This window comes from Lynx canadensis, chromosome D2 (assembly GCF_007474595.2).
Source record: "Lynx canadensis isolate LIC74 chromosome D2, mLynCan4.pri.v2, whole genome shotgun sequence".
Classification (NCBI taxonomy): Eukaryota; Metazoa; Chordata; class Mammalia; order Carnivora; family Felidae; genus Lynx; species Lynx canadensis.
The window spans coordinates 19,816,212-20,060,004 of record NC_044313.2 but is presented as its reverse complement, the minus strand read 5'-3'; the positions used below and the strand labels follow the sequence as shown (position 1 = coordinate 20,060,004).

The 243,793-nt window shown below is 44.1% G+C and overlaps 3 protein-coding genes across 6 annotated transcripts; 2 read left to right on the top strand and 1 right to left on the bottom strand.

Annotated features, from left to right (window-relative positions):
• The first annotated feature begins 20,945 nt into the window (after positions 1 to 20,945).
• Positions 20,946 to 103,631, top strand: MXI1 (MAX interactor 1, dimerization protein). Of its 3 annotated transcripts, none has more exons than XM_030335345.1 (6): positions 20,946 to 21,396; positions 39,495 to 39,627; positions 65,572 to 65,601; positions 94,547 to 94,661; positions 95,274 to 95,445; positions 99,873 to 103,631. In XM_030335345.1, exons 1-6 carry the CDS (start codon positions 21,135 to 21,137, stop codon positions 100,034 to 100,036), a joined length of 876 nt encoding a protein of 291 aa, XP_030191205.1. In that variant the 5' UTR covers positions 20,946 to 21,134; the 3' UTR covers positions 100,037 to 103,631. The 3 variants fall into 3 exon arrangements, with proteins under 3 accessions (XP_030191205.1, XP_030191206.1, XP_030191207.1); XM_030335346.1 differs by lacking the exon at positions 20,946 to 21,396 and adding an exon at positions 28,234 to 28,351; XM_030335347.1 differs by lacking the exon at positions 20,946 to 21,396 and adding an exon at positions 37,912 to 38,079.
• A 3,222-nt stretch (positions 103,632 to 106,853) lies between these two features.
• On the bottom strand, positions 106,854 to 119,630 carry SMNDC1 (survival motor neuron domain containing 1). 2 transcript variants are annotated; one of them, XM_030335348.2, is made up of 6 exons: positions 119,383 to 119,630; positions 117,983 to 118,102; positions 113,122 to 113,264; positions 112,341 to 112,502; positions 109,994 to 110,147; positions 106,854 to 109,293 (listed from the first exon to the last, which is right to left on the bottom strand). In XM_030335348.2, exons 2-6 carry the CDS (start codon positions 118,100 to 118,102, stop codon positions 109,156 to 109,158), a joined length of 717 nt encoding a protein of 238 aa, XP_030191208.1. In that variant the 5' UTR covers positions 119,383 to 119,630; the 3' UTR covers positions 106,854 to 109,155. The 2 variants fall into 2 exon arrangements, with proteins under 2 accessions (XP_030191208.1, XP_030191209.1); XM_030335349.1 differs by lacking the exon at positions 119,383 to 119,630 and adding an exon at positions 115,201 to 115,388 and having other exon boundaries at positions 117,983 to 118,071.
• A 9,177-nt stretch (positions 119,631 to 128,807) lies between these two features.
• Positions 128,808 to 129,296, top strand: LOC115527603 (protein FAM136A-like). Its single transcript, XM_032595144.1, has one exon. It carries the CDS (start codon positions 128,832 to 128,834, stop codon positions 129,225 to 129,227), a length of 396 nt encoding a protein of 131 aa, XP_032451035.1. The 5' UTR covers positions 128,808 to 128,831; the 3' UTR covers positions 129,228 to 129,296.
• Positions 129,297 to 243,793: the final 114,497 nt, after the last annotated feature.

Genomic DNA, 243,793 nt, shown 5'->3' with positions numbered 1-243,793 from the left:
CCAACCCTCCCCAACCCACCCTATGGCTGAAAACCTCTGCACCATTGCACCTGCTGTTTCTTCCACGTGAAGTGCCCTTTCCCCTTTGCCTACCCGCTTGTTTGTTTGAATTCAGTGTATGGTCACGTCCCTAAAAAGCCAGCCCCGACCACCAGTCCTCAGCGTCAGATTCTTGTTCTGGAGGGATCTGCTCTCCCTCTCCCAGATTCAGACATCTGCAACACTTGCCCAATCTCTGCAATTGTCACTTCTCTTTCCCCCCTGTCCGCCTGGACTGTAAGCCCCTGGAGGGCAGAGAGCCCCGGGGAGGGGTGGGGGTTGAAGCAGGAGTTGCAGGGCCCTTCTGAGAAAGGAGTTGGGGAGCAATTGCCACAACTTTCTTTCTCCGCCTTCCCTGATGGCCAGGTGAAACTTACCTGGCTTTGCCCCAAACTCATTTCCTCACTTAGGGATGGGATAGAGTGTGATATTCAGGAAAAATAACAGAATAAGTGTCTGGGCATGAAAAAATTAATAGTGCCCATAATTGTATGGTGCTTTCCCAATTATAGAGCTCTTTGTGGACGATTTCAACTGATTCTCTCGTAACAACACTGTGAGGTAAGCAGGCATGTATTATAATTATTCTTGTTTCACAGAGAGGAAGCCAAGGCTACAAGAATAAGTGATCTATCCAAGGTCACAAAGGTGTGTGTGTGGAGCTAAGTCCTGAGCCTGGGTCTTCAATTCCAATTCCAGAGCTCTTCCCACCAATATGAAATGTGTCTGAGGTGGTTTCATAAAGTAAACTGGTCATCCAGCTCTGATGTTATCATAGCATTGGAACCAGAGGGCTCCCGTTACCGTTAGCTCATATTTTTTTGAAGAAACCAATACAAAAAGATTTGAAATAATATCTATAAGAAGAACTTGCTTTTTCTCAACTCGATATTGGGTGAATGCTCTTTAGAAATACCCTCTCCTGAATTTGTTATCTTAGAGCCAGAAGTTTTGGCCAGAATAAAAGAAAACAAAGGAGGTTCTCTAGCTGAGAGTCTCCTCAAACACGGTTGAGCGTCCGACTTTGGCTCAGGTCATGATCTCGGGGCCCGTGAGTTCGCTTTTTAAGTGAAAGAATTACATAATCTTCGTTCAGTCTTTAATCCCTCAAGATCTCCCTTTTCATCCATTGTCTTGTCCCCTCCAAGCAAAATCACACCGAAGCCCTTGATTTTATTAGAAAAGATAAAGCAAAATCAACCAATAAGCAAATAAGAAACATGTCCCTTCCACTCCATTTTCCTTTTCTGTTCTGCCCTAGACTTCTAGAAAGGTCTTTCTCCAGGTCTCCACAGCTTTCTCAAGTCCACTTGTCTGCTCCATCTGCAAAACCACCTGCTTCATTTGAACCTCTTCTTCTCCATCCTGGACTATCAGCCTCTGGAGGGGTTTCCCATCTTTAGGCTCTCTCTGATGCTCACAAGATAAGACACCCCCAGCCCCCGTGTTACAAACAGTCCCTACCCATGACTCAGCCAGGTCAAGTTTCTAACATGGTTTAATTAACAGGCCTGCAGTGGGCAGAAAAAGGGCTACATCCTAAAATGTCTGTCCCCTAATCCTTGGGACCTGAGAATAAGTTACCTCTACATCTACTTTGCAGATGTGATTAAGCTAGGGATCTTGAGCTAGGGGGATTACCCTGGATTATCTAAGTGGGCCCAATATAACCTCAAGGGTCCTTATAAGTGAAAAGGGGAGGCAAGAGAGAGAAAGATAGGTTTGAAGACAGTACATTGCTGGCTTTGGAGATGGAGAAAAGGGACTACAGATAGACCAAGAAATGCAGGCAGCCTCTAGAAGCTGGAAGAGGCAAGAAAAAGGATTTTTCCCTAAAGTCTCTAGAAGGAACATAGCCCTTTGGGTACCTTGGTTTTAGCCTGGTAAGGTCATTTCTGACCTCCATAAATAGAAGATGACAATTTTCATTGTTTTAAGCACTAAGTTTGTAGTAATTTGTTACAACTGCAATAGGAAACTAATACAAGGCCTTTCATCATTTTTCCCTGACTTACCCTTGCCAACCTCGTCTCCTGCCAACCTCGTCAGCCTCTCAGCCCTTCAGTCACTCAGACTGCCCTTAAGTACACCATTCTCTTTCACACCTTTGTGCCTTTGCAAAGGCTGTTCCCTCTGACCCAATGCTCTTCCCCTTTTGGCTGCCTCTGAATTCCTCTTGGTTCTTCAAGACTGATCTCAAGGGTCATTTCTATGGGAAGCTGTTTCTGTCCCTTTAGCTGATCTAGCTGTCTCAGCCACTATGTGTCTCTCTTTATTTGAGCCCCTGAGATAGACTCTATGCATTTTTTTGTCCATTTTTTTTATTGATGAATCCTTTATGCCTATTGTAGACACTCAACAAATATCTGTTGAATGGCTGTGTCTTTCTTTCCTAATCGAATAGAGGATCCTGGCACCTAAACTTTTCCTACTTTGTGTATTAAGCATCTAGCCCAATGCCTGGCCCCTGGTAACTCCTCAAATATATTCTTGATTGATTGATAGCAGTAAACCATGGCTTGAAAATAGATTGCTCTGAAGTCTCATCGGGCTTCAGAAAAGTAAAACTTAGATTTCTGCCCTACTTCCTGGGAAAACTGGCATCCCCCAGGCCGGGGCAGTACTCAGAGCAGCTTGCTCAACACCCCATCACCTGTTCCAACTGGTGGTGCACTTACACGTGTCTGTTGCTTCCACACACGTTGCCCCATAGTTTCTGCAGAATGACCTTGAGTGGTGCACGTGATTACCACCACCCACCTGCCCTTTGCCTATAAGGCAACTAGGAAGTCAGCTTTAGAGGCGAGAATCCAATCCACGTATCCTTATGCCAAAGCCAGGATTCTTTCCACCCAGTCTTACTGCTTTGGGGCTGATCGGCACTCGCGGGGACAGTTATCTCTCTCCCTCAAAGCTTTGCCCCCTGACAATTTACATGGGTATAGGAGAGGGAGGGAAGAAGATGTTGAGGGGCTGTATTTAAGTCACAGACCGTATTGAAAGATATGCTTGCTTGTGCCCAGAATATATCCAGAAGGATACACAGGAAACCAGGGTGGTGGTTGTCCAGAGTGGGAAAGAGATACCCTTTGTTTATTGGGTCGCTATGTGTCAGGCACTGTTTAAGGCACTGGGGATACACCAGTGGATGAAACAGGCACAATATATACCCCTTTGTACTGTTTGGCACTTTCAGTGTATATATTCTCCTTAAAAAAAAAAAAAAAAAAAAATTCTAAGGGGGCGCCTGGGTGGCTCAGTCGGTTGAGCGTCCAACTTTGGCTCAGGTCATGATCTCGGGGCCCGTGAGTTCGAGCCCTGCGTCGGGCTCTGTGCATACTGCTCGGAACCTGGAGCCTGTTTCGGATTCTATGTCTCCCTCTCTCTCTGACCCTCCCCCGTTCATGCTCTGTCTCTCCCTGTCTCAAAAATGAATAAAACGTTAAACAAAAAAAATTTTTTTAAATTAAAAAAAAAATTCTAATAAATAGACAGGGGGAAAATCACATTCATACTATGAATACTATTTCCTTATTCAAAAGAATACCCCGGTATATTGCTGCGTGGGAAAGAGTCACAATTTATACCATATTATTTTTTGTGCATAAACAGGTATACATCTACAAAATTCCATATGTTTATGTTTGCAAAGACGAATGCAAATATATGAGGAAAAACCTGGTAGGATTGTGGTGAGTGATCTGAGGAGGTGTGGTAAGATGAACGGGAACTGTACTTTTTACACCACTTATTTCTGTATCGTTTCAAATGTGTCTGTGTGTAAACACATATAACTTTCAGGTTAAAAAAAAAGACTCCGAGACCCTGAGGCCATAGCTGGTCTAGAACACGAATCCTGGTGAAAGAGCTCCATCCACCCTTGAAGGCTGCTTCACCTCCAGGTTTGGACTGGCCATCGCAAATCGAGTCAGGGCTGAAAAGCTCTCCCCCCTCCCTTCTGGAAATAAAGAAAGCCGGCTGGCTTTGAAAACTGATAATGCTGTACCTGAAGATAAGGCCAGAGCCCTCAGGAAGCCTGGAGGGGGTGGGAGGGCCCTGGGCGCTGCAAGAACCACATTGTTGATGGTGTCACCCAGACCCCTGCTCCAGGAAACAACAATGAAAAGATATTGGCAACTTTGACATAGAGGAAATTGCTTTCTTCGGTAGAAAAGAAGAGTTCTGTTTTGAGGACAAAAAGCCACTTGCCCTGACAAAATGCTTAATTAGGAGATAAGCCAGGGAGCAGTGGGAGGGGTGTTGTTTGCCAGGGGTCCTGGGGAGTGAGAACACAGATGCTGTCCTGGCGCCCCACTGTCACCGCTGATCAGGGCTTTGCTGGCCGCTGGAGAAGCGGTGTGTGAGCAATTATGGTCAAGGTTCTCCTGGCCCTGGGACAAGCCATCAAATCTGTTTCAGGACCTCAGTTTACTCATCTGTAAACTAGTGACTGTGATCAGCGAGACTGCCTTCCAGTGAAGACACCGAGTTTATCTGCTCAGTGGCTTGTGGCTCAGGCCACTGGGATTATTGCACAGGCAGTTCCACTCAGTGCCTAGAGCTTGGGCTCTGGAGCCCTGAGGCTCTGGGGGCAGACCACCTACGTCAGACTCCTGTGTCTTACCAGCTGTTCCCACACTTACCAGCTGTGGGCACTTGGGTGATCTCTCGACCTCTACGTGCCTCAGTTTACTTACCAGTAAGTTGAGGGTAAGGCTGGGACTTAAACCTCATAGAATTGTTGCTAAGACTCAATGAGCTAATACCTGTTCAACAATCTGTGCCTGGCCCGTGGTGGGCAGCGTGTGGTGCATATTAGGGGCCATTAACGGTGCAACGGTAATAAACACAAGGTAAGTGTATCCTGAGGGCTCAAAGTCCCTTTCTCACCATTCTCTGGTTGTCCAATCCTGTGAGCTTGGAAGACATATGGAACAGGACACCTCTTCTTCCTGCCACCCAGTGAGATGAAACAGAGCGGGGGCGGGGGGGGTGGGGCTTGGCCTCCACATCCCCGGCTACCCTGCTGGAGAGGGAGACCCAAGACCTCTGTTTCCCTGGTTTCAGGATCAACGTTTTCTCTAGATGTGGCTCTAAGGCGGCCCAGCCAAGGAAGCAGTGATGTGGAATGTGTGCCCACTTGCTGTGCTGCCTTGAAAAGTCCTCAAGAGAGTGAAGATGGCAAGTGTGGGGCCTCCTGCATGGGACTGAAAACCGGAGATGACCTAGAATCGGGTGCTATGGCCGACTGAAGTTGGCGAAACTGGACGTCTGAGAAGGGATATGTGTCCGTCCTGGTGGGTGGGTGCCTTGAGGGACTTGGGCTTGGCTGTTTTTCATGGAATCACTCCTTCCCAAAAGGGGTAGGGAGAGGGGTGTTCCTGGCAAGCCACCCTCCAGTGTGGTGAGCAGTAGTTGGGGACACCCCAAAATACCTCCTCTGATCTCTGATTGCCAGCTGCAGATGTTACAAAGGTGTGGCCCATTATAGAGGGCACACTACCCACACCACCCTCCTCAGACACCAGGTTTAGAGTATAAATTGCCACAGGACGGGTCCAAACATGTGTCATCAGCCTAAACTCCTTTTGCATCACTTAAGAGCTAATGACGAATTAGGTGGCAGCTTCTTGAAAATTAGAATGGCACCCAAGTGATGGGGACACTGCGTGTGTTGGAGAGAGGGGGCAGGATGTCTTTAGACACAGCTAGCTAGTGGGAGCAAACTAAGTGCAGGACAATTTGACAAAACCTTTTTATAACCTTAAAAATGTGCAAACGTATACCCAGCTATTCCCTTCCAGGAATGTATCCTAAGGAAATAATTAAGGACTTGGAGCATAGATTTTGCCACCGGATGTTTATTGTAACATTGTTTACAGCAGCAAAAAATATTTGGAAACAATTTAAATGTCTACCATTGGGAGGCTGGTTAAATAAATGATGGTACAGTCATACAATAGAATACTGTGCAGTCATTAAAATATTGTAAGAGCATATTTATTGACCTGGAAAGATGTTCATGATTCATTATTGAGTGAAAAAAAAAAAAAAAGAGGTTACAAAACAGCCTGTACAGAATGACCTCATTTTTTGGTTAAAAAATACATATAAATATAAATATATAAAAATATATTCATATATATAATATAGCTAGGGAGAACGTTTTTTTTCTTTCTTTTTTTTAGGGAAGACTGCTAAAGGCACATGTAATACAGGACCTTATACAGAATGTTTCTGGATTATGGTAATAAAGCTCTTCACTTAACATTTTTGACTTTACCCTGGAGGGGAAGGTGGTACAAATTAGGGGCCTGAAGTGGGAAAAGTAGGTATGTTTGTGTGTATATATCCACCAAAATGTTATCAGTAGCAGCTGGGACTTGGGTAAATTTTTATTATCCTATTTTTTCTTCTCTGTATTTCTGTGATGATTATTTACTTAGTTTTTTAAAAAATTAAGCTGTTAAAAAAAAAGACTAAAGGAAATCCAAGCTAGATGGCTGGAGGACCAGGAGAGCTGGGGGTGGAGGGGAGGGGGCTGAGAGAACAAAAAGGCAATCTCCATTTGCTTCAGCCTCTCATCCAGTCTTTCAGGGACAACGTCCATGACCTTACCTGGGACACGTGTCACCACACCAGGCCCTGTTTTCTGCAGCCATGTCTCCTCAGACACAATCCTGCGGACTCATGCTAGATTACACATCCGGGCAGACTCTGGGTCTCCTTGGCCTGACTCTGCCATGTGGCTACCTCAGGCTTGGAAAGGAGAAAAAATGAAACCAAAACTGCTGGGTGCAGGCGAGCTCTCCCAGGACACATGAAACAGAGAATTCCAGCCCAAGGACCAGGATAACATTCAGAAAAGGGAGCTTCCTGCCTGGTAATATCTTGCAAGCACACATGTGTTTATATATGCATACAGTGAGTCTTTTGTCCCAGCTTTTCTGAGATATAATTGATCTGTAACATTGTACAGATTTAAGGTATACAGTGTGATGATTGGATACACATATATATTGTGAAGTCGTCATCAGAAGAAAGTTAACACACCATCACGTCACAGTTGCCTTTGCGTGTGTGTTGTGAGTACTTCTAAGATCTAGTCTTTTGACAACTTTCAAGTACACGACACAGTATTGTTAACTGTAGTCACCCTCCTCTACGTGAGATCCCCAGAACTTCGTACCTGGAGATTTGTACTCTTTGACCACCTTCACCCATCTCTCCCACCACCCAACCCCCACCCCGGCAACCACCCATCTACTCTTTGTTTCTATGGGTTCACTTTTCATTGTTGTTGTTGTTGTTTTTGTCTGGATCCCCCATATAAGTGAGATAATAGAATATTTGTCTTTCTCTGTCTCACTGATTTCACTTAACATAATACCCTCGAGTTAAGTTTCATCCATGTTGGTAGTTTCAGCCACAGATGGCAGGATTTCTTTCCTTTTAACGGCTAAATACTATTCTGTTATCTACATGGATATATACCATGCTTTCTTGATCCACTCATCTGTGGATGGACACTTAGGCTGTTTCCGTGTTTTGGCTATTGTAAATAATGCTGCAGCGAGCATGGAGGTGCAGGTATCCTTGAGCTAGTGCTGTCATTTCCTTCTGACATGTACCCAGAAGTGAGACTGCTGGATCATGTGTATGATAGTTCAAATTTTAATTTCTTGGGGAAACTTCATACTATTATTTTATAGTGGCTGCATCCATTTCCTGTCTCACCAACTGTGCACAAAGCTTCCCTTTTCTGCATGTCCTCACTGGCACTTGTCATCTTTCTGATCAACCATATTAACAGGTGTGATGTGATATCTCATCATGGTTTTTGACTTGCATTTCTCCTATGATTGGTGATGTTGAGCATCTTTACGTGTACCTGTTGGCCGTCTGCATATCTTCTTTGGAAAAATGTCTATTTACGTTCTTTCTCCATTTTTAATTGGATTATTTGAGGGAGGTTGCTATTAATTTGTCTGAGTTCCTCATATTTAAAAAAAATTTTTAATGTTTTTATTTATTTTTGAGAGAGAGAGAGAGAGAGAGAGAGAGAAACAAAGCATGAGTGGGGAAGGAGCAGAGAGAGAGGGAGACACAGAATCCTAAGCAGGCTCCAGGCTCTGAGCTGTCAGCACAGAGCCTGACACAGGGCTTGAACTCATGAACCGTGAGATCATGACCTGAGCCAAAGTCAGACGCTCAACTGACTGAGCCACCCAGGTGCCCCCTCATATATTTTAGATATTAGCCCCTTATCATACATATGACCTGCAAATATCTTCTCCCATTCCATGGATTGCTTTCTCATTTTGTTGATTTTTTTTCCTTTGCTGAGTAGAAGCTTTTTAATTTGACAAGTTCTACTTGTTTATTGTTGCTTTTGTTGCCTGTGCTATCAGCGTCATGTGCAAAAGACCATTGCCAAGACAAGAGTCAATGAGCTTTCTCCTTACGTTTTTTCTAGGAGTTTTACAGTTTCAGCTCTTACACTTAAGTCTTTAATCTATTTCAAGTTAATTTTTGTGAGTGGTGTGAGATTGGGTTTATACAAAGTCTTGAAATCAAGCAGATTGAGTCCTTTCACTTTATTCTTCTTTTCCAAAATTGTTTTAGCTATTTTAATTCATTTTCTTTTCCACATAAACTTTAGAACAATCTTGTTTATATCTGCCTTTTCCCCTGCTTTCAAGATTTCTTTGTCTTTAATTTCTAGACATTGTATTACAATGTGTCTTGTCATAGATTTGTTTGGATTTATCTTGTCTGGTATTCCCTCGCCTTCTTAAAACTATAGTTTACAGGTGCCCAGGTGGCTCAGTCAGTTGAGCATCTGGCTCTTGATTTTGGCTCAGGTCATGATCCCAGGGTCATGGGATCAAGCTCCGTGTCGGGCTTTGCACTGACTGCACAGAGCCTGCTTGGGATCCCTGCACTCATTCTCTCTCTCTCTTTCTCCCTCTCTCTCTGTCAAAAACAAAAACAAAAACAAAAACAAAAACAAAACAGGGTTTTTTTGTAGTTATGTCTCAGCAAATTTCAGAAGTTCTCCATCATTATTTTTTCAAGTATTTTTTTAGTCTTTTTTCCCTCTCCTTCTGGGACTCCGGTGAGATGAACATTAGATTTATTGCTATAGTCCTATGTGTTCTTGAGGAGCTGTTTTTGGTTTTTCAGTCTTTTTTCTCTCAATTGTTCAGACTGGGTAATTTCTATTGTTCTGCCTTCAGTCCATGTATTATTTCTTCTGTCCCCTCCATTCTGCTGTAAAGCCCATCCACTAAGTTTTTTATTTTGATTATTGTATTTTTCAGTTCTAAATCTCCCATTTGGTTTTTCTTTAGATCTTTCATTTCTTTGCTGAGACTTTCTGTTTTTTCATTCGTTTCAGACATGTTTGTAATTGTTGACGGAATCATATTTCCATCATATCTAGGTGTTGGCATTCATTGCCTTTCTTCATTTGATTTGAGATCTTCCTGTTTCTCGAAATGATTTTCTACTGAAACCCGGACACTTTCATATTACATTATAAGACTCTGCACCTTATTTAAACCATCTGCTTCATGTGGCTTCCAGTGACTATGGCAGGAGAAGAGAGGTGCTGCCTTGTTACTGGTAGGTAGAGATAGAGTCCAGGTAACCCTTTTAGCCTCCACTGGTGCCTGAGGAGAAGGGCACATTGTCAAGCTGTGCAAGGGTGAGAGTTCCCTATGTGGTCTGCACTAAGACTGCAGGGCCTTCATTAACGCCCGTAGGGATGACGTCCCTAGCTCCATACTCCGTCTTCTCTGACATCACTCTGGAAGTGGGTATCGGGGAGCCTTGTTACAACATGGCTGGAGTAAAAGTTTATTCTCCCCATTTGGCCTTTACTTGTGTGGGTGTGGGTGGGTTACAGTTTTACTGTGGTATTTGGCTGAAGCAGAGTGGTTATTACCTAAAAGTTTTTTTGTCTTGCCAGGATGCCCTTTTCCTGGTCCTTTGGTTCCAGAGAACAGACTTTTGTTTGGCCTTTTTCTGTGTGCACCTGGTGTTCCAGGTTGCTGCCTTCTTTAGCTCCAAGACTAAGGTAAATAAAGTAAAACTAAAGCCCAGAGAGCTCACCATGGTGTTGTTCCTTGAATCCTGAGATGCCTAGCCATTGTGCCTTCCTCTCTCCTCCTCTAAGAGTTGTCTTATGTTTGTTTTATATATAATGTTCAAGGTTCTTTGTTGTGCTTAGTAGAAAGAATAAAGTATGTCTACCCCATCTTCCTAGAAGTGGAAGTTCTTTCCCCCACCCCAAGTTTTTACTTGTACCTCCTAACCAAAGCAAAAACCCATTGAAATTTCAGTATCATGCTAACTTTTGGCTTAACTCACCAGCATTTTTAGGTGATCAGAGTCCTTTGCTAATGGAATACCTCCATGACATATTTTGGGCCCATCTTTCCAGGGAGATAATTGTGCCTAAACCATGTAAGGATCCTCTCTAGGTAAATCTGTCATCACAGTAATATTAACCCCATCAAAGGGTGTTAAGTCTTGATAGTTCAAAGAGGGGGGAAGTGGAGATAGTTTTACATCCAAGATGGATGTCCTAAAACCCCCAACATGACTAGCTGTTGGGTCTTGCTTTACCATGCAAAAACTCTGGTGGCTGACAATGTGCCCCCCTCCAAATTAATTACCTGCAACCTCCTTCCCCCAACATTTTGGGTTTGATTTCTGAGAGATATTGACCAAATTTCCATTTTCTTTCTTTCTGCACAGCAAGTTACCAAAACCAAATTAGGAACAAATCTCTGAATATTATTAATAAAGGAGGAGTTTCCTTTGAACTAGCACGTGTTTTTTTTTTAACTGTGTTTTTTTTAACTGTGTTTCCCAGAGATTTCCTGTGCAGCTTCAAAAGGAGTTCATGACCACTTTGATTAGGACTTTATTTCAAGCCCTAATGGAAAGGGGCACATTCTCAGAATATCCATCAGTATGAGTGTTACCCAGTTATGTCCCCTTGTAAAAAAACAGCACAGCCCCTTCTTGGGATCCACACTAATAAAATGATTTTCTTCATTGGAGGTGACAGCTCTTTCTCCAGCTCTGAGCCCTAAGTGTGGCGGGAAAACTTCTGAAAACCAAAGAAGATTTTTCTACTGCTACTTGGTTTGCTCTTAGGTCCACCCTCATATTGAACACACATGGATAAAATGCTGTCTGTTGCAACTAGACTCTTTTATTGCACTGTTATTTCAGTCATTTAGGGGTTTGGAGGAAGATGGGGGGCACAATATGGCTAATGGAGACAGATGGTCAATGCAATTATTACTTGAAAAACAGGTTTGTCCTTCAAAAATGGCAACAGCGGTGGACTCTCAATGGCAGGTGAAATTTGGAAAAGGATTAAGAAAGGATTACCTTAGAGAAAAAGAACAGGTGTATCCAGGGTGTTCCAGTTTGGGGGTGGGAACCTTCAGCTTTTGAATGACACCCTCAAAATGGCCCCTTCACATTTCAATTGCATTTGCACCCAGGGATTATGGCAATGGTCAGTGTTGGTTACCTTAAGTAAGGAAAAAAGATAAGGTGAAAGCAAAAATTTCCTTCCATTCTTTGAAGGGAAAACATAACTTAAAGGGGAGGGTATGTTGCACTTTTTAGCAAAACAGAAGAGTATACTTACCTGAAGGGAAGATAGGAAACCCAAAAGTCTCAAAGCTCTCCACCCTGCATGAACACTGATGTTCCACTTTATAGCCCTGGGAATAGGTGGAAAAAGAATCAGTTCTCTGGGGAGAGCGTCTGTGGCGTCAAGGCCAGAATTTCTACAAGTGAGCTGATCACAGAGTATTATGAATAGAAGTGACCGTCTGCCCTATATCCATTTTATAGGTAAAGAAATTTAGCCCAGAGAAGTGCAATGACCTGCCTAAGATCATGACCGGTTAGTGACAGAGTCACAACTGGAATTTAGTCCATTTCCTTTGTACTATGAGTCATCTTACTTTACAAGACTTGGTCAAGGGCTCAAAGACAGAAAGGTGAGAACAAGGAGGTCTGAGCCCACGTTCTGTCCAACGGAGGGACTCTTCGGGGGGGGGGGGCTCCAGGTTGTACTGCTGCCCCACCCATGTTGTCTATTTTACTGCCAAGCCTTGGGAGAGGAAGATCTGCAGGGGAGATCTGGGAGAGGTAGCAGCGATGAAATAATAATAACAGCTACTTATTGAATGTGTCGTCCATGCTAGGCACCGTGCTAAGCTCTTTACAGGCATTAATCCATTGGATCCTCGTAATAACCTTATGAAGTGAGTATTCCAGAGATTCTAATTTATAATTTTATTTTTTTTTAATTTTTTTTTTCAATGTTTATTTATTTTTGGGACAGAGAGAGACAGAGCACGAGCAGGGGAGGGGCAGAGAGAGAAGGAGACACAGAATCGGAAACAGGCTCCAGGCTCGGAGCCATCAGCCCATAGCCTGACGCGGGGCTCGAACTCACGGACCGCGAGATCGTGACCTGGCTGAAGTCGGACGCTTAACCGACTACGCCACCCAGGCGCCCCCAGAGATTCTAATTTAATCGCACTTCATCTCCCAAACTAAAGTTGCCAGATAAATACAGGATGATCATTTAAATTTGAATATCAGATGGACAACAAAAAATTTTTAGCCTAAGTACGTCCCAAATATTACAAGGGTCATACTTATACTAAAACATTATTCCTTGTTTACCTGAAATTCAAATTTAACTGGGCGTCTTGCATTTGCATTTGATAAATCTGGCGATCCCATCCCTACGGGCACAGGCTGAGACCCTCCGTCGTATGTGACCAACAGTCTTTCCAAATGCACTACATGTTGTTCCCAGCTTCACAACCTTTGGCCAAGGCAGCAGATACATGTGGTTTCTCAGCACCTTCTGTGTGTCCTCTACCTCAGCCGTGGAGTTAATTGTGTAAAAGGAAGGACAGACCATGAGAGGCACTTGGTGTCACGGTAGATTGGTGATGTCTGATAAATGACACGGAAGGTACTTTTCTATTTTCTGAGTTGGTCCCGCGTGCTGAGCTCCAGTTTTCAAACAATGTCTACTGAACAGGTTTTCTGGGCATGGCATTTGTTAGGCCCTGCTGGAGACACCACAGAGGCTCTGGAAGAACTCATAGCCTGGGAAGGGAGGACCCAAGTTTCCTCTATTGGAGAAATTTTCAGTCTATAATCGAATAAGGAATTGGAACAAGCACCCTTGCAATGCACGTAAACCCAATTAGCAAGACCGCATAAACTCATACCCGCCAAACGTGCGGCTGGACCGAACTGAATGAAGGTAAGCGGGTTATGAACAGGAGGAAGGGATGTTCCGCTGTGCCAGGCTGGAGGCCTTGGAGTGCCCAGCTCTGCCACTTGCTAGCTGCGCCATCTGGGGCAAGGCACTTATTTTTCCCCAGTCTCCATGTCTTCACCTGTCACATGGGGGTGAGAATAATAGCTCATGGAATGACTGCGAAGCTGAAATAAAATTGTGGTTGGAGAATGGGGCCTGGAATGTTACAAGCATTCTATGAATACTAGCTCTTGTGCCTACCGTGTCTCTAAGATACTCTGGGACTACATCACATGTTTTATAATAAACTCAAAAGCCCTCATGCCCAAAGGATGTAAAATTAAAACTAATGGGATGAGAAAACATTTCCCTTAACATCAATTCAGCCTAAGAATTGATAGAGCCCAGTTCTTCCAAGGCTTTAAAAAGTACACAGGAAATGCCTGGGTGGCTCGGTCAGTGAAACGTCCGACTTCACCTCAGGTCATGATCTCCCGTGTCGTGGGTTTGAGCCCCGCGTCAGGCTCTGTGCTGACGGCTGGAAGCCCTTCTTCAGATTTTGTGTCTCCCTCTCTCTCTGCCCCTCCCCCACTCACGTTCTGTCTCTCTCTCCCTCTCTCAAAAATAAAATAAATATTAAAAAAAAATTTTAAGGACACAGGAAATGCAGACCAATTTCCCAATTCCAGTGTTTCTGCTGGGGATATTCTACTCAATTCGACTTTAACAATGATGCAATTAAGTATCAAAAGTCTAAGACAGATTCTGGCAACTGTATACCAACATGTCATTCTCCTGTGCTAGCCTGTCTAGGATGGGTGTTTTTAGGGTGTAGTTATATGGAAATAGCCTCTGATTACATTTCTGACTTTTCCAGGTAGGTTATAATTTTAGACAGCTGTTTTGACGTGACTCTTTGGCAGGCCACACATATCTGCGAGAGCTTCAGAACTCTGAAATAGGATGACATAAAATTTAAAAAAAAAATTAACTTTTCTGAGACATAATGCAGTATTCTTACTATGTGGAAACATGCAAAGGTTCATTTGTACGCAAACAAAAATGAATGTCCAACGTAAGCAAGAAGCTAGAGAAAGGGAGATATGAAGGTAAACCCGTCCTCACTCTCGTTTACGACTGTTTCTTTGATGTGTAAGAGGATGTAATAGTCTCTCGGTATGAATCCCATATTCTGGCTCCACCTTAAGGTTTACATTTCATTTTCTGAAAGACACAGGAGTAAAGAGGCCTGTCTCTGCGTGCATGTATGTGACTATATGTATATCTGTATATGTACGACTGGTCCTATGTCTTCTATATTTATACCTGGGGTAAGAGATGAGTCCCGTGTGGGTAGAGGTTTTGGCCCTTTCCTCACTGCTGAGTCCCTATAACCAGAACAAGCCTGACATATGGAAGACTATGTCTTCTGATGGAATGAATTAATCTGCATGTTAAGTATGTGCTCATATATTCATTATCCCTGATAAATGTACCCACTCCTTTGCTCATCAACCTTTTCACCCATGAGAACTGAGTTCTGGAGCAGGAAAGAGAGAGGGCAACTTGCAAGCCTCAGATAGGAGAGATGGAAAAGGGAGAAAGAGAAAATAGGCTTCAGAAGGAAAGAAGGGGTGAGTAGTGGGCAGGTATCCGGGCAGAAGTTCAGAAACTAAAAGCAGCACCATTCTGGGCTGCTTCCTTCTGTAGATCTTGTATCTTCTTCAGTGTGGGGGTGGGGGGGGGGCTGCCTCCCTGATTACTGAGTCCAGTGTTTCACAGACCGGGGTCCTGGGCCTTCAGACCTCATTGAAGACAGAAAGGGGCTCCTCTGACTTTTTGTTGATTTGTTTTCAAAACAAAAAAACAAAGCAAACAAAAAACCAAGAAACAAAAAACAGTGGGAAGCAGGCTTTTCTCAGAGATAAGGCAGATTGGGATATCCAAGATTCCAGTTTCTTTGCTTTGGGCTAGAATTTTACTAGCTTAGTGTGGTCATACTTGTTCTCCCCTGCTGACCCAAACAGGCAGTAGCATCCCAGTAGATCCCAGTAGGATCCCAGTAGCATCCCAGCATTAATGAACCTGGAGGAGATGAATTAATGATGCTTCTTGGAATGGGGAAGAGCGGAAGACGGTGCCACAGAACTCACCCTTCAGAGGAGAGGACACAGATGCAGCAAATGATGGGATTTTTACCCAAAATTACCTGGTCATGCAGCGGAAGAGCTGGCCCAAAACCCTGGGCTTGTATCTCTTTCTCCCATCTTTTGGTCACTGGTTTTGTTTTCCCTGAAAATCTTCCAGGACTCTTGAGACTAATACTATGCTGACATGTGCACAGCACCTAACAGTTTCCAAAGTCCCTTTATATATATCCCATCAGCAAGGTAAACATTGTTCTTCCCATTGAGCACGTGAAAATACTGAGGTTCTAAAAGGTTAAACAAATTACACAAGTTCAACCAGCTAATAATCAGAAGGAAGATCCTTTTTGGTACCTTAATGTACGTGAATTTCGAATCTTTGCTGAATGCATTTTTTATTTTTTATTTTTTAATTTTTTTTAATGTTTATTTATTTTTGGGACAGAGAGAGACAGAGCATGAACGGGGGAGGGGCAGAGAGAGAGGGAGACACAGAATGGGAAGCAGGCTCCAGGCTCTGAGCCATCAGCCCAGAGCCCGACGTGGGGCTCGAACTCACGGACCGCGAGATCGTGACCTGAGCTGAAGTCGGACGCTTAACCGACTGAGCCACCCAGGTGCCCCTGAATGCATTTTTTAAAATATGGGGATGTTAAAGAAAATAGGGGCCGGAAGGACTGCTCTCAGCTAGTAGAAACCCTACAATGAGAATACAATGAAAAAAAAAAAAAAGCTCCATATGACTCCCACTTTGGTCTCAGGCCATTGCTTTCATCATCTGGTAATGCTTCCATCAGAAGCATCTTATTACAGAGGAGACCCATCTTGTCACAAGAGATATAGAGCAGTAAGGACAGGGGAAAGGGTGATTGAACCTCTGCACTTTTGGGGAAGGGAACCTCAACCATCTGGCTCAGTGGGTTTCTGGCTTCTTGACAGACAGTATTTTGATATTTAAACTTTAATACGAGTGACTCAGGAATAGTTTTGCAGACAGTGTCAAATGCCTCTTCTTGCCATGCTGGAGCAAGGAAGCCATGAAGGGCCAGCACCAAGGTTCCAGCCGGGCAGGAAGGAGCATTCATGACTTTGACCCTCATGCCTTAAGTCCCTGTCATGTGCCGTGTATGTGCTGTGCTAGGTGCCACGGGCTGGGGATGCCAGGGGGAGCAAGGCATGCTCCGTGCCCTTAATGAGCTCATAATCTAATGAACTCTGTAAGTACTGGGCGTTGCATTGGAGAAGCCCAGGAGTTGGTTGAGACAGGAAGAGCCTGGCAGCTTGGAGGTCCAGGAGAAGGGAGGGCAGAGTCCAGAAGAGCAGAGATAATGCCCCAGGAGCAGGTGACACCCGGGTGAGCTCCAATGTAGGGTGGAGGCTATTTATCCTCTGTCCTTGTCTACACCCACTGGTGAATGTGTGGGTGGGGGTGGGGGTATGGGGAGGGGTTGATGGAGGCCTGGTCAGCACTTTTAAGGCTGTTCCAGGAGCCAGTGGGAGAGGTAGTCACACAGTTCTCCTTGTTCCTGTCATTCTGCTTGCGTCTAACCAGTCCGTAAACCTCTACTCCTGGGCTTTCCTTGAAGCCAGTTCTCCCTCCTAGTAGATGAAGGCTCCTCCCTTCATCTCCCTTCATCACCTCCTAGTAGGTGAGGGCTCCCAAGGAAAGAAGAAGTCAACTCCTCAGGTCTTTGCTGGACAATCCCTTTCCAAAGGGAAAGGTGCTCAGGAAAACTTGGCTAGGAAAGCTCTGGGGAATTAGGACCCGAGTGACAATATTGGGGACAGGAGATCTCTTGATGGTGTTTATCAAGCCTAAGTACAAAGACCACAGGTCAAAGAACAGGGAAGAACCTGATCTGGCCATGCTGGCAAGGTCCAAGGAAAAGCTAGATGGTGGAGTAGTGGACTTAGGCAGAAAGGTCTAGGGAGGGAAGGATGGATAAAGAGGAAGAGTAGGGCTAAGGAACCTAGGAGAACCAAAATGGCCCAGGACAGGAAAGGGCATCCCATCCACATGTAGAATGGGGAGCTGGGGGGGGGGGCACTCTCCTTGGGTCTTAGTAATTAACCGGCCTCTGTGTACCTGAAGACATAATCAACAAGCAAAACAAACTCCTTTGATGTGAGAATGTAGAATGTCTGGGGGGGGGGGGGAAAGGGGGCAAATACATGAGAGAGTGATCGGGCTTTAAAATGCAAACAAGGTTGACAGAAAAATATTACCAACAGGCAAATAGGCCAAACAAAGAAACAGAAATTTGGGGAAACAAGACCCTGACTGAATAGGCATCCAAGGTATCTTGGGCCTTTGGGCACATCTTGGCTGGCCTCACTGGGCACTGCAAAAAGTCACTACTTTTCTTTCAAAGGGTTCACATGTTTTTGTCAGGCCAGCTGCCTTCTCATCCACTACCTGTTCTCTGCAAAAATTGCCAGCAAGTTTCCAAAGAAGCCGTTTATTTATGGAGTCAAAGCCCCGGAGAAAGTGAGGTGCAAAGGGCTTGAATAGCTCCTCCTGGGAAGCAAAGCTAATCGGGAATGGAGCTGAGCTTGTAACCCAGCATCCTGGATGCCTGTCCTGTGATATAACCCCTGAAACACCACTCTTTCTGTGGGGGCCAATGTTATTAGAGGAGTCTGTGAATTGGGGGATAGTGTGGGAGGAGGGAGAGAGGAGTATGATGCTCTCAATTTAACACTTGATGGGCTCAGGGGGAAAAAATAAGGAAGGGGCTTGGAGCTTTAGGTTGGCACATTCATCATTCCACACACATGTTACCAAAATGCATACATGCAACTGTACTATATGTGGGCTAGAGTCTGGGGCACAATAGCACAGACTTTGTGAAACAAAAAGGCATTTCTCCTGCCTCCACTGTGTCTCTTGTGGTGCCATTGTCTGATGCTAAGAACTCACATAATAACAAAAAACAATGCCCCTATGAAGGGGGGGAAACTTGATTTGGCACCAGCAGTGGTGTTTTCCATGGGAATGATGGTGGGGGCTGTGGCGGACTGTGGGAATAGTGCAAATCAGCACTTTTTTGTAGATTTTCTTCAAGCCATTGTTTATTTTGGCTTTGGTCAGATCCGTGGCCCAGCTTGAAGATTCCCACTGGGCTTTCTGAAGCTCGCAGACCTATGAGAGATGAAACAGGGATAAATAAATAATTACAAAACACCCTACCCCCGCCCAGGCACTCATGTGTGGGGTGTGCCTACCTCGGTGGGTGTGGGTAGACAGACATGTAGGTCACAGCACTGCATATGTACGCATTTGGCACCCACTGGGGAATTAGAGACTAAGGTTTTCTTGGGGCTTAGCTGGTTCATTGTCTCACTATCATCTTTCAACTGGGGCAAGGGAGATCGGGGCTGTCTTACACACGTGCCAAGTTTTGCAAAATGGCATTAGATAAAAGCTGTTTGAAAATATACCTTCCTAAAGTCCTCAGACACTTAGGGACTTTTAAACATGAGCGACTCAGGTTGTGGTCCCAGCAGGAACAAAAAGTCAGTAGTCAGTCTGATCATGGAAGGTGAACTTTTATTTCACAGCTCCTAGGAGCTTCTACTCTCCCCTAGCTAAAGGATGCAAAGACCAATCATGCAAAATTTGTCACAGGATGAAAAATGAACGGACAGTATGTGTAGTATGATTGTATCCAAATGTGAATTGGAAATGTGAATACATTTGCTTTAAAATGCCAATTACCGGGGCGCCTGGGTGGCTCGGTCAGTTAAACGTCCCACTTCAGCTCAAGTCATAATCTGTGGTTTGTGGGTTCGAGCGCCCGTCAGGGTCTGTGCTGACAGCTCAGAGCCTGGAGCCTGCTTCAGATCCTGTGTCTCCCTCTCTCTCCATGCCCCTCCCCCGCTCACGCTCTGTCTCTCTCAAAAATGAATCAACGTTAGAAAAAATTAAAATGCCACTGATTGGTGCCGTCATCTCAGCAACAGGTTATTATATTCTAAAAGTACACAAGACTTTAGCGAATGTTTTACAAAGAAATGTACTTTCTCTCTTTTTTTAAAAAAAGTTTCCATTTCCAGTAAGAGTCTTCTGGACAAATGTGTGTGAGGCCACTCTGAGTTTTAGGGTGGCTGGGTGGCTCAACTGCAGGGGGCAGTATTCCATGTGTCTTCTGCCTAAGTGGTTCCCTGGCAGCGGGTGGGGGGGCTGGAGGGGGGGGGGATTTCCAGTTGGCTTTGCAAGGTGACAATATTTGGATGGGTTTGTTGCAGAGATGTTTTCCAACAAAGTGCACAACAGTCTTGTTTCCTGTAGCTTGTTCCCTCCACCTCTTAGATACAAGTAGGGGACCCAGGTTCTCATCTGGGTCTGGATTGAAAGAAAAAGATCTTACTAGGGGCCAGGTAGTGTGCTAAGTGCAGATATGATTTAATCAGCACAAGAATCTTATTGGAGTTTCATGGATGGGGAACAGGCCAAGAGAGGTTGGGGGACTTGCCCAAACTCACACAGTCTATGTGCTTCAGAGCTGGACTTGAACTCTTCTCTGTGACACTCCCCAATGGCCTTCAACTATCCCTCTGACTCCCACTGTACCTCCCAGGCCTGGAAAGCATCCATGGTTCCGGCAGACCCTGAGTGGGTGGGTGACAGCAGCAGCAGCAGCAGCAGCAGCAGCAGCAAAGACAACATCTTCGACTTCGACTTCAGTCTTCAGAGCCAAAAGGTGGAGTTCAGCTGGGGTGGGGTGGGGGTCGGTCCTGGGCTGCCATTTTTCTGCGGCTCTGTCAAATAAAAGGGTGCCAGGTGTGGAGGCACCCTAGTGTGAGCTTTGCACAGCTGGACCAAGGCCGGGAAGAGGAGTGTGGAGAGAGATGCTTACATCTCCTCCCCTTCCTGGAAAATAGCTTTGCATTTGAAGGGAGAAAGAACGAGTTGAGTAAATTTGTAACTGGGATTTGGTGGCTTGGGGATTTCATTTGACCCGGTGAAGGCACATGCCTATGCCTGTCTGTGTGTAGGGGTGTGTGAACCGGGGGGGAGGAAACTCCAGGCTACATATGATGGGTTTTTTGGATTGGGCTTTTATTTTTTAAAAAAGTCATACCAGCTGCCATTTATTGGGGATCCACTCACTATGTGCGAGGCATTGTCCTGGACCCTTTACCAGGTATTATTTTTATGTGAAGAAAAAAAATAGCTCACTAGTTTGTTTTCCTGCAGGTGCACTCGGAGGCATCGAGTATTTTTTCCATTTGTGTTAAAATACAGTGCTCTGCTCTGAGGTAAGATTTGGGGAGAGGCGGGGAAGGGTGCAGGGACGGGCAGAGGGCGTCCCTGTCTCGCTTTTCTCCACCTTTTATTTTGACCGGTCCGATGGTGACAGGCTCGCACTAGGACCCAGGCGCCAGAGCGCCTCCGTCTGTCCTGTAGGTTCATTCAATCTCCCATACACACAGACCCACTGCGAGACAGACACACACTCACACACACTCACACACACAACTGCACGCAGCGAGGCTCGGGAAGTCAGGTCGCCTCCTCGCCTCGGCGCCTCCTCCGCTCCGGCCAGCCGGGTCTTCTCCAGGGACCGGAGCTCGGCGGGGCCGCGCAGCCCCAAAAGAGGACGAGCTCGGCGGACCCCGGTTCCTCCATGGGCAAACGCGGGCGGCCGCGCAAGGAAGCGCGCTGTGAGGGCGCGGGGCTGGCCCCCGCCGCGCCCCCGGCGGTGGCCGCGCCCCAGACCCCGGCCCAGCCCGAGGAGCCCGCGGGGGCCAAGCTCAGGTGCCCCTTCTCGGACATTTTCAACACCAGCGAGAACTCGATGGAGAAGCACATCAACACTTTTCTGCAGAACGTGCAGATTCTGCTCGAGGCCGCCAGCTACCTGGAGCAGATCGAGAAAGAAAACAAAAGTAAGTTTAGGGGCCCCTGCTCCTCCTCGGCGCCCGGCTCTTTCTTCCTCAACCACTTGGGCGACCCCTGTCGCCTGCTCGGCCCGCGCCCCCCTTCCCCCAACACACATCCAGCCCTCGGCAGTAAAGCCGATGACACCGGAGAAAGGACACGCACGCACAAAGCTGCTAAAGATGTAACAAAGACGAACGGGGGCGGGGGGTGGATGGCGAGGGGGGACTGTCGGTGCGTCCGTCTGTCCGTCTCCGGGAGGCTGGGAGGACCGCCGGATGGACAAGCGGGGGAGTGTTGTTTGCTGACAACTGAGCCGAGAGCTCATCTCTTCGAGGTCGCCTTTCTTCCTTTTTCTCCCCCCCCCCCCCAACCCCGGAGCCTTCTCGGGCAGACAAGTGTTGTTTTTCTGTCGCTCGTTCCTGGGTGGGGTGGGGATTAGAAGCCGAAAGTTGGAAATCGTAGGCAGAGCTCAGCGGCTGGAGAAAAAAACACACGCAGACACACACGACAACAATAACAACAACAACCAAACAGCCCTCCACGGCATGGGCTTGGTCTGGCTGGCTCGGCTCTGCTTCTCCCTTCTGTCTACTGTGCTTCTTCCTCCCCTCTCGTAGCAGGGCTCAGGCCATCGCGTCCACGGATACAGTCCCCCAGCACCTCTGTTGCCCTGGGGTGCCACCCCCCCCCCACCTCCCTCCACCAAACAGGCCGGCTGGGCCGGGCAGCGCCAGCAGCTTGCCCCGGACCCGCCGTCCTGCGCCCGGGAAACTTGGCGAGGGGGACACAGCTAAAAGGAAACTTTGGGATCTCGCAGGAAACAATAGTTGGGGAAGAAGGTGTGGGCTGTTGTGTGAGGTTTCTTTATTTTCCGGGAGACGACTTACGAGTGAGCGCGCCTGTCTGGGAAGGCGAACGCCTGCCTTGTCGATTTCTACTGTCGTCCTCCTCTCCCCCCCCCCCCCCCCCCGGCCGATTCAGGTGGAGAGCAGTGCTGGGGAGAGGGGTGCTGGGAGCCCCACCCCGGCCTGGCCTCCTTTTTGTATTTGTTTGTTTCATTTTTGCCTCTGCCTGCTGGGTCCCCCAGTCCTCCCAGGCAGTCGACTCAGCGTCCTAACGGGGGCACGCGTGTGCGGTGTCTCCAGCACAGTCCTCACAAATAATAGCTGCGAGAAGGGGGAAAGGGCCAAGGCAGAAAAACCGATAGACTAGGGAAAACCAGGCTGTTTAATCTGTCCGAACAAGTAGGAAGATCAATGAGACGAGAGAGCGAGGGGAAAAAAAAAAAATGGTCCGATTGCAACGTGTCAGATCTTGCAACCTCCTCCCCCCAAAACACAACAACAACAGTCCTCAAACACAAAAACACCTTAGCTGACCAACACCCCAGGCCTCCGTGGTGAAAGTAACCGTGTGTTGCCAGCGCAATTGTGCAGTGGCTGGAGGCAAAAACAAGGATTTGTGTTGGGAGGACGGTTGTGTGCGTTCTTTTCTTTCTCTTCTCTCCTGTTTTCTCGGAGTGCCTGGGTTGCGAGAAAGGCGCATCGCTGGCTGTGTAGCCGAAGCAGTTTGCGATTATTCATCCGGGCGGGAGGGGGGGGGCGAGGTGCATTTGTCAGGAGGGTAGTTTCTGAAAAGCTAGAGCTGGTAGGGAGCTGGGTGAAGACGTGGTTTTGTTTGGTGTGTTTGCTTTTGTTGGAGGGGGGAGGGGCGCGATTTCTTTAGCTACCCCCCACCCCTGTCCGGGGTTCTCTGGAGTCTGTCCCGTGGTACCGACTCTGGTGGGGGTGCACTAAAAGAGGGCACCTTGGCAGTGTGTGGCAAACCTGGGACCCCCACCCCCAGCACGGTGTACGAAGAAGGCGTTTGGAGCTTCCCCCGCGTCCCGCCCCCCCCCCCTCACCCGCAGACAATCGGAGACCTCCGCCCCCCCTTGCCGCCTCCCCCACCCTCCCCCGCCGCCCTGGCCGCCGCCACCTCCTAGTTTACCCCGTGCCGGGGCTCCGGCGTGGCCACCAGTCACGTAAGCAGAGGGCCGGGCGCGCCGGGCCGGGCTACCCCTCACGGGGCGGGCCAGCGGCAGCCGACTGGGGCTCCTGTGGCGGAGGAAGCCAGGGGGCTTCCTCCTGGTCCCTCTCCCGAGCGTCCGCGCTGCAAGCCCAGCAGCCCCCGAAGAGGGGTTCAGGAACCTCAGCGCCCCAGTCAAAGTCAACTTCGTGTGCGTAATCAGCCCCTCGGCCCCACTGCCCCCCCTCCGGCCGGCTCCCCGCGGGAGTATTTTTAGCTCTGTTGCCTCTATTTGCTGCCGCTGTTTGGCTCTGCATGACGTGATGCCAACGGCCCCCAGATTTCCCCGAGAGCGTGGGGGCGCTGCGCCTTGCCCAGCTTGGATGCGGGGACCCTGCTCCAGGCCCTCGTCCCCTCCCCAGCAGCTCACGCAGGCGAGGGTGACCTCCAGCAAACTAAGGGCTACCATCGCCAGGCCCTTTATTATGCCCCCTGCAAACAGGAGCGGCCCACGGGGGTTGCTTTATCCTCCCCACTTTCGACTCCCCCTCCAACCTCCCACCGGGGCTGGGTTTCCCGGTACGGAAAACGGCGGGCCCTACATCTGCCTCAATTTATTGGGGGCGCTTCTTCGCGCTGGCGGCGCTCGCCGTTGTTTTCTGTTCGCTGCACACAATGCCCGCGCGTCACGGCGGTCCGCGTGTGCACAGCAATAACGCGAGTTGGGGGGCGGGTCGTGCGTGCGCCGGGCTCGGGCACTGCGGGTCGCTCCGCGCGCGCGGGGCTTGTTTTGCTTCAGAGCCCCGCTTTCCGAAACGCTTACATCATTCAGTCGTTGGGGGAGGGAGGAGGATCTGGGCGTTCCGATAGGACTCCAGCATTTCTCAGGTCCCTGGTTTTTGGAAGGAAGCAGGGATCCTAGCTGTTTATGATGTTCATTATGATAGGAGGGGGCTCAAGTTTTGTTTGTTGGGCAAGTTTTGTTTTTTTTTCTCTCTCTTTTTAGGTCACTACTGCAAAGGGCACTGCTGGCCGGCTCAGGTGCACAACCTCCCCGCCTTCATTTCAGCCAGTTCCCCTGTAATCACTTGATCTCAGTTTCTCCGCCTCCTCCTCCTCCCCCTCCCAGCTAGAGACACATGGTTTCCACATGGAGACAAACTTCTTTCCTCTGACTGGACTTGACCTAGCTGCGTTGTTCAGCCTATCGGCAGCTTCAGCTTTCTCTGACATCACGCGTTGCTGAGGCCTGAAACTGGTGGGTGGAGCCAGGAGGCAAGCCAGGAAATCTCTGGGAGCTGTAGTGTGGCCAGCTGCTACAATCCCTTCTTAAAGGGACGCTCTTCTCCCCTGAGACGGGTGTCAGCTTTGATTCTTCATTTCGGGTTCGGTGAGACCTTCCCGAAATGCTCCAGTAGACCCTGGTCACGAGTTCACACGTTTCGTTTTTACTGTTGTTTGCAAAGTACTTACTTGGCAGCCGCTTGCCTTATTTTCCATTGTTGCCAGAACTGCTTTTCATTGCCTCTTTGAGGTTTCCGTAGTAGGAGGAGTGCTCACCAAGTTGTGGCCACAATGTTGAATTATTCCCAGTAGGTATGGTGAGCCTCCTCAGGAGGAAGGGGTTCAAATTAAGTCACCCAGTATTGACTGTTCTGTGCAAGGCAAGGATTCCCAAGGATATGTGGGTACATTCTCCTGACGTTACAACTGATGCGAATCCTTAAGGATCTCAAATTAAAGGTCTCCAGAAATATTAATCATGGAGACTGTGACCCGTTATCACAAAATCAGAAGTTATATATAAATCATCTCTGGCATCACCTCTATCCATTTGGGGTACAGTGAAGGGGTGGCAATTTAGGACCGACTGATAATTAGAAAAATATTTACTTCCTGTTTTGGAAAAGGTTAAACTGAAAGGGAGGAAGAATGAGATTCACAAAGCAGTGTTATGTGCAGAAAAGCTGTTCCGTGGTCAAGTAAAAGCTACTGTAGTGTAACGTCTAGAGGGTTAGAAATGGGCTTCCCAGTGTCTGGGGAGGGTCACTTGGGGGGCAGTGCTTAAGATACAGAAGAATGATTACATGGGAGTAGAAGCCATAGATCGCCCTCTGGAGTGGATTATCTGGGTTTAGAGTGAGGTGCTTTCCTGGACCAGGCATGGACAGGCCAAGGGGCAGCCTCTTCTTCCTGATGGAGAAAAGCTGCTGCTGTGTGCTTTCATGGGCCCCACCCTGCCTTCCCCATGTAATCGCCTCTGCTCCCGTCCAGCAGGTCCACCAGCAAGCAGGCTTCGCAGTCATGCCTCTGTGCTTGACTCAGACTCTTCCTTCTGTCTAGAATGGCCTCATTCTCTTACTCCACTGGGGTTATCTGTTTCTTACTCACCCTTCAAGACCTAGGTAAGTTCCTACCTCCTCTAGGAAGCCTCCTCTGGCTATTTCTTAATTCAGGGTAGTTGAGAGAATGAAAACCTTACAGTTACCCAGAGTAGGGCCCAAATTCCTCCGTCACTGCTTACTGGCTTTGTGACTGTATGTGCAAGTTACCTAACCTCTGAGGTTCCATTTCTTTTTTGTAAAATGAGGATAACAATAACACCAGCCTCACATCATTGCTGAACTAAATGAGGTACTCTATTTAAACATTTAAAGTACCTAGAATATAGTAGGTGCTCAATAAATAGTCTCTGAGCGTTGATAATCAGTACTATGCAATTTTCCACTTGCTTCCTATGTATTAGCTTTATCCTCACAGGGAGATGATTAGCATCCTAAGGGAAAAGATCACCAATAATATTTCAGTATATGTCACCATTGCATATAGCATACCACTGGGCATATAGAAGACATTTAATGTCCATTCTTTGATTGGTTGGATTTGTCATTTACTGGCTATGGCACAGTGATCAGGTTTGAAGGCCAGGGGACACAGAATAGACTTTCTGGAGACTTGGAGAAGAATTGGAAATACTGATCTCTTCCAAGGAGAGGGGAAGTTTCATGTAATCAACATAGAGTGCCCTTGGGCTACAAAGACCAGGGGCTGCAAAGAAATGGTATTTCAGGCCTGGAGAGCTGAAAGTGCCCACTGTCATCAACTGTGACCCTGAAAATGAATGTTACTAGCTTAGAGAGCAGGAGACTAGGGCAAGTTATGCTAAAATTAAGGGGTTTGATGGCAACTAATGTTCAAGCAGGTCACATTTCTGCATAGCGGGCATCTTACAATTCATTCATTCATTCTGCAAATATGTATTGAACATGTACTATGTGCACTTGCTTCTTTCCTGAAAATTCTGTGGGTTCATTTATGGTGGGAGTGGAATGGGACATTTGGTTTTTGGGGAGTTGTGTAAAGAACACTTTTTTAATGTTTATTTATTTATTGTTGGGGGGGCAGAGAGAGAGAGAGAGAGAGAGGGAGAGAGAGAGAATCCTGAGCAGGCTTCGTGCTGTCAGCGCAGAGCCCAACATGGGCTCTCGAACTCACAAACTGTGAGATCCTGACCTGAGCTGAAATGAAGAGTCGGACACTTAACCAACTGAGCCACCAGGCGCCCTGTGTAAAGAACATTCGTAAATCGAGTTTTTGTTTTTGCTGTATCCTAAATTATGTTTCTCAGATTCAGCTTTTTTCTTCCAGTTTTAAATATGATCTCTGCCCACTGGTAAATGCCAGAAGTCGACTTTGAGGATAGTTGTGGCTTTCAGAGTCCCAGAGCTCCCAGGGACTAGGCACCCTACAGAGGATGCCCAGGGAAAGGGAACAGAGCCTTCGAAATTCGGAGAAGTTGAATTGAACCATTCCTGGTTTGTGGGGGGAAAGAAAGTTCCTTCCGTCAGCTCCAAGGCAAGACAGCATGTTCACTGACCTTCCCTTGCTGATGAAAATGCTGTACCATTGACATACCCAGAAATGGGAATTTTCATCTGAGGATGGCTGGGCAAAAGTTTGGAGGCAAAACTGAGGGAAATGAAGAAGATTCTAGCATGTTGCAGCAGCAACTAATTGCATTACATACTGTGAATACTGGTTACCATTTTTTGAGCACTGACTGTATACCAAGTATGGGGCTAAACATGCATTATCTCCTCCAGTATTCACAACAACGCCATGATGTGTGCAATTTTATTGCCCCATTTTATAGAGGGGGTAACCAAGGTGCAGGGATGTTGAGTAACTTGCCCAAAGGTCATATGGTTTAGTAAGTGGCAAAGCTAATTTTTGGAACCTAGGCCTCTGATTCCCGAATGAGCCTGCAGTCTTAACCATATATGCATGTACACGTTTTCCAGTCAAGGAATGAAGTCCAGAGAGGTAAAATGACTTGCCCAAGGTCACCCAGCAACCTAAAGCAGAGCGGGTATTTGAAACACTCTGTTGATTGTTCAAGGTCTTCCTGTACACACCCTGCTTAGAAAAGGCTTAGAAGTAAGGCCGAGGACAGAATAGCCAACCAGAGAGGGTTTTTTGTTTTGTTTTGTTTTTGTTTTTCAGACTTGTTCAACTCTCCTGGCCCTAACTCAAGTTTAGGCTCCTAGGAAACACCACCCCCTCCTGCTGCCTTTCCCAAGTCCGTCCTCTGGGCATATCAGAGGACTTGGGCTGTTGCTATGGTACTGGGGCCAACAGCAGGTTCATCAAAAGCCGGTCTTTTGCCTTTAAAAAAAGCCTGGCCCTGCAGAAACGAATTGGCCACAAAGATTTGCATCAGTCATTGTGGCTTGTTCTGTTTTAGATCCCCCCTGCCTCCCTACCCCACCCCCTCCTCCCTACCACCACCACTTTCTATAAATACAGTTGGATAAATATTGATTTAAACCGGGTTTCTGGAGGAGAAGCACATGGCTGCCCTGGCCTGGTCTTCACTTAGATACCACCAGCATGCCAGGCCTGACACACCTAACCCCCGACAGCTCTGGCTTCCAAATGACCCGTTTGGGGGAGGTAAGTTGTGGTTTTGTGGCTTTGATTAAAAGAGAGAGAGAGAGAGAGAGAGAGAGAGAGAGAGAGAGAGAGAGAAAGAGAGAAAGACAGGAGAGAGAGAGAAGGAGTGAAAAGGCAACAACCCAGCAAGAAATGGGAATCTTCTTGCAGAATGAAGAAAGCAGTTCTCGGCAGGCAGAAATGGGGAGCGGGAGGCCGTATTGCAGACTGGCCTTCTGAACCATTCTCTTGCCTTTCCCATTCTTCCTTCCACTCCATTTTGGGTTTTGTTTTTAAAGGAGGCAGGTGGTAAGACAGAGTGTCAGGGCCAGAAGGAGCCCCAGAGGTCACAGAGCATCCATCATCCTATTACAGATGGGGAAGCTGAAGCCCAGAGAGGGACAGTGGCTTGCCCAACATGACACAGCAGAAGCAGAACCAGATTCTTCTGGGCCTCTTGCCTGGTGTGAGAATGGGTTACAAGCAGAGCCCCAAACTGGGCTTTTGTTTTACAGGTCAGGTGCTTATAAAGTCAGCAATTCTCAAACCTGGTTTACTGATCCTAGGGTGTGGCCGGTTGGTTATTGCAAAGGCCATTGCAACATTCACAATAGTCTTTCAAAATGAAGCTAATTTGAATTTGCCATTTAGAAAAAAAAAAATTTTCTTTTACACTGGGGCTGGGGGAAGTAGGAGGAGTCCAAAGGCAGTGACAGTGACAGGATGGCTACCCAAGCCTTATCTGAGGAGGAGAAATACAAGTCTTCCCAGAGGGGCCTCCTCTGGGGGCGGTGGGTGGAGCTCTGGGCTCACACTGAAGAGTGGCTTCAATTCCACAGGGACAGACACCTGCTCTCTGGCTCTTCTGCTACTAAAGGGAAGTAATTGTCTCTGATATCATTGTCCCTGAGTGGCCTGGCTGGAGGTGTTAAAGCTGTCAACAGCTGACTTGATCTCTCTGGCCAAAAATAATGGGAATTTGCCACCATCCCCTCCAGAACTTGAGCCTCCTTCTCTGCTTCCTCATCTTTGCAGAGTTGCGCTAGGCCCCTTGCTTGTGAAACATTTTGAAAGTTCAGGTGACCCTTGTTTTGAGCAATAAATCTCCAGGAAATATATGTTAATAAGATCTCTTTTTTTTTTAAACAAATTTAAATTAGAGAAACTCTCTTTAAAAGGCCCTTGTGGCAAATACTTTTATTTGGAATTATGTTTCTTGCCAGGGGTTCTCCCTAAATTTGTTCCCTGAATGTCTTCCTTCCTTCCTTCCTTCCTTCCCTCAGACTGATGTTTAAGGAGCACATACTGTTTTATGTCAGGCACTGTGCTAGGTCCTGGAGATAACAGTCCCTGCCCTCATGGAGTGTATACTCTATTCCAGTGCCAGTTTTTAGAAATTCGTTTGTCTTAAACCCCAACAATGTAGAATTACACCTGACTTGGATTTTGTGTCTTCAGTTCTAGACATCATTACAGACAGAACAAAATTTATCCTCCTCTCCCTGCACCCCCTACCCCCACCTCCATGTTTAAAGTCTTTTGTGTTTATCCTTGTAATTTTTCCAGATCTGACTTGTTGTTGTTGTTGTTGTTGTTGTTGTTGTTGTTGTTTTACTACCTGAGCTTAGGAACTAAGTACCCCGTGAGCAGCCTTGTAAATAAACACATTCCACTCTCAGTTCTTTCCAGAACGGGGCATTCTGTACTTAGAGGACTGTCCATACCAGTGTTCCTACCAAGTGCACCCTCCTATATAACATGCCCTTGGCCACATATCTCTAGTACCCAACTCCAGCATCTGCTAAGGAAATTTAAACACAGCAAAATTAGAAAGATAAACATAGTGTCCTGAGGGAGATTAGGAAATTCAAACTAAAGCCAATAAAAAGGGATTTGGATTACCTCCTATTTGAGATATTTTACTCTTGTGTGTTTAGGGCCATTAGCAAGAATACTTGAATAAAGATGATTTGGGACAGTTTTAATACTGTTGTATTAAAATGGAGGGCATGCCCAGGGCTGCTTTGTTCGTGGCCATGGGTGGCGAAGTGTGAGCTGGGATGGCCTTTGTTTTTCTTTCTACGGTGGCCCAGACTGCCTTATGGCATCCCTGTGTTATCTCCCTCTTACCTCCACCACACCTGACCTCCCATACCATATTTCTTGACTCTTTTAAGGCCCTGAGTGCCTTGCATATGACCCTCTTTCATTCTTTTCACCAGCTGTAAAATGTAGCTCAGTTCAACAGATAATTTCTAAGACCTGCCAGGAGCCAAGCACTGTGCTTGGTCCTTTCAAAGTGCAGGAGGTGTGGAACTGGAGAGTTCCAGCTCAGATTCCAGTGCAAATGATAGACAAATAAAGACCAATAAAGAATTCTTGTCTGTCTCCTAGGAGTCTGATAACCTGTCCCCAAGGGGACTGCTGACAGGTGCAATGTTTTCTCTGTTTTCCAGAGGAATAGTGATCATGACTCCCTTTACTGAGCAGTTACTATGTACGAGCACAATGCAAGGGGCTTTGTATTAAATCCTCACAACCATTGAATAGGAGGGTGCTAGGATTATCCTCATTATAAGTGAGGAAAGCCTTAGCCTTAGCAGGGCTAGCTAACTTTCCTAAAGTCATATGTTAACATAGAGCGGAGCTGAGACTCAAACCTAGGTTTTTCTTTCTTCCTAGGAGAACTTAGGCCTCAGGGGGCAAGAGGCAAGAGATGGAATCTGGACTGTTTGAATTACGAGCTGAGGGTCCCCTTGGGGATGCCTCCCTGGAGTGACTTCCTTTACTTCCCACTCATCCTGGGACAGAGAGAGGGCAGCCAAAACCTTCCAGGGCTCTCTGGGTATTGACAGTAAAGTCTGACTAGGGCCCTTTTCCTGAAGGGCAATGGTCTAGGGTGTTGCTACTTGCATGTGCAGCACCACCTTGCCCAGCACCCCCTGGGGAACTCACCCAACCAGTAGAGCTCCTGTGGTTCTGCACACTAGGGTGGCAAGGGTGTGAATCCATACACTATGAGGCTATGCTAGGTTTCCTGAAGGCGTTCGAGCTCGTAGGGGAACTGGTCTGGCCATGCTTGGAGCCAAGGGCTTCTGCCACAGAAGCCAGAGGGGCGAGAGGCACGTGTGAGCTGTGGAGATGAGCTATAGACCCTGACTGCCACCGTGACAGTGTGGGCAGGCTGGTTCTGGTCAGTCGGCATAGGTCCAACCTCTTCTCCTCAGTGAAGATTGAGGAAGCAAGAGTGATCTTAAATATAACTGGGTTCATGTCACTTGTTTAAGCCTTTCAATAGTTTATCTCACCCTGACTATGTAGAGTGAGTGTGGTCCAAGGATGCACAGCCTTGGCATCTGTTGCCACTTTGTCAGAAATGGGACTCCCAGGCTCCACCCCAGACCTGCTGGATCTGAATCTGTATTTTGCCACAATTTCCAGGTGATTTTTTTGCTCATTTAAGTTTGAGAAGCCAGCCTAGACAGCCCTTGTGATTGCCCTGATGCTTCTACCCACCTAAAGCAACCCCCCATTTATCATTTATCCTTTATCCTATTTATCACAATTTGCAATGATTTTACTTGTTTATCATCAGTCTCTCCAGCTAGAATACAAGCACCTGGAGCACAGGGACCATTAAGTAGTTTCGTTAATTATTCTATCTTCAGCATCTAGCTTAGTGCCCAACACATAATAGATGCTTAAGGAATATCTGTTGAATGAATGATGAGTTCTCTGTTCTCTATTCTGACCTAGTGCTTCTCAACAAGGGAGCTACTGGTGAGGCAGTTCTTCTTGTGAAGATTAGTGTAGAATAATGCAGGTTGTAACATCCGTGGTTCCCACTCAGTAAATGCCAACAGGACCCTCTAGTCATTGTGACACTCAAGAAAGCCACTCCTACTTATTTCCAAAGCCTCCTGGGGGTTGGTATTACCCCTGGCTGAGACCATTGCCCTAACCAATTTTGTCTGTTTTGTCTGATTGAACATACCTTGATGAATGCTGTGGGGTCCCAGAATTAGAAAATCTAAGTTTGAATCCAGTCACTACCTAGGTGACATTGAGCAAATCCCTTAAGCTTTCTGGGCCTCATCTGTGAAACAGGGAATCTCAGAGGTGTGCTGAGAATTACATGAACTGACTGTATGAGCAGCACAGTCATGTACACAGTTGGTTCTCATTTCATGCAAGCTGGTATGCAAATGGAGGCATAGTGTTCTAGGGTCTCTGGGGAATCCCAGAATCCCAGAATCAGAATGCTGGGGCTGGGAGAGATGGCGAGATCACTGATGTCCTTGGGCAAGCAAGGGCCTGGTGTTTTTATTCTAAATGGTGCACCCGAGGCTGAGAACTCAGCCCCAAAGCAGCAGGCTAGGTGTGTGATTTAATTAATAGTGTCCAGGGCCTAGCTGAGCCTAAGAGTGACCTCTACAAGTTTCTGCTGCCTGGAAGGGAGTGGTGATGCCAATGGGTGGGGGCAGGGCAGCTCTAGCCAGACTCCTGGCAGAGGAGGGAGGGTTACCCAGGACTGTGGCAAGAATGTGGGGCATCCTCTTAGCAGCAAGGAAGGCCTCTGGCGATCTTTTTTTTTTAAGGCTTTAAAATCAAGTTGCATCTATGTTTGAAAGAACTGCTGATTGCATCCAAGACCTGATACATGCAACAAAAAAATAGTATATTCTTGCTTTTGAATACAGATACAAACATTCTAAAGAAAATATTAACTCATGGAATGGGTGCTGTTTCAAAAGAATAACGTACTGTGGCTGACCAGGCTATATGCCAGGGATGGCTGAAACTCACAACATCTACCAGTATAGATGATTACAACCACAAACTAAAGGAGAATAATAGGTGACTGAAACAACAAATGATGAAATGTCATTTGAAAAAAGTATTTGGGAGGCATTCCTGATGAAGAAAACTACTTCCATACAATAAAGATTATTTACCTGTGGTGGTCTTTTAATTATAGCAGTGTAATGAGGTTAGGCCCACGGCTCTGTGGTCATCACCAGCAAAGGAGTTGATTCTGAGGCCACCGCTTTCCTTAGAGAACAATGAACCTTAAACAGAAAACAAAAGCAGGCTGTGGATCCCTTTGGAATGTAACTTGATATTTAAAGGTTTGGGGCTCCACAAATTTAAAAGATCACAATACTTATATATTTATTTATTGTTAAGAACACGAATCAACCAAAAAAAAAAAAAAAAACAACCAAAAAAGAATATAAAGATGAGTTGAGAGCACAGGATGAGAGCCTGTAGGTCTGAATCCTAATCCTTGCTCCATCGGATTTGATAGACAGCTCTGTGGCCTTGGGTAAGTTACCCTACCTCTCTGACCCCTCAGTTTTTTCATCTGAAAAATGGAAAATGGAGACTGGATTGAGGAATAAGCTTACTGATATAAACTTCTATGAAATAAACCATGAAATGATATTTGGGGGGGACATTAATGTGGCATGTCCCTGGCAAGATCCTGTTCCAAAATCCAGAATACTTGATCAGTTACACCCCAAGTGGGATGCTCCAGGGTCAGCAAGTGGCTTAGATGTGCATATTAACTGAGTCCTGCAATGCAGATTTCTTCTTGGATCCAAGTTAATGCAAAAAGGAAGAAAAAGCACATTCAAGAAATTAACGCATCCATTATAATCACCGAAATGGGCTGCTGTAATAAGGGCCATTTAATAAAATTGTAAAAAGCCCTTTTCTAAGGGGGAAGAGATAGGCCAGGATGGAAGTCAAGTGCAGCTGTTTGAGCCTCTGCCAGTGGCCTGATCTCACCAGAAAACTGAAGTTAAAAAACAACAAACTTCCAGATTCAGCGATCTCAGATGAGCACTGCCTCCCCCTACCGTTTCCTCCCACCCCCATGTCCTTTCTTTCCCTGTCTCCCCAGTTCAGGCACCTGGGTGGCTTGGTGCTTTTCCGTGTGGTTGGGATGTCAGCCGGCAGCCCTGGCGACTGGAGCCCTGGGAGGCGGCAGCTACCTCTCGGGTTTAGCATTACGTCATCCCTTCTAGACCCAAATTTATCTCGGCTGCACACAGACCCGCAGTTCTGAGCTGCCGCTGACTTGAGGAGAGCTTACGCATGAAGTTAGGCAAGGCTGACTCACTGGGCAGAAGGAAAGGTTTTCTACTGCTCTTCACGTTTTTGGGCCCTGAGGGGAGAGGTAGGAAGGAGGCTGCGGTTGCCATTTCGGGGTGGAGGATGGAAAGATGTATAGCTATTACGGTTTTCATTTAAGAGCTCAGGACTCACCCTTCCTCCATCTTCAACCTTCATTATTTGAAAACCCCCCCATCCTTAAAGATAATTGCAGAAAACAGTGCCCTTCACAGTAAGCATGTTGCACTTTCAGGGAAGTACTCTCATTAAGTGCCAGGCGTCACCAACACAGTGACTTTGGACTTGTAGCTTAACCTCATGGTCCCTTCCCTTCTTTCTATCTCTCCTGTCTGCAGAAAAGATATAATACAGACCAGCCCCCTCCATTGTTCATGAATCTGCAATAAGTCATTTGGAAATTTGCATTGAGTAAACTGTGATGGAAAGGACCCCAAAGAATGGAGAGCTTTGCCTGTTTACTCTGAAGGGCAGATTTTCCCCATCTGGGCTGTGTTTGTTACAGGTCTGGGGGATTCAGGGGGACTTTTTCCATCTTCAAATGAGGCTTCCCTTAGAGAGATATTTTAGGGACAGGACAGAACCAGAGACTGTGGGTAAGATTCCAGGTTCTTTTGTCAGAAGGCAAAAGCCTTCTGGAAGCCTTGCTTTTCCTCAGTTTCCACATTTGCATTTGTAGTGCAAACTGGATTCATCTGAGCAAAAGAAAGGCCATGGCTGCCTTTGGGTTCCTCCAGGCTGGGACTGGTGCTGAGGGATGGTTTGTGGGGAGCATTACTCTCCTGAGGCTAGAGCCCCAAGCTTTGTGCTGTGGGAGGCCCTTGTGGCCAATGTCAAAGCAAGACCTCAGGGAGCCCGAGCAGGGAGAAGGAAATGGCACCTTCAATTGCTATTAGAAAAGACTGAATATTCCTGCACATCAATCCATCCTTAACACTGCCCCACTGCTCACCATCACCATCACCTCTACTTTTCTTTAACATATGCAGGTGGCCTTTTTGGTGACTCTTGCCCTACTTTCCATTTCCTCATCTCCCTCTTGGCCATGGCTCTAAAAGAAGGGCTGGTTAGTTCATCTGGAGGTCAACTGTGAAAGGTCAGGCACGTGCACCAAGTATCTTGCTTTCCCTTAATAACCTGCTAGGGCTTATGATCTATGGATTTAATCCCAAGTGCATTTTCAGTTGGTACTTTTTTTTCTTGACTGCATGTCACATGGTTTACCTCCCATTGGGGAGACTTTTATTGGTCATAAATTTACCTCTTTTAAATCCTGGAGTAGCCCTTAGCAATTTGGGATCTAAAGATTAAGAGTCTACAAGTGGTAGAAACTAACTTTCAACCAATAATTTTTGCCCTCAACCAACAGGTCTTCTTGTTGAATAGCTATTTTCTTTTAAATTATTCCATTCTTCCCCTTACCCAATGTATCCCTTGTTGAGAGTTATTGATATCCGGTGGGAAAGCCCGTATCTGAAGTGACCTAACCAACAGCAGAAGAAGCAAAGTCCCTGTTTCAAAGTCTTTGCAAAATTAACTCTCCTGTGGCTTGTGAACACCTTCACTTTTGGGTCTCCCTGCATTTGATGGAACACCTATTTGGTTCTTAAATGTGGTGCCAAATGTAATATTTAAAAGGGCCGACATAATTTTGCAGCTTTTGACCTCATTGGGAATCTTGTTCACTTTGAAAAAAAAAGAGTGGAGGAGAGAGGGCATTAAAATGCAGCATGAATCTCATAACATTTTTGAGAGTAAGATTTTCATTCTGAGATGATATTTTCTGCAGTAGCCACTGGAATGACCACAGGGAAGGGGAAATTCTCCCCTCACCAAGAGCTTCCTGTTATTTTGGATGTCCACAAGCAGGTTAAAATAATCAGGGTGGGAAAAAGTTATGGATGTTTACACAATTCCCAGCTTGCTCCTAGAGCATTCAACAGTTTTGACCCTCTTGCCCTTCCTCTCCCTAGACCAATGGTTCTCAACTGGAAGTGATTTTGGGCCCCGGCAGACATTTGGCAGTGTCTGGAGACCTTTTTGGTTGGTAGTGTGCTACTGGCATCTAGTGGGTAGAGGCCAGGAATGCTGCTGAACATCCTACAAAGCACAAGTCCACCCCCGCCCCAACCCTCCTGAATTATTTGTCCAAAATGTGAATAATGCAGAGGTTGAGAAACTCTGGTCTAGACTTCGAGGGCTTGTTAGACTGAGGACTTGGAAAGAGAATGACAGTGAGGGTAGCCATTGGCAGTCCTTTATTATGGTACCTGCTCTCCTTAGCCACTGCTTTCAGTTCCCTCTCTATGGAGGAGAACAAGAGTGGAAACAGTCATCACAGCTTCCATTAATTGAGTATTATGTACTAAGTGCTGTAATTTTTTCATTGAATCTTCACAATAAGCCCTACTGGTTATAGACTCCTTGAGAGTAGGATCCATGTCTGTTTCTCTCCTTACACATTATGTCTAGTACAGTGCCTGGCACATGACAGGCCCTCAATGTTTGGATAAATGGAGTGACCGTATCCATTTTATACATGAGTAAATGAGGCTTTAAGGGTCCAGGCAGCTAGTGTAAGTAGCAGAGTCAGGATCTGAACTGAGCCCTGTGTAACTTCAGCACCAAATCACTTACCCACTGAATTATATCCTTCACTTGCAGCACCAGAGAGGCTTTCGAGCCTCTAAAGTCACTAGTGAGGGGCTTGAGGAGAAAGAAGTTTTTAAAAATAAGATTTAAAAAACCCATGAAAAACAAAACTACTGTGTGGAAACTAAGGGGGGAAGAAGGGCCTTATGGAAGCCCTCTCTGGCTCTGACGGGATCAGATCCCTTGTTTCTGAACAGTGATCTTGGTTTTTCAAATGCTTCTGTATGTGCTGGCCGAACAGCACATTTTGCGATGGGTAAACTGAGGCATGGAAGTTACTGGAAAAAGTAGTACTAGACAGAGGGCTGGAACATGGCACTTCAGATAAAGAATGCTTTAGCTTCTGGGCACCCGCTGGGAGTCGCTAAGAAAGAAGCTTCCTGGGACCTCGCTCAAATTCTTACTTCCCAGAAGTAAAGCCCCGATAACTTCTTAGTCCTTACACCCTGAAGACAGAGGCTAAGCGGGACTACATCTCCCAGCGGCCATTGCGGAATTCGGCAGGGCGCAGGCGCACTGAAGTGGTCGGCGTACTACCACTCCCGGCGTGCAGTAAGAGGGGCGGGACTACATTTCCCAGGAGGCAGAGGAAGGGGCGGGACGGGGCGGGCCTCGATGCTGCGCCCGCCCCTCCCCCGTGCTCGCGCGGAGAGGTAAACAAACCGCGCGCGGGCTGCCGGCGGCGGCGGGCGAGGCGGGCGAGGCGGGCGAGGCGGGCGCGGCGGGGGCGGCAAGGGCGGCGGAGAGCGCGCCGAGCCGCGGCCGGGCTGGCCCGCCCGCCCGCCGCACATGTCCCGGGGCGGCACCGGCCTGTAGCCGCCCGCGGCGCCTCCTGTCGGCCGGGGAAGGGAACGCGGAGAGGCCCCGGTCGCCACCAGCGGTGCCCATGGAGCGGGTGCGGATGATCAACGTGCAGCGCCTGCTTGAGGCGGCCGAGTTTTTGGAGCGCCGGGACCGAGGTAACGGCTGGACGCCGCCGCCGCCGCCGCCTCCGCTACCACCTGAGCCCGCGCTCTCCTCCGAGTGCGGTGCGGCGTGTGAGGGGAGGGAGGGTGCATGTGTGAGGACCGGAGTCCGTGCGTGAGGAGTGGAGTGAGTGTGAGGGGAGAGGTGCGTGTGTGAGCAGGGATGTGTGAGGGGAGGAAGGGGTGCGTGTGTAAGGACGGGTGTGTGAGGAGGGGTGCGCGTGTGAGGGGAGGCGGGGGTGGGTGCGTGAGGGGTGCGTGTGAGGGGAGGCAGGGATGCGTGCGTGAGGGGAGACGGGTTAGAGTGAGGAGGGGTGCGTGCGTGAGGGGTGCGTGCGAGGGGAGGCAGGGGTGTGTGTGAGGAGGGGAGGGCGCGTGAGGGGAGGGAGAGGTGCGTGTGAGGGGAAGCAGGGGTGCGCGTGAGGAGGGGAGTGCCTGTGAGAGGAGGCAGGAGTGCATGTGAGGGGAGACGGGGTTGCGTGTGAGGGGAGGCGAGGCAGGGGTGCAATGTGAGCAGGGGTGCGAGGGGAGGGTGCGGTGATGGTAGGCACCTGGAGCCCGTGAGGGGGCGGTGCGGGAGCGGCCGCGCGTGCGTGTGTGTGAGGGTGGCACGTGTGCGCGGGGAGGGTGAGGCGAGGCGGGTGTGGGGGATCTGGGGGCGGGGGGGGGCGGGAGCAGCGGGAGGGTGTGTGCTGAGAGTGGGCGCGAACCCGAGGACTTGGGGAGGAGAGAGGGCAGGACGCACCGCAGGGAGGGGGCGGCAGCAGCGCGGTCAGGGGTAGGGGAGACTCGGCCCGGGGCGTCGCAAGGGAGGCCAACTGGAGAGCTAGTGGGGAGGAGGCTGGCCACCCGTGGGGGAGGGGCCCCTGAGAAGCTGAGGTTTGAGGAGATGGGACCCCATCAGGGACAGGTGTCAGGACGCGGGGGAGCGAAGAGCAGGACCTCTGAAACTGGTGGCAGGAGAGAAAATGTCCTCTGAGACAAGGCGATCTAATTGTTTGAAGTACGTGAAAATGTGGCGCTTGGGGAGGAGACACCTAGAATGGGGAGAGTTAAAGGGGGTTTTGAGGCCAGCGAGATAACTGAAGTGAATGGTAACTAGTCTCCCAAAGCAGCGTGTTTGAGTCAAGAATTCTTGGCGAAGAGGATTTTGGAGAGGATGGAGAATTTACTTGGTTGAGGAGGTGGTATCTGTACACCTTTCAGGTGACGGGCTGGGTCTGTAGATAATGCCACAGGTTTGGTGTCCTGGCAAAGACTGAGAATTTTATCTTCCAAAAAGTGGAAAAATTTTTACCTCTTTTCCTGCAGCTGCTTTTAGCAGTGTGTGACTGCAGGGACTTCCGATCTGTGGGTCCATGGATTTGGGTATGTTCCTGTTACATCTTTTTTTCTTGCTGTCTCTTTAGAGTGTGAACATGGCTATGCCTCAACGTTCCCCTCCATGCCGAGCCCGCGGCTGCAGCATTCAAAGCCCCCAAGAAGATTGACCCGGGCACAGAAACACAGCAACGGGAGCAGCAACACCAGCACTGCCAACAGGTAGCAAGCTGTGGGAGGAGGTTTAGAAAGGGCTGCTGGTGGGAGGGAGCACACGCTCGGGCAAAAATGCAGGCCCTGGTGACCTCAGTTCTCTAATACCAAGTCTAGAGCAGCACTGAATAATAGCCAAATGAGTTCCTTTGCGACCGTCCTTGGAGATTTGGCCCTTTTAAAATAATAAACTCTGGATATCCTAACCTGACTTTGTGTGGAAGGGAAGAAGTGGAATCCGAAAGACCACTAAAGAGTTCTTGCTGGGATTAAGCCAGGAGGTCTGTGACGGATGGAGAGGGACAGTAAGTTGAGGGACTTCACAGCATGTGTCCATGCATGCAACCGAGTGCTAAAAGTAATGTTGGGCCAGCCTTAAACTTGGATGATCCAAGAATTTCTAAAACCCAGAAATAGCTCAGGCAGGATATAAAGCAGAATCAAGGGTTTTGTTAAAGGAATAAAAATATTTAGAGTAGGAAGTTAGTGGGCATGGTCTATTTGTTGTTTATGGATGAAAGGGAAGACCATGCTATGAAAGTGTTGTCTCTTATTGGGTAAGATTGAATTGGTAAGGGAGATTTTAAATTAAAAACAACAGGGGCGCCTGGGTGGCGCAGTCGGTTAAGCGTCCGACTTCAGCCAGGTCACGATCTCGCGGTCCGTGAGTTCGAGCCCCGCGTCAGGCTCTGGGCTGATGGCTCAGAGCCTGGAGCCTGTTTCCGATTCTGTGTCTCCTTCTCTCTCTGCCCCTCCCCCGTTCATGCTCTGTCTCTCTCTGTCCCAAAAATAAATAAACGTTGAAAAAAAAAATTTTTAAATTAAAAACAACAAATGACACAAAGAATATGCTTATTTTTCAGTCCAAAGAGGTCCCTAGAAAATGCTTGTCTGGGTGTAGTCAGACACAGTTGACTTCCATTTTTTGAAAATTTTTGGTAGTGTCTGGCTGTCTCTTCAGTGTTTTGTCCCAGAGGGCCAGCAAATTCTAAGGATTCATCTCATAGGAAGTTTTCAAAAGGCCATCTTCAAATCAACAGATGTTGTCTTTTCCATCAGTAAGAGGAATTAAATGAGACCTTTTTTCCTGATTCCCAAAGAGAATACAAGCATTTTTTTTTGGAGAGGTACAGAGCAATCTCTCAGTAACTAAGTTTGGTTGAAGAGTTTGGAGAACTCCGGACAAGTAGTTGAGTAGTCACTTGAAGAAGCAGGTTGGGAAGAGAGCAGGAGTAGGGGCTCTTACTAATTGATGCAGGAAACCTGAGGCTCCTATAGATAATAATTAAGCTTAAAAGGTTGGATCTTCCCACTCTATTTTTGACACTGCTGAGGCAAAACTAGGATTCACTCTTCTCCCTTTGACTAATCGTTAAAGCTGTGTTTTCTTTTTTGGCTTCATCATTAAGACTATTTTGTATCTTTTAAACTTAATTTTCAAAATTGTAAAACTAATTACCCATGAACTTGATATGTTATATTTTTATGTGTGGGCCTAGAGGGTTTGCTATAATATGATGGGTTTGGGATGAAAATATGTAACATGATATAGAGTATTAAAACAATAAATACAAATTTTCTTGTTCACAGTTTCTCTGGTTAATGTCTCAGCAATTAGGATCTATATTCAAGAATTCATGGGTTTTTCAACCCACGTGTAGGTTAAAAAAATTTTTTTTTTTTTAATTTAGAGATGTGCAGAGAGTACCAGATAGGAAACCAGGCCTGGGTTTTGTTATGCTACAAGTATTTATTGAGTTTTTCCTATTTTATAGAAATCAGGTAAATGATATCGTTACATTTTCTCTTCATCTCTGTTCTCATCTGTAAAATGAAGGGATGGTCTACATACTCACCAAGGTCCCTACCTCCCCTGAAGTTCTATGACACTGATTTATTGATACTTTTAGAGATCAGTTACTATATTAGTTATTCAATATACCACTTCCATCATTGCAGATGTGACATTTTTACTAACAATTCAAGGATTATAGAGGCATTAATTAGACATTCATTTCTAGATTTTACCAGTTATGTTGCAGGTCATGAATAAGTCTTTGTCATCTGTTGACTTACACTTTGCTCAGCTTGGAGTTTTGACTCAGTGCTATTTCTCTTTTGTGGTAGTGTTCCTTTTAGGATTCTGTGATTGTGTGTAGGACCACAGTGCTAATTACCATATGTTTTAACATAGCATATCAGAAAAGTTTTAAAACTACAGGCATGCCATGTTGTTCTTTTTTTTTTTTTTTTTTTTAATTTTTTTTTTTCAACGTTTATTTATTTTTGGGACAGAGAGAGACAGAGCATGAACGGGGGAGGGGCAGAGAGAGAGGGAGACACAGAATCGGAAACAGGCTCCAGGCTCCGAGCCATCAGCCCAGAGCCTGACGCGGGGCTCGAACTCACAGACCGCGAGATCGTGACCTGGCTGAAGTCGGACGCTTAACCGACTGCGCCACCCAGGCGCCCCCATGCCATGTTGTTCTTACAGTACCCATGGGAAAATGATTGTGTATATACTGGACCACCCAAGGTTAAGGAAGATAATTTTTCATGGAAATGTAAGTAATAAGAAGGAAAGAGAAAGAAATAGAGTTCAGAATGTATTAAGGTCCACCCATGGGTAGGGTTTAGGCCGGGGCCTATAGATGAGAACTAGTATGTTAAGTGGAACATTAGAAGTGATTTTTCCTTACATTCGTTTAAAATTTCTGCTTCATGGACTAGAGGAGCCAAGGATCAATTTCCAGTGCCAGGGTATGTGGAAATGGGGTTGTTAGTCCATTTGAAGGAGACCTTATAGACTTCTGTTAACCTTAAGCCTATTACTGGACTTAAAAGAAATTTCATTATATTGGTTACATAGAGCATATATAGATATATGTATATATACATATATATACATATATACATAGAGAAAGAATACTTGTAAGAATTTCCACTTGTAGTCATCTTAAACAAGGAAAGGAATAGAGTTATGAGTATATTTGTTTTATTTTGGGGAACAAAAAGCACTTGTGTCGAGGTTGTTACTGTTATGCATCTTGGATGTTGGGTATGTTGTATGTCATACAATGACATTCATTTCTCTGACATTGTAGGATCTTTTAGATATAATGTTGGCTGATTTTTCCCCCCTAATATTGTCAGGTATAATATGGTCTTCCTGATATAAAATGTTATTTTATAAATTTATGGGTGAATGTTAACTCCTAATATTATAAGTCTTGAAATCTTATTTTCACACAAGTACAAAGGAGAGAAAATAAGTGATGTAATGTGATATTACAAGCATGTACCTTGAAAATCTCAGTAATTTCATCTTTTGGTATCCTTCTAACTGACAATTCAGAAGTGGGATCTATAATATGTAATTATTTTTTAAATACCTGGTTGACTTTACTGTAGTCTTGGTCATGGCCTTCTGGCACATTTCCTGAAATTACCCTTCCTGAGATGTTACTGGTATTAGAAAACCTGGCTGCAATTGCTATCTGGCTCATTGAGGAGCATCAGATAAGCTTAAATTCCCAGCGTTTTAACTCTTTGGTCTCACAACTGAAAAATTTCAATATCTGTCAGCTTTAGAACTCTACTACCACTAGTCTGCCTGGCTTCACTGTAATGCTGATTTTCTCCTAAATACTTCATGAATTTACCTTCTTTTCTCTTATCTTCATTACGACCCTCCTCATGAGATGCCATCCATCTCTCAACCTGGAGAACCATCATAACCTCCTAACTTGTATCTGTGCAACCACTCCTGCCCCATATACAATTCTGATTAATTATATTGGCTAGCTGCCGTTCAGTTCCTTCAGTACACCATGTTTCCTCCTGCTTCACCGTCTTTGCACATATTCTGTTCTTTCCCCTTTTGCCAAATTGTGTCTGTCTAATAACACTCATTTCCACTCAGTCATAACTTCTGGGAAGCTTTTCTTCATCTGCCAAAGTAGATAAGGTAGTCACGTACCTGATGGCACGTTTGTGAATATACAGTTTGTAGATACATACAGTTCTCTGACTGAAGAATTCATGTCTCATTCATTGGACTAGAAGCTATATGAAAGCAGAAATTGAATCTCTACTGCTTAAGGATTTATCCCCAGTAACTATTACAGTGCTTTGTACATCGTAGGTGTTTCTTAAAGAATGGAAGGTTTTCAAACTCCAGGTAGCCTGCCTTCTTTAGGAATTGAGTTTCTCTTTTGTGCTGAGTATCATATTCAACTCTGGAAGGAAAAATTATGCAATTCCTGCTTTGGCAAACTCTGAATACTTTTTTTTTTTTAAGTTATTTATTTATTTATTTTGAGAGAGATAGAGACAGCACAAGTAGGGGAGGGGGGAGAAAGAGAGAGGGAGGGAGGGAGGGAGGGAGAGAGGGAGGGAGGGAGAAACCGAATCCCAAGCAGGCTCCATGCTGCCAGCACAGAGCCCAATGCAGGGCTTGAACTCCCAAAACCACAAAATCATGACCTGTTCTGAAACCAAGAGTCAGATGCTTAACTGACTGAGCCACCCAGGCACCCCTGATTACTTTGTATCCTAAAGGACGTTAACAATAATACATCTGGAAGGGAAAATAATATGTAGTATTTGAAGAGTAAAAAACTAGGGGCGCCTGGGTGGCGCAGTCGGTTAAGCGTCCGACTTCAGCCAGGTCACGATCTCGCGGTCCGTGAGTTCGAGCCCCGCGTCAGGCTCTGGGCTGATGGCTCGGAGCCTGGAGCCTGTTTCCGATTCTGTGTCTCCCTCTCTCTCTGCCCCTCCCCTGTTCATGCTCTGTCTCTCTCTGTCCCAAAAATAAATAAACGTTGAAAAAAAAAAAAAAAACTCAAACTACTATGATATACTAAGTGTATATTATAGTATACTATGATATAGTCTGTAAGTATATTATAGTAGACTGTAGAATGTTGCACTTAATTTTAAAGAACATTCATTGTCATCTTGTCACGAAAAATATTAAAACTTGTATATGTAAGAACCATAAGTCTATCAAATATTGGCAGTAAATGTTGGTATGAGCTTATGACACATAGCAATTGCATTGTTTTAAGATGATGTAGGAAGTGGTAGTAAGTACCAATTTATGCTTGAATTTTAAGTTGAGAAAAATTTATTCTATTTGGTATTTTTTGGATATTAAGGAATCTCACAATAACAGCTATATTTCAGTTCCACCTGCTTAGGATTGAGGACATCGAAAAACAAAACAACTTTCCTTTTGCTTGTAAGGCTTTAGTTTAACTTTTCTTAAAACTACAGAATAATTAAATATGTTAGTCTTAGAGGGAATGATTGTAGTGTTATGTTTTCAAGTTTGTAGCCTTTTGAGCTGCCTTTGTGCATTATTAGTTTTTGGGGGGAATAGTGGTGAATTCTTTTTTTAGGATAGTTGTAGAGGATTTTTTCCAGTAGAAGTAATTTGAAACTTGTTATATCTTCTGTTTTTATGTTTAAACATGTACCTATTTGTTCACTAAATAGTTGAATGAAACCATATAGTTATTGTGAAATTCCTTTTTACTATTCTGTGCTTTTCAAGTTTTCTGTATCAAGAAATAGTTTCTGAGTCTCTGTCGAGTAGAAAATTCCCAAAGTTTCAGGACAAAAGTAGAGATTAGTAGCAGTTAAATTCTTTGTGATATTAGTATTGTTCTTCAGTATTTTCCAAACGTTGAGTGATTAACACAGCCTATGTAATGTTTTCTGTGATATTCTGTCTTTGACTAAAACCAAGTTTAAATGAAAAATTCTCAAGAATTATTTATATGCCTCACTCTAAACAAACTCAGACTTTCCATTAAATGCTTCATTGAAACAGAAGTTTACTGTTGCAGAGTTTCTAAAGGACATACTCCCTGTGGAAGTATTGTTTCAAGGAGACATGATGATCATGACTTATAAGTCAGTAGGACAGCTGCTTATGTTCCTATTTGATGAGCAGCCTTTTGCCAGAATATTGAATACATGATGTAGAAGATCACAAATTTTAGAAAGGGAATTTAGGATTTCATTTGGTATAGTTCTCTGCTTTATGAAGGTAAGATATTAACACTCATTTTGTGATTAAAACTCATGTGGCCTAGAGATGGTAAGAGATACCTATTTAACTATAAGTGGTGGTTGGTTTAAGATCAGTCTGGATTTTAAGCAGAATATGCATCATTCTAACCAGATGAGACTGTTGGCCTGAAGAAAGCTTTTTCCTTCTAGATTTCTCCTTACAAATGAAACAGCGTTACCTCCTTTTGGGTATAGTATGATATCTTAAGTGAAGCTGTTTTCCAAACAGAAATCTAATCAAAGAGGTTTGATGATATGGTTTGACCAAGTATATTTCTGGGTCCCAATTTTGATCAGTAATGCCAATGTAATTTAAGTGTGCATATTTTTTGTTAGATTATTTTTATTTTTCATTTTGGCTTCCTACATTTTAAAGTACTGGCAGCCTTCCCCCATCCCCGTGCTCCACCCCCCCCCCCCGCCCCCGGCTGTGTATGTGTGTGTACACACCATCTTCGTTGCCATTTAATGAAGGAAACACATGTTGTCAAGTAAATATATAAATATATTATTTCAAACTGTGATGAGTTTAATATGAGGGAAATATAGGATTCCATGGGGGGCATAACAGAGGACCTGATTAAATTTGATAGATGAAGGCAGGCATATCAAGAATTGAACCTTTTGCAGTCTTGCTTTCTCTTATCTTGAATGTTTTTTCATGTTCATACACATCTGTTAAATCATTTTTAATTATAGTATGATACTCTGATTCATGTGTATACCATAATTCGTTAACCCAGTCATCCATTGATGACATTTAAGTTATTTTTAGATTATTTTTTTCATTTGAAACAGGGCACTATGAACAGACAACTTTGTGCAGATACCTCTGTGCATTTGTCCACCTAGATCCTTCGGATAAACATGAAGAATTAGAATTGTTGGCTCAAAGAGTAGAATCCATCTTCAATAATAATGAATAGTAACCCCTTACATTTAATATACTACTTATGCATAAATACCTGTAATGTACATTATTACCTCATTTGAATTTCATAACAGTTCTGTGAGGTAAAATGAAAATATTTTCCCTGTTTTTTTGATGAGGAAACTGGACTGGCATGCAATGCAAGGTAACTTGCACAGGTAGAACTAGGAGATGAGACAGATCCCTGGATTTGTTTCTCTAGGATCAGCAAATAATCCTCAGTAATAATTTACTTACAGGGGTGCCTGAGTGGCTCAGTCTGTTAAGTGTCCGACTTCAGCTCAGGTCATGATCTCACAGTTTGTGAGTTCAAGCCCCGCGTCGGTCTCTGTGCTGACAGCTGACAGCCTGGAGCCTGCTTCAGATTCTGTGTCTCCCTCTCTCTCTGCCCCTCACCTGCTTGCTCGCTCGCTCTTTCTCTGTCTCTCTCAAAAATAAATAAAACATTAAAAAAAAAAACAAAACTAAGAGTCAGTGACTGTACCCTGAAATTTTTGTGTTAGTGCTCTCCTCTTCCGCTCTGCCAAATGCTTGAAACATGTGGTCAGCATCTGCTACTTTAATGCCTTCCCACCAATATTTTTCAACTTTTGTAATTTGCTTCCTTTTTCACTATAGCTACTGAGACTGCTTTCTTAAAGGTAATTAGTAACCAAATGTATTGAACTGACAGTATATATATATATAACTGTTGCTATACATGCTTCCCTACAATAGAGTTTATGGTATGTTTGGAAATATATGTATATAATAAAATGGTAAATAATACAAGTCAGTAAGATGTCATAAACATGGCTGTTTTTATTTATCAGATGACAGTATACAGATTAAATTATTTAGATTTAAAAATTTTTTTTTTTTTCAACGTTTATTTATTTTTGGGACAGAGAGAGACAGAGCATGAACGGGGGAGGGGCAGAGAGAGAGGGAGACACAGAATCGGAAACAGGCTCCAGGCTCCGGGCCATCAGCCCGGAGCCTGACGCGGGGCTCGAACTCACGGACTGTGAGATCGTGACCTGGCTGAAGTCGGACGCTTAACCGACTGCGCCACCCAGGCGCCCCTAAATTATTTAGATTTATAGAAAAGATTACAATAGGTTCTTGCAGAAATGCTGTAGACTCCTAGTATATACTTATTCATTGATTAACTTTAACATACATTCAGGGAGATATAGGGATTCCATAACTTAATGTAAGTGAAATTCCTTGCATTTTATCTAAGTAACTAATTTCTTAGAAAATATTTGGTTTGATAGATAATTTTGTTATTAACGTTGCTTCATACATTTCAGGGAAAAGTATTGTGGATTTTCTTTTTATTTAGTTTTATGACATTGGATAAAAGGGTTTCTGTGCGGTATTTATTTCCTTATGTTTGTTTATCATGGGAAATATTTTTGATAGTCTTTTGAGAACACTATGTAAACACTATTTGTGGAGGCCACATGATGAGAGCTTTGAAGCCATTTGAAATGGGCATTTTTAAATTATAGAAGAATATAATTTTAAATACAGAAGAACATAATTTTTAATATAGAACATAATTTTAATTATAGAAGAATATAATTTTAAATATAGAAGAACATAAATTTGTCACATATTTTGACAAAACAACTGATTTTCCTTTATTCTTATTTTGATTAATTAGACATGGACAATTTAGGATTCTCTTTGAGGAACTGTAAAGAACCTTTCTTTTTATGTAATGAGAGACTAGCGGGTAAAAGGTAAGTTTGTTTTGGTACTAGAGGAAATGTAAATTTTGAGGTTTTTAGTTTTGATTACCATAGACTTGTGTGATAGTATATGTCTTCTATATGAATACCAGGAAAAAAGTGACTTTCAGACTCCACAAAACTCTGGGCGATATATTGTTTTTAATACGGAACGTGTTAGGATTGGTTTCTGTAGTCTTTGTTGGTAACAGTCCACAGAAGTTACAATTTAAAATTTAAAACTAGTCTGGTTCTAAAACCATTTGATGTTCTTAACATTATCATTTTAACATGTTATCCAGTCCATTGTCCTTTGGAAGACAGGTTACATTCCTGGAAATAGTACAGTATGCCAAAAAGAAGTATTTAAATCTCATTTTTCTATAGAATCATGGTTTTTTAGGGAGGTTACCAAAAACCCAGAGTCTAATATTTTTATGGAATTTATCACAAACACCACATTTCATCCATTTAAAGAAACAAAACAATTTATCTACATAAAAGTTAAACATCTTTAAGTATATATAAATTAATTAAATAGAATTACATGGTGGTTACTTAACTATTGTAAGGATATAATGCCAAAGTCATAGTGTATGTTATATAGTTGTAATTTTTTTAATGAGTTATGCCTTATTTATTTGCAAAAAGTGGATGATAGAACGTGAGTTATACAAGGGCAGAGACTTTGTAATTTTACAGTATTTATATTCCTAGTGTAGGTGCTATTCATTAAATACTAAATGAATAGCTGAATACTTTGAGCATGATCATGTAGATCTGAAGGTATTTTTGAATGAAATGTTCACATATTTTTGACAAGACTTTTAGAGAGACTTAGGCACAATTGATTGCTTTGTATGAAATATAGGGGTGTTTAATGTCATTATTCTCATTGTAATTTTGTGACAGGTATCCTTATTGCAGACAAAGTTATGTTTGTGTTTTTAACATTGAAGTTGAAGCCCATATTATCAGAATTGCTGAGTAACGTTTCTTTTATTCTTTAAACAAACATTTAAGTATTAGTAGGAATTTAATATTAACTTACTAAGTACCAGTAAGTGTTTCATACTGTTGGCCTTTTTCATAGATGTGGTAAATAACTTGGATGTTAATGATAGAGTGTAACAAGTGTGAAACACTGTCCTATGAGATGAAGGTCTCCTATTCTACATGTCCACAGGAATACTTGAGTGTGAATGGTCATAGCATTATTCATAATCACCAAAAACTGGAAACAAAATATCCATAAGCTGGTGAATGAATGGACAAACAAAATGCAGTATATTCATACAATGGAAATACTTTGAGCAATAAAAATAAACTACTCATATGTATAACAAAGTGGATGAACCTCAAAAACATTAAATGAAGTCAGATACTTAATAGTACATATTTCACATGATTCCATCATGTGAAATTTATAAAAAAGGGAAAACTATAGAAATTAGAAAGCAGATCAGTGGTGGTCTAGGAAATGGGAGTGGAAATTGGCTGCGAATGGGCATGAGGAAACTTTTGGGGGAGACAGAAGTGTCCTAAAACTAGGTTGTGATAAAGGTTATGCAACTGTATAAATTTACTGAATCTCACTAAACTGTATACTTAAAATGGGTGAATTTTATAGTATGCATATTATACCTCAGTTGAAGTGTAAAAGAAAAAGAAAATTGCCCATTCCTGTTTATTGCACTAAGATGAGTCTTGAACATGTGACAGATGCTAAAAGAACTAAAGGTGTAGTGAATGAATGAATGAATGAATGAATAAATAAATATTAAGCAATGAAGCCTTCAAAACTTGAAATAAACCAATAAGAGGTTAGAAGTAGGGAGTGTAGCCAGTTGGAAAAAGGTACCTCCATTCTCCTACAGCTACCAAAGCAAGGAGATTCAGCTGTCCTGCCAGCCTCTCTTCTACTACTCTCTTTGAGAATCACTTTTCTGTGTGGTGTACTTCTCTTAGTAAGATTCTTTGAAATAGATGCATAACATCTAGTACTATAGAGAAGAATGTAATATATTAACAATAAAACTTAGGATCAATTTCAAAAAAAATGGGCTTTATATTATAAGTAATGCTGTTAATTATGGTTCCATTCATTTCTTTTCCCACCAAAGTAACTACTGAATGTCTATTTCATGCCCAACTCTATCCTAAAATATCAAATTACAATTTTGAAGTCAAGGGATTTAGGAAATCACCTATATTTTCTCCATTTTTTTTTAATTTTTTTTTTTTTTTACATTTATTTTTGAGAAACAAGAGTGAGACAAAGCGTGAACGGGGGAGGGGCAGAGAGAGTAGGAGACACAGAATCTGAAGCAGGCTTCAGGCTCCGAGCAAGCGGTTAGCACAGAGCCTGATGCGGGGCTCGAACCCACAAACTGTGAGATCATGACCTGAGCCGAAGTCAGACGCTCAACCGACTGAGCCACCCAGGTGCCCCTATTTTCTCCGTTTTTTAATTTTTTTTTTTTCAACGTTTATTTATTTTTGGGACAGAGAGAGACAGAGCATGAACGGGGGAGGGGCAGAGAGAGAAGGAGACACAGCATCGGAAACAGGCTCCAGTCTCTGAGCCATCAGCCCAGAGCCCGACGTGGGGCTCGAACTCACAGACCGCGAGATCGTGACCTGGCTGAAGTCGGACGCTTAACCGACTGCGCCACCCAGGCGCCCTTTTCTCCGTTTTTTAAATGTTTGTTTATTTTTGAGAAAGACAGAGCACAAGCAGGGGAGGGGCAGAGAGAGAGGGAAACACAGAATCCGAAGCAGACTCCAGGCTCTGAGCTGTCAGCACAGAGCCTGATGTGGGGCTTGAACTCCAGGACCATGAGATCATGACACAAACCAAAGTCAGATGCTTAACCGACAGAGCTACCCAAGCCCCCTGATATTTTCTCCATTTTTAAACATTTTTAGAATGTTGCTCTGTAATAGAATGTGTTATCACACATTAAATATCCTGTTTTAACTTTTGTAAGTATGCTTAAGAGCAATAATTTTAATTTCAAAATTCCCTGTGTTTCTTTTAAAAATTAAAAAAAATTTATTTTATTTTATTTTTGAGAGAAACAGATAAGAGTGTGAGCGGAGGAGGGGCAGAGAGAGAGAGACACACACAGAATCTGAAGCAGGATCCAGGCTCTGAGCATCAGCACGGAGCCTGAAGCAGGGTTTGAAACCATGAACTGTGAGATCATGATCTGAGCCCAAGTTGGATGCTTAGCCGACTAAGCCATCCAGGTGCTTCTATCTGTAGTTTTTAATATTGCTCTCTCACCTAAGAAGTGATTATTTCATAAATAATGTGTAACTTTAGTATGTATTAGATACTTCTTAATTTCGGGCACTGCTAAGAATAGAAAGTGAGGTAGTTATCTTTTATTTTAAATTCATAACATGTTTAAAAAGTAATAGTTGTATATAGTAGCAAGAGTCCATTAATACCAAGTGGCTTATAAAGAAGAATAACATTTCCCTGCCTTATCTTTCCCCTTCCATTTTCTACTTCCTAGACGCTACCACTTCCAACGATATAACAATTTCTTCGGCTGTTTGCTTTCTTATTTATTTATTTTTTTTAAGCTTTCATTTATTAAGTAATCTCTACTCCCAGTGTGGGGCTTGAACTAATAATCCCACGATCAAGAGTTGCATGCTCTTCCAACCAAGCCAGCCAGGTCCCCCTGCTTTTTTATTTCTAAATAAGAAGCAGGGAGCCTAGGTGGCTTAGTCAATTAAGTATCTGACTCTTGACTTCGGGCTTAGGTCATGATCTCAGGGTTCATGAGATCAAACCCCCTTTTGGTTTCTGGGCTCTATGCTGACAGGGGCAGAGCTGGCTTGGGATTCTCTCTCTCCCTCTGTCTGCCACTCCCCTGTGCTATCTCTCAAAAATAAATAAATATTTAAATAAATAAACGAGAAGCTTGTCCTGCTTATTATCTATTGATTTCCTGTTACAGAAGATGAAGACTTGACTGTCTATACTCTTAACTAACAGCAGATTAATTGTATGCCAGAAATGAAAATTTTTTTAAGTGGACATAAATATAGATATTTCCCAAAGGAATGATGTTTTTAAATTATGTACTTTCTAGTAATTTATATTATTAGTCTCCCACAATAAGGAATTAATATTTTACTCTCATTTTTTAGTACTTTGTGGTACATTAGATTATTGCCTCAATTTCTGGATGAGGCTTACTACTTTTTTAAAAAATAAGTTTTGTTTGGATATAATTTCTATACAATAAAAACCCCCAGTTTTTAGTATATAATTCAGTGGCTTGACATATGTATACAATCATACAATCTCCAGCAAAATTATGATATAGAACATTTTCATCACCTCAAAATATTACCTCATGTTTCTTGACAGTTTCCTATCTGTACCTCTTGTTCCTGGCAACTTCTGAACTGTTCTGTCACTGCAGTTTTGCCATTTTTACAGTTTTATATAAATAAAATCATATACATACTCTTTTGTGTCAGATTTCTTTCACTTAGCATAGGGTTTTGGGTGTTTTTTTTTAATGTTTATTTTTGAGAGAGAGGAAGAGCACAAGAAGGGAAGAGGCAGAGAGAGAGAGAGGGAGACACAGAATTCAAAGCAGGCTCCAGGCTCTGAGTTGTCAGCGCAGAGTTCAAAGTGGGGCTCGAATCCATGAACCATGAGGTCATGACCTGAGCTGAAGTCGGACACTTAACTGACTGAGCCACTCAGGCGCGCTTAGCATAGTGTTCTTTGAGATTCATTCATGGTGTTCTGTATTTCAGCAGTTCAGTTCTCTATATTGCTGAGTAATAGTCCATTGTATGAATCTACCACAATTTGTTTATCCATTCACCGGTTGATAGACATTTAGGTTGCATATAGTTTTTAGCTATTATACGTAAAGATGCCATGTACTTTCACGAACAGCTCTTTGTGTATATATGTACCTAGGAGTGACATTACTGAGTCATGGAGTAAGTGTATATTTAACTTTATAAAGAAATTGCCAAATCATTCTCCAAAGTGTCTGTACCCATTTTACATTCTGACTAGCAGCGTAAGAGACTTTCAGTAGCTCCACAACCTGGATGGCCCTTGGTACTGTCAGTCTTTGTAAATTTTAGCCATTCTAGTGGGTGGGTCATGATAGCTTCTGGTTTACTTTGCATTTTCCTTATAACTGATAATCATGGGCATCTTTATATATGCTTGTTTGGTATTGATATATCTTCTTTGGTGAAGTGTCTGATTATATTTTCTGCATTTCTTCTCTTGAGTTGTTTGTTTTCTTGTTGAGCTGTAAAGTATTCTTTGCAAATTCTGGATATAAGTTCTTTACTGTTTGCAAATGTTTTCTCCTACTCAGTGGTTTACCTTTATCATTTTTTTTAAATGCTTATTTATTTTTGAGAGAGATACAGGGTGCCAGCAGGGAAGGGGCAGAGAGATGGAGACACAGAATCTGAAGCAGGTTCCAGGCTCTGAGCTGTCAGCACAGAACCCAGTTCAGGGCACGAACTCATAGTGAGATCATGACCTGAGTCAAAGTTGGACACTTAACCGACTAAGCCACCCAGGCCCCCCAGCCTTTATCATTTTCTTAACAGTGTCTTTTGAAGAACCAAAGTTGCATATTTTGATGAAGTCCAGTTGATATTTGTCATTTATTGTTCATGCTCCTTATGTCCTAAGAAATCTTTTCATAATCCAAGATCATGAGTATTTTCTCTTGTTTTCTTCTAGCAGTCTTACAGTTTTAGGTTTTACATTTAGATCTAAGCTTTATTTAGAGTTAATTTTTGTAGAAGGTGTGAGGCAAGGGCTAAATACCATTTTTTGGCAAATAGACATCTGGTTGTTCTAGTACTATTTTTTGAAAAGACTATATTTTCTACATTGAATTACCTTAGCATCTTTGTAAAAAATCATTTGACCATATATGTGCAAATCTATGATTGGTCCATTGATCAAAATATTTATTTTATTTCAAAACCATAGTGTCTTCATTACTATAGTTTTTTTTTTTTTTTTTTAATAAGTCATGGAATCAGGTAGTGTAAGTCTTCCAATGTGCTCCTTTTTTCAAAAGTTCCTTTGACTATTTTAGGTCTTTTGCAATTTAAGATACATTATAAAATCTGCTTGTCAGTTTCTATAATAAAGCCTACTAGAATTTTGATGGGGATTGCATTGACTCTATAGATTAATTTGGGGAGACCTGACACATGTGAACGATATTGTATCTTTCTATTAATGAATATGGTATGTCTCTTCATTTTGTCAATTATTTAGATGTTTTTTATGTTTTATTTTTTAAATGTTTATTTATTTTTGAGAGAGAGAGCACAAGTGAGAGAGGGGCAGAGAGACGGGGGAGACACAGAATCCAAAGCAGGCTCCAAGCTCTGAGCTGTCGGCACAGAGCCTGATGCAAGGCTCAAACTCACGAACCATAGATCGTGACCTGAGCCGAAGTCAGGTGCCCCTAGATGTTTTTAAAGTTCAGCGATATTTTGTAGTTTTTCAGAATGTGAGTAATGTATGTATTTGTTAAATTTATCCTTAAGTATTTATTATTCTTTGATGCTATTATTGTAAATGGCAATTGAATTTGGTATATTTTAATAATTTGTATATTCCTTAGGGTTTTCTAAATAGATGATAAATGATGTTGTTTACAGTAAAGATATTTTTACTTCTTCCTTTCCATTCTATATATTTCTTTTTCCTGCCTTATTTTACTGGTGAGGACCTCTAATACAGTGCTATATAGAAGTAGTGAGAGTGAACGTCCTTACCTTGTTCCTCATCTTGAGAAAACATGCATCCTTTCACCATGGAGTATGATAATTTTTTGTAGATGCCTTTTCACAGGTTCAGGAAATTCTTAATTTATGAGGTGTTTGTGTGTGTGTTTTAAATCTTTAATAGATGCTGAATTTTGTCAAATGCTTTTTCTTCACTTATTGAGATTATACTATACTGTATTTTTTTATTCTGTTAATGTGGTCAGTTACAGTGATTGATATTTTTGTTGAATATTAAATCAGTCTTGCATTCCTGGAGTAAACTCTACTTGGTCATGGTGTAGTTTGCAATACTGATGCCAACACCCTGCAGTTAACACAGCGTCCACAAGTCTAAGGTGCAGTCCTCAACATGACTGCCCTCACTACAGATGCCAGCTGTAAATTCAGGAGTCTCTAGGCCACCTACCCTTCTGACTATCTGGCTACCAATTTGGGGGTTCTCACAATCCCCTCAAGTTTGTTAATTCACTAGAACTACTCACAGAACTCAGGAGAGCACTATACTTATTACAGATTTTATTATAAATGATACAAATCAAGACTAGCCAAATGAAGAGATATATAGGGCAAAGTTTGGGAGAGTTGGGAACATGGAGCTTTTGTGTTTTTTCTCTGTAGAATCAAGATGCATTGCCTTCCTGGCACATGGATGTATTTACCAACCAAGAAGCTCACCTGAGCCTCAGATTTCAGAGTTTTTATTTCATTATGTAGTCATAATTGATTGAATCATTGGCCACATGATTGAACTCAATGTCTAGTGACCATTCTCTCCCTGGAGGTTAGGAGGTCAGGTGATATCAGTGTCTTACAGCCTCAACCCTCTAATCACACAGTTCATCTTTCTGGCAAGACCAGCCCCCGATTTGAGTCATCTCTTCAGCATAAATTCAAGCGTGGTCCAAGGCTCCACCATGAATAATGTAGACACTCCTATAACTTGAAAATTCCAAGGTTTCAGGAAGTCAGAACAAAGGCCAGACAAATTTTTTTTTATTGTAAAACTCATACTTTCTATTTGCTGTTGGATTCAGTTCGCTAAGAATTTTTGTGTCTGTGTTCATAAAGGATAGTAATCTGGTTTTTAGGTTTTTTCCCCCCAGTGTAATTTCTTTGTCAGAGTTTGCTATCAGGATAATACTGGCCTCAAAATGAGTTGGGAAGTGTTTCTTCTTCCTTTATTTTTTGAAAGATTTTATGCTTAGTAACATTTGCCAATGAAAACTTCTGGGCCTAGACTTTTCTTTGTGGGAAGGTTTTTGATTATGGATTCAGTTTCTTTAATAGATGCAAGAATATTCAGGGTTTCTAATTATTCTTGAGTCAGTTTTGATAATTTTTATCTTTCAAGAAATTTATCCATTTTATCTAAGTTGTTTGAATATATTGGCATAAAGTTGTTCATCATATTCTCTTACCATTCTTGTAATGTGTGTCATCCATAGTGATGTGTGCTCTTTCATCCTGGTGGCTTTTTTTTTTTTTTTTTTATTGGTAGTTTCTGTCTCTTTCATCAGTCTTAGAAGTTTATCAGTTTTGCTGACCTTTTTAAAGTCAGCTTTTAGTTTTGTTTTGTTTTTTTTCCCCCCTAAGTTTATTTATGTTGAGAGAGAGAGCAAGAATCCCAAGCAGGCTCTGCACTGTCAGTGCAGAGTCTAATGTGAGATTTGAACTCACCAGTCGTGAGATAATGAAATCAAGAGTTTGGGCCACCCAGGTGCCCCAGTCAGCTTTTGGTTTTATGGCTATTCTCCGTTGTTTCCTGTTTCTTATTTTGGTCATTCTTGTTCTTGTCTTTATTTTTCTCCTGTACTTCATAGTTTATCAGCCTCAGCACTTGACAATTTGGGCCAGATAATTCTGTTTTGAGCATCATAAGATGTTTAGCAGCATCCCTGACCTCTCCTTACAAAATGCCAGTGGATCTCCCTAGTTGTAATAACAGAATGTCTCCAGACATTGCCAAATATCTTCTGGTGAGCAAAATAGCCCACACTTGACAACCATTGCCCAACTTCTTTCAGTTTAGTGTGCTTCTTTTTCTAGCTTCTAAATGTGGAATCTCAGATCATTGATTTTGGACTCCACCCCCAACAAAAATATTTAAAGCTAAACATTTGTCTCAAAGCACTGCTTTAGCTGTATTGAGCAAATTTTGATTATGTTGCATTTTCTTTATTATCCAGTTGAAGGTGTGTGTGTGTGTGTGTGTGTGTGTGTGTGTGTATGTATATACACACACATATATATACACACACACACACCTTCAAGTGGATACACACACACACACACACACACACACACACACACACACATATATATTTTTTAAAGGTTTTATTTTTTTAAGTAATGTGGGACTCAAACTTACAACCCTGAGATCAAGTGTTGCATGCTCTACCAACTGAGCCAGCTGGGCACCCTTGTTTTCTAATTTCTTTGTGATTTGTTCTTTAACCTGTAACTTCTTATTTCTTTCCTCTATTTCTTTGAGTTTAATTTGCTCTTCTTTTCATAGCTTCTTAAGGTAAAAGAATTTACTCTGTATAATTTTAGTAGTGAAAATTATACTTTACAAAGTGTATAACTTAGGGATATTTATGTAGTGAGCCAGAAGATTTATCGGAGGCTTAAATTAGGGTGTTTGCTATATTTGAAATAAGAATTGCTTTTTACTGAATTCATTTCATATGTAATTAAAATTTTTCCCTGTTTATTGAAAGTGAACATGCAGAAAAACAAATCCTAAGTGTACAGTTTGATGAATTTTCGCAAAGGTAAAGAAATAAAATATTACAGACTCTCTTCGAAGCCCTTCCCTTTGACTCTTTCCAGTGAGTGTCACCCTCTCCCTGAGGCAACCACTATTCTAACTTTTGATACTTTAAATTAATTTGGCCAGGTTTGAGCTTGTATGGGTGGAGTTATACAGTATATGTTTTTGTGTCTGCCTTTTTTCATTCAACATTATGTTGAAATTAGAAGATTCATCCATGTTATTGAATAAAAGGTGTTCATTTTCAATGCTCTGTAGTATTACATTGTATGAGTATTTCACAATTTGTTTATTCTACTATTGATGGACATTTGTTTCTAATTTTTGGCTAGTATGAAAAGAATAAGCATTGCTTTGTATGTTCTTTGATGAACATATATATTATTTTGGTATATGCCTATGTGTGGAGATGCTGAGTCCATGTAAGGATTGCATATATTCAGCTTTCATATGTAAGTTTTAAGGGAAATTTAATTGATTGTAGTTATTGTTACACATCCTTTTTAGACACTTGCTTTTTTTGTGACCTTAGTTATTACGGTAGTTATGCTTTTGTCATTGTTAAGGAAAAAGCAATATGATTCTTACATATTTTTCCTAAAAGCCTGCAATATTCAAGTTTTAGTGTTTTTATGGTTTTTAAAATGTAACTTTGATAGGAACAAATATACAAAATTACCTTCTTGAAAGAATTACTTTAATAAATAAGTCCTGGAGGTAAAAAGTATGACATAGGGAATATAGTCCATAAAATTGTAATAACATTGTTTGGTGACAGATGGTGACTACACTTACTGAGCACTGAGTAATGTATGGAATTGTTGAATCATTATGTTGTGTACCTGAAACTAGTTTAATACTGTATGTTAATTATACTTCAATAAAATTTAATTTAAAAAAGGAATAATTACTTTATTGCCAGTTAGCATGGTTTTCTTCTTTTACAGTGTTTTTCAAACTATCTCAGCACTAATGTGGCTGAAGTTTTCTGTTTTTCTTCTCCTTTAAATATATGTATATGAAATTACAAACTTTAAGATACAATTAGTAGATATTTGTTTAGCTTCAGAGAATGTGTTCTTTTCATTGTGTGGAGGGAAACATCCATAAGACATTTTAGGATTACAAAGCAAATAAAACAAAAATGTTAGCAAATTTGGGGTTGGCTCATCAGTTCAACAAAGGTGGCGAGATCTTTCCTTTTGCTAAAAGAGAATATTAATTCTGGGAATGGCTGCTTTTATTTTTTTCCACGGTGGCACTACTCGAGCCAAACTGTTTTGTTCAGTTTCAGTCCTGTGCTTCACTTCATTGACTGCCACCAAACTACAATCTAAAGAATTAAAAGTTTATGTATTAGGGGCACCTGGGTGGCGCAGTCGGTTGGGCGTCCGACTTCAGCCAGGTCACGATCTCGCGGTCTGTGAGTTCGAGCCCCGCGTCGGGCTCTGGGCTGATGGCTCAGAGCCTGGAGCCTGTTTCCGATTCTGTGTCTCCCTCTCTCTCTGCCCCTCCCCCGTTCATGCTCTGTCTCTCTCTGTCCCAAAAATAAATAAACGTTGAAAAAAAAAAAAATTAAAAAAAAAAAAAGTTTATGTATTAGAGCTCTGTTGTAGTCAATGAAAAGTCACAGATCTGGTTGAGATAATGATTCCCATTCAGACGGAATTCATTAGCATGTCTCTCTTAAAGGGATATTATTTGTGAAAAAGATTACCTGTGATTCAATGATAGAATGATAGAAATGTCTTTTCTCTGTCCTTGAAAGTTAAGCATTCAGAGTAAGGGTATCCTAAAGGCATACAATTCATTAGTGTTTGCTTTCAGAGGTGCATTTTATTTGGAGAAGAGAAGTGGGCTAACCCGATGGATTATTAGAACATCTCAGTTTTATAGAGAATTTATCATAATTGAGTATCTCAGTGGCACATTATTGGTAGGGTTTGTTTGGACACATAGGCTCAGAGAAGCAAAAAGAGGTTGTTCCTAGTATGTGATACTCATTTCTTGCCAACAGTATTTAGATCATTATTTTTTCTGTGTACACATAATTAGTCATCTTTCTCTCTGTCATAACCTAAACCTTGTACTATCTTCACAGCTGACTAAATGACCAAAATACTTATATTTTCTTTCAGTTTCTTTTTTCATCATTATGGTTGTTTATTTCCAGGCTCATTCTGAGTATATTGAGAACTTATTGATTTATTGCCCCATGTAGTATACTCAGTTGTTTTAGGTAGTATATTCTTAGTTTTGTTAAAAATAATAAGAGTAGTTGCAATGGCTGACATTTACTGAATATTTATTATGGTTACATGCTTTTACATATTTTTCTCTAATTCTCACAGTAACCCAGCCAAGCCACGTGTTATTATTCCAGTTTTACAAATGAGGAAACTTAATCAGAGAGGTTAAATAATTTGTTTAAAGTTACACAGCTAGTGTGAGTGATCGAGTTAATAGACTCAGGACTTTTGTCCTGTAACACCACAGGTCTTTATGACCTATTAGTTGCTGTTCTCTGGTTTTGCTTTGGACATTACAGCTCTGCTTATTTTATTATTTTATTTTTATTTTTATTTTTGTTTTTATTTTTATTTTTCTTCCAAGTTCTTATTTAAATTCCAGTTAACATACAGTGTAATACTAGTTTCTGGTGTAGGATTTAGTGATTTATCACTTACATACAACACCCAGTGCTCATCACAAGTGCCCTCTTTAATGCCCATCACCCATTTAACCCTCCCCCTGCCATCTTCCCTCCAGCAACCCTCAGTTCTCTATGGTTACGAATCTGTTTTATGGTTTGTGTGTCTGTCTTCACACCGCCCCATACTCATTGTTTTGTTTTTTCCAATTCCACATATGAGTGAAATCATACAGTATTTGTCTTTCTCTGGCTTATTTCACTTAGCGTAATACTCTCTAGCTCCATCCATGTCACTGCAAATGGCAAGATTTCATTCTTTTTTATTGCTGAGTAATGGTCCATTATATTATATACGACAACTTCTTTATCCATTCATCAGTGGATGGACATTTGGACTCTTTCCATACTTTGGCTATTGTTGGTGAGGCTGCTATAAACATCGGGGTGCATGTATCTCTTCAAATTAGTATTTTTGTATCCTTTGGGTAAGTACCTAGTAGTATAAATTGCTGGATCATAGAATAGTTCTATTTTTAACTTTTTGAGAAACCTCCATACTGTTTTCCAGAGTGGCTGCACCAGTTTGCATTCCTATCAGCAGTATAAGAGGGTTCCTCTTTCTTTCTCCACATCCTTGCCAACATCTGTTGTTTCCTGTGTTGTTAATTTTAGCCATTCTGACAGGTGTGAGGTGATACCTCATTGTAGTTTTGATTTGTATTTCCCTGATGATGAGTGATGTTGAGCATCTTTTCATGTATGTGTTAGCCATCTGTATGTCTTTTTTGGAAAAAATGTTTATTCATTGCTTCTTGGCCTTTTGGCTAAGATCAAGTGTGGAAAAATGTTTATTTATGTCTTCTGCCCATTTTTAACTGGATTATTTGGGGTTTTTTTGGGTGTTGAGTTTTAGAAGTTCCTTATATATTTTAAGTTACTAACGCTTTATCAGATATGTCATTTACAAATATCTTCTCCCATTCTGAAGGTTGCCTTTTAGTTTTATTGATTGTTGCCTTGCTCTGCAGAAGCTTTTTATCTTGATGAAGTCCCAATAGTTTATTTTTGCTTTTGTTTCCCTTGCCTCAGGAGACGTAAGAAGTTGCTACGGCCAATGCCGGAGAGGTTTTCCTCTAGGATTATGATGGTTTCCTATCTCACATTTATTTTGAATTTTGAATCCATTTTGAATTTACTTTTGTGTGTGGTATAAAACAGTGGTCTAGTTTCATTCTTTTGCATGTTGCTGTCCAGTTTTCCCAACACCATTTCTTGAAGAAACTCTTTCCTTGGATATTCTTTCCTGCTTTGTTGAAGATTAGTTGGCCATATAGTTGTGGGACAGCTCTGCTTGTTTACTTATGCTCCTTTCCACTTGGTATGTCCTCTCCCTATCAGGTCCAGCCTCTACTAGTAGCAAATAGTCCATCATTTAAGATCCATACCAAATGCTACCTTTTTCTGACGTTTACCCTGATAGCCATATTTGGGAAGTAAATTCTGCCTTGTTTGTTTGTGTTTGTTTATTTTGGTGGGGGAGGGTCAGAAGGAGAGGGAGAATCTCAAGCAGACTCCATGCCCAGCACAACCTGACACAGGACTCCATCTCACAATCATGAGATCATAACCTGAGCCAAAATCAAGAATCAGATGTTTAACCGACAGAGCCACCCAGGCGCCTCAAATCTGCCTACTTTAAACTCCCATAACACTTTGTACCTTTCTTTATGTATTTATTTCGCCTTGAGTTATAATTATTAGTATACATGTCTTAAATTTACCAGAGACGGTCTTTGATTCCCTGTAGTCTAAGACAGTCTTAAAGGTACACATTATTTGTTTACTTGATATTACAGGCAAAAAAGCCGTGAAAACAGAAGTACTACTGATAGATTTTTTTAAAAAGTGTAAGAACATGACAATATGGTAAAGATTAGTACACACACAATCATTTTTGTTTCTTGATATTTGGAAATATTGTTAAATGCTACTAGGGGTATAACTAGTATGATGTGCATTTCTTGGTTTGATGAAAAAGTTCATATTCTTAGCTGTCATTTTATATTTTTTTAGAAACAAGACAAATAAAAGTCTGAGAGAGGTGGGAAGAACCTGCTGTTTTAATTTTGTTCACAGCAGTGGGTCAGATTATGTTCTTTTGGTGCTAGCTTTGATAATAGGTTCAATACAATATTGGAATTCAACAATTGGTTATCTTTGGGTATATATTATTTTGCATTTATGGCCATATGTGGGATCTCTAGACTGTTTAGATTAAGTTTATGGTAAGTAATCTACTTCTGTCTAAATAGGTTGTTTCCATTTATTATTTACTTTACTATTTCATTGTTTTTATTTTACTTGTTCTAGGTTTTCTTCTCAGATAAAGGCAGTTAAACCAAAACTTACTACAAGGGGGTGGGGAATTTCATTATTGATTACCCATTCAAATTTTGAACAAATTTTTTGTTTTAAATCTCTCTAAAATATGTCTTATTCCTCTTTTGACTTACTGATTCACTTTGACAAAAAAGAACTTAAAACTTTTTGTAAATACTTATTATAGTGATAGAGATTTGGCTGTAATTTACTTGTTGGGTTTTGAACTCTTAAGTCTGTTAAACGAAAGGTTCTATGTTTTTATAATTTCTTCCATCTGAATTGTACGTATCCTTGCTGTTAATTTGACTGAACTCTTGAAGCATCTTAAGATTTTTTTTTTAACCTCTTTTGAAGGAGAAGTCCTTTTATTAAGATAATCTTTTGAAAATGAACATTAGTCTTTTTTATCCTGTGTCACTTGGACCTTGTGATACTGCTAAGAAAGCAGAGGGTGGACAGGAGACAGTAACTCAAAAAAGCCTTTGGCTCTTGAACTAAGACAGTGGGTAAAATTTCTACAAATTGAGATTGACGACAACACTCCTGTTGTTTATTTGTTTTATTATTTAGTTAAAAAATTTTTTAACATTTATTCATTTTTGAGAGACAGCATGAGCAGGGGAGGAACAGAGGGAGAGGAAGACAGAGAATCCCAAGCAGGCTCCGTGCTATCCTGTCAGTGCAGAGCCTGATGTGGAGCTTGAACCCATGAACCATGAGATCACGACCCAAGCTGAAATCAAGAGTTGGATGCTTAACCGACTGAGCTAGCCAGATGCCCCTAAAGTTTAGAAATGTAATTGTCAAATATCCATTGGAATGACAAATCAGATTAAGGTAATCGTAATATTCTGAAAACAGTTGACATTAACCAGAATATATTAAATGATTAAAGTATTAGTTTCTGTGACAGGAACTTGAACTCTACTTTATAAAATTCTTGTTATTGCTAATGTTAAATTATTGTAAAAGTAATACATATTCATTCAAGAGAACTAGTATAACATAATTCTAATAATAGCTAACTTTAGAGTTTGTTATATTTTGCTATTCAGTGTAAACTATTTATTCCTCCTAACAATCACATGAGGCAAGTACTGTTACTTTTCCTATTTCATAGATGAGGAAACTGAGCACAGAGAAATGAAGACTTTAACTAGACCAAACAGTACTTGAACCCAGGAGATCTGGCCTAGAGTCTGGCCCTTAACCTCTCTTTCCAGGTAGTTAAGAACTTGAGTTTTGGGATAAGAAAGACCTGGGCTTAAATCCTGGTTACTACTTACACTCTTGGGACAAGAGTGTGTCTCTTGACCTGAGGTTCAGTATTCTTGTTTATAAAACAAGGGTATTTGGGGGAGAAAATGAAATAATATATGGACTGCTTAGCACACTGTTTAGCAGACACTGTACTTGTTCAGTAGATGGTAAGTATTATAACAAATATTGGTAAGCAAAATGAAAAAAAGGCCCAAAAAGAAAACAACCATTGTTAGCATTTTGGGGTATATCCTCCCAGTCTTTTAAAAGTGTGTTTCTTGGGGCACCTAGTGGCTCAGCTGGTTAAGCATCTTTGGCTCAGGTCATGATCTCAGGGTTTGTGAGTTCAAGCCCCTCATCATACTCACTGCTGTCTGCCCAGAGCCTGCTTCACATCCTCTGTCCCCCTCTCTCTGCCCCTCCCCACTCCCTCAAAAATGAATAAACTCTTGAAAAAATAAAATTACTTAGCAGTAAGGCAAACCTTATTCAGCTTCTGTGCTAGCCAAAACATTTTTTTCTCTCTGTGTTTAGGAGGTGACTAAGTGGAGATGGAAGAGGACATAGAAATACATTTTTAAACAAAAATGGATTATATGTGAATTAAAAATCTACAGATCAGGGCTCCTGGGTGGCTTAGTTAAGTGTCTGTCTCTTGATTTTGGCTCAGGTCATCATCTCAGGGTTCGAGGACCCTGTGTCAGCTGTGCTGTCAGCCTTGAGTCTGCTTGGGATTCTCTCTTTACCCCCCTCTTTCTGCCCCTCCCCCTGACTCATGCACATGCACATTCTCTCTGTCTCAAATAAATAAACTTAAAAAAAAAATTTTTTTAATCTACAAATCAACAAAATGTAGGATAGGGGTAGGCAAGAAAACGTGCTAGCATTAATTTTATTAAGATAACAGTGAGGGGTGCCTGGGTAGCTCAGTCAGTTAAGCATTTGATTTAGGCTGAGGTCATAATCTCACGTTCTAGAATTTGAGCCCCACATGGGGCTCACTGCTGTCAGTGCATAGCCCACTTTGGAGTCTCTGTATCCCTCTCTCTCTGCTCCTTCCCTGCTCACACTCTCTCTCCTCTCTCAAAAATAAATGAACATTAAAAAAAAGTAACAGTGAAACACCAGTTTCAGAATATTTAGTTGTTAACTGAAGACACTATATCTGAATGAATAATTCTAACGAACGTAGGCTATTTCTTCTTGATGAGTGTGATTGTAGAAGTCTGACTATATATTGCATTGTTAAAGAAATTCTCTGGGTGTGGTACAGCAGTAACTAATCCCCCTTTCCATAACCTTAGCAACAAATGGCTAATGGTCTTTTTTGTTTTCCTTTTAGGTCTACACACAATGAGCTGGAAAAGAACCGGTGAGTCAGTGATGAGCACAGCTTTCATTTTTATTAAAAAGCAAACTCAGTGTTTTATCTGTGAAGATAATGTAATAGTACATATGTAGTTATAATTTTAAAATGTATAGCATATCATGAATCTGATATGTATGTATTCTTTCCAAAAAAAATGACCTTAAGTAGTAAATTTATACCATCTAAACTGGAGGACCTCAGTAAATTTTTAAGCTCATTTGAATTTTGAGTTTATGATGTAGCCTTCTTTCTTTCTGTTTCTAAAAACAGGTTAATTGTAATAGGCTATGGCTTAAATATGGTCATGCTATAGGATTAGGTTTCTGTAGTGTAGCTAACAAATATTATGACAAATTGTAGGCCATTGAATTTCTCTTTTTTTGCAGTTTGTTTATTTGTTCATTTATTCATGCATTCAGCAATCTTTATCAAGCATGAACTATATGTCAGTGCCAGGCAGGCATAATGCTTTAGATAGAAAATATAAGAATGTGTGAGATAGTTTTTGTCTTTAAAGAACTTACAGCTTTCTGAGGGAAACAGGTAATTAAAATACTGTATAGTGTGGTAAGTATAGTAATGGAGTAGAGTATACTGAAAAATCACTTTGGAAAGTCATCTGATTTTCTTTTGAGGGAGTCTTAGAAGGCTCTAGAGACGATGGTGAGTGAGTACTTTGTGTTGAAGAAACTATAAGAGGTTCAGTATGAGTACTGTATAAAAGATTATAGCAAGAGGCAAGCCAGGCTAGTTATTGACACCTATGCTAAAGAGTTTGGGTGTCTTCTGAGAGCAGTAGGGAGCAGTTGGATGATTTTAAGGTGAGCTGTCATGTGATCAGATTTGTGTTTTGGAAAATCACTTTGGCCATAGTGTGAAGAACTGGTTGATTGGAAGAAGGGATCTCAGACAAGAAAACTCTTTTGGAAGCTGTTGGAAGCTTCCAGTGTAGGAGATAGAAGTAGCCAGAGTAAAGAGACTATATGGAGTAGAATCAGTAGAAATTGGTGGTTTGTTGACTATGGAAGTATTACTATTTACCAAGAAAAAGAAAGCAGGACGAGGAATTGTTTGGGAGAGAAGATGAGATTGTATGAGCAAAATATTGTTTTTGATACAGAGACTAGATTAATAACAACAAACTGGAATAATCTGCATCAGCCATTTCTGACAAATAAGATTTCCATGACCTTCAACTTTTTGTCCTTTTTTTTTGTAAATTTTTAAAAATGTTTTTATTTATATTTGACAGAGAGAGAGAGAGAGAGAGACAGAGCATGAGTGGGGGTGGGGAGCAGAGAGAGGGAGACAGAATCTGAAGCAGGCTCCAGGCTCTGAGCTGTCAGCACAGAGCTCGATGCAGGACTAGAACTCATGAACCATGAGATCATGACCGGAGCTGAAGTCTGATGCTTTACCAACTGAGCCACCCAGGCACCCCTTGGTCCTTTTTTTTAAATAGAAGGGGCTTTATAGATTGACTAACCTAACTGCCTCATTGTAGATGAATTTAAATGTCAAATCCTCTTGAACAGGCTTAGCATAGTCCTCCAGGCTGACTTAGTGGCTTTTACCACTTTGCACAATGCTCTGTTCGTATCTCCTATTGTAAAACTTAATCAGGTAGTATTGTAATTACCTGTTCATGTCTCTTTCTGCCAAATGACTACAACTGCCTCAAAGGCAGGGATTCTGTTTTGTTCAATTTTGTAACCTCAGTACTTAGTATTTGATGCATTTATAGTAAGTGATGGCTTTAATATTGATGGATAAAACTGGAGCAAAGTTCGGTGGTCTAGTCCAAAACTGCTTTGTGGGAAAGATTTATGGCTAGATTAAACATGACAAAAAACACCAAGAAATGACAGCTCTGAGGATTCTAAAATTAAAAACTTACATTGTACTTTAAATTAGAGCATCAAGACTGTATTTTGGATCACATTTTAAAATACTGGTAAACACCTAGGGACATCTTGGTGGCTCAGTCGGTTAAGTGTCCAACTCTTGATCTCGGCTCAGGTCATGATCTCAGGGTTTGTGAGTTCGAGCCCCGCATTGGGCTCTGCACTGCTCAGAGCCTGCTTGGGATTCTCTTTCTTTCTCTCTCTCTCTCTTTTTCCCCCACTTGTACTCTCTCTCAAAATAAATAAACTTAACAAAATTAAAAAATAGAATAGTGGTAAGCATCCAAATGTAGTCCTTGGGAGACCTTCATTGGAAACCTGGTAAAAGCCTTTAACACTGAAGTGAAGAGACTCTTTAGTAAACTATTTGAAATGGAGTTTTTTAAACCTTTGAGTAAATTTTGTTTAATGCATTTCATGTACCAATTCTGACTTATTGATAACTTCATCACCCATATTATTACTTTGATTTGTCCTAAAGTTGTTTAATCTAGTATCTGTCTGTGGCACTGGTGTAACATGTGTAGCTTTTGATTACCTGGTCCTTATGTGATCTCCAGTATCTCCAGTGAAGGTTTTTGTTTTCATTTTATTTACTTAGGCCTAAGACTCTCTAGCTGATTTCCTACCCTACCTCACTTAAGACATGATTCCCTCATCCTCTATTGTCTTCTTCTTTCTCCCTTCTCTCCTTCTTTTCTTTCTCCTTTCCTCTCTTCCCTGAGGCTTAATTGAAAGGTAATATAAACTTAACCTTTCCAAGATGTATTTGTTCTTTTTTTTAATTTTTTAAATTTTATTTATTTTTGAGAGAGAGACGAGCATGAGCAGGGGAGGGGCAGAGAGAGAGAGAGAGAGAGAGAGAGACAGAATCTGAAGCAGGCTCCAGGCTCTGAGCTGTCAGCACAGAGCCTGATGCGGGGCTCGAACCCACAAACCGTGAGATCATGACCTGAGCCAAAGTCAGACGCTTAACTGACTGAGCCACCCAGGCGCCCCTGTATTTGGTTTTTTAAAAAATATTTATTTTTGAGAGAGAAAGATTGCTGGCAAGCAAAGGAGGGGCAGAGAGAGAGGGAGACAGAGGATCTGAAACAGGCTCCGTGCTGTCAGTGCAGAGCCCAACACAGGGCTTGAACCCATGAAGCATGAGATCATGACCTGAGCTGAAGTTAGGTGCCCAACTGACTGAGCAACCCAGGCACCCCAAGATGTATTTGTTTTTAAAAGGGGTAGTTATCAATATAAATAAATCTCAAATTTAATGGAATGTGTCAGAGGGTGAGTAACAAAGAAGAATCCGTTTTAATAATCAATCCATTTTAATAATCTATACTCCATTTACGAAAAGTTAGAGGCTTGTGATCTAGTGAAAACCAAAAATATTGGTAAGCACAGGATAATTTAAAGGGAGAGAGGTATTTTAGCCAAATAGCAACAAGGCAACACAAGAATATTTTTAAAATCTAAGCCTGTTTTGTTACTAAGTTTTTAAGCCCTTGCTCATTTTATTTAACAGGTCTTTCTTTTCCCCAAGGCACCATTTTTATTTGATACATTAAAGAAAAAAAGTTAACCTAGCTTTGGCTTCCTTTAAAATAAATAGAATTTTGACTTTGCCTTTCATTTGCTTTTGAGTGTGATTTTACATGAGGAAAGTAATTCACTATCAAAAGGGTAATTTGATTTTGTCTTCATTCTGAGAAGATGTTCCTAAAGTAATTCATATTCTTGAAATTTTTCCGCTTTACATGTGATATATTTATGTCTTTATTTATACTTTACATGTGATATATTTATGTCAGGAATGGTTTTTTTTTTTTTTTTTAACGTGGTTTAAAATCTTGCATATAAAGCTGCTCTGAGTTAGTCTTTTTTTTTTTTTTTTTTTTTTTAAACTGGGGCAAAGCAGTGAGAATTAATGTAGATGATTTTGAAGTGTTGGCGAATAACAGAGGAATTCCAGATGGCTATCTTGAAGCCCTAAGATTGTTGAAGCTCTGGGTCTGGCCTTGAGGAGACAGTAGCCAGCAAATGTTGAGTTTCATACTCCCATATCTCAGAGGAAAGCCTAATGGTTGACATTTGGAGTCTGGCAGGCCTTGTGTAGTTTGCTCTGACCTGCAGTTACCCCAATATACGGAGCTTGAAGTAGTTTCAAGACTGATAAAGGGATTCAGGTTTTCGGATAGGTCCTGGGGGCTTATTTCTGCCTAAAACCTGATGGTTACACTGAGCCTACTCTAGACGGTTCAGAGCATTTATTACTTGTATCCTTACCTTGTCCCCCTAGATCTATACATTTATTATTTGTATCCTTACCTTATCCCCCTAGACCTATAATAACTTGTAACTGGCTCCAGAGGTGGAAGTAAAAGGGAAGCAAAGTACCTTTAGATGTAGATGTTCTACATTCTTCAGGAATCTATGTGAATCCTCTCGTGGTAAAATTAATGAATCTTTGAGATTTAAGAATTAAGAAGTTCACGTCGTCCATTGGCTTATCTTTATGAGTTGTAGCCTTAGCAGAGAAAAAAACCCCATCCCGTGCAGATGTTAGATCACTTCATTGCTTTTTCATTTTCTTAATTCAGATTATTGATGATGTTTTTGAAAGCATCATGGGGCGCTTGGGTGGCTCAGTCAATTGAGCATCTGGCTTTGGCTCAGGTCATGATCTTGCAGTTTGTAGGTTCAAGCCCTGCATCGGGCTCTGTGCTGACAGCTCAGAGCCTGGAGCCTGTTTCTGATTCCATGTCTCCTCCTCTCTCTACCCGCCACCCGCCCCTCTCCCCTCCCCCCCCCCCCATGCTCATGCTCATGCTCTGTCTCTCAATAATAAATAAATGTTAAAAAAAAAATTTTAAAAAAAGTGTCAACAACTTTAAGAGGACTTTAATGGTCAAGAACCGTAGAAGAGGCCATTCAACCCTGATAGCTGTTATTCCTTTGAAACAAAAGGCTTATCTTTATTGCAATTTTGGCAAAGCCTAGTAGGGCCAAATGAGGATACTGCAGAGCAGAAGTGCCTGAGTATTTGGGATAAAAGAGAAGCAGGTCCAATGAATGGTAATAGGTGTCTTCCATATAGAGACTTCCTCATATTTCTGAGGGAAAGATAAAAATGACATTTATGGAGTACTTACTGTATTCCCCCACTATGCAAGACTGTTATGTAATCTTGTATGGTAGGAAGGCAGAAAGTGTAGGTCAAATTGTTATTGAAAACTAGCCATTTTGACCATCATAACTACAATTTGAAACAAGATGATGGAAACACAAAAGCAGTCCTAACCATGATTCTATCTGATCATAAATATGTTAGCTGTATTTAATATCAATCTTCAGTAATGATTAATAAATATTCTTTGTGGCATTGTGGTGGATAAAATGAAGTATAAGATCGTGACTCTATCCTATCTTTAAGATTTAGGTCATTATAGTTTGGTAATTATGGGTTTCATCTTTCAGTACCAGGATCTAGTTTAGTTATCAGTGAATGTCTAGAAAGGTGCATTAAAGGTGTTTTTGAAGTTGAAGGTTGAAACCCCCTAGTAGTCTTATGCAATCATTTAGTGAGTCATTTTGAAAAAGAAATAGAAAAGACTAGAAAATACCAAAGTGCGTTGCTTGAAGTAAAGTTAAATGTAGAATTATGGGACTTGTGTATACTGGGTTATGATATAAAATATTGTGGTCATAGTCAAAAAGCCACTGCTCTGGATAGTGAAGGAGAATGTATGCTGAGACATGAAGAAAGACATAGAATTTGAATCTATGGAAAAAAATAGGGAAAGAGGTCAGTGTAAGTAGAGCCATGGAAGCCATGGAAGGTGACATCATAAAGGAAAGACTGAGTAGACCATATTGAATGGAAGAGCAGAGTCTATCGAAATGGGAAATGAAGCTAGAAAGGTGTTTTAGTATTCAATTGTGGAATGTTATTGAATGTTACGGAATTTGGATTTTATTTTGTTGGTAGTAGTGAGTTTTTGAGGCTTTTGAAACAAAATGATAGGTATGATCAAAGTGTTTATAAAAAAAAAAAAAGTACAGACTAGTTTGGATGCTTTTGAAGGACCTCATCTAGTAGTAGGATATAGGAACCAGCACTCAGGTAATGGAATTGGGAACAGAAAGGAAGACAGAGGACTAAGCAACACCATAAAGAAAGAATATTATTTTCTGTTAACTGCTACCATTCATTTTTCCTTATATTTCATTATTTGCATAGCAACAGTGATGTTCCTAAAGGGCATATCAAATCATGTCATTTCTGCTTGAGTCCTCCACAGCTTCCTTTTGCAATTAGGTAAAATCTATGACCTACAAAGTCCTACTACCCTATCTCTTGTCTCCTATGGTCCAGCTGACACTGCTTTCTTTCTTTTCCACATGATAATTTTCATCTTACGGCTTTTGCACTTCTTTCCTCTGCTTGGAAAACCCTTGCTCTACTAGCTCTTGTTATTATTTAGTTGTCAGGTCATCTCCTTAGAGAACAGTAATTGTTCCCCAGTCACTCTCTATCCTATTGCCTTTTCTGTCATCTTAACATTCAATCTGTCTGAATTATTTATGTTTGAGTTATGGGACTTCTTTTGTAGAATGTAAGTTTCAGAAAGGCAGGGACTTTGCTGTATTTACCCTTAGCACATAGCAGTCATTCAGTAAATATTCATTGAATGAAAAAATGATTATATGTGTTATTGAGTATACCCATCACAAACAATATATGCACTTGAATTATAATGGCTTCAGTGAAAAATGACAATTACAAAATACTCGAGTTCAACAGACATATTATCATAATAAAATAATTTTATAGGATATATATGGAAAACTTAATGAATTCTTAAAACATAAATAAATTATATGAAAAAGCTTCATAATTGGGAACATCTTAAAAGGTTTTTACCATTAAGGACATTATCTTGCTTATAAGAAGAGAATCAGTAACTAATTGATTCTTTCAGTTCATTAGGATATCATATAGTGCACTAAGACAAAGGTAATTTTGTAGAGAAATAGTTTATCTGATGGAATCATGTTCCACTTGTGAGATCTTCATTTCTTTTTCATTCTATGAGTTGAAAATGGCAAGCATTTTTACAAGGTAAAGATTTATATATACTTGGAGACTAGAATATCAAATAGTTTCAACTTTTTTGTGTTAGAATTTTTGATGTATTAGTTATCTTTATCCCAATGATTTTTACATGATAAAGAATACAATATTTTTTTCTAGACTATCAACATAGCCAGTCTCCATTTGACATGGACATTTTGACAGAGTGATTATTTTGGTCTACTTTATCTTAGAACAAAACAGAAGACTAAATCTTTGTGACCATGGGTTAAGGCAGTGGTATCTTAGTATATTACCTGATTATTTAGGATTCCTTGGAAGGAGGAGCATATCTTGACTGGTTTTAGCTGCCTGTTTTGGGTGCTTGTATAACATTTGTTTAAAAAGAATATGCACTTTTTAAAAAATATTTTATTTTTTAAGTAATATGTACACCCAAAATGGGGCTTGAACTCACAACTCTGAGATCAAGGGTTGCATGCTCCACTGACTGAGCCAGCCAGGCTCCCAAGAACATGCATTTTTTTTTTTAATGTTTCAGGTTTATTTATTTACTTTGAGAGAGACAGAGACAGCACAAGTGGGGAAGGAGCAGAGAGAGAAGGAGAGAGAGAATCCCAAGCAGGCTCCCTGCTGCCAGCACAGAGCCCGATGTGCGGCTCAAACTCACAAAACCATGAGATCATGACCTGAGCTGAACCAAGAGTCGGAGGCTTAACAAACTGAGCCACCCAGGCACCCCAAGAATGTACATTTTTATATATAGTGTGCACATTTTAGAAAAAATGTGTATTTGTTAGGAGGAAAAAATAAATTACAAGATTGGTTTGGCAGAACTTTCACTGAAACTTTTACCTCAACTAATAGCACTCAAAAGATACTTGCTTGCATTAAAGACAAGTTATGGGATTAGTGAAACTAAACTTTTATTGTAGGTTTGAAATATATGACTGTAGCTGGATCAGAAGTCCACAGTTTGGGATTGGTTCAATAATTTTGGGAAGTTTAATCAAAAGCTCTTCCTAGCCTTGGTTCATTACTAAGATGTAAATCTCAGTATGAAAATACCTTATAGTAACTTCCTTAGCCTGGTAAAGGGCATTTCTGAAAAATCCACAATTAACATCATACTTAATGGTGAAAGACTAAATGCTTTCCCCTAAAATCAAGAATAAGACAAGGATGTCTGTTCTTATGGCTTCTATTCAACATTGTTCTAGAGGCTCTAGCCAGGGAAATTAGGTGAGAGAAAAATAAAAGGCATCAAGATTGGAAGGCAAGAGGAACCATTTTTACTTGCAGATATTATAGTCTTATGTATAGAAAATCCTTACGAATCCACATATACAAAAAAAAACCTATTAGAGCTTGTGAACAAATTTAGCAACGTTGCAGAGTTCAAGATTGACACACAAAAACTAGTTGTATTTCTGTACACTAGTCTGAAAATGAATTTATGACAATAATTCCACTTCTATTGGCATCCAAAAGAATAAAATACCAGGAATAAATTTAACCAAGGAGGCAAAATATTTGAATACTGGAAAGTACTACTTAACATTGTTCAAGTGATAGTACTCTCTATATTGATGTACAGATTCAATGCAAGGCCTGTTAAAATCCCAGCTTCTTTTTTAACAGGAATTGACAACTGATTTTAAAGTTCGTATGGAAATGCAAGGTACCCAGATAAGCAAAACAATCTTGAAAAAAAAAATTGAAAGACTCTTACTTCCTAATTTCAAAACTTACTACCAAGCTACATAATCAAGGTAATGTGGTATTGGCCAAAGAATAGACTTACAGATTAATAGAATGAAGTCCAGAGATAATCACTCACATTTGTGTTGTGCCAAAGACATTTTTTCAACAAAGATATCAAGACAGTTCAGTGTCTTTTCAACAAGTGGTAGCTGATACAACTGGGTATCTACAATGAAAAATAATGAAGTTAGATTGTTACCTCACACCACATATAATAATTATCTTAAATGGATCATAGACCTGAATTTAAAAGGAAAACTATAAAATTCTTAGAACATTAGAGTAAATCTTTATGAATTTGTGCTAGGCAATCGTTTCTTACCATATGACACCAAAAGTACAAGCAACAAAATAAAAAATTAGATACATTGAACTTTATCAAAATTAAAAACATTTGTGCTTCACAGGATACCATTAAGAAAATGAAGACAAATTACAGAATGGGAGAAAAATACTTGTAACATGTATCCACTAATAGCCCTGTATTCAGAATATAGAAAGAACTCTTAGAACTAAACAATAAAAAGACAACCCAATATAAAAACAGGCAAAAGATTTGAATATCTATTTCTCCAAAGAAAATATACAAATAGCACATGAAAAGATGTTCAACATCTGTGGTCATTAGGGAAATGCAAATCAAAACTATGTGATACTACTTCACACTCACTAATGGCTAACTTAAAAAAACTCACCAACTTTTGTGGTCATCCATTCATTGTATCAGTCACTATTGATTGGTAGAAAGGTCCTAAAAAGTTGACTGACTCATAGTTTGGCACTTAAAAAGTAGTGATGTCATCATCATCTGATGGCACTACTCAAATGACTCAACACTTTATAGTTACTTAAGACCTGTAATTAAACACAGATAAGTTTCCAATATAATATATAGTGCTACTACCTAATATGGCTTGAGTACTTGATAATGAGTAAAGTTTGAGCTCCGTCGCATATAAGAAGGGTATATTTAAGGGTCTTTAATAACCTCTAATTAACAGTGAAATCTAACAGAATTAAGACCATAATGCATAATACATTGAAAGGTTGTACTAATTGTGCAAGTTTCTCTTAAGGTGTAATAAAATACAGCCTGATTGTATTTGTTAGGCCTTGAACAACAAAGTTTAAAAGTGTAGTTGTGGAGGGAAGGAGAAATATCATTGTCCAGAGACCAGGAAAGAACCACCAATCTAATTTTCTGGTTCAGCAAATAAAATGAAGCTACTTCCCTTTTTTAGTCTGAAGATGGAGAACTGACACCTTTATTTTTAATTCATGTAAAAGTCCTGAATAAGATAATTTTATTCTTTGTACTTCTTTAGATAATAGGAGTCCAGTTACAGTACTGAGTTACTGAGAGTAACTATAGACAACAAAAAAGTATTTATGCATTGGAAAGTAGAGGATACTTATTTAACAGAGTTTTTCTATTTATAAAGCTATAGAACCAGATAAATGTAGATGCTAACATTATCAAACAGTATGTAGAGTACCATGTTGTTTGTCATGGAGACATATATCTGATATATTTATTCTTGTATGCAAGAAAATGAATATTTTAACTGTATTTTTATAAAGGGATAGGAATGCTGAAAACTGCAGACAAACCAAAAATAACTGTCAGAGTGCAGAGATGGGCACCTGTTAGAATTAAATGTTATATGAGATAGAGATGAAGTAATTGGTGGGTTTTGAAGATAAAATTTATGGTTAATAAAGGAAGCATAGCCAAGATAAAATTACACATCTAAAATGCAGTCTATGCAGTGAAGTCATTGCATTGCTATTTAGATAGATTCACAGTTTCTGAATTGACCTTTGTCAGAAATAGCTCATTAAGGTTAAGCTTTCTACTCCCAGACCCAGGCTGCAAGGTGACAGAGGCAGACTTAGACAAGAATTACATGCTAGAAATCAAGTGTTCTCAGAACTATAGCTGTACAGTTCCTAAAGTTGAAATCACTTCTACAACCAATAAGATGGGAGGAGAGGAGATCAGTAGGTCTTAAAAATAGCCCAGAAATGTTAAAACTTGAAACTCTAAAATTTTGTCTAGAAAAAAATAATTGTTAGACTTTAAATAATTGACATGGTGAATATCTTAACATGGTGAAGGTGTAGTATCTTTTTATCCAAGTGATTGCAGAGTGTGTATCTCTGTGCAGCTATAACTTGGTTAAGAAAACACTTCCTCTCAAACTGTGAATTTGTAATTTTAAAAAGGGAATAATTACTAGACTTTTCTGATACATTTTAGATGATACAGATGATACTGTATCACTTTTTACTTTATATGCATCTTTGAGGAATATGTTTGATCCATAAAACTAGCCATACTTTCTATACTGATGCTCATAGTAATTATATAGCAGCAGGATTCTACTAGACTTTTTTTAAAATGTTTATTTATTTTGAGAGAGAGAGAGCACATGCAGAGGCAGGGCAGAGAGAGAGAGAGAGAGAGAATCCCAAGCAGGATCCATGCTCCTAGCACAGAATCTGAGGCAGGGCTCGAACTCATGAACCACACTGTGAGATCAAGACCTAAGCATAAATCAAGAGCCAGACACTGAACCAACTGAGCCAAGCTGGCACCCAGAATTCTAGACTTTAAGGGCAATATGCTATTTTGCTAAATTCCTTTGCCACATATAGTACTTAGTATAGTGTAAATGCTCTGATAAATATTGGTTTAATAATAATAACTGCAATTCAAGTACTTTTTCTTAAGCACCTTCTTCATTTAAAGAAATTTCTATTTTGGTAGAAATTTTGGCAATTAAAGCATGCATGCCAAGAGGTACATCAGTAAGAAATCTTTTTATTACATGAAGAGATTTCTTTGGTATCTTGCATTTTTTAACCTTTAAAAATGAAGAAATTCAGATATGTTTGATATATTTTAGCTTTTGCAGAGAAGAGAAGTTCTTTTGTACTTCTATTTTTCTATGTATTCTAGTGAATAATGCCAATTGAAAGTCCCGTGGGTGTTACTAGTGGAAAAACCACAGATCTAAAGGAGAACTCAGTAATGAGAATAGAATTTTCTAATATAGTTACTTGCTAACCAGTTCTTGAAGACAAATTTTCTTAGAAAATAATTAACAGCCCTGGGATAAACACATGACATGTTGCTTATACTCATATTTTCGAACTCAAGAAAAGTTGAAACTTAATAAGCTCATAAGTATAGGATTTCCTTGTTTTGTTACTTTGGGGAAAGCTAATGGAGAAAGGTAGACTTTAATACTAAACATGGCTTGAGGGCTAAGTTGTTGAAAAGGATACCTGGAATCCAACACAGCTTCTTTGTGGATTCGTAATCTGTTAATGTGAGAATTGTACCAGAAGTCAGAAGATATTTTCTTTTCATCTCTACTACTGGTAGGCTGTGGATGTTATATAAATTATCTGGTTTCTTTGAGTCTTGCTTTTCCTTGGCAGTAAAAGGAAGAGACCTAGATGATTTCTGAATTCCCTTCCTACATGAAGTTTTAGAGTTCTGTGAATTTTAAGTTCAGTAATCATAGGCATATTAGAAACTTTATTCTTTTTAGAAACTTTATTATTCTGTTGTCTGCAAAGCATTTTCCTAATATAAATACATGTGCAACATATGTATTTACAAATACATACATAAATGCAAATGCATGCAACCCCTCCTCCCAACATACACACAAAATGAAAAAAACAGCTGGAAAAATGAGTTTAGAATCTCTCATCCTTTAAACTTTGGGACTTTGTAAAATATCTAAAGATTATTGTAATACATGGTGCCATAGTTACAATAATAAAAGCCTATTTTGTAAGTAGTTATTTTATAATGATAAAAAAGTACTTATTTTAAAATGATAATATTTTATAATTCTATAAAACTAGAATTTACCTTGGGAAGAATATGTGTCTGTGTGTATATAAATAATATAAACACATTCCTCAAAGCTGTATACACGCGCGCGCACACACACACACACACAGGTAGATATGAATTCTGAAATTTAAATACTACTGAGTATTTAGGACCTTGTACCTTTTGGAAAAATACTTACCACTGACTTCTAAGGAAATGTAACAAGTTAATCTGTAAACATTACTGTGCTAAATCCTAGTCACTTTTTTTTTTTTTTAATTCTCTAACTAGTTTATATTTTCTCAGGCTCCAGAAATTCTGTTTTGTGATTGTAACTGTATTGCTGTATCAAATCAGTCATTTTAATAGGCCCCTGTGATCACTAGATGAGGTATGTCATACCAGGAGGGAAAAGCATGTTGCTGTTACACAGAACTTTAAGGAAGGATGGTTTAGCTTGCTTAAAACATTTTATCTATAAACAATCTGAAGAGAAAGTAGCTGTAGGTCAATGTATTAGAATCTTTCTTCCTTACCATTTGAAGAATCAAAGTAGCTTTTTAATAATGTCCTCATTACTTTGATAGTCTGCCAAGCCCTAATTTTGGGACATCTCCACTGTCCCTTACCCCCACCCCATTTAGAGTTCTTAAGGGTTCTTGGAAACCAGAGTTGTGCTAAGTCCACTAGAATTTATACTGTCTTTAACTGAAACCTCCTTAGGAGTCAGTCATTCCCACTTATTGTCTCCCTATAGCATTTAGCATTCAGCACAGTGACTGTTCAACTTTTTTTTTAATCCCCCCAGAGAGTGTGAGGCAAAATCACATTCTAGTTTACGGATTAAATTTCTAAATTTAAGTATAGAATTGAATGATCCTCAAGATCTCTTCTAGTCCAGAAAATTCTGAGATTTCAAGTACCCAATCCCACTTTTTACTCTCAGATGCAGTTTTTGGACCAAGGGCTAGGACCCATTATCTCCTAACTCTTAAAGGCATTTCTAGTATATTATTATGACTTCCACTTCCTCATTTGCTGAAACTGTGGACACCAGGTTCAAACTTCATCTTATTTTCTGCTTTTATACTTTTGGCTCAAATTCTTTGACTCTCCCCACCCCAGCTTCTCTTTTGAACATCTAATGCACAGGATGGCATGAACAAGAATAACAAAAGTTTTTACAATAACCAAAATGAAGAAGTAACCTGAATTTCCACTGATAGGGGAATGGTGTAATATAGTCATAACTTGCAGCAGGTAAAAAGAATGATACAGACTTCTATGTGTGTTTATGGAGAGATTTCCAGGCACATAAAGTAGAAAAGAAAATAGAAAAAATAGTATTTTCAATATGACCTCATTATGTTAAAAAGTACCACAGTCATCTGTGTAAATACATTAGAAAATTTCTGGAAAGATAAATGTCAGATTGATACACTTGTTACCTCCAGGAAAGGGAGTGGGAGTCAAATAGAAACTATTATGTTGATTTTATTGTTAGAGTTTTTGTAATAAAAGTGTATATTGTGAATATTATATATATTGTGTATATTAAAAAGGTAATACACATCCTATTAATACATTTCCATAGATAATAAAGCTGGAAGGGGCCTTAGAAAATCATCTAGTCTGGTATCCTTATTTTATGGATAAGGAAACCTAAGCCCATCTAAGTTATATTCTCCACCAAGTTGATTAATGACAAAGTCAAGATAAGAATCTAGATTTTCTGATACCCAAAACCAGAACTTTTTCCACACTGCCTTCTAGGTACAGCTAAAATAAATGTTTTTCATGAAGTGTTTCCTGATTGTACAAAGGAATATCTTCTCTAAATTCCTATCTGTACATTGCCTGTATCACTTACATGAATTTCACCTACACTACCTTATAATACAACGTCCTTCCCTTCTGGATCGTATATATCACGTGAGGGAAAAAACTTTAACTTGCTCGTTTTTATATCTGACACACATTTTTTGGATAACAGGTGCTCGGTGAATTAATAATTAATATTTTTGTTTGATTTTTGTGGCAAGCTGTGCACCTCATGTTAGATTAAGAGGGGAAAGTTAAATGCCAAACCAAATAAACAGCTGTGGGGATTTTTTTGTTTTTGTTTTTTGCTATTTTGTGAAGCCAGCAACTTCAAGATAGAAAGTATTTTAGGAAGGCACATAGTGAGATATTTACTACCCTGCAAATATCTTCCCTTTCCAAGGAAAATACTTTGTTCTCCACTCGTGCTTCAGAGAGAACAGTTTGTCCCCATAGGATATTCTAGGTAATATGACCCACTTAGGAAATATGTGGTGATTGTGCTTCATAATGGGACCTCTGCTAAAGTTGTTGTACCATGGGAAAATGCCTCTTGAGCGTGATGGTTTTACAGATGAAAGTACATTTTTCTCTGTATTTGAATTGGTACAGCAGACCAAGAAACTCAATTATGACTTAAAGTTTTACTATAAATAGCATAGAAGATGTGATAGATCTTTTTGTTGTTGTGAAAACATTTCCTCAAAATGTTTTGGAGTTTATATAAGCATATTGCCCTTGATGTATTGTCACCCTGTTCTGTCTAAATAGCTCTATAACTTGATATTAGCATCTTACTAAATTTCAGCTTGCTTTTTGAGATATAGTCTTCTTCTATGATTTTTATCTGCAGTTGTTTTGTTTTTGATTTTTTGGTAACTTGGTTTATTCTGTTAGCTGTTTAATTTGACATCATTAAAAGCCTGCAGAATTTTTTAAACAGATTCTTTCATTAAAGTTCCCATTATCAGCTAGAACATTGTGCTTGGGAAGATTCTTAGGAAGACTTTTTTTTTTTTTTTTTTTGAAAGGCTAATGTTTCTCTTAGTTTAGAATTAATAACCTTAGGACAAAATCACAGAATGCTGAGTATTTCCATAAATGCTTCTAGCCAAAGAGATTGTTATTGAAAGGGCCAATTGGTGCTCATAGGTTTTCATCTAGTCATACTTGCTATACCAGAATTCAAAAGTGTATGTGTGTGTGTGCACATGTGTGCCTGTAGTTTTATTTTAAAGTGCAGTTATGAGTTTGGCTCATTTGAAAACTATGAAGTAATTAAAATAGAGATAAGACTTTACTAAATAGTTACTAAATCTGTAACTAGTGAATTTCAAATATGGTATATTGAAACTTGTTCTTGCTTTGTTGAGCATTTTATTAGAAATTTTAAAAATTATGTTTAGCACATTTTGATCTGCTATGCTTGGAAGAAAAGATTTTAGAGGTTAGTTTTTCACTGTTCTTGTTCATAGATTTTTTTTAACTTTCATAGAAATAAAGATTGTAGATTAATTTACTCATAAAATTAATAGGCCTTTGTCATTTTCTAAATTTTTAATTGGCTGTAGAATTTGCTATAAGAAAATTCCTTTTATTTTAAAATTATAGTCAACAGTGCTTAGTTTAGTAATATTTGAATGGAATGGAAAAAATGATTTTTGTTTTTTAATTCAAGTATAATATATAGTGTTATATTAGTTTCAGGTGTACAATATAATGATTTAGCAATTATATATATTAGTGTTTACCATGACATATATACTCTTAACCCTTCATCTGTCTTGCCCATTCTCTCCCCACCCCCCTCTAGCAGCCACTAGTTTGTTCTCTATATTTAAACATCTGTTTTGAAAAAACAGATTTTTAAACATTAGCTTGAGGGCATTTTCTGGTTAGTGCTTTAATTTAAAAACAGGTTTTTTTCAAATGGTAGTTCTTTATGGAGAAACATTTTTAGAAATGATATAAAGAACTGTATTCTATCTGTGATTTCGTAGTTTAGGCATAGCAAAGCTGGAGCTCAAACAGGTGTTTGAACTTGGCAGCTTTAATTTGCAAAGTGGCTCTACCTCTCTTGGTAAATGAAGGTTAATTAGAGGTTTCTCAACCTATTTGATCGAGCTTTGAGTACTGTAGTACAGAGGGGTTGTATGCTAGTACAGGTCCAACAGACAGAGGTTAGAAATAAACAATTGTTAAGAATCATTCATCTTTTAGCTTTAGTTTTACTTTTTCCACCAAAGTACAATTTGACCTCTTTCTCTCTACCCCCTTCCCACCCTTTGTACTTTTACGTGAGATAACTAGGAAATATGTTGGAAGTTTTGTTTTAGGAATTGTTTCAAATTTCCTTGATCCTTAAAATTTAGCATTTGTTTTGAACACCAATCTAAGATGACTTGAGTATCAGTCTAAGATGACTTCCGCCTGATGGTTAGATGTCTATGCTAATGTCTCTTTAAGAGTCTTATACACCATTAACCCCAACATCATGTTTTCTAATTTAAAATCTTTGGTGGAAATGAGAGTTCATTTGAAGTGGCTTCATTTCTGGCACTGACAAAGGACCCCTAAAGAGAATTACAAACAACTGATAAGCACTTACTTACTAGGTATTGACTGTGTGCTAGGTACTGGGGATAGGATAAAAGGAGAAGTCCTGGATTCTGCTTTTGAGGATTTATAGTCTAACTAGTTAGAAGACAAAATATATATTATAAAGCCCCCATAAGCAATATAATAATTAAGTGCTGACTTGTGTGTATCCCAGATGGGAGTTGAGTTAACCTCATAGCAGCAGGTTATCATAGGCTAAAACTAGCATAAACAACTTAGTTACAAGTGCTTATTCTTGTGACTTGTGTACTTCTGTCTAGGCATTTGCCAAAATTGGTTTTATCATATTTTCAATATGTTTGGAAGGGCTTTCAGGAAAAATGCTGCATCTGAAGCTTTTTTGCTCTTTTAATCATTAAAATATAGTTTGTCACTTATTCTGGAGTGAAAGTGAACTTTCAGCTATTCAGCATGTATAAGATTCATATAGACCTGGGACTACATTTAAAGACTGTGATAAAAAGTCTTCTTAATCTATAGTTGCTTTCCTGATATGCTGTGACATATCATGTCACAGCTAAAATACAGAAGTCATTTTTAGTGGCTGTTTTTCTTACCGAGGGGTGTCTACTATGGTTTTCTCTCTTTTGTAGTTGCAGTGTTGGTGAATACCCAAGTGTCTTGTGGAAAAAGCTTTAACTGGGACATGGGACAGTTAAATCTGCTATAGCTCTGGGTAAATAAGGAAAACTGAAAGCCCATTTCCTTAGCTCTCCAGAATCTCTTCTATGTCATTTTGGTTTGGAGTACTATTGAAGATGTTCCTTTTATTTTAGTAAGCCCTATATGATGAAGTCTTAGAAACTTCTGTGATTATGTTTTTCCCTTTGTGACTTACATTTCTTCTGAGTGCTTCACAATTTATCCTTTAATAGATAACCCCAAACAAGATGTTTCTGTGGGAAATACTGTGCTTCTGTAAACTTTTTTCTAGTACATCAACTTTAGATTACTGATTTCTAAAAATTTCAACATACAGCCTCTTAAGTTTGCATAAAAACTGATACTGGAGGTTTATATGGCATTTTATGCCATTACAAAAAAATCTATTTTTCATAATATGCTTTATTTTCTAATATTTTTACCCAAAAGTAATTAGAACAATATTAACGCTTTAAACTACTGTAAAATTAAACGAGAAAATTTGTGTTTTCTAATTTGGAAAGAAGGGAGAAATCTGGAAATGAAGAAAGGATACACCAAGATTTTTTTCACCAAAATCATAATGACTAGAATTAGGAAGTATAGTCCCTTGAAGCTTAAAAGAGGGATTTTTGAATTTAAAAAAGAAAATGGATAGTCCTGCTTTACACAGTGAAATTCTTACAGGGATTTATTACACTAATAAAAAATGGAAATAAAATCAAACCACTTTAGATCAGTTCTTTAATAAAACATTGCTACTGTTTATATATATATATATATATATATATATATATATATATATATATATATATATAAAACATATATATATATATATATGGTCATGGAAGACAACCATCATAGTTTTCCTGAGCCATCTGTTGGTGTCACTGACAAATATGTACTCTTTGGTATTTGGATCATTGGTGTGACCAATTACGGCATTTTTCTCTAGGGTTGTAATGTCTGTATGGTTTTTCTATCTTGATTCACTTTATTCCAGTCTGATTCACAATTATTCCTTTACAGAACAGCTTGTATTTGGCATAGCTGTAAAAAAAAAAAAAAAAAAATCCAGTCTTTTCTAAATAAGGTTCTTTTTCAATCGGAAATTCCGTCTTTGTAGTTAAAACATTTGTAAACATAACACAATTTAGATAGAGCTGAATGACTTTGCAAGACTGCTATTTTTGTAATGCAGGAGGCTTTTCCTAAAGAGCAATTTGGTGATACTGGGCTCCTAGAACTCCCTTGAAAGCGGTTGGAATTTACTGCTGTATGTATTGGGTCAGATGAAGGAGGAAACATGCATTTTCTGGCTTGCAATGTTCAGGAAATATTGGTATGTTTAGAAGAAATTACTGAATACATTTTGGGTGTTATTTTTCATCATTTCAGAGGATCCTTCACATATCTTTTGTCCCCTGAGATTAGAGATGTTGGTGATCCCAAAGATATTTCAGGACTTTCATCCTGTTGTATCTCTAGTATCTGAAAGGAAATACAGCCAAGTTGGGCAAACTTATTCTCCAAATTCTGTCACCTTCTTTGGTTGGAGCAACAATTTTTATATTCTCATTGGAATATACTTAGGCAAGCCATACAAACTGCCCTGCAGAACAGCCAGGATTTTGATTGGCAGTGGTAACAAAATGGAACATGTTCCCTCAGACCGGCTTCTTCTATAATCAAAGTGTAATGGCACTTGTGCAGCATTCTTGGACAGAAGGTTATGTTGGTATTGAGTTAAGGCTGGAATCATACAAAATAAGTATTAGATTTCTGATTTTTCTCTCATTGAATTTTTTTCCTGGGCTTATCCAGAGGAGAGTCAAACTAAGATTTAGACAGATACAAATAGAAACAAGTCATAAATTTGAGCACAGTTTTTTACTGATAAAATTTGTCTTTTAGGAGACATTGTAATTGTTTTTACTCTGCTGAATACTTTTTCCTTTTCAGAAGGGTTTTAAGAAGTAAAGTAGTTCTTATGACATGTTCATATTTTACCTGCTAAAAATGCTCAGTGCCCTAATATAACACTGAAAATATTTCTGTTTATCAGAAGAGAGCATGCCCAGGATTGCAGCCAGGTGTTTTGTGAAGCTGCCTCCAAAAGAAACTTTCAAAAACTACACTTCAGTTGGGCCCTTTGTGATCAGAAAAAAATATGATACAGTATAATAAAAGAGAAAGATGGGAAGGGTTATGTAACTTTGAAATAAAGATAAACCAAAACATTAATTCTCTGTCATTGTCAGGACTGTGGCATATTTAACATTCTGTGTATCTTATTTTTTTAGGGATTTTCAATGCCCAATAAATACCTCAGGATTATTATTATTTTTTTAATCATACATTAGTCAACAGTTGCTCTTTGTTATTACCCTTTTCCTTCCCTAAATTTCACTCTCCCAAACAAAACAAAACAAAAAGCAGCCCCACATTTCAATTTCAGGGAAATTTTTCTAAAATGGGACTTTAAAAATAATCCCTGGCTAACTTGACTGAATTGGCAGATATTCCGCAATGCCAGACCCATTTGCCCTCTGCCAGTAGTAAGCATGGTCGCTATTTTTAATCATTTAGCTTCGTATTTCAGGTTACTTATATTCAGTACAAATTATGGATATTCATCTTCCAGGGATGTGTTCCTTCTTAGGCCAGAGTATTTCTTTTCCATTTAAATAAAATGTGTCTTTCTTCTAAGTGAGTACACTTCCTTAAAATGAACTATTATACTAATCACATCTTGTTATAAAAGCATTGTGCTATTTTCATTTTATAATTCTAAATGAACATTTGTATTCCAAAGCATTCTTCAAGCATGTTGTTTGTGCTGTGTAGAATCATCATTTTATTAAAGATAAGTAACAGTATTTCTTCATTTCCCTCTACAACCCTGGACTATAATTTGGTATAATAAAATAGTTGCACTGGGCTTGTGGGTAGGAGTGGGGCTGTGAGTGTTAGAATTACACTCTTATAGAAGAGTAGACTAATGCTTGCTGTGTGCATTTTGTGTGTAAAACTAGGGCAGTATCTTACAGAACGTTATCACCGTGTCTCAAATCTGACTTGCCAGCACGTAGGAAGTTTGTTTTGGTTTCAAAATGTACTTTACCCCATGGTGGCTGGCAGGGTACAATACTATTGACATCACTGTGTTTCAAATAGAAAATTAACAAGTAGCTACTGTTGTGATTGCAGATTGCCTTCCCAGTCCCTGTGAGAGAATGCTTTTTCTTTGGACAGCAACACTTCTCAGCCCCTTGGTACCATTAAATCAGCCAATGGGGGCTGCCAGAATAGGGATGAACACCAACAAAAAGCTGAAGAATAGAAAAACTGTTAATAATGCAAAAATCTTTCATCAGTTTCCAAATTGATGTGAAAGATAAATAATTGTTAAAAATTTCTCTCCCACCCACAGCTAAGTTTTGACAGTAGGCCAGGTTCAGAGCCTGATCTCTCCAGAGAGGAGAATCCTTTCCCTCCACCCAAACCCCTGGAGAGTTGCCAAAGGAAAATAAGCTATTTTGTATTTAGAACAAATTGCCACTGTTTTCTCCAGTGATGTAGCCCTATTTCCCAGACTTTGAAACTTGGAATACAGAAAGTTCTTGTGTGACCAAAGAAGAAATATGGTGAATGAATGATCAAGTTTTTTGTTTTTTTTTTAACCAAATACTCATAAGCAGATAAGGGGGCAGGGGGGATGAGATGTATACATGGAAGCTAAATTTAGTGCAGAATGGATGTCAAATGAACAATTTTTGTTAAATCACTTTGGAGATTTGGTTCCTTGTGGGGGTTTTCAGTGAAGAACATATGCCTCTACAACCAGATTTTAATTATTTTTTTTTCAAATAAGGCTGTCAAAAATCAAGTTTTCCTTATAGATGAATGCAGGACAGTTTTAAAAATTGTTTATGTGTTCTGTACTATAGGCTTTAACTGATCAGCAGTCCTGTGATTTTGTAAAACTGCAGTTGCTAGTTTCTCATGTTATCAGATGGGATAAAACTGTTCATTTAATTTCTTTTTCTCTCTTGCATTGTAGAGTATTTCTTTTTAGACTTTCCCTCTCTTACCTCGGTTTTCTTAGCTTTATGTCTTTTCTGTTTTTTTTCTTAGTAATTGCCTTCCTGCCATTATACTTGTTGTTGTTACTATTTCTTGAACAACAGCTGGAACAAAGGCCAAACTTAAATTGAATTTTCTGTTTGCTAGGAGGCTTATTAATAAGGTTAGAAAGTTGAAATTGGTGACCAAAAAACTGGATTAAAAAAAATGATCTGGGGGGGCTCCTGGGTAGCTCAGTCGGTTGAGTGTCCCACTCTTGATATCAGCTTAGGTCTTGATCTCAGGGTTGTGAGTTCAAGCCCCATATTGGGCTCCACGCTGCACAGGGAACCTACAAAGAAAAAAAAATCTGTGAAGTTCATTTTACATTGTCTTAGTCCCCCATCCCTGTAAATGCATCGATAAATCAGTCTAATGGCTGTAATTCTTAATCCTGTTTCACTATTAAAAGAGATGCTGACCCTAGAGTTAGATTGGAGATTGTCAGGAACTCTACAAGTAGTCATCTTTGGTGGTAACTTCAGTGGCACACGAATTTCTAGTGTACAGTTCTGGCATCCATAAGCAGATCTCTCATGAATGTCGACCTAGCATCTGAATATACTGTTTGGAGGCCCCAGTATTGTTACCTCAACTTTGTGAGTTAGAGAGTCCCAGAAATATCCACTAGAAATTATGTTACATTCCTCCTTCCCACTGTGTGCCAGTTATTCTGTTTGTTATTGGAAAAACTGAAATGACTAAAAATATAGACTCAGTCTTATCTAGAAAGTAACAAAAATATAGTATGATTAGTATGAAAACCAACTATTAATTTTCTGAGGAAGGATGTAGCAAGGAAGGTGTCATAGAAGAAATAGTAGTTTGGCTGTGGTCTGATAAATGAGTTAGATACGAACTAGGTAGATAGTAAAGAGAAGGACATTCCAGGTAGAGAAATGGGTAAGTATAAAAGCACATTTGGTTTGTGGAAGAGGTTTGCAAGGATATGGGCAATAGAAAGTGTGGCTAGAAAAGTGGTAGGCAGAAGTCCAAATTATAGCATCTTCAAACAGATAAAAATTACTACTGGCATCACAGCATCTTGTTTCAGCGTCATAATAAGGTGCCACTGATTGTTTACTGATAATCATTGTTATTGACTGAATGGCACTTCGTCCTCTTCATATCTGAGATGTAAAGACTAAATAAAACTCAACCCATATGGAATCTGTGCAGTTTGAGAAAGAATGTATCACTATTTTGTCCTCATTAATTTATTGAGTACTCACGTCTCCCCGTCTCTTCTCCCCAACTCCATTCTCCCTCACTCTCTAAACGTTTGAAAAACGTAATCCTAGCTATGATTCAGAAGTGATATTCTGAATTCTAAAGTTCTGATACTGATCTGTAGCAATTTGCTCTAGTAGTTTGAACATAGATTCCTGGAGGTCTTGAGATACAGTGTAAAATAGTGCAAGATTTATTTGAAGTCTTCTTTTGTCTTAAAAGTGTACTTTGCATTTGTGTTTATTTTCCTATAAAATGGTGTTTTCTTCCAAATCTTTGAGGAAAAGTAGGACTTCAGAAGGCATATTACTGTATGTTTAACCTTCTCCCTTTAAATATTCTGGCTTTCTACCCTAAGAACTACTTAGATTTTATTTGGAGAAAGTGATTTTAAAAAGTCTTCGAAGAGTGAATAACATGTATCTCAGCCTTAACTGATTTTATTCAGTTGTATAGAGATGAGCCCTTCAGTGCTAAGATGGACAGTGTGACTGTGGAATAATTTATATTAATATAATATTATATAGTATATATAATTTACAGTTTCATTATAACACTTGTTGATATTTCTATCTGGTTATTTGATAAGATATCAATTGAATTACGATGAATATTAAAGCAGCTTTTTTTTTTTAATAGAGTCCCAGCTATTCAACTAAGTTTTTGTTTTGTTTTCATTAAGCCTCACAACACCACCATCAGTTCTGATGCTAGGGAAATGCCATTTACCAAGTTACTACCTGGGAGCACTTAATAGTCTGTTTACTTTTTGTGAGGCAGATAATAAGTAAGTTGTAAGTGAAAACATATAATTAGCACATGCCATTTTATGAGAATAGCTTGTCTAAGTTTTCTTATTTCACAAACAGAATAAGCTGAACAGAATATGATCATATTTGTTTTTGTAAATAAGATCCATGACTTTATATCTGGATCCATTTTTAATGTCATTTTTCATAAGAAAAAGAGGTAGGCAGATTTTTTTTTGTAACTTGAGATTTTTGAAGGTTTTCAACACTAAATTTTAGAGAAACATTGAAATAAAAATGTATAGGATAAGCAGCTAGTTGCTGTCATGTGCAGAAGTGTTGTGTAGGGAGTTGGGAAACCTGGCCACAAGCCACTGCAGTTTTGAAGAATGTGGCTCAAGGGAGGACTCTCAGCCCGTTGCGTAACTTTCAGCAGAGAGGAAAGTACAAAAACTGTCCCTATCACTTGACTTGTTTTCCATTTTGATTTAGTTACTTGGCACAGTCTTGGTATCCTGTAGTGGGGGAATGAAAGACAAGCAAGTTCCAATGAAGGACCGTGCCTCCGAGGGCATCAGCCAATGGATGGTTTGTGAGACCTGGCAGGTGTTAAATTTCATATTGTTTTTGGGCAGAAGGATTAGAGTTTCAAGAGACGGCTTGAAAAAACATCATCCTATAGTACTTGCAATTTTTTTTTTTCTAAAAGAGAATTCTTTCCTCTCTCTTCCCTCAACACTGTGTGCTTCTTGTGGTGTATATACCTCTGCTTTAAAATATCACAGCTACTAGGTAAGAGGGGCCATTTTATAGCAAAATCATTTCTCCTCATGTTCTGTGATATTTCAGTTTGGCAGTAGAGTTTACAAGGTTTGAAATCAAAAGCAGTGTTGGTTCCTTCAGGGAAAAATGATCCCAATCTACCAAAATAAAAGCCAAACAGACTCTAATTGTTCCTTTTCCCGCTGGGGCCTTGTCCTTTTTGAAGGTATGGGTTAGTTTGATAGGACCTTCTCTCTAACAAGGTTAGTCACTGGGAATTGCCTCTTTCCCTGGATAAAACCCACTTTTAAATCTATTTTAAAACAGACCTCAAAGAGTATTTGAAAATAAAAGTACTTTGGTATCTCTCCATTCTCTTGCCCCCTCCCTCAGCAAGGAGACTCCAGTTTTCTTACAGGGCACCCTTGCTGCAGTGTCTAATCCTCATGCTAAATTAGGAAGGATTTATGTTTTCATAGTTTTTATTGAACTATCCATGTGTTGTGAAAACTTAAGTAAATGCTAACCAGGGGGCTAAATTTTTTTCTCATTTTCTGTCAAGGCTAGTTCCATAAATTTTACAATGTCAGGCTTTTTCTGTTGGTTGCTAGTCTGGTGTTCATCAGAATATCCAGAGCAGCAGCCTTAACTTTCCCCAGCCTTCTTAACCTGCTTTGACTAAAGGTGCAGTGTATGCCTTTCATGAATCCTATGTCAGCTCTTCCACAACTTGGAGACTTGAAAAATACCATTTTATGTTACTGGCAAATTTTTTTCTCAATGCATAAGGATTTTCAAATCAAACCAAGGGGTTTTTTTTGTTTGTTTGTTTTGTTTTTTCCTTCTGTCTCTTGTCCTCTTTCTTCCTCCAGTGTCTTGCAGCCCATGATTTGGCAACCCTTTACAGGAGGCTCCTGAGCCACCAGTCACATGAGAATGAAGGCAAGAAAAGAAAGGACCAGATGGCATCAAAAGATATGCCTTTCTAGGTCGTTGGTGGTTAAGCTTGCAATCTGGTTACCAGCAGGGAGACCATGGGGGAAAGGGTGAGAACAGCACAGCACCACTGTAAGGGAAGAAGAATTTTGCCGTACGGTTTGTTTCAATAATTTGCTGGAGAAAAAAAATTTATACATGAAGGTGAATGAATTTTCTGATTTAACTTTCCAGTTTACAGTCACAGGGTATCACATGGCTCTTGGAAGGGTGAATTTACCTAAAACTGGCATATAACAAGCATGTGGAAAACTGTGTGCAGTATTTGGATGGCAGCTTTGAAAAGTGTGGCTCCCACTTGGTCAGTTGCTGTCCTTCAACTGCCATTAACCTTTTGTTACTTTATTCTCTATAAATTCCTGACTCACAAGTATAAAAACTGAAGGAAATGACATTTGGCTCTCACAGATAGACCTTTCCCCACAGGAGAGCAGAGGACATCATTTACCACTCCTTCATACTCATATCTGTTTTGGAGATTGTATTTACAAGACATGGAAAATGGCATCACTGGCCTTTGTGAGACATGATAACTCAGAGTATCTTTTCTTAAGCTGTAACTTGGAGCACATTTATAATTATTTGACTGAAGAAATGTTCGATAGTGGCTAATAAAAAGTATTTTAGAGGGCAGTCTGACCTCTCTGTTCATCAGCCATCTTACACATTGACTCCCTTGGCCTGGGCAAATTCTGATTTGATAGTGCTATTGCAGCAGACCAGACTGCTGAACTTGGCTGATATTTCCTTACAAAATTCCAACTTAGTTGTTTTCCCCTGAAAGAAAAAAGTTAAGATATTTTTAATTTTAGGTTCAAACTTGATTTCAATATATGAACTTGAGTCCTGTACTCTTTTAATTACCTTGAGAAGTGTTGCTTTCTCATAGATGAATTCAATATCTCTCAAGTCCAAAGTCAAATTTCAGCTTCTCTTGTAAGTCTTCTTTCTCCAATTACAATCTCTCCTTTTATTCAGATTCTCTTGCCCTTGATTTCTGTATGACTCATTTCATTATGAACCAAATGAGCAAAACAATATGTTTCATTCTGTAGTTTAGATTATAAACTCTTAAAGTTTCTGTTTCTACTTCTGCCATTCAAGCAAGTATGTGGAATATTGCTGAATAAACAAAAGGTAGTAAAAAAATCCCTCGATAAGAAGAAAGAAAAAACATAGATATTTTAATATTATGTTAGTTGATTTCTGCCTAGATTTTAATGTGACTGTAGATCTCACGAAACAGAAAACTGACCCACCCATTATTTTTTCCTTGATGTAAAAGTAAGGAGTCATTCTGAAGTTCCTTAAACTCTGTAAAAGATACTTCCTATGTAGTTCTGGGGTTAAGTAATTTAAACAAAATTGACAAGTTATTCTTGTCATTTATGTTAACTTTACTAGTTGCTCTGTTAACTTTTTTAGATGACTGAATTCAGAGCCCCCCTTGACAGCCTCTAATTAGCTAGACAACCACCAGTCTTTCTCTCTACCCTCCAGTAATATCATGAGTACAGTTGTTAAGCATATGCTGTAATAATCCTAATGAAGAGGTTAAAGGATTTTTTAGTATGGATTTTTTTAGTGGTTTTTGTTTTTGTTTTTTGCTTGCTTTGGTTTTTTGATGTTTTAGTCTACTCAGCAAGAGCGCTTTGTGATCATGTGAATCCTCCCTTAAGAGGTTTCCTAGTTAAAAATGAGAATTTTGCTAAAGGTTCTGTGATTTGGGGTAGCACAGCAGGGGGAGCAGAGTGACTTTAAAATTGTTAAATTTGAAATTGAAGTTGGAGCACCTGGGTGGCTCAGTCCGTTAAGCAACCAGGTCATGATCTTGCAGGTTGTGGGTTTGAGCCCTTTATCAGGCTTTATGCTAATAGCTTGGAGCCTGTAGCCTCCTTCAGATTTTTTCTCCCTGTCTCTCTACTCCTCCTCCCTCTTCATACTCTATTTCTCAAAAATAAATAATCATTTAAAAAATTTTTTAAAATTGTTAAATCTCTTTAAGGGGAATCCATTGATATACTTTTAATTTAGGGAAATTTTTAAAATTCCTTTATCTACATCAGGTATGACAGATTTCATCTTGGAGCCAACTATTAGATTTGAGTTAATGGGCTCAGTAAAGAGATTTGGAATGGAAATACTAATGGACCTCTAACTATAGCCGGGGTAGTGGGTAGTGTAAGAATCTTGACAGTTCATCACCAAACCTCTGATCTCATTCCCCTGAATCATCTTGCTTATCTGTGACATAATTGGTTGCTTATTGCCTTCTCCTACCCCTCTTTCAAATTGCTAGCATTTGAGAATTTCACTTGTCATTATATCTTGTGTATTAAGACAGAAGCATAGTTTGCTGGGTGAACTAGTAAAACCATTTTGGCCCTCCTTGAGAAGATGATGTGTTTTGTTCCTGGTGCAACTGAGACAGTTGCTATAAATATTCAGTTATAGCTCTTTAAGGAATAAGGATGAACTGTAAATACATACTTGGATTTTCTTTTCAGATATACTTTTAATTGCTGAATTATATTATGCCTATGAAGCACAGAACCAGAGATTGTTTTAGGGTACAATTATGTACCTAGAACCCTCATCATGGGTCATCATGATCATAGTATCTTAAGGATATGGGGAAGGTAAATCTGTGAGACTCTGTGCTAGCATTTTCAGGAGAAAATTTTCCTAACTTGCCCAAAGGATGGGTGGATTAAATAAATGCAATGACTTTTAGTAAAGAATTTTGTCACCTAGCTTTTTGCCATGTGTAGAAAATTGGAGGTGGGGTAATGAGAGAGAGAAGAGAGGGAGAAAGAAATAAAAATTAAAAACTAATGAGCTGGTACATTTAGATATTAGGAAGTAGGTTGTTGTTTCAGTGGCTGAAACAACCTGTCCCTGTGGGGACAGGTATGTGTGTGGGTGTGTGCAAAAGATGGGAGGGAGGAAATGGAAAATTTGTGAGCCTTTTCTACCCCCTGAGGGTACTCCAGCTGAAGACCGCTAGGTCTCTAGCCTGTGGTTCTAGGCATTCGAAATGAAATACAATTAATTGCCCTGTACGCTTTCCTACTTACACATTAATACAGCTGGAGACAGTTGGGGAGGGTTAAAAATTAAATCATCTCTGACAGATTACCATTGGGGATAATAATCTGAAGTGACCATGTCTACAGAGTACAACAGAAATGGCAGACTGAAAACCAGTAGTCATGCCTATACTTGCAGATACTTAGAAACTGAAGAATTAGAGGTGTAACATGAGTATAGACTAAATAATGTGTGAATTATTATTTGTCTTAAAATAGATTTTAGGATGTTTCTAGTAGAATATTCAAGCTGTGCTGATTTTCTTTCTTTCTTTTTTTTTTTTTTTTTTTTTTGTCTTTCTTAGACGAGCTCATCTGCGCCTGTGTTTAGAACGCTTAAAAGTTCTGATTCCCCTAGGACCAGACTGTACCAGGCACACAACACTTGGTTTGCTCAACAAAGCCAAAGCACACATCAAGGTGAGAATTTCTGCTTTCATATTTGTACATGTCTCGGCCCTTGTTTCATTATAAGCAGTGATTCCTATTCATAAACATCAGCTAGCCCCCTGTGCCCTCCTTAATCACTGACCTCAAGAGAAATCTTTCTGAAAACTTACCAACTAATCTGATGGGAGCAACATAAACTGATTAAACTAAACTGTTTTGACAGCATGGCCATTTGAGGAGCTGGAAATACTAGGAAAAAACAATTACTCTGCTGATCCCTAGAAGGAAGGCAGTTGTGCCCTCTGGTGGAGATGAGTTTATTTGGCTCCGTGTGTCAGTATTTTTCCATCAAACTACAGTGCAGAGCAAGTTTCTCTTTCATGGAGATAACTTTACAGACTTTGAGAATTCCATACTGTTCTTGTAATGTAGCATTCATTACACACACAAAAAGTGAAAAAAGAAGTATTCTTGATGTTTAAAAGTATGTATTTATGTATGTTTTTATACACACACACATATATACTTGTATTTTCATATTTTCTCTGCCAAAGAAGAAATGTTTTAAGATATTAGGTAGAAATCAGTTTTATTGTTTGTACTGGACTGTGCACAAACTAAAATATCATTTTATCATTTTAGAAACTTGAAGAAGCTGAAAGGAAGAGCCAGCACCAGCTAGAGAACTTGGAACGAGAACAGAGATTTTTAAAGCGGCGACTGGAACAGCTGCAGGGTCCTCAGGAGATGGAACGAATACGAATGGACAGCATTGGATCAACTATTTCTTCAGATCGTTCTGATTCAGAGCGAGGTAGGCAGTGAACTTCTTCCCTAATGAAATACTAAGCATCCTTGTATCTAAATTTAGGCAGGGTAAGTTGGAAAGCACTCTATTTTCTTCTATTTGCTTTCTTCTTTCTTCAGCTAATACTGTAACGTTCTAGATTTTTGTGCAATCACAACATTGTCTAGCAACCCCTATATGAACTATAGAACTTTTTTCCTTGATTATATACATAATGTATTAACTTTCCACTTTGAAACAATTTTAGACTGACATAAAAGTGTTTTCTATAGAAAACTGTAGAGTTCTCATATGCTCTTCCCCCAGGTTTCCCTAATGTTAACATCTTATGTAGCCATAATATAGTTATTATAACCAGAAAATTAATATTCATGTAATACTTTTAATTAATCTGTAGACCTTATTCAAATTTCATCAGTTTTCCCACTAATGTCCTTTGTCTGATCTAGGATCCTGTGTAGGATCCAACATTGCATTAGATAGTTCCTCAGTCTTTCGTAATCATGACACTTCTTTTTTTAAAAATTTTTTTTAAGTTTATTCATTTTTTTGAGAGAGCATGAGTGGGGGAGGAACAGAGAGAAAGAGACACAGAATCTGAAGCAGGCTCCAGGCTCTAAGCTGTCAGCACAGAGCCTGACTCAGGGCTTGAACCATGAACCACAAGATCACGACCTGAGCCAAATTCAGCCACTTAACTGACTGAACCATTCAGGCGCCCCCCAACCATGACGCTTCTGAAGAGTATTGGTTAGTTATTTTAGACAGGGTCTCTCTAGTGTCTTATGTTCTCCCATTATTAAATTGAGGTTATACATTTGGGGGGAAGAAATATCACAGAAGTGATGTGCCCTTCTCAATTCATTCTATTAGGAAGATATGTGATGTTGATATGTTTTGTTACTGGTGATATAAATTTTTATGTCTGTATTTTAAAGCACCACTCCCTTCATTTCTCTCTTCCCATCTGTCCCATAACATTTGTCTTTGGCAGAATGAAAGAACAAGAATTAATCAAAAATTTGTTTGAATTTTACTGATCTCTTTATAACTCCCACCACATCAGGCCTATAGCACTTAAAAGATCCCAGAGGTGAACTTCACCCTCATGATTTTAAGCTTTACATTTGGGAAAACAGCTCATGAGGATTCTAAAACAAAAAAGGAAATGTTTGTAAAATACCTTTTGACTTTTTATTATGGAAATTTTCAAACATACACAAAAGTAAAATCGAATATTGTCATGTACCCATCATCCAATTTGAATAGCTATCAACATTCTGCCATTCTTGTTTCATCTGTTATCTATCCCCTCATCCTCACCATTTTTTCTGGAATATTTTAAATCAAATCCCAGATAACATTAATAATTTTGTCCCTAAATAGTTCAGTATGTATCTTTAATAAATGGCACTTAAAAAAATCATAATGCTATTATAGCCCACAAAATCAATGAAATCAGATAATCTTATTTAATGTCTGATAATCCAATTTCTGATAGATTTTCTCAAAGATAGCATTTTACCTTTCATTAGAGCCCAAAATCCATATTGCATTTGTTTTTGCCTTTTAAGGTACTTTTAATCTATAATAGTTTTCCCTTCCCCATTTCTTTGTTGTAGAAACTGAGTCATTTTTCTTATAGAATTCCCACATTTTAGATTTGGCTGATGGAATCCTCATGATGTCATTTAACATGTTCTTCTGTCCTTATTTCCTGTAAACTGGTTGGTGGATCTAGTGACTTGATTAAATTCAGGTTCTTTTTTGAGGCAAGAATACTTCATAGGTGATACTGATACATTTATGCAAATGCTCAACCTTTCACTTAATAGTTTTAGTAATCATCAGTGATTGCCCCAATTTATTATTTTTTTAGATATTACAAATAGTACTTCCTAATTCTACCATTCTTCTTGCATTTATTAAATTTTTTATAAAGAAGAAATTTTGGGGGGTGCCTGAGTGGCTCGGTTTGTTAAGTGTCTGACTTCGGCTCAGGTCATGATCTTGAGGTTCATGAGTTTGAGCCCCATGTCGGGCTCTCTGCTGTCAGCACAGAGCCTCCTTCACATCCTCTGTTTCCCTCTCTCTCTGCCCCTCCCCACCCTCTTTCTCGCTCTCAAAATAAATAAAAACATTGAAAAAAAAAAAAAAGAACGTTTCTTCATCAACTTTTTTGGTTACCCTGAAATAAAGTCCATATAGGGAAAATGGGATAGATTCTTTTTTTAAACTTAGGTGTTTTTGGTTTTTTAGTCAATTTTCTGAATAATGAATCATCAGTGTCTTAGCAACCTCCAGAGGTAACAGGGTTTTTTGTTTTGCCTTTTGTTTTTTATTATCTTATGAATTCCTCATAGGTTTTCATGTATTGAATATGTTCTAATCCATGAAGTCATTCTTTTTGTCCTTTTTTAATTTTTTTATTTTAGAAAGAATACGAGCAGGGGGAGAGGGGCAGAGAGAGTGAGAGACTCTTAAGCAGACTCCACACTCAGTGCAGAGTCCAACACGGGGCTCAATTCCACAACCCCAGGATCATAACCTAAGCCAAAATCAAGAGTCAGACGCTCAACCAGCTGAGCCACCCAGGCGAACCTTTATTCTTTTTAATAATCAAATTTCCCACATTCCATAGAAGCATTTCAAATTGATTTTTGATCCCTTTTAACACAACCCTGGGAGTCCTGGGTTTATTGTTTTTGTTGTTGTTTTGCTGTGTAAGTTTATTTTTACATGGCACTCAGTTTCAGAGAACAAAAGTTTACCAGAGACAACAGCAAGAACCTCAAGGACATGCCACATTTATGAATGACACTGAGGTGTAGCAGAAATAACCCTGAATTAGGAGGCAGACCTTGATGCTAGTCTTTTTTCTACTGGTTACTAGCTGTGTGACTTTGTCAGGTGTTCAGCTTTAGCTGCGCTTCCTGATGTTAACTCCTCTTTGTACCCATCCCAACCTCCAAATTTGACTAATGGTGTATCTTCATTACAGTGTTCATTTTTTTTAGTAGTGCTAGTGTAGTACCTCTTTTCCCTATTCTTATCTGGAAGCCCTGTTTCCCAGTATTACAGGGGACTTTTAGTAATATCTCTAGTCCATTTGACTAGAGCAGTCTCTCATTTTACTTTGTTATGATTGAGTGCAGCATGCTCTGTTGGATAGGGTGTCTTGATTTTATTTTCCAGTTGTAGGTTGGATGAGTATTCTGTGATACTGGGAAACACTAAATAGCCTGTGAAGCATTGTGGATGTAAAACAAATAGTTATGAATTCATAGGATTGTTTGGACAGCTTATTTGGATAGATGCCTGCATTTTAGAAACAGATTTCTAAAACTTTTTGAAGCAACAAGTCCTTTTGAAAATTATACTCTTTGAAATAACTTACTCTGTCTTCTTGGGCTCAGCAAGAATCCACTTTTCCTAAAGCAATTGTGATCAGTGTGAACCCTTAGAATCAGTGCCAAATATAAAACATTAGGCTTTGAGTTTAAAAGAATTGAATAATCCTGAGTTCATTCTAGCTGTTATGGGAGAGAACAATTTTTCAAGTGCTTTTTTTTTTAAATGTATGTTGCATTTTATATATTATTGGTGATTGTAATGTTTAACAAACTACCTGTTGATAGCTGGTCGTATATGTATTTAGGGATTTTTTTTTTTAAATCATGTTTGATGTTTGAAGTAAACTTAAATATCACCATTGAAATATCTTTACTATAATCTTTACTGTAGATCTCCCTATAATCCAGAGACTTTTCAGGCTCATACCCTCATTTCAAGCTATGTTTGATGCAAGAAAATTAAATTGAATTGAAGGCAAATCCCTCAGAGTTCACTTTGTAATGACTGGCTTAGTTTGGCTATTGAATACACAGAGGTCTTTATGATGAATCTTAGAAGTCTGTAGATCTGTCTGTAGGATGATATTACCAAAGGCAAGAATTAATGGATAAATTTTCTCGTTCACCTATACCTAGTTTATGCTTTTTTTCCTCTTTAAGGCAACTCTGATTAATAAACAGCACTGAGAATTAGTTTCTAGTTTAATGCAAAACAGATGTTGTTAAACCAGTTGGGGTTGGGATCTTTTAATATTAAGCACTAATTCCCAAATAGGCCAAGTGCTTTTGGTGGGAGGTCCAGACGGACTGGCGTCAAAGGCTTTAGAAAACTTGCTGCCTAAATTGAGACCACCGCTGGATACCAGACATTCCCCTTTGCAAAAATATATCCGTGTCTCTTCACCTTTGATTACTTCTGTCCTCCAGGGTTCACCGATAATAAGCTCGTATAACAATTATTTAAGAAAAATTATTTCATACTACCCAAAGTAATCACTTTTCTTATGCCCTTTCCTCATTAATTTTTGGAAGTGCATGTATACTAGATTACTGATGCTCTTCCTTTTTTCTCTTTGGCAGAGGAGATTGAAGTGGATGTTGAAAGCACAGAGTTCTCCCATGGAGAAGTGGACAATATCAGTACCACCAGCATCAGTGACATTGATGACCACAGCAGCCTGCAGAGTATTGGGAGTGACGAGGGTTACTCCAGTGCCAGTGTCAAACTTTCATTCACTTCCTAGAACCCAGCATGACATAACAGTGCAGGGCAAAATATTCACTGGGCCAATTCAATCCAAACAATCTCTTAAATTGGGTTCATGATGCAGTCTCCTCTTTAAAACTAAACAAAACTATACTTGAACAAAAGGGTCAAAAGACCTCTATTTAAGCAAATACTTAGCAAAAAGTGGGGCAGAGCCTCCCCAGCAGAACAAATACTCATTCGTATTTGAAAATCACAGCTTCTAATGGCAGCAGAAAACTTCTGTGAAATTTTCTTGATTTAGTTTATTTGAAAGAGGACATTGGAGATTCTGTCCTCTATCTTCTCTAGTTTGCTCATACTACAATGAGTAGACACATTTAAGGATGGGGTTATGAACCCTTCCCGAGTTTTAATGGTCCTAAAAAACAAAATCAAACCTATAGTAATGAGAAGACAAGATAATCAGGCATTAATCTTGGATAGCTAAAGAGCTATTAAAACTCAGCCTGGGACAGCTTATCATGAAGCCTGTGGATGATCAATTCTTGAAAAAACAAACAAAAAAACAAAAAAAAAAGCAAGCTCATTTCATGCTCTGCAAAAGGAGAGACTCCCATGAAGCCTTTTGAAAGGGATCATCATGCAGCTCAGCTTTCTGTTGGATTCCATGCTAAGCAAGCTAACCTTATCCTGCATTGTTAGCAGTAGGGCACCCAACCGCCAGCTCAACAGTCAGCCGCCCTTAGGCCCTTGGGCAGCATGGGGGCAGTCTGTGTATGACAGCCTCTACCACACAGGGCCTATAATTCGGATTGAGGGGCCAGAAGGAAAAAGCTCTCCATGCCTCTGTGTCTGCGTAGGCCAGAAGAGTTGTGCAACGCAGATTAGCAGGTCAAGGTCTGAGCCACGGCAGCATTTTTATTTCAGATTTTGATAACTGTTTGTATGTGTTGAAAACCAAAATGACATCTTTTTAAAGCTTGTCCATAAAAAACATAGATGTCTTTTATAGTGGAAAAACACATGGGAAAAAAATCATCTATTTTGATGCAGCATTTGATAATGATAAAACACCTCACACCTCACTCTTTATAGTGCACAAAACGAATGAGGTCTGGGCTAGGTAGAAAAAGGTCAATGCTGTTTTTGTTTTCTTTTAGAATCATTACCTTTACCAGCTTTTAACCATCTGATATCTATAGTAGACACATTATAATACTTAACATAGTTAAGTTTGGCACTTGTCTCATTTTATTGTAAAGGTTTGCTTCCATTTTCTTACAGGCAGTCTCTCTCCTTCCTCACAGTCCCACTGTGCAGGTGCTATTGTTGCTCTTCTCAATATTTTCAGAAATGTTTTCTTTTAAGTGAAATTTCTTTTCTAACCTGCACTTTGATGTCATGTGTTCCCTTTGTCTTTCAAAATCCAAGGTTCCCCCTGGCCCTCTCCTTTACCCCAGGAAGCTTTCTTGGACACCTTATCCCTGGCTCTTTGGACTTTGTATACTTTAAATAATTTAACTACCCTTAATTACTTAAAAAAAAAAAAGCTTTATGATTTTCATAACTTATTGCTGATTTTAATGGGTTGTTAATTTCAGTCCTGTAGTTTTATTTTGTTTAGATAGGGCTGGGCAAGGAAAAAGAAAATAAAGACAACCATATTTAGCAGTGCAGTTGAGTTGTGTGTGTAATGTTAGACTATCCTTTGTAAGTAGCACTTTAACAGCTTCCACTGCTTCTCTGTATGAAGTGTACCATCTTGGCCATACACAAGGCCTCAGCATATACTTACTTGTTTTTTGTGCTTTTCCTGTGCCTCCCAAAATATTTTATCCTTGATTGTGCTATGTTTGAGTGGAAGAAATTCTTTGAAGTAGATGTGTGAAAAACTGCATGCCTTTAGAAGCCCATTGTTAGAACTTGCTAATAACTTCAGGTGCTGGGGACTTAATGAAAAACATGGCAAATTCATTTCTCTGGCCCAGGTAAATTACTTCTGGTTTTACTTATAATTACTCCTGGCTGGGTCAAAATGTTGCTCTATATATTTGCTTTCTTTTGACTTTCCCAAGGGAGACAGTTTAAAGACTCTGCTAACTACCATGGAAAGAAAATGGAAGCCAGTGATTCAGCTTCCATTTTGTTACTCCCATGGCATTCACTTACATCACTTGCCTAGGGCTGGAATTTCGGTCTTCATTCAGGAGAACTTGAGGTGCTGCCATTTTGTTGTATATGTACAAGTTGGTGGGCTGGGAAGCCTTTGTCACGAATCTATAATACCTATTTCAACTGCCCCCTAAATTACTCCTTCCCCAGGTTTGTTTTCCTTGCGGGAGGGGAATGGATTGTATGATGAGTGAAAAGTATTAATTTTTTAAAAGACAAATCGACTTTGAAGATATAAAAGTTAATTGCAAGAAATAAAAATTGTGAATGAAGAACACCCGAGTGCTTTTTGTACACCCTTCTCTATGAAGGAAAAAATATGAATGAGCATCCACACCTTGAAAAGCAACTATCTCCTAAGCTGATACTACTTCAGTAGTCCAGAATTAATGGCAATTTGAATCATTGCCATGTCCTGTTCTGTAATTTAAACAGGTGCCTTCTTGACTGATGTGATAACTCCATGTAACCTAACTGCAGATGGTTTAATGTACCCGATAATCTTAATTGCTTCAGGTAGGACACAAAGCCATTTGTTATTATCCATTCTTAATAACTTTTTAGAGGAATCACTTTGTACTGTCATTTAAATTGAAAATAAGTCTGGAAGTTATTTAGTCCCCACCCACTAACCTGAGTTAAAGTACCCTTTGTGTAAAATGCCTAAGTAATATATTAATAGATAGAGGTAAAGTCCTGTTTCAGTGCATATTTGTTACCAAAGAAGATTCTGATGAAGTCAAACTAGTTTCTGATTAGAATAGGTATGAGAATTCTGGTAGAAATGCCTTTTCCAGTCCCCATGACAGTGATAGCTTTTAGCATTATGAAGGGATTTCAAAAGGCAGGATTATTGAGGCAAATCTTCTAACCTAAGGCCACACTACTTCCTGGGTCATTTCTCATGAGAAAATTGTTTAACCTCTTAGGTAAGTTTCTTTGGGAAGTTTGTTTTCTTCCACTTGAAGCAACTAGCTGCTTTTCCCTTTCTTCTTTCATTATCCTTCCACCTCAAAAATTCCATACTTCCTACCAACAACAGCATAATGTGGGAAGAATAGGGTTTTTTGGGTCACATTTAAATCTCAGTTCTAATATTTGCTAAGGACTCTGGGCAAGTTACTTAATTTCTTCATGGAGCCTGTTTCCTCCTTAAAAGTTGTTGTAAATACTACCTCTATCTTGGAAGATTGTAAGACTCAGTCTAGGAGTTTGTAGCACCAAAAGGAAAGTAAGAGGTATGTACTTCTCAGCTTTCTCTGATTAATGCAACCTTCTAATTTTTTTCATCTTTAATCTTGAATTTTAGTTATTCTGACTCTGGGTCTTACAGAAAAAGACTATTTCTATTAAATAAAATGGTTCATTTTCACAAAATTCCATGACAGGCTATACTTTGTAAGAAGTCAATTTTGATGTCCTATAGAATTTTTTAAATAAAGACTTTATAAGATTGATGTATCAGCGGTTTTAGTGATTACCTGGTCTTTCTAAAAAAAAAAGACTAACCTGAGCTTGAGTATGTTAAACACTAATAGTAACCATTGCATAATGCCCTAGTTAATATTTAGTGTTGGCCTTGCCAAGAAAAAAATCTTGGCTCATGTACTAGATCTAATAGGAAACTGGTTTTCTTGTGGAATACATCTGAGTCTTTTAAATAATAAGTGTAGCTCGAGATACATGTACTGGCTGACAACCTCACTTCTTGGTTCTGTTTTACCTTTCTATACAGTCATAAATTGTTAGGGGAAATGGCTTAGATGAAGCTCTTTTAAAGTATTGCCAACTAACTTCCTATAATTTTGAAATTTTTTCCATTTCCTCAAGCTCTTAACTCTTTGTTATGGAGGGAATGCTTCAAGTCTTTACTGGTAGGGCAATAACTGCCATATTTATCTTAGATTTTCACATCAGGGCATCAGACAGCATTGTAGAATGTAAAAGCCATAAAATATCTCTAAAATATATGTCAAAAATACAGATTTAAGAGGCCAGTTGCTTCTAAATTAGCACTATCACACTCTGAAAGCTATGTCAACTAAACCTGACAGTGCTTTTTTGGAAGGAAAAACTTGGCAAAAGAACCAAAGGGATATTTAATCCTTCCTGCATACTTCTGAGCAATGAATGAACAATTGGGCAATTACCATCTATTAAAGACTAGCCTAGCTGCAGGTCTCAGGCTTCAACTCTAGTTTTCCCAGGATATAGAATCAAGTGTTTCCTCCAAGCCTGAATTCTTTCTTTGGTTAGAAATGCATCGCATCTTGCTAAAGTCAGTTCAGGGCTTGAAAGGGGAAAAAATAAAAGCACATCCAGTTTCACCAAGAAAAGGAAATCATGAGCCAGCAAAATAATAAATACGACTTTGGGCCTCAGGTTGACACAGTAGCTCTTCAAACAAAAAGCAACCTTTTCTCCTAATGCGTGTTAACTACGGCTTCTTTAGCTGTGATCTTAAATAACTGGGAAAACAAATTACAATTGTAGTAATTGCAGTAGCTTGAGTCTGTACTGGTTTTGTAAAAATGAATTGGTGAAATGCTTGGTGTAAGTAAATTGTCAATTTTTATTTCCTAGGAACTAGATTACTTTATCCAAAATTCGGTATTTTTAGCTAGTTCAGCTGTCAACTACCAAAGGCCCAGTATTATTTTCAGATCTTCTTTACCCCCTCAAGTCCACAAAAGAACCACTTTTATATATACATAAGCTGAAAGGCAGAAAAGGCAATTGAAGAACCTCACAGAACTCTTAACACCTTCATCTTGTTTTCTTTTACTACTTTCTTTTGGCTAGTCCAAAACAAATTCTTAGAATGTCAATATTGGTCTCTGTGCCTCTTAAGGTATTTTTTTAAGAACATGTCTGTACACACACAGTATTAGGGGATTCAATTACTTGGGTTTGTGTTTAAACTGTGGTATTACCTGTTACATTGTCTGCTATGCTCTTCCTCTCCACTATAGTAAAAATTCAGTTTAACTTGCAACTCAAAAATCCTAGATATAAAGCATGTTTACATTTACTGTTGAACAGGTAAATTACCATTTATAGTAACTGGTTGCTTCATAGTAAAATACAAATATTACGATCCAGCAGATATTTATTGAACTCTTTAAAGATTTTAACAAATATAAAAACTAGTTTTAAGATTTTTCCCCCCTTCATCTTTCAGTTAATATCCAAGTTGAGGCAAAAAGCCAAACCAGAGCTTTAAAAATATTTTTTGGTTAAACTTGCAGAAGTGAGGTTTTTCACCTTTTGTAATTATGACCTACAGACACATGATTTATAAAACTATGACTTTTGTTGGTTAACCTGATGGTTTTCCCGTATTTTTTTTTTAAGTTCATTTATTTTGAGAGGGTGAGAGTGAGCACGCATGAGTGTGGGGGGTGGGGGGTGGAGGTGGGGGAGGGGGACAGATCTCAAGCTGGCTCTGTTCTGTCAGCGCAGATACCTTACAAGGGACCCAAACCCAGGAACCATGAGATCACGACCTGAGCCAAAACCAAGTCTGGACACTTAATAGACCGAGCCAGCCAGGCACCATCCCCCTTGCTATTTTAAAGGCAGATTCACTCAGCATTAAAACTGCATTGTAATGGAAACACACCCTGTGCACATACACACATGCACACCCTTCATTGTGACAGAGCATTTAAAATAAGGAGTTATAATAAATGAACGCACTTCATTTTGGTTTGATGCCTAATCTTCATAATCTTCAGAAAATTGCCAGTTACTAATGTAACTTTTCCTTCATTTCAAAAATCAAACTTTACATTTAACGTAACATGGTTATAGGCCAGGGATGCACACCAGAATCACCTGTGGTGTTTGTCTCGAAACAGATATACTTTGGCCTAAATAGCTCTGGAATAGGACCCAGATCCAGGAATTCCTCTAATTTTAAGCAAGCATTAGAGGTAACTATTATAAACTTGTAACCTCTTCCCATTACAGATATGTGCTAAAATATTCTAACACAAAAACTTCTATAGCATGTACTTAATATAGAACTTTGGTAATTTGATAGCACTTCACTAATACATTTGTAACTCAAGGCTTCAAATTATAAGTAATGGGCATTATAATCCATAATGTGAATTTTTTTTTAATATTTATTATTTAGAGGGTGGGGAGGGGCAGAGAGGGAGAGGGAATCCCAAGCAGACTTAAGCTGTGAGCGTGGAGCCTGACTGCAGAGCTTGAACCATGAGATCATGACCTAAGCTGAAATCAAGACTCGGATGCTTAACCGAGCCAACCAGGTGCCCATGAATTGTCATTGATAAGGGTAGAAAAAACAATCTTCACCATTACTGCTTGCACAGTAATAGCAAACACTTCTACAGTGTTTACCATATGTCAGGTATTCTAAGCACTTTACACATATTAACTCACTCATCCTTACAACCTAATGAAACACACTCTCATATTCTACAGCTGAGAAAACTAAGGCAAAGAAGAGTTATGCACACAGGTTACAAATGGGCCAGGATTCAATCAGCAGTCTGGCTCCTGAGTCCTCTATGGCCTTTCTACATGTTAATTAAAAAAGCATTTGTTATCTGTGACATTAAAATTTTAAATGTAATTATTTGGGGTTTTTTGGGGGGAGGGGGTTGGGACTGTTCTTTCCTTGAAATAGTCAATAACAAAGTCAAATGTCAAGTTTTGAGAAGATCCATGACAGCTACTTGGGGGCTGTACATGACAAATGGTTTATTCAGTTTCATCAGAGCTTCAAGACTCCTTTCTTGACAGAGGGGAAATTACATTTTATAACAGAGCTCCATAAGACAGTGTCATATTTGATTTTAAGAGTATTGAACTTAGCCACCTTCATTTGTAAAATACCACTGGTATCATGCTTCTCATTAAAACCTCACACTAGGAGACAGGTACTCCATGTCCCTAGGGATCCTTTTAGTTTAGTCCAGAAACACTGTTATCATCTTGACACCAGGACTTTTCAAAGGGCCATATCTAGGTCTTTGACACAAAGACTCTTGTGCTATACACTTTTTTTTTTTAATGTTTTATATAGTATGGTCACCTTTATTCCTTTTCTCTCCCGCAAAGCCCCTCCAGAATTAAATGTGCAGAAATTAAATGACTCTTTGGGTCAAAGGAGATACAAGTCTCAACACAAGAATCTTGCCTACACAAACACCAGGTGAAATTACTATTCCAACAAACATGCCAAGGTAATCTCACCAAAATCCATTTTGTGTGGTGACACAATTATACCAAATTTCCTTCAAAGTGCTTTTTAGAGTTTCCTTGCAATCCTTCAAAGATACCATTATTAGTTCTTAAGATGCTTGTTACACCGGTTACAAGAACAGTGTATTTTTAGGAGTTCTTCAGGCTAAGTAGCCCCTTTCTGTTGTAATTTGTGCCATGTATTTAAGAAAGACTTCACCTTTCATTCTGTCCTACAAGTTCTACCCTGTGGCCATAAATTATAGAAAGGAAAACAGTGATCCTCCTGGGTTGGGAGGGAGGAGAAGGGGCAATATAAAGAATTCTACTTCTCACCACTGTCCTCCTAAGTTTCAATTTGCCAAAATAATTAAAATTCATTAAATTAAAATTTTTATTTTCCCCCTTACCAAAAATTTACAAACACCTCTATACACAGCACAGACCCTTAAAATAAAAATAGTTTGTCCTTTAGGATCCAATTTCTTATATCTAATGGAAGAAGTACATAAGGATTTATTGAAACCTTTATCACACACTCAATATTCTCTTTTCTGTGGAAATGATGAATGCATGTACACTGAAGCTTAATCACTAGATCAATGCTGCCAGCTAGGACTTAACCACCCTTCTGTTAACACATCCTGGAGATTTTAAAAACACTTTATTTAATAAAAGTTAAACATACAAAAAACTGAAATTAACACATATCCTAAAAATCACCATCTTCCATTAATAGGAAGACATTTTACTATGCATATATTTGGCTTAAACTCAACTCAGGATAACTGTGATGTTCACTTAAACCAACAAATGCTGACAACTTGATCTAGTTAACAAAAATTACAAACTCAGCTACATGAACATAATATACAGGGAAATTATGGTCAGATTAATGCACAAGAAATACAGTAAATTTTTAATGATGAAACATTCAGTATTCTTGTTCATTAATTTAGCCTCGGTTTTTTTGTTTTTTGTTTTTTTACAAAAATAGTATCTACACTGTATACAGGGCTATACATCAGCTTTTTGTTTTCTTATATAAACATTACACATCCAAAAAATGGTACCACTACCATAAGGGAAAAATCAACACAGGAAAAGAGCAAACATTAAAAAAAAAAACACCACCTTAGAAAAGGTAGCAGGTCCTAAACATGGTTTCTTATTACATAAAACTCAGTGGAAAGAATGTAAAAGCTGAATCAATTTTAGAGATAGCCTAATAGGCTTAGCAAACAAATTATTGAAGGAAAAACCTCAAAACAAAGTTTGCCATTTACAAATTAACATATTTCTAGGCTTAATTAGGCAATAGCTAGGTTTACATTGAAGATAAAAGAGCTCTTTAACAGGTTGGTATTTTGCCTTGATGTTCCAGTGAATTGCTACAATATGTGGCAAGTTCAAAGATCTGAGTATTCCAAGTTAGGACTTCACAAAATGTATACACCATCCATTAAGTAAGGGCCTGATATTAGGAAGATCAACAATTCATCTAAGTGCTGTATTTATGCAGCATCTATCTAGAAAAGTTGCTTTATTCAACAAACTTTGAGGAAACTGTGGTAGTAGTAACAAAAGTTAAATGAATAGCAGTTATCAAATGCAATTTCTTCAAGTTTCATTCTATTGAAGTCAAACAAGGACGACAATGGTATCTTCCTTACTCATCTAACAAATAATTTACCTTTAGAAAAATATAAGGATAAAAAGGTAAATGTAAAGCCCTGCAGAGATGAAATCCAACAGTTTTTCTGATTATTGAGGCATCAAATGCCTGACATTGTATTTAGAGGTATCTTGATATTGTGTCATAGGTTTATCAGCAATTCCACAAGTTCCTACTCCAACTTTGCCGGTTACACTCTCAGGTGAAGCAAAAATACTCCTTTTAACCTAGTGGAAATAAAACAGAAACCATTTTGATTAGTTTTGGGGGAACAAAATTTCTATGATACACTTAAGTACATCAAGAGAACTGGAGTGCTCTTTTAAATAAAATCTACCAGAGATCCCTAGCATATAAAGCAGGTTAACAAACAGGTAGGATTCACCATACTCCCTCTAAGGGTATGTTAGGTACCAAACAGTTTTTCAAATTTTAATTTATAGAAGGGTAAACAATCTAGATCTTTTGTAATTCCTGATATAAACTCTCTCATAGTGTTTCTATTGCAGAGACCATGGCTAATGGAGATATTTTGCAATAAGCCAAATGGAAGATTGAAGAGGATTATGATAACAAGACCCAGCTATGATCTTTTGAACCTATGTACCACATTTTTTCATTTATTTTTTAATGTTTATTTATTTTTGAGAGAGAGAGAGAGACAGAGCATGAGTGGGGGAGGGGCAGAGAGAGAGAGAGGGAGACAGAATCTGAAGCAGGCTCCAGGCTCCAAGCTGTCAGCACACAGCCTGACGCAGGGCTCGAACCCACGAACTGTGAGATCATTACCTGAGCCGAAGTTGGATGCTTAACTGACTGAGCCACCCCAGGTGCACAACCCCCCCCACCACCTTTTTCATTTTAAAGTTATTTTAATGACAGTTACACTTTTCAAGTTTATGAAGTATGATGAAAGGATTTACTAACCTGGCCTTTTTTGTTTTTAGAATAGGCTCTATTGTTAAACTGTTGCCATTTCACCTTCTGGTCCTCTCTTTCCTGCTCAAGTTCTTTTATTCTCTGTGCTTTTTTCAAAGCTTTCTTCTTTTTATATTCACGCTGCTGGGCAATCATTTCTTTTCTGTGTGGATATAACAGCTAAATGTCAACTCTTAAGATTTAATAGATGATTTCTTTAGAGATATTTAGCAGTGCAAAAAACAAAAACAAAACCCTAGAACAACAACAACAACAACAAAAACCCATAATAAACCTACACATTCCATGAATAGAAGCACTAAACATCAACAGTGCCAATCACCCAGTATTACTACGTAAGGTTATTTGAGATACACAGCATCCCTGGAAGCTTTCAAACCATATCTATAATCTATTACCCATTCAAATCAACTATTTAAACTAGGACTTTCTGACATTTACATCACTTTTGCCAGATGTGTTTTAGAATGAGTTTTAATGTTAATAGAGGTCTAAACCTTTATCCTTTTCTAAATGGATAGCAACGTTATGCTGCATTTTGCAAAACTATATAAAGAGATGCAATGCAGATAAAACTATTTCATCTAGACTAGAAAAGTACAGAACAAAGGAAAATCACAGCTTAAAATTCTTAAAAACAAAAACTGGGGTTTTCAAAAACACTCCTCTATCTAGGATCAGAGCCTAAAGCTCTCTCAATAATTTCTGCTCAGTTTACATACTGACTTCTCACCAACAGGATGATGAGGTCTTTAAAAAAGAGGCAATACAGTCTAGAGGTCTTTGTATCATGTAATCATCACTATGAAGCTAAGGGTGGCTTTTTTACACAGATGTCAAAGACTAAAAATAGAGCGATGTTACATTGTTCTATGGTCTGATTTTTTACTTTTTTTTAATGTTTGTTTATTTTTGGGAGAGAGAGAAAGAGAATACGAGTGGGGAAGGGGCAGAGAGAGACAGCAACCCAAGCAGGCTCCAGGCTCTGAGCTGTCAGCACAGAGGCCGATGCACGGCTCGAACCCACAAACCGCAATATCATGACCTAAGCTGAAGTCGGACGTTTAACTGAATGAGCCACCCAGGCGCCCCTACAGTCTGATTTTCTTATTGGGATACTTAGGTGATCTAGTTTCCCCAAGCTCAAATATATTTACTTATGTAGCAACTTTTTAAAGTCTTGAGGGGCGCCTGGGTGGCTCAGTTGGTTAAGTGTCCAACCCAGGTCTTAAATTTCAGGGCCCTGAGTTCAAGCCTCACGTTGCTCCACGCTGGTCATGGAGCCTACTTAAAACAACAAAACTGTTGAAAAATCCAGAAAGAGAAAACTGTGGAAAATGTGTGTAAGTTTATTAAAATGTTAATTCTACCTCATATACAGGTCAAGCCATACACTTCTCTATCCTCCCACTGCTGCTCCCTGAGTTCAGGACACCATTACCTCACACCTGATCACTGCACTAGCTGCTTTCCCTCGGCTGTCAGGGATTATTTGAAAGCTCAACTATGATCATATTATCTCCTCTATTTGAAATACATCAGTGGCTGTCAAGCTCTTTGTGATTTGGCCTCAACCTCTAAGCTCTTGTCAAACCACCCATCTTCAAGCCCTATTTTCACTATAGGAATTTGTTTCCGTTACCTCTATGTTCCCACCTTGTTTTCTTTAAGTAAACATTTACTAAACTCTTACATTATCAAGAACTGTACCACATGCTTTATTAATGCTAACACTTAATCCTTAGAACCCTACAAAATAGATACTATCAACCCTGTTTTACAAATGAGGAAAGAAGTTAAAAGGTTTGCCCAAGGTCATACCTTCAAGTTCATTACCTAGCTAACTCCTTTTCTTTTCAAATCTCAGTTTAGATGTCATTTTCTCAAAGAAATTTCCCCTGATGACTAAAGTACAGTTTAGGTATCTTTCCTCTGTTCCCTTAAAGTAACCATTATGTTCCCTTAGTAACTTCTATAATTTACTATTAAAATTCTCCTTTAATTTTGTGTTTTCTTCTCTAGACTATAAACTCAATCAGGACAAGGTCCAAGTTGGTTGTCTTCACTATGGTATAACTCCAGCACATGGTTCAGTGAGAGGTACATATTATCTTCTTAAGAAATGTTTACTGAATGCCTAAGTGGGAACCAAAATGTCTTCACTTTACCTAGGTATACACATACAATGCTGACCCTATACAGCTAATCTTCAAAACAACGATAAGGAGTATTTTAACATTCTCACCCTAATCTAGCCTGCGTGAATTCCACAGACTGCCTCAAATACCAAAATGGGGAAGATTACATTTAAACTGCTAAAGTCAAAGTCACTTACTTTGACATGGGCTTGTTGCCACTGTCCTCCTTTGCCTTCCTTCCTTCTTCTACAGGTTTGAGGTTCAACAGTGGAGTCACTTCAGCATTGCCATAGCCAGCAAAGGTGATTGCAGCGGTGCCATTTTCTTCATCTATCTCCTCAATCTCGGCTTCATAACACCTGTAAAGATATCATGACTGTAAGCAGGTGAGTAAAGGTTTAGTACTCAACCTATAAGACTTACACTGCAGTGATTCAACTATTACATGTGTCTAAAATGGAACTTCTGTAATCAGTTGGCTCTTTGGTAAAGATAATACAAACAGTAGTTGGAGTTAGCCATCTACTATCAAAAAAAAGGGGGTTCCTAATCAAAATATTGTCAGGAAAGTCTCCTACATGTCTATTAAATGTGCTTTAGTCTATCTCTTTGAGAAAAGATATTTTTTATAGGAATAACTTCAGTGTATGTGCTTCACGTAAGTCTAAGATAGCCAACCATTCACTCAATTTTCAATCTGAGGAAGAAATTAGGATTATTTTTTAACTATCCATTCATTTTCCTCTGCTTTGATTTTTCTGTCCTCTAGGATCCAAGCCTACCAACTGCCCCAAAATTTATTCTAAAGCTAAAAATTAAACTGTATTATAGTGGTAACCACCCAAGAATCAAATTGACTTTATAAATCATATTGGCTATACAGAAAGATTAAAACAGGGTAGTTCAAACTGAATAAAAACTTCTTACCATTGTATTTTATTATTTCATGTTATAGTTAGAGTTTTTTTCTACACTTACTGTCCATCTTCACTCCAGATTGCCATACACTTGTCTCCTACTTTCCATGAATGAGTGGGCTGAGTAGAAGCAAAACTGTCTGAACTTGCAAGAGTTTCAGAAGGCTGAGTTGACAGAAGGTCTTTGGTTAGTTCTATAACTTCCTAAAAAGAAAAAACAAAAACCATAGCATTATTTTTATAATTTGCTTATCACCTTTCAACAGGTTTTTATTTTGATGACTTTAGCTCTCCACCATAAAGCACTTATTAAGTACACTACATAAATCTACTTGCAGTTCATAATGATACTATGATGTAGGTACCATGATTATCCTCATGTAGAAACTAAGATACAATATTTTATACAGTGGTGGAACTGGGATTTAAACCCACAGTTGCCTTTCAATTAACCTCAAATACTAACAGAAAGCGGCAGACTTGAGCTTATACCATTCTTCCTTTCTTTCTTCCTCTCTCTTTCTCTTTCTTTTTTTAAGTAAGCTCTACACCCAACATGGGGTTTGAACTCCTGACCCTATTATCAGGAGTCGCTTGTTCTACTGACTAAGCCAGCAAGGTGCCCCTACCATGGCATTATTTCTAAGTGCCTGTTTTAGCTAAAGAGATCTAATATGAGAAACAATCAATTATGAGGGACTGAACTAGATTCAAGATCACTTTTATCTTCTATCTTTGTCACATGTATTTCATGCAACTGGATTGTTTTACAGGGCATTATTGGCAGTAGTATTAACTCTCTAGCCAACATGTTCCCCACCCCCATCAAAAAAAAAAAAAAACCAAACCCGAAACACTTGAAGCAACCTTATTAGTAATACCTATTTCTACTAAAGTATTATAGGCATATAGAAAAAGCCAGTAGTCTTCCTAGTCACTTATTATAAAACTTACCCCATCCAGATAAGCAAATTACCAGGTCAGATTTAAAATATTCTAAAAAGCACATTAGCACAGCTTCATTTAAAAGGAAAAAAATAAATGTAACACACATAGGCAGGCAATACCTGCCTGTGTGGCAAATATTTTCTCTATTTCAGGCTTACACTTATTGGCTTCATTCAAGGGTGTTTGGTAGGGTTAGTTAAAAAACTTAAAAGATATAGTACAAATGGCCAGATTTTGCTACCTATCTGCTTTTTTCACTCCAATGAAGATCTATGTTATGTATTACCTTATATGATTTATTTTAAAAACTCACATACCTGTTCCCCCACTGTTGCATATAAAATACCTTAAAACATCACAGTGTTTTGGGAGAAAAAGTAGCAAAGTTAAACTCTATACTGAGTTTATGTCTCCCACTGAAGTTTTATAATAGTAGCTCTGGTTCAGTAGCCAAGAAGTTATATATTACCTCTTTCCTAAAGATTCTAAATCTTCCTGGCTATTTCTGAAAAACTAATATTTGAGCCTTCAAAAAAAAAGGGGGGGGGAGTAAGCCCTTGGAGAAAGGCCTGTTTTGTAAATAGAAAAACTAGGCTAACTCAGATTTGAATTAAAAATTCAGTATAGTATCTTAAATGACATTTTATTAGGTACCAAATAGCCATTCAAATGCCTTTTAATTAGATAATCCTTTGCAAATAAGGCAAAGAATTTCCAAATAAATAGATCAGGTACTATACAAAGAAGAATAAACTGTCCAGTCTTGTTTTTAATCGATTACTATTAAGGCCAGGAATATAATCCTTGACTCAAGAGCCAATACAATCCTTATCATTAAATAATTCCATTTAACTAAAACACAAACATGATTTCTGCATTTGTAGGTCTCTGATTTAGATTCTACCTCTCTTAAGACAGAGCATCTTGCCATTTTATTTTCCTAAGGAAATTACAGTTTCACCAAAGGGTCCTGAAAAGCTGTGCAAGTTACAATAATTTTCAGAGCCCTGCACTGAAGTGACTTTAAAAAAAATCCAGGGCTTATCCCTAGTTGTCCTTTCATTTTGCCATGTTTTACATACCCCTCCCAACAAACTATGAAGACCCTTTCAATGTTTTCTTTACATGTGCATATGGACCAAAGTATTAGAGAAACTATTTTATGTATGAGGGGGTTCTTAAAGGTACATACCATTAATTACTTTTCCTCCCCCAAGTCTGAGTTCTGAAACTGCTCCTTCATCGACAGATGGGCAGCAGTTACAGTAATCGGCAATTCCAGGAAGCATCAGATGTTGTGATCTACATATCAGCAGGTCAAAGGGTGCACTCAAGCACTCTGCTTACTGAAGGAAGGCGTTTCGGGGATGCAGAGAGCCACTGTAATATATGAGACAAGTGACTTGACCCCTGCCTCCTTTAGAACCAGTTTATTCAGCAAAACAGCCTAATAAATTGACTATTTTTGTGATTATCACAGACTGCCTCGGGAGCTAGTAAAAGCTAGCTAGATTTTACTATACCTACTTTTTTAAGTGAAAAAAGGCAATTAGGACTTCAGTAGATTAATGTGCTGCCTGCTGAGTAACTGTATTCTATATGAAAGACAGTACATATAAATGTGGAAGCCTTACTGGCAAAATGAAGTCAATGAAAAAATGTAGGAAAGCACTTTGTCATAAATGAAAGGGGAAACAAATTCAAAACTAGGATAAAGACATTCCACTAAAGGAACACAAAATAAAGAAGGCCACAAACTCAGTCATCAGTCTGAACAACTTTCTAGCAAATATAAAAGGCAGAATTAAATATCCAAGGTATGAGGTATATCCCAGAAAATAGAGAAGAGAAAAAAAGGAAAATTATTTTTAAAAAACCCACGACAAAACAGAAGCTATAGTCAGTGGAGACAATTACTAGGTGGAAGCAGATATGTAAACACTTTTCAGAACTTTAATCTTCAATGATGACTTCCATCTCTGAGTAATTTTCAGTTCAAAACAGACCTGTATCTAGTAAACCAAAATGAAAAATTTGTTTTCATGACAAAATAAGAGCGAAAGAAATCGTGATCACATCTGGTCAGGAAAAACGTACTATATTACTACTATCTGAAGTTTTAGAACTTAAGCTTCTAAATCTGTGCTATCCAATATGGTACTCACATGTGGCTACTAAAATAAAATTAAGAATTCAGTTCTTCAGCTATCCTAGCTACAGTTCAAATATTTAATTGTCCCTAGTGGCTCCAGTACTACAGTAGATATAGAACGTTTCCATCATCACAGAAAGTTCTACTGTAAACAGTGCTGTTCTAAATGGGTATTTTACGGATAAATAACCATTACTAACTGAACCCTAAATAAGCCATTTATGTGCTTACCACAATGCCTACCACAATGGCCTCTCTCCCTATAATACTTCCACTATAGATCATGTCATAGCAAGGCAATTCTGCCTGGACCCTGACAATTCATTCCAGAAACATTAAAAAGACCTTACAATAATGTTGTTTCAACCTTCACTCCCAACTCCCCCTCCACCAGTTCCACATATATCCCTCCTCCAACTGCCCAGGAAGCAATATACACAATATTGACAATGGTTTATTTTCTTCAAAGAAAAAAAGGACTGCTTTTAAGTTGGTAAAACAAGATGCATGCCAGGATCCTTCTTTGAAGCAAGCAGAAAGCTGGCCTAGGAATGGGAGAAACTGCTCCCAAAACATCTTTTTATTATTGACTGGCACTCTGAAATTCAGTGGCCGACTTCTACATACTGAAGATGGGTCTTGTTTTCCGTGTTTTTAAAAACCACATACTATTGCAACTCAGGCAAGTTTATCCTAAATCTACAACTTAAACCTGAAAATATTCAACTCATTTTAATTATGTCCAGATAAATCCTTTCAAAGTCCTGTATCTGGACACCATTTCAAATAAGTTTCATTCATTTGCAGTTCTAATATCCCTAAAATATTAATGTTAATGGGCAAGAGGATGATAAAGGGAGGGAAAGAATTTAGATAGGATAAAGATGATTCAAGTTTTGTACTGAATCAGTAAAGACCATCTAACCAAAATACCTTTTTAAAATTTTCAAAATAATCAGGTTCAAAATTTTAAGTTCTCAAAATTTTTTAAAATGAATACACATGTACATACATACAGTATTTTTATTAATCAACATAATGTTCTAAGAAACAACAGATATTTACTATAATGGTTTTGTCTGTCTTGAAACCCCAGTGCAAATTTTAAAAAGCAAGTTTCATACCTACGGAACTCTTCCATGACAAAACAAATTAAGATCTCCTTTCCACATCAATTTAACCTCAACAAGCACCAACAACTACACTGTAAAATCTACCGTTAAATTCAAACATTACGTAACATTTATGCAGAAAACAAGTATCTCCTTAAATATTTTTATAATATGTTTTCAATATGTTTACCTGCTAGCTTTGAAACACACATACACTCTTATTTCATGTTCAAGAACCTTGTGACATTAAAAAGAACCCTAATCATGTTACATTTTTCTCATTTTTTTAGTCATTTATAAAATTCTTCCACATTTGTTTTCATTCCAGTACAATTAACATTTTTAATTCCATATTATTTTTGTCCTTTTAGTTACCTTTGGAACTAAATTTCTTTTGCCAGATCTTTAAAAATAAAAGTACTTTCCACTGTAAAGTTAAATCAACTCTGATTTTTAAAAAATTATATGAGCATATAAAATTTACACAACAAAGAACAATGCTTTACTCATTTCGATGTATACAACTGAGGAAGCGGCAACCCTACTTCTGTGAGCAATATACACCTATGTGCATATACACGTTTACACACAAGGGAGGATAGCGGGAGAAACACTCCGAATTGTGCTTTGGATTCTATGCAAGAAATCATCTGAAAAACACAAATACTTTTTTTCAAACAATATAACTATTAGCGTCCTCTGATACTTACTTGTAAATCTTTCTTTAATTTCAGCAAATCTTCATTTTCTCCATTTCCAGACAATGCAGCTTCAACTTGCTGGAGTTGAGCTTTGTAGCTTGCCAGCTGTTTTGCTAGATCCTCTGACATCTAGGGAAAATAAAAAGGGTAAGACCATGAAAACTGAACAGAAAACACCATAAAAATAACTTCCCTGTCTGCCTGACTTAATCTTTACCAGTTTTGCTCCCAACTCCTTCATAGAAGTCATTGCTGCAGCTCCTCACCATTACCTTTACACTTAGTTCTGAGAAAAGCTGTGAGCCAAACCCAAACATCAAGGCAATGAATTCTGCAGAGTATAAACTTGTCAGATAAATTCCACACAGAAACAGAAAATAAGAGCTAAGATAAAAGGGAAAAGGAGAATTTCTATTTTTTAAACTTGTGTTAACAAGGAAGACACTGTATTTGGCTGAGTTGTTACATCTTCACCAAAAAAAAGGGGGGGGGCAGCACTAATCGGTTGGAAGAGTCAAAGACTGCCGACAAAAATATTTTGAAGCACTAGAGAAAACTTCCAGAACAAAATACAAATAGCTTTTGGATTAGCTACATAAAAAATTCTCTGTACACGAGCTCTTTAGTTAGCGTGTTTAGAACCTCTTCCCCAGAGCAAACAAACCAACAAACCAACCCAAAAAAAACCCAGTCACTTAAATACTGTCGATGCAGCGTCTTCATCAGAGAAACCGCACAAATACTATCCCAGTTAGGCATTTTAAGGAGCGTGCCTTTCACCAAATCTGGCTCATTCTTCTCCGGAAAGTAAGATAAAAGAATCCTTTCTCGATTTACAAAGCAAACACGCCGGGTTTCCGAGGATCCTTCTCTGTGTTTACGATTCCCGTCCAACGACAGCCTGGAAGCTTGGAAGGGCTCCAAGGGGGCTACCGCGAGCCTGCCTGCTCTCCTCCCAGTCACCCAACACCTCGGGGCCCGCCACAACTGGTCCATTATTTCAGACCTCGACATGCAAACACAATCTCCAGGGAAACCGAAAACACAAACGGAGCGGACCCCAGCGGGGCCAGAGCCTCACCCCCCCCCCCCCCCCCCGCCAAACACGCTCGGCACAGAACGGCCAAGGGCGTCCTAAAGAGGCCTCTCGCGTCCCCACCCCACCCGACGACGGGTTTCCGGGGTTAGCCTCGTTCGCCGCCACGACACCGAGGCCCGAGGCCCGAGCCCCACCCGGGGCAGCGCAGGGCCCAAAACCCTGGCTGGGAGAGGTGGCCGGGCTCCCAACGTCCCTGCCGGCGCCCAGGCCTCTCCAGGGCGGCCCACTCCTCGGCCTCAGGCCTCCGCTTCAACTCGAGAGAGGCCGAGGCCTAGCGAGGCCCTGCGGGCTGCCTCACCCGGTTCTTTACCTTGTGTGGGGTTGGGGGCAGGGCGGCAAGAAGGGGTCGGGACGGCGACAGCAGCGGCAGCAAAAGGAAAAAAAAAAATCTCCGCGGCAACAACAAGGCGACTAGATCTGAAACAGAACTTGCTCGGCGATGAGGGGGAGGGGAAAAAAGCTGGAGACTGGAAGGAGGAAAAGACAGAAGCGGGTGAAATCTCGCGAATGTTGAAAGCCTCGCGAAAGGTCGCCCTACTCACGCGATTCCCAGCGTTCTCTGGGCGGCCCAGCCTTACTGGCGTTAGGGACGCGGACTGGGCGGAGCTTCGTTGGAAGGAAATGGCGTAGGTGGGCCGCGCCAGGCGCCGGATGTAGGTCTGGCTTATCTCAATTTCTGCTGAGAGTCGGGAGAGGTTATCTTTCGTAGGAGTTGGTGCTTTTGGGCCATTCCTTAAGTTCCCGAGGGAGTAATCGCGTGTGCCTTCTTAGACTAGTGGTGCTGGGAGTTGGGAGGAACGGCGTTTAGTGCAGCGTTTATACTACTGTTGGTTCGCAAAATGTGGTCCCGGCAACCTAGTTCCTGGTAATTTATTACAAATGCAAATTCTCAGCACCCATCCCACACCTACTGAATCAGAATCTCGAGGTGGCTCAGCAGCCTAGTGTAACAAGCGCTCCAGGTGATACCAATGTCAGCCCAAATTTGACAGCCATCGCTTTACCAAAAGCCAATTAAATTGTAGCAGAACCTGTTGGAGAAGAGGTTGATTTATTTAAAACCTATTTTGTTACAACCTACTTGGTTTTAATAAAGTAAATTGTATATAGGTTAATCTCGCCTGATAGGGAACAATCTCCAAGTTACAGTATTAAATGATGAGCAGAATGATGTGAATACTTGCATTTATGTTTAAAAAGCAATGCGCATTGTCTATGTTTCTAATAATATATACTCTTTCTAGACGGGTACATAAACCTATCTAGAGGTTTGGAATGGAAGCCAAATATTTTCACTGATTATCTTTTTTACTGTTTATCCTTTAAAAATTTTTTCCATACGTATACCGTTTGTTTGTTTTTTTCCAGTTAAAAAGAAAATCCTGTGACAAAGAGGCTATATGAATGCCAGGAAGGAACCTTCCCAGGCGAACTGGGGTCTTTTGCTAGACCATTCAAGAAGGTCCTCCTCTCAGATGGGCTCTTTTGGACTGTGACATCTTGCTTTAATGCCTTCTTGCTTTTTTGAAGGGGTCTTCTCTTTTCTTCTCTACATACACAGACATATATCCCTCTTATTTAGTCAGATAACCTTTATAGAGATGGAAATTAGATTTGTGATAATCGAGTGGCAATTTGTAAGAATTGAAAATGCTGCAGAGGGCAGCAGTGTGTTGCTTGAATTAAGAGGGAAGACCAGAAAGGATGTAATTCCTTAACATAATAGAAATTTGTTTAAAATATAATGTAGTTTTTAACAACTGCTTTTATTCTAATTGTGTACTTTAAGAACTAATGCCAGGAGGATCTTCCCAGAGTATAAAGTAAACTTTACAGTTGTGTAAAAATCTCTCAAATAAGAGAACTCTTAATGGAAACCAGCCCCCCCCCCCCCCGCCCATCAGAAAATAGGAAAGTATTTATTATAAGGTCCTATATGGATTTCTGGATCATCTTGATAGCTTTTGTTTTCAGTATTGTTTTTAATCTCTCCCTCCTCTGTGCAACATAGATTATATTTCGGCAGGGGGAGCAATATAGTTTTAATTTTAGTTCCCACAAAGAGATAGCAGTTGTATGTACCAGGCGTCATTCTAAGCACTTTACATGTACCCATTTAATTTTCACAATGGTTCAATAGAAACAAAACTGGAGCAAATATAAACTTTGACTAAGAGTGATACTTCAAGTAAGGGTTCAGAATTACCATCTCAATTGAAGTGTGAAAATCTACTTTCCTTATCTAACATTCTCATTCAAATCTGATCATGTTTATTCTTCAAAAACAGCTGTATCTAAAACTTCTAGTTCTTTATTTTTTTCTTTTTAATTTTTATTTAACTTATTTTTTAAATTTATATCTAAGTTAGCATATAGTGCATCAATGATTTTAGGAGTAGATTCCTTAATGCCCCTTACCCATTTAGCCCATCCCCCCTCCTACAACCCCTCCGGTAACCCTCTGTTTGTTCTCCATATTAAAGAGTCTCTTATGTTTTTGTCCTCCCTGTTTTTATATTATTTTTGCTTCCCTTCCCTTATGTTCATCTGTTTTGTATCTTAAAGTCCTCATATGAGTGAAGTCCTATGATATTTGTCTTTCTCTAATTTCGCTTAGCATAATATTAACCCTCTACTTCCATCCGCATAGTTGCGAACGGCAAGATTTCTTTCTTTTTGATTGCCGAGTAATACTCCTTTGTATATATATATACCACATCTTCTTTATCCGTTCATCCATCTATGGACATTTGGGCTCTTTCCATATTTTGGCTATTGTTGATAGTACTGCTATAAACATTGGGGTGCATGTGCCCCTTTGAAACAGCACACCTGTATCCCTTGGATAAATACCTAGTAGTGTAATTGCTAGGTTGTAGGTTCTATTTTTAATTTTTTGAGGAACCTCCATACTGTTTTCCTGAGTGGCTGCACCAGTTTTCATTCCCACCAGCAGTGCAAAAGAGATCCATTTTCTCTGCATCCTCACCAACATCTGTTGTTGCTTGAATTGTTAATGTTAGTCATTCTGACAGGTGTGAGGTGGTATCTCATTGTGGTTTTGATTTGTATTTCCCTGATGATGAGTGATGTTGAGCATTTTTTCATGTTTCAGTTGGCCATCTGGATGTATTCTTTGGAGAAGTTCTATTCATGTCTTTTGTCCATTTCTTCACTGGATTATTTGTTTTTTGGGTGTTGAATTTGAGAAGTTCTTTATAGATTTTGGATTCCAACCCTCTATCTGATATGTCATTTACAAATATCTTCTCCCATTCTGTCGGTTGCCTTTTAGTTTTGCTGATTGTTTCCTTTGCTGTGCAGAAGTTTTTATTTTGATGAGGTCCCAATAGTTCATTTTTGCTTTTGTTTCCCTTGCTTCCGGAAACGTGTTGAGTAAGAAGTTGCTGCGGCCAAGGTCAAAGAGGTCTTTGCTTTCTCCTGGAGGATTTTGATGGCTTCCTGTCTTACATTTAGGTCTTTCATCCATTTTGAGTTTATTTTTGTGTATGGTGTAAGAAGGTGGTCCAGGTTCATTTTTCTGCATGTCGCTGTCCAGTTTTCCCAGCATCACTTGCTAAAGAGACTGTCTTTATTCCATTGGATATTCTTTCCTGCTTTGTCAAAAATTAATTGGCCATATGTTTGTGGGTCCGTTTCTGGGTTCTCTATTCTGTTTCATTGACCTGAGTGTCTATTCTTGTGCCAGTACCATACTGTCTTGATGATTACAGCTTTGTAATACAGCTTGCAGTCTGTAAAACTTCTAGTTCTTTAAACCTGATATTTATTTTATTGAAACCTAGTAAGTAGGAGCACCTGGGTATTTCAGCTGGTTAATTGTTCAACTCTTGATTTCGTCTTAGGTCATGAACTTTTGGTTGGTGAGTTGGAGCCCCTCATCAGGCTCCGCACTGACAGTGTGGAAACCTGCTTGGGATTCTCTCTTCCTCTCTCTCTGCCCTTCTCCCACGTGGGATGACAAAATAGACATTAAAAAAATACTTAGGGGGCACCTGGGTGGCTCAGTCGGTTGGGCATCTGACTTCGGCTCAGGTCATGATCTCGTGGTCCGTGAGTTTGAGCCCTGCGTCGGGCTCTGTGCTGACAGCTCAGAGCCTGGAGCCTATTTCAGATTCTGTGTCTCCCTCTATCTCTGACCCTCCCCCATTCATGCTCTGTCTCTCTCTGTCTCAAAAATAAATAATTTTATTTATTTATTTTAAATTTAAATAAATTTAAATTTAAATTTAAATAAATTTAAATTTAAATATTAAATTAAATATAAATTAAATAAAATTTAAATATAAAATTTAAATTTAAGTTTAAATATTTAAATTTAAATAATTAAAAAAAATTTTTTTAAACTTAGTAGGTAGATAACATTTGAAGACTCCAAATTGTCATTAGAATATACAACTATTTCCTTTCACTACTAAAGAAAATTAAAGTATAGCAGCTGCCTTTGGAAATGTACCAACCCACTGCAGAGCACAAGAGTATGCAACAAACTGTTGGTTAACTGAGAGACTGTATTCTTTAGCTTAGCTTTTACTGCATCCCTTCCTGACAAAAGGTAGCCTCAGATTTGCTCACATTTTTTACTATCTTGACAAATGCCTAAAGGGATGAAGTACAGACATGTATATAGACATAATAGCTGCTTGTGCCCTTTGCCTTCTTTAGTCCTAATAGATGTTTTAAATGTTTGCCTGGAGATTTGCTGCAGGGCAAGCTACTGGCTTGCCTATTATGTATATATATATAGTGGATATATTGATATATATATCTATATATACATGACATATATATTATATATATCTGTATATATTATACATATCTATTATATGTATCTTCTTAGAAGTATGTATTATATGTATATAAGTACTTCTTAGAAGTACTTAGTAAGTACTTCTTAGATGTATTATATGTATATATTATATATATCTATATATATATATTATACATATCTATTATATATATCGTCTTAGAAGTATACATAGGGGTACCTGGGTGGCTTAGTCGGTTAGGCATCCAACTCTTGATTTCAGCTCAGGTCATGATCTCACAGGTCGTGAGTTCTAGCCCCAAGTCGGGCTCTGCACTCTCTGTGCAGAGCCTGCTTGGGATTCTCTCTCTTTCTGCCCCTCCCCTGCTCATTCTCTCTCTACCTGTCTGTCTGTCTGACTCTCTCTCTCTCTCTGTTTCTCTCAAAATAAAATTTAAAAACCTTTTAAAAATACGAATTTTTAAAAAAAGGGATATAATTTCTCCCAGTGGAGAGTGCCCATATCTTGACATCTAGATACATTTATCCATAAAGAGACAGCATTCCTTGGAAAAATGGCTGTTTTTAGGTCTCAGGCACAGAAAGTACAAAAGTATTTAGGTGAGCCTAGAGCACCTTGCCAGAAAGCGAGGAAGTATCCCAAAACTAATAAGATCACGTCAAAAGCTCATAGAACCCAATTTGGCTCCAGTGGCCAAATGTGAATCAAGTTGGGCTAAACAGAATAATGACTGTGATAGATTATCAGAGCACTGAATGCATTTTTAGAATCCCTGAGTCAGGCACCTGGGTGGCTCAGTTGGTTAAGCATCTGACTTCGGCTCAGGTCATGATCTCATGGTTGGTGAGTTCAAGCCCCACATCTGACTCTGTACTGACAACTCAGAGCCTGGAGCCTACTTTGGATCTGTGTCTCTCTCTCTATACACCTCTCCCACTCACGTTCTCTCTCTCTCTCTCTCTCTCTCTCTCTCTCTCTCTCTCTCTCTCAAAAATAAATAAACATTAAAATCCCTAAGTCTAGAGTGATACTCAGAATCAAGGGTGAGGGAAGGGCCTTTTTTCTTTGTTTTTTTAAATTTTTTTTTTCAACGTTTTATTTTTATTTTTGGGACAGAGAGAGACAGAGCATGAACGGGGGAGGGGCAGAGAGAGAGGGAGACACAGAATCGGAAACAGGCTCCAGGCTCTGAGCCATCAGCCCAGAGCCCGACGCGGGGCTCAAACTCACGGACCGCGAGATCGTGACCTGGCTGAAGTCGGACGCTTAACCGACTGCGCCACCCAGGCGCCCCAGGGCCTTTTTTCTTTGTAGGAGAATGCTGGCCAATACCTATAGATGGAATAATAGAATTGGAAAAATCGTTATGTGCAGTCCCCAATAATTGAGGCAAAGATCATCAATAGAAGCTAAAACCCATCTTGTAAAGAAGTAGGAGAAAGGGGAATGTTTACAAAGTGGCAGAATATCACGCCATAGATTATTTAATTACAAAGGGAGAGTAAGGAAATTCAGCAGTCACCAACTTAACCTAGTGATCACATTGAGCATGACCAATGGTGGGACAACCTGACTTTATAGTCCTCTTGACTTGATGCAACATGAAATAACAGCATCACCAATGAAAAGTCTGCCAAAAATGCTTAACCTGACTATAATCAATCCTTTTGACCCAAATTTCAATTTACAGGAAATATGGAGTTAGAGGAACAGATAAAATGACCCTGATGGAAGAATCAGATCCAGAATGTGAGACATTCCATAAGAAAACGCCTAAATTCTTCAAAAGGTCAGTGTCGTTAAAAAGAGTGTGGAACTGTTCTGGATTAAGATACAAAAGACCTAACAATAAATGCAATGGATAAATCTTGATTGGGTCTTGGTTTGAAAAAGCTATAACAGAAATTTTAGGGTACTTTGGGAAATTTGAATATGGACTGGGTATTAGATGATATTGAATTACTATTAACTGAGTGTGAAATTTACTTTGGTTACTTAGGAAAATGACCCATTCAGATATTTAGGGATGAAATACCATAACATCTGTAATTTATCTTTAAATGGTTCAGCAAAAAAAAAATTGTATGGAATTTCATAAAATCATGTGGGTGTGTGCATGAATATATGTATACTTGTGTGTATTTACACAGTAGTAGCCACTTATCCACAGGCAATATGTTCCAAGACCCCTAGAGGATGCCTGAAACCATAAATAATGCCAAACCCCATATATACTGTGTTTTTTCCCATACATAACATACTTATAATAAGGTTTAACTTATAAATGAGGCACAGTAAGAGATTAACAATAATAATAAAATAGAACAATTATAACAATATTATAACAATATACTGTAACAAAAGTTATGTGACTGTGGTCTCTCTCTCTCAAAATATCTTCTTGTACTGTACTCACCCTTCTTGTGATGATGTGAGATGATAAAATGCCTATGCAATGAGATGAAGTGAGGTGAATGACGTAGGTGTTGTGACATAGTGTCAGGTTTCTATTGACTTTCTGACTGTACATCAGAAGAGGATTATCTGCTTGTAGACTGCAGTTGACCATGGGTAACTGAAACCGTGGAAAGTGAAACTGCAGATAAGGGGGGACTACTGTGTGTGTGTGTGTGTGTACACACATATATGTATACGTGTATGAATATATATAGAGAGAGAGAGAGAGGAAGAAAGAATTAAAATGTGTTAGATGTTAAGATGTTAATGGTTATTGTGGAGGATATGTGACTTCATTGTACTAATCTTTCAACTTTTCTGTATGTTTCAAATTTTTCAAAATAAAAAGAGAAAAGTATTTGTAAACTAGCTAGTATGGTTTTAGGTGATCTGTGTGTGTGTGTGTGTGTGTGTGTGTGTGTGTGTGTGTGTGTTTAGGGAATGGTGGGGGAATCTCAGCAGATTGAGAGGATCTCTAGGAGCTAGAAGTAGTTTAACAAGCTTAGAAGTAATATGAGAGATTACAAAAGCTTATGTGATTGTCAGAAACAAAAGGCCATAGAAAGCCTATGGGTCAAGGTCTAGCAGGAAGATGTGGGCAGTGGAGGCTGAAGCAGTCACAGGAGCTCTTTGAAGGCCAGGAAGGAAAGCATGAGAATGAATTACTTTGACTTCCCCACATGCAGGAGAGAGTCCAATGGGCCTTGCCCTCTGATGTGGTGATAGGAACTTTTTTCATTTTTTTTTTTTTTTTTGGCCCTATCTGGCTTTCTCATATAACAGCCTCCAGAGGTAGTCTTAAGATGGTCTTTTAAACTCGGAGTTAATTGGATTCATCTGTATCACAGCCCTTGAAAATACCCTCTTTATCTGAGTGTTTCCCACCCCCATGTTCATGTTGACTATTTATTTAACTTAGAAAATTTATTTAACTTAGAAAATAACTTAGTTATTGCAGAAACAGCCTGGAACATTCCATATCACTATTATTGTACAATGAATAATAGAGCATAATAGAGCAACCTTTTTTTTTTTTTTTTTTTTTAGGATACTTACACCAGACAACCTGAGTAGCCGGGGATATATGTACCCAAATGTAAAGAGCAAAAAGGAGACAGTGAACACAACTTCTTTCCAGAAGCCAAAATAAGCCCCAGATTTTTGCCCCATGAAAACTAATGCACATAGTTTGATACGGTCACATTTAACCATTTTATTGATAATAGTGTCAGCAGTTGCAAAGAACTGTACAATGGAGGCCTCAATGCTCAAAGAACCCATTAGGTGGCAGTGGGGACACAGGCATCTTTTGATGTCTGATTACAGCCCGCCCCTGCCCATGCTTCCTCCAGTTATGGAGCCTTAGGGAAGTGACATCGTCAGGCAGCTTTTCAGGGGAGGAGATAGGGGAGGCAAACAACCAGAGAAAACAAACAAAAGTTATGGCCTATAGTATCCAACAGATGAGGAACTGTTGGTCATCTGGACTCAACTCCTGTTCTTGATTTTAACATGTTTTTATTTGTCCTTGTTATGATTCTTTCAGTAAAATAACTTTATACCTAAGTTCTTTAGATGACTTGTGTGCTGTTTACAATATCTCTGTGTTGTCAGTTTTTGAACATAAGCTAGAACATGAGTATGGAGTATGGCTCATTTTGCTTGGGACCCAGTACATTTAATACGTACATTTATAGTGACACTCTCATTCTCTGTAATGAGTGCTCATGAAAGGCTTTTTGTGGTCCTGGTACATGCTGTACATTGAGATTCCTGGGAAAAGGACTCTGACATTTCTTTGCAAGAAGTTTATTGGGGAGTGCCTTTAGGAACATCCCCTGTGAGAGTGACAGGAGCAGGGCTGGGCGGAGGGAGAAGAAGCTGCCACATGTGTGCAGCCCATCCTGTAGGAGCTCCAGAGCTGGATGGCTCCTCAGAGACCCCCTTGGGACTTTATACCTACCCAACCCCAAATGATCAGCCAATACATGTGGGCTGCCCCTGTGAAGGGGGCAGAAAAATAATTCGGCTGGACACTGTCAGCCACCAACACTCCCTCATTCTGGGTGAATGAGCACCTCAGTCCCGAAAGAGGAATCTGGGCCACACACCAGAGTATCTACAGCAGGGGAGAAGGTCTACTTTCTCTGCATCACCCTTATTTTTAGGCACCTCTGATGCTGCCTCTCCCACAGACGCTACCTGTATTAGAAACTGTGAAACAGGGGCACCTGGGTGGCTCAGTCGGTTAAGCGGCCGACTTCGGCTCAGGTCATGATCTCGCAGTCCGTGAGTTCGAGCCCCATGTCGGGCTCTGTGCTGACAGCTCAGAGCCTGGAGCCTGTTTCAGATTCTGTGTCTCCCTCTCTCTCTGACCCTCCCCTGTTCATGCTCTGTCTCTCCCTGTCTCAAAAATAAATAAAAAAACGTTAAAAAAAATTAAAAAAAAAAAAAGAAACTATGAAACAGGCAGGCCCGAGTGCTGGAGTCCATCTGGGCACCCTCTGGAGGGATGCAGTGCAGGGTCACCATGGCAGACCTGCAGCAGCTCCAGGTGCAGAAGGCAGTAGACTCCGCGGTGAAGAGTCTGGAGAGAGAGAACATCCAGAAGATGCTCATGTTCTGGTACAGCTGTTGTGAGGATAGTCGGGAGGCCATGCGGCAGGTGCACCAGTGCATTGAACGCTGCCATGCGCCTCTGGCTCAAACCCAGTTGAAGAAATTCCAGGGCTGCCTGGCCCAGTGCACCATGCACTGCAGTGACAAAGCCAAAGATTCAATAGATGCAGGAAATAGAGGGTTTCAGGTGAAGTGGCAGCTAGAGACTTGTGTGACCAAGTATGTGGATGACCACATGCACCTCATCCCAACCATGACTGAGAAGATCTCTTATCCACTGGGAAATTGAAGTCTTTGTAATTGGCCATCAAGGCTGACAGCAGTAATCCATTTAATTTTTTTTAATGTTTATTTTATTTTTGAGAGATACAGAGCATGAGTGGAGGTGGGGCAGAGAGCAAGAGGGAAACACAGAATCTGAAGCAGGCTCCAGGCTCCAAACTGTCAGCATAGAACCCGACATGGGACTCGAATCCATGAATCCTCAGATGGTGACCTGAGCCGATACGGGAGGCTTAACTGACTGAGCCACCCAGTGCCCCAGCAGGAATCCATTTAAAAAGCAAAATGAATTTTGGTCTTTGAAGTTTATGAAGAAATTAAGGATAGCAGGCAAGTTTGAGGCATGTGTCACTTGCCTCTACACACTGGTTCCTTTGTGTTTCAACCCTAGAAAGTGAAATGGAAAAAACTGGTGCTAAAATTTGGGTCTGAGATAGCACAGGAGAATTTTTGGTAAACTAAATTTCACATGCACTGGCACTAGGGATCTCCCTTGTACCAAGCCAGAGGCTTTAAGGTACAAGATTCTTCTTAGTATACAGGTACAAACAGGTTGCTAGGTTCCCCTAACCTGCCTATGATCTGGTGGAGTACAAGCAGAGATGTTTCTGTTGTTGCCAACCTCCTGTTTACCAGAAGGATCACCAAATCATTTTCTATAAGCTGTAAAACAAAGTCCATGAGGTCGCTAATTTAGAAGGGAAAAAAGCTTTCTGGGTCTTTGTTTAGCTTGGTTTTGTTTTATATACAATGTTTTGTTTTATATATATGAAGTTGATTTAAGGTGCAGAGGTAGGAGAGGTAGTTTGGGTAAGAACTGTGAACAGTTCCTCGTGGGTATCTATTTCTGGCCATCAAGATGTGGATATGCATTTCTTGAAATACGTATTACATCTTTCAGCTAAGAGACCCTGCAGAAACAAGAGAAGGGATGTTACACTGGGTATGGGAAGCAGATCTCCCCTCTCACTGGCTGTCATGATGGGCCCTGAGCCTATCTGCAGCAGAACAACTGAACAATCTTGCTGTAACACTTTCCCTTGAAGGGAAAGGGGGTTTTGATTGCACTATGTACCAGTATCCAGGAGTGAACATTGAAGGAGAAACTGTTGCCTTCTTAATTAAGAGAGTTATTAGGTACTGAATTTGGAAAAACCTGGTTTTTATAGAAGAGAAGGAATGAAAGCCTAAACTCAGTATTGCTTATTTAGCCCCCTGAAATAACAGAGCCCTATTGAGACAATCCCTTGGCAACAGGAAGGCTGAAGGAGAAAAAGTAAGCAACTCGGGTGAGCTGTGATTCCTTTAAAGCAAAAGATGAACAGCCACCCCCTCATTACCAAATAACACTTTTGCCTGTGGCCGTTGCAGTAAGTAGTATTCTGTCCTTTATCATTTCATTATTTTTTTTCACCAATTTATTATTTGAAATGATAACATAGCCAATATTTGGTGTTTCAAGGTTGTAATATATGTTCCTAGTGGTTCAGCTTAAAAAAAAAAGGTATAGTTTTTCCTCAAAAAAGAAAAAAAGAAACTGTGAAACAATGTCACCTTCTCATTTTGTTTTCCCAACATTAAAAGCTAATAGAAAATGTCTTGGGGCGCCTGGGTGGCGCAGTCGGTTAAGCGTCCGACTTCAGCCAGGTCACGATCTCGCGGTCCGGGAGTTCGAGCCCCGCGTCGGGCTCTGGGCTGATGGCTCAGAGCCTGGAGCTTGTTTCCGATTCTGTGTCTCCCTCTCTCTCTGCCCTTCCCCCGTTCATGCTCTGTCTCTCTCTGTCCCAAAAATAAATAAACATTGAAAAAAAAAATTTAAAAAAAAAAAAATGTCTTGGTACTTCCTGCAGATGATGTCATGTTTGTTTTATTTTTTTTTTTATTTTTTTTTCTTCTTTTTTTTTTTTATTTTTTTTTTTTAATTTTTTTTTTTTCAATGTTTATTTATTTTTGGGACAGAGAGAGACAGAGCATGAATGGGGGAGGGGGCAGAGAGAGAGGGAGACACAGAATCCGAAACAGGCTCCAGGCTCTGAGCCATCAGCCCAGAGCCCGACGCGGGGCTCGAACTCACGGACCGCGAGATCGTGACCTGGCTGAAGTCGGACGCTTAACCGACTGCGCCACCCAGGCGCCCCATCATGTTTGTTTTAAATCGATTTCTGAGTGTGTGTGTGTGTGTGTGTAGAGAAATTAATATATAAATGCTAATATATATATATATATATATATATATATATATATATATAATGCTATAGGAGAGCTTGCTTATGCATAAGCAACTCAGATATACAGATTAAGCATTTCTTCCGTTGAAAAATTTTCCATTAGGGTAAATTTTATTTTTTACAAAAAAGGAATACATAATTTTTTCCCTTAAAATAGCCTCTTCATGGGTAGAAAACAATCAACTATTTATAAAGAAGTTTTAAAATTTTTTAAATTTTATATTTTTGCCTGATTTTGTCTTCTTTTGTATTCTATGACACTGATGCTTACTAACTTTTTTCCAGTTTCAGCTAGAAGAATTACTTTCTTTCCCTTATAGTCATTTGACTAATTTGACCCCCAAATGTCTTTTGGATGTATTTCCCTTTCTCCATCCTAGTGCTATACAGACCAAGCTGTCATCATTTTCTCTCCTAGCCTGATGTAATAGTCCCTAAGAATGGGGTTCCCTCCCTGAGATTCATCGTCCACACTTGGCTCCCAGATTGATCTTCTGAAACACCAGTCTAAGCATACCCACACCTACTCGTGAAATCCCAACCTGTTAGCCCACCATATAAGGCCACTGGTGATATGGTCACAGCCTGCTTCACGTCCTGAGCATTGACCACACGTTCCAGGTACAAACTTACCCTGCTCTTTCATGCCTTACTGCTTTGCTCCTAGGTTCTGTTCTATGTCGCATGCTTTTCCTCACTTCCCTGTTTGGAAGAATATCTTTTTTTTTTTTTAATTTTTTTAATGTTTATTCTTGAGAGAGAGACAGAGCACGAGCAGGGGAGGGGCAGAGAGAAAGGGAGACACAGAATCCGAAAGTAGGCTCCAAGCTCTGGGTGGCTCAGCTGGTTGAGCGTCTGACTTCGGCTCAAGTCATGATCTCTCAGTCCATGAGTTTGAGCCCCATGTCAGGCTCTGTGCTGACAGCTCAGAACCTGGAGCCTGCTTCAGATTCTGTATTTCCCCCTCTGTCTGCTCCTCCCCCACTCGCACTCTCTCTCTGACTCTCAAAAATAAATAAGCATTAAAGAAGATTATATATATAAAAAAAGATCCAGTTCCAAAGGGGCATTGTGACTGCTCACCACCTTTCTCAGACAGGGCTTCTTGCCTCCCTCATCTGCTTCCTTTAGTATTTTTACATATAGTAAGAACACCCTAGACTACTGGTGTTTAGAGTAGAGCTCCTTGGGGCATCTGGGTGGCTCAGTTGATTAAACATCCGACTCTTAGTTTCTGTTCAGGTCATGATCTCGCAGATCTGTGGGTTCAAGCTCCGCATTGGGCTCTATGCTGACTGCGCAGAGGCTGCTTGGGGTTCTCTGTCTCACTCTCTATCTCTCTAACCCTTCCCTACTTGTGCTGTCTCTGTCTCTCTCAAAATAGATAAATAAATAAAACTTAAAAAAAAAAAAGAACAGCTCCTTTAGGAATCCTATGGAAGGGGCAAGGTGTGTCTGGCACTAATAGAATTCCATCTCCTTGAGAACATAGAAGAAGCAAACTTTTGACAGCAGTGAACATTATATTTGACTTTGGAGAATATTCTAAAGATTTCTTGTAATTAGCATTATGATATTTCTCTGACATGGGCGTATAACCACATGACACTAGTTTCTTCATAAGGCTATTACTACTAAGGAATCAAGGTTTTGAAGCATTTTCTGGTTGGAGAGAACTTTTAATTGATCCTAATTAATGGTGTGTCTGCAGGCAATTGAAAGTGATTTTTACATTCACGTTTGCTGATAAGGATATAGATAGGAAAAACAGGACTGTAATAGCTTGATGATGAGCAATTTAATCAGTGTATCTCTGGTTTATTTTTTTAGCGTTACTGATTAGCTGCCTAATTTGTTGCTTTCTCCACAGGCAGAGGGAATTAGAACCAGTTAACCTGATAGTCAATGGAAGAATAAAACTAATGTAAGTACGACAAGAAAGGGACTATAATTTATAGATATATGTGGCCATTCATCTTGTGGTTTAGGAAGGCAAAAGTATTGAATGTGGAGCTATGACTTGTAAAGTGCCCAGGTTAGGTCACTTTTTCTGTCCCAACGTAAAAAAAAAAAAAAAAAAAAAAAAAAAAAAAAAAAAAAAAAAAAAAGGATAGCTCCCTGCATCATCATGAGACAAACAAGTTGATGTGACTGTAATAGCTGCCTGTAACAGTTTGTGAGCCCAGATTAAATGGTCTTGGGCCTCTTCTGGCTGTAATTGAATTTGTTTCGTTTTACTTGGCTTTTGCTTTGCATCACTCTCTGACCCCTGTTTTATGATCCAAAGAAGGCATGTCAACATGCTTGACTGGCAGGTGGAATAGTACATTGGACCCAGGATCTGTAGTTGTAGTGTGCATTCTGCCTCTCACCAGCTCAGAGACCTTAACTTGGGTCAGCCTGCATTTCCTTATCTATGTTTCCTTGTGGCCCTGAGACTTTGTGCTTCTTAGGTTTATGGGGAGTCAAGAAAGTTGACATATATGGGATGCCTGGGTGGATCAGTCAGTTGAGAGTCCAACTTCGGCTTGGGTCATGATCAAACAGTTCATGTGTTCAAGCCCTGCATCAGGCTGTGGGCTGATAGTTCAGAGCCTAGAGCCTGCTTCAGATTCTGGGCCTCCCTCTCTGCCCCTTCCCAACTCACACTCTGTCTCTGTCTCTGTCTCTCTCTTTCTCAAAAATAAACATTAAAAAAAAAAAAAAAAGAAAGAAAGTTGACATATGGTCTTTCCTGATTAATCCAGTCCATAGACAATTAACTTGATCCTACCCCCATCTCTCCTTTCTCTGACTTTTTAAGGAAGTATACCTGGGTTACACAGTCTAACCTGTATTAGTCCTCTGATGGTAAGCTCCTGTAAAGCAGGATTCCATGCATGAAATCCCATCTCATCCCCTCCCCCCACCCCCCCCTCAGTCAACTCCTAGATCTAGGCATTTGTTGTGGATTCAATTAATACATGTCAGCTATAGGAGGAACCTCAGGGACTCCACAGTTTTATCTCTTCAAAATTGACTTCTTTTACTTTGCAGAGAAAAGAAAGGTCATCTAGCATAAATTTCCTTTGATAGCTCCCCCCTCCAGCACATACACCTAAAAATTATTTGTGTTGACTCATCCTTAGAAAGATTGAAAAAATATGACTATATTAAAATATAAATCATGTATATAACCAAAAAATTAGGCAAGCCACAAGGCACAAGAAGATATTTGCATTTAAGAATCAGTAACCAGAATTTAAAAAACAAAACAAAAACAAAAACCACACTATACATGATACATAATCATTAAGAAAACAGCCTAATGGAATGGTGAAAATAATGAGGAGAAGAAGATAGAGGAAAAGATACGAACAAACAATTTACAAAAGAAAGAATCCCAAATGACCGATAAACATATGGGAGATACTCAAACTTATGCATAATCAGGGTCAGGCATATGTCAACAAAAACTGTAACCCATTAAGTGGGAGAAAATTTAAAAGACTGGAAAAAGCCCAGACAGTGGTAACACTATGCATAGCTGATGGGAATACATGTGGTTCTATCCATGTGGAGAGTGAATGGGCACCTCTCCCAAGCCAGCAATTCCACTCCCTGAGAAGCTCTCGATACGTAATAAGGAGACACATAAAATGTATTACAGCTTTGATTTTAAAAACAGAAACCTTAAAAATAACAATCTGAATGTCCACTAACAAAGAAATGGAGAAAAAAAATTACTGGATGAATAAATATTCATGAATATAGTAAAAACAAACTAGAGGTACATGTATCAACGTGGATAAATGTCAAAAACAATGTTCAGCAAAAATAAATTACAGAGTAATATGTATAGCAGGAGGCCACTTACACAAATTTTAAAGTCATGCAAAAATATGTTGTTTACAGGAACACATGTATAGTAAAAGTGTAAGACCATGCATGGGAATGAAAACTACCAAATTCAGGATGGTGTTTTATCTGGGGAAGAAGAAAGGGCCATTGGGATCAGAGAGTAGTACGCAGGAGGCTTTCCACTACATCTGTAATATTTAACATATACATTTATTTATTTTAAAATATGTAAGTTCTCTCAAGGCCTCCTTTGTAAACCTTAGGAAAATGTACCCAACACCTCACAGGCGTGGCTTGGATACCACGTTACTAGAAGATGCCAACACAGCCCCACATCAGGGCTTATAACTTTGGAGCCAAATGCCCCCCTTCAGTCAGTGGTCCTCATACGGGACATAATCTGTATGACCGTGGGTGTATGTACCAGTCTGACAACATCAAGCAAACAAACAAACCCATCTTCTCCTCCTTCCTTGCATCTCAGAGTCAAAGGGTGAGATCTTTCTTCTGCCCGAGGCAAACCCCTCCAGCTGGGCTGAGCTGGGCTCATTTCTCCTCAACTTCTCTCTGTCATTAACCCCTCATCCCTGCAGCTCCAGCCTTGCTTCCCTACATGCTCTTTCTCCCAGCCTTTGACCCTGTGTTTCTATTTGCTGCTACTCCATCCCACTGTGGTCTGGTTTTCTCTTTCACCACATCACTGAAATCACTCTTATCCATAAAGTCACCAAGGCCCTGTAACCCTCAAAGAGAGGGAGCCACTCAGCAGTTCTTGCCTCACTTGATCTTTGCAATATTTGGCACCTTCCTTGGAAAACTCCTCTTTTGGCTTCTGTGACATTATTGTCTCTTGCATTTCCTTCCTTTGGCTGCTAGTCTGTTTTCATGGCTCTTGTTCTACCTCCCAGCTTGTGAATGCTAGTGTTCCTAATTCACCTCTGCTTCTTCTCACTGTCAACATTTACTTAACAAATATTTATTGAACCCCTACTGGATGCTAGGCGCTTTTCTCAGTGCTAGGAATTCAGCAGTGATAAGGCCTTGCCCTCACGGAGCTAACATTCCCGTGAGGGGAGACTGACAGCAACAGTTTAAAACATAGAACTAGGGGCGCCTGGGTGGCTCAGTCGGTTAAGCGGCCGACTTCGGCTCAGGTCATGATCTCGCGGTCCGTGAGTTCGAGCCCCGCGTCGGGCTCTGTGCTGACAGCTCAGAGCCTGGAGCCTGTTTCAGATTCTGTGTCTCCCTCTCTCTGACCCTCCCCTGTTCATGCTCTGTCTCTCTCTGTCTCAAAAATAAATAAACGTTAAAAAATTTTAAAAAATAATAATAATAAAAATAAAAAATAGAACTATAATATTTACATGGTGATAAATTCCATGGAGGAAAATAAAAGAAAGTAAGGGGATACATGTGCCAAAGGAAGGGACCAGTTGTATTTGTTGTATAGCGAAAGGTCAGGAGAGCCTCAATTAAAAATTGACTTTGGGGCTGACACATGAAGGGAGTAAGAATTGTGAGCCTGTGGATATTTGGTGGAAGATCATTCCATGCAGAAGGAACAGCAAGTGCAGAGGCTCTGGAGTGAGAATGTTCCAGTTTGGGACATATTGAGTTTGAAAGGCCTATTATACATTTAAGTGGAAATGCCAAGAAGGATATAGATATAGATATAGATATAGATATAGATATAGATATATCCTTTCTAGAACATAAGCTCCATTCGAACAAGAGCTTGTAAAATAGACCAAGGTCCCACCAGCTAAAGGGAGGAAATCCAAGAGAAAATAATGTCATAAGGAAGGTGTCAAATGTTGCAAAGATTGAGTAGAGGGACTGCAGAGTGGCTCTGTCTTTAAAATTTAGAGGACCTTTCTGACTTTATGGATGATAGTCATTTCGTATATATGTGTATATATATATATATATGTGTGTGTGTGTGTGTGTGTGTGTATATACATATATATGCACATATGTATATATACACATATATATGCACATATATACATACATATACCTATGTGTATACATATATATATACATGTATATATATATACATGTGTGTGTATATGTATATATATATATATATATATATATATATATATATATATAAAATAAAGTAGATTTGGGCAGGAGCAGGTTTGTTAGAAGTGTGAGAGAGTGAACCAAGAGTTTAATTTGGACTAGGTTAAGTGATAGTATTTTAAAAATCAACATGGAGATGTAAGTAGGTACTTGAATTTATTTAAGAAATTGTTTTGGTTTGAGAGAGAGCACAAGTAAGCAAGGGGCAGAGAGAAAGGGTGAGAGAGAATTCCACAAGTTGCAGAGAGAGAGAGAGATAAGCGGGGCTTACCTGAAGCGGGGCTTGTGATCACCCGAAATGGGGCTCGGGCTCACCTGATGCTGGACTTGAGCTCACCCAAAGCAGGGCTCAAACTCACAAACCGTTAAATCATGGCCTGAGCAGGGCTCGAGCCCACCCAATGTGGGGCTTGTGCTCACCCAAAGTGGGGCTTGAGCTCACCTGATGTGGGGCTCGAACTCACAAACCTTGAGATCATGACCTGAACGAAAGTCCGATACTTAATTGACTGAGCCACGCTGCTGCCCCTATTTAAGAAATATTTGTTGGGCACCTGGAATTTCATGTCTGTTAATAGCAGAATAGTTTATATTGGATTAACCCTTTTGCAAATAAGAATTATAAACTCTGGATGAAAAGAATTACCTAAAGGCATTAAAGAGAAACCAAACTAGAAACTAGAGAAGAGTTGACACTTAGGAGAAGAGAATGGCACTAGATGAGTTACTAGTTTTTTTAATGGCTTTTTGCCTCAGGGCAAGCACCAGAAAATGTCATGCTGGGGCACTTAGAATATGGATAGAAACCCACAGTTTTGATGAATTTATTTGAGGAATTAGCAGACAGAGTTTGAGGCTATCACAGCAACTGGAAAATGGTAGTGGTAGTGGAATACCCTAGAAAGGAGAGAATTGCAGAGGAGAGGTTCCAGATTCTGTGCATTAAGTTTTCCCAAGCTCTAGCTGATCTCTGAACTACACACATGTGGGGGCAGACTTCAGTCAGTCCAACAAATGACGAAAGAACTGAATGGAAATTTTAATCATAGAGGAGAAAAATTTAGTAACCAAGTTAGCACTTTAGTAAAATAAAAAATTCAAAGCTTAGCATAACAAAAACCATAGTTTCTATAATGTGCCATTTACAATGTGCAAGCACAATACAAAATTACTAGATAATCAAAAAAGCAGAAAAACGTGACCCATAATCAAGAGAAAAGACAATAGATGGAAGTTGATCCTAAGATGAGCAGAAATCAGAATTAGGACACAGTTCTTTTAAACTATTATAAGGGATAAAAACTGGTGCAGCCACTCTGGAAAACAGTATGGAGGTTCCTCAAAAAATTAAAAATAAAACTACCCTATGACCCAGCAATTGCACTACCAAGTATCCAAAAAATACAGAAGTGCTGTCTCAAAGGGGCATGTTCATCCCAATATTTATAGCAGCGCTGTCAACAATGGCCAAAGTATGGGAAGAGCCCAAAGTATGTCCATCGACTGATGAATGGATAAAGAAGATGTTGTATATGTATACAATGGAGTATTATTCGGCAATCAAAAAGAATGAAATCATGCCATTTTCAACAACATGGATGTAACTAGAGTGTATTATGCTAAGTGAAATAAGTCAGTCAGAGAAAGACAAATATATGATTTCACTCATATGTGGAATTTAAGATACAAAACAGATGAACATAAGGGAAGGGAAGCAAAAATAATATAAAAACAGAGAAGAAGACAAACTATAAGAGACTCTTAAATACAGAGAACAAACAGGGTTGCTGGAGGGGTGTTGGATGAGGGGAAGGACTAAAGGGGTGAGGGGCACTAAGGAGGACACTTGTTGGGATGAGCACTAGGTATGATCAGTGCTCGCACTTGGGTAGACCAGCTGGCTTAAATTGGGAGGGCAGTCTTTTTCAGTGAAATTATTTTTGGACTCTTTTCAACTGTAGGTGGTAGACTACCCTTATTTGCTTTTTATACCACTTTTTATGGAATAGTACTCATACCCACCATTCATATTCCTGGGGCCTTTGCTTCTGAGCTAGATTTAGTAGGCCCTTTTATGAGTCTATCTAAAATGGGTTTTAGCAACTCATTTGCCAAAACAAGGTCTAAATTTCTCCAAAATATTATCTTTTGTTTGCAGTCCTTTTCAGCTCATCAGCAATTACTGATTTCAGATCCACCATGTAGGGAGATGGTTCTCTCTGAACATAGAGACCAGCTCAAACTGGGAAAGCCGGGACCCACAGAATGGTTGGACTCTCACGGCTGTACAGGTGTGAGTCACCCGTAACTTTGTAGAGAGGCCTTTGCTCCTGCCGCACCCCTACATCAGCTGCTCTTTGCTTCTGCTCACCTTCCATTTGCCAGAGCTGGCTGGGTAAAGGACTGGAAAGTGGGCAAGCCAGAACTCACCTCTGCTCTTGCTGCTTTATACCAGTCCTCTTCTCGGTGGCCTACTGTTCTCCTTCTAGGAGCTTCCAGAAAAAATTATTCTCTTACAAAGTTTATAGTATGTCCCCTACTTGAAAAATATGCACATATTTTGGGTGTTTTCATTGCTGAAGCTAATGACCAGATTAGTATTTTCTGTCGACACCTCTTGATTTACTTAGTGTTCTTGCTCTGAACCCACTTAACAGATAACAGAGGGAGGGTTCTTGAAACCTGGGAGAGGCAATATTCCTCCAGAATGTCCAACCCAAGCCACACACAGCAAGTCTGTTGCCAACTCTCTACCTCTCAGAAACTCCTTTAGGATGACAGAGATCCCTTTAAAGTTCACTAAAAAGCAATTCAGATGCAGCAGAAGTATCAACAACAAAGATATACCAAAGAAGGAAAATAAGTTGTCAAGAACAGTGAGTAATGGTAGAGTTAAAAAAAATCAATATCTTTCCACATATTTCTATGCATGGGGTGCATCCATCAAAGTGAGTGGGTGACATTTGTCCCAGCCTAGCTGAGCCAGCCAGTGCTGCATGACTCACCTTCTGTGCTATCAGCAAACCACCAAGCCTCTTGCCTGGGAGTTAACAGACTCACTAAAAGGAAACTCTATTCCGAATCTGTCATTAATTGCATCTTTAAATGTAATCCACCTGCCAGCCAATTTACAAATTTCCTCCATATTCTCCAGGTTATTTCTAACTTTCCTCCCGATCACTTTTGCAGCCTAGCTGGATTTGATTGGGTTTATCTTAGTTTGCTTTGAGGAGGAATTGATATATCTCCCGTCTCTAAGAAGATCATTGTTTCTCCCTCACAGAGGTCAGGTAGAGCAGAGAGGTGATCTCATAGGGTTTTTCCACCCAGTGATTCTGATTTTAAAACAAATATGTGAAAGCCCCAATCATTGCCTCTTAAAATCCCCTTTGTGCTCAAAGAGGAAGCTTGGTGAATAGTTCCAGCAAAGTATCAGGAATATCTGATAGCACTGATTCACCGAGTTTTGGAAACAAACCTCAGTTTCTCCAATTATGGGTTCAAGATGAGAAAACTTCCCTTTCTCACGTACCAACGAGGTAGCAATGCAGAGATCAGCCTGTCCTCTGACAAACATGAGACATGAATTGACACGTGTACCAGCTTTTTCCACCCCAGCTCATGCTGTGCCCTTCTGACTACATGGTTTCCCTGGGTTCTCTATTCAAGTCTTATTCATCCTTGGAGGTCCCCCTTTCTCTCAGGAACTTTTCCCAACTTACTGGCTCAGAGGGAGCTTTTCTTCCCCTGAACTGCTCTGGCACATATGCCAAAATTTCTTATACAACATTTGGTGTAGGCTTTCCAGGGTAGGGACTGTGCTGTATTCTTATTTGTCCACTTATGGGACGGAAGTGCTTAGCTTACAGCACTGGTGTGCAATGTAGGCTGGGCATCAGAATCGCCCGTGCAGCTTTTAAGACATTACCAATGTTCAGGCCCCATAACAGACCTTCTGAATCAGAATCGCTACTTAGGTGAAATTACAGATCTTCCTCAAGTTATGGTGGCGTTACATCCCAGTAAATCCATTGTAAGTTGAAAATATCGCAAGTAGAAAATGCATTTAATATACCTAACCTACAGAACATCACCGCTTAGTCTAGTCTATCTTAAACATGCTCAGAACACCTGCATTAGCCTATTGTTGGGCAAAATCATCTAACACAAGTGTGTTTTATAATGAAGTGTTGAATATCTCATGTCATTTATTGAATACCATACTGAAAGTGAAAAAAAGAATGGTTGTATGGGTACAGATTGATTACAAGTGTAGCAGCTGTTTATTTTCATCATCACATGGCTGATGGCATCATGAGAGATGGTATGGTATATGGCTAACCTGGGAAAAGATCAAAATTCAAAGTATGGTTTCTACAGAATGCATGTTGCTTTCACACCATTGAAAAGTTGAAAAATCATAAGTCACACCATTGTAACTTGGGGGCTGTCTGTATATAGACTCTAGATTTGCATCAAAAATCTTGTGATGGCTGCCCCCTGACCCCATCTCCAGGTCACTGGCTCCTACCCCCTTTATTTCTTACAGAACCTCCTTGTGTTCAGAGAGTCACCCTTCCTCAACATAGTTCCCTTGCTTCAGAGGAAGCCCCCATCACCTTAAGTGTGAGGTCAGGGGCTGAATAATCTGAAGCTAAATCCATGATTCAGGAATAGTCATGTGACCCAACTGTGGTCTCTGAGAGAAGCAAGAGGAGGGCTGAAGACTTCTGGGAAGGGTCTTTCTCTTGTAGGAAGCTTTACTTTTTCCTGCTGTAACTAGTTGTTACTGGCAGCCACTCTGTGTGCTCTTTCTCACCCGCCTCTCCCTCTCCTCTAGAGGGAACAAGTCTTAGGATGAAGCTGTGAAAAAACCTGGATCCTTGGTGGTAGATCAAGCAAACCTGAGTTCATTGAAATTTGGACTGCCACTTATGTGCACTAATAAGTGCCTCATTGTTTAAGACAGTTCTGTTACTTGTGGCTGAAATACTCTCCTAGATACTCTTGTTTTTATTCCTTCAATCCCAGGTATCACCTGGCACAATGTCCTCTTTAGTAAATGCTCAATAAGCATTTGTTGAATGAATGAATTCACAGTCATTGAGCACCTATATATGCCAAGTACTGGAGATGAAGTAGTAACTAAATAAAGTCCCAGTCATCATGGATTTTATACTCTGGTGGAAATAAAACTGCCTTTTGTGGATCAGGTTAGCAGCCTCTGTAGAGAAATAAACTTCGTTTCTGTTTGTGCAAGTAGATGGGTTCAACCAACATAAGTGGTTAGAATGGGAACACTTGTGCCAAAGGCTCACTGCTTAGGAATTCACCTGACCACCAGAGTGACTTTCTGCAGTTAAAGAAAAAGGAAATAACAAGTGGGATCATGAAGAATGCTTTGTCCCCAAGTTCATGACTCAGAGGAAAAACTACAGTGCTCTTATTACCATATCTCAGCCACAGAGCATAAGACACGTAATTGCAGAGGACCAAATGGGAGTAACAATCTGAAAGGGTTAGGAAAACTCTATTTTACTAAATAAATGGAATTTGAAGAAGGGAAAACATGACCTACTGAGTATCAGTCTGTGAGTGTATGAAAGGTAATCACAAGGTAGGTGAGGATCAACTCACATCTAGCTCTTCCCTCTGTGTGATGCCCAGTGCTGAAGATTAAGGGAGGAATCACCTGCTGAGGGAAATGCCTGATGTGAAGGCAGACTTTGGGTAGCAACAGGCTTGGTCAGAAGGCAAATTCAGAGGGGTGGGTAGGAAGGAGCAATCCAACAAATGAGTTGAGGGGCAAAATCCGGAAGACTAACAGTGACGCAAGGCAAAGAGAAACATTAGACCTAGAAAGATGAGGGCTTCGTGGACCAGGGCTCAGGAACTTTGAGGCCAGAGTCAAGGACATTGACCCTCCTGTCCTGAGGTCAGGCCTTCATAGTAAACCCAGTACCAGCTGACAGGAGACTGACAAAGCATGACCCCTTCCAGGGTAGGAGGTGTCACAAAGGCCTTGTGAGATAAGGTACTCAGTGTAGTGTAAATATTCAGTGAATGAATGAGCTCATCAGGCTGCCCTGTAAGATGGCAGCAGCCAGACCATTCTTCTTCCTTAAGCATTGAAAGTATAGGTTCTGGAACTGGCAAAAATTTCAGCTCTGTGAAACAAAAAGAATTGTGATGGACATCTTTTTCTTTTTTTTTTTTTTCCTCCCACAACTTTCATCTCTGCCCCCTGGTGATAGCACTGAAGTTTTTTGGGGGAGGCCAATCCTCCTCTTCCCCCAAACCATGGGGCCCAGGTGATGCCAATTCCCAATCACACTCTCCCATCTAGGAGTGGGTTACTTGACTAATTAGCATATTACTTTCCTCTAGACACAGTGATTGGTTCAGGGATGGGCATACAATCCAGGTTGGTCCAATGGAAGTCAATTCTGAGATCTTTGCTGGAAAGGCTGGAAGAGGCAGCTGTCTTTCTGCTGGGGCTGCTGAACTGTACAATGTAGAGCCTAAGCACAGAGCTGGCAGGAGCCACTGCATGAAGAGGGCTTGCCAAGGGGAACCAATCCAAAGGAGAGCAGGGCTAAGAGAGAGGTAAGGAGAGATTGAAAGGCAATAATTCTGGCAATATAATTTTGAGTCTCTGGTACCAGCTATACCTAAAGACAGGCCTACTCCTAGTCTTCTCTTTTACTATTGCTTAAGATAGTCTAAACTAGGTTTCTGTTACTTGCAACTTGGTGTCCTGAAATGATAAATAATGGAGACCATATTATGATAACTTGCTTTCCCATCTTCTCAGATAAATTGATGAGATCCAGCCAATCAACTTATATAGTGCTTTCTATTGCCAAATATTGTTCCAAGCACTGTGGATAAAACCATGAATACAACTGAGACCTTGCCTTTGAGGAACTTAACTTCCAGCAGGAAGAGACCACTATTAAACAAATCAACAATAAATACATAAGAAAAGTTCAGGTATAGATAGAATCAAGAATATTACATAGGATCATGAGCAGGGAAGCCAGGGAAGGTCTCTTGAAGGAGGTGGTGACATTTGAGATGAGGTCATAATAATAAGAGGCAGCCATTCAAAGACTAGGAAAGAATGCTCCCACATAAAGAAGAGTGGGGGAGCTGGGCAGTTCAGTCGGCTAAGCATCCCACTCTTGATTTCAGCTCATGTCATGATATCACGGTTCTTGAGTTTGAGGCCCAAGTCAGCTGTGCTGTCAGCACAGAGCCTGATTGGGATTCTCTGTCTTCCTCTCTCTCTGCCCCTCCCCCACTTGCTCTCTCTCAAAAATAAACATTAAAAAAAAGCAAATGTAAAGTCCCTGAGATATGAATAAGACTGGCCTATTCGGGAGACAGGCAGTGAGTATGGCTGGAGTGTCCTGAGTGAAGGACAAGTGAAGAAAGAAGAGACTGGACAGGTAAGCTGGGGCAGCTCCTTAACCTGAGAGTTTGGGTTTTATTCTGAATGCAGTGGGCACTCACTGGAGTGTTAAGAGGATCAAATTTACCATTGTTGGGTGAAGGTTGGACTAAAGGAAGACAAGAGGGAAGGAAGAAAGGCCTATTGGGAGATAACACAGTAGTCCAGGCAAGAAATAAAGGAGGGACCCTGGACCAGGGTTGGAGTATCCAAGATGGAAATGGAGACAGGTGGTGGATTTAGGATACATTTTGGAGGCAGAGCCAATAGGATATACTGATGGGTTACAAGTGAGGTGTGAGGAAAGGGATGATGCAAGCAGAATGATCAAGTTTTAGTCCAAGCAGTTAAGTGGATGATGGTGTCATTTACAAAAAGGAGAAATCTGAATTGGGGTAGAAAAGAATCCATACTTCTGTCTTAACTGTGTGGGACATTCAAGTAGAGGTCAAGTGGGCAGTTGGTTAGCCACACCTCGAATTCAGCAGAGATGTTTAGGCTAGAGATAGTTATTTGCATGTCATAGACATATGGATGGACTGGGGGAGGACACTCAACTAAAGAGGAAAAGATTGATGATCAAAAACAGCCCTGGGCCTGCACCAATGGGAAAAGGAGCAAAGGGAAATGAGAAACGGCTGGTGAAGTAAGAAGAAAACCAGACAAACATGATGACACAGAAGCTTAGACAAGTGTTTGGAGAACAAGAGAGTTGTCATCTAGGTTGAATGCTGACACTGAGATTAAGTAAGAGGAGGACAGAGAACTGGCTATTGGCTTGGGCCAGATGACCCAGATATGGGACTGTTTAGTGGAGAGATGAGGGCAAAAGTCACATTGCACTGCAACGAAGAGAAGAGAGCCAAAGGAGAACACCAAGGTGGTAACTTAAGGCTTGTAGGGCAGACACATGGAATGTATTGATAAGCCTTTGTTAGGGAGATGCTGTCTTTAAGAGTCAAGATATTTTTACAGTTTAGTTTAAATTTACATACAATGAAATGTATATGCCCTAAGTGATGAGGTCTTTTTATTGAGGTAAAATTCACATCACGTTTTCATCACTCCCAAGGGAGACCCCATACTCCTCAATGGTATGGGGTTTTGAAACTTTTGGTATATACTTTCTTAATATATCATTTAATATGCTCCAAGTAAACATTTATTTTTTAGGTCTGAGTAGCTAAACGCCACATAATAAAACAGCTCTTTATTGAAAGAACATGGGCCAAGCCAAAGTAATCTGTGATGTTAGAAGTCAGCATCATGATTATCTTTGGGGAGGAGAGAGTTTGTAGTGAATGGAAGGAGAACACCAGGGGGGCTCCTGAGGTGGTCTGTTTCTGGACTTGGGTGGTTGTTTCATGGATGTGTTCACTTCAAGATACTTGAATTCAAATTGTATATTCATGATAGATACACTTCTCTGTTAGTATGCTTCAATTTAAATGTTTTAAAAAATAGCTAAGGAATCAGGAGGCCTGGGCTTCAGTTCCAATGCAGGAGGTGGGTAGCTGTGTAATCCTGTGCAAGTCACTTAACCTCTCTGGACCTCAAATTGACTCAACTGTAAATGCATTGAGCCACATGCCCTTCAAGGTTCCTTCCACCCAACGTGGTTCCACATGCAGTTTCCTTGATTTGAAGTCGGGCACTTGTGTTACTGAAATCAGCCTGCAGCCCTCACTGACCTTGACAGAGGGAGAGTCAAGCCTTTTTCATGTTCTTCCTTTCAGAAACTAAGTGTTGCAGCTGATGTCTCTGTGGTATCACTTGTCACTGGCAAGGCAGCTGTGAAGTTAATGATAGTGCAAATAAAAAGCTGCTAGTAATTAGACGGCTGGATGTTCAAGCATTATTGTTATTTTTAAAAAAATCAATTAGCTGAATAAGAAAATGCCATTGAGACAAACATTTATTTTTCTCCCTAGCACAGCTCCAGCTGGGTAGGAGGATAATGTGGTCAATTCCAGAAGGGGAAAGTATGGTTCTGATATATTGGAAATTAATATATGTTTTTAGAGCCGCATAGAGGAAGATAGAGGCTTTCAGGTTTTTTTCTTTTTAAGTTTTTGTAAGGGAGGAAGAAGCTTCACATAATTACCTGTGATTTGTACCCACTACTGCTTTATTAGCAAGCCTCTAGCTCTGGCAATGACCACATCTCCATTTCCTCCTTTTAGAAGGCCTTTTGTAAGAAAAAATGCTTTTAGGACATCTGGGGTTATTGATCAGTATTCCAGTCTCTGGGATAAGACCTGGGGACTCTATGAAACAAGTAAATGAAGCAACAGAAATTTTTTCCTCTACTTCTCTTGTTCATTGTTCAAATAACTGCATTTAGCCAAGCAGGTAATGTAATATGGTTGTGTTTGTTTAGAGCTTTCTTCTCTTCTGAAGACTGCCTGGGTCTGTGTCCTGCATTAACCAGGTAATTCTGGGGCCAATTGTGGAAATTTACTGTAAAAGGAGATTCTGTTAGTACCCACCTCAGGGTGTATGTGTTTGTATATGTATGCACACATGTGTGCACACACACACATGAATTAGTTTGCATAACCCAAGGAAAATACTTTGCTCAGTGCCTGACATGCAACAGGCAATCAGTAAATAGTAGCTATTTTTACTCTGGGGGAAAAAGAGGTAGTTCTTATGCCTGTGGGGAAGGGGCAGGGAAGCATCAAGCAGCAGAAAGTGGATCCAACTGTTTTCTTTTTGTGTGGCCTTGTGGACTCCTGCATATAAAGGCTCTCATGAGACCCCCAGTAGGGCTTTTAGACTTCTCTGCTGATCAGTTTTTAGTCCCTGCTTGTTGCACTTTTAGAACCACAAATAGCCCTGGAGAGAGGGAGTCAGAAGATGTGACAGTTCCCCAGCAATGGATGGTGACCACACCCCCTGCCACAGCAGCTGGTGACACAGGCCTTTAGCATAATGGAAAGCATTTGGGGATCTATTTTTCTCTGGCTGCGTAGAGGATTACTCACCTCACTCCTCTGTGTCACAAGGAAAGGGGGGGCACAATAAATTGCCAAGGATGAGTCAAGCTTTAATAGAGCATCTCTGCTCTGACTGCTACTTCTTATGCACTCCTGAGATTCAAATGGCAAAGCAAAGTCTTAAACTCACGCTCTTTTTCTTCTTTCTTTTTGGGGAACAGTGGCAACTGGAGCTGTGCTTTTTTTCTTCTTTTCTTTTCTTTTCTTTTCTTTTCTTTTCTTTTCTTTTCCTTTCCTTTCCTTTCCTTTCCTTTTCTTTTCTTTTCTTCCTTTCTCTCTTTCTTTCTCTCTTTCTTTTCTTTCTCTTTTTTGGAACTGTATTTTGATTGTGTTCTTTCTGGGTTAGAGAATGAAGGAAAGTAATAGTCCCAAAGCTGGCTCCTCTAGGGCCTCTGTGAGTCTTGATCATGAACCCTGGCTGGTTTGGCCACTTCAGCTCTTACCTTCTAAAATGTCCACCCCCACCCAAGCATTTCCACCTTCCCTTCCAGGAATGGCCATGGTCAGCTGGCTCTGGATTAAAAATGAGTGTGGACAGTTTCTCCTTCCCTGACCAGTACACTGCTGTGGCTTCTTGGTGGATTTTCCCCCTATCCACTGCTAGGTTTAGCTCAGTCAAGAAGCTGCTTAATTCCCACATGAGTGTACGTGCCACTGTCTATGGCTCCGACCTCCCTATAAAGCTCTCTCCTCAGGGTGGCATGGAGTCTTTCCCCTGAGTTGTCAAGGGAGAGGGATGCTAATGAGAGAGGAGACGTGATCAGTGTTATGATCATTCAGTGTTTAAGGTAAACACCATGTGTTTGCATATATTTTCTTATCCCATGTATGAAGCAGTGGAAAGATCAGAAAGAAATAGGTAGGGTCAGGTTTAGGGTACGGGGCAGAAGAGAACAGACGACATTGTTGAGTTGATTAGCCAACTGGCAGGAGGCATATTTTGAACATCTCCAAAGACCGTAGGAAACAACACTGCAGAAAACGTTGATTTTAACTGAACCTAGTGCGCTTGAGGTGAGCAGTTCCCAAACTTAGCCGAGCATTAGAGTCACAGGGAGCTTTCCGATGATACATGTTCTGGGCTGTGTGCCGGGGAATTCTGAGTCCCTGGTCTTGGATGAGAATCTTCATTTTAGAAGTTTTCCCAGGTGGTTTTGATGACCAGGTTTTTTAATTACTGACTTGGGCCACATTTTGAGGGGAGATAGTCACATGTTATCAACCATCAACAAGGCAGCTCAGGCTTCCTTCTAAACCTTTTGTTGTGAAATGTAACACACAAACAGAAAAGCATAGGAAATGGAAATGTGGCTCAAAGCAAACACCCAAGCATCAACATAGAACATTGCAATACGTTACGTTTTGGGTTTTTTTGTTTTGGGTTTTTTTTTGTTTTGTTTTGTTTTTGCAATATACAAAGTCTTGAAAATCTCCATGTTTATAAACCACTGGAGCTGTTCCATCTCTCCAGGATCTGAATTGCAAGCCTTGGGTTTTAGGTGTATCCCTGTTAACTCTCGAGCTTTTCTCTGACTTTTCACCCTCCATACTCTTGCACTTGGATCCTGTGATAAACCAGGGGTCAGAATGTTGTGTCATGTCACCATTAGCTCCTCTACCTGCCTGAATATGACCTTGGACAAGGTATTTCACACTGCTGGCCCTTAGATTTCCTATCTATGAAATAAGAAAAACAACAGAATCTACCCCATAGGATTTTTGTGAGCATTAAATTTATTGAGCAAACTCAATATTGCCTGGCAATCTGCAATTTTCCTGTCCTATCAGACCCTGTTTTCACTTGGCTCCTCTCCAAAACATCTCTTCCCAGAAATTATCCCTGTGTACCAGAGGCTTGTGCCATTTCCATCCATATAGAGGCACAATCTCTTATCTCTTGTTTTAAAAGGAAACAAGCAAACAAAAAACCCTCCTTGACCCCACATCACTCTCCTGCCATTACCTTATTTTTCTGCCTCTGTTCATGGCATTTTTGTAATTACCATCTCTACGTGTTCACTCTATGTGGTCTCTGTGCTCTGCAGTTGGGGCTTCTGTTGTCCCTAAGCCACTGAGACCACACCTGTCAAGACAACCGAGAGTGTCTGCTTTGCCCCAGTCCAGCAATTACTGCTGTGTTCTGAACTTGGTTGGTCTTTCAGCAGCGTTTGACAGAGTCGACCATGCTGAGGGTTGGAGAGAGAAGCTTCCAGGTAGAGGGAACTGCAAGCCCAGAGGCTCTCAGAGGGGGAAAAGCTTAGTGGGCTCAAGAAATAAACAAAGGCTGGTGTTACTGGAGCCCAGAGAGGGAGGAGTATGAGCTGAGAAGGCAAAGTCTTCTTCGCCAAAGCATATGGCCCCTTGTCAACTGCAGTGAAGCTTCCGCATGGCACTTGGCACAGAGCAGGTGCTCAGTGTTAGCTATTATCACTGTTATTATTAAGATCTTCACAGTGCCGAGTGTGAGAAAGAGGGGGAGGTGGCTGGATAAGGAGGCAAATTAAAAGTCGCAGGTCTTGAAGAGCTTACAGCCTATTGAGCGTCTAGATTATACCCGTCACATGGGTAACTGAATGAGAGCCCACAAACCGATTTCTTAATGGTATATTTGTTGTCATCACCCCTCCCTCTACCCCCCCCCCCCCACTTTCTTGGTGAATTGCATCCCATTCTGTGATTCTTTCTGGATAATTAAGGATTAGCTTTTCACTTGAAAGGGAGAAGTGGGCTGTAAGTCCCACTGAAGAAAGAGATGACTAAGAAGCTTCCAACCATGAGATTACCATGTGGGCTGAGGACAGACACTGGCCCTGTGTCCTCCATGCTTTTCCAGACTACTGAAAGTAATCCCCTCCAAATAAATAATAGCTGCTCTGTTGTTTCATTTGGGCCAAGTTGCAAATTACACAAAAGAAATCAGTCTCTGGAAGCAGCCCTTTGGTTTTCTGATGCGATACATGTGACCTAAAGCAGGTGTGTTTTTCTCCTCCTGGTGTCCTTGCCACACACCTTCCTACTGTGGGCATACCTGCAGGCATGCACACACACACTCAACACACATTCAACATATAAACACACTTATACACCATACTCAACTCACCCCCAGATATTTAATACATACACTCAACACAAACACATCTTTTTCACATCTAAAATTAATTTGCTTTCATTTCCAAACTCTGACGCTAGCAGAGTTCTTCCTCAAAATGATAAACCCCTAGAACATTCTTGGTAATGGCATGTAAATGAGTTAGATCACTGTTCCCTGTTTTTGATTCTGGTAGACCATTCATATGGCAAGAAATATGCTAGGGAAGAATGTATTCCATTCTTAATCCGATTGTTTTGAGACTTTTGTGCTTGAGGACATTTTGTCATTATATTGGTTTTTTTGTGTTCCTCTTTGTCACATCTGGAAGTTCAATATTCTTTTCTGTCACATGCCATTTCCAGCATCCCTAGCCTGTGAGATGTCTTTATCCTCTCCATCTTAGATTTGAAAGCATCTGTTGAGTGTCTGAATGTGTCTGGCTCAATATAGGTGCCTCACTTGAAGAAAACCTAATAAGGAGTATTAAAAGTCAAAGTATTTTTCTTATTTTTTAAAAATTTTCCTCTACATTAATAATCAGACTTTATTTCAGAACCTATCAATCTGCCACTGATGGAAATGGGGAAAAAAATTGTTCCATCACCCACAGATAGTTTGAGAAACAATTAAATAAACAACACTGAAGCCAAGAAATTCTATTCATGAAAAGACACACAAAGGATGAAAAAACAAGCCACATGATGGGGGGGCAGGGGGGCGGGGGGGATGTTTGCAGCCTACTAATGGTTAAGGGAGCTTTAAGAATCAATTCAAATAAAAATGGGCCAAGAAATGAATACATTACATGAGAAATCCTAATGCCTGGTGAACAACTGAGGTGTGCCCCCACCTCACTATCAGCAGGGAAATGAATATTAAAACCACAGCAAAGGCCACAGATTATTAATAGAGAGTAAAATTTCTGATTGACAGAAAGAAGTGTCATAATCCCAAATGTTGGTGAGGACACCGAGCATCAGGGGCTTTCTGGTGCGAAGACAAACTCCTCAGAGCCTTGCCTTTGGAACACTGACAGCATCCTCTGAAGCTGAACATAAAAAGCTTGACCCATGAACAGCAATTCTACTCCAAGCCCCAGTCCTAGGAACTGAAAACATGGTACAAACCCAATGAAGAAAGCAGCATGATTTGTGATGGTTGTAAAGTGAAAATAAGCCAGATGACCGCCAATAGTGGACTGGATAAACAGATGGTGTGCCATTCACACTATGGAATAGTTGACAGCAGCAAAGACCATTGAGCCACAGCTTCTGACAATGACATCGATGAGGCTCACAGACTGTACCATCCATCCATTCGGACATAAGACACTCCAGGGTCAGACTCTCCTGTAAATTCAGTAGCTTCCTAGTGCTGGAGTTAGTCCTGTCTGCAGAGCCCATGTCTACTTGATTCCCAGACATCTTGGGGGTGAGAGAGGGTCCCTGAAAGGGTCTTGGATGAGAGGAGTCCTGCACTCCCCTGGGCATTGCTGTGATTGTTCTTGTTGCTGCTGTTGAGAACATTTGGCCTGCTGGTTCTTGAATCATCATAGGTGCTTGTTCAGTTGATTCATACGTCCCTCCTGCTCCTCATAGGCTGAGTACCTGCCCCTCTCAAAGTATTTCCCTGGCTCCTGGTCCCTGCTGTGGACCCTGTGTTCCTGGTGCCACCTCCTCGGGGGTCTGGGGAAGGCACAAGGCCCATGAAATGCCTAGGTTCTTACAGCCTTCACTCCTCTGTTCCTGCCCCTTGAGCTTGGTACATTTTTTTAAAGATTTTTATTTTTATTTTTTATTTTTTATTTTTTATTTTTTTTATTTTTGGGACAGAGAGAGACAGAGCATGAACGGGGGAGGGGCAAAGAGAGAGGGAGACACAGAATCGGAAGCTGGCTCCAGGCTCTGGGCCATCATCAGCCCAGAGCCCGACGCGGGGCTCGAACTCACGGACCGCGAGATCGTGACCCGGCTGAAGTCGGACGCTTAACCGACTGCGCCACCCAGGCGCCCCAAAGATTTTTATTTTTAAGTAATCTCTATACCCAGCATGGTGCTCGAAGCCAGAACCCTGAGAACGCATGCTCCACCAACTGAGTCAGCCAGGTGCCTCAAGCTTGGTGTATTTTTCATTGTTTTTTCTCACATAGGGTTTCAAGCCATATACCCATTGTGCAAAATAAGGTTAATCCCAGAAGCATTAGAGAATGAGGCCATCCTGGCCCTGGCCTCCGCAGACATAGCCCAGATCGATGACTGGGTAGAAAACACGTAATGAAAATGTTAAGACATTGAGAGAATGCAGAGAACCAGGGATCTGCCTTTTCCTCCAGAAGACAAGCAGTCACCTCGTTTCCTTCCCAGCTGTAGGCTCCTACAATGCCACTCCTTAACCACATCTTCCAGCACCCCCAAAATCAACTCCCTCTCAGCAATTTTTTAAAACCTCAAACATGGCATACTACACACAAAGTTGGCCTTGTCACCTGTATTTTTTTGGCAATTGGACATTTAGGTCTGCCTTGTCAAAGGTTTCTTACTACTCATGATATAGAGGTGCTAATGGCTGGACACTTGGGATTTGTCTATTATGAGACTGCGGTGAAAAAGAACCTCCTGTTTAATCACCCTTCCCAAGACTGGGTTTCCTTGGGTAGTTATTAAAATGTTTAACTTTTTCTTTCAAGAAAAGAGGATGTAGGCAGAGAGGATCTTCTGTGGGCCTACGGGGAAATCGGGGCTCTTCTTTGTACTAGCAGATCATCTTGGGGGAGAGGCTTAGTATATGGAGGTGATGTGGGAAAATTCCCATAAGGATGGCCTGGATGAAATGCAATAACACATTGGTCAAGATGCTTCAAGAAGTTGAAAGCATTATACAGCAACAATAAGATGTGACTATAAAGTAATGGGACAGATTTCACTGGAATCATATACTGGAACCAGCCATATTGCTTTATGTTTGGACAGATGATACCCAGAAGACTGAGAAGACCTGATTCAGACAGACTCCAGGAAAAACTGAAAATGTACTGTATCATGTAGAAGTCTGTGGGGTAGGCTGGCTTCAGGCACTATGAGATTCAAATGCTCAAGCGATGTCACAAGGATAGGATTTCTTTTCCTGGCTCTGCCTTCTGACATATTGGCTCTCATAAGTCTTCTTGTTGTGGAGACAAGATGGCTATGGCAGCTTATGCCTCCTGTCCTTTCAGGTTTTGGTACAGCAGGAAAGGGAAAGAATCTTCCTCCCTCGTGGCTGAAACCTGTCCCAAATTGAGTCTTCTTGACCCTAATTGGCCAGTCTTTGGTCAGGTGGCCATCCCTGAACCAGCCAGAGAATGTGATTCTCTGGTTGTCTCAGCCCAGATCTAACAATTTGGGGGGACTTAAGACAAAGTCAACTCCACTAGAATCCTATGGACTGAGAAAAAGTAAATCCCTGAACATAAACTCAATGCTATTCTGGCATTAAGTGAAATGAACATTGGGCCATCAAGAAGCCACAAATTTTCACTGCATTTAGCGACTTGCTGTTCATGAACCTGTCATTTCAAAATTCTGGCTCAGCTGAGTTTCCTTCAGGAAATGTCTCTGCATTTTGTTTTAGAAACAAGCAATTAGATGCATGTGTGTGGCGAGAGAAATGTTTGCATATTGAAATGGCCTTTAAAAGTGTTTCTCTTTCAGTGAGATAGCTCTTCCTCCTGTCTTGTAAAGAGGTTTGCCTCACAAAGGTCTAGCAACATTAAAGTAGTTCTTAATCAGAATTGTAGGGAAAGCAAACACAAAGGCATCTTCCCTCTGCACACCTGAGAAGAGATTAAATGCAGAAAAAAACCCCAATACATGCAAGGTCATTGAAATCAGAGCAAAGAAGGGGAAAACCAATCATTGTGGGGGGTTTTTGATCAAACGTGATTACATTTAAAATAAGCTCAGCCATGCTTTTCCTGTCACAAAGGGAAAGTGGAGGAGGTTGCCAAATAAGCTCCCTGCCTTCAAGTTTTGAAAGAGCCAATTATGAGATGCAAATGACCCAAAATTGGGCTAGGAAATTAATGCTAGAATAACTGATAAGTGTGTGAGTTCTCTGGTCTTATCTTCTCAGGTGATACATCTGCTACAACAACTCCTTTCTGCATCATCTGTTTTTTTTCCCTTCTCTACCTCACCCTCAAATCTTCATGCTGTAGCTTGCCAGTCTCACGAAGCCCAGGGGAACCCAGTAGGGCTTGTAACCCATAGCCAGGCCCTCCTGAGCTACGGATAGCTGCTCGGAGCCCTTTCCCCACCCCACCATTCATAAGTCAATGGTACTATCCCACCCTCGACCCTGCTTCTGGAGAGAATGGGGTGACTGTGGAATAGGTGAGCCCTGGGAGGCAAGCCAGAGGGGCCACAAGGAGCGTGGGCACAGAGAAGACCATCTGACAGCCACAGGGGAGTCACAGGACCAGAGGGGCTCTTTTGGCTCTTTTTCTAGCTCTTGGACAAGCAGTTCCCAGCTCCCTCCTCCACATTCCTTATTTCCAGCCAACGTGCACCCAAAACTGTGTTGACCCTCAGATTTTGCTTTGTTTGGCCAGTAACAGGTTTTAACATATTTTAAATGTAAATGCCTTTGAGTACAGTCTATGTGTATATGTGTGTATGTATGTGTATGTATGTAATCCTGGAGTTTTCCACAGTCCCTACTACTCCCTGTTGCCTTTCACAGGCCTCTGAATGACCTGCAGCTAGTGGGTAACGCATTAACGCTTTCACTCTTATCACCTTAATTCTCTCCTTTCTCTTTCTGAAATAAGCAGTCACTGAGGAATGACTCAGTCTTGAGTGTATGCCCCCTCCCATGCTTCTCCTGCTTCCCTGAGCCACACACAGACTCCCACTCTCCCAGTCTGTGTTCCATGTCCCCAAATAAGCAACCCTCCTCTGAGTCTGCACACACTTTGGCACCTCTTCCAGCCATGACTTCCAGCTCCCTCCTAGTTAACTCACACTCTACCTCCAGTGCTCGGCCCAAATGTGAATTCCTCAGGAAAGCCCTGAGGCTTCCTGACAGCCCCAGACTAAGATGGATCCCATCACATGCTCAGAACACCCTGTATGTCTTTTTAAAAAACTTTAAAAAAAACTATTTATTTATTTTTGAGAGAGCACAGTGGGCCACGGGCAGAGAGAGAGGGGCACAGAAGATCCGAAGTGGGCTCCCTGCTGACAGCAGACAGTCCGATGCGAGGCTTGAACCCACAACCATGAGATCATGACCTGAGCCGAAGTCGGACACTTAACTGACTGAGCCCCAAACACCCTGTATTTCTGCTTCACGGCATTTGCCTTGATTGTCTTGCAGTAATTACCTGTCTGCGTTCCTCCCTCACTCCAACACCTGCCCAACTCCACCACCTCCCAAACGTGAGCTCAGGGAGGACAGTTATTCAGTTTGTTGTGTTCATAGTTTATCTCCAGCTCCAAAAGAGCACAATTTGAGTGCTCATTACATGTTGATCAGTGAGTGCGTGAATGAATGAAAAGACGGAGATGGCAGGGAGGCGAATTTCAGGGGAAAGACCGCACAGACACAGGGTCCAAGGGAATACTGCAAGGGGCGCATGACAGTACCATGGGGAGTCTCGTTCATTCATAAATCCCAGCCTCCGAGAATGTGCTGGCTTCCCGAAGTCACCTCGGAACAGGTTCTTTCCCTAGCACTGGGTCCCAACAGCCTACTGTGTGGGGGTGGAAGAGGATTTCCCAGCTTCTGTAGGCCCTTTTACTTGACCCCAGTAAGTCCCCTTTTGCATTCCCTCTGGTAAGCTTTCCTCACCTTCCCTGCTGTGTGCAAACCCCTCACTCTATTCCCTCTTGGAATGAAAGCCGTTTAGTGACATCTTCCTTGGGTTCTCTCTTTTTTGTATCTCAACTCTGGTCTTCAGCAGCACTTCTATTTAATGGTATAGGGTGAGCAGTCTTCCCAGGAAAAGTTTTTCTAAATGTTTCTGGTTTTACCTGAATTGTTTTTGTTTGAGGTTTAAATGCATCTATAGATTTTCTGACCCATTCAGGAACTTTGCTATTTTTAGATAAAAGAGGGATGTGCCAAGTAATAGCAAATCGAAACCATCTCCATTGGTGCAAACCACCTTCAAGAAGGACAGACCACCTTTTGGAAGCCTAACATAGTGGGGGAGGGGCTCCTTTCTGGGTGCTGAGCCTGCTCTGACCCCAGCCCCTCATTGGTGGCCCTGTGCCAACTCTGCATTCTGAGGGGATCAAACCCCTCTAACTGTGATGACTCACCAGGCTCCCTGAGCTCAGGGTCAGTGGATGTCACTCTTTCCCCCTGCACTGAAGCCCAGGAAAGCCCCAGGGCATGGGTCACCAGGTGGCAGCCTCTGATGGGCCTATCTGTGTCCCAGGACAGTGGCTGTGCCTGTCTGGGTAGGGAGTGTGTTGTGAGGTCCCATTTACAAGAATGGGAAGAGATTAGAGAAATGGCTTTTTCTGTGTTCTGTGAAGACTTTAAATGAACCAACCTCTTACTTCTACCCCCTGAGCCTGTGACACAGGAGTGTGCCTCATGGTTGGTGTTAAAGGATAGCATATTTGTGTCTCCTCACCCAAATCCATATGTTGAAATCCTAACCCTCAATGTGATGGTTTTAAGAGGTGGGGCTTTTGTGAAGTAATTAGGTCACGAGAGTGAACGAATGAAAAGACTGAGATGGCAGGGAGGAGAATTTCAGGGGAAAGACCACACAGACACAGGGTCCAAGGGCATACCATAAGGGGTGCATGAATAGGATCAGTGCCCTTGTAAAAGAGATCCCAGAGTGCTAGCTCACTCTCTTTCCACCATGTGAGGATTCAATGAGAAGTTGGATGTTTGCAGCATGGAAAAGGGTTTTCACCAGAACCTGACCATGCTGGCCTCTGCTTTTGAGTTTCTAGCCTCTAGAAACTTGAGAAATAAACATGTGTTGTTTAAGCCCCCTAGTCCATGGTAATCTGTTATAGCAGTTGTTGGGTTGGAAGAAGTGTTCTCTGCTTACACAGAAGTCTCCCCACAGTCCCTTCCGGGTCCTTCGTATACTTTTCATATACTTTTCCCTCCTTCAGTTCCTGCCACCATGGACTAGAGTATGTCAGTGTGGTCAGGCCCAAAGTGTGAGGAGGTCTCCTCCTCCTGCACACCCCTATCCTGACCAGAGAGGCATATTAATCACCAAAGGGGACATAGAGCTGGTCAGTCATCAAGTATTTTCCCTACCCTGGGGAGGACATCATAGTGGAAGAGAAGAAATTCCTGGAAGAGTCAGTGGTTCAAAGACACTTACGGCCTGGACAGTTAATAATAAAATATCAGGTTAATACCTCCCAGAACCATAGCAGCTAGGAGCCATTCATCTCAGAGCCCCAGGAAACAATGGCAGCCGCTCAAAGAAGCTTGGAGCTTCTTGAAGATTTGGTGTTGGACATTTGGAGGAGATGGTGGCTGGAGGCTCAGAACTCCATGTGCTAAGTAGCGTGAGCCCTGCCACCAAGTCATGCTACCGTATCTTGCTTCTGACACAGGATAAGATTTATAGCTCCAATTGTGGCTGGCCTTTTGGCTCCAGGCTTGATCCATCTAGACCCTTGTACTCTTTCTAAATGCCTTTCATTAGCCTTTCCCTGCTCAAAAATTTTTATGAATTTCTAGTTTTCTAAAGCAAAAGAAAAAAAAATTTGACCTCCCTTGCCAGGCCAGTGCTCAAGACTGTCCTAGTCTTTCACAGTGGAGTCTCCCCAGCCTTTTCCACTTCTGCCCTTCATGAGACATCTGAGAGCAGTGAGGTGCAAGCCTCCATGCCCGACTACTACTTCTCCTCTAGTACTTGCTCCTTTTTCAAGGTCCACTTCTGGGAAGACGTTCCTTCTTGAAGCATCCCCTGCCCACCTTATCCCTGTGGGTCCCTTAACCCTGGTTCCATAACAGGTACTTGTAAAATTCTTGTCCATTGATTTAGCCGGCCATCACAGTCCAGAGAGAGTAGTTACTGTGTAGGATTAGGTAAGGCTGAGTGTCTTTGCAGATGCTTTTTCTGGAATGCAATTTGACAATGTGAACCAAGAGTCTTAAAAATGTCTACATCCCTTGACTTGGGAATAGTACTTCTATAAATCCATCCTAAGTAAATTAACTGACATGCCATCAATATGAATAAAACAAAAGTGTCTGCAATTTACTAAACTGCTAAGCACTTATGTGTGCCAAACCTCGACTGCTGGCCAGTTTATATACATTCATTCCTATGATCCTCTGAGTCACCCCATGAGATAACTATTATGATCTTCATTTCACAAATGAGACACTGAGGCCAGAAAATTTTATGGAACTTGACTATTATTACATCCTTGGTAAATGAAAGAATCAGAATCTGACTCCAAGGCCCATGCACTGCATCCTTATTATGCCAGTGGAAAATCATGAGCAATATAAACGTCTAGCAAGAGGAAATGAACTAATTTTGCTATACGCACATTATGGGATCTTATCAGCCATCAAAATAATGTTTTTGGAAGACCGTTCAATGACATGGGAAATACTTCAGATAAAAAGTTAAGTGAAAATAATAAGATCCTATAGTGGGTTGAATGGTGACCCTAAAAGATATGTCACATCGAACTCCTCGGAGCTTATGAGTGTGACCTCATTTAGAAAAAAAAAAACAAAAAGCCCTTTGCAGATGTAATTAAGGATCTTGAGGTAAGATCATCCTGGATTATCCAGGCAGGTTCTAAATCAAGTAACAAGCATCCTTATAAGAGACAGGAGAAATAAAAGACACAAAGAAGCATGGAAGGCAATGTGAAGATGGAAGCAAAGATTGGAGGAATGTGTCTATAAGCCAAGGAATGTCAGCAACCACGAGAAACCAGAAGAAGCAAGAAACAAATTCTTCCCTACAACCTTTGTAAGGAGCACGGCCCTGCGAACACGTGGATTTCAGACTTCTGGCTTCCAGCGCTGTGAGAAAATATATTTCTGTTGCTTTAAGCCACCAAGCTTGTGGTAATTTGTTGCATCAGCCCCAAGACGCTGATTTCTAGCCATAGATGCCTTTAGAAGCCTTCCTCCCTTTCCAGCCTGTCATGGCAATCTAGACCTGCTGCACTCGACCCCAACCTGTATCTCAAGTTGACAAGCATTCTGTAGCTTCTACCCAAGAATGCTGTCCTCTCTCTCCTGGGCCTGTGTCCCCTGAGTTCTCCATCTGCCTGAGAAGATCAATACAGATATAGACACATACCAATATGTGTGTTATAAAAATCTGTACTTAATACCACTGCTGGGATCTGGTGCAGCACTGTCCTAAGCGTAAGGGACACATGCAGACCCGCTTCCATTATGTAGTGTTTTACCGTTTGCAAATCACATCCACGCGCACTATTTGGTCTTCACGCCACACTGTAAGGTGTGCAAAATATTTTATGTTTTATATTTTAATATTATTTATATTATATTTACATATTTTATACCTGTTTTGCAGGTGAGTAAACTGAGGCTTCACAGATATTAAGTGCCTCGCTTACTCAAAGTCATGCAGTAGGGCAGAGCTTAAACCCAGATTTCCTAGTTTAGGATACTGGATCTAAGCTCCCTTCAGACCCAATGTTTTGGAAATTCAGGGAGAGGAAGGTGAAATCTCATAGCAGGGATCCAGGCAGTTTTCTTAGAAGAGGTAGAATTCATTTTACAGTTTCTTGTAAAATGATAGAATCCCAGTAGATTGGGGGTTGGCAATTTGTGGTCTGTGGGCTAAATGTGGCCTGCCTTCTATTTTTGTAAATAAAGTTTTATTAGAACACAGCCTGGCTTATTCATTTACATATTGTCTATGGCTGTTTCTATGCTACAACAGCACAGGTGAGTAGTTGTGACATAAACTGTGTGACCTGTGAAGTCTAAACTACTGTTCGACCCTTTACAGAAGAAGCTTGCCGACCCTTGCAATATATGGTTCCATGTGTGGGGGAGGAGCTTGTGGGGGCAGAGATTGCCTGCAAGATAAGGAAATCCATAGCTTCTGGTTAAAGTAATATTCGGGACACCTGCTTAGGATTCCTCTCTCCCTCTTTCTCTGCCCCTTACCCCCCCAAAATAAATAAAATTTTAAAAAAAAATTTAAAAAGCAAAAGTAACATTCAATTCCTTGGAATAACTACATTTCTAGTCTTAATAATAATAGCAAACACTTATCTGGTACCTGTTATGAGCCAGGCAGTATTTTAACTGCTTTACACCTAACAACAGTTATTATTGTTATCATCATCATCATCATTATCACCATAATCCCCATTTTACAGTTGAGGAAATAGGACAGAGAGATCAAGTAGCATGCCCAAGCATGCCCAGCTAGCATGGGGGCAGAACTAGGGCTCAGTGCTGGGTAGTACCTGCCAGAGGCCGTGTGTAAAACCTCCCCCATATTGCTTCCCACACCCTTAGGAATCCTTAATTCATTTGACAAGAATGTATGGAGCCCCACCATGATGTAGGCCTGGTGCTCGGTAAGAGCCCGCTGTTTCTTTCTGCTTGGGCATATCTGACAATTTTCCTGACAGCCTACACACCTTGCCACTCACCTAGGAGCAGAAACACTATGGTGACTCTCTCTTGATGCATTGGCCTGGGGAGGTCAGGGAAGCTATGACAGGGCAAATGTAAAGGTTTTTCCGGAACAAAGACAAAGTGCTAAAGCCATGATGCAGTGATCAAAGACAGAGTCACCAGCTGAGTAAGGAAACGAGGGAGGCTGCAGGCCCTGTCGTGACGCCCAGAGACTAGTCATCTTGGCCTTGAGGATGTCTTACATCCACCAAAGCTTCAGGACTCCGCTGCAAGCCGCATCGTGATTAACTGGAGAAGGACGGCAAGTCAGCTAGCTCCAACACTGCACCCCGACCCATCCGCACCAATCAGCTTTGCTCAGCGGCCTAAACATCCTATTATGGCTTATTTCTTACCCCCTGCAAAGGTGATTGGTGCAAGAAAATGGAAGTATCTGGCATCTTATCAGGAGACACAAATTTTCATACCGATTATTTCATCAGAGATGGGGGGAAGGAGAAAGCTGCTCTGTTGGGGTATGTTTAAGAGCAAGCAAGGGGCACACTGGAGCAGGTTCCCATCTGCAGAGGTGAATGCATCTGTCCCTGGCCTCCTGCCGTTCCGCCCCCAATGGGTGGGGAGGTGGGAGTGGGAAGAGAAACTGTCTAGAGTCAGTACTCGCCCTCTCCCCCCACAACCCCTGCTCTCCGGGCAGCAAGCCTGGTAGAAGAAGACCAGTTTGGGCCTCAGTGCCTCTCTGTCACATGAATCCCTCCCCTCCTCACCCCACAGCCCCATACTGAGAAGAAGAAAGAATTGGTCCAGACTCCCAGCCCTTGGGAAGTGTCGCACACAGCATCAGTCATGGACTCATAGGTGTCAAGTTGAAAAAAAAAAAAAAAAAAACACTCAAAATACACTCAACCCCAAATGAAATGGAATGAAAGAAAAAATACTTGAGTATGAATACCAGGCTGCCCTCTCAAGATAGCTCCATTATCTGGAGGCGAGCCCAGAAGGCAGGAGAGAAAACTGTTTCTGAGTTCCTTAATCATTCCCAGAGCGGTGAAGCCCTCAGGGGATGTCATTCCCAGCCATCTGCCCATGACCTCTGCTGACGGTCCTTGCCACAACTGTGGGTGAGCTGGCTGGCTGAGGATCAGGGGACCCTCAGAGTTAGAAGAGGTGGGCCCTTGAACAAAAGGCAGAGGACCAGGACCCACTTTGGAGACACACAGAGCCTGGCTTGTATGTCAGCCCCCCGTGCGCCTCTGCTTGGCTGGTGCCTCTGCTGTGAGGAGCTGGGCACCACTCACGGTACTGACTGCCTGCTCTTGTTCCCTTTGTGCCTGGAGCTGAAGCTTCCAGCTGCATACCGGCTTGGTCAGGATCTCAGGAATGAGCTGCCCCACAGGCATTTGTTACAGAGAGCCTTCATATGCTGTGCCCAGGGCCCAGACCCTGTGCCCTCAAAGCTTAATGACTGGTTGGCGGGGGGGGGGGGGGGGGGACAGCCCCAAAGCAGATAAATACAGAACCGTAAAGGCCACTATGTGCTCTGAAAGAGGTGAACCGGGTGCAGAGAGGGGAGGTGCTGAGAGACCTAAGTTAGCTGGGGGCTCAGAGGAAGTGTCAGTGGTGACTGGCAGAGAAGAGAGTGACGCAAGGGGAAGAAACCACCCCTGCAAAGCACAGAGCTCAGGCCACCAAGAAGCCACCAATGACCCAAGTTGAGTACAAGGGGAGAGAGCAGCACAGGAAGGGGACGGGGCTCAGGCAGGGCCCAGTCTGATGTGACTCCTGCTGGGACCTCCCCCCAGGGCTTGGGTCTCCAGGCACCAAACATAGCAGCACAGACAGATGGTGTTCTCTCGGGAGATTCAGGAGTTGTTTACTTACTGTTTCTCCCTCTCTCCCAACTTTCAATTCCTCACTGCGTTTAAACCCAGACCACGCAACATTTTTCCTCCTGTCCGTGTTTGTTTCAACGCCATCACTCCTGCCCTGTCTGAACTACACTGGGCAAAAAATACATGTCTAGGATAGACACCAAAGACAAGGAAAGGACACTTCCCTGGAGGCCCCATTCTCCGTCCAGCCCTGGGAGCAAGGCTGTGACAGTGCAGGAGGGGATGGAGTTGGTGGGGGGGGAGTTGGATTTGAGTCCTGACTCTGTTCCCCCCCCCCCCCCGCCCCGCCCCCCGCTGACTGTGTGTGACCTTTGAGCAAGTCACTCCCCACTCTGGGAATTCGTTACCCCACCTGTTGAATGGATGGGTTGCACTAGGTCAGGAGATCCCTACCTGGGGTAAGCTTTAAGGGGGTCCAAGAATCCCTGGAATTAGATGCAAAATTTAGTGGGTGTGAGTATTATGCATTTTTCTGGGGAAGGTCCACAGCTGTCGTTTAATTCGCAAAGGAAACCAGGACACCCAAAACGGTCAGGAACACCTGTGCTGGGGGAGGTCTGTGCACCCACAGCTCTTAAAATCCTCAGATTGTCGACTGAGGTCTCATCAGAGGTGCGCTTACTGTAAAGCTGACAAGACACTGGCTTCTGGGGCCCCCAGACCGGGGCGGGGGGGGGGGGGGAGTCTGGGAGGGTTCCAGGCAGGGAAGGCGTGCAGGTTACAAACAGGAAGCATTTCTACGTCTGCATTTCTGGTAACCTAGCGAAGGAGGTCTCTGAGGACACAGACCCGAATCTGTGGAGTGTCAGCAGTTTCCCGTGCTCCCCGGCCCTCCCATCTAAATAAATACTCACTTTTGTACTTTGTTTTCAGAATTTTGTATTCTTTTTAGTAAGCAATGCCCCCAAACTTTAAGTCTTTGGACGCCACACAACCGATATTGGCTCCGGGCCCCCAGTGTGACCCAGGCTAAGAGGACCCAGGGCGTGGTGGGGTCCCACCCTTGGGGGCGGATCTGACTGTCCAGCTCTCCTCTTCCTCGGCCTGCTTCGCCAATCCTGGTTTCTGCTGCTTTTCCTTTCTTTCTCTTTCCTTTAATGTGATTCCAGGGAGTGGGTCGGAAATGACCTGCGTGAGGGGCCGAGCTCCCCGGGACAATGGCCCGGTATTTTTGACGTGGGAGTGGCGTCTGCTGTGACTCAGCCCCTTACCGGGACGGGGACGACACCTCCTTCAGAGTAGCCGCTGCGTTGGGTTTCAGGCAGCCCAGCTGCGTTCTGCGTGACCGAATCGGACACCTCTCACTTCCTCTGTGAACGGAACTCGGTGTTTGGATGATGTGCAGGCAAGTTGGTTGTGCAAAACAGCACATCTCCACCTTCGGTCTCCCACCCCAGCCCCTGAGGTCTAAAGAAAAAGCGGGGGCGGGGGGACGAGAAAAAAACACCCCCTGAGAAGAATCGGGCTTCAAACAAATAAAGACTTGGCTAAGAGGCCCAAGCACCGCTGTGGCTGTCGGGACTGATGGGTGTGAGACGCTGTGACCTCCAGTGGGTCACTGGAGGAACACTGCTCTCAAGCTGCCTGGCAAGTAGCACTTGCTCTGCGCCCCTGCCTCCTCATCCTTACAGTGACAGCGACTTGTGTGTTCTGTGGGGTGTACCCAGCGTGGGACGGGACAGCACCGGGCAGCCGCCTGCGCCTGGGGTGGCCGGACGACCTGGGAATATGGCGCAGCCACCGGTGCTGCCGTAGGGCCCAGCCGCCGGGCGGAGCACTTTCCCTGCTGTGGCTTACCTCCCGCTGGCCCTTCTCCCACCCTAGAGGAAGGGCAGCCAAGGGCTGCGGGGCTCCCCGCTCCCCACCTTGACAAGACACGGAGGGGACGGATGTTTGGGCCTCTGAACCTGCCCCTTTCCTTCTCGCTCGTGGCCTCAGTCGCTAGACCGTGACACATCGATGAACAAATCCTCCAGGAATGATGCTCCCTTGAAGTTCTGGGCCGAGTTAAAATAAGCAAATCCATGAAAATATGTACAAGTCATGTGAGGCGGCGGCGGTCTGCATCGTGTCACCCTGCAGGGGAGTCTCTGCAAGGCTGCGCTCACGCTGCAAAGGCATGGGGCTCTCCTCCTGCTTGGCCAGGGGATAGGCAGGCAGGGCCAGGGGATGGTTGGAGACTTGCAGCCCCAGAACCGGGCGAGTCACTGATGCCCTCTGGGCCTCACCTTCCTGTTTGGGGAGGGGGGACTCTAATACCCAGCTCGGAGAGATGTTTGCAGGATTAAAGGAACGCTCCTCAGCAGGGTGTCTGGCTAAGGTGCCCAGGGCATATTCAGCACGTCCCTCCGCTTTCCCTTCTTTCTGGGCCCTTCCTCTTCCTCTGGCTTCACTGTCTCCCCTCTGGGTCCTGCCAGTTCCCCGTCACCATCACGTTCAGCAGCCGCAGAGGCCCGTGGCTCATCCTGCTTTTGCGAGCCACTCCCCTGTTTCTTCCCCAGACCTACTGCCCTTCCAGGTCCTGTGTCTCTGGGCCACGCTTCAGCAACCACGTCCCACCTGCTTGGTGTGGCTCGGCACCTGTGGGCGTGATGCCGTTCTGTCAGCTCATGGACTTTTTCTGCCGCGTTCACATGCCTGCCCCCCTCCCCTTGCACTGTGAGCTCCCGTGGGGTCCTTCTCAGCTGGGGACAGGAAACCTAGCATGGGGTCCGGCCCACAACAGGGGCCAAAGTCCCCAAATGAAGGATCCAGCCTCCGCCCACCTGCCCATCACAACACGGAGGCCCCAGGAGTTCTCATTGTCCCAGGACAGGACGACAAGGGCCAGAAAGGTCAGCTGAGCCCCACCCCCCCCCACCACCACCACAGGTGACTTCTCCTAAGAGGGAGGAGGAGGAGCTGGAGGAAGAAGTCACAGCTTCAGGAGGCCCATTCTTGCGGGCAGGAACCAGAATTCCGTCTTCAGAGGCTCTGTGCAAAGCCTGACGTGGAGTGGGGTCATGGTCAGCCTCCATCCTGGGGCCCCCCTTTCCCTACATGCCCTCTGCCTCGAGGCGGCCAGGCAATAGTCCAGACTTCTCATAGCGCTCCATATTGTCATCAGCTGCTCTGGATCATAAGCCTTGGGTTTGACATCCTGGAATGCCTTCCGAATCTGTCTGAGTAATATCTTCCTCTGGTTTTGAAGTTTCTGCCAAGGAGGAATGTCGCTGGAATGCAGCCTCTGCTGACACCTGGGCTGCCGGTCCTCAGCCACGAGGCTGACCCAGCTGGCTCACCCATCATCCAGCGGATGACACGGCTTGCCAGGTGTGGGCCAGGGGTGCTCTGGTGAACCAGTCACCCTCTCCCAGAGAGCATGTCTCCAACTCAGGCAGCCCCGGGAAAGGGCACAGTCTGTGGCTACGAGTGATCACAACAACCTTCAAAACGAACAATAATAGCTAGCCTATTAAAGCACGTCCTACGCACAAGGCTCAGCCAAGCACAACCCATGTAGGATCGAATTTAATTATCCCAGGCAACCCAATCAGGTATTGATATCCCCATTTTACAGCTAAGAAAACCGAGGCTCTAAAACTAAACAACTTACTTGAGGCCACACGGTGGCAGAGCCTGTGTGCCAGGCCGCCTGGAGACTGTTCCTCTCAGCACTGTGCTCCCCTGTCTCATGGGAATGGAGTGAAGCTGATTCTGAGCCCACACGGAGGTTTAAACAGGAGGTTTCATCAGTGCCAGTGACTGAGCAAGGCTACCAGCAGCCACAGAGGGATTCCCCTCCACAGGGGCTCCAGGTGGAAAAACAAACAGGAGGGAATGGGCCACTCCTTGCCTGTCCCTCCCAACCTCCCCAATCCAACCCACTTTCCTTTCCCACGTGTATTCCAGCCACCCTCCCACCACCCTCTGCTGTATACCAGAAAGGAAGAGAGAGATTTTTGAGCGTGTACAACACATCAGTTTGTCTTTGTCATCCAAATTAATCTTCATTCCAGCCTGCTGAAGCTAGGCATCATTCTTTCCATTTTATAGATGGAGAAGCTGAGGCCCCAAGAAGACAAGTGATTTATACAAGCTCACTTTGTTGGCCGAAAAGCCCACCCTGATCTCGAGCCTGCACTTGGTCTGCCATACCATGAAAGCAAAGAAACCCTCAGAAGTAGCAGAAACAACCGGAAGCTTGAGAGGAGGGCTGAGAAGGAGGAGGGGATGGCCAGGGAGGGAGAGGTGTGCCATCCTCTGATAGAGCTCAACCCCAGACCTCCCCTGCTCGGACTAGCTGGTCAGCCCCCTGACAAAGGGAAAGTGGACACCAGCCCTCCAGCAGACAGGTGTCTGCAGGGCAAGCCACCCATCGCCGGCCTCCTGGGTAGTGCACTTAGCACAAAGCATCAGGAAATGCTAGACTTCCGGATGCCACCAGCTCAGCCTCCTGGGAGCTCAGATTGCACTCGAGCTGTCCACCAGGCTCCCTAGCAGCTCACCTTGCCACCAGCCAGAGGTTCTCACGGCCAAGGAGCTGGGTTGGGCTGCATGACTTCTCTTTAGGGAGACGCCTTGCCTAGAGCCGCCACCCAGACCACAGGCACTGATGCACCTACCTGCCGCCTCTCCCTGTAAAAACAAAGGCAGGCAGGAGCAGGCCTATTGCATAGGACTTGAGAAACCTCGAGGAGGTGCCCATAGCTGTGGAGCCGAGTGGCCCTGGGTTAAATCCCAGTGCTTCCTCTGGGCAGCCAGGTGACCTTGGGCAAACTATAATGCCTTGCTAAGCCTTAGCATATACATTTGTAAAAAGGTGTCAACAATACCTCTTCCATGGCTTAGGTGGAATCAGAAATTTACACAAGCATCTATCCCAATGCCTGAAACATAGTAGGGACTCCTGAAGTTAGAGCTCTGGATTTTTATTACAATACTAAATGTCTCCAAGATTCATGCAGTTGGAAAGAAGAGCTCCAGAATAATTCCAAATGATGGAGCAACAAAAGCCACTGATTGAAATGTTCTCGGTGACTAAGAACCAAGGATGGTTATTTAGTCTGGAAGTAAGAGGACGGTGATGTCAGGAGAAGAAAGAGGACAGATCCATGTTAGGTGATATTCTTGGACCACATTGTGTGTGTGTGTGTGTGTGTGTGTGTGTGCGCACGCACAAATGGGAAGGGGACACACACTCAGTAGACTAAAATTTAGTTCCCACCCTCAAGGCATTTACAGAGAACTGAAATACCAAACAGCAACAGCAAGAATAACAAAACTCAAAATGTCAAAATCAATGTTTGTGAGATGTGTAGAGACAGGAGAATTCACTTCCGGCTTGGGTGGGGTCCTAAGTGGCACACCGTGCTTCCCAGAGAGGTTTGAATATGATTTCAACAGTGGGGGTTGGAGAGAGGGCAAAGAGGATTGTTGAGAAAAGCCACGAGAGAGGAGAAATCAGAGTGTGCTCAGTGAATCTCGGGTAATATGGAAAAAATACCAAGTATCAGAACATTCTTACTATTTACCTCTATGTGGTGGGATTGACTTATATTTTTCTTGTACCTTCCTGAATACTCTAAATTCTCTAAAAAGAGCATGGATGATTTTTACATGCAGGAAAGTCATTATTTTTAAAAATAAGCATCAAGAGCAAAATCAGAAAAAAGTAATTCCTTTGAGGCTAAAAACAAGGAAGCGAGAATTTTTAAAACCCCCGGGGCAGGTGGCAATAGAGAAAGGAGCGGGTGTCCAGCTGGGGCCTCAGTCTCAGCGCTAATGACATTTTGGGCCAGATCATTCCCTGTCCCGTGATGGTGACATCCTGGACTCTACCCACTAGATGTCCCTTCACCCTGTCCCCCAAAATGTCTCCAGAAATTTGCCCAATGTCCCCTATGGGGAAAATGGTCCCTGGATGAGAACCGCTCCTTTAAGCCCTGGAATCTTTGATGTGAAGGAAACGTCATCCTTCTGTAGCTGCCTACATGTACAAAGGATGGAATCCCTTCATCGTGTCTTTGCTCTCCTAAATGCTTCTTTTTTTCATCCAGCCCCAGCCCAGTTCAGGAGACAGAAAGCCTGAACTGAGGTCTCAAGTCTTAACATGACTGTGGGTGAGTCGAATGGCCAATCGGTGCCTCCGTTTACCTCTCCGTAAAATGAGAGGTAGACTAGGTGAGCTCTAAGATGCCATGAGCCAATGCCAATGCCTTATTTTATAAGTGAAGAAAGTGACGTTTGGAAATGTTTTGCTCCAGATGACACACCTAACCATTGGCAGAGCCGTTGCTGACAGCCAAGTCTCCCGACCCCCTTCGCCCCACGCTCCTCCTTCCATGTCCTCTGTGCATTACCAATATTGCTTCCTTGTGCCAAAAAAGAAAGACGGAGAGTGACTAAGCCAGGTCGCTTCTATGCACCACTGAGTGAGCGAGGCCGCAGAGAAACCTCCTCTCCTTAAGTAACAACAGCAGCAATGACATGACTTTCTGAATGTGCCAAAGCAACACGCAGAAACACAGGACTAATTGGCTCTTTCAAGACAGCACAGAGTCTGGGGGTGATGAATTGCGCGCTACTCAATGGGGCTGCTGTGACAGAGGGCTGCAAATGCCACGCTGGGGATGTGTTAATGAAGGCTCTGCATGCACAACATGAGAGGCAATTATTCTGTTCTCCCTGGCACGGGCTCCTCCCGGCAGGACAGCTGCCGATAGGGTTGGAAGGCGTTCAGCAGAAAGTTCGGCGACAAAGCCAGATGGAGAAGGAGGAGGACTTGCTGTCTGGACCAGCCATCGTCAAACAGACGGAGTGCTTGTCCATCTGCGCTGCCCTTCTCCTGGAGGACGTGCAGAGGAGGCGGCACGGAGGGAGGACGGGGAGGAGGCTCAGGTGGCAGAAGGAAAGAGGTCCGGGCCGCTGCTGGCCTGCCCAGCAGCCTCCATCTCTGGTCGTTCTGCAGCCTGTGGGGTTGCTGTCCCCCCTGGCCCGGACGTACCGACCCGAGGGGTGCCAGGACAAAACACGGCTGGGCAGGGAGGCCGGTCAGTTTGCAGGTGGGCTGCATGGCAGCTGCTTCCAGGGCGGAGGTTCTTCCAAGTGCTAGAAGGGGGGGGGGGGTTGTCACCTTTCTCTGCTGCCCCACTGGTGGAATCGTCCAGGCAAATCTGGTCCCCACCCCACCCAGGTGAAGTTGGGTTAAAAATAACATCCAGAGCAGCTGCGGGGACCAGCTGAGTCACGAGGGCTCAGAGGAAGTAGGTCCCACACATTTCCCAGGGTGATGTGAGGGGCAGGAGCAGGTTATGGAGTCTGTGGACGGGCATGTGACCCCCGGGTATTAGCAGCAGCCTCTCCCTCCCCTACCTGCTGGCATTCCCAGGCCAGGACAGATCGTTCTGTTTCACTGTGTTCCTGTCACGTGCTGCCTCCTCTGTGAGTCAGGAAGGCCTGCCTGGCTTATCATGTGTGACTTAGCATTGGCCACATGCCTCCCCTCTCTATTTCTTTTCCTTTTTTGCGGGGGGGCGGGGGGAGAAGGACAGAGGGAGAGGGAGAGAGGGAATCCCAAGCAGCCTCCATGCCCATGCAGAGCCTGACGCAGGGCTCGAGTTCACGACCGTGAGATCATGACCTGAGCCAAAATCAAGAGTTGGACACTCAACCGACTAAGCCACCCAGGCACCCCTCCTGTCTCTGTTTCTAACCAAGCTTCAGAAGATGGCTGTACCACTGAACAACCCCACCAGGAAATCACTGTCTCTAACTCTGGTAATTGTCATTCTAGAGAAGATCATCCTGGGCTAGTGACCTCTTTGGAAGAGTAGGACAGATGGCACAGGCTGGTGGAGGTGAGGTTTGCAGGAAGCGAGAGAAAGGAGCCTTCTGGGGGCAGCGTCTCGTAATGGAAGGATTTAGGGGGGTTGGAAGCTGAATTATCCTTGAGATGAGTTGGCCACAGTCCTGGCAAGAACTTGGGCGAAAATAATGGAAACACCATGCAGGTCTCTCCTCCTGCAGACCCGCAGAGCTCAGGCCTGAGGCTGGGAGTTAACCAGCTAGGCCCCAGCGAATGCAGGTGCAGAGAGAAGACAGCCCCCAGGGGCTGGGGGGCTCTCCAACAGATGTTCCTGTCACTGAACTAACCGCAAACCGCTTGGTGCATCATGCAGGACCCTCTGCTGCTCGGGACCTTCTTACCTCCCACCCCCCCCCCTTCTCCCCACTGAGTGGACATTGGAGCCCAGCACACAGGGGGTTTCAGACTTCACATGTATCAGAATGCCTGATGGAAGGATTGTCAAAGTCACAGCCTCCAGGCTCTATTCCCTGAGGTTCTGATCCCGTAAACCGGGGCAGGACTCAGGACACCGCATTTTTATCAAGCATCCTGGGAAATCCCCAGGCAGGTGGCTTCCGGACTCCACTGTGAGAATCCTGGTTCCATGGCTAGGAACTCAGACTCTGAAGTCAGACCAGAATCCAAATCCCAGCTCTGCTGCTCACAGCTATAGGACCTCCGAGCCTCAGCTTCCTCCTCCATAAAATGGGGAGACGACAATACCTTCTTTGTGTCGAAGGATTAAATGAGATGGTTGATACAAAGGTCCAATAGACTTCCTGGAAAGCAGCGAGCACTTAATAGATGTTAGCCCTTCTCGCTGGTGGCCTCCTGGCTCTTTCCTGCCCCCCACACCTCCCTCCCACACAGGTGCTCAATGTACAATGACATGTTTGTGGCTGTGACTCAAAGCTGTCCTCTTCTTTAGGGGAAATGATGCAGGGCCTGTGGGGGTGACCTGTTCCCTGTTTAGGGAACTGTGTCTTTTTGCCACCCCTGAGGGAGGACCCCACTTTTCACAAAGAAACAAAAGATTCTCTCCGAGCACCCCCAACCAGCCAGAATGTTGGAAAAGCCTCTTTTTTGACAGCTTGATGTCTTTTTTGGGCTTTGAAAAGAAAACAGAAGTCAGCTTGTGAATAGTACCACGACTGCACGAGGAGTCCAAGGGAGCGGGTGTGGGCTGGGCAGAGCCAGCGCTGATGCAGGAAACTGGGGAAGGATGAGGCTCCCTGCACGGAGGCTGTTGGCCCTGAGCCCTCTCCTCGTCCTCCTGGGCCCCCCTAGCCAAGTGGACCCCCCAGGGCACAGCCAGGGCTCCCCTCCCCACTGCTGGCTGTGCTCACACCTCCTCCTCTCTGGCCGCTCCTTGTGGCCACACCTCAGGGGCCCATCTTCTGTGCTTTTCTTTTCCTCCCAGGCTGCTCACACCTTGAGCAAGGTGAGCCAAGGTCCAGAGACAGCAGCTTGTACACAGGCCGGGACACGGTAGGCCTCTGCAGCAGCCAGGCCCAGAGGCAGGGCTCGGCAGGCCGAGGGCTCGGAAGCTGGCAGTTCTAGAGGAGGACCATTTCCTCAAGGATCAGGCCGTCTGGAAAGGTGGCTCTAGACAGGGCAGGGGCCAGAGCAACGGAGGAAGGTGGGCTGGCTCACCAAGCCTGCTCAGAATTACCCCCTGGCAGTCAGACCACACCCAAGTTTTCGGCCGCTTCTGTGAGTCTCCGGTGAGGTCTAAGCTGTGAGGCCTGGGTGTGGCGATGACCCCACGGCCTAGAAGCCGCCGTCCCGTCTGACATTTGAAATTGTACCATTGGAGGGCGCTGGCTCCTGTGGGCTTTGGGTCCCATTTAACTTCTCATGATAACACCGTAAACTCCTGTATACAATAAGCACTTACTAGTTGAAAGCTAAAAGCAGAAGCAGTAAGTAGTGGTCCTCATTCATCTTTTAACACGTTAGTATTACTGAACTTACAGTTCTTTGCCAAGAACACTTTTGAAAACAGACAAAAGAAGACAGGCTTTTGTTCAACAGGGAGGAAGAATCCTGCTAGAGAGCCCGCTAACCCGTGTGGGTAAAGTCAGCCACACGTCCTGTGCCTCGGTTTCCCTCTTGATATAATACTTCTGGTTCTCTTGTACTCTAGCTGTTAAAACTTTTCTTTTTTCTTTTTTTTTTTTTTTTAAAGACAAAATGAGGTAATAGCTTTCTGTGGGTCCTGGAAGCATATTCACCCTTAGACGTAAGTGCAAGGGAGTGAGACTCAGCACAGGTGGTCAGCACACCGATTCTGCCGTCGGCTCCACAGCCTGTGGACACAGAGGAGGGCAGCGTGTGAAGACCACCGGCTACACATGGCAAGGGGCAAGGAGGCCCTGTCCAGACTCTATGACCTGCTTGCAAGTCCTAACTCCTGCCAGTGACTGAGGTCATCCGCCACCTGCAAAGCTGAAAGAGAAGTCACAGAGGGAGGCGTCTCGCGGCAGCGTGGTGGGCGGCTAGGGGCACAGGCTCTCAGGGCACGGTGCTCTGGGGTCAGGTCTCCACTCCACCCCTAACCCGCAGGGTGACCTGGGGCAAGCCCCTTACTACCTCTGAGCCTCTGGAAGATGGGGATCCTAACTGGCTGTGGCCCGGGTTCAAGGAAGGCCTGCACGGACAGCGTTTAGCTCAGTGCCTGACTGTGTCCCTGGGAGGAAAAACCATAATGCTCCTGAAAGGCTTTCAAGAGAAGGGATTTGGTTTCTCAGCATTTCGTGGGGAACAATGAGAAGTTCCTGGTGGGGAGGGGGGGCGGGGAGAGCTGACATTTGCCCTGAAGGAAGCAAGGGAGAGTTTCTTCTTTGAAGAAGGGCTGCTCTCAGTGTTTTCTTTTCTTGCACCCTCGGGGTCCGGGGAAGTGGATGAAGCAGCTGCCCAGTTCCCTGGGACAGTCCAGGGGTCCTGTCATCGCTGGTCCCTCAGGGCGGAGTGCTCTTCCCATCCCTGGGCTGACTCACGTCCACAGAGCAGGCGCTGTGCCCCGGAGACAGCTGCCCTTTCGAAGAAAACCCCCTCCCGGTGCAGCGAGGAGGGAAATAGAAACTCACTTGACCTTTACCTAGAAACTCCCTGCTTACGATGTGATGAGTTGTTTAATGCCTCTCTCCCCTCTAGGCTCTTGAAGGTCACCTTGTTCACCCCCTTAGTGCCCCGGGCAGCAGGTGCTCCAGTAAATGGATGGATGGATCAATAGCCAGATGGATGGATGGGGAATTATGATGCCACCTTGTCCTGAGCACCTCACAGGCCAGCTGAGACGTCAAGATTCACCTGACTGCAATTCGCAAGTGCAGAAAACAACCTTTGCTTGAGTTTCAAATTGAGAGTATGATGTTAGAGTGCAGTGCTTTGGGGAGGCCAGTGAGAATGAGGCTCACAGACCTCCAGCTTCAGGGAGTGCAGGTTCTAGCTGCTGGGTTCTAAAATCCACTGCTGCTGAGGCCACGCTGCCCCGGGCAGCAAGGGTACCTTGGCAGGCCCGTCCCTGGAGACACAGACTCCTCTGACTGCTAAGGACCCCCCAGCAGCCTAGCCAGGCCTTCCTTAACCTGCACGGCGGTCTAGGATGCTTTTGCACCACCTGACTTCCCTCGGTCCTTCACTCGGGGTGAGACTCACACGGAGGTCAGACAGCGCTCCGAACCTCTCTGGCTCCCTCTCCTTCTCTCACGTAGGGATTTCTCCAAGGAAAACCCTAGCAGGGCCAGTCCTGTCTTGGCGTCCGTTTATCAGAGGACCCAGAAGAACATAGCCTTAGAAGTTTAACGTGTTCTGTGGGCCAGGGAGTCAGAACAGGCTTAATGAGGAGGCAGCACACCGTGGACTTGGCTAGCAGAATGCAGACGGCTGGGAGGGCAGATTCCTGGTTCGGGCAGCGCGGGCACAGGCTGCGGTGCCAGCCCTCTGGGGAGAGAGGCCGTGTCTGCCTCATTCACTGCCAACCTCCTGCACGTGACACAGCACCAGGCTCATAGTGGTCCCTCATTGAACTCCTGTTGAATCAATGAATGAACAGACTCCTTCTCCCTCCTCTTAGCGCCGCAATCCCTTGTGCTTACCTATGTTCTAGAAGCCATCACATTAAAAAAAAAAATTTTTTTTTAAGGTTTATTCATTTTTCAGAGACAGAGTGTGAGGGGGGAGGAGGAGACACAGAGGGAGACAGAATCCGAAGCAGGCTCCAGGCTCCGAGCTGTCAGCACAGAATCTGACGCGGGGCTGGAACTCACGGACCGTGAGATCATGACCTGAGCCGAAGTCGGACGCTCAACCGACCGAGCCACCCAGGCGCCCCGAAGCCATCACATTTTACATTATAGAAATAGTTACTCATTTCTGTCTGTCCCTAGGCAGTTTGCTTCTTGAAGGCAAGGAGTCTTATTCTCGAGCCCCACAGACCTGGCTTACAGTTGGTGTCCAAAGAAGGAATTAATAGGGTGAAAACCCATGACCGAGGGAGAAGTTGGTCTTGAGGTTACGGCTCAATTAGTTACCGTATGTGAGAGGCAGCTTCTGGTTAAGGGGGGTGGGGGGGCGGACACTCGTGAGTGCTGGTCAGGGCGTCTCCGTGTGTAAAGTGTTCTGAGGAAGATCTGGCGGCATCCTGGCACCAAGGTCAGCTCCTTTCATCCCAGCTAACGTTCTGTGGTCTCAAGAGGATCGTCTGTTGAGGGTCTCTCATATTTTTCCAAGTCCCACCAGACACATGATTTTGTGGCAGCCATACAACTCCATGGCATGGAGAAGTTAGCTATTATTCCCAATTTGACAGCCTGTGGTTTTAAGCTGCCCTCACCCACCGACACTTCCGCAGGCAACAGCACCCCAGTTTTGCTTTGAGGAACACCCTTCTCCCAACAGACTGTCCTGAGGGCCTGTCTACCAAAGTGTCCCACCCTTTCCTGCCCAAGGGGTGTTCACATGACTTGAGTAAGGCCCTCAGAGGCGCTTTTTAGAATTTGAATCTTGTGCGGTGAGACACAGGGATTCATAACAGTTGAGGCATAACTACGTGACCCAGAAATTCTACTTCCCCTTGTATCTGATTCCTAGACAGCCTCCCATCCCTTCACTCACGAGAACCTAGTTTCTGAAGATGCTCTGAGCTGAGAAGTAGCTACAGGGATGGGTAACAGGGAGGAAATCCGCCCCCAGCCCCTCTGGAGGGAAAGTCGGGAGTCTAGAGTTCTCAGCTGGAGACCCCAACCATTTCCGGGCCCCTGGGCTCTCTACACCCCGGTGTCCTGGCCATTCCACATTTACTAAGCACCTGGCAGGAACGCCAAGATGGAAAGGACACCGTTCTGCCCTCCAGGGATTCTGCACGGGCGCCTCACACACCCGGCGGAGCCCCTCTGCTTCCAGCCAGGGCTGTGCAGGACAGTGCCCGGCAAGCCAACAGCATCCCATCTTGCCTTTCGGTTCCTGCCCCAGGGCTCCCTTGGGCCACAGGGGCCTGCTGGGTCTACAAGAGAGTGCGCAGAAGTTCATTCCCCCAGGGAACCCACCACCAGTGGGGGACAGAGCCAGGGGGTAAATGCAGCAGCCTCCCTCCCTTAAGGAGTTGAAGACTTCCCCAGTGTTTCCTTGGGAAGCTGAGCCCCCATTTCCTACAGAGGCCACCTGGACAACACATCCTCCGCGGGCTTTTCCTTCTTCCCCATGTTACATTCACCATCCTTTACTCCTAGGGTCACTTTTCACACAAATTACCCACACCCAGGTCCTTATTCAGGCTCTATTTGGGGGAAATCTAAGATAGACTCCTCATCTATTATCGGGATATCAGTCCTGAAATCAAGATAAGATCAGGGTACTGGGGAGCACAGAGGAGGAAGCAACAGCCACGTGGGGACAAGGAGGGCTCCCAAGAGTGGTGACATTTGGTCTGAGTCTTGAAGGATGAGGACGCATTGGCCACAAACAATGGATAGAAGGCATTCATCCCAGACAGGGGCCAGCCCATGCAGAGACCGTAGACAGGGAACATGAGGAAACTTCAAATATTGCAACCTGCTGGTGTCCAGTATCCGTGCAGGTGGGGCCCGAGCTGGGAAGGGGCCACACACAGACCAATGGTGAGGGCCCAAGGGAGGAACGGACAAGAACCATCCATGGAGTGGCCACGGGTACAGGAGCGCCTGCAGCCAGGTCTAGCGAGTCCGCGGAGGCTCCCAGAGCCGGCAGGAGACGCCGCAGTGCTGGTGGTAGGTAGCCTGGCTCCTACTACAGGGCACAGGGAAGCCTCGCCCACTTCCTGGCAGTGATAAAGAGGTGGCCGATGGCCGTGACTTGAACCTCGGAGGCAGCTTCATCTTGCAAAACCCTCCTGGGAAATCACCCCAACGCCCCCTCCACCAGCAAGCCCCTGTGGCGGCTCAGGCTTCTTCCTTCACCCACACCCACCCCCCCACCCCGGCCAGACACGCCCACCTGGCCACCCTCCCCCACCTGCCACCTGCCACCTTCCACCTGCCGCCTCACCGCCACAGAGGGCTCCTTGGAAGGCACCTCTTCCCTGAAAAAGAACAGTCTCCAGTGCTCTTTTCCCCCAAAGGACACCTACCCTGATGCCCGACAGCACTTCCTGATGTTTATATGGTTTTTAAGATAGCACAGAGGGGCCCGGCAGGTTTTTTAATTGCCTCTTTGTCTTCTGCTTTAGGGAGTGAGAAGGATCCCCAGGGGCTTGTTATCTGGAGAGGTCGCCCTGCTCCAGGAGATGAGGGATCCACCAAGGAGGGATTGGGAGGAGTGGCCGCAGTCTCCCTTTCCCTCTCGCCAACCCGAAGCTGGGACTCGATCCACCTTTGAAGGGAGTCCTGGTGCCACTCTGCCTCCGGGCTCAGTGACAGCCGGTGTTACCTCCACTGTCAGCCCCACGGGAAGACACAGACAGGCTGCCTGAGGCACCACAGCCCAGCCTGACAGGTTCGCACACAGGCAACCTCACCTTGGAGCAAAATCTCGAACAATCTTCCCGACCGAGATCTTACAGACAGCAAGGGGTGGAAGGGTCCCTTAGGCCCTGCGAACCCAGGACAGCGAGTTGAATGTTCCCATAACTGGGGGTGCTATGGTTCCAGTAATTAGGGAGAGAGGAGGTACGCGTGTGAGTGGAGTATGCGCGAGGAAAGAGGAAAGGCTGGAGTCAGAAGATGACGCCAGAGGCATTTGCTGTGCGCTGTGTCCGGGACCTGGTGCTTTACCTAGACTTTCTCACCAATGCTGTGATGAGATATGTACTGCTGGTGCCATTATTTGTGGAGGTCCTCCCACCCTTCCTTGCTCCCTCCCTCCCTCCCACCCTTCCTCCCTTCCTTCCTTCCTTCCTTCCTTCCTTCCTTCCTTCCTTATTTCTTCATTCATTCATTCATTCATTCACTCATCACTCCTTGAACCCCCACAGGAAAGTTGTCCCTAAACTATGGTCCAGATGCCCAGCAAGAATGGCCCTGACCTGGCCTAAGTCTCCAATAAAGAGACTTTCCGCTCGCTGCGCTCAGCGGATGTGACCTCAGTTGCCCGGTGCCCCACGCGCACATGCAGAGCATCTCTGTCCCCCCATCTGTGCCCTCCTGGCCCAGCCCCTTGGCTCCTCATGGCCTCCTGGGCTCCTCCTCCCATGCAGGCTCTCAAGCCTGGCCCCTGCTCTCCCAGCACCCCTGTCAGCTCCTACCGCACCTGCCAGGCCGGCTCTCCGTAGTGGGAGAAAGGGGGCCAGCACACATCCCCTGCTTCAGCCAGCCAGGCTGCCCAGCAGAGTCAAGGGCAAGTGGGAAGTTACGGAGGGCTGCGGCCTCTGGCTCAGCCCTGCACCCAGCTTGCGCCCCTGAGGGCATGCTCTGTTCAGACTTTACCGAAGGTCCTGGCCAACGGCCTGGGGAGGTCCCACTGCCCCAGCAACACCACGGTCCCCACCCTGCACTCTTCCCCAGGGCTCAGCATCCGAGTGTCCATCCGGGAAGTTTGTCCTTCCTCCCGGGCAACCTGGCCTTGGCTAGGGAACATCCCAGAGTGTGATTTCCGTCCAGCTCTGTCCCATGACTGCTGTGCCATGGAAACGCCACCCTCTGCTCCCCTCCCGGCGCCACCTCAAGGCCACTTCCCGTGCAACTTTCCTGCTCCTGGGATCAGAGTCATTCCCACACTGGCCCGGGCTTGGGTCAGCCCCCTCTTCTCCCTTCCTCCCTCACTCCTCTGTCCCTCCCACTCTCCGGAAGGGTAGAAGGTCTGTCACCAGGCCCCACAATTGATTAATTGCCCAGCTTTCACTGATAATTCCACCCCTGAGGGCTGCAGCCCAAAGCTTCGAGTAAACATAGTGATTTTCCTTAAATAAACATCCTCTGCACAAAGTAAAGTTGGTGGCCCGGCCAGCTGACCCTGCCACTGTTTTCACCTCTGTGCTCTGCCTCTCCCTGCTCTCCCCTCCCCCTCTCACAAGCCTATGGGAACAGACTGGGAATCAATCCACAAGGGGCTCCTGGCTTTACTTTAGTCACGGCCTTCTTGACCCTCTCTTCCGCCTGAGGAATCTCCCCTTCCCGGCACCACACCCCTACCTGCCACCTGCAGTCTTGAGCTGTTCATTAAGCTGACAGCTCTTGCTCCCTGCTACCTGTGACCCTTTCAGTGGCTCCAGCCACGCAACCCGACAAGGGGCAAAGGTAACCAAGGCCGGCTCTGGGCCCTTCCATCTTAATCCCACTTTCCTGCCTCTGCCCTCACGGCTTCAGTTTTGCAAACTCCCCTCCAATTCCATGCCCTACTGTGGGGGGTGGGGGGGGGGGGGGGGGGGAGGGTGGAGGCCCTGGAGACCTGCATGCTCTGTAAAAAAGAATAGATCGGGAGCAGGGAACCGCAGAGGACAGAGCTCCCCTCACCAGCTTGTGACAGACGGTGGTGAGTGCGGGTCACACGACTGAGTGGTGGAGTGATCCCAGCCTCTGCTTCTCAGGGGGACCCTGGAGTGAGACCTTCCCCCTGTGACCTTAATGACCCCTCAGACGCTGTGGTCACTTACCACCTGGATATTTTGGAATATTAGTTTCTCTTTTTTTTTCTCTGTGTTGGTATCTCCCTTTCCTTCCTTCCATTCAAGCAGGACCGATTTGACAGTCTTGCTGAGTCTTTGCTCAAAAATTGAGGACAGTTTAGGGAGTTAGCAGAGGAGATAAACAGAGAAAATTTCCTGGGATAGACAGACGTCCCAGGGGAGCCGTGGAGGGCAGATTCTCCTTAATCACCTGCTCTAACACCAGAGAGAGAATCTTCCAGCAGGAGATGGGGAGGGTCTCCAGCACCAGGAGCACCAGCCATGCTTCATGGCAGGGTGTGTGCAGACAGTAAGACTCCAGGGAGGGGTGCCCCCCGCCCCCAACAGCGCATCAGGCATGTGGAGCCACCAGAACTGACCAACCTTTGGCACAGACGTAGCACAGAGCCACGGAAGCCAAAGATAAGCAGGACAGCATTTCTGGGCTAAATCATGGAGACCGGTGTTTGGCCCCATGTCTTGGTGCAGTATAGGATCTTGGAACATCTCACAAACCTAAACGCACCAGAACTGACAGAGGCGACACTCTCTGCAGCCTGGGGGAATGGGGCTCAGAGTCAGAAATGAGTTCCACTTACAACACATGACTTCTGAGTTTGTGCACCAAGGTTCGTATCAGTAAAGACCAGAGGACTTGAAGTTACCAGTTACGCTATTTCCTGTCTTCATGCTGGGCCTTTGCACATGCTGTTCCCTCACCTAGAAAGCCCTTCTTTCCTGCAGTCTGTTTGGTGAATCCTGTTGGCTCTTTAAAACCAGGATCAGATGGTTTCTTCTCTCTGGGAAACCTTCCCATGGAGGCATAATTGTCTGGACCCTGCTTCCCTTTCTCTGCATTACTTACCTATTACATATGTATCTTTATTTCTTTTTACTGGTATATAATTCACACGCCATAACATTCATTCTCCTGAAGTACACAGTTCAGTATTTTTAGCATACTCCCCAAATTGTGTGACCATCACCACTATCTAATTCCAGAACATTTTCATCACTTCCAAAATAAACTCCACACCCATTACCAGGTATTCCTTTCTCTTCTCTCCCTAGTCCCTGGCAACCACTAATCTATTTTCTCTCTCCATGGGTTCGCCTATTCTCAATGTGTCATATAAATGGAATCATCCTATATTTGTCCTCTTGTGTCTGGCTTCTTTCAATTAGCATAATGTTTTCAAGGTTCATCCATGTTGTGACATGTAGATGTACTTCCTTTTTTTTTTTAAGATAACAATATATTTTATTATTTGACCAAGCTATTTTTCAACATCACGTAGTTATTACACAATAGAAAAAGAATAGCTTCCTATTCAAAATGAATTACTGTAGATTTATTCAGCAAGTCTTATTTTTATAAATAAATTAAGTATTGAGTTTAAACAAATTTTACATCCATTTCACAATGTTTTATCCTTTCCTGCCTGGTGATGATTCACTTTCCAAATAGTTTTTTCACTGTATATAAAGACTGGTAAAATTGTAAATAAGCATTACAACTTGAATTCACAGAAAATATTTATAATCTGGAGAGACCAGAATCTGTTTTGAACACACGCTCCTCTTTTTGTAAATATTAATTCACCATCACATTTTTCCGTGGGTTTCTGTACCTACGTTTTCTTGGAACTTAGGGGCAGGAAATGGTAGAAGGCAGGAAAAGGATACTTCAAAGACTTTTTTTGGAGGACTGCATTTCCTAGGACTAATCAGATAGATGACTTCCACTGTAACTCTTTGGTTATCAAAGGAATAAGAGGGATAATAAATTCTCAGTATATTTATTAACCTCATGCAATATCATCAGAGAAGTAAATGAAAAGATTTAGGTGAAAGGTTCAAGTTACGGGGTGCCTGGGTGGGTCACTTGGTTAAGTGTAAGACTCTCGGTTTCAGCTCAGGTCATGATCTTGAGGTTTGTGAGTTCAGGCCCAGCATTGGGCTCTCTGCTGGTGCACAGAGCCTGCCTGGGATTCTCTCTGTCTCCCTCTCTCTCTGCCCTTCCCCCTCTTGCATTCTTTCTCTCTCTCTCCCTCCCTCTCTCAAAATAAATAAACTTAAAAAAAAAAAAAAAAGGTTCAGGTTACAAGAGTAAAAAGGCAAAAAAAAAAGAAAAGCCCCCAAAACCAAAAAAGAAATAAAGAATAAAAAGGCATCTTCATAGACAATCCTCTGATATTCCTAGCGCTCTCGTTTATTTCCCTGTGTGAGTTTCTTCTTCTTAAGATAAACTGGAAGTACAATAAAAACAATCCAGAGAAAAGTTGACATGCATACAAATAGAAATTGGATAAACACATATTTTAAATATTAAACTCCATTTTTTTCTGTTCTGAAGGAAAACATGAATACATTTTCTTTAATGTTTATTTTTGAGAGAAAGAGAGTGTGTTGGGGCACCTGGGTGGCTCAGTCAGTTGAGCAGCCAACTTTGGCTCAGGTCATGATCTCACGGTTTGTGGGTTTGAGCCCCACTTCGGGCTCTGTGCTGACAGCTGAGAGCTTGGAGCCTGCTTCAGATTCTGGGTCTCCCTTTCTCTTGGTCCCTTACCCACTCTTGCTCTGTCTCGCTCTCTCAAAAATTAAAACACACACACACACATATTAAAAAAAAAGAGAGAGAAAGAGAGTGTGTGTGTGTGTGTGTGTGTGTGTGGGTGGGAGAGGGGCGGAGAGAGAGGGAGACAGAGGATCTGAAGCAGGCTCCACGCCGATAGATGAGAGCCTAGTGCAGGACTTGAACTGACAAACCTTGACATAATGACCGGAGCGGAAGCCGGGACGCCCAACCCATTGAGCCACCCAGGTGCCCAGAGAATACTTTTTCAACTTAAAATTCTGAGTTCTGTTTCTTTTTAGAAATTTCACTTACTCATAACTTTTACTTCATACTTTTGTAACTTTAATTTTTTTAAAGATTAACTGCTTTACATTTCCCACTGTGGCAAAAAAAAAGAAAACCTTACTGCACTGAATAGCTTCACTGTTATCAGTTGAATGTACTCTATTCGCTTTTATGGCTGAATAACATTCTGTTGTATGGATGGACCATTTGTTACTTACCCGTGATCGTTCAATGGGCATGTGGGTTGTTTTCATTTGGGGGTTATTCTGAATAACTTCCATGTTTAACATTTTGAGGAACCGACCATTGTTTTCCAAAGCGGCTGCACTGATTTATATTCCCACCAGCAATGCACAAGGACTCCGATTCTCTACACCCTTTCCAGCTCTTGTTACTATCTTCCCTTTTGATTATAGTCATCCCAGTGTGAAGTGGTGTTTCACTGTGGCTTTGATTTGCATCTCTCAAATGACTAATGATGTTTGAGCATCTTTTTATGTACTGTTTGTACTTTTTATGTACTGTTTGGCCATTTGTATATCTTCTTTGGAGAAATGTCTATTTGAATCCTTTGCCCATCTTTAAACTTAGTTATGCGTCTTTACTGCTGAGTTGTACATGGACACATTTCTACTTGAGCGTTTACCATACGATTTACATTTTACATGTCTGTAATTTACGTTTTACATGTCTGAGTACCCTGTGGCCAAATGTGGGCAGAGCCTGAGTCTGATTCAAATCTGTGCCTTCCTCAGGGGCAGAATGCAGGGCACACATAATGGGCCCTCTTTAACTGCTTCGGGACTGGAGACCCAAGCTCTTCATGAAGCTGCTGTGGTTTCATCCAAGGTTGTTCCTTCTCAAAGTACTTACATTTCTAGGTTACCTATATGTGGAGGCCCATGTAGGTCTGGGGTCCTTTCCTGGCAAGCAGAGGTAGAGCTCAGGGCTCTGAGTTCTAGGACACACTCCCACACTGCCTACGGAAGGGCCCCACCCAACTCCCAGCCTTCCCTCTGCCTTTACTCTGGTGGAAGTGATGAGGAGAAATGATTGCTTTTGAGCCAAGGTTGATACAGGTTGAATCTTCTTCTTCTTCTTCTCCTTCTCCTCCTCCCCCTCCCCCTCCCCCTCCTCCTCCTCCTTCTTCTTCTTCTTCTTTGAGACAGAGAGAGAAAGAGAGAGAGAGAGCAGATGAGCAGGGGAAAGGGACAGAGGGAGAGAGAGAGACTATCTAGCAGCCTCCACACTCAGCGTGAAACCTGATGCAAGGCCCAATTCTACAACCCTGGAATCATGACCTGAACCAAAATCAAGAGTCCCCAAAGGACGCTCAACCAACGAGCCACCCGGGTGCTCCCAGGGTTGGATCTTAAATAAGGGAAGAAAATCTTCATCTCTGTGTGTACCACATAGATCCCAAGATACGTTGGTCCTGTAACCCCCCTTTGTGAGTCTGTTCATCCTACCTGACTCATGTGCTGGGGACCTTTGGTTTGCTGCCCTGACAGGGGTGCTGCGCTCCCCGTGGTGGCTCCCCCAGACTCTGCTCGTATCCTTGTACAGGGTCCCTTTGTTCACCCTCCTCAACTACCCAATTTGACTAGGTCCTGTTTCCTGCTGGGCTCTGGCTGATACAGCTGGCCACAGTCAAGTGCAATGACTACGAGTCAGGGTTTTGGTCTCAGACCTGGCACACTTTAGCTGCATTGACATGGGCTCTCAAGCCTCCGCTTCGTCGTCTGCAAAACGGAGACAACCCCAGTTGTGTCTGTTTTATTGATCTTTAATTGACATATTATATTAGTTTCAGGTATCAATGTGATGACAATATTTGCATTTATTGCAAAATGATCACCACAATGAGTCTAGTTAACATCTGTCACCACACAGTTACAAATTTTTTTTCTGGTGATGAGAAGTTTTGAGATCTCCAGTCTCTGCAACTTTCAAATATGCGATGCAGTATTAGTTAACTAAAGTCACCATCCCCATAACTTATTTATTACATAACTGGAAATTTGTACCTGTTGACCCCCTTCACCTCTTTCACTCACTCCCACCTCCTGCCTTTGGCAACCACCAAGATGATGTGAGAAGGAAATGAGGCAGTGGCCATTAGGACAGTGCCTGTCACTCACCCCGGGGCCAGCAATGAGAGATGCCATTGTTAGGATGACTCCAGCCTTGGGGAACAGATAAGGGAACTGATTTACTCCTTTCTCTTGCCTACTTGGCTCCATTTCATTGGAAAGCAACAGCTGAAGGGCAAGTGACTGAAACAGGAGTAAAAGAGATGTTTGGTCAGCACTTGCTCCATGGTGGGGGCTAGTGGGAGGACAGGGAAGTCTGAGACGATTCTGCTCTTAGGGAGTCGACCGCAGAGTGGAGAAGTCAAGATGGAGCCCCAGGGAACCAGGGGACAAGAGGGTCTACTGAACCTGTCAGCTGCAGCCTTGGCCACTCAAGGTGCGTGAACCTACTGCTCAAGAGGGGATTTATTCTGTGTGCTTCTGGGGGCACCAGGAAATGAACATTCTTCTCAGCTCTAGATCCTGTGCAACTCCCACTTGCTAACAAGTGAGCCTCCTTCAGATTTATCTCGGAAGCTGCTGGAGTGTAACAGGAAGGGCAGCAGGCTTGGGGGCTGTGGAGACCTTGGTGTGACCGCCCTTCCGCTGCCCGCTGGCTGGGACCCTGGGCAAGCCCCGTGACCTCTCTGCCCCTCAGCCTCTTCCTCTGTATTGCACACACATGATAGCATTTTCAAAGGGGATAACGGCCATTCAAACTTTTTAAAAAAGGAAATAAGAAAGTATAGAATGTAAGAATAAGGGCTCTGGGAATGCCCTGAGGGATCAGAGCCAGAGAGAGCCTGGGCTGGGTTGAGGGTTGAAGGCCCAGTGGGTCTGGCCTGGTGTCTGGGGATCCCTGGGCAGGGGTCTGGGGGGATCCAGACAAAAGGTTGCCTTTCAGTGGGTGGGGTGAAGCGACATGCTGTAAGCAGCTGAGAATGCGATTGGAGACACTAGCAGCTTCCAGTCCCTTGTGGCGGGGGCAGCGGTCAGGCACAGGCGAGGGGATGGGGTATTGGCAAGTGTTGGCCACAGAGTGCCGACAGCTACAGGTAGGCTCCCATACGCCCATCCATTCTTTCATTGGCTCAACAACATTCAGACCCGTAGCGGCTACAGGGCCATAGCAGGAAAGAGAGCCACATCCTGATCTTGCAAAGATCACAGACTTTTAGGGGCGCCTGAGTGGCTCAGTCGGTTAAGTGTCCGACTTCGGCTCAGGTCACGATCTCACGGTCCGTGAGTTCGAGCCCCGCGTCGGGCTCTGGGCTGATGGCCCGGAGCCTGGAGCCTGCTTCCGGTTCTGTGTCTCCCTCTCTCTCTGCCCCTCCCCCGTTCATGCTCTGTCTCTCTCTGTCTCAAAAATAAATAAACATTAAAAAAAAAATTAAAAAAAAAAAGATCACAGACTTTTACACACCTCGCACGGTTAGGCCAGGTTCACTTGAAGGCCTAGGGCTGTCTCGTGAGCTCAGTGATGGTGGGAAAGGACAAATGACTTGAGTTTTCTGGACCTTTCCCTCATCTGTGGAGACAGCTCACAGGGTTGACTGGAGGAATAACAGCACGTGAGATCATGATGGAAAATATTTACCATTCCCTGAGTGCCAGTAAATGGCAACTATTTTATTGACATTTATTCATGTATGCTTGAAATTTTAATAACTCAATACAAGTTTTTCTAAAGAAACACTTCTGTGTATGCACGAAGAGAAATGTATGCCTAATTGTCTATAATAGTCAAATACTGAAAACAGCCCAAGTGCCCAAGAGCAGGGGAACATTTAACTGTAACGTGTGCATAAAGGACACACAGCACAGCACCTCACAAGAATGAGGTAGCTAGGGGCGCCTGGGTGGCTCAGTCGGTTGAGCGACCGACTCTTGATTTCGGCTCCGGTTGTGATCTCACGGTTCATGGGATCGAGCCCTGTGTGGGGCTGCGCGTTGAGAATGCTAAGTCTGCCTGGGATTCTCTCTGTCCCTCCCGTACTCATCCTCCCTCTGTCTCTCAAAATAAATAAACTTAAAAAAAAAAAAAAAAAAGAATGAGGTACCTTACATGAACTGACATGGAAAGATCTGCAAGAAATGGCATGAAGTATAAAGGGCAAGTTGCAAAATAGAACAGAATGGTTCCATTTCTGTAAGCCTACCAAAGACGATCTAGAAGAATTCACACAAAGTGATTTCACTGTGGTTACCCCTGGAGGAGGGGATGTGGTTAAGGAAGGTGGCCCAAGGGGGGTTTACTTTGTCTACATCATTTAAGTTCAAGAATACCTGTTACCCTTCAGATAGCAAAAATGATTTGAAACGAATGGCTTTATTTTATTTTATTTTTTGCACCCCTCTGGGCCTCCGTTTATTTTTCCGCAGAATGAGGGCTTTGCACTAGGAAATAGTTGATGTTCCTGCCGTTCAAATTTTGTCATTGTGGTTAAAATACACAGCATAAAATTTACCGTGTTAGCCATTTCTAAGTTTACAGGTCAGCGGCATTAAGCACTTTCGTGCCGTTTGCTGTGTGACAGTCACCATTGCCCGTCCTCAGAACTTTTACGTCACCCCCAACTGAAATTCTGTGACAAGTAAATACTAGCTCCCTATTCCCTTCTCCCACCAGCCCCTGGCAACCACTATTCTACTTTCTGTCTCTATGAATTTGTCTGTTCCAGGTATCTCTTAAAATTTTTTAATGTTTTGGGAAGGCAAGCTGGGGCAGCCACTCTGGAAAACAGGATGGAGGTTCCTCAAAAAACTAAAAATAGAACTACCCTACGACCCAGAAACTGCACTACTAGGCATTTATCCACGGGACACAGATGTGCTGTTTCGAAGGGACACATTCACCCCCATGTTTATAGCAGCACTATCGACAATAGCCAAAGTATGGAAAGAGCCCAAATGTCCATCGATGGATGAATGGATGAAGATGTGGTATATATATATACAATGGAGTATTACTCGGCAATCAAAAAGAATGAAATCTTGCCATTTGCTACTATGTGGACGGAACTGGAGGGTATTATGCTAAGTGAAATTAGTCAGAGAAAGACAAAAATCGTATGACTTCACTCATATGAGGACTTTAAGAGACAAAACAGATGAACATAAGGGAAGGGAAACAAAAATAATATAAAACAGGGAGGGGGACAAAACAGGAGAGACTCATAAATATGGAGAACAAACTGAGGGTTATGGGAGGGGTTGTGGGAGGGGGGATGGGCTAAATGGGGAAGGGGCACTAGGGAAATCTACTCCTGAAATCATTGGTGCACTGTATGCTAACTAATTTGGATGTAAGTTTAAAAAGATAAAAAAATAAAATTAAAAAAAATTTTAATGTTTATTTATTTTTGAGAGGGTGTGATGCGGGAAGGGGCAGAGAGAGGCTGAGACACGGAATCCAAAGCAGGCTCCAGGTTCTGAGCTGTCAGCACAGAGCCTGGCGCGGGGTTCGAACTCACAAATCACGAGATCATGACCTGAGCCGAAGTCAGGTGCTTAACCAATTGAGCCACCCAGGTGCCCCAGGTATCCCTTATAAATGGAAACACATTTGCCCTTTTTTGTCTGGCTTATTTCCCCTAGCATCATGTCTTTAAGGTTTGCCTATGTTGTAGCAGGTGTCAGAGTTTCATTTCTCCTTCAGGTGGAATCGTATTCTATTGTATGTGTAGAGCAAATAGATAAACAATCTATTCCTCCGCCAGTGGACGTTTGAGTTGTTTCCACCTTGACTCTTGTCAGTAGTGCTGCCGTGCACCCTGGGATACAGATATTCTGTATTCTTTCAAGTCTTTTGTGCATACACCCAGATGTGAAATTGCTGGATCATATGATAATTCTATCATTAATTTTCTGAGGAGTCTCCATACTGTTTTCCGTAGAGGCTACATTCCCACCAACAGTGCACAGGGTTTCAATTTCTCCATGTCCTTATCAACACTTGTCATTTTCTGCTTCGTAAATAATTTCTCCCACCCTGTGAGCTGTCTCTTTGCTCTGTGATAGTGTCCTCTGACGCACAACGTTTTAAGTTTTGATAAAGCCCAATGTACCCGAAGGAACGATTTTTAAAATACCAACAATAAAAAGAGAAGAAAAGAAAGACAGAAAAGGAAAGAACAGGAAGACGAGGCAGAGACGGTGGAACAAAACACAGACTCCGTGGGTTTTAGCCGTTGTTCCTTGGGCTACATCACCGGCCTGTCAGACGCCCCGGCCCAGGGCCACAGCCCAGGAGAGCAGCCCAGGAGGGCGAGGCCGGGTGGGCTCCGGGAAGCCCCAGCTCGGCCAGGCCTGGGGCCTGATCGCAGGTAGTGGGCGTGTGTGGATGAGCCTGTTGTTGCCCTGGGGTTTCCCTGAAACCGATGCGTAGGGGACAGGTGGGTGGGCTCAAAGGCAGGAAGTCCTCAGTCAGGAAACCTGTGGGCGTGCCCACCTGCCTCTCTCAGCGTTGTTAACTGAAACTTAAATTCCAGGTCCCAGAGCCGTGGTTCCTAAAGAGCATGTATCTCTCTGCCCTTTGCTCCCCGCAATAATTCCCCACCTATCACTCACGGCCTTTCTTTGGTTTCAGGAGGGTTTTTGTTTTGTTTTGTTTTTGTTTTTTTCAGATTCTAAAAATACTATGCCTCTCGCAAACGGACCAGAGTACAAAAGCTAAAAACTAACCACAAGGCCGGCACCCTGTGGTGATAATGGTTCCTTGACACTGAATGCCAACCTCATGCCAGGAACCGTGCCTGGACTCCCCCAGCACCCCCTCCAGCCCCCAGCCCTTCCGGTAGACACGAGCCCTGTTTGAGGACAGAAGGAACTGAGCCATCAGTGAAGGGCTAGTGTGAGCAGAGTGGGGCTCACCTCGGTTTTTCTGGTTTGAAAGCACGTTTCTACGTTAGCTTCTATCCTGTTACTGTTAATATTGGGGCTTATTGTTTTCTAGCCTTAAAAAATAATTGTTTTGGGGCATCTGGATGGCTTAGTCAGTTAAGCGTCCAACTTCGGCTCAGGTCATGATCTCGTGGTTCATGAGTCTGAGCCCCAAGTCTGGCTCTGTGCTGACAGCTCGAAGCCTGGAGACTGCTTCTGATTCTGTGTCTCCCTCTCTCTCTGCCCCTCCCCCACTTGCGCGCGCGCATGTGTGTGCTCTCTCTCTCTCAAAAATAAATAGACATTAAAAAATTTTTTTAATTAAAAAATAAAAAATAATAATTATTTTACATTTCAAAACTCCCCTTGGACATATAGAGTCGTTTAGGTATTTTTGGAACAATAAGAGATGCTATTTATAACATTTCCTCATAAAATGATCACATCAAATGTTATTTAAAGTTGTTTTTAAAAAATCGGGTGCTGTTTGCTCCTGCCCCAACCCTGCTGTACTGGGCCTTGTGGGCAGTTTCCTTCTTCCTGCAGGTCTCAAGGGGGCAGCTCAGCCAGGTCTGAGGACCTTCATGTTCTCTAGATGCCAATCACTAGGTAAAGTGTCCTCACCCTTCCACGTTCTGGAAAGGGGTGGAAGTATGGGTTTCCCAGAGGCTGCTGGGAAGGTGCCCCATTGGTCTCTTGTGGGTCTATTCCAACTTCCAACTCTAGACAAGGCTTAGAGACACCCCAAACACACTGGAGTCCCTACCTGGTCACCCAGGCTTGAAACAGGGCTGAAGATACCACACGTCCAAGACTGTAGGACCGGAGATGGCAGCCAGTTTTTTTCTCATCACATCAATAACGTAACATGAAGCTGCAGGGAAGCAAAAGTAAAATAAAATTCATCTGCAATCTCATGACCTAGGAAGGATGACTAACATATATTTTGTGATACATATATATGTGAGGGGGTGGTGGTAATGCCTGTGTTTTTAAACAAACAAAAAAACGCAATTATACGAACTGTACTGTGTTCTTACCTTTCTTCTCTTAGCAATATGTCATGAACATCTTACTGGCTGTGTGACCTTGCGAAAGTTAATCAAACTCTCTGTGCCTCAGTTTCCTCATATGTGAAATGGGGATGCTCTGAGGATTAGAGAAGTTATGTCAAGTTCAGAATTGAGCCTGATACACAGTGTGCTCTCAATAAGCGTAGTTGCAATTTTTCTATTGTTAGTCATTCTTAACGGCTGCATAGAATTCCATCGTATAGACCAGTGGATGTGGTTCTCAACTGGGTGGATTGTAACGTCTAGAGACATTTTTGGTTTGTCACGCCGGGGTGGAAAGTGCTATTGGCATCTAGTGGGTGGAGACCAGGATGCTTCTAAATATCCTACAGGGCGCAGGACAGCCCCCAACAGGAAATCAGGAGTGCCGAGGTTGAGAAACCCTGGTCTGGATGATTCCTGGTTTGCGTAACCCTCTCCCTGTTGCTGGACATGTACTTTGGACTGATCTCGCTTATTCTGCACCACACTGCAATGAACATGCCAGCGGAGGCTTTAGGCAGGAGGGAGAAGTGATCCTGGCCTGCCTCGTGGGGAGTAATTTGGTGCTTAGGGAAGGGTACAGAGTGGCTGTGCCCATATCCAGCCCACGACAGTGGGTGGGAAGGAAGTCTGATATGCATGGCCCTCCAGACCTCATGCACCTCCTGTGACCCCACTAACAATGACTGATGGGTCATGTCAGTGGCAACAGAGGGACAGAACTCACCAAGAGCTGTCTGGCTGAGATAAGGGAGAGAAATGCAGGGCTCATATATGTTACGCTTCTGGGTGAGCTGTGGCGGGTGGGGGCAGGGAGGATGAGTTGGGGATGTCTTCCTTGTCTCCAGACTATGAACTAAAATTTATAAACTTTGTCTGGACACCAAAAAACCCCACATTTTAAAAAGCACTTCTCTGCTATTAGTTCTCATAAGGGGCTCCCTGGGTCCCAGAGGTTTTGACAGGCTGAATGCCGGGCTTCCCGGGCTATAGCACGAAGTCCCTTCCTCTGATCAGGCTGCTGCCTGCCTCCCTCCTGAAGGATCCCAATCTCGCCCCCCTGAGTCCTCCCCACGCCGGCAGCCCCCCGGTGGCCCCCCAGTCTTTATTTTTTCAGCCTTCTCTCCACCAGGCACTGGGACCAAATGAACAACCCAGACAGGGCCCCTGCCTTCACGGGAGCAGACCACACACATGGAAACGAGTCAGTAAGCAGGCGATTCTGAAAGATGGGGTGACACACGGAGCATCTTCTCTGAGGAGACCACTGGGCTGCTGTGACCTGATGATGAAAAGCCTGTGAAGATCTGGAGGAAGAAGTTTGTGGCAGAGGGAGCAGCAAGTTCAAGGACCTGTGCTCAGTTGGGGAATAGACACATTTTTTTTTTTTAATGAAAAAAATTTTAATTAATTATTTATTTAGAGAGCGGGGAGAGAGTGCGCGAGCAGGCGAGGGGCAGAGAGAGAGGGAGAGAGAGAATCTCTAGCAGGTTCTGCACTGTCGGACCGGAGCCCGACGCAGGGGTGGATCCCTCGAACTGTGAGATGATAACTGAGCCAAGATCAAGAGTCGGCCGCCCAATCGACTGAGCCACCCAGGCACGCCGGAATAGACACATTTTATAGCAGAAAGTCTCAACCGCCTTACCCAAAGCTGCCATTTTGTGGACAAGCAGGCCGGGGCCAGAGGAGCTAGTAGGTAGAAGATCCCTCTCCCCACTGGGCCAGGCAAGTCTGCAACCCCCCCTCCAGCTTCAGCACACCCACCCTGGAGGCATAGAACACAGTCCTGGGAGGATCCTCTCTGGCTGGGTCCTCTGCCTCCTCTGAGACAGATGCGGGTAGGTGAGGGCAGCGTTTCGAGAGACCCTGGAGCCCTTTCTCCTTGTCTGTCCGTGGGGCACCTTAACAATCACCAGCTGAAAAAACAAACTTAGGGGCAGCTCACCTCACAGCAGGTGCAGAGATGCCAAGGCTGTGAGGGTCACATGGGCCCCGATTCTCCTCTCAGGGTGAGACAAGCAAGCGTGACCTGGAAGAATAAAAGCATTTGTGGTTCTGATTGCCCCGTGTCCCAGTTTCCACATTAAAACCCCAACATTCTGGGGCGCCTGGGTGGCTCAGTCGGTTAAGCGTCCAATTTCCGTCCAGGTCATGATCTCTCAGTTTGAGGTTTTGAGCCCCGCGTCGAGCTCTGTGCTGACAGCTCAGAGCCTGGAGCCTGCTTTGGATTCTGTGTCTATCTCTCTGCTCCTCTCCCAGGCACTGTCTGTTTCTCTCTCTCTCTCTCTCTCTCTCAAAAAAAAAAAAAAAAAAAGTAAAAACCCAACAAACTAAAATCTTTTAGGTCCTCATCTGGTCCTTAAGGAACCAGAATTCTAATTAACCAGTTTAAAGGTGCGATGACAATGCTTTCACCCAATGGTTAGGCAGGTTAAACAAGAAAATTCCTTAAAGGGGCAAGTGGAAATCCCGCACAAAACACCATTGGGTCTTAAACAGAGAAACGGTGTGCATCCATCTCCTGTTAAGAGAAATGGAGAGTAAAACTGCTCTGAAACACCAGGCTTCCCCTGTCCATTTGGGAAAGACTGAAATGTGCTAACATGGGAGGGTGGGGTGTAGCCTGTACAAACTTGATGGAGGGCCAGTTGGCTTTATGTTGTAAATGTATGAAAGTTTGTACTCTGACCTGGTGACTACTTCCAGGAATTTATCCCCCAGCTAGACCCACAGGTGTCTTGTTTGTAAAAGCAGATGGCAACTTAAACGTCCTACTGTGGGATTGGCTAAGACATCATGGGATGTCCACACATCAGAGGACCACGCGGCTGTGAAAATCATGAGGAGTCTGGCCACCTCTTCCTCCAAAGACTGGTCTTGGAGACCACAGCCTGCGAGGGCCCCCATCCACAGCGTACTCTCTAGCATAGCCCCACACCGCTGGTTAGAATGCCGGATTTGCCTACAGAGCAAGCGACACTGGTGCCCCAGTGACAGACCACGGGGACCTCAGCCCGATTTAGCTCTGCAGAGGGCGGCTGTTCCAGGGTACTCCCTCACTGGTCAACCCCCAGGCCCTGAACCCTCAGGCCGCTGGTCCTTCCCCGCTCATCCATCCTGACTTGTATCCTCAGGCTAAGCCAAGACTTTGCTCCTTCCCTCGAGGGGTATCCGCTCGGGACACAGCTCTTCCAAAATTATGGCTCTGCCAGCTCAGGGAGCCCACCCTGGGGTGGAGCTAATTCCCCAGGAACACTTGCCCTGTGGCTCAGCTTCCCTGGGATGAATCACCCAAGCCCCTGAGAGGCTCCTCTGTCCCCTCCTCCCTGCATTTCACAAACCTACATTTTCTTGAAAAGCTGGGTGGCCTGGTGGTGAAGTGCAAACGCTCTGCTAATTAACTTCCTGGGCTCCAATTTGGGCCCCAGGATTTCCTAGTATGTGTGCGCTTAGTAGAGTCACCTACGCTCTCTGTTCTTAGCAATGGAGCTGCTAATAGCTTCTCTTGAAGAGCTCCTTAATAGCACTTGGCACAAAACACGTACCCAATAAATGTTACTATTATTTTATGGGCCACTGGGAAGCTAGCTGGAGTCAATCCACAGTGTATTGAGAGGAAATTTGTTTCCTCACTGTTTCCCTCAACGGAACTCAGGAGGAGAAAGTCATTGGGCAATGCTCCGCCCAGCAACCAGCAACTGTTGGGGGAGGTGGCCCTGGCTGCCACGTTGGCCTTTGTTTTTAAGAGGTGTGGCTGGAATCCAGATAAGGCCCAGCCGGCACTCCCTCCTCCCCCCCCCCCCCCCCCCCACCGTGTGAGCCAGCCCTCCTGGATGGCCAAGGAGCATGGGGACCATTCTCTGCTGGGGTCTCTGACTGATGATGGAGGAATTAGGAGGAGGTGGGGCTGGTAAGGTCCCAGCAGCTTGTGTCACCCAGTGGGTACTTTTAATTCTAGCCTTACAACCTCCACGCAGGTAAGAGCACCTGAGAGGGACTTGAGTGGGAGAGGAAGCCCTCTCCCCTGTCCTCTCCCACTTCAGCTTCTTGATTGAGCATACAGGACCCCTCAACCCTTCACCCAACCCCAGGCTTCTGCTCCCCCCGCTCCGGGCCCAGAGCACCTCTGGGCCAGCCTCTCCCATTCACCAGCCTCACCTCTGCTCCTTCCCCTCTCCTCCCCCTGCCTCGCTTCCTCCCAGCCTCACACAAAGGCACAGGCCCTCTCAGCCATATGGCTCCATTATCTAATATTCCCCAGATTTATGACAACAATGCTGAGAAGTCAGCTGCCCCAAGGCACCGTCCGAGGCTTGAGGACACATCCGTGATGGAAGCCGCTCTCTGGAAGCCAGGGATGGAAATCTCAGCAGCAATCTTCCTTGTAAAAAAGTGGCAACTCCACTCAGGGGATGTGTGCTACCAAGCCCTCTGCAGATTCCTTTGCTCTGAAAAGGCCTAAGGGGTGGGTGGCACCTTCAGCACCCCCAGGCTGAGGCATTAAACAAGTAGTGACTGGGCATGAACTGAGGACAATGAGCCCTGGGACGGGAACTCCTGCCCTCGGGGCAGTCGCGAGCACCTGACTCCGTGCAGGGCCTGACCCTGAGTGGACACACTTTGCCCATCCGCTCAACGGGCCCGCGCGTGACACACTTCTTTCACATCACTGTGGGGACTTGCCTGCCCAACCCACAGGGCGTCGACACACACTGGAGGCACACATCCCACAGATAACCCACCTATTCACACACGCTCACCACTCACATCTGACAAAGCCACTTCGAGTTCACACTCAAAACTGCTCCCTGGGGCAACAGATAATTCTCCACTCACACCTCCCACGTTCTCACTTCCACCCACACCTGCACGCTCCCCCTCGCAGATGCAGAGCTGACTCCCAGCCCCTACTCTCGAGTACACCCGCCACTTTCAGAGCCTGCCCTGACCCACATTTTCAGACCCAGACCGTGACTCACAGCTTCACGTCAGACACTCGGCCACACACACACACACACACACACACGGAGCCATCCCCATGTAGCCACACACAGACACACTCCTGCCCTCCCTCTCAGCACTCCGAGTGCAAGCCCTGCAGGGGTGAGGATGGTCTGGGCTTCTAGGAAATTAGCTCCCACCCTCCTTGGAGGCAGGGGGATTCTGATCCTGATCTTGCACCTGCTTTCTGACCCCACAACCACTGCCAGCCCCAGGGTGAGCCCTGGAAACCTCAGGGAATAGGTGACCATCCCACTCTGATCTGCCAGTGTCCCAGGAACCCTTTCTGCCCTGAGGAAACCCGCAGGGCTAGTTACTGTCTGCGGGAACCCAGTTTGGGCCTGGCTCGGTAAAGGAATACCTGACCGTGAGCTTGTGCCTGAAGGCCACTCATTTCCCCTGAGTTTGCCCCCCATTTACAAGCCTATAAAATGTCGCAAGGCTTTTCCTCAACAAGTGGCCTTGGGTCCCAGCTGCTGTCCTCCACCCCTCCATTCCTCTCTGCCTCGAGGCAGGGACATGCTCAGGCAATCCCATACCGAGCTGATCCCCCGTCCCCCAGGTTGATGGAGCCCAGAGCTTTCAGCAAGAAGCCTGGAGGCACGGCAGGCCTGACTCCAGGAGCAGGACACTGCTCCCTGGATATGCTTTGAGGGGAGCATTTAAGCTGGACTCCTTGCCCCAAATACCACCTACTATCCGTCATCCCACAGTTAAAGCTCCAGTCCTTTGGGTTTTGAAGACATCACCTGCCTGGTCAGACATCCCCTCAACTTCCCCCTGCACAGGTCTTCACATCGCTGGGCTGCCTCCACCCTGATCTTCAGGCCTAGGAAAGGTGAGATGACTAGACGGGAGAGGCAGGAAGTAGCCAAAAAAGAAATCCTCCCTCCCCCCCCCCGTTTTGCTGAAAGTGTTGAACATTTTCATGGCAACCCTGTGGCTCACAGGACAGAGCCAGGCTCTAGGCCTTGCCTTGCCACTTGGTAGCCGTGGTGCCTTGGGCAGGTGTCTTTATCTCTTTGCACCACTCTTCATCTTTAAAATGGGGATACTGTGCGGTACACGGTACGTTTGAGTGCATGTTCAGGTGGTAACTGGCCCACACAGGAAGTACTCGGTAGCATCTGTGGTTCTAGGCATCCTTGAGGTTCAGGGTGGGAAGCCCCAGCCCTGGCCTTTTTCCAGAGCTTCAGGGATGCTGGGTTTCCACCCAGAGCCCAGGCTGGGAGTGCCAGCCCAGGCCTGAGAGCAGAAGGCGGGGCCTGAGGGCAGCTTCGGAATTGGCCAACTAGAGCCAGATGGAGACTAAGCCCCTGGAGGCGTGGCCCCTCTGTTGGAGACCAGATTCCCGTGAGTAGGGCTGGGAAGGCATGGAAACCAGGGGGTCCTATCTGCGGGGAGGCTTCCCTATACCTCACCTCCAGGGCCTTAGCCTGCAGGGATCTATCTCCTCTCCACCAGGAGGCTGCAGATTTCCCCGTTTTGCAGATTTAAAGGGATTTTCTATCCACTGTCTCCCCCACTTCTCACTGCAGCCCTTTGGAGGTAGGAATTTTGAAGCTCCCATTTTTTACAGATGAGGACCAGAAAAGCGAAGGGACTCACCAAGATCACACAAATCTGAGTGATCGCACAAGTGAGATTCCAACCTGGATCTTCTGGCTATGATGCTAACCCCCTGCCCATCATGCCAGGGTGTCCCCAGAGTTCCCAAGGGCAGGGAGCTCAGCATGGGTATGATTTGTCCCTCAGGAATGGCAACCTTGGATATCAGCCTTATTCAGTAAAAAGATGCTCCCCCAGACGCCCTGGCCCGTCCCTTTCACCGTCAGTTCCTTTGGGCCCACACAGGGAAGAGGCTGGCCATGGAGTGCCAGCTTCGCATCATTGTCACCCACCAAGTCGTCCACTTTCTTTGCCACCCGGCCTCTCCCATGCCCTGTGCTTCCTGAGAATGTCTATAGGACCCTGGGCCCTTCACGTTGCTTCCTGCCTCCCTGCCTTGGCTCATATGCTTCCCTCTGCCTGGAATACTCTCACCTGCACTGCTCGTGTGGTAACTCCATTGTCCTTCAGAGTCAGCTCAAATGCCACCTTCTCCAGGGAGCGCTCCCTGACTTCTCTCCCCCAACGAGCCTCACTCTATTGGGGCATTACCCACTCACCATCATAATGGCCCTTCTTGTCTTCCCCTGGAGTCCACAAGGATGCAAATCTTGCCTTGCCCTCAGCTCAACAGCACCACGGAAAGGAAAGCTTTAAGTGTCAGCAACCCATTACACACTGGCTTAGGTAAAAGGGAATTAGTTGGCTTATGTGGACTGAAAAGCCAAGAGGAGTTGAGTTGGCTTTGAACAAAGCTAGAGATTCAAAAGATGTGATCAAGAATCTTCCTCTCATAAGAGACTCTTAAAAACTGAGAATAGGGGCGCCTGGGTGGCGCAGTCGGTTAAGCGTCCGACTTCAGCCAGGTCACGATCTCGCGGTCCGTGAGTTCGAGCCCCGCGTCGGGCTCTGGGCTGATGGCTCAGAGCCTGGAGCCTGTTTCTGATTCTGTGTCTCCCTCTCTCTCTGCCCCTCCCCCGTTCATGCTCTGTCTCTCTCTGTCCCAAAAAATAAATAAATGTTGAAAAAAAAAAAATTTAAAAAAAAAAACAAAAAAAAAAAACAGAGAATAAACTGAGGGTTGATGGGGCATGGGAGGGAGGGGAAAGTGGGTGATGGGCATTGAGGAGGGCACCTGTTGGGATGAGCACTGGGTGTTGTATAGAAACCAATTTGACAATACATTTCGTACTAAAAAAAAAAAAAAAAAAAAAAAAAAAGAATCTTCCTCTCTGGAGCACCTGGGTGGCTCAGTCGGCTGCACATCCAACTTCGGCTCAGGTCATGATCTCACAGTTCGTGAGCTCAAGCCCCTCAACAGGCTCTCTGCTGCCGGTACGGAGCCTGCTTCAGATCCTCTGTCCCCTTCTCTGTCTGCCCCTCTGCTGCTCATGTTCTCAAAAATAAATAAACATTAAAAACATAATAATAATGAGCCTGGGTGGCTCAGTTGGTTAAGTGTCTGACTTCCGCTCAGGTCATGATCTCACGCTTTGTGAGTTTGAGCCCCACGTCGGGTTCTGCACTGTCAGCTCAGAGCTTGGATCCTGCTTCAGATTCTGTGTCTCCCTCTCTCTCTGCCCCTTGCCCGCTCACACTCTGTCTCTCTCTCTCTCTCTCTCCCTCAAAAGTAAATAAACATTGGGGCGCCTGGGTGGCGCAGTCGGTTAAGCGTCCGACTTCAGCCAGGTCACGATCTCACGGTCCGTGAGTTCGAGCCCCGCGTCAGGCTCTGGGCTGATGGCTCGGAGCCTGGAGCCTGTTTCCGATTCTGTGTCTCCCTCTCTCTCTGCCCCTCCCCCGTTCATGCTCTGTCTCTCTCTGTCCCAGAAATAAAAAATAAAAAAAAAAAGTAAATAAACATTAAAAAGTGTTAATAATAATAAAATAAAAACAAAAAAGAATCTTCCTCTCCGTCACCAGCCCCCCACCCCCACCCCACGCACACCTGCTCCTCTCTGTGGGGCCTCCGTTCTTAGATTCCCCACAGTGGTGACTAGGATGGCGACACCCAGCTCCAGGTTTCCATCCTGCAGATGAATAAAGGCGTTCACAGAGAGCTCCTCTTTGCCAAGAGTTCAGGCAAAATCCCAGGATTGGTTTTGACTGGCCAGGACTAGCTTTCATGCCCCCTCAAGTATCTGGAAAGCAGATAAACCCCACTGAAGCATTTACAACTGGGGAAGAGGGGGAGTGGGGCATGATTCTCCCAAAGAAAGTAGGATCACTTTTACCAGAAGAAGAGAGAATGGACCCAGGCCACACAAAAACAATGTCTATCAAAGCAGGGCTTTTTAAACTTCAAGGAGCAGACGGATCTCTTGGGGATTTTGTTTTAAAAAATTTTGTTCATGTTTATTTATTTTTGAGAGAGGGAGACGGACGGCGAGCAGGGGAGGGGCAGAAAGAGGGAGTCACAGAATCCGAAGCAGGCTCCAGGCTCTGAGCTGTCAGCACCAAGCCCGACACGGGGCTTGAACCCATGAACCATGAGATCATGACCTGAGCTGAAGTAGGTTCAACCCACTGAGCACCCAGGCACCCCTTTTGGGGATCTTGTTAAAATGCAATTCCTGCTGCAGAAGGTCTGGCGTGGGGCTTACGAGTCTGCGTTTCTGCCAAGCTCCCGGGCTGCTGCCGCTGCTCCACTGGGAAGGCAGAGACCTCTTCTGAGTGGCGAGAGCCCTCGTGCATCTGACACCCGCCCGAATAGACAACACACAACACGTGAGGGGCACTGATAGGACTTGGTGCCCATCCTGGTCCTTCCTGCACCCCCCGGCCAAGCTGTGTCTCTCAGATTGCCCCTCACCGTAACCCAGCGAGGAGAGCAGGACAAGTCTTCCTTCTCATTCCTGTTCCGCAGACAAGAAAACAGAGGCTCCAATAAATTCTGAGACTCTCCGAAGTCACACCTGTGGCAAGGAGTTGGGCTTGTCCCAGCTGCCTGTCTCTCTGAAGGACTCACCACACAACCCCACGAGCAGAAAATTGTGTCACCTGCAGAGGTGCCAAGGTTTTTATAGCCAACACACACCTGGGTGACCTCCTGGCTCTGCTGTTTGTAAATCAACGTTGCAAAGGGCAAAGGTCATATGGGCAGCCCCTCCCCACCTCCGTGCCTTGGTTATTTTTAATCTCTCCTTTATCAGTTTTCTCCTTCCTGCTCTCCAGTCGTTATCATTACATAACAGATACAGTCTCACCCAGGGTGGGGCCGGTCTCACCTGGGCTCCAAGGAACGAAATGCGTGTGTCCCTGGCTTCTGATGCCACCAGGGTTGGGCTGGGCATTTGCAAGTGATTTGGAGAAGGAATCTTCAGCAGATCTATAGGCTGGCACCAGTGAGGGTGATCGTATGAGCTGTTGCAGAGGAAGAGAGTTCCCCGTCTGTTATACGTTGAATTGTGTGCCCCCAAAATTATCTCCTGAAATCCTCACTGCCAGCACTTTGGGTGACCTTAATTAGAAAAAGGATCTTGGCGGGGGGGGGGGGGGGGGAGGTGGCTCCGTCGGTTAAGCATCCAACTTCAGCTCAGGTCATGATCTCACGGATCGTGAGTTCGAGCCCACGTCAGGCTCTGTCCTGACAGCTCGAGCCAGGGTCCTGCTTCAGAATCTGTGTCTCCCTCTCTCTTTGCCCCTCCCCCGCTCACACTCTGTCTCTGTCTCTCTCTTTCTCAATAATAAATAAAAATTTAAAAATAATAAAAGAAAGAGAAAGGATCTTTACAGATGTAGTTAGTTATTAAGATGCGGTCATAGGAGACTGGGGTGGGCACCTAATCCAGTATGACTGCTGTCCTTAAACAAAGGGGACATTTGGACGCAGACACACACAAGGAGGACGCCGCGTGAAGATAGAGGCAGAGATGAGGTGATGTAGTAGAAGCTAAAGAACTCAAGGATCGCCAGCAAACCTCCGGAAGCCAGGAGAGAGGCCTGGAACAGAGTCCCTCTCGGCCTCAGGAGGAATCTGCCCTGCTGACGACACCTTGACCTCAAGCTTCTAGCCCCCAGAACTGTGGCAACAAATTTCTGTTGTTTAAGCCACTGCGTTGGTGGCACTTTGTTAGGGCTAACCTAGGACACGAACACATCATCTCTAGAGGTGCTCAAGCAGGGCAGACTTGGCAGGGTATTGTCCCCTGGAAATATTATGCACACCACCTACATAATTTTAAATTTTCTAGTAGCCACAGTAAAAAGCAACAACAGCAACAACAAAAAAAGAAAGAAAGACCACAGATGAAATTAATTTCATGTTTTATTTCATACAGTATATACAAAATACCATTTCCATAGGCAGTAAGTCCTAAAAAGAGCTATTAATGAGATGTTTTGGGGGTTTTTTGGGGGGGTTAAATGTTTATTTATTTTGAGAGAGAGAGAGAGAGAGTGCACACGTGTGTGTGCTAGCAGAGGAAAAGGCAGAGAAAGTTGAAGAGAGAGAATCCCAAGCAAGTTCCAAGCTGTCAGTGCAGAACCCGACTCGGGACTCCATCTTATGACTCGAGAGATCATGACCTGAGCTGAAATCAAGAGTCGGTCACTTACGCAACTGAGCCCCCTAGGGGCCCCTACTAATGAGATGTTTTAGATTTTTTGTCTTGTGGGAAGTCTTTGCAATCTAGTGTGTTATGTTCCACTTAGAGCACAGCTCAACTGAGATTAGCCTCATTTCAAGGGCTCAACAGCCACCCGTAGCTGGCAGCCTCTATATTGGATAACGTCGGTCCGGGTCTAGAAAGACTAGGTCTAGAGGAGGTCTAGAGGAGACCCGGGTCTCCTCCGTATCTGTGCAGCTTTAGGCATTTTACTGATCCTGTTAGAGCCCGTTTCTTCACTATAAAAATGGGAACAATCCTGACACCTCCACCACAGGCTGGTATGAGGATTAAGTAAGAAGAATGTGTCTATGTTTAGCGGGTTCCTGGCGCTGGGTAAACTTCTAGCCACGCACCGTTAGAAACTTGTTGGCGTCAGACCCAATATTTAAGGACCTTCCCATTCCAGAGGCTCAGACGATCACTGCATTTCTCACCAGGTTCTTCCTGAGCCCCCTCCACACTCACACCCCGCCCCAGGCTCCCCACTCGGACCAACATGAGTCCACGTCCTCCGGGGAGGGTCCCAGCTCCCATTTTAAACTCTCAGAGCACCCAGGGAGAGCTCGCAATTTAACACTTAAGCGTTCTGTTACTGGTGTTTTTACACGTGAGTCAAGGTTTAAGTCCCTTGAAGGCAGGGATATGCCTTCTCTGGTTTCTCGTCTGGCCGCTGAGTTCTGGGCCTGTTCCATCACTCCACCAGGCAACAAACCTTCACTGAGTAAGCACCCACCCCACGTCAGCCACTGGTCCCTGCCAGGCCTAGAGTGGGTGTCCATCACGACCCAGAGCCCAGTGTAGAGTAGCTGTACCTCTGGGCCACCCCAGGGAGCAGAGGTCCTAGCGCTGCCCAGGAAAAAGAGGTCAGAGGTGCCAGCAGCGATGCTGTGCAGCATGCCTCCTTGCTCACGGGCAGGGAAAGGCTCCCTGCCCTGGGCGGGGGTGGGCCTCACGCAGGGGCTCGGGGTGGCCGAGCTCGTCAGGCCCAGGAGGAGACTCTCGGGTCTGGTGGGAGACCAAGGGCTGCCCTTTGAGCCACCTGCCCTCCCCGTCTCTCTCTCACCCGATGGCACGGGGCTTGTTTACTACAAGTCGCACCCTGGCAGAGGCACAGCTGACCGGGAAGGGTGAATGAATCACCAGCACGTCCAGGAGACGCTGATGTGGGGGAGAGTCACAATCACGGCAGCCCAGCCCAGCCCCTCCTAACCCACTGCTCCCACCCTCAACACACACAAACAGCGCTGTCGGCTGAGTGATCACGCTTGGGCCGTGCCTGGAACGGGATAGGGAAAGACCGGCTGGCACCACAAGGCCGGTGGGTGTGCGAGGCCTCGCCCACTTGCCCTTATGTGAGCACCTCTCTTTGCTGTCAGGGCTCTGACACAGCCATCCTCCTTACAGATTACAGGGGGGGCCTTTGTCCCCCCACCCCAAGCCAGTCCTGTAGGTCCATCCCACCCCAGTCTTCCCTGCCGGTTCCTGTCTTATTCCACCGAGGTGAAAGCCCCGGGGGTAAAATCAGACAATGCCACCCACCAGCTGTGTGGCCTTGGTGAAGTTATCCAACTTCTCTGAGCTCCAGATTCCTCAACCATAAAACGAGGATAACAATAATGTCTACCTCATTGGGTTGTTGTGATGCTTAAATGAGACAATTTCCATCACGTACGTGGTGTAGTGAGTGGCACTACAGGCTAAATGTTTAACATACAGGCTAAATGTTCTTATCTGGGGACGCCTGGGTGGCTTAGTTAAGCGTCTGACTTCAACTCTGGTCATGATCTTGTGGTTCGTGAGTTCGACTCCCGCATCAGGCTCGCCCTGACAGTGTGGCCCCTGCTTGGAATTCTCTCTTTCTCCCGCTCTCTCTGCCCCTCCCCCACTTGCGCACGTGCTCTCTCTCTCTCTCTCTCAAAGAAATAAATTTAAAAAAATAAATGCTCTTCTCTGATCACAGCAGTGATTATCATTTGCTTGTAGAGCATGGCACAAACCTCATTCTGCTACCGGATTGCACATTCCAATCCAGGGCTAAGCTAGCAAACACAATGTCAATTTCACCTGCTTTTCGGGGATCTCACGCCTATGACTTTCTGCTGAGGAATTTGCACTGATAGAAGCAACTCATTCATTCCGCAAATATGTACCGAGCACCCACTAGGAAGTGACGTGTTCTTGGCGGTCCCAAGAGCAGAACTGGGGGATGTGGACAAGAGGCAGCTGCCCAGACCCACATCATGAAAGTTCCTTTCATGCTTTGTTGAGGTGACAGCAGGTTCTTCGCCTGGGTCTCTGAATATAGGTCCCAACGTGGCCGGGAGCTGATGTCTAAGGAGATGAGGCAAGAGGGACCCATGCTCAGAGATTTGGACCAGCTTTGGTGTTGGGGTCCCTGCTCCACCTAACTCTCATGATCGTGGGAAAGTCAATTAGTCTCACAGAGCCTCAGTTTCTTCCTCTATTGAATGGGCATAACAAGGGGCGCCTGGGTGGCTCCGTCGGTTGTGTCCAGCTCTTGATTTTGGCTCAGGTCATGATCTCACGGTTCGTCAAATGGAGCCCCCTGTCGGGCTCTGCACAGAGTACGGAGCCTGCTTCGGATTCTCTCTCTCCCTCTCTCTCTGCCCCTCCCCCGCTTGTGCTTGTGCCCGCATGCGTGTGCATGCTCTCTCTCTCTCAAAATAAATAAAATAAGCTTAAAAAAACCCAGGCATAACAATACCTAGCCTGTGACCTCACAGGGGGGCTGTCAGCTCATGTGTGCGGAAGCCTCTTAGTAACCATATTCTCCCTTCCTTCTTCACTCCCTCCACCCGTCATCCCTCCACTCACCCATCCAATCTTTCTGTTTTTAATTACCAACTCTCTTCCAGCCACTGTGGAGAAGCTAGGAGTAGAGGGGAACAGACTCAGGGAAGTACTGAGCACCAGGTTCAACAGAGAAGAGCGCCGGTCCATCATCCACCTCCACGCGCTGATGTTGGGACACCCGGACAAGTTCTTGGGGGGCTGACCCTTCTTCTGTCCAGCCCAGGTGACTGGTAGCCCCTCTGGGCCCAAACCTGGTCTAGGTGAGAAGCAGCCCATGCTCCTGGGCGGATGGCCAGGGTGGACCTCCCCTCGGCTTGGACCCCAGCCAGCCCTCCCCACTGGGCTCGTGACCCTCTGTTTCCTGTTGCTTGGCAGGAAATGAGCTCTGAAGGAAAAGGACTGGGTGGGCTCCAGACAGCACACCCCCGCTTCAGACGGAAAGTAGGAAAAAGGGGAGGTCCCAGCCATGTCTACCCCCTTCCCTCAGAAAAGCAATGCTTTTAAACAAACGTCCCCAGCGGATTTCTGCTTAGTACTCAGGAAAGAACTGGAACATGGGGCCATTCCTGGCTTCAAGAAAGCCTGGGGAGAAAGGGAGCAGGATTATGATGATTGGTTTAGACCAGGGGTCGGCAACAATTTCTGCAAAGGGCCAGAGAGGAAATATTTTAGGCTTTGGGGGCCACATAATCGCTGCTACAACTACTCAGCTCTGCCTGGCGGCGTGAAAGCAGCAGGCACATGAGAGCGTGGGTAAGGCTGTCTCCCCAGCACAACTTCACGGACGCTGACACTCGAAGATCATGTAACTTTCAGGTGTCACAAAATATTTTTCTTTTGATTGTTCTCAACCACTTAACAGATATCAAAAACCATTGTAGCCTGTGGGCCATACAAAACCAGGGGGCAGTCAGATTTGGCCTTCGGGTCATAGGTTGCCCATCCTTGGCTCAGGCCAGTCGGAACCCATTGCCTGGGCTGGGCACACCGTCACTCCAGGGAAGGATGCGTGTGTTTGGTATGTGGTGTGTGTATGTGTGTTTACTGGCACCACTTGGGGATGATGGGAGTAGCAGCAAGTAATAGCATTACCCCCAGGCCATATAGTCGCTGCACAGGAAGAACAGTAGGATTTGAACCCAAACCATCCAAACTTGAGAGCCTACCCTCTTCGCCTCCGCGCTAACATTCTCTGCTCAGAGACCTCACCTCACAGGGAAGGTAAGGCTGGGGGAGGAGGCATGTGACCAGGCATCAGGATCAGGATGTTGCCAAGAAGGCTTCTGCAGGGACACAAGTCTATACACTCCCAAGGCTTTCCAGTGGCCTCTTGGGAGGACCCAGACAGGAGATCAGAGGAGCGCCCACCTCCCTCCCTCCCCCACGTGAATGCACATCCCCTGGTGGGGATGGGGTGGGGGCTTCCCTCCGGCCCTGGAGCAGGATTTCCGTTTCCCTTGACATTGACAGACCGGAAATTGGGTCTTATTCTCATGGTAGGATGCGAAGCCCTCCCCCGTCTCCCTGGCTCCCTTTTTCTCAGAGTTTCCCTTCTGCCTGCCCCAGCATGGAGGAAATTCAGGGAAGTATCTAACCACTGAGGTGGCCTCAAAGACTATGTAAGCTCAGAGATGTCATCCTTTCAGCCATTAAAAATTCTCTTTTCAGCTCCCACTGGATGATTTATTTTTAAAAATCCATTCAGTTCTCGGGGCGCCTGGGTGGCTCAGTCAGTTGAGCATCCGACTTTGGCTTGGGTCATGATCTTGCAGTTCATGAGTTCGAGCCCTGCATTGGGCTCTGTGCTGACAGCTCAAAGCCTGGAACCTGCTTCGGATTCTGTGTCTCCCTCTCTCTCTGCAAACCCCTGCCTGCCTTGCTTGCCCTCTGTCTGTCTCTCTCTCTCAAAAATAAATAAACATTAAAAAATTTTTTCTTCATTCAGTTCTCACTGAGCATGAGCTGGGCTCTCTCCCAGGGAGTTCTACATCCTGTAAAAGGATTCATGTAATCCTCCCAATAACCCTGTGAGGTAGGCATCATTAGACCCATTTCACAAAAGTGGCAACTGAGGCCCAGAGAGTTTATTTACATAATGGCAGAGCCAGGATTTAACCCAGGTTCGACTGACCCCAGAGCCCCTCTCTCTGCTGCCACACGCTGCCTCTGCCCCACAGGAGGCCCGGGAAAGAAGGAGGCACTGGAGAATCAGAGATCAGAGCTCAGGTGCTGGAGTCAAAGAAACTTGAATTGAAATTCTGGATGCAGATGTATACTAACTGCTTTTTGAGCAAGTCATTTACTATCTCTTAACCTCAGTTTCCCCTCCTGTGTGTGTGGGGGGGATCTATTCTCTTTTCCTCCACTGCCATGATTTCTCCAAAACCACTATTCTCCATTCTTCCCCATTCTTACGGTTCTCCTGGCAATGATCTCACTTGCCAGCTGCAGGAGTGAGCACAGCACAGGAAGAGTCTGCCTGAGAATAAAGCAAAAGCAAAAAAAAAAAAAAAAAAAGAGGCAGAAATGAGAGACCCTCATAGGAGAAGATTGTCAAAGACTTCACCTGAGCTCCTGGCTCCCACTCTGCCTAAGATCTACCCTGTGTTGTCCTAGTTATAGAAACCTACCGGTGTTTGTCTAGGCCAGTCTGAGATAGTTTTCTGACACTTGCAATCAATAGAACAAAAGCCTCAAGAAGGCAAGGACATTTGTCTAAGTTAATGCTGTATCTCCAGCTTTGGGCACCTAGAAGGTCCTCAATCAATCTTTGCTAAATAGACCCAAAGAACTTCAGATATGACATCCCACTTCATGGAATGTTGTGAGGATAAAGTGGGGCTGGATGAACATGCAAGGCTTGGCCCCCGTGCCTGGCATGGTGAGCCTCAGGGACCACGACTCTGAGCCAGAACCCTGCCCGCCTGCAGCTTCCAGTCTGGTGGACTCTCCTCCCCACTGTCCGTAGGCGGGTGGGGGTGGGGCTAAGTCAGGAGCGATGATCGAAGACCACGAGTGGAAACTCAAGCTGTAAGGAACACAGAAAACACTGCAGACCTGGTCCCTACCCTCCAGGACTCAATTTGGCACCCTCCAGTCTCCGTGGCTCCCCGCCACGTGGCTCCCCACCACCCTGAGCTGGAACCACCACGCCGCTGTCGGTAAACAGCAGACCACAACCTCCATACCCTGTTTCCGGCCACCCCCACAGGCCTCCAAAGCCAGGAGTGGACACGACCTCCCCTGCCCCGTGTGCCCTGCCGCAGCCTGCTGGATGTGTCACGTTTCTAGTGCCCCCTGATCTCTCTGGGCCCCCCAAAAGTCTCATTGCTGACCTGCCTCACTTGGACCTTATTTCCTGCTGAGCACTCCTTTGTACTGTGACCAGGGAGATTAGTCTAAAATCCAGGAAGCCCTTCAAAGACTGCTGATGGCTCACCAGGACAGAGTTGCTAGGAGCCCTCCGGGATCTGTCCCTTGCCCTCTCCTCCAGCACCATCACCTCCAGGGCCAGATGAGATGCCTAGGACATAACATCGAAGGGGGTGCTCACTCTCAGGCTTGTGCAAGTGCCCCGGTTGTCTTCCTTGCCTCCCCCCGCGTGCTGGCCCAGACGCCCCCCGGAGTCACTCCAGCGGGGTCCTCAGAAGACCCCAGACTATCACGGGTTGCCCTGCTTCTGTTCATGGGGATCTTTGGCCTGAAATGCCCCTTCCACCACCTTTGCTGCCTACCTTCCTTTCCTTTAAACATCACCTCCTCCAAGAAGCCCTCCCTGAACACTCCTGGTCCAGTTTGGTCAGCCTCAGCTCACCACACCTACTACACCACGTTGTCTGCCACTCAACTGTAGCCCCTTGAGAGCAGGATCCAAGTCGTAATTTGTATTTGTTGAGTGTCTCTCCCTTGAGTGTATTTGTTGAGTGTCTAGGTCTCCCTTAAAATGCCCTGGGCTACAAGGATTCAGAAAACCTTCCTCAAGATGACTGCAGCCACATAGACTCTATTACCTCAGCTAACAAAAGGGTCTTGGGTACGGTGTTCCATATTGGCTCATTCAGGAGCATAACCGAAAACCCAGGTTCTTCAGGCTCTGCTATCCTCAGAATATCAGCCACATTCTCGAGGGGATCTCCTCATGGTGAAACAATGGCTGCCCAGTTCCAGGTTTTAAATCCTCACACCAAGATACAATACCTAGTAGAAGAGGGGGGCATCTCTTGTGTGTCTCATTTTGAGAACCAAAAAAACACCTTTTCCAGAACCTGCCCCCTCACTTTTTCCCACAACTCATCGGTCAAGATGGCATCACATGCCCACACCTACACCAATCTCTGTAAGGAAAATTGGATGGCACCTGGTCCTAGGGCAGGTGCCCTAGGCAAGACTACCCATGCCCAAACAGGAAAGGGGAAGGGCCATCTGGGGCAACCATGTCGACTCTCAGTTGCTACTGGCTTCTGGACTTGGACAGACATGGTGACATAGCATAAAGAGCACTGGGTTGCGTGAGTTGATGAACAGCCTTCCTTCTACCACCGAGAACTTGAAAAAAGAAGGTCCGGGACTGGGTCCTACTTCTGAGTTTTGTGCTTGGGCTTCTCCAGTGATCACATTTTCTACTTCCTGTCACCCCGAACCCTACTGCACCCCTACTGCAGAGCTGGGTCTACTGTGGGCTTGCTGGACGGCCAAGACATGCCCCCCAACGGCCTTCGGAAAATACATATGCTCCCCATTCCCAAGAAGCACCCCGAGAAGTTACCCTCTGAATCCTGTTCTCCTTGTCATTTTCAATCTGGGTAATTAAACTCAACACCTCCAGGGTGATTAAAAATTAATTCTGCGTTCAACAGGCCCGGAAATGAAATGCAGTGGGAAACACACTTGGCGTTCCCGGCTAGATGTAATTAGAAAATCGTCCTGCCGGGGGGAAGGAAGGGAAGGAAGGCACTGTTGCAGCCACAGAAGGTGCTGCTTACACGGTAACAAGCCTCTTCTCAGCCTCTAATTGACGAGGCTGTTGCTGACAGTTGCAGGGTACAGGCAGTTGGCTTACACCAGGGGTCTTCTAAATCGACAAGGGACTTAGAAGTGAGTACTGCTCCTGCCCAAGCCTGTTCAAGTCCCCACTGTCTGTGCGGCACCCCCACCCCACTGCCAACAGCCGCTGCCAGCCCTCGCTCCCCCTCAGCAGTGCCATCTGCAGCAGGCAAACCCTGGCACGGTCCCAGCATCTCCTCGCCTGCTGTCCCCCAATGCCCCATCCATCCTGCTCTGGTCCTCTCCTCAACCCTCTCTTTGCTTCCAGCTACTCTCCCCCAGGGGTGGTCCCTCTGCAGGCTGGCCGCCCCTGGGAAGTCTCCAGTGCTCTTTGTCTCCCAGGCAACAGCCTGTTGCTTGGGATGCCAGCCATTCCGGGATGCCACAAAAGGGCATTTCCTTTCCCCATCCCAGAAGCCACCAGGGGCCTTCGCACCTCCCACACCATCCAACTTTCCCATCTGGTGCCTCTGAACACCGTGGGCAGCAGGAAATATCTATTTAACCCTCAAGGGCTAGAATGCCTTACTATTTTGAGGAGCTCAGTAGCCTGTGGCAGAAACCGTGTTCTGTTCAAGATGATCCTGCCCCTATGAACCATGTAACTGCAACAAGGCATGAGGAGAAGTTCTGGGTCGTTCTTGACCTTCTGGAAGGAAATAGGACAGTGCTGTCCAGCATGGTGGCCACCACCCACATGTGGCTATTAAATTTAAATTAAGTTATGGGACTCCTGGGTGGCTTAGTCAGTTAAGCGTCCAACTTCAGCTCGGGTCATGATCTCGCAGTCTGTGAGTTGAAGTCCCACATCAGGCTCTGTGCTGACAGTTCAGAGCCTGGAGCCCGCTTTGGATTCTGTGTCTACCTTTCTCTGCCCCTGCCCCGCTCGTGCTCTGTCTCTCAAAAATATAATAAACATTTTTTTTTAATTTTTAGAAAAATTTTAACTAAGTTAAATAGAATAAGATTAAAAATTTGGTTCCTCATCTGCCTACGTGGCTTGTGGCTACCCCATTGCGCAGTGCAAAAAAGCATTCCATCATCACAGAAAGTTCTTTTGGACAGCTCTGCCCTAGCACATACACTTCTGAGCATGGGCACAGAAGTTGGGCAGGCCCTTGGCCATTTACTCCATAACCCCGGGCAACACGCTTAATTTTCTGAAGCCTCCCCCTGTTTCTTCCTCTGTAACAGTAGCTATCTCAGAGGATCATGAGGTCCAAAAAAGAGAATCCAGGTACCTGCTCCAGCATAGCATCTGACAATAGGAAGAGTTGATACATAGAAGCTATTGACTCTTGGAGTAAGAGAGTAGAGCCTGGTGAAGCAGACAGATTCCGGATAAAGGAGACTGAGTTCTAGCCCCAACTCCATCACTACCTGTAAGCCATACATGAAGGCTGTGACCCATACAGCCTAAATTAAATTTTTTTAAAAAATATTTATTTACTTTAGAGAGAGAGACAGAGTATGAGCAGGGTAGAGGCAGAGAGAGGGAGACACAGAATCTGAAGCAGGCTCCAGGCTCTGAGCTGTCTGCACAGAGCCCGACGCAGGGCTCGAACTCACAAACTGTGAGATCATGACCTGAGCCAAAGTTGGACACCTAACCGACTAAGCCACCTAGGCGCCCCATATGGCCTCAACTTAAAAGAATGTATCAGAAAAAGTCTAAATGAAATGGAAAATCCAGCACAGATTTTTCTATGGAGCCTAGGACCCAGCATCCAACTGCCTGCTGAGCAGCTCCAGGAAGATGCCTTACACGGGGTCCTTAGAATGAAGAATCCCAGATGGGATAGGGCGTCCTCCACCCCACACCCACCTGCTCCTCCTGTACTCCCTAGTTCAGGAGTAGCATCTGGTGCTCCTCCTTTCCAGGAAGCTAGAAACTATACTTGCTCTGTCTCCTCAATTTATAATCCTACGATGTAAAATTATTACCACCATTTTACAGACAAGGAAACTAAGGTCTTGCTACATAGTGGTAGAATCAGGTTCCAGAGTCTGTGCTCTTTTCTTTCTTTTCTTTTAAGTAATGGGGAACTTCGAGTGCCCAATGGGGGACTCGAACTCGTGACCCTAAGATCAGGAGTCAGATGCTCTATCAACTGAGCCAGTCAGGGGCCCCCTAGAGTCTGTGCTCCTGAGCACACCAATAAAACACTTTGACATTACATCTTCAGATCTGGACCCATGGCCAGCACCCTATTCTGGAAACCAAGTCCTCCTACAGGGCTCAGAGATACAGTCCTCTCACTGGTCCTCAGTCCCCACCCCCCATGCCCAACTACAGTCCTGTATATAAGCTGAATATCTGGTGACATCATTTTCTTGATAAGAGTCCCTCATCATCTTGTTCACCATTGGGTCCCCGGAGTCTGGCGCTTAATGAATGTACCAATACTTGATTGAACGCATGAATCTTTTGAAACAGTCCAGTCTAAGAGACTATTGGGATTATGTGATTGAAATGGTTTTGAAGCACCCAGGACTCTGAACAGGGCAATCTGGGTGGGACCTCAGAGATGATGTGATGGACGAGTAATTATAACTCAGAAGGCACAACAAATTATACAGTATCCATTCTGAGAAAGAATGGGCCAAAGAGGATAAGAGAGAGGGACTGGTGTGCAGGGGGTAGAGGAAATGAATTCAAGGAACAGAAACGTGACACTGTGCCTCCTGGAAGGAAGGTGTGCCAAGCAGCCCCCAGGGAATGATGAAATTGATTCACTGGACTGTTTCATTGCCACTGCCATTGGTACAATGGACTCTAGACTTTGGTCTCCAGAGTTTGGCTTAATGTCTGCCAGGGCCAGGGTGGCAGTCACCTCTGGGTGTCCTCAACAAACCTAGTTTCTGCTTCTGGGAACTGAGGAGCGGACCCTGACACATGGGATATGTTCAAGTGCTGTGTCCCTTCCCCACCCGCACCGCCTCCACGAGACCTTCCTAGGCAGCCAGCCTAACCCTCCCTGGCAGGCATTTCAAGTTTGTGAGTCCTCAGACAGGTCATTTCATTACTGTGGGGCCTCACAATCCTCTTTGGAAGATTGGGGTTGAACTAGATGCCTCCTAGAGGTCGCGTCATCTCAGTGTTTGGGGCCCGGTGTCCACGGAGCATAGCCATGGCCCCTCGTGCACTCTATCCCATGGTGTTTCATTCCTACTCCTAGTCAGAAACAGAGTCTTAGGCTGAGAACTTGCCAAGAAATACATACCCTCGCCCAAGCAAGGCTCAAGGACGAGCCCTTCTCAGCATTTGCTCAGACACGATCAGAGGCAGGGCCTGGGGTGGGCACTGAGCTGGGTGGGCATCAGGACGACCTGGGTTCGGGCCAGCCTCAGCCCTGCCACTGACTTTCAGGGCATTTCAGGTATTTCTCTACACTCTACTGTCTTCACCCATAAAATGGACATTAAACACTTGGACACTAGGTGGGCAATTCCCAACCTAGGGTCCCCAGAGACTTCCAAAGGGGAACAAGATATTTAAAATGGAGAAATCTGGTGGACAGCACCACCTATGCAAACTCAGCACCAATAATGGACCAAACCGGCATTCTGTGCCTTCTGATACAATGCAATGGGAATATCACGCATGCAGTATTCTTGCCCCCAGACATGTTTCATCCAGTTCTAACCATGAGACAGTCGGATCCAAATTAAAGGCTAGTCTCTAGAACAAGTGACAATGATTCCTCAAAAATGTCACTGTCATGAGAGAAAGAAAAGGCAGAGGATAACTAGTCGACCTGATGTACGCCTCTTGTTAAGATTCTAGATTAAAAAGGGGCGCCTGGGTGGCTCCGTCGGTTAAGCGGCCGACTTCGGCTCAGGTCATGATCTCGCAGTTTGCAGATTTGAGCCCCACGTCGGGCTCTGTGCTAGCAGCTGGAGCCTGGAGTCTGCTTTCGGACTGTGTGTCCCCCTCTCTCTCTGCCCCTCCCATGCTCATGCTCTGTCTCTGTCTCTCAATAATAAATAAACGTTAAAAAAAAATTTTTTTAAAAAGATTCTAGATTAAAAAGAACACGGAGAGAGTTTAATATGGAATATATATTAGGCAATATTGCATCAATTTATCAACTTTTTTTTTTTTTAATTTATTTTTGGGACAGAGACAGAGCATGAACGGGGGAGGGGCAGAGAGAGAGGGAGACACAGAATCGGAAACAGGCTCCAGGCTCCGAGCCATCAGCCCAGAGCCCGACGCGGGGCTCGAACTCACGGACCACGAGATCGTGACCTGGCTGAAGTCGGACGCTTAACCGACTGTGCCACCCAGGCGCCCCAACATCAATTTAAATTTATTGAGTGTGATAATAGTGATGATAGAGGAGAACATCCTTGCTTTTGTGAGATAATAGCTCATCTGGTCAGAGGAAATCATCAGCAAACTTGCAACTAACTTCCTGTAAGAGAGAGGGAAAGAAAGCAAATGTGGCAAAATGTCAATGGTTGACGAATCTAGGTGAAACGTTCATAGATGCTCATTGTATTCCTCTTCTAATTTTTCAGTAGGTTGAAATTTTCTGGAAAAAAAAAAAAAAAAGGTGAGAGGGAAAAAAGCTTAACAGAAATTGTACCCAGGATATGGTTGCTTTGAGTTGATCACTAAAAAGCAGAGCAAACATTTGAGCTTTTACCGCATGCCACACACTGTCAAGAGCTTTATGTGAATTATTTCACTTACTCCTCATATCATTCTTATGAGGAGGGACTATTAATAGAAAAGAAGATCCTAGGGCACAGAGGGGTGAAGTAATTTGCTCAAGGTCACACAGCTAGGAAGCAGCTGATCCAAGAAATAGTGGCTTTAGGCCTGTTCCCTTTTATTTATTTTTTAATGTTTATTTATTTATTTCTGAGAGAGGGAGAGAGAGAGAAACACACAAGCGGAGGAGGGGAAGAAAGAGAGAGGGAGACACAGAATTCAAAGCAGGCTCCAGGCTCCGAACTGTCGGCAAAGAGCCCAATGCAGGGCGCAGGGCTCCGACTCACAGCCCGTGAGATCATGACCCAAGCCGAAGTCGGGCGCTTAACCGACGGAGCCACCCAGGCACCGCAGGCCTGTTCCCTTTACTACCTTCTCCTAAATTAAGTCTCTCAAAACATGGATTCTCCAGGATGAAAATAATAAAGTTCTGGGAGAAGAAAAAAGGATCAGTGATTGTCAGAGGTTAGTGGGGAGGCGGGAACGAATGGGCAGAGCACAAAGGATTTTTAGGGCATTGAAAATACTCTGTATGATACTATATTAGTGGATACATGTCCTTATGCATTTGTCAAAACTCATAGAATGTGCACACTGAGAGTGAGCTCCGATGTGAGCTAGGGACTTCGGGTGACTGTGATGTGTCTGTGGGGGTGCATCAGTTGTAACAAGTGGACCTCTCTAGCGGGGGAAACTGACAGCGGAAGAGGCTGTGCAGTGTGGGGCCAGGGACGGTACAGGAACGCTGTGCTTTCTGCTCAGCTTTGCTATGAATCTAAAACTGCTCTAAAAAATACTCTGTTTTAAAAACACAGCTACTGGGGCGCCTGGGTGGCTCAGTCGGTTGAGCATCCGACCTCGGCTCAAGTCATGATCTCGCACTCCGTGAGTTCAAGCCCCGCATCGGGCTCTGTGCTGACAGCTCAGAGCCTGGAGCCTGTTTCAGATTCTGTGTCTCCCTCTCTCTCTGGCCCTCCCCCTGTTCATGCTCTGTCTCTTTCTATCTCAAAAATAAATAAATGTTAAAAAAAAAAAAAAAAAACACAGCTACTAGGGTGCCTGGATGGCTGTTAGTTGAAGCATCTGACTTCGGCTCAGGTCATGATCTCACAGTTCGTGAGTTCGAGCCCCGCGTCGGGCTCTGTGCTGACAACTCAGAGCCTGGAGCCTGCTTTGGATTCTGGGTCTCCCTCTCCCTCTGCCCCTCCCTTACTTATGCTTTGTCTCTCGCTTGCTCTCAAAAATAAACATTAAAAATTTTTTTACATAAAAATAAAATAAATAAGTAAATCTACACTCTCCTAGATTCCAGACACAATTCAGGTCCGCCCGCACAACTCACATGAGATTTGAAAGTGGAAGGATGGTGGGGGCTAAACGTCTAACTACCTCTCCTTTGGTTGGCAAGTCTGCTTTTACCTCAATGGTGTCAGCAAAACTCAAGGGTCCAGGTGCTGGCTTGGTGGGTGTTGAGAGGAAAGACGTGGGCACCCAGTGTGCCTGGATCATGTCAGGCACACTGTGCTTCTGGAGCTGCTGGAAGAGCGGTTTCACGACTGGGGTGTCTTCTGAATGCATTGTTGGCAGTGCCTTCTGATTGCAGAAGACACAGCCGCTCTCTTGGTGGCCCAGTTCCTCAGTGTGACTTACGGGGACGCTCCTAAAAGCTTAACCTAGAGCCTCGACTTTTGCAGTGATTCTGTAAGTCAGGTAATATCCAGTCAGAAAGCCCCTCCTCTTTATTTCTTTTTTTAATGTTTATTTATTTTTGAGAGACAGAGACAGAGTGGAGCAGGGGAGGGGCAGAGGCGGACACAGAATCCGAAGCAGGCTCCAGGCTCTGAGCTGTCAGCACAGAGCTCAAGGTGGGGCTCAGACCCACGAACCGTGGGGTCATGACCTGAGCCAAAGTCGAACGCCTAACTGACTAAGCCATGCGGGCACCCCTCACCCCCTCTTCTTTAAGATGGCTAAAATGGTTCTCTTCTCCTCAGGTCAATCCTGACTGATAGAACTAACACCATGCTAGATGCATCAAGTTCTGAATAAACATGTCAGTCAAATGAAAAGCATATCCTTGGCACCCATTCTTTCCCAGGGGCTTTAGCAAGCACTCAGGGTCACACAGAGGGCCCTTGGCCTCAAGGAATTTGCTGCCCAGCAGAGATGCCCAGCAGAAAAAAAAAAAAAAAGGAATGCAGGAATTCAGAAAAGGGGAAAAGTAACAATAGCTCGAGGACATCCGCAGTTTTGCCATCAGCATCCATTCACCTGTCTCCCGGTTAGCATGCCTCTGTTTCCCTCTAGAGGAGCGTGGAGCCCATCCATCTGCATATCCAAAGATTCAAATGATTTAGGTCTAAGCTAAGCCATGGACTCTGGCCCTCTGGACATAAGACTGGCTCAGGAATGGGCACCTGACCCATGTCAAGCCGATCAGGGACAACGTGTCTCAATTTCAGGACTAAATTTGGGCTTTGGAGAAATTAAGACTCGTTCTTTCACCATGCCTGAAACTTGGAAGAATGTTAGAGCTGGAACTACCATGTGGTGCCTGACATTTCAGCCTTCATAAAAGAAGGCAGAGCCAAGATTTAGGCAAAAGGAAAATACTGACATTAGTTGAGCTATTAGTTAACCTTCCCGTAAATAAGATCACCTGGCCTTTTGGGTTACGAACCAAAACTTCCATTTTTTTTTTCATAAGCCTGTTTGGGATGGAATTTCTTACCACACGCAACCACAAGTGTCCTCACTGATTCGGAAGGTGTTCTGGAGGCAACAGAAGGAATGAGACCCTGAATGACTGATGGAGTCCAGAAAAGAGAAGAGGAGGGAGGACATTCCAGGCATAGAAACCGTCCATGGAAGCCCATGGAATGCGGTTCCCATTAGTTCTTGAAGACCCAGCATCAACTCCTGGCTCTACCGGCTGGTAGCCTTCTAACCCTTACTCTCTCTCCAAGCCACAGTGGCCTCTGGAATCAAATGAGCTTAAAGGCATCACCTTCCCAGGGCTGTGGAGATAAAGGTCACGGTGCCTGGTGCAAAGTAGACTCTCAGCACATGACTGCTGAACAAACTGATCATTTTGGCCAGAGAGGAGATTGGAACAGAAAAGTCATATGTGATAAGGTGTGCAAGGGCAAGAAGGTTTGTCTATTGACCCCTGCTAGGAGCTTTGATACTTATCTCCAGTCCTCATGACAACCCCATAAGGCACTGCCATACTATTTCCAGATAAGGAAACTGCGTCTCTGAGAAGTAAGTTAGTTTGTCCAAAATCACATAGCTGACAATCCCAGGAGCTATAATCCAGTCTGACTCCACACCCATGCCTTTCCCCCATAGTAACTGCTGCCTGTGGACAGGGTCTGAGACCCCAGGGGCCTCCAGTACCAGCCAAACAGAGTGGCCTTTCCTCGGCAAGTAAGAGCAAGCTGCCCAGCCTGGGCAAATACAGGAAGGAGTGTTTCCATCCAATAGTAGTTGATTCACAGGTGGACCGAAAGGCCAAGCGTGGCAGAGAGAAGACATTCCAACCAGCCAGCTCTCCAGGGGTGGTGTGGACTCTAGCTTGGGAAGAGTATAGAGGGAACCCAGAACTTGGGGAAGGGATGATCTGAGCTACCCAGAGGCCTGGGTCCCTGCGACCAGCTGCATTCTGGGAATCATGCCATCCCCAGAGGGCCCTGCCGGCTGGCTTTAGGGAGAGGCCAGGAGGAAGTGCAGATTGGGGCCCAAGAGCACCCCCGCCCAGTGCCAGTGCCGAAGAGGAAGATTTGCATCTGTCTGGGAGGAGGTTGTTTGTATTCTCTTTTCCCTCTCTCTCTAGCCCTCCCCTTCCCCCCCCCACCCCCCCCCCGCCGGCCAACAACTGGTAAAACCTGCAGGGCTGATGCCCAGCCTGGGTCCCTTCCTCTGACTCAGTGGCAGGGAAGGGGAGTGTCCCAGAGAGCCACCCACATCCCTAGCTGGCAGCCTGGCCCCCAGGGTCTCTGTGTCCACCAACTTCCCCCGGGCACACTTGTTCTTCTTGGCTTCCCCTCAAGATACAAAGGCCTCCAGGCACAAACGCACCCAAACAATCGGCTCTCTCAGGCCTCCGGCAATCAGGATGGAGGGTGTTAGCAGGCCCTGACCGTCCTCAGCACTTTAGCTTTTGCCCATTTCATCTGCCCCGGCTCGCCAGATTCCTACATGTACTCTTGAGGTTGGTAACACACCCATTTTACAGAGGAGTAAACTGAGGCCAAGAAAGGGAGAAGGATTTGCCTAAGGTCACAGAGCTAACAAATGGTGACCAGAATCCAAATCTTTTGACTCCCAGCCTAAAGGGTCATATCCAGCAAAGGTACACATACCAAGGATGCTGCCCTGCTCACCAATATGAAAGCTTGTATACTTGCCACCCCACCCCCACCGTCTCTGGAAGTTCCTTGGGTGTCAGGTAGGTGCCCACGGCCAGTCTGCCGATGTTTCTTCTGCTGACCCCCTGGCTGATGTCTGCTGGGTACTGGGCAACTGAGGCAGGGACCTCATCTCTCTCACTGTCTGGGGTACCCCACGAGATCCCTGCTTCTCTACGAAGGCTGTGATGCCTGGAGCTGGCCGAGGCGACAGGCCCTCAGTCCTCACCAGCAGAAAACGGTTCTTTGCTCTGAGCCGAAATAGGCAGAAGGCCCCTCTCTCTGACTCATGTCCCAGTTTGCAGCCTGGACCCCAAAGAACCCTCTTAGCTGTTCCCCGCAGCCCTCTCTCTATGGAGAGTAAGGGGTCAGTATTTCTTGTCAGCTTGTCCCCATTCACTCACTGACAGTAACAGCCCCTACTCAGGTTATGATTCCAGGACAACCACCTCCTTCGCCATCATGACCACGCTCCCTGTGAAGATCCCGGTCCCACACACCCACATCCGGGTCCCGAGGGGACTGTGTCCCACCCCCTCTTAGTATACTCCATCCCCCTGGTTGTCACCGGTTAAGGGATGGGTACACGACCAAAGTCAGACCAATCAGAGCCAGTGAAACTCAGTTCCAGCATTTTGAGCTCTCAGCAAAGCAGACTGGTTCTTTGCCCTGGGGGGAGAAGGCGTGAGGCTTAAAGCTTCTGCAGGCATCTTGCCCCCAGGTGTGGAACCTGTCCTGGCTTGAGCTGTTACCTGGAGAAGAGCTGAGGCCAAAGACAACAGGGAACACCGGGTCTTGATGACATCATTTAGAGTTCCTGATGAAGCCTTATCTGAAGCCAGCCACACCTCTTGGACTTCATTTCCAAGGCCAGCATTAAGCAAAAAATAGGATTTGCTTTTACTTCCAACCAAAATTCTCGTGATACAGAAGGTCAGGCCTGTGCCCCTTTCTTCTCTCCCTGCCCCACCCCTACTACTCACCAAACTTCCTCCTCAGAGGCCCACCTACCTACCCCTATGCAAATAACGCACACAAATTGATACCCAGGATCACCACCACTGGTCCATAAGTTCCTCTGTGCTATTTAGGACTGTTTGTGCCATATAGAAAAAGCTGTCCCATTAACAGTCCCCTGTTGGCTTGGTGAGGTGGGGACGAGTAGAGAGGAGAGCAGAGAGTAGAGAGAACAAGACGTGATGGCACACACTGGCTCTGCCCAAGTGGATCTGGAACCCCAAGTCTGCCTGCCTTCTGGGGGATGGTACCCACAGCAAGACTCCGCCCAGGGCTCGGGAAAGGCATCCTGCCTGACCTGGCCAGTGGGGCCTCCTACAACCACTTCCATTGGGAAGGATGGATCAGAAGAAAGCAGAGACCACTGATAGAGTTGTGTTTTTGAACGGGCCCTTCCCAGGATGATTTATCCCCGAGCTAAGAGGCCTTAAGCACCCTCGTTTTTCACTGCGTCCTCCGGCTTGGCTCCCTTCCAGCCACACCCCCAAGTAAATCCTTTCCTTCTGAGAGCAGAAGCCTGAGGATGAGTCAGAGCCTCATTCTCGTCATTCCTTCCTCAGTGGTCAGGCCTCACCCCTTCTCCCTGCCAGCCCCTCCTCTGGGCAGCCATCTGCCCCGTGTACAGGGCTCGCTGTGTCCACAGAGCCGCTCAGAGGGCCCTCTGAGTGTGAGGCCAGGTGGGCAGGGCTGACCTCTCAGCTCCTGGAGTCTCTTAGGAGATCTGGGGCCTCCAGGGATGGGCTACGGCGACTAGAGTCTGTCCCAGCCCCTCCAGGACCTTCCCTGGGGTCTCTGCCAACAGGCCCTGTCTTCCTCACCAGAGTCAAGTTCGTGTCTGTGTCTGTCCCAAAGAAGAGGAACCAAAACCCCTTTAGAGAGTTCCTCCTGTGCCCAGGCCCTGCTGTGAACTCCGAGTTCTCATACCCACCCTCAGCACTGAGAGCGCTAGCCACACTTCTGAATGAGGAAACGAGGTTCTCGGGTGGCAGAGCTCACACCTGTGTCATCAGCACATCATCTCTGCTTGTTCAGGCTACACTGCACGCTCCCCAGGGGCTGCAGTTCCAGGCCCCTTCCATTCCCTCTCTGCCCTGACCTCCAGCAAGCTTCCTCCGGGCCTGAGGCTGGTAGGCCCCAAGCCCAGAGTGGATTCTTTCATACCCTTTGGTGTGAATCAAGCATGAGCAACCCCCAGGGGCCTTCCTGCCTTATGTGGAAGAAGGGTGAGAAACCAGATAAGAAATTGTCTGTGTACCAGCACGTCTCTTCTCATGGCCACACCACAGACACCATCATTGTCCTCACAGGGGGGGATCTATGCCCCAGAGGTCCTGGAGCTGGGGTGTCAGACAAAGAGAATAAAACCGAGAGGCTGCCTCGCCTGCCTACAGGAGGGTGACGTTTGTGGGAAGAAGCAACTTCTCCCAGCAGTTAAAGGAATGCTCTACTTTAAAACAAATAATTAAGGGGGACTTGGAAGCCATGGGGAGCCCCTGCAGGGGCCCTGGGAAAGTTATCTGGGGGGGGGGGCGGTGGTCTGTGAGGAAGGGTCCGTTCAACCTGGGGTGAGTCTCTGAGCAAGGGTTTACCTCAGGCTCCCTCCACAGTATTAAGTCACTGAAAGAACAGTTTAATAAGCACCAGGTAATCCTGAGAGCTCAAAAGAGATATAGAAAAACAGTCTGGGATGGGGCCCCCGGGTGGCTCAGTCATCTGAGCCTCCGACTTCAACTCAGGTCATGATCTCATGGCTCCTGAGTTCGAGCTCCCGCGTCAGGTTCCATGGTGTCAGTGCAGAGCCCGCTTGGGATCCTCTGTCCCCGTCTCTCTCTGCCTCTCCCCTGCTCATGGTCTCTCTCTCTCTCTCAAAAAGAAATAATTAAAAAAAAAAAAAAAAGAAAGAAAGAAAATCAGTCTGGGACCTTGTAGAATCTTCTAGAATTAGATCCAAGCCTGCTGCACATTAGAATCACCTGAGGAGCTTTTAAAGGTGATTTTTTTTAAAGGAGCCTCCGGGTTTACTCTAGACCAACTGAGTTATAATCTCAGGATGGGGGCTGGGCAGCTATGTTTTTTCATCTCCTCAGGTTGACTCTACTGAGCTGTGTTTCTCAAATTTCTCTGATGAGAAAAATCATCCAGGGGGCACATAAAAAAAAAAAAAAAAAAAAAGATGGCCAGGCACCCAACCAACCAGTGAGGCCCAGGAATATGAATTTCTCACAGAGGCACCTGGGTTCCAGGGCAAACCCTTCGGCCCAGCCTCCCTCAGCTCATTGCCCCTTCTATCCTCTGTGCTTCACAGAGCGCTTCCCTGACAAGTGGGCTTCCCTGGGACTAAACATAGCACCCGTCTTCTTCCTAGTACTCACCATTCTTTGTGTGTCCGCGCCTTTCTGTGTGTGTTTCATGTCAGTCTCCCTCCAGACTGTAAACTCCACGAGGGCAAGAACCACGTCTGTTTGGGGCTAACAGTGCGGGATCTGAGGCTGACCTGCCTGGCCTCCAACCCCAGCTCCACGACTCACCTGTTCTCCCATCTTGGTCAAGTTCCTTCTCTTTCTTGTGCTCTCATCTGTAAAGTTGGAGATTCCAATGACAATGCCTGCCACACAAGGTTGATGTGAGAAATAAAGGAGATTACAAACATAAAATGAGGTTTTTTTTAATTAAAATGTTTAAATGTGTTTTTTTTTTTTTTTGAGAGAGAGAGAAAAGCGAGCAGGGGAGGGGCAGGGAGAGAGAGGGAGAGAGAAAGAGAATCCCAAGCAGGCCCCACACTGTTATCGGCACAGAGCCCCAGTCGGGACTCGAGCCCCAGAACCTTGAGATCCTGAACTGAGCCGAAATCTAGAGTCGGACATTTAACCAACTGGCCACCCAGGCGCCCCACAAATGTAAAATATTTAATATAGTTGCTGGCACATAGGCAGTGGTCAATAAATGTTAATTACATTGATTATCGTTGGCTACAGAAGAAACACTCCAAAACAGTGGCTGGAAACTATCGCCGTTGAACGGCTCACAATTCTCTGGATTGGCGACTTGGGCAAGGCCTGATGGGATGGCTCGGCTCTGCTACCAGTGGTTTGGGCTGGACCCATGCTAGCATTTGCAGTCAGTATGCAGCAAGTTCATGGCTTTTGATCAGTGAGTTTGGGGGAGGGGAGCAGGGACAACATCAGCTTGCCCAGGAGGAGTCAGGAAATGTATACTACGTTTCTGTCCCTGTCCACCAGCCTTCCTGTTGCCTGCAGGGGAAACCAAGGCCTCCAGGCCTCATGTCTTTTCTGCCCAGGAGCTTTCCTAGGGCCTGCTGAGTCACCCACCTGCTGCAGAGAAGGCACCTATTTTTAGCCTGAGGTAAATGAGCTCACAGTCACCCAGACCACATTCCCTTGTGTCTCTTTGTCACAGCTGTTGCGACTGGATGACTGGACGGGGACTGCGTCACAGGGGACCCCCCCCCCCATCAAGGTACCTCCATCTCCTTCCTTTCCTTCCTCCGAGATACCACACTGCACGGCAGTCTCTCCCGTCACCGAGTGTGGCACCAAGGGGGACGTAGCCAGAGCGGCCTGCTCCTGGGTGGGGGGAGTATCTCATCACTGGCACCGTTAAGAATTCCTGTGCATCACTGTCAGTGGGTTTTATTATCGTTTTTAACTCTTCTGTGCACAATACACCCCCTTCTTGTGCCCACGCGGCCACTCCCACGACCCCACCCCCGGAGCTGCCACTGCGTGGAAGCTAGGACTGTGGGGCCTGGAGGCCAGCGGACTGATGAAGCTCCACCCCGCTAGCTGTCCGACCCGAGCAGGACCCACAACCACTCCGACCCCTGACCTCTCCCAGGTCACCCAGGCCGGCAATCAGTCACAGGATGTCAGAACAGAAAGGGCACCGAGATGTCATCAAGTGCAGCCTCCCTCTTTACCGACAGGAAAAGGGAAGTGAAGGAGCGGTGGCTTGCCTGTGGGCCAGGTGCCAGAGACCCCTCTCCGACCTCGTTCAACCACAGCCACCTCATGGATAAAAAGCCAGTAAAAAGTCAGTGCTTATGAGAAGGCCACTGCTGGTCAGAAATATTAGCTCCTGAGCCCAGAAGCCCAGCACCTGGAACGGGGTGCAAAGTAGAGTATTTCTCTGTGGGTCACCCGAGACACCTGAGTGCTTATCAAAAGTGCAGGTCCCTGGGCTCCACTCCGGATTGGGGTTTGAGTCCTAGCACTCCTGCTCATTCGCCGCAGCACTTGGAGGATGTAAACCATCTCTGCCTCAGTTTCCTCACCTGTAAAATGAGGCTAGCCGTCCTCATGTAGATGTGAGAGACAATGCATTCACGTGGGGGGTGCGGGCAGCACAGTGCCCGGCATATTGGACCTGTGCCCTGGAGTTATTAGCATTTATTTCTCTGACCCCAGGCCTGGGGGCCTGAGCCATGGCTCTAGGCAGCGCTTGGGAAGTTCTGTTCCCCCCACCAGGGCACTGAAAGCAGGCCCTACCTCTTCCAGATCAGCCTAGCTGGGAGCTAGCAACTCCCAGAACTGACTGCAAACCTCTGCCGATCTGTGGCACTCCTCTGACTAGGGTCTCAAGACCGGTCCACAATCGATTGGCTGAGGAGCCCCCCAACACAGGGGCTAGACGCAGATGGCGTTCCGCAGGAAAGCACTCCTTTGATCTCCTCTCCTCCTGTCCCCCTCTGGTGACAGAGCCTGAGGTCTGTCAGACCTTTTTAGGACCAAAACTCTTTTCCCAGACCAAACCTGACAGCACACAGGTCCCCAGGCAATTGACAAAATCTGCTCTCCATGAGTTGAAGTTGATTTTCTAAGTTCGAACTGCCGACATATTACTGTGCTAATGAAACCGGTGTGAACGCAAGTGGGCTCTGATGTGTGACAATCATGTATCACTTCTAAGTCTATGTGTTGATGCCTATTACAAAGACTCAAGTCGTTTAAAATACACTTCGGAAATTATATTTGAATTGAGCATTGGCAAAAGCCACGAAGGTCCCTGAAAAAATGCCAGGGTTTTGGTTAGCACACTTTGCAGCCCTGGAAGATTCCAAAGGCCTTTTATTGGTCAGGAGACTGAGGCCCAGGTGGGAAAAGGGACGTGCTCTGTAGGTGGCCACAGCAATGAGAACCCAGGTCCACCGAGTGCCCGGCCACTGCTCCGTGGCCACACCACATTCCCAGCCTAAGCAGCGGGGTGGGCTGCCCACAGCTTAGGAAGCTGGCATGGGTGGCTTTAGCTATTGGCCAAATTGTCTTAAGTGACAAAGGCTCGCTATGACTCAGTATCTGTGGCTGACAGGGGCTCATGGGGACAAAGCCTGGGGTGAGGAAGGTGGTAGGTGTGTAGGGGCCCCACCAGGGAGGAGGAGGGATGATACAAAAAGGGTCTACACTGCCTCCCCTTTGTGGCTAAACCTTTGGTCCAGCCAAATTCTCACTCGGCAAACAATACCTGAGGTTTGCAGGGCTTTGAGATGCTGGATCCTTAAAGGCTCCAAAGAAATGTAAATTATTTCCATCAGCGATGACAATTTCCTCCCTGACCTGCACACAGCCCTCTGTGCTGGAGGAGACAAAGGATTTCCAGGCCCAGGGAGTCCTGCCTGACCTGGGGACCAGCCAGGGACTCAGCCGCCTTTTCCACCACCCCGCCCACCATGCAGAATATGGCTTCTTCCTGCGGGAGAGCCACTGCCAGAGTGCCCAGTCACCATGCTCCCCGCCCTGAGAAGAGTGTTCTGGGAGGGTACTGCAAAGCACCTCGTGCAAACAGGCCTGTGGTGACCTGCCCTGGGTGGGTGGGTGAGGAGGCTGTATCCAGGAAGGAGGGGTGCATGGCCAGCGGGGGGGATCTCTCCCCAACACTCAGCCTCTGCTCCCTATGGAGAACATCTCCTGGGACCTCAGTGCACAGGATCCTTGTTGGAAGGGAAGGACGGAAGGAGGCACAAAGTACTTGAGAGTCCTCCCACTTACTTAATAGCTGTGGGCTCTGGATGGTACTTCCATTTTGTTTTGTCTGTTGTCCTTCGCTTTTTCAAAGGCACATGCAAACAGTTTTTTAAAAGCAAACCGAAACAACACTCACAACTCCTCTGATCCTTTTACCCAGTTCTCCAAGGCTCCTGTTTCCCTTCCCTGAAGGGACCGCTGTTACCAGTTTGGGGACATCCTTCTAATACTCTCTGTATATATAAGTGTGTGTGTGTGTGTGTGTGTGTGTGTGAATCTATCCTTTTATTTTTTACATAAATGTGAACACACTACGTACATTTTTCTGGAAATTTTATCTTATTTTTCATTTAAGGACAAATTTTGGAAATGAGTTCATAATGGCAGCTGGAATCTATGTATGTCCTTCCTAATGGCTACCAACAAGGCCCTCAACCTACCATAAACTATCTAACCAGCTCCCCCCTCTGTCCCTCCCCACCCACCATAGACATTTAATGAGTCCTCAATGTTTTGCTCCTTTGATGAACACTCTTGTGACTGTGTCTATTTTAATTCTGCTCCTCCTACATTTCTAGGGGGTCTGGAACATTCTGGGCATTGGGTAGGGGGCTACAGGGGACAAGGGGGATCACACCGCAGGAGAGACCCCCTGGCTCTCAAGCCGCAATGGCAGCCCTACCCATGACCTTTAGGGAGACCTCAGGTGAACAAAGAAACAAAAGAGGTTTAAAGAGGAAAAAGGAAGTGGGCAGGCTGGATGAATAAGATTCTTTTTTTGAAATTATTTTAACAAGTTCTTTTCTGATTACACAGTAAAACATACTCACTATAGGAAATTTGGAAAACATTGAACAAATGTAAAAATAAAAGTCACGAGGTGACACAGCTAAGAGCCAGGATGGTACCTGGCACACAGAAAGCACCTAATAATTGTTGAGTACAGAATGAGAGCAACAAAAGAGGTAAGGTTAAAACTGTGGCAGAGGATGCAGGGAGAAAGGGAAGCCATTAAAGTTTCCAGAAGAGAACATTCTTCTGGACAGGAAGACAGTGGCGCTCCCCACCCCTGCCCCCAGAGCAAAGCAGGGCCTCAGGGGTTTTATGAGGAAGCCTTGGGGTCAATACCAAACACTGCCTGGGGCCCAGGAAGGGCTCAGGGCCCAAAGGTCCCCGGTGAGTGACAACCTCACAGCAGTTGCTATGGTGATGCGGGTGGAAGGCAGAGGCTGAGAGGTCAGGAGGCGGCAGGAGAAGAGGAAGTCCAGAGGGTGAGTTTACAAGTCTTTCAAGAAGTTTAGCAGCAAAAGGAACGAGAGGAGTCCCAGCTCAGGGAGAAGGTTGTAGGGAAGAGGGAAAGAAAGGTTTTGTTTTGTTTGGGTTGGGTTGGAAGGTATTTCAACACATTTATAGGCTGAGGAGAAGAAATCAACAGAAGTGATCAAAGAGAGGAAGTGATGAAAGATGTGATCCACTTCTGTAGACTTCAGCTTCCTCATTTGAAAAATCAGAATGTGGATAAGGGATCTCTGAGGCCCTGCTTGCTTTTCAGTTCCCTGATTCATCCATCCATCCATCCATCCATCTTCCTTTAACACACATTGTAGACCTTGCCCTGGGCTTGGTGGGGGGAGGGGCAGAGGACGGGTGCAGGGAGGCCCTGGAGGGAAGTAGAAGCAAGGTCCCTCTCTCCAGGGTCCTGTGGTTGAACGGGAAGAACAGAGAAGACAATCAGGCAATGTAACTATATCACAAAGCAACTTCAAAACCCACACCCTTATAGTCCTTTGAATCATTCTAGCACTTACCAAACCCCTGCCTCCCCCATCCCTGGTGTGCCTGCCCATCCCTCCGCCTTTGAGACCCTGCCATCCACTTACTGTTTCACTGAGTATCCCCCATACCCAGCAGTGTGCCAGATCCATGTAAGCAACTGGTGAAGTGGTATTTTCACGTCCACTTATTTAGTTACGTTCATTGATCCTGTGCCATGTGCCAGACATGAGGAGACAATAGTGAGCAAAAGAGATCCCTGATCTCCTTGAATTGGCTGGGGACCAAGACCATCAAATAGTTACACATGAACTTATAATTCCAGCTGTGATGGGAGAGAACAGGGCTTTTCCATGGGTAGGAAGATCAGAAAAGGCCTCTCTGAAGAAGTAACTCGGGATCTGAAAGAACAGGTAGGTGTTCACTAGGTGAATCGCCTTCCAGGTGGGGACAAGGTCAGGACACAGCCTGCTGCAAAGGTAGTAAAGCATAGAGAGGGGGAGGGAAGGAGGGAAACAGAGAGGAGGGGAAGGGGTGGGGGAGGACAAGGGTCTGACAGAAAGGCAGTGTGGCTGGGTGTCCCTAGACCAGACAGGAAAGACAGCAGGGCCTGTATGTAGCCAAGGGAGGGAATGTTCTTTATCTGGGAGCAGTGGGAAGCCGTGCCGTGGTTTCAGCATGGAGACAACATGACGGGTTTGGGTTTCAAAGAATTGTCCCGGAAGAAGTTGCCAGTGAGAACACTTAGTGTGAGCCCATCACACATACTCTCTATTGGGGTGTGGATGGGGGCTGGCTTTCACCCTGTACTTTAAACCAGCCCGTAATATTTTTTAATAATGAGCCTGTTCTGCTTTGGTTATCAGGGAAAAAAAAATATTGAAACCGTAGAACAGCTTGGGGAAGGAGTGGATGCCTCAAGGCCACTGAGAAGGCCCTGCCACCCCAGGATGGTGTGAATTGTACCCGGACCAGACAGGCGGGGTGGGGAGGGGCTGGGCTTTGTTGCCGGCGTCAGCTGGCCTTGGTATCCACCGGACCGGACCGGCTTCCGCTCAGAGAGCTCATCCAGAGTGCTTGGGGAAACAGGCCCAAAGGGGGCTCAGTCTCTGCCTGGGGTGCCCGCCCTCCCAAGAGGCGTGAGGGGAGGAAGAAGGTGTATAAGACCTGAGGAGGAGACCGCATCTCCTGAAGACCGGTCCCAACACCAAGGCAGCGGGAGCTGGCTCCAGCTAGCCCCGCCTCTCCCTCTGAACTAGCCTTGGAAATGGGGCTGCTCCCCAGAGACCCTTGTTCTCAATCTCCAGCAAGGACTCAGCCTACAGGGAGTGTTTTGTTGATGGTGCCCAGCAACCAGGGCTGCTGTTTCAGCGGGAGGTTGGAGCCCCAGGGAGGAATGCCCTGCCCAAGGAGTGCCCAGCTTCCATGGAGCAGAGGGCAAGCTGACAGAGCCCAGGTGGGGGTTCCCTTTGCTCCCTGCCCTTAATGCAGAATCCTTGAGAGCAGGCTGACCTGCTGAACAAGGTCAAGGGAAGGGGAAGGAGGAAATGAGAATTCTTCCCACCAGTTAGATCCTACTTTGCTATGTGATGTTTGAGAAGTCACCAGGAGCGCTCACCAAGTGTTGGGGAAGCGAGGGACCCCTGTGAGCGGTGGGGGGCAGTCAGGCTGCCCCGACAGTTTCACTGGCTGTGTGTGAAGGGAAGATGAGGCTTCCAGCAGCCTGGCTGGGACACTACGGGTTCATCCCCTCCTGGGAAGAGAGTAGGTGTCTTACTAAAGCCAAACTCTGTGGGGAGGAACACCTAGAAGGGCTGTTGGTTATCTCCAACCTGAAAGCTGCAGCCCAGATCTCAGACCGTGGAGGCTGAGGGAAGAAGAAGGACAGGGGAGGTTCTGTCGTCGGACAGATCTAGTTTGACACCCTGATCTGCCTCGGTTTCCTCACCTGGGAAAAGGGAATGACAACTGCCTCCATCTCATGGCATGGTGACCGGGGCTGACCAGGATAGTTTGGTAAAGGGCCTGGCACAGAGCTCCCCTCCCTGCCTCCATACTTGCACCTGCATTCTCCCGTGTGTCCTCAGACCCAGGTTATGACCTGGTGGCCAGGGGGAGGCCTTGCACAGGCCACTTCCTCTCTAGGTTTCAGTTTCTTCAGTTTATGAAACTGGGAGCTCTGTGGAAAGACCAAAGACAGGACGGGTCGTCCTTTCTGACCTGCAAGTCGTTTTTGCCTCATTGGAGGTACAGGGACGATACGGGCTCAGGGGTGGGCTGTGTCCAGATGCCCCCTAAATCCCAAATGGCTGATGCCCGTTTGTTTTCCACAAGAACTGATAGCAAAGGAGGATCTGATGATTTTAGCCACACAGAGGAGACACTCCAATTGTCTCAGCCTGGCTCAGATTAGACGTTCTCTGGAAAAGTGGTGGGTTGGTGGAGGGAGGTGAGGTGGGAGATAAGGAAGCTGGAGAGAGTCATCGCGCAGGTGGGTAAGGAAATCACCAATGAATCATTCCTGAACTGTTTTCATCTGCACTCTGTAGAAACCTACCTTGTAGGACTCTGGTCTAAAAATACCAGCACAAGGGGCGTCTTTGTGGCTCAGTCGGTTAAGCATCCAACTCTTGGTTTCGGTCATGATCTCATGGTTTCGTGAGTTTGGTCCCCACATCAGGCTTTGTACTGACCGCACAGAGCCTACTTGGGATTCTCTCCCTCCCCCTCTCTCTCTGACCCTCCCCTGTTCACACTGTCTCTGTGTGTCTCAAAAAGTAATTAATTAAAAAAATAAAAATACTAGCACAAATACAGAAAGATATACCTAAGAGCATGTTCATTACAAGATTGCTTGTCTTGGTAAAAATGGGAAGCAACCCCTCCCCTTGCCAAAAATACACAGCATTCTGGCAAAGCTACCTAGATCAGCCTGGAAAGTGTTCCATGATACGGTATTATGTGAAAAAGCAAGTAACAGAATTGAATTATGGCGGGATCTCAATTTTATTACTGTACAGGTCTTGTAATATATACACGAGTATAGTTTATGAACCAATTCTACACACACACACAGACACACACACACACACATTTTAAAGAACAGAAAAGAAAATCCTAGAGTACACAGTAAACTGTTAACAGCAGCCACCCCCAGGGTGGAAAAAAGATATTTAAATTTTATGTGATACACTTTTCCACAGCACTGTTTGAATCTCTTAAAATTAGCACGTATTAGATCTAACACCGTCCCCTCAATGAACAAGAAAGGAACCGGAGAGGGTCAGATGGCCAAACTTCTCCTAGGAGCGAGCAGAGGAATGAGACTACAGGAGTGAGGCCCACGTTGCGGAGTGCTGCTCCAACAGTGAAGTGGGGTCCATGAAAACAAGGTGGTGGGGGGAGAGACAATTCCTCTCTCTGGTGACCAGGTATCCTACACCTCTCTCCCCCAGCACCTGGCTAGGGCCCCACATAGCACTCAGGGACTGTACTCCTTGGAGAAGCCCCTCAGCTCTCAGGGAGACAAGGTGCATGACCATTAACCATTCTGCAAGTCCTGGGGAGAACTGAAGCATGCTGTTTCTTCATTCTGGGATCCCCACTAAAGGAGCCCCTGCTAATAACCAACCTGGTAGCAATAATAATGCTCACCATTTGGTAGGCTTTCCAGGTGCTCAGTAGCTGTATGGCAAGTATCGTCTCGTTTTATCCCAGTCAGGATCCTCTAAAGTGGGCAGTTCCAACTTTTGTTTCCATTTTATGAATAAAGAGACTGAAACTCAGAGGGGAGGTATGACTTACTGAAGGTCTCATAGCCATAGAGGGCAAATGCTGAGTCCAAAGTGAGTTTGGGCTCTGACTCGAAAACGTACCTCAAAGCCACCATTCAGTGATTTCTTAGTGATGCGCACGGCAAGTAAGTAGACCCCGGTGGTTTTTTGGGACTGTGCCTTCTTCATAAAGTCACCATTATCTTGACTGCAAATGAGTCACAAGAATCTGGGGTTGGACTGGTGATTGATGTCAGTGGCTGGGGTCAGCTGAGGCAAATTATCCCTAGGCTGTGATGCCTGACACTGCCCATGAGCTGGTTATGACCCAAATTTAAAGAAAAGGTGGGAGAAAAAGAATCTTTGTCCACTCCATGGCTCAGCTAGCCATTGTGTTTACATGGTTATAAAAGGTCAACTATGAATAATGACATAAACCAAAATTGCCATTTATTACTCTATTGGGAAGACAGAGGTAAGAGAGAGGAGATGATGCATGAAGGAGATGAAAGAACTCGTCTCCCCAGGCAAGAAATCAAAAAATTTTCCCCAAGCCCCAAAAGTCAGGAAGAAACTATATGAGGTGTTATTGAGAGACAGAAAAACAAATGACCCACAGAATTAGTTTTAAGCATTGAAGGTGGCTAATGCCAGAGATGGATCAAAGCTGCAATTTTTCATGACTGTGTAGAAAACTTTGACTCTCATTATATTCTTGGGTCACTTTGATTCTTAAAAAAAATAATAATAATAATGTTAATGAGGAAAAAAAGAAAAAAGAAATTAAATAAAATCCAAAGGAGAAGCCAGAAGGACAATTCTGGCCCCAGATGGGGTGGAACAGAGAGGAATGGGCTTGGGTCAGAGAACAGGGGTCTGGGAGATAGGGTCTCCCTTGTCAATGGAGCAAAGGAAAGGTGAGGGAATGAATGGCACTGGCAGGGAGATTGTGAGAATGGATGCTTCACGTGGAACAGGTAAGGATTTGGGAAGGCAAGAGGGTTAAAAAAAAGAAGAAGAAGAACCAAGGAAACAAAGAAAAGCAAGTCTGGTCATTCCACAGACAAAGTCATGCACCTCTGAACTCTCCTGCCCTTTGTTGGGAGGGAAATGACCAAATGGGCCTTTTGGTCGCACAAATGTAAAACACACCAGTGGTCTTCCCCCCAAACAGGGACGTTTCCACCATGAAGCCAGTGTGTCATTGAGCGATATGAATATGAATTGTTGGACTCAGACATCAATGGTTAGGCCCACACATTGGACTCTGGGGGTGTTGCAGCCTGAGGCACTGAGGGTGTGAATGTGGCCTCAGGCGATTCTGAGAACAAGGGGACTATATACGTAGGTATCAAAGGTGTCGGGATAGTGTGTGCTCTTCCAGACTCCTGAGGACTGAACACCCACAGACCCAGAAGAAATCCAGGTAGGAGGAATCAACAGGCCTCGGTCAGGGCTGTGTCCCTCTGGAAAGACAGCTCCCCTGCCCCTGAGGGAACCAGGCAAGCCCAGAGCTTGCGCCCAGAGAGGCCAAGGCCTCCAGACTGGCCCACCAGGTCCCTCCTCCAGAATTGTACTTCCTTCTCCAGGAAGCATTTTCTGATGAGCTCACTAACTCACACTTTGCCCTGACATAACTGACTTCTTAGTGTTCTCACCTCCAGATGTGGGGTGTGCAGAGAACAGCTCAGCCCGTTTCTAAGAGGTTAGGTGCATGAAACAGTGGGAGAAAGCCCAGCCCTTAGCATCTGAGACCTAGGTTTGAGTCCCAGCTTTCCCACATTTCCACATGCTGGCTATGTGGACTTCTTGATATTATATTTCCCTGGGAAAATTAAGATTGACAAACTCACTTCCTGGAGTTGTGAGGCTTCAAGCTCCTGACATGGGTTGAGCAATGGCCCCGAGTGGAGCTGGGAAAATGACTGAGACCCAGGGGCTGAGAAGGGTTGGAGTGAGGTGGGTGTGGGTAGCCCCCTCGGGGAACGCTGCAGGAGTGATTCCTGCCAAGGCAAGGAGTTGGACCTGACGTCCTCAGATGTCCAGGTCAAGCTCACGTCACTCTTGCCTCAGGGACTCCGAGCGCCTCTGGCTGCAGTGTCTCCCACAATCCTCTCCATGCTGGAGAAGAGCCTGGTGCTGGTCCAGACTTCCATGAGAGGCTGGCTCCAGGCAGCTTCCCCTGCAGCTCTCTAGGAAACAAAATTCTGACCATTGGGTTCTCCCCGGTTGGAGAAACAGGCCTGTTGGCAGTCCTGTTTCAGATGAGCCTTTGAACTCTTTCTCTCCCTGTCTGTGTCTGTGTCTCTGTCTCTCTCTCCCTCTTTCTCTCTGTGGATTCAGATGGCACATGCTTCCTCCTATGCATGTTCTGTATCTTCTTTGGATGCCCCTGTGTCTTGTGGCTATGCCACTGGGGTCTCCAGCCAAAGTATATCGCTGTACACACGGCTCCCACCCTCTGATTCTGACTTCCTCTATCCCAACGGTCTCACCAACACCCTTTCCCGTCTTCCATTTTCTTCCATCTTCACAACAAGCCTGAGACAAATATCAGGGAGGGACAGTTATTTCCCTTTCCACTGGCCATTTCCCAGTGCTCATCAAGTAAAGAGGCCTTGGTGGACCTTTCCTGTGTCATCTTTCCCTCATGCACCTTACACTGGGACCCAACAGACCACCCACTGTGCCACATAGTAATGTGTTTCCCGACCTCAGTGATTTCACTCACGTTGTATTCTCCGCCTGGTATTTCCCCCTCCTTCTTTGAATATCAGAATTGAATTCATCTACCAAGATCCAGCTCTAAGGCCGCCACCTCCTTTGGGGCCTCTGCCCAGCACTCCCCAATGGGCTTCAACTGCTTCTTTCTCTGCACGTGCTAAGCACTTTGTATTTACCTCCCTTGGCACGCTGATTTCATTCTGCTTGGAGCTGCTGGTGGTTTCTACAAGTTAGTCTCTCCCAGGGTCTGTGAGCAACCTGAGAGTCAGAACTCCAGTTTAGTTCTCGTTGCTCTGTGACCTTGAAAAGTCCCTTGACCTTTTATGGTCTGTAAATTAGGGATGACACCAGCTTATCCTGGTGGGGGTGAGGATTAATCAAGTAGTGCAGCCCAGTGCCCCCAGGGCCCGCTTGGAGAATGTTGGGGTATGGTAATGCAAGTTAGTCAGAGCCAGGTGGGGCCGGGCCCCCAGCCACTATTCACCTACTTCCTTCCCCAAAATGCATCAACCAATCTGGGGTGGGGGTGGGGGTAAGATTGCCGTGGTGCTTAAAGGCAGCTGCACATTGAAATCCCCAGTGACCTGTTCCATTAGAATCCCTTGGGGAGCCTGCTGGAAATGCAGAGCACGGGGCCTCACCCCAGACCTTCTGATCAGATTTCTAGAGCTGGGGCCCAGGAACCTGTGTTTTTAACAAGCTTCCCAGGAGCCTCAGACGCAACCGTTCTAGTCACGCTGGGCCATAGTAAACATGGAGGGCAGCAGGGGTGAGGACATGATGCCCGCAGCTTTCTCTTTGCTCAGATGATAGTGGAAGTGGATTTGGAGACTAAGGTGCCAACAGCTAGAGCCCCCGCCCAGGGCCGGATATGGTGGTGGTGATCCTCAGTCAGATGCGGTTACCAGATTCACCTCTGTCTCCCCAGCCAGTCAGCAGAGTACCTGGCCCAGCCTGGGAGCTCGGCAAATATTTGTTGAACCAACTGAACTTCCCGGGAGCCAGCTCTGGCAGGAGACGGAGGTCCTGGTCTCCTGGGCTTGACCCCAGCCCCTGTGCTTCCCCGGGGCCTGGCTGTCTCCCCATAAATCCGATGGCAGGCTGCCGACTGGCTCCACTGGGGAGGGCGTATATGGGGTGGGCAGACGGGGGTGGGCAGAGGGGGAAACTTTGGTCCTCGGCCCAGTTTGCCATTCCTCAAGGAAGGGAATGTGAGGGTAGAGAGGTAAATGCCTGGGGACACGCTTCCCCCTCCCACCCCCCGCCCCCAGCAAAGAGTAGTAGGAATGGAAACCAGTCAGCAAGAATTTACTGAGGTGAGACCATGCCCTTGGATTTAGAGCTCACCCAGGGCCTCTAGGTTCCAGCTGCACATGAGAATATCTGAAGAAGCTTAACAAAATATTTTTAATGTTTATTTATTTTTGAGAGAGAGAGAGAAAACAAGCAGGGGAGAGGCAGAGAGAGAGGGAGACCTGGAATCTGAAGCAGGCTCCAGGCTCTGAGCTGTCAGCACAGAGCCCAACCTGGGGCTCGAACTCACGAGCTGTGAGATCATGACCTGAGCTGAAGTCGGAGGCTTAACTGACTGAGCCATCCGGGTGCCCCAGAACATCTGAAGAAGTTTAAAACTACCCATATGCGTGGTCTCACGTGAGATCCAAAGAATCAAAATCTCTGGAGTGGTGCCTGGGCATCAATATTTCTGTAAAGCAATTCTGTTGTGTGGCTGGAAGTGAAAGACTGCTGGGCTGACCCGTCCTTTCCTCTCTTTTCTCCTCCTTGCATCTGGCATGACCTTGACATTTGTAATAATGGCTGCAAATCATAATTAGTGAGCCCCTTGTGTGTGCCAGGCACCACAGTGGTTACTGTATATCTAGCAGGGATCGTGCTAGACTTGGCCCCTGCCCTCGTAGGGCCTCAGCCTCTGAAGATTGCAAGGGATGAAGGGAGGCTTTCTGAAGGACATGGAGGCTATACAAAGGTCTGATGGACGATAGGACAGGTAGGGGTTAGCCAGGGAGGGCAGGGTGGCAGGAGGGAGGCGGCCAGGGGGGACAGCACATGCAAAGCCCTGAAGCAAGAAAGAGCTTGGCTCATGGAAGGAGTGAAGGAAGTTCAGGTCCACTGTACGGTGGATGGAGGGAGGGATTCCCATGGGAGGAAGTAGAAGTGGGAGAGGCAGACAGGCCTAGATTGTAAAGAAGTTTGTAAGCCACGTTAAGGAAGCCAATTTTGATCCTAAAAATAAGAAGCCAGTGACGGATCTGTAAGATGGGAGGGTAGAGGTTGATATGCACAGATTCATGTTTTGTGTGCTGCTGGGGCAGAATGCACTGGAGATGGAGGCCATGAGGCAGGGCGGCCAATGAGCAGCTGACGTGGCCGCTGGGAGGGAGATGACAGCTGCCTGGATGCGGGCAGTGGTAGCCATGGAAGGAGGTGAGCAAAGTCAAGAGCTACAGAGGAGGTGGCATGAACAGGGCTTAGTGATTGATGGGACAAGGGCAAGAAGGAGTGCCCGGGATGATGCTTAGGTTTCTGGTTTACCAGCTGGGTGGATGGGCTACCATGTCTTGAGCTGTAGAACCAGGTAGAATTGCAGGTTAGAGAGGGAAGATGATGGGTCTAGTTTGAAGCCTGTTGAGTTTGAGGATCAAAATTGTTCTGGCAACAACCGTTCCTCTCCCAACAGGCAGAGGAAGGTAACCAGGTAGGCATGGAGGGATAGGACTGAGATGTCCAGAGACCATGGTCTAGGTTTCCCTTCAGCACGACTCCCCTTGTGACATTGGACAACCCCTCGCCTTCTCGGGGGCCCTCTTGTAATAGAAGGGATTGGTCTTCCGTGTTTGGCACCACTGGGGCCTTAGAGGCCCCTCCCCGCCAGCAGTGCTCCTGGGATTGCGTGTCAACGCCTCTCGGGGGAAAGGGCTGTTGTTCTTGGTCCTCACATCCAGGATGTTCACCAGGAAGGGGGCCTGTGCCCGAGGGAGCTGGTGAAGTGCAAACAACTCGGAGTTGGCCACAGTGCCCCGTTCCTCCAACAGAGCCTCCCTCCGGGAGGGCGGCTCCAGCAGATCCCCAGGCAACCTCACCTGAGCCCCAGGAGGCCCGGAGTGGAGCCCAGGTGCCAGGGCTGCTAAGTGCAGGGCCCAGCCAAGTCCTGTTCCTGCTCCTTCAAACACTCGGGCCTTCCCTCCCCCTCATTTCACCCTCCCGCATGCCCCAGCGTTTCAACTGCCAGACTTAGGGGGTAAAAAAGGGACACCCATCTAAATTTGAATTTCAGACAAATACAAATACTTTTTTAATAGAAGTATGCCTAGGCATGCCTGGGTGGCTCCGTTGGCTAAACATCCGACTTTGGCTCACGCCATGATCTCGTGGTCTGTGAGTTCAAGTCCCGAGTCAGGCTCTGTGCGAACAGTTCAAGCCTGGAGACTGCTTCGGATTCTGTGTCTCCCTCTGCCCCTCCGCCGCCCACACTCTGTCTCTCTCTCAAAAATAAATAAACATTAAAAAAAATTTTTTTAAAGGAGAGCCTGGGTGGCTCACTTGGTTAAGCATCAGACTTTAGCTCGGGTCATGATCTCGCATTTTGTGAGTTCAAGCCTGGCGTCGGGCTCTGTGCTAACAGCTCAAGCCTGGAGGCTGCTTCTTGTTCTGTGTCTCCCTCTCTCTCTGCCCCTCCCCTGCTTGCACTCTGTCTCTCTCTCAAAAGTAAATAAACGTTAAAAAAATTTTTTTAATTAAAAAATAGAAGTATGCCTGGGCAATATTTAGGACTTATTTTATATTGAGATATAAATTTGGTATTTATGTAAAATTCAAATTTAACTGGGTATCTGTATTTTACTTTTTTTTATATTGAGATATAAATTTGGTATTTATGTAAAATTCAAATTTAACTGGGCATCTGTATTTTACCTGGGAATCCTACCCAAAGACTCCAGGAGCCAGCCCATAATCCCTAAAGAGGAAGAAACAGTTCCCCCACTCCCTGCAGTCCCTCCCCCCACCCTGCCTTACTTGCTCTCACTAGAGGCCCGTGAGAACTTGTCATTCCCCAGATCCTTGGCCCCACCAGATGTTAGGTCCTGGCTTTGGAGCCAGGGGTATCTTTAGAAAGGTGTCGCATCTAATTAACCTAATAAGTAGGTTGTAAGCTCTGACCGGAACCGGCGGAGGATTCACCATGACAGATGGGGAGGAGTGGGTCGTGCCTGCTGCAGGCGTGCTGGCTGTGGCCTGCGGAAGGGCTAATAGGAGGCCTTGACTTCACATCAGATACAGGGCAAGCAGCAGTCACACCAACACCATATTAACAGTGATAATAACTGCTATTTATGGAGCCCTTACTGTGTGCCAAGCTCTGAGCAAGCATTATCTCACCGAATTCTCACATCAACTCAGAAGGCAAAAACTATTATTATCCCCATTTAACAGACAACAACATGACAAAACTGAGGCCCTCAGAGGTTGAGTAAGCTGTTCTAGTTCACACAGCTAGAAAAGGGTAGGGATGAAGGTTTGAACCCAGCCATTTGGACTCTGGAGCCCCCACTGGTTCCTTTCCCCCGCACCTCCCGCCCCGCCTCCTAATTTCTAAGCCATTTGGTGGATGACATGTATACAGTGAGATGGAAGGAAATTCATTCATTCATTCTACCAACTGTGAATCATTTACTGTGTTTGAGACGTACCTCCCTCCACTGGCCTCAGGGAAGTGGCAGTCTGGTGGGAGAAACAGATGTCAGTAAGTGATTGTCAAATAAATGAAACAAAAAATATTCAATGAAATAGCATAATTGCTTTGATATGGTGTTGCTGTCAGGGAAGGCAGTGGGAGAAGGGCAGTCAAAAGCCTGGGCCCCAGAGCCAGGCTGCTTGAGCGCAAAGCCTCCCGTCACTGGGTGTGTGTGCCTTTTTGGGTAGGTTATTTTGCTTCTCCGTGCCTCAGTTTCCCTGTATGCAAAATGGAAATAATGCCACTCATCTCACAACGTTGTAAAGAGTCAGTGAATTGATATTTGAAAAGTACTTAGATAGGGCTTAGCACATAGCAAGCACTTTATTCAACAAACACCTACTGTGTGCCTGCAATGTGCCAAACACTGGTCTAGGCTATCGGGACATATAGGTGAGCAAAATAGATAAAGATACCTGTCTTTGTAGTTTATATCGTTGCTTACATTCTAATGGCAGGTATTATCATTTTTAAGTGAACTATTATTGTGTAAATAATGTTAACTGTTAGTGGTTTTAAGTTGATATTTTTAAATGATCTGTTAAATCATTATTTTGAAAACTTTTTAAAAAACATTTATTTATTTTTGAGAGACAGAGACAGAGAGAGGGAGATACAGAATCTGAAGTAGGGTCCAGGCTCTGAGCTGTCAGCACAGAGCTCAATGCGGGGCTCAAAACCCACAAACCATGAGATCATGACCTGAGCTAAAGTTGGACACTTAACTGAGCCATCCAGGTGGCCCCTGATATATTTTTTCAGTTTATTTATTTTGAGAGAGACAGAGAGAGAGCACAAGTCAGGGAGGAGCGGGGGGGGCGGGGGGGGGCGGGTACAGAGGATCTGAAGCGGGCTCCGTGCTGCCTGAATGCGGGGCTCAAACGCGCAAACCACAAGATCATGACCTGAGCCGAAGTCAGACGCTTAACCGACTGAGCCACCCAGGCGTCCCAAACCAGGTAGAAATTTAGTTCCCTGAGTTGGTACAGACATTTCGTATGGTTTCAGAGATGGATGGGTGACTTTATTTCAAACCCCCACTGGGTCTGGGGTTGAGGCTACTGATAACCTGCCAGCCTCAAGGCAGACAGGTTGAAAAGCTGGAGATCAGCTGGGCCTGCCAGCACCTAAGTCTGCCGGCAGCTGCTGGGTGGGCAGAAAAGCAGGGGGCTGGAGGGGAGGGGTGGTCCGTCCCACTGGGGCTGGAGGATGAGAACTGGGCTTTTTCTGAGAATCTCTTGTGATACTCTGGTCTGAGAAGAAAGCCTGGCCCCAAGTAGGTGGCTAAGTTCATAAAAGCTAATGGGTAAGGTGAACGTGGCATTGAGGCGGGGGGGGGGGGGCAGGGGGGTGGAATCAGCCACTGCTCCTGGCAGTTCTGACTGATTGCTAAAAACAGGGTTCTGGACACGGACCCATGACACTCCAGGGCCCCACAGCCTTCTAGGAACTCCCACCCCAAGCGTGGCCTCCTGCCCTGGCCCCTGGGCCTGGTACACACCTGCTCAGGGGAATGACTTGTGATTTGTCACCTGTCCGGCCGCCTGCCTGCTCCAGGGGGTGGGGAGGGCGCCGGAAGCCCTGTGGGAAAGGTGAAGCTGTCAGGAGGATTCCAAGGGGGCAGAGGGGGAGAGGCAGGTGTGCCCAGGGAGCGCCAAGAACAGGTGCTGCCTTCTCACGTTCTCATTGTTCCAAGAGAAGCAGCCTCTGGCTGAGAGCAGAGTGTCACATGTGCAGCCCGTGACCACCTCCCCCAGCCCATGTGCAGGGTGTGGGGGCTTGGGGCACTGCAGGGTGTTTGGTTTGCAGCCAGTGAGGGCCAGGGAGGCCCCTAGGACTATTTTTGTTTGGAAACACACAATTTAAACTTAGGCTAATGGAAGGCTTCTGGTTTAGGACAAGGGGGCCTTCTGGCCACTGGTAGCTGGTGATTGCACATGTGTAGATATGGTCATGCGCCGCACCCAGGGGGCCACATCTGCTTTATGCGTCAGGGTGTCCGTGTCTGTGCCCCCATCTCCGGGTGGACCTGCCTGTGTGTGTCTGGGTGCCTGCCGTATGTGAGTCCACATACATACACGAGAACGGCTTGTATGTTGACTTGCGGCGGGCAGGAAGGAACTCTACCAAGCAAGTCAGAAAACGTGAATTCTCTGGCGTCTCCTCCCAGCTGGGCCTCCCTCGGAGCGGGCCCTTGGGGTCTGTCCCTTTGGTCAAGCTACATCGGCCGGTGCCGGTGACCCTGGGCGTGTTGGAGTCCCGGTGCCATGGCCTGCAGTGGGAGAGGATCTGGGGCTCAGGGAGCCTCCGAGCATTGGCAGCAGGGTCATGGGATTCACCCCATGACTGGCTAATTGGTCCCTTAGCACCAAGCTCAGGCATCATCATCCTGGCACTTCTGCCCCTGCTGCTGCCACACCCTCTGCCAGACTGCACTGGGGACAGGAAGAGAAGCTCTGTCAGCCCAGGGACCCACCCAACCACCAGCCAAGCCAAGGAATAAATCAGTATTCAGTGCTCAGCCTGGCCCCGTGGCCTTGGCCTGCTCTGGCCACTTCCTGTTGGAGGCAGCCCTCGTGCTCCCTGATCTCACAGTGAGAACATGTTGTTTCTGGAGAAGCTGCCCAGCGTGGCTATTAGCAGGAAGTCAAAGGTGGTGGCCATCCTTGAATCTGGTCAGCAAACAGTGTCTGCAAAACAAACATAAAACTCCATGCCACCCTCCCATCTCTGCTCAGACTTCCTTGTTCTTCATCCCTCCCTCTCCTTCCCACTGGTCATCCTTTTGTGGAAACCCTAGTGCAATGCTGTCCAGTGGAACTTTCTGCATCGAGGCAAATATTTTCTATCTGTGCTCTCCAATATGGTAGCTACCAGCCACACGTGGCTATCGAGTGCTTGAAATGGGGCTAGTGTGATTCAGGAACTGGGTTTTTAATTTTATTTAATTTGGGATGGCACAGCTCTAGGGAACCAATTCCAACCGAAGGGGCTAAAAATGACATCCTCCAGATGCACGCTCGATGCTATGCTAGTGGTAAAGTTCTTCCATGTCCGTGGGTCCCCATGAACCTCACAGCAACTCTGCCAGGCCAGGGCAGGAACTGCTAGCCCCACTGCACAGAGGGTCAAGTGACATGCCCAAGGTCTCCCAGCCAGCAGGCAGAGGGGCGGGCTGGAGCCCAGGTCTCCTAATTCTGAAAGGGAGGCTTGCTCCATCACTGGCCTCATCCCAGCAGACCTGCAACATGGCACTGACAGTTCAGCCACAAACAATGACTTATGCTGGAATTGCAGACCCAGCCTTGACCTGTGGAGAAGAGGCTGAAGGGGTGGTGTATGGAGGGGTCATTGGAACCTAAAATTTCTCCCTTCATTTGTAGATAAAGAGAGAGGAAAATGGATATGTATGGGGGCCACTTATATGCCAGGCTCTGTGTAAGGCTCTTTACAAATGCTACCTCATTTACTTTCACAAGGTCAGGTGTTATTCTCCCCATTTTACAGATAAGGAGACAGAGGCTCAGAGGCGTGGCTTGACTTGTCCAAGATCATACAACAAACAAGCGGCAGAGCTGGGTTTTGAACCAGGCACTTGGGTTCTAAAGGTTTCTCTTCTGCCAGGCCCTGGCTCTGGATGAAGGCCTGACGTAGAAGAAGCTGCTGGTGGGAATCAGACAGCTCTCTGAACTGCACCCTCACTATTTGCAGAACTCTTGCAGGTGGTGGGGGGGGGGTGGCGGGGAGGGGATGGGGTCGGGGGGGTGCGGGGGAGAACCACAGGGAATCCCTTGGCCCTGGCCCCAGGGAACCTGCTGCCAGGGCTCAGGAAACCTACATAAGTGAGTCAATTACAAAGACTGAACAAAGAAGGGTGACTGGGATGGCCTGGGTGAGCCACTCCAATCCACGGGGACGAGGAGAAAAACATCTTTGTTGGTGATTCACACACATTTGATGCTTTCGTTCAGCACTTCCAAGGCCAGGTGCCTGACCAATTTGTTTCAAATATCTGTTGTAAGTCACAAAGCACCCCAGACTTCATGGCTTATGACACCAGTCACTGATTTGTTCATGATGCTGCAGCCTGGGCAGGGCCTGGTGGAGACACCTTATCTCTGTTCTGCTAGGGTATCAGCTGGGCCACGTCTTCTACTCATCCTGACAGGGATCCTACGTGTGGTCCCATCTGGCCGGCTGGGGGGCCAGCCGAGGCCTGGGACGGACACCGGGATGACTGTGCCTTTCTCCCTTGCCATCAGGCTCACCTCCTCTCCACGCAGCCTCTCCAGCAGGAGCTGGGCTTCTTACCCGGAAGCTCAGGGCTCGTAGGAAGCTACCAGGCCTCACTGATGAAGGTCTGGTCT

Bases quoted from the DNA above. Each gene is read 5' to 3' on its own strand.
- MXI1 (XM_030335345.1), top strand. From the start codon at position 21,135: ATGGGCAAACGCGGGCGGCCGCGCAAGGAAGCGCGCTGTGAGGGCGCG. The intron at 39,628-65,571 runs GTAGCAAGCTGT...TTTTCCTTTTAG, and splicing joins AACACCAGCACTGCCAACAG to GTCTACACACAATGAGCTGG. The intron at 94,662-95,273 runs GTGAGAATTTCT...TTATCATTTTAG, and splicing joins AAGCCAAAGCACACATCAAG to AAACTTGAAGAAGCTGAAAG.
- LOC115527603 (XM_032595144.1), top strand. From the start codon at position 128,832: ATGCAGTGCAGGGTCACCATGGCAGACCTGCAGCAGCTCCAGGTGCAG.
- SMNDC1 (XM_030335348.2), bottom strand. From the start codon at position 118,102: ATGTCAGAGGATCTAGCAAAACAGCTGGCAAGCTACAAAGCTCAACTC. The intron at 113,265-117,982 runs GTAAGTATCAGA...TTTTCTTTTTAG, and splicing joins AATTAAAGAAAGATTTACAA to GAAGTTATAGAACTAACCAA. The intron at 110,148-112,340 runs GTAAGTGACTTT...ATATCCACACAG, and splicing joins GGCAACAAGCCCATGTCAAA to AAAAGAAATGATTGCCCAGC.